Source organism: Zophobas morio, unplaced genomic scaffold, assembly GCF_036711695.1.
Source record: "Zophobas morio isolate AGI-343-1 ecotype UQ-CSIRO unplaced genomic scaffold, CSIRO_AGI_Zmor_V1 ptg000004l, whole genome shotgun sequence".
NCBI classification, from domain to species: Eukaryota; Metazoa; Arthropoda; class Insecta; order Coleoptera; family Tenebrionidae; genus Zophobas; species Zophobas morio.
Window position 1 is genome coordinate 7678949 of NW_026972109.1, and position 282912 is coordinate 7961860.

A 282912-nucleotide genomic window follows, 5' to 3' on the forward strand; every position below is an offset into this window, starting at 1 on the left:
GTCCAGCACGACGTCCACATCCATCAACCCAAAAATGGGTATCGATCTGGCGGCCACTTGTCAAATGTTGCATCTGCAAACAAGACATGGATCGCGGCTGCAGCATTCTGCTTGCAGACCGGAACGGCCCGGATGCGTCCGGAATATGTAATCGAAAAAGCAGGCATAAGTCATGTCCGAGATAAGGAACCAAACCCAAGGCGACACCCAACCCGCAGCAGATAAGGTAAATAGGTGAAAAAGCGTTAATTCGGATTTTTGCGAGGCCCGGATCGGCCGGAGTTGGCGGTCCTGCCGCCGCCGCTGTTCCTGCTCCTGTTTGCAACTGTAGCAGGATTGTGGGCGTAATTTGGAGCGGAACGCCCCCGCTTTTCCCGCCCCGTTCCCGGCGAAAGCCGCCGCCGCCAGCTCGACGCAGTCCGTTTCCCGCGTCTGCTAGCGCTAGCCTGGCCGCAGGTACCTCCGGTACTGACATGTAATGTTTAAGTGATTCTTTCGATTATTATTGTTTGTTTTTTGTTGAGTTGTATAGGAAGTGTGGGAGTTGTGAATGTAGGGTCTGTAGGGCTGTGAACGCGACCACGATTTCGAAAAAGTTGCGAAAAAGTAGAAATGATGCTTCAACCTCTGCTCGCCATTCTTCTCTTCGTCTGTGCAGGTAAAAAATCGTACACTTAAAATGCTTCTGTGTTAACAAATCCATTGGTTTTGGAGATGGAGAATAAAATTGACGTTTTTTTCTTATACTTGAAAAAAATTAAGCCGATCCCAACCCTATTCAATTTTTGGGAGACTTTTCTCAAAATTAGTACTAAAAAATAAATATCTCTAGAAGAAACCGGTGCAAACTGACGGTGCTACAGGTTTTTTTTTTCATTTTTGTGGTCAAGCTTTCCAGATAAGTAAATCGTTCATTTTTTAAATATCCATGTCTCAAGTTTTTCATGAAAAATAGAACCATTTTCTATAGAATTTTCTGTTATTTTTCAAAATGGTAACTAAGCAGAATACACATTTCTTGTAATGTAGTACCTTCAATCAGTGCAGCGAACAAGCTACAGAACGGAAAAGATTTTCGAAATTTTTGGATTTTTTGAAAAACGAATGCTAGAATTACATTGAATCTTTGTTCTAATGCTGCAAACATTATTTATATACTGCCTCTAAAACAAATAGTTCACGATTTTTTTTCACTCTACCCACGTTACTACTTTACCCCGATTCCCCTACGTACAGTAAATTTTCCGGATTCTTTGATAATGTAGGAACACTATTACTAGAAAGTTCATGGTATGTCAATAACGATAATAGCAATAATCTTGTAATAATAGTGTAAATATTATAAGATACTACTTTTAACACCGACATTTTTCTTATCAATCTGATAACACCGGATATGGAAAAAATGCTAAAATCGTGGAAGGAATTGTTAAAACTCAATCTGAGCGCACATATTCTGCTATTCATTATTTTGTCCACTAATATAACCGTTAAAGAGATAGAGCTCCTGCATTTTGTTCTAAACGGTACCAAAAAAGAAGCGCCTGAAAATATTACACACAAAATTCTTTGTAAAGTAACTGAAAAAATCAAGCCGGATTCATAACCTGTGAGTACAGGAGTATACTATTTTATAAAATTTAGATAACCGCTACTACGCAAAATGATGAGATACGTGATCAAATCGTTGGTGGGTCGATTAGACAAATTTTAGTTAGCGCTTTACCACTACACGGTGTTCTTAAATCAGATGTAAAATTTGACCACAATCAATCCAGTAGTTTCGGAGATTATCTATCTAATAAAAATTGGCCCAGACAGAGGACAGACAGAAAGACGGAAACAGGTAACTTATTTTTTCCTACTTTCCCTCATGATTCCTTTTAAACTGAAATCACTTTATTATACAGTGTGTTCGCAAAAACTAGTATTAATATGACAAAAAATCCAAAACTATCCAAATAAGAAACCAAATTTGACAACAAAGTGACTTTGATTATGTTGCTCTGACAGCCAGGATCGGTTTTTAATTTTTTTGTTTAATGAGATCACTGTTATTACGTCATCGTTAACCTTAATTTCGTTATTAAACCGAGAGTGCAATAAAAAACGGTATAAAAAAAACTCAAACTTTCAAATGGACGTTAATCCGACAAGACGAAAATTCTATCAAAACAAATCTTCAAAAACCTTTAATTGCGTTTTTATTTCTCCCCAGGATATTTTAAAAGTGGGGAAAACGTTAAAAATATTTTCAAAAATTGATCTAGGTTATTTCGACTATTTTTTTGTGAAAATTTGAATGTCTAGGGGAAAAACTCAAGACGGATTCATAAACCAAAAGTACAGAAATATGTTGTTTTATAAAATATAAATAGTGTCTAAAATACAAAATTTTGAGATGACGTCAGCGCGTTGGTAGTGGTGGTGGGATGACTAGACAAATTTTGATTGACGTTCAGTAGTTTCGGAGATTATCTGTCTAATAAAAATTGAAACAGATAGACGACAGGCAGACAGATAGGCAGAAATAGTAGGCCTGTTGTTTCATATTCAAATTTTGTGTTACGGCTCAGAGATTGTATACAAAAAAATAGAAAAACTTATTACTGAACTTAAATTAAAATTATTAAAATCAAACCGGGTTCATAAACCACGAGTACAAGAGCATATTATTTTATAAAATTTAGATAGCCGCTACTACGTAAAATGATGCGGAGACGTCATCAAATTGTTGGTGGGGATGATTAGACAAATTTTGGTTAGGATTTTCCTATCTAGACGGTATTCTTAAATCACATATAAAATTTGACAACAATCGGTCCAGTAGTTTCGAAAATTATCTGTCCAACAAAAATCGACACAGACGAACAACAGATAGACAGATGGAAACGGGAGACCTATTTTTTCGTACTCTAGGTGCAGGAAACGTCAAGAATTCTTCCTTCGCTTGTGCTCGGAAAGTAAAAATTTTTAAAAATCGAATAAATATTGCAGTATTTTCAGATTCTTCGCTCAGTTCTGTAACTGTAACATTTATATGTTTATTGATGTTACTGTTATGCCTTTAACCTTAATTTTGTTATTATACCGAGTGAGCAATAAATAACATCATGAAGGGCAGCCATGGATTTTTAAAGATTTGTCTCAAACTTTCAAATTGACGAAAATTCTCTCAAAACAAATCGTCAAAAATGTTTAATTGTGTTTTTATTGCTCTCTTGGTATATGTTAAAAGTGGGGAAAACATTAAAAATATCTTCAAAAATAATTCTAGAGTTATTTAGACAATTTTTTGTGAAAATTTGAAAGTCAAGGGGAAAAACTCAAGAAATTTAAATAGTGTTCACCATACAAAATTTTGAGATGACGTCAGCGTATTGTTGGTGGGGCGAGTAGACAAATTTTGATTAGCGTTTTACGATTTTCACAGTATTCCTAAAATAAGTATAAAACTTGACAACAATCGGTTTAGTAGTTTTGGAGATTATCTGTCTAATAAAAATCGACACAGATAGACGACACACAGACAGACAGAAATGGTAGACCTGTTGTTTCATATTCTAGGATTCATGACACAAAAAGTCGATATTGTTTTCGATACGGTTTATAGATCTCCTTGAGCTGAAAACAGTGGTGAAAAAAATTTTATTAAGTAAACTACAAAAATATCCAACTTCATATGGTCTTTTATTTGTGGTTTTACAACTTTATTTTTCTTCACAAGTTGTCCTAAAAAAATAACACTGGATCTTGAAATTTTATGTTACCGATTAAATTAAAAGAGTTAAAATCAAGTCGGATTCATAAACCATCAGTACAAGACTACATTAAGTATTTTATAAAATTGATTTATCAAGTTGTTGGTGGGGTTGATTAGACGAATTTTGGTTAGCGTTTTACCATCTACAGGATATTCTTATATCACACATCGTCATCGTTAACCTTAATTTTATTATGTTACCTAGAGAGCAATAAAAACAGTATCTAGGGCAGCCATAAATTTTTGAATATTTGTTTTTGGGTGTTACATTTTAAACTCAAAGTTTCAAATTGACGGTAATTCGATAAAATATTATATCTTCAAAAATCCATGACCGCCTTTAATTGCATTTTTCATTGCTCTCTCTGTATATGTTAATTGAGAAAAACTAGATAATAAAGTAATAAAAAGTTTGCTATTTCATTAATTCATCATATTGTAAAAACTATGTCCGTACCAAATGACAGTATAATGTGTCGGAGCACCATCTTGTTGAAATCAGTTTTTTTTTATACATCCTGGATAAATTGTAATTAAAAAAAACGAACATATTATTAAAAATAACCAGTTTCACGTTCCAAACATTTATTTTTTTCTTAGCCAAACATCGTATTAACACTTAACCATCGCAGGATAGCAGTTATAAAAAAACGTAACTTTTCCAGTCACATCATCATCATTCGCGTTTGCGTCGCCGTCTCCACCCTTCTTCACTTCATATTTCTTGTACAAATGCTTACCATCACAAAATTCACTGGGCCCACAAGTGGGCTCGGGTTTGGTCAAGCATTCAGGAGACCCCATACAATCAGTCCTCCGACAGTCATCCTGAAGCCCGTTTCGTTTCTCACAGTCGCAACCCACGTGCAAAATACCACTCCTGAGTTCCCTCGACTTGGCTCGCTTCGCTCGGACAGTAGGATTTCGTCTGGCAGGTCTACCATCTCGTTTCTTTTCTGTCACTGCGTGCTTGTAGCAAACCTGCAACCAATGGGTCATTTTCTGGGATAAGAGAGAGATCAGCGAACCATTATGTCGGGTGATACTCGTGGTTCTTTGGGTGGTTCGACTGGACAGGGGGTAGTAGTAGTGGTGTGGAGGAGATTGGTGACACAGCATGGAGGACAGCAGGGGTGGCAACTTGTGGGAGGGCAGGGTGGAGGTGGACATGCCTGGCAACACGGGGGCGCTAAAGAACAAGGAATTAGCATTTTTTCTTCGATTGTGTGGACGAGGTTCTTCAAGTCGTTGAGTTTGTTTACGCGTTTCTTGGCTTCTTTTTCGGGACAGCATACGAACATTTTTTTTTGGGGGGGTAATTACACGGAGAATTTAGATTGAATACTGGAATTTTGAGTGTGGAGAAAACGTCAATAAATTGTCATTTGGATGTTTGTTATTTTCGTGTTTGATTAGTAGGCGACTAAACGGCGATGTATGAGTAGGGGATGGAGAGGGCGATATCAAGTTCCAAGTTGAAAGTCAACATATAACCACAACGTTCGCAAACACTAATATAGACTTCACTTCAAGCCAAATCAAACTTCAAAACTTGTTGAAAAGGGATGGATTCTGTGTCTTTAGGCTATATGAAAGTAAGAGAAGTAATAAAACGTAACGAGTCTCAATTTCTAGATAACTCTCCACATTCGAACTTCGCAGAGGCTTTTATTTCTGGGTACGTTCGACTTCCCTCTTTATTTAACAAAGAATGTAATTTCTGTTCTCATCGCTTTCGTTAAAAATATTTACATGTTAACTATTTTCACACTGGAACAGTTTGAATGATTAGAAATTTATATTTTATTTAATCAATATAGATTACAATTCTAGTTGGGTCTGACCCAGAAATTTCAAAAGAATACAATGTCAAGGTAAGACGTGAAAGTGGAACGTGCATTCATTTGCATTTCTTGTTAAGGCCAGTTCCTTGTCTGTGTTTGTTCATTTATTTGCACTTTTCGCATATTGGACCACAATTAACACTCGTAACGAATTTAATCTTTGCAACACCACGCAAGGTTGGCAACTTGCAACACGTAATTATTTATTTTTAACAAAACAAATTAAAAACACGACCAAGGAGATTCGGTAACAAGAAAAGTATCAAATGTGTCATACCTACACGCTCTAGATTTTAATTCATGAGACCTTCAACGCTACAAAAAAATCAGAAATAATAACACAGTTTTGTGAGAAATTGTTCCCCTTGATGTATAAATAAAGCAATCTCTCGCGATATTTAAAACAAAAGATTAAAAAGTGTATACAATGATCATTTCCATATACCGAAAATAGCACTGATCCACCAACTGATCTTTGCTTTTCGTTAACGCTTTTTTGCTACCGGAACTCTCCGCGACTTTTCCTTTCCCGTGGTGATATTTTTTTCGTGTTGTCAAGGCAACAGCCAATCGCCGCCGCCTCCAACTGTCACATCTTCTTCGTTTATTTATTTTCGCCTCTCGGTACGCGTTGTGCTAGCGTGTGACAATTTCCATTCAAATTTAGTTCGTGACGTAGCTCCTAATCGATTTTCGCAGTTGCAATGGACGATGAAAAAACGATTACATATGACGACAGTATAAGATCCTTCGAGAAAACCCCACACTGAACACCCCGGTTTTAATCCCGGGGAAATGCTTTATTTTAATCAGTTAATGGAGGCAGAAGGGGCTAAAAGCCAAACCTGCCTGTACATCGCGGAAATTTAGAGCCAATTCCCCTTGCACTGTACGGAACTATTGCTGGTCTAATAAATAACCACTTTGTACATTACTTGAATTAAATCTTTTCGCGTGGGAGGGCTCAGTGGGGTATTTTTAACTTTTGGTGCTAATATAGACGTCAATAGTCGATTTAGAAGATAGTGGGAAATCTTTTAACGGGAAATAGAGCTACTAGGATTAAAAAAGCTTTTTTGTTCGGTGACATTATAAGTTGGCTTTACATTTATAGGCAGTGGAATGTTTTTTTTTGTTGCTTGTTTGTTAATGTCTAGGGGAGAAATTCAAGCCAGATTCATAAACTACAAGTACAGGAGTATGTTTTACCATCTACTGCCTTTGCATTCTAGATTGCAAGTTGTGAACAGGTTATATTTAGAATTTTATAACAATATGTCTCTTAATAATGGAGTTATTACATTCTGAAAATGTATTGAAAATCGCATGTACCAAACGCAGCGACTGGTCTTAAGTATGTCCTAAAAAGTAAGACTGGACCTTCAAATTTTATGTTACGGGTCAGAGATTTCGTAAAAGTCCTCTAAATTTATTACTAAACTGATTATTAAACTTATACTAAAATTATTAATTTGTACCTTTCAGAAAATTGCTGACGTAATCTTAAAACGGTTGTTAAATGAATCGTCATTGAACAATATACCTTGAGATTGAGATTGAGATTATCGGGTATCCTTTTAATATTTCATTGTTTACTTTTTTAATTTCCCGAGGGTAAGTTAAGGAATGGCTACCTTAAGGCTTTCTCGACGTGCCGTAACCCATAGAGTACGAAAAAATAGGTCCTCCGTTTCTGTCAGATTTTATGTGTGTGTTATGAATATCCTGTAAATCGTTAACCAAACTCTGTATAATCATCCTCACTAACGTGACGACTTTACCAAGCTATAAGTAAATGTGTTTTAAATTTTATGTAATAACAAAAACATGTTGCAATTTAATTTTGAAATTGCAAAGCGGAATGCTCTAATATCTTCTAAATGTTTTATTAATGTTATCTAAGCGTGGTAAATCACTAATCAAAACCACCCCCTCGAAAAATTGAAAAATCCAGAAATTGAAAAATTCCCGAAATTGGAATGTTGAAAAATCGAGAAATCAAAAATTTGGAAAATCGAGGAAGCCGAAACTTGATGAATAAAAAAACTAAAAAATAGGGCAATCGAAACATAAATAAATCTTAAAACTGAGAAATTGAAAATCCAAAATATAAAAAATCGAAAAATCAAGATTGAAATATCCAAAAATTTGAAAAAAAAAAAATTAAAAATGGGAACATACTTCTAAAACCAAGAAATCGAAAAATCAAAACACCAAAGGATCAAGAAATTGAGAAATTGAAATGCCGAGAAGTCGAAAAATCGAGAAATCGAAAAATTAAAACCTATAAATTGGAAAATTTAAAATAGAAAAATTTGGAAAATAGAAAAATGGCAGAATTGAAAAATTAAAACTTCAAAAAGTTGAAAATCAGAAAATTGAAAAATGCAGGAATTGCAACACAAAGAAATTTAAAAATTGAAAAATCAAAAAATTAAAAATTCGGAAAATTGAAAAATTAAAAACCTGATAAATCGAAAAATTGAAAAATCGTAAAATGGAAGAATTGAAAAACTCAAAAATCGAGAAATCGAGATGTCGAGAAATCGAAACATTGAAAAGTCAAGAAATCGAAAAATGGGAAAATAAAAGAGTCAAACAATCGAGAGAAGTCGAAAAATGAAAAAAATCAAGAAATTGAAGAATCGAAAAATTGAAAAATCCCAAAACTGGAGTATCGAAAAAATGAAAATTGAGTAACTGCAAAATTGAAAAATAAAAAAATCTGCAAAGTGAAGAAATAAAAAAAAAACGAGAAATCGAAAAATGCGAAATATAAAAAAAACGAAAAATCGGAAAATCGAAGAATTGAAAAGCCGAAAAGTCACAAAATCGAAAAACGGAGAAATTGAAAAATCAAAACAGCAAAATATCAAGAAATCGAGAAATTGAATTATCGAGTAGTCGAAAAATCGAAAAATCGAAAAATCGAAAAATTAAAAAACTGAAAAATTGAAAAATTTAAAATTAAGAAAAACCGAAAATTTGAAAATTTTAAAAAATCAAAAAATAGAAAAACCGAAAAATCCAAAACGGAGATGTCGAAAAATCAAAAAATCAGGGAAATCGAAACAAAAAAAAATGAAAAATTTAAAATTTATAAATCTGAAAAATTTAAAAATAGAAAAATCGAAGAACTGAAAAATCGAAACTTCAAAAAATTGAAAAATCGAAGAAACAAAAAATCGAATAATCTAAAATTTAAAAAATCGAAAAGTTAAAATGACCAAAAACTGAAAAATCAAGAAATTGAAAAATCGAGGAATTAGAACAAAAAATATAAAAATTAAACATTTGGAAAACTGAAAAACCAAAAACCTGAAAAATCGAAAAATTTAAAAATTAAAGAATTGGAAAAGTTCGGAAATCGAGAAATGGGAAAATGAAAGAATCAAAAAATCGAGAAATCTAAAACTTAAAAAAACTGTAAAGTCGAAAATTTAGACACTCCAAAAATTGAAAAATCAAAAAATTTAATAAAAAGACTGAAATACCGAAAAATTAAGAAACCAAAAGTTGAAATTCGAGTAATTAAGAAACCGAAAATTCGAAACTTTAGAACCACCAAAAATTGAAAAATTGAAGAATAGAAAAATTGAAAAATCCAAAAATTGAAATATCGGAAAACTGAAAGTTCGAAAAATAAAAAATCGAGAAGCTGAAAAACGAAAAAAAATCGAGAAACTGAGAAATTGAAAAATCGAGAAGTTGAAGAATAAAAAAAATCTGCGAAGTGAAAAATAAAAAAAAACGAGAAATCGAAAAATACAAAATATAAAAAAAAACGAAAAATCGGAAAATCGAAAATTTGAAAAGCCGAAAAGTCACAAAATCTAAAAACCGAGAAATTGAAAAATCGAAACAGCAAAAGATCCAGAAATCCAGAAGTTGAATTATCGAGAAGTCGAAAAATCGAGAAATCGAAATGGCATAAAATCGAAAAATTGAAAAGTTAAAAACTGATAAATTGAAAAATCTAAATTAAGAAAAGTCGAAAAATCGAAAATTTAAAAATTTTAAAAAATCAAAAAATAGAAAAACCGAAAAATCTAAAACGGAGAAGTCGAAAAATCAAAAAATCAAGAAATCGAAACAAAAAAAAATGAAAAATTTAAAATTTAAAAAAATGAAAAAATGAAAAGTAGAAAAATCGAAGAACTGAAAAATCGAAACTTAAAAAAATTGAAAAATCAAAGAAACAAAAAATCGAATAATCCGAAATTTAAAAAATCGAAAAATTAAAATGACCAAAAACTGAAAAATCAAGAAATTGATAAAGGAGGAATTAGAACAAACAATTTAAAATTTAAACATTTGGAAAATTGAAAAACTAAAAGCCTGAAAAATCGAAAAATTGAAAAATTAAAGAATTGAAAAAGTCGGGAAATCGAGAAATGTGAAAATGAAAGAATCAAAAAATCGAAAAATCTAAAACTTAAAAAATCCGAAAAGTCGAAAAATCGATTAATCAAAAAATCGAAAATTCGAAAATTTAGACACTCCAAAAATTAAAAAATCAAAAAATTTAATAAAAAGACTGAAATACCGAAAAATTAAGAAACCAAAAGTTGAAAATTCGAGTAATTAAGAAACCGAAAATTCGAAAACTTTAGAACCACCAAAAATTGAAAAATTGAAGAATAGAAAAATTGAAAAATCCTAAAATTGAAATATCGGAAAACTGAAAGTTCGAAAAATGAAAAATCGAGAAGCTGAAAAATTGAAAAGTCGAGAAATTGAAAAATAAAAAAAAACGAGAAATCGAAAAATACAACATATAAAAAAAACGAAAAATCGGAAAATCGAAACAGCAAAAGATCCAGAAATCGAGAAACTGAATTATCGAGAAGTCGAAAAATAGAAATGGCATAAAATCGAAAAATCGAACAATTGAAAAATTGAAAATGAAGAAAAATCCAAAAATTGAAAAATTGAAAATTTTAAAAAATCAAAAAATAGAAAATCCGAAAAATCTAAAACGGAGAGTCGAAACAAAAAAAATGAAAAATTTAAAATTTAAAAATCTGAAAAATTTAAAAATAGAAAAATCGAAGAACTGAAAAATTGAAACTTCAAAAAATTGAATAATCGAAGAAACAAAAAATCGAATAATCCGAAATTTAAAAAATCGAAAAATTAAAATGACCAAAAACTGAAAAATCAAGAAATTGATAATTGAAGAATTAGAACAAAAAATCTAAAATTTAAACATTTGGAAAATTGAAGAAGTAAAGACCTGACAAAATCGAAAAATTGAAAAATTGAAGAATTGAAAAACTCAAAAATCGATAAATCGAAACATCGAAAAGTCGGGAAATCGAGAAATGGGAAAATGAAAGAATCAAAAAATCCAAAAATCTTAAACTCAAAAAATCTGAAAAGTCGAAACTTCGATTAATCAAAAAATCGAAAATTCGAAAATTTAGAAGCTCCAAAAATTGAAAAATCAAAAATTTAATAAAAAAACTGAAATACCGAAAAATTGAGAAATCAAAAGTTGAAAATTCGAAAACTTTAGAACCACCAAAAATTGAAAAATTGAAGAATAGAAAAATTGAAAAATCTTAAAATTAAAATATCTGAAAACTGGAAATTCGAAAAATAAAAATCGAGAAGCTGAAAAATGAAAAAAAAATCGAGAAACTGAGAAATTGAAAAATCGGGAAATTGAAAAATAAAAAAAAAATGCAAACTGCAAAATAAAAAAAAACGAAAAATAATCTAAAAATCCAAGTTACAAAAAATGGAAAAATTGAAAAATCAGGACATTGAAATATCCCGAGATTGAAATGTCGAAAAATTGGAACTTCTAAAAATCGGAAAATTGAAAAATCGAAAAGCCGAAAAGTCAAAAAATCGAAGAACCGAGAAATCAAAGCACCAAGAGATCAAGAAATCGACAAATTGAAATGTCGAGAAGGCGAAAAATCGAGAAATCGTAATGGCATCAAATCGACAAATCCAAAAATTAAAAACTAAGAAACTAAAAATTTAGAATAAAAAAAAAATCGATAAATCGGCAAAATTTACGTTACTCATTTTACATTTCGCGTTCCTCACTTCGTATTTGTTATTTCTCAGTAAGCATTTCTTAATTTTAAGCTCGCATTTCCCATTTCTTTTAAATTCTCATTTCTCATGTCTTCTCGTTTCTCCTAATTTCGCATTTCTCATTTCATATTTCTTCCCATTTCTCAGTTCTATTTATTTCTCATTTCTTCTCATTTTTCCTCATTTCTCATTTCGCATTTTTCAGTTCAGATTTCGAAACGACTGTATTTCTTATTTCTTCTCACATCTTGTTTAGCATTGCGCATTTCGCAATTCGCATTTCTCATTCCTCATTTCGCATTTTTCACTTCCCTTTTCTCTCATTTCGCATTTTTTCTTTTTTCGAATTTCTCATTTCTCGTTTTCCATTGCACATTTCTCATTTCGTATTTCTTATTTGGCCTTTCTCGATTATTAAGATTTTTTACAAAAAAAAAAAAAAATAAAAATAATGGTCGATTCATAAACCACAGTTACAGAAAGAAGTATATTGTTATTCTATAAATTTTAAATAGAATTTATATTGACAGATTTTGAGATGACGTCATTAAATTGTGAGTGGGGATGATTTTGCTTCGGGTTGTACCATCTAAAATTTCATAACAATCAGTCCAGTAATTTCGAATATTATCTGCCCAATAAAATCCCTAACAGATGAAAATGGGGTACCTAATTTTTCATACTCCAGAGGTTGTAAAACGTCACTTTGGGAAGTGGGGACTCATTTGTAAAATATAAATTCCTCATTCACCAGGGAGTAAACTATTATTTTGAGTGTTAACCGTTTTAATTCTCAGGTAATGAACTACCTAAAATATACTCGGATTAACGGAGTACGATTTAAATGCAGATGCATAAGTTATAAAAACTCTGTTCGCTGATGTTATGCTTCTGATCGACAAGAGAATTAATTGTTTGCGAAAGGCCCTCGTGGCATCGCGCCCCGGTGCCATTGCCCCGTCCATTGTCGATCTCAATCTCGATATCAAGACTCGATTATGTCGTTTATTGTGACTCTTGACACTTCGAATCCTGCCGGAGCACTCCGAAAATTGCGGAAATGCCTCGAAATGCCTCCACCAATCGATACCGATCGTCCTGATATTATGATTTATCTTCTTCGGGGAGCGTGAAGCTTTGTCACCTCTTTTCTCGCTTACCGTTTCGGAGTAATTATTATTGCTCTCGCGCAAAAGGGATTTTTATTTCGTCGCAGGACTTAACCGGGATCACTCTACATCCATAAAACACTTAAAAGATATAAAACAGTTCCTTATTTCGTTTTGTGCTTTTCGTTTTACGCATCTGAGATTTAGGAAGGATATAAGCGAGCTTGTTTGCACTTCAAAGCTATCTGTCAATCTTTTCATGCAGATTACATCGAAAGAAGAAAGGGGGAACAACATGCCACTCTGGGTAAATGATAGAGCGCCGTTATTTTATGACGGGAAATTGTGTACTGAGCAAACATGGGAGGAGGAATGGAACATAAAGTGGTTGGATCAGACGCTAATTAAAACTGACCTGAGACGAGATTTAAAAAAAAATAAAAAATAAATCTTTTTGAAAAACAGCATTTTAGTAGGTACATTTTTGTACATTACGGTAAAAAGTGGTAGCCCTGGCAATAACAGCAATCAGAACGCTTCACGTGACCTCAACCAACTTTCACATCAGGGCAGTGTCCTTACTGTTGTATGTGATTCCGAGGTTACTCACCTAAATTTCGTAACAAATATTCGACAAATTATGCAGGAGCAGGAAACAAGGAATTGTAGTAACGTAAAAACACAAAACAACTTTAACAATTCATGGACAAAAAATTCACATCAATCATCGTCAAATTACACTTGTCTGTATCTATCTTAATAGTCACAATTCGTAGGGGGAGGTAGAGTAACTCCGATTAACGAGAAGGCGAGGAATGATAAAAAATGTTTCCCTATCATATTATTTTAATACGTTCTAGACTTCTTTGTTAGAAATGACCATTGAATCAGAGTTAACAGAGTTAAAAATTGGCATGACTGATTCAATATTTTTTTTTTTAAATAACTTATTTAAAAAAAGTCTACTGTAAAATTACAAAAAAAAAGATGACTCCACCAACTTACATGTGCGCTTGCAGAGTCGAAGTTGATAGCATTATTTTAAAAAAGAATATTAACAATGTACTTAAAAATTAATCGTCAAGGTCTGTGAGGAGCTAAATTAATTATAATATAATTTTCTATTGCCTAAAAAAGTCAATTTCAAAATATGGATAATTATCTGCTAAAATTCATGTTTTTCTCAACGTCTCATGACCTCTAAAATACGAAAAAATAGGTCTCCCCTTTCCGTATGTCTGTCGTTCAATTTTTAATTACGACACCGATTGTTGTCGAATTTTGTATGTATGTCAAGAATTTCATGTAGAGAGTAAAACTCAAACCAAAATTTTTCTAATCAACTCAGGCAACAATAGAATGACGTCAATTCCAAGTTTTACAATAGTAAGTTTATGTTATTTAAATTTTATAAAATAACGTACTCCTCAATTTGTGGTTTATGAATCCGTGTTGAGTTTTTACCGTAGGCATCCAAATTTTTGGAAAAAGAATCAAATTGTATACCAATTTCTCGAATTTTCAATTTCTCAATGTTTCGACATTTCAGTTTTGTGATTATTGAATTTTAAGACTGAAAAATGCGAAATGAGAAATGAGGAAAAATGAAAAGAAATGAGAAGTAAATAGAACTGAGAAATGGGGAGAAATGTGAAATGAGAAATGCGAAATTAGGAGAAACAAGAAGACATGAGAAATGAGAAATGAGAATTTAAAAGAAATGGGAAATGCGAACTTAAAATTAAGAAATGCTGACTGAGAAATAACAAATACGAAGTGAGGAATGCGAAATGTGTAATGAGTAATGAGAAATGCCAAATGAGTAATGAGAAATGCGAAATGAGAAATGAGAAATGCGAAATGAGAAGTGAAATTTGAGAAATTTGGAATGTGAAATGAGAAAAACGAAATCCTCAATGAGAAACGAGATATGGGAAGAAATTAGAAATAGGAAATGAAAAATCAAAAATGCGAAATTAGAAAAACGGTAATGAGGAATGAGAAATGCGAATCGCGAAATGCGGAATGGTAAACGAGATGTGGGGAGAAATAAGAAACGGGAAATAAGAAATGGAAAATATGAAATAAGAAATCCCAACTGAAAAATGCGAATTGAGAAATAAGAAAAATTGAGAAGAAATGAGAAGTAAATAGAACTGAGAAATGGGAAGAAACGTGAAATGAGGAATGCAGAATGAGGAGAAATCAGAAGACATGAGAAATGAGAAATTAGAAAAAATGGGAAATGCGAAATGAGAAATACGAACTTAAAATTAAGAAATGCTGACTGAGAAATAACAAATACGAAGTGAGCAATGCAAAATGTGAAATGAGAAACGTAAAATGAGAGATTCTAAATTGGAAATGTGAAATGAGAATTGACAAACACGAAACGAGAACTACGAAATGAGAAATTCTACATGTGAAATAAGAAATGCTAAATGCGCAATTAGAAACGAGAAATGGGAAGAAATGATAAATACGACATGAGAAATGAGAAATGCGAAATGGGAAACTAGAAATGGGAAATGCAAAATTCGCAGTGACAAACGAGACATGGGAAGAAATAAGAAACAGAAAATGAACAATGAAAAATGCGAAATGAGAAATGAGAAATGCGAATCGCGAAATGCGCAATGCGAAATGGGATATGAGAAGAAATAAGAAATACGAAATGAGAAATCCCAACTGAAAAATGTGAATTGAGAAATAAGAAAAATTGAGAAGAAATGAGAAGCAAATAGAACTGAGAAATGGGAAGAAACGTGAAATGAGGAATGCGGAATGAAAAGAAATCAGAAGACATGAGAAATGAGAAATTAGAAAAAATGGGAAATGCGAAATGAGAAATGAGGAAAAACGAAAAGAAATGAGATGTAAATAGAACTGAGAAATGGGGCGAAATGTGAAATGAGAAATGCGAAATTAGGAGAAACAAGAAGACATGAGAAATGAGAATTTAAAAGAAATGGGAAATGTGAACTTAAAATTAAGAAATGCTGACTGAGAAATAACAAATACGAAGTGAGGAATGCAAAATGTGTAATGAGTAATGAGAAATGCCAAATGAGTAATGAGAAATGCGAAATGAGAAATGAGAAATGCGAAATGAGAAGTGAAATTTGAGAAATTTGGAATGTGAAATGAGAAAAACGAAATCCTCAATGAGAAACGAGATATGGGAAGAAATTAGAAATAGGAAATGAAAAATCAAAAATGCGAAATGAGAAAAACGGTAAATGAAAAATGCGAAATGAGGAATGAGAAATGCGAATCGCGAAATGCGGAATGGTAAACGAGATGTGGGGAGAAATAAGAAACGGGAAATAAGAAATGGAAAATATGAAATAAGAAATCTCAACTGAAAAATGCGAATTGAGAAATAAGAAAAATTGAGAAGAAATGAGAAGTAAATAGAACTGAGAAATGGGAAGAAACGTGAAATGAGGAATGCGGAATGAGGAGAAATCAGAAGACATGAGAAATGAGAAATTAGAAAAAATGGGAAATGCGAAATGAAAAATACGAACTTAAAATTAAGAAATGCTGACTGAGAAATAACAAATACGAAGTGAGCAATGCAAAATGTGAAATGAGAAACGTAAAATGAGAGATTCTAAATTGGAAATGTGAAATGAGAATTGACAAACACGAAACGAGAACTACGAAATGAGAAATTCTACATGTGAAATAAGAAATGCTAAATGCGCAATTAGAAACGAGAAATGGGAAGAAATGAGATATACGACATGAGAAATGGGAAATGGGAAACTAGAAATGGAAATGCAAAATTCGCAGTGAAAAACGAGACATGGGAAGAAATAAGAAACAGGAAATGAACAATGAAAAATGCGAAATGAGAAATGAGAAATGCGAATCGCGAAATGCGCAATGCGAAATGGGATATGGGAAGAAATAAGGAATACGAAACGAGAAATCCGAACTGAAAAATGCGAATTGAGAAATGAGGAAAAGTGAGAAGAAATGAGAAGTAAATAGTACTGAGAAATGGGAAGAAACATCAAGTGAAAAATGCGACATAAGGAGAAATGAGAAGACATGAGAAATGAGAAATTAGAAGAAGTGGGAAATGCGAACTCAAAATTAAGATGTGAGAAACGGAAATGAGAGATTCTGAATTGGAAATATGAAATGAGAAATGCAAAATGAGAAATTCGAAATGCGAAATGCTCAATTAGGAACCAGAAATGAGAAGAAATGGGCAATACGAAATGAGAAATGAGAAATTAAAAATGAGAAATGCAATTTGAGAAATTTGGAATGCAAATGAGAAAAGCGAAAACCGCAGTGAGAAAGAAATAAGGAATACGACATAAAAAATATAAAATGCGAAATGAGAAAAAAGGGAAAATGAGACATAAATAAAACTGAGAAATGGGAAAAACGTGAAATGAGAAAAGCGAAATGAGGAGAAATCAGAAGACATGAGAAATGAGAAATTAGGAAACATGGGAAATGCGAAATGAGAAATACGAACTTAAAATTAAGAAATGCTGACTGAGAAATAACAAATACGAAGGGAGGGATGCGAAATGTGAAATGAGTAACGTAAAATGAGAGATTCTAATTTGGAAATGTGAAATGAGAATTGAAAAGCACGAAACGAGAAATGCAAAATGAGAAATTCGAAATGCGAAATAAGAAATACGAAATGCGCAATTAGAAATGGGAAGAAATGAGAAATACGACATGAGAAATGAGAAATGCGAAAAGGGAAATTAGAAATGGGAAATGCAAAATTAGCAGTGAAAAACGAGACATGGGAAGAAATAAGAAACAGGAAATAAACAATGAAAAATGCGAAATGAGAAATACGAATCGCGAAATGCGCAATGCGAAATGGGATATGAGAAGAAATAAGGAATACGAAACGAGAAATCCGAACTGAAAAATGCGAATTGAGAAATGAGGAAAAATGAGAAGAAATGAGAAGTAAATAGTACTGAGAAATGGGAAGAAACATCAAGTGAAAAATGCGAAATAAGGAGGAACGACAAGACATGAGAAATGAGTAATTAGAAGAAATGGGAAATGCGAACTCAAAATTAAGATGTGAAATGAGAAACGAAATGAGAGATTCTGAATTGGAAATATGAAATGAGAAATGCGAAATGAGAAATTCGAAATGCGAAATGCTCAATTAGGAACCAGAAATGAGAAGAAATGGGCAATACGAAATGAGAAATGAGAAATTAAAAATGACAAATGCATTTTGAGAAATTTGGAATGCAAATGAGAAAAGCGAAAACCGCAGTGAGAAAGAAATAAGAAATACGACATAAAAAATAAAAAGTGCTAAATGAGAAAAAATGGAAAATGAGACATAAATAAAACTGAGAAATGGGAAAAACGTGAAATGAGAAATGCGAAATGAGGAGAAATCAGAAGACATGAGAAATGAGAAATTAGAAAAAATGGGAAATGCGAAATGAGAAATACGAACTTAAAATTAAGAAATGTTGACTGAGAAATAACAAATACGAAGTGAGGAATGCGAAATGTGAAATGAGAAACGTAAAATGAGAGATTCTAAATTGGAAATGTGAAATGAGAATTGAAAAACACGAAACGGGAACTACGAAATGAGAAATTCTATATGTGAAATAAGAAATGCTAAATGCGCAATTAGAAACGAGAAATGGGACGAAATGAGAAATACGACATGCGAAATGAAAAATGCGAAATGGGAAATTAGAAATGAGAAATGCGAATCGCGAAATGCGCAATGCGAAGTGGGATATGAGAAGAAATAAGAAATACGAAATGAGAAATCCGAACTGAAAAATGTGAATTGAGAAATGAGGAAAAATAAGAAGAAATGAGAAGTAAATAGTACTGAGAAATGGGAGAAACGTCAAATGAAAAATGCGACATAAGGAGAAATGAGAAAACATGAAAAATGGGAAATTAGAAGAAATGCGAAATGCGAACTCAAAATTAAGATGTGAAATGAGAAACGGAAATGAGAGATTCTGAATTGGAAATATGAAATGAGAAATGCGAAATGAGAAGTTCGAAATGCGATATAAGAAATGGGAAATGCTCAATTAGGAACCAGAAATGAGAAGAAATGGGCAATTCGAAATGAGAAATGAGAAACGAGAAATTAAAAATGAGAAATGCATTTTGAGAAATTTGGAACGCAAATGAGAAAAGCTAAATTCGCAGTGAGAAAGAAATAAGAAATACGAAATAAAAAAATGAAAAATGCGAAATGAGAAAAAAGGGGAAATGAGAAATAAATAGAACTGAGAATTGGAAAAAAACGTGAAATGAGAAATGCGAAATGAAGAGAAATCTGAAAACGTGAGAAATGAGAAATTATAAGAATTGGGAAATGCGAAATCAGGAATGCGAAATGAGAAATATGAGAATTGAGAAACGTGAAATGAGAAATACGAAATGAGAAATTAGAAATGCGAAATACAAAATAAGAAATGTGGAACGTGCGAAATGAAGAATGAGAAACACAAAATACGTAATGCGTAATGAAAAACGAAAAATAAGAAGAAAGGAGAAAGAAGAAATATGAAATGAGAAATGAAAAATACAAAATGAGAGATGCGAAAGGGAAAACCGAAATGAAAAATTGAGGAAAATTGCGAAATGCGAAATTAGAAAGGAGAAATGAGAAGAAATAAGAAATACGAAGTGAGAAGTGCGAAAAGACAAATTTCAAATGCAAATGCGAAATACGAAATGAGGAATTTGAAATGCAAAATACGAAATGAGAAATTCGAAATGCGAAATGCGTACTTAATGAGAAACGAGAAATAAAAAGAAATAAGAAATTAGGCATTAAAAATAGGAAATGAGAAATGAGACATCAGAAGAAATAAGTAATACGAAACGAGATGAGAAATGCCTAATGAGAAACGAAAAATGAGCAATGAGGAATGAGAAATGCGAAATGAGAAATATGAAACGAGAAGAAATGAGAGAAAATGAGAAATGAGCTATGCGAACTAATGAATAAGAAATGCGACGTGAGAAATTCGAAAAGAGAAATGCGAAATGGGTAATTCGAAATAAAAATTGAAAAATGCGAAATGAGAAGTCAGAATTAGAAATGAGAAATACAAAATACGCAGTGAGAAACGAGAAACGAGGAGAAATATGAACTACGAAAGGAAAAGTGCGAAATGATAAATGAGAAATGCGAAATACGGAATGTGCAGTGCAATAGGTATACGAAATGAGAAATGGGACATGTGAAACGAGAAATTTCTGGAAAAAATTTAACATAATTTAAAATGTCAAAATTCTTCAATTAATAATAAGTTTGCAAAATCAATAAGTAAATTTTAGTCGCAAAATTTGGCGTCGAACACACATTTTCGGTTTTTTGGTTTTTACGATTAATTATTTTAACGTGTTGTACCCTTGTGATTTTCCCTGTCTCCCACCCCGCTCTATCATCAACTAACCAAACCACCCTTTTCCCTCAAGTGTAGCGACTTTTCTGTGAAATTCTTCACTCAAGTCTGACTAAGCGTAACGCTGGCTGGCCGCCGCCGCCGCCTCCACAGCGAACGCTACAAACGATGGACGAATATGCCGCGGGGGATTCCGCACAATAGATGACGCATCGATCCAATGACGTATTCATTTGTCTTCTGCCTCATTGCGGCCCCCGTTCCGCTATAGTGTCGTCGACTTCCCTCACCACGTGCTATTTTATAGGCGATATGTACAATCACGAAAATTTCGATGATGAGGGTTTCCGCTTTTATCACCGGTAAATTTTTTACCGTTTCCGTTGGCATGAAGTCATTGATAAATTATACATAGTGGAATAACGTAAGCACTATCTGAGGTTTCTTGCTTTCCGTGATGATTATTTTGGAATCTATTGTTTATCAAGTATGACTGTATGTAAAAATAGGTAGTGAATAGTGATCGGATGGAGTGCTTCAAGGTTTTAGTTTACGACAAGTGTCGTTTCTATATTATATTAACGACATGAAACGGCAATAATTAAATGGCGCTTTATTTCTCTTTTTAATCGTTTATGAAGATTGTTTGTCGTTATTTTGAAAAATAATTATCCCTTGAAAGTGAAAGCCTGTAGCACTAGTACAGTGAGACAGTCATTTGTTTTTAATCAGGATGGAACTGTCAGAGGATATCACTTCTAATGTTTCAATTTCCTGTAGTCAATATTAGATGATTATCGGGCACAACATGAATGACATGTTCACCTAGGACACGCACGAAATTAATGTCTCGTAGCTGTATTACGCACTCCCATATTTAGTAAAATAACGTAGATCATTAGAAATACTATTTGTGTACCTACCCGCCTACCCGTAACCTAAAGTATGAAAATGACATTAATTTCTTTGAATGATAGAGTAAGTTCGTTTACAAATATTGATTACTACAAATCTGAAGCTTTTTTGTAACAAATCTAGTTAATTAACTCTCTCAAACGATAATTACGTCTTTTATATGTACCTGACATTGTTTCAATGTAAGCAATCATTTTTTTAACAATGAAAACCTGCCTTGTACATAAACCTTGGCTGTTAATAAAGGTCGCGATTGTTCTTGATTATTTGTAAGTGGAATTCAGTGTCTTTGGATGCGTTTTCTGCGTTGGCATGATTCTTCCTGTGGTTCTGTTCATCTTGTTTCCGTTGCGTTTTCTTTTTCTTTTGTTGGTAAAGAAATCTTTTTATAATTTCCTGGTCTAAACTCTTCATTAATTAGATGACTTTCTAAAGCTAACATCCTAAGTTAATTAAGGTTTTCTTTCATACTCTGTCGCCGCCTTCTCCTTATTTCTTTTATGCAGTATTTGTAAAGTCTATATGTTTATTCAGGAATTAAATTTCACAAAAATATCCAAAGAGATCGATTTAGACGGAAACGGAAGACCTACTTTTTCCACTCTAGGAGTTATGACACGTCGAGAAAACGCTCGCTAAGTAAAAAATTAAGAATGTCGAAAAAAAAATGAGAAAAATGTTAAACAATCAAAATCTACATCATAAACTTGACTTTATTATGACCCTTGATAGCGCAAACGACCCAAGTTTATAACTTCCGTAAATAATGCGTCTTTCATCCAGCACCCATATCAGTAAAATCCAGAAAACCTGAGCCCATTGTACCCTAGGGCGTATGAATATCAGACGGATTTCCCCTGTAAAAACGTTAAAAGCCTTCATGTCTGCTTTTATTTGACCGGGTGTCTACTCGCCTGTCTATTATTCCCTCAATCGACGCCGATACCGCCATACGTCATGCACGAGAATACATTTCAGGCGAGAAACGCTCAAAGAGGAATAAGAAATCAAAGCACATCTAGCTTAACAGCCAACAAAAATCACAATTGTGTATTCGGAACGGTACAACATAACCCGCGACTATCGATGTCTCTAGATCGCGAAAGAATGAAAAAGAAATAAAATAAGTCGAGCTATCGGGACGTACATTACTGTCTACACTCGGATCGAACGCAGTAATCAAGTAGTTCATGTGCGAATGCGATAAGGATACTGTGGGGATCGATAGTGACGGTTTCGGGACTATGCTCACTGTTAATCTCGTAATGTGTGCTCTAGTCCACCCAGGACTCCTCCGACTCAAACAATCACCCTCGCAAATTGCTCTCTAATCCCGCATTTAGCCGCACTACCATACAGCAATAAATTGCCGCAACAGCAACAGGCTGGGAGGTCTTCACCCGGCGCATCCACCATCAGCAACCACGCAATGACCGGTAATTAACGCAGAGGAGGAAGTCTGGAACAAAAACACGTAAATGATGTATAGACTTCCTAAAACATCTAGAAACTGCGCTATTCGGGAGTGCTATTAGGTTTCTGTGGTATTTTTACTTCCCGAGCGTAAGCGAAGAAGTATTGTAAACGAGTTCATCAGCCGACTCCCTGCTGTTGTGTTTCCTCTACTTTTCATGACCCTTAAAGTACGAAGAAATAGGTTTCCGTCTGTCCGTCTGTCTGCCGTCTGTCCAGAGTTTTATTAGATAGATAGTTTTCGAAACTACTAGACCGATTATTGACCAAAAATTGGCCAATTAGCCCCATCAACACGTGCAGCACGCTTCTTTACATTCACTTTAATATTACAAATAGTAAACTCAGTTGACTTCTACCTAGTAAAACTTTGCAGCCCAACTAACGAACAATAGGACACAACTGTAAAGTTTTTCTAGGTACAAGTCAACTGAGTTTACTATACATATTTTTATTTTAACTTATAAGTGTTATCATAATAAAATAAAATTCCCAAAATTAAATCTTATATTTCTAGAAAAATCTGTAATTAGAATTAATAGAAACAACGACAAAATATTAACTATATAAATAACAATTTTTTGATATCACAATTTTTCAGTTTCTCAATTTTTAGTTTTTCGATTAAAAATTCGTTTTCTCAATTTTTGAAGTTCATGATTTTTATTTTTCATTTTTTCAATTTTTTAATTTTCATTTTCTCGATTTTATATTACAATTTTTCATTTTTCATTTCCTTTACTCTTTCAGTTCTTCAAATTTTTAATATTTGGGTTTTCAATTCCCTGATTTTCCAATTTTAAAATTTTTGGGATGTCTTAATTTTCAATATTTCGATTTTATATTTAGTTTTTTTGATTTTTGAATTTTTCGTTTCCTGAATTTTTCAAATTCATAATTTTTATTTTTCATTTTCCTGATGTCTTAGTTTCATGTTCTCGATTTTATTACTCTCGTTTTTTTACTTCCTCTATTTTTTCAATATGTCTTTCGAGTTTATAATTTTCCGTTTATTCAGTTCTTCAAAATTTCAATCTTTTTTTTAATTTCTCAATTATCCGATGTTCCGTTTTTAATTTTTGATTTTTGAATTTTATAATTTTGCAGTGTTTCCATTTTTACAATTTAGCAGATTTTCCGATTTCTTTAATTTTCAGTATTTCGAATTTACAATATTGTTTTTTTCGAGGTTGCAGTTTTTCTATTTTTATGTTTCTGTTTTAAATCTTTCAATTTTTTAAATTTTTCATGTTGATATCCATTTCTAGATTTTTCAATACTTTCATTTCATATTTTTTCGGATTTTAATTTTTGAATTTTCAATTACATACACAGTTTTATAATTTTTATATTTTTTGATTCGTAAAGTCGAAAAATTGAAAAACTGAAAAATCGAAAATTCGAAAAATTAAAAATCTAAAAACAAAAAAACGAACAAGATTGAATAATCCAAGAAATGAAACAAGGAAAAATCGAAACATTGAAAAATTAAAAATCGAGAAAGTTAAAAATTCTAAAAAAAAAGGAACGAAAAATTGGAAGAATAAAACGAATCAAATCAAAAAACTGGAAAACCCAAAAATTGTGAAATCAAAAAATTATAGAATCGTCAAAATTGTGAAGTCGAAAAACTGTAGCAGTGAAAGATCGAAAAACTGAAAAATTAAATATCGAGAAATTGAAAAAAAAAAACGAAAATTTTAAAACATTATAATTATTATTATATGTATACATATTTAAAATGAAAAATTGCAAAACAAAAATTGAAGAAATGGAAAATTGAATAATCGAGAAACTGAAAAATCTAAAATTGAAGAAATGAAAAACTGAAAATTTAAAAACTGACAACTCAAAAATTTTAAATTAAAAATGCAAAATCTACAAACCGAAGAAACAAAAAAAATTAAAAATTAAAAAATCGCAAATCGGAAAAATTAAAATTGGAAATTCAGAATATAAAAAAAGAAAGCTAAAAACTGAAGAATCGAAAAATTGAAATTTTAAAAATCAAAAACTCGAGAAATTTAAAATCGAAAAATTGAACCAAAAAAAAAAATAGAAAAAATGCAAATCGAGTAAATTAAAATTGAAAAACTATGAAATGGGAACATTGAAAAATCGAATAATTGAAAAATTAAAAAAAAAATATAAACGAAAAATTGCTATTCAAAAAACTGAAGAAACAAAATTTTAAAAATTAAAATAGGGAAACTAAAATCAAAAATTGTAAATCGAAAATTTGAAGAAATGAAGAAGTGAGGAAGCAAAAATTGAAGAAACGAGAAATCTAAAAACTGAAGAAAGAAATGAAAAACTGATAAATTTGCGAAAAAATTAAAATTTAAAAAAATGAAATCCGAACATTGAAAAATGGAATCATTGAAAAAATGGTGAAAATAAAAAATTGGAAATCAAAACATTAAAGAAATAAAAAAATTGCAGAAATGAAGAAAATGAAAAACTGAAACCAAAAATTGTAACCCGAAAATTTGAAAAAATGAAGGATTGAGGAAGCGAAAAATTGAAAAATCGAAAAATTGCAAAATCTAAAAACTGAAGAAACAAAAAACGTTGAAAAACTGAGAAATCGCAAATTGAAAAAAATTACATAAAAAAAAAAATAAATTGGAAAATCGGATATTAGAAAAAATAAAGGAAATAAATTGAAACAAAACATTGCAAATCAAAGAATTGAAGAAACGGAGAATTGTAAAAATAAAGAAAATGGAAAACTGAAGCCCGAAGTTGTGAATCGAAACTTTAAAGAAATTAAAAATGGAAAAATCGAAAAATTGAAAATTTAAAAATCGAAAACTAGAGAAATTTTAAATCGAAAAATTGCAAAATCTAAGAACTGAAGAAACAAAAAAAAATGAAAAAATGAAAAATCGAAATAATTAAAATTGAAAAAATTAAAATTGAAAAAAATAATGAAATTGGAACATTGAAAAATCGAATAATGGAAAAAATAAAGAAAATGGAAAACTGAAACCAAAAATTGTAAATCGAAAATTTGAATAAATGAAAAATTAAAGAAGCGAAAAATTGAAGAAATTAAAAATTAAAAATTTTAAAACTGAAAAGTCGAGAAATTTTAATTAAAAAAATTGGAAAATCGGAAAACTGAAGAAACAAAATGAATTGAAGAATTGAAAAATCGTAAACCAAAAAAATTAAAACCGGAAAAGAATGTAAGTCGAAAATTTGAAGAGATGAAAAATTGAAGAATCGAGAAATTGTAAAAATAAAGAAAATGGAAAACTAAAACCAAAAATTGTAAATCGAAAATTTGAAGAAATGAAAAATTGAAGAATCGAAAAGTTGAAAATTTAAAAACTGAAAACTCGAGAAATGTTAAATCGAAAGATTGCAAAATCTAAAAACTGAAGAAACAAAAAACGTTGAAAAATCGCAAATCGAAAAAAGTACAAAAAAAATTTAAATTGAAAAATCGAATAATAGAAAAAAATAAAGGAAATAAATTGAAACAAAACATTGCAAATCAAAAAATTGAAGAAACGGAAAATTGTAAAAATAAAGAAAATGGAAAACTGAAGCCCCAAGTTGTGAATCGAAACTTTAAAGAAATTAAAAATGGAAAAATCGAAAAATTGAAAATTTTAAAATCGAAAACTCGAGAAATTTTAAATCGAAAAATTGCAAAATCTAAGAACTGAAGAAACAAAAAACGAAAAAATGAAAAATCGAAATAATTAAAATTGAAAAAATTAAAATTGAAAAAAATTATGAAATTGGAATATTGAACAATCGAATAATTGAAAAAATAAAGAAAACATAAAGAAAATGGAAAACTGAAACCAAAAATTGTAAATCGAAAATTTGAAGAAATGAAAAATTAAAGAAGCGAAAAATTGAAGAAACGAAAAATTAAAAATTTTAAAACCGAAAAGTCGAGAAATTTTAATTCAAAAGATTGGAAAATCTGAAAACTGAAGAAACAAAATGAAATGAAGAATTGAAAAATCGCAAATCAAGAAAGTTAAAACTGGAAAAAAATGCAAGTCGAAAATTTGAAGAAATGAAAAATTGAAGAAGCGAAAAATTGAAGAATCGAAAAATTGCGTATCAAAAAATTGAAAAGACGAGAAATTGTAAAAGTAAAGAAAATGGAAAACTAAAACCAAAAATTGAAGAAGCGAAAAATTGAAGAATCAAAAAATTGCGTATCAAAAAATTGAAAAGACGAGAAATTGTAAAAATAAAGAAAATGGAAAACTAAAACCAAAAATTGTAAATGGAAAATTTGAAGAAATAAAAAATTGAAGAAACGAAAAATTGAAGAATCGAAAAATTAAAAACTCGGAAATAATTTAAATCGAAAAATTGCAAATCGAGAAAATTACAATTGAAAAAAAATTATGAAATTGGAACATTGTAAAATCGAATAATTAAAAAAATAAAGAAAATAAAAGTCGAAACAAAGATTGAAAATCAAAAAATCGAAGAAACGAAAAATTGTAAAAATATAGAAAATGTAAAACTGAAACCAAAAATTGTATATCGAAGATTTGAAGAAATGAAAAATTGAAGAAGCGAAAAATTGGAGAATCGAAAAATTGAAAATTTAAAAACTGAAAACTAGAGAAACATTAAATCGAAAGGTTGCAAAATCTAAAAACTGAAGAAACAAAAAAAATTGAAAAATCGCAAATCGAGAAAATTAAAATTGAAGAAAAATTAAATTTGAACAGTGAAAATGCGAATTGAAAAATTTAGGAAATAAAAACTGAAATGAAAAATTGCAAATCGAAAAATTACGAAATTAAGAATTGAAGAATTGATAAATTCGGGTCTCTAGTGTTTATTTTATAGAATTTATTAGAAAACAAAAGTCGCATTTTTTTATCATTTTTCAAATAAGCGGGATTTATTGGGCTACCCTTCAAAAGCGAGGGAATTTCTGTCGAAATAATCTTCGACGATCAATTTTTTTACAGGTGTAAAGCTCCTATTCTAGCACGAATAAACCACACATATCATGTCTCGCTTCCATTCTCGTTTGCGTTACCATCGACTACATAACTGTTAAAGACCTAAACTAAGAGAAAAACAATTTTTTCGCCCATCTATTATTTCCCAATGCGCATAACGAGCATCAGTGGTCAGTAATAACGCCTAGAAATGTGACAACACGAACATAAACCTCCCCAACGCACAACCAAGGGGGAAATCAGTAGTCTGCGAGGTCTCTAACTCAATAAATTATATAGATTTTTATTGGGTTGTACCGAGGGTGCCGCCAATAATGATCATTCTAACCGGCAAATTGATTCAGTTACGGGTAACAAGTCCAGGATAAAGCTCAAGAAGAAAAATGTTTCCCGGCTTTACGTAACGGTTCTTTTTTAATTTCAGGATTAGGCGGAAGACATCCGGAGCCATATTATGGCCGTCTCATAGGTCCCTTCATAACATATGCCCATGGAATAAAAGGAACCGTTTATGCCGTGGACGAAAGCACGATTTTCATCAAAGGGTTCACGTACGATGGGACAGGACCCGATGCTTTCTTCTGGATAGGAAATTCGCTGAGGCCCAGTCCGGAGGGCGTTATTATTCCATATCCGGATGATTTCGTGGGCAGGTAAGCTGTTAATAAAAGTGAGATCAAGTTTTTCTAACGATTGTAGCTAAAATGTTAAAGTTTGTGGGTAATTTCCGCCATAAGAAAATAGCAAAATCAAAATTTTAATCAAATATTTTCCAGTAGCACGAACCCAATTTGTACCCACTTATCTCCAGCGTGGTAGGTAAATAGCGTAATTAAAGACGACTTTTTGCATCTGCGTGGGTAATGCTCATCAAATCAAGCTCGTTTGCGTTATTGGAAAACACCTACACTACAAAGAAAATTTACACTTTGTTAAATATCCTGGTGATGATGAAAATTTCGCGACACCCACATTCGTGGCTCGTATTTTCGCGTACAGAACTATTTACTCCTCTCTGGCTGGCAAGTTTTATTGTAAGAAAAGTGGCGAAAATAGTGAATAAATTCCGGAGACGGCGGAGTATACGACCGCCCACACGTATCCGATCCTTTGTAGCGTCGTATACTCACTTAGCAGTTAATAAAGATGTTGAGCTGACTTCATCACAATTACAGCCGCTCCTGATACACGTTCCCTCCTTTTTCGGCAACGAACTCTCGAACGGTACACCCCTCTCTGTTTATCCCTGTGACTGCAGGGCATTTTCCCCCTTTGAAAGCTCAATATTCCCAAGTTGCCATGTCATCAGTTACCAGTCTGTTGTGGGATGATTGTATGGGATGTTTCAAACTTTCAATATCGTTTATTACGCTATGAATTTAATCTTGCTTAATGACATCTATCCTCTCTCGACAGTTGTGGGATTTAGTTCGGGTGGAGGAAAAAGATGATGCGGAATTCGAATAAATAATTGGAAGTAATACAAAAAGTTTTCTGGAAAAAAGTCTCTTGGAGATGTTGACAGGAGGTAAAAGTCGAGTTTAATGACAAGTTGAGTAATATATAAAAATGGAGTTCACTTTTTAGCGTCAAGTAGAAACATGTCTCCATAATACATCAGTGACAGTTTTTTGTAAAGAATCCTCTAACACACACAGAAATTTTGACAAAAAGCATTTCAAATTAAGGTCTCTTAAAGCGTATTTTTCTCTTCTTTGATAAATGAACAAGCAAACGGAATTGTCTACAAAAATTGCCCGCTAAATTGAAAAATGTCTGTTTCATGCCTATATATTTGTTTCAATCTTTTTGAAAACAAGAATTCCTGGAGGTACATTCTTTATTCTTGTGTTTTTTGTGATTTTTAATCAGTCAGACTTCTATCTTTATTACAGGCTGTTGTTCAAGATTTTGTGAAAAATATTTATTAGAAGAATAGTTTTTTTTTTTTTTATAAAACACTCAAATTATTGTCATTGTATGTGTGAAAGTTTAATAATAGAGCAATAGTTTTAATATTTCTTGATATAATTTGTTATACTATTGAACAAAAGATTTGTCTCAGATACGCAGTTTTGGCCATTAAATAAATTAATTTCTAAGATCCAATTATATACATTTCTTTTGTCTTCTCCGATTTGTTTTTTTTTTCATTCGAGCTTGACTTGCAATAATCATGCCAAAATTTTCAATTCCTGTGTTTCTGAAATTTTGGAAGAAAAGTTAGAAGAACCATCTTCTAATTTATTGAACTATCCTTTTTACCTTCTGACTGTAAGCCATCTGTCTGTCTGTCTGCCAATCTCTTGTCTGTTCAAATTTTTGCTAGACAGATTTTTTTACTAGAAAGAATTTATAATACTTAGTAAATGTTATTTAAATTTTATAAAATAACATACCCCTGCAGTTGTGGTTTGTGAATCCGCGTTGAGATGTTATTCTAGGCATTCAGATTTTTGGAAAAAAAATTTGGAAAAATCTCAGGAGTCTCTGTCGAGGGAATACAAAGTGTATTTTTTTAAAGAAGACCAAGATCTCCGGCGAGTCCTGATGTGGTTTTCTTTTTAAAGAATGTCAAGAATTTCTGGGAGACCCAGTGTAGTTTTTTTAAGAATTTGAAAAAATTTCGAATGTCCTTTTTTTTAATTTAAACGAATTTCTGGTATTCCTAGAATATTTTTTAAGAAAGCGGAAGAATCTCGGGTAACCCTGCTGTGTTTTTTCTTTAAAGAATGTCAAGAATCTTGGGGATTCATATCCCATTGTTTTTTTTTTGTTTTTAATTTGAAAGACTCTCGGGAACGCTTAGTGTCTTTTTTTTAATGACAAGAATCTCAAGGTCCACAACTCTTTTATTTTAAGACTAAAGAATGTCAAGAAAAATCTTTGGGGCCCCTAGTGTGTTATTTTTTTTCAGAATTTGAAGAAAGAATCTGGGGGGCTCTTAGTGTATTTTTTTTAAATACGTAAGAAACTCGCGGAACCCTACAAGTTTTTTTTTAAAGAATGTTAAAAATGCTTTAGTGTCTTTTTTTAGAAGAATTTGAAAGAATCTCAGGGGTCTCTAGTGTTTTTTTTAAGAATGTGACAACAATCTCCAGAGTTTCTAGAATATTTTTTAAGTATTTGATAATATAAGACTAATTTTGGCACTTTTGACAGTTTCGACCATTTTTCAACTTTTTTCGAAAATTATCCAAAGTCTTGTCAGGCGCATGAAATAAGAAATAAATTTTATAGCAAACAGTGTAATAAAAAAATACGATTAGCGCTTTTTATTACTGTCCACTCCCACTCGACATAAGGACATAATTAGCCCCGCCCACCCACCCTTCCTTCTTTTCAATGATTAATTTTATCCAATTTGAATGAAATAAATGATCTTATAAGCCACAGAAATAAAATTAGTCCTGAGAATGAAAAGAGGGCGGGTGGGCGGGGCTAGTACTTGCTAAGATAAGACTGATTTTGGCAAATGAGATACCCTCTAAGAGAAGAGCGGGCGGGTGGGCGGGGCTAGTACCTGCTAAGATAAGACTGATTTTGGCAGATGAGATACCTTCCAAGAAAAGACAGGGTGGGTGGGCGGGGTTAGTTTTTGATACGTCAAACACTTTTAACTGCTTACTCGATTTTTGCTGATTTATACTTTTGCTTAATATCAGGCAAACATTGTTGTCAAATGGAATTTTATCAAATTATTCCAAAAATAACACAACCATATACATTCTAATTGAAATGGTAATTAAACATGGTCATGAGAGAAATTTTAACTAAAAGTTTTATTACAAGTTATTATGATAATTAATGTGTTGTTTAGTTTGTAAATGTAGCAAACGAACCAATTTTAGAATCATTATAATTCCACCAAAATGTGGATTGTTAAGAGCGAAACGGAGAGTTAATCCGCCATTTTCTAGACACTCGGTATAGTGGAAAGTTTCATTTTTGACAACGTGGTCTAAATATTCTCAAAAATGCCAAGAATCTCGGGGAACATTGGTGTGGTTGTTAAAGAATGTCAACTATCTCTGGAATTCTCTTTTTTTTAGAATTTTGAAAGAATCTCTGGGACTTTTAGTGCCTGTTTTAAAAAAAATTGGGGGGTTCATATCCCAGTGTTTTTGTTTTTAATTTGAAAGAATCTCAGGAATCCCTAGTGTCTTTTTTTATGTCAATAATCTCAAGGTGCACAAATCTTTTGTTTTAAGATTAAAGAACATCAAGAATCTTTGAGGTTCCTAGTGTGTTTTTTTTTTAAATTTGAAATAATCTCGGGGACCCCTAAGGTGTTTTTTAAAAATAAAAAATCTTGGGGAGCCCTACAGGTTTTTTAAAAAATGTTAAGAATGTTGGAGTTTTAGTGTCTTTTTTTAGAAGAATTTGGAAGAATCTCAGGGGTCCCAAGTGTCTTTTTTTTAAGAATATATGTGTAAGAATCTTCGGAGTCTCTAGAATATTTTTTATGAACGCTAATAATGCCGGGAACACAGTGTGTGTGTGTGTGTGTGTGTGTGTGTGTTTTTATTTTTAAATACCAAAAATCTGGCGAACATTACTGTAGTTTTTTAAAGAATATCAAGTATCTCTGGGGTTCTCAGTCTCTTTTTTTTAAGAATTTGAAAGCATCCCTGGGATTTTTAGTGTTTCTTTTTAAAGAATGTCAAGAATTTCGAGGGTTCAAATCCCAGTGTTTTTTTTTAATTTGAAAGAGTCTTGGGTACTCCTAGTGTCTTTTTTTTTAATGACAAGAATATAAAGGTCCACAAATCTTTTATTTTAAGATTAAAGAACGTCAAGAATCTTTGAGGATCCTAGTTTTTTTTTTAGAATTTGAAAGAACCTCGCGGACACCTATTAAGAATCATGGGGTTTCCTAGTGTCTTTTTTTTAAGTTTAAAGGAATCTCAGGGGTCCCTAGTGTCCTTTTTTAGGAATATATGTGTAAGAATCTTCGGAATTTCTAGAATATTTTTTTATGAAAGCCTAAGAATGCCGAGGAACACAGTGTTTTTTTTTAAGAATGTCAAGTATCGCTGGGGTTCCCAGTCTCTTTTTTTTAAGAATTTGAAAAAATCTCGGGAATTCCTAATGTCTTGTTTTTAATGACAAGAATCTCAAGGTCCACAAATCTTTTATTTTAAGATTAAAGAATGTCAAGAAAAAGAGAAATCCTTGATGTTCTTAGTGTGTTTTTTTTTAGAATTTGAAAGAATCTCGGGGGCTCCTAGTGTTTTTTAAAAATACGTAAGAATCTCGGGGAAGCCTACAGTTGTTTTTTAAGAATGTTAAGAATCTTGGGGTTTCCTAGTGTGCTTTTTTAGAAGAGTTTGAAAGAAACTCAGTGGTCCCTAGTGTCTTTTTTTAAGATTGTAAAAAATCTCCGGAGTCTCTAAATTATTTTTTAAGAAAGCGGAAGAATGCCGGGGAACACAGTGTTTTTTTTTAAGAATGCTAACAATCTCGGGGAACATTACTGTAGTTTTTTAAAAAATGTCAAGAATGTCGGGAGTTCCCATTGCAGTGTTTTTTTTTTTAATTTGAAAGAATCTCGGGAATCCCTAGTGTCTTTTTTTAATGACAAAATTTTCAAGGTCCACAAATCTTTGATTTTAAGATCAAAGACTTTTTTAGAAGAGTTTGAAAGAATCTTAGGGCTTCCTAGGGTCTTTTTTTGAGACTGTGAAAAAAAATCTCCGCAGTCTCTAAAATAAGTTTTAAAAATGCCGGGAAACACAGTGGTTTTTTTTAATAATGTCAAGAATCTCGGGGTCTCGGGGAACATTAGTGTGGTTTTCTGAAGAATGTCAAGTATCTCTGGGGTTCCTAGTCTCTTTTTTTTAATTTGAAAGAATCTCGAGAACCCCTAGTGTCTTTTTTTTTAATGACAAGAATCTCAAGGTCCACAAATCTTTTATTTTAAGATTAAAGAAGTCAAGAATCTTTGAGGTTCATAATGTGTTTTTTTTTAGAATTTGAGAGAATCTCGGGGGCTCCTAGTGTGTTTTTTAAAAATTCGTAAGAATGTCGACGAATCTTGCAATTTTTTTTTTAAGAATATTAAGAATTTTGGGTTTCCTAGTGTCCTTTTCTAGAAGAGTTTGAAAGAACCTCAATGGTTCCTAGTGTCTTTTTTTAAGAATGTAAAAAAATCTCCGGAGTCTCTAAATTATTTTTTAAAAAAGCGGAAGAATGCCGGGGAACACAGCGTTTTTTTTTAAGAATGCTAACAATCTCGGGGAACATTACTGTGGTTTTTTAAAAAATGTCAAGAATGTCGTGGGTTCCTATCCCAGTGTTTTTTTTTAATTTGAAAAAATCTCGGGAATCCCTAGTGTCTCTTTTTAATGACAAAAATTTCAAGGTCCATAAATCTTTTATTTTAAGATCAAAGACCTTTTTTAGAAGAGTTTGAAAGAATCTTAGGGCTTCCTAGGGTCTTTTTTTAGGAATGTGAAAAAAATCTCCGCAGTCTCTAGAATAAGTTTTAAAAATGCCGGGGTCTCCGGGAACATTAATGTGATTTTGTAAAGAATGTCAAGTATCTCTGGAGTTCCCAGTCTCTCTGGGACCTTTGATATCTTTTTTAAGAGAATATCACGAATCTCGGGGAATTCTACTTTTAATAATCTCTGGGATTTCCAGTCCCATTTTCTTAAAGAATTGGAAGGAATCTCGGGGCCTTTAGTGCCTTTTTTAAAGAATGTCAAGAATATCTGAGGTTCTTAGTGTCATTTTTTTAAAGTCGAAAATTTCAAGGCTCCGAGTTAGTTTTTTAGAAGAATTTAAAAGAATCTCGGGGATTCTTAGAATCTTTTTTTCACGACAGTGTTAAGAATCCCAGGGGTCCCTAGTGCCATTTTTTTTTAATTTGAAAAAATGTCAGAAGTCCCTTGAATATTTTTAAGAATGCGTAACAATGTCGAGAAGAATGGCAAGAATTTCGGGACTTTAAGTTTTAAATAAAGTCAAAAATCTCGGAAATACCAAATTTTACTTTTTTAAGAATGTCAACAATCTTGGAGGTTCTTAATGTGTTTTTTAAGAATATGGAAGAATCTCGAGGAACCCTACTGTTTTATTTTAAAAATGTTAAAAATCTCTGGAGTTCCTAGTGTATTATTTTTTCTTAAAATTTGAAAGGATCTTGGGGACTTCTAGTGGCTTTCTTTTTACTTCTCGAGCGTAAACAAAGGAAGTATTGTAAAGGGTTCATCGAGCGAATGGTTACTTCTATATTTTCAAATTTTTGATAATAAATCTCATTTAAATTTTATAACATAACACACCCCTGTACTTGTGGTTTATGAATCAGCCTTGAGAGAATTTTTCGCCTAGGCGTCGAGATTTTCCCAAAAAAATCCAACTTAATAGCAAAGTTTTCGATTACCTTATGCGGCATTTTTTTCTTACACTGTGACTATATTTTTTAATGTTCAGAGGTTATCATAAAAAATTAAATTTCCCAAAAGTTCTAAATTTTTCGAAGATGGGAGATTTGTTGGACCATTTTTTTTTAATACCTTATTTTAAAGAAACAAAATTTTCAGACCCCACTTTAGTAATTTGACTAAACAAACTGGATTTGTCTGACTGTGCTTCATGGGGAAAGGAAGTTTTGTCTGAATGATTTAAATAAATTGATAATATAAAATTATATAAATAAAATCAAACATAATCATTAATAACACAATAGATAAAAAACAAGTATGTTATAAATAGTCCCTTTTTATCACTTTGTTATTGCAGTTCGTCTCGACCTTGTAAATTAGTAACAACAACATTTTGAAGCCAATTATGCAATAAATAATTGCGCACATTCAAGGTATTCCAGAATAAAATATCTTGACATTCCTGAAAATAGCAATGTAAATGGCAAGGATGTAAAGCTTTTTTAGTCACATTTGAGCAAACAAGTGGCTCAAGAAAAAGCACATGACTCATCCTGACGTAAAAAAATAAGTATTTCTGTCGTATTTGTGTCCGTCGAATGGCGTCTTTTCCAAACCGGCGCCTCTTATTAATATGCCGCGTATTATCTTATTGCGAATCCTGCAGATTTGCTATTGTCCCAATAATAATCGTATCCGCTGGATAATTTTAATAGTGGGTGTATCAGCCTCTCCGGGGTGCCTCCGGGCGTAGGGACGCCCGACTGCGCTTACACTATATTTAATCAAAGCGAAAGGGGAAGATGAATGACTATGATAGTCCTCATTTGCATTTAAATGGACACAATGGTTTACCGGCGATGTAGACTTCTGTTTGGAGTCTGATTTCCTCAATTGAGACGTGTACATTACATGCGATCCCTGTTTATCCCTGACACATCCGATTTAATAACCGGGTAGTTAATTAAAGCCCAGTTTTGACGGCCGCAATCCATAAAACCCCAATTACGGAATGAGAGCGCCTTTATAGCGCATCGATTATCAGATTGTCATACGAAAGGCGATTTGAATGCGGCTGAAAGAAAAGGAAAAATTTGAAATAAACCTCTTTCTACACGTTTTTCTCGAGTAAATAAAATAAACATCGCAACGTTTAGGGGGATTTGCAAACCGTATAAAAATCTATTCCCTCGGCGAGGTTCTTTACAATAAGCCCTTTGGAGTTATCATAGCAACGGGGCTTCCGTGCTCTTCTTCGAATCCCTTTTTCATGCATAAGGCCGTCCTGCTCTCATTAAACAGCTTACCGCTATCATCGCTAACGTTCTAAGCCGATTATGATGTAGCTATGACAACGCATATAGTCGTGGATGGAACATGCAGCTTTTTTGTTGGCAATTTTTCAAAAGTCTAGTACGCGTCTGTTACGGGTAAGGGTGTTTATTTTTATTGGAAATCGTCTGCGAAAAGGAGGTTTTTATTACACGATAAACATTTCATGGCTCTATTAAGACTACTTGTTAACGAGCACGGTATTAGTCGAGTTTTTTTTTTATTTTTTTATTTTTTTGAATGCATTATTACTGCTGTCGATTCAAATCAATTCCAATTTCAAGCGTTGACTTCGTTAAATATTTCTTTATTGAGTAGTTGTTCTTTTCTCATAAAATAAGCTTTCGTTTTTTCGTTTTTTAAATAGAAAATCAAACAAAATTATGTGACTGCGTCTCTGAAAATTTATAAAATGAAGTTGTGAATGTTTTAAATCAAGATTTTTGTCGCTTTGTTATAAATAATCGTTTACGCGTCTGATCAAGAGGGGCTTAAAGTTGGACAGAAAGAATGAGATTTAACCGGTTATTAGTAAACAATTGATCAATTCTTTTTTAATTCGTTAAAAATACCACAATTTTCTGCCTGAGACTGTATCCAGTCAAATTTTCTTTGTTGATTCTCAGTTTAAACTCGGCTTCTAGCCTGTGGGAAATTATTTAATAGTAGATAATAATAGCTGGCATCTTAAGATCAACTCTTTCAATAGCGATCACATATTTTTTTGAGAATATAATTCATGAATCACATGACCCCATTTCTTCCAATAGAATTTGTTCATGCCCTTAGTTACATGTCTTATCACAGCGGTAATAATTTTATTGCCTTATTGTGGTCTGTTGCTACCTAAATTTAAAAACTGTCAAATTTGACAAATTTTAGAATTTCATAATTTTTTTTTCTATTATGGCTTGCCAACGTTGGGGGCAAGCTCAAAACGACGAAATCAATTCTGTTATCAAAAAATGTGTTCATTCATTATATTCTCATGTCGAATATAACTCGTGATATGATTAATAATCGAAGATATGGCTCGTGAAACCGAAGCAGCACATTCAACTCGTGCTTCGCACTCGTTGAATCTGCAGCTCGGTTTCACTCGAAATATTTTCGATAATAATCATATCACTTGTTATATTATAACTGAAAAGTCAATGGCAACACCTTTAATGCATCTGGGAAATGCCAGTTATAGTTTTAGACAGAGAAGACGTTAGCATTTTATTTTTCGAAGCTCAGTAAGATCTTGAGCGACCATGGTGTTTAATTTATGAAAAATTTTGAAACAATTTTGGGGTGCCTACTGTCTTTTTTTAGAATTTCAAAGGATCTTGAGGGTCTCTGCTTTTTGAAAAATTTTTGAAAAAGTGTGGGGTCTCTAGTGTCTTTCTTTGAAAGCAATCAAGAGAATATTGATATCCTTGATGCTTTGTTTCTTTAATAGAATTTAGAAAAAATTTAAAATCTCTATTGCACTTTTTTTCTAAGAATTTGAAAGAATCTTGAGTCTTTTTATTTTGGAAAAATTTGTAAGACCCTAGCATATTTTTTTGAAAGAATTTGAAATAATGTTGGTGTATCTGGTGTTTTGTTTCTTTAATAGAATTTGAAAGAATGTTTCCAGTTCTTGAGGTCCAGTTGTGTTTTTTCAGAATTTAAGAGAATTTTTGTTTTGTTTTTAAAGAAAATTCAAAGAATCTTGGGAGCTATTTGTGTGTTGTTCTTGGAAGATTTTAAAACTTAGAGATCTTTGGTTTGTTGTTTTTGAAAAAAAGTGAAATAACCTTGGAAGCTTTGGGTCTTTTATTTTAGAATGAATTTGAAAGAATCTAGGGCACCCCTTATTTTTTTTAAATTTTGATAGAACCTTTATATTGCGTTTTTTAAGAATTTAAAAGAATCTTGAGGTCTATGTTTTCATTTTGAAAAAAAAATTGAACGAATATTAAAGACCCTAGCGTATTTTTTTTTAAGGATTTAAGAGAATTAAGCCCTTGGTGTCATGTATTTGAAAGAAATTACAAGAAAGAAGCTGAAGATCTCGGATGTTTATTTTTAAAATAAATTGAAAGAATCTAGAAGTTCTTGTTTTTGTTTTTGAAAGAGTTTGAAAGAGCTTGGAGATCTCTAGTATTTTGTTGTTAAGCGAGATTGAAAAAATCTTGGCGACTGTTAATGTTTTTTTTTTAGAATCTTGAATTCCTATTGTCTGTTTTTAAGAATTTGAAATGACCTTCAGAAGTTCGTTTTTTCATTTCGAAAAAATTGAAAGAATTTTGAAAGGATCTTGTGGGCTCTCGCTCTTTTAATGAAAAAAAATAATTAAAGAACTTTGAGGTCTCCCTGTTGTCTTTCCTTAAGAATTTAAGAGAAATGAGCTCTTGATTTTGTTTTTGAAAGTAATTCAAAGAATCTTGGGAGTTCTTGTGTTGTTTTTGGAAAAGTTTAAAAGAACCTGGAAGTCTCTGATTTTTTGCTTTTGAAAGAAAGTGAAATTACCTCGGGAGCTCCTGGTGTTTTGTTTTAAAATGAATTTAAAAGAATCTAAGGGACCCGTGGTGTTTTATTTCTTTAAAATTTTGATAGAATCTTAGAATTTCTATTGCCTTTTTTGAGAATTTGAAAGAATTTTGGGGGTCTCGCTTTTTCATTTTGAAAAAATTTTAAGAAATCTGAAAGACTTTAGTGTATTTTTTTAAGAATTTAAGAGAATGTTGGGGCCTTTTTGTTTTCGAAAGAAACTGAAAAAATCTTGAGCACCTCGGTGTTTTATTTTTGAAAAGTCTGTAGAATTCTTGGGATTCCTAGTCGTTTTTTTAAGAAATTAAGAGAACTTTGGGCCCTCAGGGATTTATTTCTTGAGGTCCATGGTGTTTTTTTTTTGAAAAAAAAAAGAGAATTGAGAATGATCTAAAAGAGCTTGGACACTTCTGGTATTTTGATTGGAAGAACTTGGAGGCCTCTGGTGTTTTGCTTTTGAAAGAAATTGAAAGAACCTCGGAAGCATCTGGTGTTTTTATTTTAAAACGAATGTGAAGAAATGTTGGGGGCTCCTGGTGTTTTGTATTTGAAAGAGTTTAAAAGAACCTGGAAATCTCTGATGTTTCACAATAATTGAAAGAAATTGGGAGTACTCGGGAGTCCCTGGTGTTTTGTTTGAATACGAATTAAGAACAATCTTGGGGACTGCTGGTGTTTTATTTTTAAAAAATTTTGATAGAATCTTAAGATACGTGTTGTATTTCTTTGAAGAATTTGAAATCATCTTGAAAAGTCTCTTGAAGTCCCCACCGTATTTTTTTGAAAGAATTTAAGAGATTGAATTTTTCCAGTTTCTGATGGTTTGTTTTTAGAAGAATTTGAAAGGTGTTGAAGGCCCTCGATATTTTCATTTAAAAAAGAATCGAAAGAATCTTAAGATTCCTAATATATTTTTTTAAGAATTTAAGAGAATTGAGCCATTGGTGTCGTGTATTTGAAAGAAATTACAAGAACCTGGAGATCTCTGGTGTTTATTTTTTAAATAAATTCAAAGAATCTTGAATTCTTGAATTCTTGTTTTCAAAAGAGTTTGAAAGAACTTGGAGATCTCTGGTGTTTTATTATTGAGCGAACTTGAAAAAATCTTGTTGACTTTTAATAGTTTTGTATAGAATCTTGGATTCTTGTTGTCTGTTTTTAAGAATTTGAATTGATGTTCAGAACTTCGTTTTTTCATTTCGAAAAAATTGAAACAATTTTGAACATATTCTATTGAAATTTTTTGAAAACATTTAACATGTTTGGAGCCTTTCGTGTTTCGTTTCTTTAATAGAATTTGAAATAATTTTTCCAGTTCTTGGTGTTTTGTTTTTGAAAGAATTTTGCAAGGAACTTGTGGGCCCTCGCTCTTTTTATTAAAAAAACATTAAAGAATCTTGAGGTCCCTCTGTTGTCTTTCTTTAAGAATTTAAAAGAATTGAGCCCCCGATTTTGTTTTTGAAAGAAATTCAAAGAAACTTAGGAGCTCTTGTGTTGTTCTCGGAACTTGGAGGTCTCTCATTTTTTGCTTTTGAAAGAAATTGAAAGAACCTCGGAAGCCGTTGGTGTTTTATTTTGAAACAAATATGAAAGAATCTTGTGGGTTCCTGGTATTTTGTTTTAGAACGAATTAAAAATCTTAGGATACCTCTTGGATTTCTTTTAAGAATTTGAATGAATTTTTCCTATTCCTGATGTTTTGTTTTTGGAAGAATTTGAAAAGTCTTAAAGTCCCTCGCTCTTTTAATTAAAAAAAAATTGAAGGAATCTTAAGAATTTGCGATAATTGAGTCCTGGGTGTCGTGTTTTTTAAAGAAATTAAAAGAACCTGAAGACCTCTAATGTTTTGTTTTTAAACTTAAATTGAAAGAGTCTTGGAGCACCTTATGTTTTATTTTTGAAAGAAATTGAAAAAAACTTGGGAGTCTTTGGTATTCTGTTTTAGACTAAATTAAGAAAGATCTTGCGTTGTTATTTTTAAATAATTTTGATAGAATCTTAGGAAATCTATCGTCGTTCTTTTAAGAATGAAAGAATCTTAGAAAGAATGGCGGAACCTATTGTACTTTTTTGAAAGAATTTAAGAGAATTGAGCCCGTGTTGTCGTACATTTGAAAGAAATTACAAGAAATTGGGGCCTCTGGTGTTTTGTCTTTAAAGTACCTAAATTGAAAGAATCGGGAGTTCCTTGTTTTTATTTTTGAAAAAGTTTAAAAGAACTGGAAGATTTCTGGTGTGAAATAACTTTGGAAGTTTTTGCTGTTTTGTTTTTGAACGAAACTGAAAGATTCTTGAGGACTTTCAATGTTTTTTTAATAGAATCTTGGAACCCAATTCTCCGCTTTTAAGAATTTTCGTTTCGAAAAAATTTGAAAGAATTTTGAACATCCTATTGCATTTTTTTGAAAGAATTTAACAAAATATTTGGGCCTCAGGTATTTTGTTTTTGAAGGAAATTGAAAGAATTTTGGGACCTCTGGCTTTTTTTTTTTAAATTAAGAGATTAGTGGGGCCGTTAGTGTTTTGTTTCTTTAACAGAATTTGAAAGAATTTTGCCGGTATCTAGGGTTTTGTTTTTGAAAGAATTTGGTTACCGTATTAGGATAAATATTATTATAATATACATTTTTGGAAAAACCCAAAACTTTGCAACAAAACTTCAAAATTTCTATTAGAATTTATTAAACCAATTTTGCTGAAATTCAGCACAGAGCTTGAAATTATTATCAGCCTTTTAGATCTCTAATCAAAATTTGTCTATCCATGCCTACCACATTTTTGACGACGTCACCTCCAAAATTTGTTAAGTGACTTCTATTTAAAATATTTACTTCAGATGCAAGGAAAATTCTGCCTAAATAATTTTTGACCAATTTTTTAGCGAATATTGTCGATTTAGGAAATATTTATATACACGTGCCGCTAAAGCGTTCATTTTGCAGAAGAGTTTCTGAAACTGGCATTAAATGCATTTAAATTAAGCAAACTAAAATTGTTTACATTTATTTTAAAAAGGGGATAATTTCTAGATATTCAAATCGCTGAGATGAATAGACTGTTATAACAAAAAGATAAAACTTAACTATTAATCACTCATAAAAAACGTATTTTAGGATCACCTAGTACTCTTAAATTTTATAACACCTTTACAATACATATAATTATATAAATAAAATACTATAGTAATATTCGTTACAAATGTGTATTTATAAAACACTAACATCATCACCCATTTTTATATCACAGACAAGAGAAGAACCGCAGTCTAAACCACAAAAACCATAACCGCAGATTGTACTATCACAGTTTACAAACATTACTGATATATTTATAGTTAAAAACCAATATAAACTGATAGGCAAATGCACCCATTATATCTTGTATACTAAAAAGCTGTGTGGTCTTTCCGTTTAAAGTAATAAATATCCAAAAAAATTTGACCATTTTTCACTCAATTCTTCGCATTAAGAAAAAGAAATAAAACTAAAAGAAACATTCTGTCTTGAGCTTAATTTTTTATGGCGATTTCGCTAAATTTCATAAGGAAACTATTTTTAAACAACATTATATTAATACCACGTTTAAGTAATTAAGTTCACTATTGCTTTCAAAACATTCTGACAAATACGGTAAAAATATCAGCAGGATTAGTCAGTGCTTTAAATCTCCTGATCAACTCCAGGAAAAAATCCTGCGATTTACTTTCCCTGCCACTGTTATCCTTCTCTTGTACTTTACGTAGCTTCTTTGTTTCAGGGAGCCTCCGGTATTACGGGCTTACAACAACACGGACATAATCCTCAGGCTGCCGATGGGTAAAAGAATTAGAGATATCCGATGGCTCTCCGTTTGGTGCAGACGATTTACGGTCAGTTAATTTCCACTTATGTGTCCTTACACTCCATTTTCCGAAATTGTGTGTTTCTGAAAAATTAGAACAATTTTTTGCACGACCGACTTTACTAAAAACCAGTCAGTGGCGCGAAAATAAAATAAAATAACGACATTATTTTTTTATTCATAGTTTTCTCCCGGTTTTGCTCGTTGCTAGGGCCGTGAAGTCCCTACTTCCTGATTAATCCATGCGGCCCATTGCCCCTGTTGTGTCCGTCATGCTAAACTGGTTCCATTTACGGCGCGTCACTAAATCACGGGAGGGACGCGTCGCGACGCCTCCGAAGCTATTTATTGCATATTAGATAAAATGCTAATTCTGTACTCGACAAAGGTACTCGTTTGTTCGGGCCATTGTTACTCACTTATCTCTCTCACGCTTCTTACTCTTATTGTGTTACAAAATAACACAAAAAGAAAAAAATGAGAGACATTCCGGTAGAGTTTCCGCACCTATTTTTGCTCCGGGACAAGATAACGCGGCTTATGCAAGCACAAGGATTTGCGAATAACTTCTAAAATTTATGATTCGCTACAAACAGGTGAAAACTGGGGAAAAATTCTTCTGGAAAAGCTAAATTCTACTCTATTTCTATGTTCTAGCAGCATTGTTGTGTTAATGATTTACACTAACACAAAACAATGCTGCCTTCGTTTTCATGATGTATTAAGATATTTTTTATATTGAAAATCCTCCGGTCTCTGGCTTTCAGCAAGCCAAAGTTGGCGGTTCTCGTTTCATAAAGCGGTCTAATTAGCAGACACGTCAACAAAAATACCCCGAGCAAAAACGTGAGCGTTTTCCCGGACCGCACCTTTTAGCTCCGACCGCACAAGGGAGATAACGTGAAACTTATGCAACAACAATAGTTTCAGAATAAATTTAAACTAGGAAACTGCATGTAATAGTCTAAAGTTGGGTAATGTAATAATAATCACTGAAAGCTCAGTGAAATTCATGAATTATAAAAGCTTTTCAGCGAAGCTATCAGAGTGGAACACAAGCGCTGCCCCTCCATTTTGCGAACAAGTTCTCTTCTCGGCGCCCCCTTGGAGTATTATTTCCCATCACCAACAGCCGTGACACACACTGACACTTGTATTGTGAACGTTTCCGGTGGTCTTTTGTTTTTGGACGTGACTCTAATTTGTTCCAAGTGTTTCTCACATTTGCATATAAACGTCTTCTTCATTGTGACACACAATTAACAATCCAACGCGGTTATTAGGACATGAAGAAGATGGAATTTTATTGGACGCATAACTTTGCGTTCGCCGGGATGTTTGCCCTCTTTTTCACATTGCGTAGTCGAACCTTCTTCGGTTTGAATTTATTCGGCGTATTGAGGGAATTTATGATGGAAGGAAACAGTTTGTGGGCATCGGGGCTTAGAATTTAAATTGGCAAAGTTGGAGGTGTGCCGTGGCGTAATTTCGAATTGGCATTCTTGTGTTAAATTGGTGTTGTTCTAAGGAATATATATTCTGGGAACGGTGTGGCACACTAAACGTGGACAGTTTCAGGGGAATAAAGAAACCAGATTACAGAATGATTGATTGATTTGTTTTCGTTGCTGAAATAGAATGATCATGAGCTGGATTAATGACTATTCAGGTTACTCTGTTTCTGTCTTGGAAGCAGAAAAAGTTTTCCAGATATATTTCTGTAGCTATAGTTTGTTACGCCAAAAACCCTATTTTATTAGTGTCATTTTATCAACACTCGGAATGAAAAAAATCACTTGGTCTATGTTCAGATTCTAACAATAAACAATGAACTTCCGGTAGTTTTTACTTAAAAATAAGGAGAAAAAAAACGTGGGGCTAGAACCAGCATTTCGGCTGAACACTCTATCCCTGTTCTTAATAATAGTAACGAAGCAATAATATTTTGTCTACATGAGGTAGTGTTTTTTACAGTGCTTGTTTTGACACATAAAGTCCACTTTACAGAAATGTAGATGTTACCAGTTAAAAAAAACTTGTTAAAAGCACCGAATGCACAAAGTCTCTATCACTATTAAATCGGAAAAGTTAGAGATGTGCTGTGTTTTAATTTGGAACTGTCATTTTTATGACAAATCGGTGTTCTTGTAGGAAATATATATCCTGGAAGCTGTGTGTCACACTAAACATGGGCAGTCTCAAGAAAATAAAGAAATCGGATTACAGAATGATTGATTCATTTATTTTCGTTGCTGAAATCGATGATCATCAGCCAAACTAATAACAATTCAAGTTATTCTGTTTCTGTCTTGAAAGCAGAAAAAGTATTCCAGATAAATTTCTATGGCTATAGTCTATAGTTAATTAAGCACCTGCTAAAAACTGTATTATAATAGTGTCATTTTTATCAACACTCACAACACAAAGATCACTTGATCTATGTTTAGATTTTAACAATAAACAATTAACTTTCGACACTTTTTACTTGAAAATAAGGAGAAAAAGAAAGAAGGGGGCTAGGACCAGCACTTCGACTGAACACTCTATCCCTGTTCTTAATGATTTCTTTAGAAGATGTCTACATGTCTGCAATTTTTAAGTTTTAACTAAATACTCTACACAACTTTTGTAGTCACTCTCTTAAAACATCGCTTTTAAACTTGTCGAATCTGAGAAATCGTAATTGATTTTCCCGTTTTCGGACTATATTTTTTATTATAAACTATACAATTAATATGGTAAATTTTATTGGATCGTGCTTTACCTTTTGGGTTTCCGAGACGACGTTGGAGAACAGTCGATTTTTGTTCTTTCATACTATTGGAAAAATTGTCCATTAAATTGAAAAATGTTCAATCTCATTTATTTTTCGTGTTTTTTCTTTTTCATTATTTTTGAAATACAATGTTTTCCTGGCCCTAGGAGAAAGAGTAGGGAAATAATAATATTTTGTACACAAAATCTCCATCACTATTAAATTGGAAAAGTTGAGGTGTGTCTTGACATCATTTGGAATTGGCATTTTTATGTCAAATGTTTTTGTAGAGAATATATATTCTGGAAGCGGTGTGTCACACTAAACGTGGACAATCTCAAGGGAATAAAGAAACCAGATTACGGAATGATGAATTGATTTATTTTTTTTGCTGAAATAGCATGATCATCAACTAGATTAATGATTATTCACTATTCAGGTTATACTGTTTCTGTTTGAGAAGCATAAAAATTGTTCCAGATAAATTTCTGTGGATATAGTTAGTTACGCAGATGGTAAAAACTGTATTTTATCGATGGAATTTTTATTAGAACATATAAAAAAAATCAGTGCTCAGATTTAAACAAAAACACAATTAATTTCCATAATTTTGACTTGTAAATAAGAAGAAAAAGAAATAGAGGACTAGGACCAGCACATCTACTGAGCACTCTATCCCTGTTCTTAAAAATGTTTTCAAAAGGTATCTACAAACTTGCAGTGCTTAAACTTTAACCAAATATAGACCGTTTTTATAGTCACTGGATTAAGCCTTCACTTTTAAACGTGTCAAATTTGAGAAAATATTATTGATTTTCCTTTAGCTACTATATTTTTGATCATAAAATGTACATACAATTAATGTCCTAAATTTTATTGGTTCGTGTTTTAGCCTTCGGGTTTCCCATAAGACTTTCGATGATTATCAATTCTTGTTCTTTCATACTATTGAAAAACTTAACAATTAAAATTAAAAATTTTCTCTTTCTTTAATTTTTTTTAGTTTTTTGTTTGCTTTTGAAAGACTATGCGTCTCTGGCTTTAGGAGAAATAGTAGTGACGAAATAGTATTTTCTCAGTATGATGTACCTAATGATTTCCACTATGGTTAAAGCCGATTTCATCGAAATATAAATGTCATCAGAAAAATAAATGTTTAAGTGTGGCTATAATTAGTTACGCAGATACTATAAACTGTATTTTATAATCGGAATTTTTATCACAACATATAAAAAAAATCAGTTGTTAGTGTTCAAATTTAAACAAAAACACAATTAATTTCCAATAGTTTTGACTTGGAAATAAGAAGAAAAAGCAATAAAGGACTAGGACCAGCACATCTATTGAGCACTCTATCCCTATTCTTAAAAATTTCTTCAAAAGGTATCTACAAACTTGTACTCCTTAAACTTTAACCAAAAATAGACAGTTTTTATAGTCAATGGCTTAAACCTTCACTTTTAAACGTGTCAAATTTGAGAAAGCATTATTGATTTTCCTTTAGCTACTATGTTTTTGATCATGAAATGTACATACAATTAATGTCGTAAATTTCATTGGTTCGTGTTTTAGCCTTCGGGTTTCCCAGAAGACTTTCGATGATTATCAATTCTTGTTCTTTCATACTATTGAAAAACTTAACAATGAAAATTAAAAATTTTCTCATCTTTCTTTGATTTTTTCAGTTTTTTTTTTTTTGCTTTTGAAATACTATGCGTCTCTGGCTTTAAGAGAAATAATATTGACGAAATAGTATTTTCTCAGTATGATATACCTAACGATTTCCACTATGGTTAAAGCCAATTTCACAGAAATATAAATGTGATCAGAAAAATAAATGTTTAACTGTGGCTATAATTAGTTACGCAGATACTATAAACTGTATTTTATAATCGGAATTTTTATCACAACATATAACAAAAAATTAGTTGATGGTGCTCAGATTTAAACAAAAGCACAATAAATTTCAATAGTTTTGACTTGGAAATAAGAAGAAAAAGAAATAAAGAACTAGGACCAGCACATCTACTGAGCACTCTATCCCTGTTCTTAAAAATGTTTTCAAAAGGTATCTACAAACTTGCAGTGCTTAAACTTTAACCAAATATAGACCGTTTTTATAGTCACTGGATTAAGCCTTCACTTTTAAACGTGTCAAATTTGAGAAAGTATTGTTGATTTTCCTTTAGCTACTATATTTTTGATCATAAAATGTACATACAATTAATGTCCTAAATTTCATTGGTTCGTGTTTTAGCCTTCGGATTTCCCGTAAGACTTTCGATGATTATCAATTCTTGTTTTTTCGTACTATTGAAAAACTTAACAATTAAAATGAAAAATTTTCTCTTCCTTTAATTTTTTTCAGTTTTTTTTTTTTGCTTTTGAAATACTATGCGTCTCTGGCTTTAGGAGAAATAGTAGTGACGAAATAGTATTTTCTCAGTATGATGTACCTAATGATTTCCACTATGGTTAAAGCCAATTTCATCGAAATATAAATGTCATCAGAAAATTAAATGTTTAAGTTTGGCTATAATTAGTTACGCAGATACTATAAACTGTATTTTGTCATTAGAATTTTTATCACAACATATAAAAAAAATCAGTTGATAGTGCTCAGATTTAAACAAAAATACAATTAATTTCCAATAGTTTTGACTTGGAAATAAGAAGAAAAAAAATAGAGGACTAGGACCAGCACATCTACTGAGCACTCTATCCCTGTTCTTAAAAATGTTTTCAAAAGGTATCTACAAACTTGCAGTGCTTAAACTTTAACCAAATATAGACCGTTTTTATAGTCACTGGATTAAGCCTTCACTTTTAAACGTGTCAAATTTGAGAAAGTATTATTGATTTTCCTTTAGCTACTATATTTTTGATCATAAAATGTACATACAATTAATGTCGTAAATTTCATTGGTTCGTGTTTTAGCCTTCGGGTTTCCCAGAAGACTTTCAATGATTATCAATTCTTGTTCTTTCATACTATTGAAAAACTTAACAATTAAAATGAAAAATTTTCTGTTTCTTTAATTTTTTTCTGTTTTCTTTTTGCTTTTGAAATACTATGCGTCTCTGGCTTCAGGAGAAATAGTAGTGACGAAATAGTATTTTCTCAGTATGATGTACCTAATCATTTCCACTATGGTTAAAGCCAATTTCATCGAAATATAAATGTCATCAGAAAAATAAATGGTTAAGTGTGGCTATAATTAGTTACGCAGATACTGTAAACTGTATTTTATCATTGGAATTTTTATCACAACGTATAAAAAAAATCAGTTGGTGGTGCTCAGATTTAAACAAAAAAATAGTTAATTTCTAATAGTTTTGACTTGGAAATACGAAGAAAAAGAAATAGAGGACTAGGACCAGCACATCTACTGAGCACTCTATCCCTGTTCTTAAAAATGTTTTCAAAAGGTATCTACAAACTTGCAGCCCTTAAACTTTAACCAAATATAGACAGTTTTTATAGTCACTGGATTAAGCCTTCACTTTTAAACGTGTCAAATTTGAGAAAGTATTATTGATTTTGCTTTAGCTACTATGTTTTTGATCATGAAATGTACATACAATTAATGTCGTAAATTTCATTGGTTCGTGTTTTAGCCTTCGGGTTTCCGAGAAGAATTTCGAGGATGATCGATTCTTGTTCTTTCATACTATTGGAAAACTTATCAATTGAAATGAAAAATTTTCTGTTTCACTCATTTTTCTAGATATTTTTTTGCTTTTGAAATACTGTGCATCTCTGGCTTTATCATGTAATGATTTTCACTATTACCTATTTGTCTACACATAAAGCCAACTTCACCGAAATATAAATGTCATTAGAGAAATAAATATTTAAGGGCGGCTCTAGTTAGTTACGCAGATACTAAAAATGTATTTTATTAGTGGAGTTTTTATCACAACATATAAAAAACACAATTAATTTCCGATAGTTTTGACTTGAAAATAAGAAGAAAGCGAAATAAGGGGCTAGGACTAGCACATCGACTGAACACTCTATTCCTGTCCTCAAAAATTTCTTTAAAATGTATTTGCAAACCTACAGTTCTTAACAGTGACTAAATATGTATAAACAATTTTTGTAGTCTTTTAAGCATTTGGTTTTCATTTGCCCACTGTATTTTTGATCATGAACAGTACCTACAATATTATATATCTCATAAATTTCAGTGAATCGGGTTTTCAAAAAAACTGGTTAACTGTCGATTCTTGTTCTTTCACTTCTGGAAAAATCCATTAAAATGAAAAATGTTCTGTTTCATTTTTCGCTTATCCGATATCAAGCTTGACGAGGAAGAGTAGTAAAGAACTAATATTTTGTCAGCATGTTGTAATGTTTTTTACGGTCCTTGTGTCTACACATAAAGTAAACTTCACCGAAATGTAAATGTCATCATACAAAAAAAAACTTGTTTAAAGCACTGTGTACACAGGATCTGCAGAACCATTAAAAGACCTTTAGCTCTTGGTATTACATAACGCTCTCTGCCTCCGAAGAATTAAGGCGTTGTCCCAAGCGAATTGGTGTAATTTTGTGCCGATTCGGAGCGGGTCCGCCGCCCCTTCGTGTGCCATAAATCATGTCACATTATGCTCAAACGGAAAAAAGCTTTTGTTCATTGAACCTTTCAGGTCAAATTAATTCCCCGTCTTGCTAAAATAATTAACAAACACGACGAGCATTATTTCGAAACGGCCGGAGCATAAATTCTGGTGGAAATTCGACGATTTCACAAAATCACGTATAAAACGCGAAGCTGCTGCCTCGGATGGGCCGTTTGCGTGTGGGTATTAGGGCCGATTTTCCCTCTTCGGTGGGTCGTCCAGAAGGTGGTGCTAGACCCTGGAGTTACAGTATCATATTATCGACCTGCGCCAAGAGTAGACGCATTTAGTCTCCAACTAGACTGATACGTTTAGAATTGAGATACATTTACCAAAATGGCTACCTGCCCCCCCAAAAGTAAATTTATTACCATTTCAACTACTTATTTAACGTCTTAGTTCCCTTCAGGCCAGTTCTCAATCAGCGCCCTCAACTTTATCGAAGTAATTTACCTCCAGCTTTTTCGCAATGACTAAAGTAAATTATCATCCTTTTTGATCGCGTTCCGGAGAAATTAAAAATTGATTTAAAACTCCGAATCCACTTACTCGCTCCACGTCGATTTAACCAAAGTGAGAAGTACTCACAGTCCACACGAACTCACCTCAGACAATATCGACGACTTAGATCATTTTTTTTTATTTCAGGTCGATTTCGGCGAAGTTTTCATCCCTCCAAACTTAGAAGTACCAAAACCCAGAGTTCTTCCTGAATTCAAGCGGCTAGCGCACGGCCTTCGCTCAGACAATATTAGCATTTTAGATGCCAAAACCTTTTACATACCCAATTTACACTACGACGGAGCCGGTCCCGATGCATATTTCTGGGTGGGCAACGGAAGCGAACCCTCAGCTTTTGGGATCAAGGTTCCTAACGAAATGGGATCTTTGGATCCTCTGCGCGGGTACCAAGGGGAGGATATCGAGATCCAGCTTCCCGGGTCTCTGACGGTCTACGACATCGACTGGTTGGCCGTCTGGTGCGTCCAGTACAGGCACAATTTCGGGCATGTCCTCATCCCGAAGGACCTGGACGTGCCGCCAGCGCTCGGCCAAACCAAAATTTCCGTAAGTTGAATGTGACGAGAGTTTACACCACATGCGAATTCTGTGTCCTGCTGTCAGACGAAATATCACTAAAAACTGTTTTATGTGTTATGTGGGTACTAGTGATAGCTTCCATGTAAATACGAAACAGTTAAAAAATTAAAAATTTAGTCTTGGTAGAATTTTAGTTACTAATACTGATAATTGAGGTCTTTTTAATTCCCTTTATTATTTTGTTTCATAAAATCATCTAAATATGATTTTACCCTTACAGCCCCCGTGGTGGTACAACCCTGTAAGTACAGTAGTTTTTGTCAATTTTTGTTTCGTTTTGTCCTGTCTGTTGTCCTGACACATACTTTTTCGTACTCATATCGTAGGTAAATAAGCTCATAACAAAGTAGGCTAGAAATTAAACACACTTAAATTATAATCTTCGAAACTACTGGACCGATTGTTGTTAAATTTACAATTTGTTTTTAAGACTAATTTTTAATTATATTTTCTTTGAAAAAACTGTAAACTAAAAACCCATAAAACGTTTCTCCAAACCGCGCAAATAAACAAACAAGCACAACTACTATAACTGTATTTTCAGTCTACTTTGCCTGAGTTTAGTACACAAATCTTGCATCCTTCATCTTAATTAGTTTTTCTTTTCTCTTTATATAGACGAGCACCTCAAAGCCGACGAGTCCTGCTACGAACTGTCGAGAGTTCTTAGACAAACGTTTACAAGTGCGATGGGAGCTGAAAGGAGATCAAGTAGAAATAACGCTGGCTGCCAAAATCCGTGAAGATCAATACGTTGCGTTTGGACTGTCGGGTGCCCCCGATAATTCACAAATGGTAATTAAATTTACAGGCAAAATAAACCAGAACAACGTTATGTTCACCGCACTGTCCCCAATATGTGATTGTAAATCCTACGCCTAATTTATCGCCGCGCCAGTTCTTTTGTCACATGTTTAAACAAAAATGTTTTCTCTTAGTATGAAACTTTTCAGGTCGGCGGCGACGTGACTGTGGCGTTTTACGACACCACCTCTCGAACTTTCAAAGCTGTGGACTACTACATGTCCCACACCGCCCAATGCGATGGCAAGTCTGGCGTATGTCCAGACGAACGAATAGGCGGCAGAAACGACGTCACATTAATATCCGGCGATCGCAAGGACGGAGTAACGATAATCACGTACTCGAGGCCGCTTCAAACCAACGAAGCTGTTAACGACAGATCTATACCATCTCAAGGTGAAGTCAGCGTAATCGCAGCTTTTGGACCGCTTAATTCCAGAAAGGAAGCGAACGCTCATTCGATTCGAGATAAAACCAAGGATAATAACAAGATCGATTTCGGCGCGTTTGACGATAACCAGTGCACGGGAAATTTGTACGAGCTGGTGGACGAGGCTGGGCCGAAGCCGTGGCCGCCCGCCAAAATTATAGGTAGGTGTATAAACAGTTCTGGATATTTTCAGGCAAAAGTGAACCATGGAATTTTTTCGTAACGTATTTTGTTTTTGGACGAAATTATAACAATCTTTTATCTTGAAAGAATTTTTAAGAATCTTGGGGGTCCTTAAAGTTTTATTTTTTCAAGAAATTTAAAGAATCTTAGGAGCCTTTGATGTTTTGTTTGAAACAGTTTAGGTTCCTTGGTGTTTAATTTTTGAAAGAAGTTTAAAGAATCTCCGAGACTACTAGTGTTTCATTTTGAAAGAATTTTAAAGAATTTTGGAGGTCCTAAGATCTAAGGGTCTCTATTTTCGGGAGAAGTTGAAAAAATTTTGAGACCCTTTGATGTTCTGTTTCTGAAAGAATTTGATACAATTTTGAAGTCCTTTGGTGTTTTATTTTGGAAGAATATAAAAGTTTTTGGGGTCCTGATGCTTTATATTTTGAAAAATATAAAAAATCTTGGAATCCCTCATGTTTTAACTTTGGAAAATTTGAAAGAATCTTGAAATTCCCTAATGTTTAATTTTTAAAAGAAGCTGGAAAAATCTCGAGGACCACTGGTGTTTTCATTTTAGTAAAGGTTAAAAGATCTTGGAGGCTCCTGCTGTTTTGTTTTTGGAAGAGATTATAACAATCTTGAATGTCCCTGATTTTTGGAAAAAGTTGAAAGAATCTCGAGAATCACCACTGTTTTATTTTGAAAGAAGTTTTAAGAGTCTTGGGGGTCCTTAAAGTTTTATTTTTTCAAGAATTCTAAAGAATCTTGGGAGCCTTTGATGTTTTGTTTGAAACAGTCTAGCTCCCTTTGTGTTTAATTTTTGAAAGATGTTTAAAGAATCTCCGAGAGCAGTGGTGTTTTATTTTGAAAGAATTTTAAAAGATCTTGAAGGTCCTAAAATCTAAAGGTCTCTATTTTTGGAAGAAGTTGAAAAAATTATGAGACCCTTTAATGTTCTGTTTCTAAAAGAATTTGACACAATTTTGACGTCTTTTGGTGTTTTGTTTTGAAAGAATATAAAAGTTTTTGGGGTCCTGATGTTTTATATTTTGAAAAATATAAAAAACTTTGGGGATCCTTCATGTTTTAATTTTGGAAAAATTTGAAAGAATCTTGAAGTTCTCTAGTGTTTAATTTTTAAAAGAAGTTGGAAGAATCTCGAAGACCACTGGTGTTTTAATTTTAAAAGAAATTAAAAGATCTTGCAAGCTCTTGATGTTTTGTTTTTGGAAGAAATTATAAAAATCTTGAATGTCCCTGATGTTTTATTTTTGGAAAAAGTTGAAAGAATCTCGGGGATCACCACTGTTTTATTTTCAAAGAATTTTTAAGAATTTTGGAGGTCTTAAAGTTTTATTTTTTCAAGAAATCTAAAGAATCTTGGAGCCTTTGATGTTTTGTTAGCTAGCTCCCATAGTGTTTAATTTTTGAAAGCAGTTTAAAGAATCTCCGAGACCAATGGTGTTTTATTTTGAAAGAATTTTAAAAGATTTTGAAGGTCCTAAGATCTAAAGGTCTCTATTTTTGGAAGAAGTTGAAAAAATTTTGAGACCCTTTAATGATCTGTTTCTGAAAGAATTTGACACAATTTTGACGTATTTCGGTGTTTTGTTTTGGAAGAATATTTCATTTCTCATTCCTTATGTTTTAATTTTGGAAAAATTTAAAAGAATCTTGATGTTCCCTGGTGTTTAATTTTTAAAATAAGTTAGAACAATTTCGAGGACTACTGGTATTTTAATTTTAGAAGAGGTTAAAACATCTTGGAAGCTCCCGATGTTTTGTTTTTGGAAGAAATTATAACAATCTTGGGTGTCCCTGATGTTTTATTTTTAGAAAAAGTTTAAAGAATCTCGGGATCACCACTGTTTTATTTTGAAAGAATTTGAAAAATCTTGGGAGTCCTTAAACTTATTTTTTCAAGAAATCTACAGAATCTTGGGAACCTTTGATGTTTTGTTTGAAACAATCTAGGTCCCTTAGTGCTTAATTTTTGGAAGAAGTTTAAAGAATCTCCGAGACCAGTGGTGTTTTATTTTCAAAGACTTTTAAAGAATTTTGGAGGTCATAAGACCTAAAGGTCTCAACATTTTATTTTTGGAAGAAGTTGAAAAAATGTTTAGACCCTTTGATGTGCTGTTTCTGAAAGAATTTGATACAATTTTGAGGTCCTTTGGTGTTTTGTTTTGGAAGAATATAAAAGTTTTTGGGGTCCTGATGTTTTATGTTTTGAAAAATATAAAAAATTTTGTGGATCCCTCATGTTTTAATTTTGGAAAATTTGACAGAATCTTGAAATTCCCTAGTGTTTAATTTTTAAAAGAAGTTGGAAAAATCTCGAGGACCACTGGTGTTTTCATTTTAGTAAAGGTTAAAACATCATGGAGACTCCTGCTGTTTTGTTTTTGGAAGAAATTATAACAATCTTGAATGTCCATGGTGTTTTATTTTTGGAAAAAGTTGAAAGAATCTCGAGGATCACCACTGTTTTATTTTGAAAGAATTTTCAAGAATCTTGGGTCTCCTTAAAGTTTTATTTTTTCAAGAATTCTAAAGAATCTTGGGAGCCTTTGATGTTTTGTTTGAAACAGTCTAGGTCCCTTAGTGTTTAATTTTTGGAAGAAGTTTAAAGAATCTCCGAGATCACTGGTGTTTTATTTTGGAAGAACATAAAAGTTTTTGGGATCCTGATATTTTATATTTTAAAAAATATAAAAAATCTTGAAGATTCCTCAGGTTTTAATTTTGGAAAAGTTGAAAGAATCTTGAAGTTCCCTAGTGTTTAATTTTTGAATGAAGTTGAAAGAACCTCGAGGACCACTGGTGTTTTCAATTTAGAAGAAGTTAAAAGATCTTGGAGGCTCGTGATAAGTTGTTTTTGAAAGGAGTTATAACAATCTTGAATGTCTTTGATGTTTTATTTTTGAAAAAAGTTTAAAGAATCTCGGGGATCACCAGCGTTTTATTTTGAAAGAATTTTTAGGGATCTTCGGGATCCTTAAAATTTTATTTTTTCAAAAAATCTAAAGAATCTTGGGAACCTTTGATGTTTTGTTTGAAACAATCTAGGTCCCTTAGTGCTTAATTTTTGGAAGAAGTTTAAAGAATCTCCGAGACCACTAGTGTTCCATTTGATTTATTATATTTTTAAAATATAAAAAATCTTGAGGATCCCTCATATTTTAATTTTGGAAAAAGTTGAAAGAATCTTGAAGTTCCCTAGTGTTTAATTTTTGAAAGAAGTTGGAAGAATCTGAAAGACTACTGGTGTTTTAATTTTAGAAGAAGTTAAAAGATATTGGAGGCTCCTGATACCATTGTTTTATTTTGAAAGAATTTTTAAGAATCTTGGGGGTTCTTAAAATTTTATTTTTTCAAGAAATCTAAAGAGTCTTGGGAGCCTTTGATGTTTTGTTTGAAACAGTCTAGGCCCTTAGTGCTTAATTTTTGTAAGAAGTTTAAAGAATCTCCGAGACCACTGATGTTTTATTTTGAAAGAATTTTGGAGGTCCTTTTGGAAAAAGTTAAAAAAAATTTAAGGCCCTTTGATGTTCTGTTTCTGAAAGAATTTGAAACAATCTTGAGGTCACTTGGTGTTTTATTTTGGAAGAATATAAAAGTTTTTATGGCCTCCTGATGGAATCTCGAGGAGCACTGATGTTATTACTTTTGGAAAAGTTTGAAAGTTCTTGCAGCCCCCTGGTGTTTCATTTTTAGAAGTGTTTGAAAGAATTTCAAGGACCACTGGTGTTTTATTTTGAAAGAATTTCAGAGATTCTTGGGGGTTCTTAATCCTTTATTTTTGGAAAATGTCAAAGAATGTTGGGGTCTCTAGTGTTTAATTTTTTGAAGAAATTGAAATAATCTCCGGATCCACTGGTGTTTTATTTTGATAAAAATTGAAAAAAAAGAGATCACTTTGTGTTTTATTTTGGAAAAATAGGAAAGAATCATGGAGACCTTTGGTGTTTTATGTTTAGAAGAACTTGAAAGGATTTTAGCTGTCTGTGGAGTTTTATTTTAGGAAGAAATAATCTTGGGGGCTCTGGTGTGTTATTTTTGGTAGAAGTTGTACCCACAAAAAATAGTGGCGTTTTAAAAAAATGCTAAAAAATGGGGTGTTGTTTAATTGTTAAACATAGCAAAAGAATCAATTTTAAAATCATTATAACTCCACCAAAATGTGAGAAGGATTTTTATACTATTTTCTCAGACTCACCAGTTGATCGTTAAGAACGTAGCGGAGAGTTAATCCATTTTCCAGACACCCGGTACATTATATAAATTTCGACCCATTTTCGACGATTTTCGAAATTTAACTAAATACATTTTTTGTAGATTTCGCGCCATAGAAGTCACTTCCGGCTTCATTTCGATCACTCCAACCGTTTTTCCAGAATCATCCATTGAAATATGGCAATTTTTAAAAATTTCAAAAAATTCCATTTTCACACCCAATTTTTCGAAAATATTGTTCCGTGACCCTTAAACACGCTATATTTTTAGAATTAGTACATCAAGATCTATAACTGTGAATTTTTTGACGACTCTTTCAATAACGATACAATCTAATATAACCAAACTAATTAGATTTTTATTAAAGAGTAACTTTCGCAGTTATATAACGGTAAACCTCGATTTCGGCTCGATTTCAATTTTCATTTTTTGTAGATTCTGACCACAGGAAGTTACTGTGTGGCTAATTTCTTCAAAAACTCCAAGGATTCGCTCAAAATTTCTCCACAATTTTTAATATAATTTTTAAAATTTTTGAAAAAAATTGACTCTCAAAGCAAATATTTCTAAAATCTTGCTCCTGAAGCATTAAATCTCCATATTTTTCGATTCAGTACATCGAGAGTTATATCCTAAAATTTTTTATGAATTTTTAGACAACTGTTTCAAAATTTGGACCTTTTTTCGATCACATTCAAAAATTACCTAGACATTTTTTGGAAATTCCGACCTCAAGAAGTTACTTTTGGCCTCATTTCTTCAGAAATGCATACCATTTGTTCAATATCTCCAAATGCTAATGCATTAGTTTTACGATTTTTGAAAAAAAAACTGTAATATCCCAAAATTTTGTGTGAATTTTTGGGCAACTTTTTCAAAAGCTCAATTTTTTAAAATTTTATCTTATGGTAATTTGGACCTTTTTTCGACCACATTCAAAAATTGCATAAAGAGATGTTTTGTAGATTTCGACTTCTAGAAGTTACTTTGAGCCCCATTTCTACAAAAACTCCTACAATTTATTAAAAAACTCCAAATGCATTAGGGTAATTTTGAACATTTTTGAAAAAAAAATATTTTTAAACCAAATATTATTAAAATCTTGCTCCTGGACCTTTAACAAACTATATTTTTCGAATTAGTACGTCGAGATTTTTTGTGAATTTTTAGATAACTTGTTCAAAAGCTCATTTCTCCAATATTCCCCCTTAAAAAAATTTGGACCTTTTTTCCATCACATTCAAAAATTTCCTAGTTTTTTTTTTTAATTTCGACTTCCAGAAGTAACTCTCGGCCCCATTTGTTCAAAAATACGCACCATTAGCCTAATTTTTACGATTTTTGAGAAAAATTGACTTCGAAACTAAATATTTCTAAAGTTTTACTCCTGGACCATTAACACACTATTTTTGTTTTGATTTGTTTTAAAAGCGATAACTTTAACTGACAAGTTATAAACGACATTATGACAAGTGAGAACTGTCATAATGTAGCGAGGCAGGATTTTTTAAATCCGTTGCCACCTACGCCCTTGGAATCATTTATAAAAGCCCTGTATATAAGGTGTTTTTCAAGTGGAACACCTCTATTTTTTTAGAGAGCATGTCATTTGTTAATATGAGATCTGCCAAAATCAGTAGTATCTTAGCAAGTACTAACCCCATCCACCCGCCCTCTTCTCATTCTAACGACAAATTTTATTTCGGTACAGTATAAGTTTCACCTTTCATTCAGAGCAGATAAAATTAATCACTAAAATAGAGGCGGGTGGGTGGGCGGGGTTAATTATTTTTTCTTCTGTATAGTGGGATTGGGAATTAAAAGAACCTACGCTGAAAAAAAGTAACAAAAAAGTTCTAATCGTAACTTCTTTTGTTGTACTATTTGCTATAAGATTTATTTCTTATTTCAGGAGAAAAACAATGAAAGACTGGGTGGGTGGGCGGGGCTAATTTTGACTTTTTCCTAGAGAATCTTTTATAGGAAAGCAATAAAAAAAATTTTAAAAAAATCTGGGATATACGAAAATTTTACATTTTTTTGGACCACAGCCAAAAATTACCTAAAACGTTTTTTTTTTATTTCGACCTCGAGAAGTTAGTTTAGACCTCATTTCTTCAAAAACTTCTACAATTTGTTCAAAAACTCCGAATAAATTACGAGTAATTCTTAAGATTTTTGAAAAAAAATTACTACAAAACCAAATATTTCTAAAGTTTTACTCCTGAACCAGTACCACATTATTTTTTCGGATCAGTGCTTACTCAAATGTGAATTTTAAATTTGACTATATTGACTATGTTTATTCAAAACTGAAATAATAGTAACTATTTACTTTAGTGCTTTGATTGGAACTTATTGAAAAGGAAAATACAAATTATATTCTAGATTTACATGGTCTACCTTTATCTTAAAACCTCCTGACCGATATGTACAAACCCGTATGGGAAAAACCAACTCGAGTGTCGACAAGCCCGCATCTTTCTAAATTCCCACACCAACGTATCAGTTGTTTTACAATTATGTATCAAAGTTACGCTACTAAAAAATATGTCGTCGACGATTTGGTTTGAAAAAAAAATTTTCTAATCACCGATTTTCAATCCAATTCAGGTGAGAACACCTTCACGGCAAAAATCGGGCCGACCGGCGGCAAACGAGGCTACACCGCCCTCACCAAACACCCTTCTTGGGGAATCGCCTGGTACATCAACGATCTCCTCATTCCCGAAATAACGGTGGAAAGGGGGCAGAGTTATACCTTCATTGTTGAAGGAGGCAGTGACAACAGCAATCCTGCCAGGTACCATCCTTTCTATATCACGGATTCCTCTGAAGGAGGGTTTGGGCAGAAAACTGAAGAACAGCAAAAGGAGCAGAAGGTCTTTGCTGGGGTCGAGTACGATCGGGATCATTATCCCTATCCTACAGCCTACGGGCGGTACTGTGAATGGGCTCACAAGAACGTCGACAAGGCTCTGGAGTCGGAAACGTTCGAAGAGTACATGAAGACGTTGAGGTTGGAGTGTGATCAAGGTGAACCGGGAGTTCTCAACTGGACGGTGCCCATGGAGGCACCGGATTTGCTCTATTATCAGGTAAGATGTGGACGTTCGTACCACAATTACAAACATAAAATTAAACTTTTATGATTATTTATTTTCGGAAGTATTTAATCCATATTACGAGACAAATTGGTGGATGCGCCAGGATAATAAACAATTTTAAAAATATTAATTTTTTCCTCAGAAAAGGTCGCTTCACTACGATTTACTTGCCTCTTTAAAAACATGTAGTGTTATTGTTCTGATTACGTTTTCTTTGCAGTGTTATACGCACAACAATTTAGGATGGAAAATCCACGTAGTCAATCCAGGAGCGTTGCCGAGCAATGGCGAGGCACCTTCTAGAAGCGTATCAATCATCGCAGTTGCAGCCATATGTCTTTTGACGGTTTCAGCCCTCACAATACATACACGTGGCCGTATTTTCTAACGTTTTAATGAGAAACCTGACAATAATTTTATATGATATTGACTGATGATTTCTGTGACGAGACAATAACTTTATCTCTCTAAAGCGTCCATATCAGCTAAAAATAACGCTCTTTTGTGGTACAATTTTTCATATCTGTCGATGTGTCACGAGGTTCCTCGCAACATTTCAACCCGAAATCGAAATAGTCCAGCTAATTCTTACATCGCACATATCGAGCCCATATCGTTTTACGTTTGGAGGCATCAGGCATCCACGACAAGAGGAACCAAGAAAATTATCGTGCAAACATATCAAAGACTTTGTAGAGAGAGTTTGGTTGAAAGTAGGTTAGCGACGTTGAATTGGTTGAATTATGAGTAGAGTTTTTTGTGTTTTTGTTTCGTAGTAGAAAAAAGTAGAAGTCTTGAGATGTTAATTATTAGAAACGTAGATACGTAGAAAAGTCTTAACTTTATCAATCGGCCTGAGTGTCATCACAGGCTGGTTATAAACAATGCATATTTCGTGTCTGATGCCGCTCCTCGCCAAAATATCAGTTTGTTTCCGGAAGAGCTCAACTGAAACCGTTCCGAGGAACCTCGCTTATTGTGACTTTAATTTCAATTTATTAAAGTCAATTTAGTACTATACCTAAAATATACAAAGTAAGTGACAATAATGATATACCTAAGCTAAGAATATGATGTGCACAAAATTGACAATAATTTCTGAATATTTGTAATATATATAGTGAGCTAATTCTAAGGCTGTTTTCGCTGACAATAACAGTTATTTTGTAACATTTATTAACATTTTAAATTGATGGTGTTCACGATAGGTATCACACATATCCATATACGATTTACGACAATAATAGTGTCTGTCTGTATTTCATTGATGTTCACACGATCAAACAGTTTAGGACAAGACAATAAAAAGATGGAACTAAAAGCGTCAATTACTTAAGATAATGTTGCAACAATACAGTTGATGCTACTAAAACGTCGTTGTGTTTTATTTATTTATGCAACTTGGCTTCATTGCATGATGTTGGAGTGAACCGACAATAATGTTATTAAATTGTAAATAATCGTCTATTCGATTTGAAATTTGACCGTGTGATCTGTACTTATATAAAATATTTAGGATACTCTGTATCGAATGTTGATTTTTATTTTATTTCATATTTATAGTTGTTATAAATTTTTATATTTTAAACAAGATGTAGTGTTATATTAGAGTAGCGAAACGTTTATATACTGCGCATTTAGGTGTTTTAAATGGTACTTTCAGTGTTTTATATTAAATTATTCTCATTATGGTGTAGTTCGACTTTTTTAAATGCATCTCATTATACTTAATCTGCTTGCATCGTGGTGGTGCGAGCGGGCGTTAGTCCTTAAGTAATTTATGCAATTTAAAAGAATTCGTTTATTCGAGTGCCTTTTGTAATATATATTTTTCACTTTGTAAAACAATAGTTTATTTGGACTACGGTATTTAAATTTCTCATTGACTCCATATTTAGGTCGTCCTGTAAATGTATGCTAGTTATCGAATTTTATTTAATAAATTTACTGTGAAAGGTCTTGTTTATTTCGACGAAAAACCCCGACAACAATAGAAAAAACACAAAAACATTGTTTTTATATGTTGATTTATTTTAAATTAAAACCATTCAATATGTTTCTGATGAAAAAAAAAAACACAGAAACAATGATGTAGGATGTACTCCTATATATTATGAATTTTAGGAATTTAATTGTTGCAAACATATGAAATGTGTGAATATTTGAAAGTTGGCAACCAGTAATACACTACAATAAATATATAGCTATTCGGTTAATTAACAACTCACCTAAAAGAAATTCATTTCTAGGCTTTATTGTAAGTTAACACTTCGTACGAATTAACAACAATTTCTTTATCCTCATGGGCAAAACATAACTGCGCATTTTCTGCTTCATATCCCAATACAGAACCAACAATAATTTCTCCTTGATACGCAACCCTTCCAATATTTATTATTTTGTCATCTTTACAACCTCCAAAAACTAACTGTTTTCCAATCATCGCTGAATGTAACGATTTTCGATCAGTTTGTGTCCAAGTAAAATAATTCAGATTTCTACTACACAAAATCTAAAATCATCCACTTAATATCAATGGAGCTAATTTTCCAAAACCTACCTTCACACCAACTTTTGCAGACTTAACGTAACCATAACACGCCATATTTATATCAGGTTTCCCTGGATAAACTGATCCTATCAAAAGTCCAGCTTTGTAATAATGGGCCTGACCTATGTATGTTGTTTTATTGCTAACATCGCGGCCACCGGGAACAGCATCGGGAGGTATTATACCCACATAGTCCCTCCAATAATAATCTAAAATGCAACACGAAAAAAATTCAGTTGATCAAAAATCGTTATCAAAATGCAGTAGGAAATACTGCGTTCAGTTACGTTTATGTGTTAGGTCTGATTACTACCTACGCTTAAAGCGCATAATATACTTAAACAATCGTTAAGACGTCTTACACATTTACCTAATACAGCAGCTGTGCTTGGGCCGCTCATCTCATATTCTTCGCATCAACTCTACCCAACACACGACACTCACAACTGATAAGTGATAATGATAATACTTTGATAAACAGATAATAGTTGCCCACCGCGCAAACAATGTATTAAATTTATTGACAGACTCTATGCTAATTTTACAAATTTGGATTTTAAAAGGCAGCGTGCAACCAGCATTTTCTTGTAGTTCAACAAGTTGTATAAAAAAAACTCCAGTTAATACCATGTTCATTTTTATCATACAAAATCCCCTAATCCCCCAAAGTATTTCTGATTAATTTTATCATATGACAGACATCAAGCATGACAAAAATGCAATCCCTAGTTGTAGGATGCAAAAAATCTGTAACCAGATTATCAGCACAAGCAAAATTAACTCCTAAAATTCTTGCAATGGAAAGATTAACTGCCGCACCATCGAAAATTAAAGATGTTACTGTCACTCCAATATTATTTAGCATTATTAGACATCCTTTCACCAAATTTGCTTTCTCTTCTGCGTTTAAACTGCAGGTAAGCAAAGAAAAATGTTGTTGCCTCGGTGGGAATCGAACCCCACGCCTCTCGCTTTCCGGGCAAGTCTTCTTTTCTACATTCTTTTACCTTAATTTCAATGGCACGAAGTGACTTCCTAATGTACCTTGGAATGTGGAAGGCATTTTGCAAATGTTTTGTGAACATTGTCATAGGTCGAACTTGGATAAAAATTTAACGTTGAAGCGAGTATTCGCAGTTCTTCCGGATATTCCGTTGCCCTCGAATTTCTCATATTTCTAACTACAGTTCGTTATTCGTAACACAACAGCTAGTAAAAGAAATCTCCCGTATTCTGAAATAAATATAAATTCTGATGTTGCCAAAAGATATAAATTAATCAAAAAAAAAGCAAAAGAAAAGGAAGAACTGAACTATAGGTACTCCTATAGTCGTTTCCAAAAAGTTTCGGGCAAGATGAGCAAATCAGGTTCTCATAGATCAATGAAAAGCAATGGGAATATGAGTTTCATATCAATGTCATTTGCCGGATTTTTTTTTGGAAACGGCGGTATGTAAGTTTGCATGCAAATATACTTACTACTTTGTAACAGATAATTTTATGAATGAAAAAATTTACCACTGAATAAAAGTTTCAACATATTAATAAAAGCTTTTACATTCTAAATTTATATAAATTTGACATTATAAAAACCAGCTGTGTTCATATAAACTTAAAAAAAACTTAATTATAATTTAGCCACTACTAGGAAAATTAGAAAAGTTGCTTTGATTTCTCCAAACAGCTAGTGAATTGTGTCAAATTTATTTCTTCATTATGCTAGCAATTGAAATCTGTTCCCTAATTTACTTAAAAAAAAATTGTATGTAATGGGCATGCACCCAACAACCAAACCTGTAAAACGGAGTAACAATTGTCAGAAATTCGCTTGGAATCTTGCAGATGGTGAATGACGTCTTCAAGGGATTTTATTCTGTTTTAAAGTTTGTTGACTAACAGGTGATCGGCCAGACATTAACCCATGCGACGTAACATTTTCAGCCTCTTCTACATTCAGTTCTGTAGCTGAAGGTGTCGAAGGACAATCATCAAGCACTACCATTTGTAAATCTTTACATTCTTACTTTATAATGTGTCTTCGTTTTCGCAGTTTATGTTTCCTTAAATTCGGAGGAAAATTAAAAATTGAGGGAACACAGTCTTTAATAAGTGATAACTTTCCAAAATTGTATTCAAAATCTGATTTTTTCAAATGGTTGCTACATAATTTTGAGCGTGTCGTGGGCACAAATTTATCTCGTTTCGTAGCAAGAATCCATTGGTCCCTTAAATTTTCATCTTTTGGAATCTTTTGAAAAACTGAAAAAATATTTTTCATTTAAAAATCTGGTTGGACTTGGATCACTTTTGTATACTCACGAATGAAGTGAAATCCCACTTCCTTTTTTGTACCTTTGGATACAATTGTACGCACAACAGGAATGGACCATGTCTTTCATTTTATATTTTAATTACTTAGTCAATGAATTTATTAACATAAATTTACTTACTTAACAACACTAAATTTTTAATAAACACGGTAAAAATCGCTATAAAAACAATGCCGCAGATAATCTTTTGCTGCACAACAGCTGATCGACTATATATTTCTCGCTTTAGGTCCCGTCACCGTGATATTCTTTTCTAATCTTCGTTCAATACGTAGTATTATTATGTCAATGGTGCCATGGTAGATAGCAGTGCTAGTTGAAACATGTGAAAAATCAATCGCATTCGACACTACAGTCCGCCTTAACGAGAGTAACTAGTGAAATAACAGTTTGTTAATAATGATTTTCTAAACAGAAATGTTTAAAATATTGACTCCTCAATAAAGGCGTGTAATTTTTGTTTCTTTGTTTGTAAATTCACCGTTCATGTTAAGTTTCTAAATGATCGTCGTACCAGTAAAATTTAAAAACGGACATGAAAAGTGTTCATATAAAAAAAAAACAAGTGGCTCATTATTCAGGATGTTTTTAGTCATGACATTTATTATCTTTTGAGGATTTTTAGACAACTTTTTCACAAAAAGTAAAATCTTCCACTATGTATGAAAATTTCGACCCATTTTCGATGATTTTCAAATATTTGAAATCTACAAGAAAATGTAATTAGCTATATAGCTAAATATATATTTTCTTGTAGATTTCGAGCCGCAGAAATCACTTCCGACCTCATTTCTTCGATAATTCCAACCGTTTTGCCAGAATCGCCCAATAAATATTGCAATTTTTAAAAATTTTAAAAATTCGAATTTCACCCCGAATATTTCAAGACTATTGTTCCGTGACCCTAAACACGCTGTATATTTAGAATCAACACGTCAAGATTTATAACCCTGAATGTTTTGAGAATTTTTAGCTAACTTTTTCAAAAATGAAATTTTCCCATTTTCGACGATTTTCGAAATTTTACTGAACACATTTTCTTGTAGATTTCAGCCACTTCCGGTCTCATTTTTTCGATAACTCTAACCGTTTTCCGGAATCCCACGCTGAAATTTCGCAATTTTTAAATAAGTATTTCAAAAAATTCGAAAATCACTCAGAATATTTCGAAAATATTACTGCGTGACCCTAAGCACGTTATATTTTTGGCATCAGCACGTCAAGATATATGTATATCTCTTCATTTTTTGAAAATTCTCAGACGACTTTTTCAAAAATGAAATTTTCCAAATTAAATTGATGAAATTGACTATGCTTATTATAATACACAACAATAATAACAATTAATATTATTTTTAAAAATTGTTTAGTTCAGTGCTTTGAATCGTACTTATTTGAATGGAAAATATAAAGTGTGAAATTTTATTTGTCATTAGGGATCTTTCCATGTACGAAATTGGTTGCCAACCGAATTACTAGACTTACATGGCCTACTTTATCTAAAAACATTCTGAACGATATATTCAATAATTCACACACCAAGGTATCAGCTGTTTCACAATTATGTATCAAAAGTTATTCTCATTATGGTGTACTTATACTTTTTTAAATCCATCTAATTATACTGTTACATTGATGGGTGCTAAAATATCGGTGTGGGTAAAACTCAACCCATACGTTCCTCTGGATGGCGGGCGAACGCCGCTTCGAGGTTTTTCTGGACCCCGCAATCGAGACTTCCGTTAACCCGCTTCAGACTTCTCTTTATGCGAACGCCGTCCGGTCGCCGTCACCGATGATGAGTCACCCATCATCTCCGCACATAGTAGAAAACCCATAGGCGTCGTACCAGGGCGGCGTATGGGTTTATTTCGTAACAATACTTAATTTGCTTGCATAGTGGTGGTGGGAGAGGGCGTTTGTCCTTAAGTAATTTATGCAATTTAAAAGAGTTCGTTTATTCGAGTGCCTTTTGTAATATATATTTTTCACTTTGTAAAACAATAGTTTATTTGGACTACGGTATTTAAATTTCTCATTGACTCTATATTTCGGTCGTCCTGTAAATGTATGCTAGTTTATCGAATTTTATTTAATAAATTTACTGTGAAAGGTCTTGTTTATTTCGACGAAAAACCCCGAACACAACAATGGAAAAATCACAAAAACATTGTTTTTATACGTTGATTTATTTTAAATTAAAACCATTCAATATGTTTCTGATGAAAAAAAAAAACACAGAAACAATGATGTAGGATGTACTCCTATATATTATGAATTTTAGGAATTTAATTGTTGCAAACATATGAAATGTGTGAATATTTGAAAGTTGGCAACCAGTAATACACTACAATAAATATACAGTACTTGGTAAGATAAGACTGATTTTGCCAAATGACATACCTTCTAAAAAAGAGAGGGTGGGTGGGCGGGGCTAGTACTTGCTAACATAAGTCTTATTTTAGCAAATAATAATAATAATAATAATAAATTTATTGAGTACCATATATAAAAAAAAAATACAAGTAAACAAAAATAAATAAATAATGCATAATACTCAAAAGGGGAAAAATGACATATTGTCTGAGAAATCAGTTTTATATCATTGAATACTAGCCCCGCCCACCCGCCCCCTGTTTTCTCAGAGGATTGTGATTTGCCAAAACCAGTCTTATTTTACCAAGAACAAATCCCGCCCATCCTCTCCCTATTTTCATTTGCTAAAATAAGACTTACTTAGCAAGTGCTAGCCCCGCCCACCCACCCTTTACTGTCTTAGAAGATATGTTATTTGCCAAAATCAGTCACACCTTAACAATTACTAGCCCCACCCACCCTCCCACTATTTTCTCAGAGGATATGTAATTTGCCAAAATAAGACTTATGTTAACAAGTACTAGCTCCGCCCACCCACCCTTTACTTTCTTACAAGGTATGTCATTTGCAAAAATCACTCTTATCTTACCAAGTACAAGCCCCGCCCACCCTCCCCCTATTTTCTCAGAGGATATGTCATTTGAAAAAATAAGACTTATGTTAGCAAGAACTAGCCCCGCCTCACTCGCCCTTTATTACTTGCTAGGATAAGTCTTATTTTGGCAATTGACATATCCTGTGGGAAAATAGGAGCGGGTGGGCGGGGCTAGTACTTGCTCAGATAAGAGTGATTTTGGCAAACACCATAACTTTTGAAAAAATAGAGGGCGTGTGGGCGGGGCTAGTACTTGCTAACATAAGTGTTATTTTGGCAAATTCCATATCTTCTGAGAAAATAGAGGGCGGGTGGGCGGGGCTAGAACTTACAAAGGTAAAACTTATTTTGGCAAATGACATAAACTCTGAGAAAGTACGCCGCGGGTGGGCGGGGCTAGCACTTGCTAAGATAAGACTGACTTTGCCTCTATTCAACTTGTAAAAACTTATTAAATTTAAAAGGTGTTAAATTGCATTTTTCCATAGGAACGAGTTAAATTCCTAAATTTGGTTGGATATTTATTTTTTAACAACCCAGTCATTAATTTTTCAGAGATACCCTGTATAAGCAAATTTAAAAAATATTAATTATATATTAAAAATAAATCACAAGTATCGTATTCATCATATTTTGCACATTTAAGATAGGATATATTCAGCAATATTTTGAGATGACGTCATTAATTTTTTGGAGACGATAAGCAATTATATTTTGATTAACAATATATTATGCTTACCATAAATTTAAAACATCTGCAAGATTTCAAAAAAATTTCCGAAAAATCTAAAAAACTGAATAAATAAAAAAAAAACCTAAGAAATCTAAGAAAATCGAATATAAAAATGAATGACCCACAGACACTAAACACGAACAGTCTTTAAACTCACATTTTTAAATAACAACAAATTTGTTCTTAATAATTTAGCTTCATATGGACAACAATCGCATTTTAAATTTCTTTCTTCAGCTTTATTCTGTTAGAAGTGTGCAGGAAAGGGCATCAGCGAAATGGTGTGGTTATCTGAAGGGTAAGGGACAGCAGTAAAAAAAATTTTCATATAATTTGAAGGGTTAATCCTATTAACAATTTTATTTAACAATTAACAAAATTGCAGAAATAACCTGTGTTTGTAAACACTAAGAAGAGGTCAATCAAAATATGTCAAAATATATAGCGTGTTTCACTAAAAAAAATAATAAATCTACTTCTTGGCGCCTTTTTTCCTCTTTTTTCTAATTGCGTGTAATTTAATTTAATGTTAAAAAAATACGTTTGGAGTTGATTATGCATCGCTGAACTCAGTCCTAATTCGAATGTCAATATAATATGACAACGTCGAACCCAATATACGCTCAATGATGCACAGACTTCCCCCAGTGTAATGAATATATGACCTATTAAACTTCGTTGTATCGTGGAACTAAATAAACTTCGAACAGTAATTCTGAGTTGCTTTTTAAGTTAATTACGAAGTTTAAGACTTTTTTAGCTTAATTTTCCGGACGATATTCATAATTTATTTACGAAGGTTTTAAATATATTCTTAAATTTTCGTGTCTCTCGTTTTTCTGATGAAATATTTACTAGTTTCATTTTTCCAGTGTACACTTTCTGCTTGTGGCCAATTTATCCAAAGACAGCTTAAGCATGGGAGGTTTTATCGAATGTCATTTACTATCTGCTCACATGCCACCTGTTGATTTATGTTGGCAACACAGCGGAGATCCCTATGTGGTAACTAAAAATCCGAACTTAAACCCAACAGTTTTGTCAATTGACGTAAGCACACAAAATCAAATATAACAAAGTTATATCTTCACAAACTAGATCAGAGTAATTTCAAAATGAGTCTATTTGTGCATTGTAATTGAGACTTGTGTTCTTGTGTCATAATTAAAACAAGATGTACACGTTTTTTTTTACTATAGTCAATTTCGTCACTTTTGTAAAGTAAAAATTCCCGAACGGAGCGCTCCGTACCGATGGTGGCAGGCGCTATAGCCACTCGGTTAATTAAAAACTCACATAAAAGAAATTAATTTCTAGGCTTTATTGTAAGTTAACACTTCGTACGAATTAACAACAATTTCTTTATCCTCATGGGCAAAACATAACTGCGCATTTTCTGCTTCATATCCCAATACAGAACCAACAATAATTTCTCCTTGATACGCAACCCTTCCAATATTTATTATTTTGTCACCTTTACAACCTCCAAAAACTAGCTGTTTTCCAATCATCGCTGAATGTAACGATTTTCGATCAGTTTTTGTCCAAGTAAAACAATTCAGATTTCTACTACACAAAATCTAAAATCATCCACTTAATATCGATGGAGCGAATTTTACAAAACCTACCTTCAGACCCACTTTTACAGAGTAAACGTAAGCATTACATGCCACTTTTATCTTATTTGTCCCTGGATAAACTGATCCTATCAAAAGTCCAACGTCATCCTCATAGTCATAATCATAATAAAGACCCTGACCTATGTAAGTTGTTGTGTTGCGAATATCACAACCCCCCGGAATAGCATCTGGGGGTATTACACCCACATAGTCCCTCCAATAATAGTCTAAAATACAACAGGAAAAAAATTAAATAAAATGCAGTCGTCGGTGTAGTTTTGATTTAAACAAACACGTTGCGTTCAGTTGCGTTTATTTTTAGAGTGCAATTATTTATTACCTCGCTTAAAAAGCAAACAGACTACACAATACAAACGTTTTATCAACGCAGAGTCTTCAAAATTTACCTAACACAGCAGATTGTGTGCTGTAACGTGGCCCTACGTAGCCCTTATAAGCTGCGTTGCTCATATTCTTCGTGTAACACGTATCAACTCCACCCAACACAAGACACTCAACTGATAAACAGATAATAGTTATTTTATATTATATTAGTTAATTATATTTACATTGTGATTCAGGGGAATTTACAGACGAAGTTTTAATTTTGAAACACGACACGAAACGGAGTACTTTAATAAGAAAATCGCATGCAAACAAATTCTAATTTGTTCTCAACTTAGCACTTCTTTTAATCAACAGTAACAAAACTAACGAGTTGAAATTCATCGATCAGCTGCAATACTGTTATTATGATAGAGGGATTTAAATTGTCTCGTTAATGCTTTCAAATTTGTTGTTTTTTAAAGTTGTAGCCTCGTAACGCTCGCAACACAACGTAACTGAGGTGAGCTCGATCGCCTTGGTCAGAGGCATCGATCCCAAACCGTAATCAATGATTTCTATACTCTTCTCTATTCTCTAGAGATTGTCACTTGTGGTGAATCATTCTGTATATGTGTACGACAAAACACGTTTAGATAGGCAACACCTACAACACCAGTGTAATATGAGTTGCATACCATAACTTGCAATTTGTAAACTAGACAGAAGTTTTTTTTTACATAAAATGTGAAGTTACTGGTAAACGTATAATTAACAAAGCGATGTTGTTATTAATAACATAACTGTTGCAAAAACCACCAGCGCCAGTCACGCCGTCGCCGTCATCTGTCAAAACCCTCCCCATTCCCCATTTCCGGCCGCCATTTTGCAGGTGCGTTGTGGAAGATTTTGACGTTTCCACAAAATCCGCTTATTTCTTCATTAAAACAATTTAAATGTGAATTAAGTGAATAAAAAAAGTGATTCAAAATGGCACGTTACGGTCAGAGACCCGAAAACGCTCTAAAAAGAGCCAACGGTACGTAAACCCACCAACACATATGTCGTGGAATGAACCACATGTCCCAATTATTTATATAACAATGATCCATGAATTGCGTCTCTTCCAGAATTTATCGAAGTTGGAAAACCAGCACGAGCGTTAGACACCTTACAAGAGGTTTTCCGAAACAAAAAATGGGCCTACAACTGGTCCGAGTCCGTTCTCGAACCCATCATGTTCAAATATCTAGATCTGTGCGTGGAACTCAAGAAGTCCCACATCGCGAAAGAGGGGCTCTTCCAGTACAGGAACATGTTCCAGTCTGTAAATGTAGGCTCTTTAGAAAATGTTATCCGAGGATATTTACGTATGGCTGAGGAAAAAACCGAAAACGCGAGGGAACAGTCGGCGCAAGCCGTGATTGATATTGACGACCTTGACAATTTGGCCACCCCAGAAAGCATTCTATTAAGGTAACTATTTTTAGCGCGTGTTTTGTCACAATGTTGAACTTGTCTTCACAGTGCTGTTTCTGGTGAAGACGCCCAGGATCGCTCCGATCGCACCATTTTAACACCATGGGTTAAGTTCTTGTGGGAGTCATATTGTCAATGTTTGGAGTTGCTTAGGACGAACGCGCATGTCGAAAATCTGTATCACGATATTGCGAGGATGGCGTTCCAGTTTTGTCTTAAGTATAATAGGAAAACTGAATTCAGAAAACTATGTGACAAGTTGAGGAAGCATTTGGAGGATATTTGTAAACTGCCGGCGCAGGTGGCCAATGTTTCTATGTCAAAGCCTGAAACCCAGCAGCTAAATTTGGAGACAAGGTTACATCAGTTAGATTTTGCTATACAGATGGAGTTGTGGCAGGTAAGGTTATAGGTTTTAATTCATGATTCTGGAATAGTCATAAATATGTTAAGTTAATTAAATATTTTAATTTTTGTCACTTTGAAGTTACTTTGGAGGTAATAAGTTCTGAAATTAAAATTGTAAATATGAAAAAAGTGACACCTAAAAAAAAACAAATTGCAACTACACATATTAACAAAAAATTCAATATTCGATTAATAACATCTCTTTTCCAATAATAAGACAATAATTTAATGTGCTTTTATCTGAAACACGCGATTGGAAAGAAGAGATTTTTTTTTGTGGCGCCATCTGTCCCCAAAGCGGAAAATACGACGTCGAAACGTCATTTTCATATATACTTAAGTGGGATTTATTAACTTGCTGTTGACGTTGCGCTGAGGTTGCTTTTAGAGCTGAAAATTGTTTGTCATTTATAAATTCCGTTGCCAAGTTGCCGTTGATAGTAATTTTGATGTTCAATTTTTGCCGCATTTAAGGGGCTGGTAGAAGAAAAGTGGAGGATTTAAGCTGATTACTACAAAAGCCTACACATATTAAGAGAAAAAAAAGGCAAAATGTAGCCCCACCTACCCGCCTTATCTCAATCGTCATGATATTTTTTTATTCGTCGTGAGCCAAAAGATTAGGCCCCACCCATACCCGCCCCGATCTCAATTCTCAAGTGTGATGAATTTTTCATTCGTTGCCAGATCGAAAGGCGGGGCTTAATTACAAGATCCATATTTGTGTACAAGAATTTACCATTTTAAACATGGTTAAAGGTTCTTGTTCTGAAAAGATGACTACGCATGCCCAGAAAAGTGGAATTTAATTGCAAAACCCTTATTATTTCTCCACAAGAAATTACCATGTAAGACATATTTTTGAGTATCGTGTTATTCAAAAAAACTATCCATATTAAGAAAAAATTAAAGCCAAAGATTAAACCCCACCCATACCTGCCCTGATCTAAATAGTAATGCAGTTTTCATTTGTTAGCAGACTTAGGGGCGGAGCCTAATTGCAAAATCCATATTTTCTTACAAAAATTTACCATTTGAAACCTGTTTCAAGTTTCTAAGAATAAAAAAATCATCACAATTGAGATGGGGTGGGTGGGCGGGGTTTATATTACGCCTTTTCTTCTTAATATACATCGTATTCTTTGAACAACACGATACTCAAAAACATGTTTTTTCCTGTAAAGAAACAGATATTTTGCTGTTAAGCTCCACTCCCTTGGTTCTCGACGAATAAAAAAAAGTTATCACAATTGAGATTGGGTGGGTGGGCGGGTGGGCTTACATTTTGCCTTTTTTCTTAACATGCGTAGTTGTCTTTTCACAACAAGAAACTTAAAACATTTTTAGAATGGAAAATTTGTATAAGGAAATATTGATTTTGCAATTAGGCTACGCCCCATAATTATTGCAAAATCCATATTTCCTTGCAAAAATTTACCATTTTAACCATGTTTTAAGTTTCTTATTGTGAAAAGATGACTATGTATATTAAGGAAGAAAAGGCAAAATATAAGCCCCGCCCACCCCTATCTCAATTCTGATGATTTTTTTATTCATCGTGAGTCGAGGGGCAGAGCTTAATTGTAAAATCCGTATTTTTCTACGAGAAATTACCATGTGAAATAAGTTCTTAAGTAATGGTGTTACACAATGAAAACAAAATCGATATTTCCCTATACAAATTTACCATTTTAAACATGTTTTAAGTTTCTTGTTGCCGAAATAAGTCTACACATGTTAAGAAAAATAAGGTAAAATGTAGCCCCACCCACCCGCCCTAACTCAATTGTAATGATTTTTTTTTATTCGTCGTGAGCCAAGGGGGCGGAGCTTAAATGCAAAATCCTTATTTCTTCTCTACGAGAAATTGAAAATATGTTTTTGAGTATAGTGTTGTTCAAAGAATATTATATATATATATATTAAGAAAAAAATTAAACCAAAGATTAAGTCCCACCCATGTCCGCCCCGATCTCAATCCTCAATTGTGATGAATTTTTCATTGGTTATCAGATCGAAGGAAGAGTGGGGCTTAATTGTAAGATCCATATTTGTCTACAAGAATCTACCATTTTAAAAATGTTTCAAGGTTGTTCTGAAAAGACGACTACGTATGTCAATAAAATAGGCAAAATATAAGCCCCGCCCGCCCACCCTATCTCAATTGTAATGATTTTTTTTTTATTGTCGAGAGCCAAATGAGCAGAATTTAACTGCAAAATCCTTATTTATTTCTCTACAAGTTTTTGAGTATCGTGTTATTAAAAAAATACTAATAAGTATATTAAGAAAAAATGAAAGCCAAAGATTAAGCCTCACCCATACCTGCCCTGATCTAAGTAGTAATGAAGTTTTCATTTGTTGGCAAACCTAAGGGCGGAGCCTATTTGCAAAATCCATATTTCCTTACAACGATTTACTTTTTTGAACGTGTTTTAAGTTTCTAACTATAAAAAAATCATCGCAATTGAGATGGGGTGGGTGGGCGGGGTTTATATTTTGCCTTTTTTTTTTCTTAACATAGTATTCTTTGAACAACACGATACTTAAAAACATGTTTTTAATTTCTTGTAAAGAAATAAGGATTTTGCAGTTAAAAAAATCATTACAATTGAGATAGGGTGGGTGGGCGGGCCTTACATTTTGCCTATTGTTTTAATATGCATAGACTTCTTTTCACAACATGAAACTTAAAACATGTTTAAAATGGAAAATTTGTATAAGGAAATATCAATTTTGGAATTAGGCTCCGCCCCTTAATTGCAAAATCCATATTTCCTTCCAAAAATGGACCGTTTTAACCATGTTTTAAGTTTCTTGTTGTGAAAAATCTTCCAGAAATTTGAAAAATCAAAAAATTGATAAATCGAGAAATCGGAAAGTAAAAAGATTGAAAATTCGATCAAAAAATCAAAAACTATAAATCGAAAAATTGAAAAAATACCAAAATTTTACGCAAAGTGGAAAAATTGAAAAATCGAAAATCAAAAAAGGAAAAATTGTAAAATCAAGACATCGAAAAGAAAAAAAGACTGAATATTTGAAAATCGGTAAAGAAAAATCGAATAGCGGAAAATCGAAAAAAGAAAAATCTTCCAGAAAGTAGCAGAAAGTAGTTAAATCAAAAAATTTGAAAACTCGAATGTTTAAAAAACTGAATATTCGAAAACTGGAGAAATAAAAAAATTGAGAAAGGAAAAGTTGGAAAATCGAACATAAAAAACAAAAGTCGAAAATCCGAATACAAAAATCTTCCGGTAAGTTGAAAAATTGAAACATCAAAAAATCGAAAACTTGAAATGTTGATTCTCTTTTGGTTTTCTTTTTTAATTATTACATTTAGATTTCTTTGTACAACACGATTACTTAAGAACATAATGGTATAAGGAACAGTGGCGGCTCGTGACTGTCTGATGTGGTGAGGCGATGATAGAAGTTTGACAATAATAGTAATATTACTTGGTCTTACTAGTTAGTAATGATAGAAGTCTTGCCTGAATACCGGTCATTCCCGGGTCAGTGGTAGGTCCTAATAATAATAATAATAATAAGAACACCCATAACACATTGAATAAACAATGTTTTTACAAGTCAAAATTTTGTTGAAAGTAGCACTTTCTTGGAGGAATTCGGGAATAGTTGTTGTGTTCTTTTCTAAACGTTTTAAGCCCATGAAATTTTTAATGTGTACTTTGGAACTTTCATGGAACTTTGCACTTCGGATGAAATTCTTTAAATCGTTATATCCCGGGATGTTGTGTAAATATTGCGGCAGAGCCATTTATATGTTTCGTAGGTACCAAGTTGATTTAAATGACTTGGAGTACTGACGATTCTGTCGCTTATCAATGGAAGTTAAATGAATTAACGGTTGTGACTGCTCGATATTTAGCAAAATTTGCCGACGTTCTAACTCGGTTCGCCGTGAAAACGGCGTTACAAGAAGCAACATGACGATGTCGTACTCGGGATTCATTTTTCACTCACCTGTACCTATGAAAGAGACAATAACACAAAACACCAACACGTGGGTTTTTATTCATGTTCATGCTAATTACCCACGTACCCCTCAACCCTACCGTTCTGTAAAATAAATGGAAAAATGGTTTAATGAGTACGCCGAAATTGGCCGAGAAGCACCGAAGATATCGCCTCAGTTCCGAGCGAACGCATGCATAGGAGTATAGGAGCTGAGCCATCGAAATCCGTGTCTGTGATTGGGCTTCGCTAGTTCAAGTGAACCGACGTTCTGGCCGCTTCAGTTAAAGAACTAGGGGCATAAATCGTACGGTATTCAACGGAAAATGTCAGCAGGATGCGTAAAAAATAAAAAATCATGTACAGATTTCTCATTTCAACATATTTTCGTAACTAATGCATTGAAAACTCTTTTTTAATTATAAATTAAGTCAATCTGTTCAAGATATTATGCTGTGAGGCGCCGCCTCACTTGCCTCATCTGACGAGCCGCCAATGATAAGGAAATATCGATTTTGCAATTTGGCTCCGTCCCTCGGTTTGACAACGAATGATTAAAAAAAAATGCTTGTCGGATTATGAGGAATTTTAAAAGGACGGGCTCTATTGGTTACCTGTTATAGCTTTGAGTGAACCAGAAAAATGGCTAAAGTTCGTTTGACCACAAATTTTAAATATTCTGCCCCTGTTTACTCAGATATTTATTAAGATATTTTATTTCTGTAAAGCGTAATGGATTTTTTAATACAATTTCTATTAATGTACCTTATTGAAAATTTAAAATTGATCCATAAATAGCGAAAACCAGATAATCTCATACTCATCACAATTTTAACCCGTCGTAGTTTTTTTTTTTACGCCCATTTCAACGGTATGAAGTTTATTACAATCGGACGTATACTTTTGGCAAAAACTTGGACAGAAGTTTATATGTATTTCCTTATGCTGTAATATGCTTTAGCTCACCCTTAAAATGATAAAGAGCTCATATATATTATAGTTACCTGGTTTCTTAACAAATTCTGTGCTAAACTCGTTTTAGATTTTAAGTCCCTACTGGGTTAAGCTTCTCTTTGTGGGGACGGACTAGGTATAATAATCTCTACAGGTCAGGTAAACGATTCTTAGACAAAAACAAAACAATATTTTTGAGTATTTGGATTAAAAGTAATTGTAAAAGTGACTGAATTACTCAAAAAAAGTAATTCGTTGCAATTACTCGGTACGTTTTTTGGAAAGTAATTACTCATTACTTGACAAGGAATTGAATTACTTGTAATTGAATTACTTTCAAATCTCAAACGTCACCTCAACATTCAACGGCAACGTCAACGTCAGCGGCAAGTTTATAAATCCATCTAGTTGTCTTTATAAAAACTTAAATGTTCACCCCGCATTATAGGAAGCATACAAAGCCATCGAGGATATCCACAACCTCATGAATATGTCTAAGAAAATGCCCGTTCCCAAAACCATGGCCAACTACTACCAAAAACTCGCCATGGTTTTCTGGAAAGCTGGGAACTACCTCTTCCACGCGGCCGCCCTTTTCAAACTTTTCCAATTATCGAAAGAAATGAAAAAGAACATCACGCAAGAAGAATTACAGAGGTATGTTAATCCTCTTAGCCAAAATCGTCTCTATATTTTTGTTTTTGTAGAATGGCTTGCCGCGTCTTAATAGCCACTCTTTCAATTCCTCTACCATCCGCTCACCCCGAATTCGACCGCTTCATCGAAACCGACAAATCCCCCTTGGAAAAAGCGCAGCGGTTAGCCGTCCTTTTGGGTCTCTTCCAACCACCAACCAGAGCTAGTTTGTTAAAAGATTTGGTTAGAGTGAACGTGGTGAGTTTGGCTTCGCCACAACTTCAAGATCTTTACAATTGGTTGGAAGTCGATTTTCATCCTTTGCTTCTCTGTGCGAGAGTTTATACAGTGATTCAGTCGTTACAAGCTGAAGAGAATCTCTTGCAACAGTACATACCGGCGTTACAAGACGTGACTTTGGTCCGTTTGGTGCGCCAGGTTGCACAAGTTTATCAAACTATAGAGTTTGCGAGGTTGATTGAGTTGGCGAAATTCACAGATGCGTTTCATTTAGAGAGACTTCTGGTGGATTGTGTACGCCACAATGATATGCAGATTAGAATAGACCACGGGAAACATTGCGTTCACTTTGGTATGGACTTGAGTGAAAGTCAGAGGGAAGATAAACCAGAAGGTCCGACTTTGCAAGTCATGCCTAGTGAACAAGTTAGAAATCAGCTTGTCAATATGTCGACGGTTTTGAACCAAGGCATTAACATAATTAACCCGAATAAGAAGAAATCGGAAAGGGAGAAGATCAGAAGCATCATGGTGAAGAACTACCATGACACTAAAGCACAAGAGCACGAAAAAATTCTTCAACGTCATAAGATTATTGAAGACAGGAAGGAATACATTGAACGTCTTAATACAGTACGGGAGGAAGAAGAACAACGACGACTTGAGGAATTAGCTAGACAGCAAGCTCTAGCTGAGCAGAAACGTCTCGAACATGAACGCGAAGAGAGAGAGAAGAAGAGAGCCCAAAACGAAATTCAGCAAATTAAAGACCGACATTTGAAAGAGAAACTACACCAGATCAGTCAAACCGGTCATGGACAGAAGATCCTCAAGAAATTAGACGAAGATGTAAGTTCGTTTGACGATTGAGTGAGTCAAATAATACTTGATTTTTCTAGGACATCAAGAAACTAGACGCTGACCAAATCGCCGCCAAAGAAGCCGAAGAACTTCAAAAAGAACGTCGCGAGCTCCAAGCCAAACTCAAATCCCAAGAGAAAAAAGTCGACTACTTTGAGCGCGCTAAACGCTTGGAGGAAATTCCTCTGCTTCAAGCTAGCATGAAGGAGCGTCAGCTCCAAGACCAAGCCTTCTGGGAGCAGCAAGAACGCGAACGCATAGCAGCCGCTATCGAAGAACGTAAATTATCCGTGGCCACGCGAGACCGCCTCACTCGAATGAAACCCGACAAAGACGCTTTCTTAGAAAAACTCAAGAAAGAACGCAATATCGTCTACGAAGACAAACTCAAAGAATTCGAGAAGAATTTGAACGAAGAGAAACAGAAACGCTTGCTCGACCGCAAACTCAAGCGTAAAGAGGAACGTCGCACGCGCTACATCAAGGAAAAGGAGGAAGAAGAAGAGAGGAAGATGGCGGAACAGAAGAGGAAGGAAGAGGAAGAGAGAGTTCGCTTGGAGGAGATGGCGCGCAAAGAGCGCGAAGAAAAAGAACGCCAAGAACGCGAAGACAGGGAGAAGAAGCAGCGCGAACAGCAGGAGATGTTGGACAGAACAGGGGCCAAGCAGAGGCAGAGGCTGGAAGAAATCGAGAAACGGTTGGCCGAGGAAAGCGAAAAGTCGACGAGGGACAAACCGAAAGATCCGTCTTGGCGCAACAAGGTGGCAGAGCGAGAGGGACCGCCGAAGCAACGGGATGGAGGGGATTCGTGGAGGCGTTCGGAAAAGCCCGACGAGCCGAAGAAAGTCGAAGCTTGGAGGCCACGTAAGATTTTTTTGTTCGATATTAAAAATCCGCGCAGTTGGCTCCGATTTTGCGAGAGGTAAAGTGTTGTTTATGTGCTTTTTTTAATAGTCTGAGGTTATAAAATTTTCTTCACGCTGATCAAAGGAAACAAAAAATAACCTATGATCTCAAAATTGACGTGTTTATTACTTGGTAAACTAAGTGGACGAGTGTTATAAATATAGAGGGAAGAACGCGGATTAAAGGCAAATGTATTCAAGTAATGAAAAATTAAAGAGGAAATTAAAATGAATTTTGGTAAGTAGCGGCAAAGTTCATGGGGGTTTTGTTTGAGCACGTGTCGTATTTTTTTATACATAAATTAACCAACTTTCAAAAAACATACTTCATTTTTAAACAAAACGGACAACGTGAAAATTCAACCAGTGATAAAAAGTTAAACAAAAATGCTCGTTGATAACTTTTTGGACATCGAGAGAAAAAGTTGCTTTTTGCCGCACTGACTTGTCAAAACCTTTCATACTTTCACATCCCTGAAAAGCGAATAAATTGGACTTTCGATTTTTATAGGCAACATGCGTGGAAACCCGGAAGATTCCCCTAAACCCGCTGACGCTTGGAGGCGGAGCGAACCTGATGAGCCCCGCGAGGAGCGCGAACCAGAACGTCGCGAAGATCGGGAGCGTAGGGAAATAGGGCGTGGCTTCGAGAGAGGCGATCGCGATCGCGATAGGTTCAGTAGGGACGACCGCGACCGCAGAGAAGATAGAGACAGGCGCGGCGGGGACAGGGACCGGGATAGAGAGGATAGGGATCGTCGTGGGGGCGACAGAGACGACCGCAGAGGAGACAGAGACGACCGCAGAGGCGACAGAGACGATCGGGAACGCAGGGGTGGAGACAGGGATGATCGCAGAGGCGGAGATAGAGAAGATAGAGACCGCAGGGGCGGAGATAGAGATGATAGAGACCGCAGGGGCGGAGACAGAGACGAGCGTCGGGGAGGGGATCGCGATATGGGTTCGTGGAGGAGCAGAAGGACCGATGATGAGCCGCCACGGCGTCCGCAACCCCCGAGAACTGGAGGCAGAGAGGGACAGTCGGATTCGTGGAGGTCGTTCGGAAGGAGGGAGGAACCTCCGAGGAAGGCTGCAGAGGAGAGGAGACCTCCTCCACCTCAGAAGGAAAAACGTAAGGATAAACTGTTAGGCTTTGTGGAAGTTTGATGTCAGGGGGAAATAGGAGAGTTTTTGTTTTATAAATGTGGTTTGTGTTCTAGCACGTGAGCAAACCCAGTCGGAGGAAGACGAAGGATGGGCCGAAGTTAAACGTCGTTGAAGCGTCTGTCACAAATTTGGTCATTATTCGTACATGTATGATGTAGAACATCGTTGTAATTATCTGGTATACTGTCTGTATTTCAGGCTTTATTATTTCTTTTAGTACTATTTTAAAGCAGTTGTGGGCGCTTTTACATTATTTTATAATTTGAATCAATAAAATTTTAAATGGAACACTAGTTTTTTTTTTTTATAGTATTGGTGTATTATCATTGGCTTTTTTTTTTTAGTGTAAATGAGAGCAGAAATGTCGATTTTTGATATTTTGAAACCCATGGTTAATACGTGACATATACGGTATTAAATCGTCCGTGGTGTACAGTTGATAAAATACAAGAAAACACGCGACTTTCTATTGGTTTATAAATATTGCACACCTGAACCAAGATCCCGTTTTTCCTGTTGATTGTTTCTGAGAAATCAGTAGCTGCTGACCAAGTACTCCAAGAGGTAATTTTGGCAATTGTTTAATTTCATGTATTATCCCTCCCCATTTCCTTCTTCTGTTTTTTAAAGATTTAACTGGACAGATGTCACCCAAATTATTGAACTGATTACTTTGACTGGTCAAAATTTATATCTCCATCCCCATCAAAAATTTGATGACGTCATTTCAAAATTTTACAAAGTAATAAGTCTTTTCCAGGACAATCTAGCGACAAATATTGCATTTGTGTTGACTGTATAACTTATAGAATTGATCGTGTTATCGTGAAGGGCGGGGCTTAATTGCAAGATCCATATTTGTCTACTAGAATTTACCATTTTAAACATGTTTAAGATTCTTGTTCTGAAAAGACAACTACATATGTCAAAAAAAAGGCAAAATATAAGCCCCGCCCACCCGCCCGATCTCAATTGTGATTGTTTTTTTTTTAACCGTCGAGAGCCAAACGAGTGGAATTTAACTCCAAAATTCTTATTATTTATCTTTAAGAAATTACCATGTAAGATATGTTTTTGAGTATCGTGTTATTCAAAAAATACTACTAAGTATATTAAGAAAAAATGAAAGCCAAAGATTAAGCCTCGCCCATACCTGCCCTGATCTAAGTAGTAATGAAGTTTTCATTTTTTGGCAAACCTAAGGGCGGAGCCTATCTGCAAAATCCATATTTCCTTACAAAAATTTACCAATTTAAACGTGTTTTAAGGTTTCTAAAAATAAAAAAAGTCATCACAATTGAGATGGGGTGGGTGGGCGGGTTTATATTTTGCCTTTTTTTCTTAATATACATAGTTTTCTTTGAACAATACGATATTCAAAAACATGTTTTTAATTTGTTAAAAAATAAGTGTTTTGCAGTTAAACTCCGCCCCCTTCGTTCTAGGCGAATAAAAAAATCATCACAATTGAGGTAGGGTGGGTGGGCGGGCGGGCCTACATTTTGCCTTTTTGTTTTAACATATGTAGACTTCTTTTCCCAACAAGAAACTTAAAAGATGTTTAAAATGGAAAATTTGTCTAAGGAAATATCGATTTTGCAATTAGGCTTCGCCCCATGGTTGCAAAATCCATATTTCCTTGCAAAAATGTACCATTTTAACCATGTTTTAAATTTCTTGTTGTGAAAAGATGACTATATACATTAAGAAAAAAAAAAGCAAAATGTAACCCCACCCACCCAGTCGGAGGAAGACGAAGGATGGGCCGAAGTTAAACGTCGTTGAAGCGTCTGTCACAAATTTGGTCATTAATCGTACATGTATGATGTAGAACATCGTTGTAATTATCTGGTATACTGTCTGTATTTTAGGCTTTATTATTTCTTTTAGTACTATTTTAAACCAGTTGTGGGCGCTTTTACATTATTTTATAATTTGAATCAATACAATTTTAAATGGAGCACTAGTTTTTTTTTATACTATTGGTGTGTTATCATTGTTTTTTTTTTTTTTAGTGGGAATGAGAGCAGAAATGTCGATTTTTGATATTTTGAAACCCATGGTTAATACGTGAAATACACGGTATTAAATCGTCCGTGCTGTAAACTTGAGCAGTTAATAGAATACAAGAAGACACGCGACTTTCTATTGAATTTTGACGGTTTATAAATATTGTATACCTGAACCAAGATCCCGTTTTTCATTTTGATTGTTTCGGAGAAATCAGTAGCTGCTGACCAAGTACTCCAAGAGGTAATTTTGACAGTAATTGTTTAATTTCATGTATTATCCCTCCCCATTTCCTTCTTCTGTTTCTTCAAGATTTAACTGGACAGATGTCACACAAATTATTGAACTGATCACTTTGACTGGTCAAAATTTATATCTCCATCCCCATCAAAAATTAAATGATGTCATTTCAAAATTTTACAAGTAAGTCTCCTTTTCCAGGACAATCTAGCGATAAATAAATTGCCTTTGTGTTGACTGTATAACTTATAGGATTGATCGTGTTATTTATTAATTTCAATAAGAAGACGAAACGCAGGGAGTGAGTATAATTCGAGTATTAAGAAACCGGGCTTAGAACGAGGCCACAGAGACTTCAATTGTTCACTTAGTTTCGTACAGAGATTCCGCTTGGAAGGTAAGCCAGCTTATCTTAAACCAACAAAGAAAATTTGAAATGAAACACATTTTCTTTAACTTTTATTAAAAATCTTAAAAACAGTTAAGTTATAAATTATATATTACAAAACTATTCGTGAGAAAGCAGTTATTCACAGCAGAAGAAGATTCGAGGTTTAGTACAACATAATGGCGCCGTTAGTTTTTTCTTCTAGAACCGGTATTACCGTATCAACTTCCTTTTCACTGTTTGCTATAAACACTATGATAATATTTACAAATGAGGCTACAGCCGCTCCGACCACAAACCTACAATTTTGGATCATAAATGGTTGTTAACTTAGCCGCATTTTCCTACCAGAAAGAGTATCCCAGTTCGGCCATATACTCGGAAGTCCAGTCGTTGTCCCTGTCCTCCCTAGACAACACGTTGTACTGTATCCTAAGATAAAATTGGGCTATCCAAAAGGCTATGGCAATGACATCGGCAAACACTGCAACGATTTGATACATAACTGTGTTTAATTATAATTAAGTAATTAATAACGTACGAGCTAGACTATTCCAGACGTAGAGCCCCGAAGTCGAGCTCAGGCGTCTTGACGTCGAAGTGGCTGTGTTTATGGCGGCGAAAACAGCACTTAAAGCGGAGAATAAAAGGCCCCCACAAACGCCCACGAGCGTTCCGAGCCAAAACCAATAAATTAAAAATTCTGGTTCATATTTGAGAAGGTGGACCACTGCAACAGGATTTAACAAGTAGACAATATTTTTACAAGGTGTGGTTAATTAACTGTAATGTGGGTCGCACTCATGTACATTTTAGATGTGGGTTAGAGGAACAAAACTGTCTAATTATAAGAAATTCAACAATACCTATCATTATTTGTGAGTAAATGTTCGATCGTCGAGCGTATAATTATAATTAGTTTGTCCGGAGAAAATCGCTTAGCTGGTTGACGACTTTTTCAGTTCTAGGAGACCGCTAAAACAACTGTCTTTATATGGAGATCACAACAGGTGTTGGATGTGTGTTTATCTATTTATCCACTTTTCTAAACGGGCAGTGGTCGTAGACGAATTTTAATGGAAAAGTAATAAATCTGTCAGGATCAACTTTCATTTTTGGGTTTTTTTTTCATACGACTGGTTAAAGTAGACGTTGTAACGATTTCTTCGTGGGTTCTACTTTTTTACTATTTTTAATTATACAAGTTTTGTAATGATGCGACGAATAAAAAGTTTCTTACTTAACTCTGGTGAAATGTCCCACTTATTGAGGTGTTCGTGTTGTCTGCATAATTTTGTTGTTTTCTGTAATGTTTTTGAATTAATACTAAAATAAGAAGCTTATTCGTGAATGGTTACAGCGTGACGTCGTAGTAATGGATAATGCGCAGTAAACACAAGTTTGAACTTTTTGTTTAACAATTATTGAAAAATCGTACACAGGATGTAACTTACGAGTTGCTAAATTTTGTGGACGTTTGCCTTCATGCATGTTCGATCCGAGTTGAAAGGGCGGAAGTTAAATCACATATTCGACGTAACACTAATCCAAAATTTAATAAGGAAACACTCGCTGTTATAACAAAAGTGAGAAAAAATTCAATTAAAAGCATGTGCAACATATAGAAACCATTAGAAATTTTTGAAGAAAAAATTTATCGTGACGTGGAAATATTTTTGAGTAAAAACGTTTTCATTTTCAACCGTTGTTCTAAAAGAAAAATGATCGCAAGTTATTTCGACAGAACTTCCGTCGCCCCTGAAGTGCAGCCGAAGAAATCCCGCTTCCTTAAAAATTATAAAAAATGCTGCCATTTTATCCACATTCAAAAAAACAAATCAATTCCGTTACTTTCAATTAATTCAATTTGTAATGAGAGTTTAAAGGAATCCTCCACTCTCTAACTGTAACAATAAATTAAATTAAAACCAGCCAAGTAATTAACATTCCGGCAGCTTTTTTGACTTTCATTTTTCAATTCTTCAATTTTTAAGTTTTTTTTCTTTAGTTTTTTGATTTGCAAATTCCCGAGTTTTCAAGTTTAAATTTTTCAGTTTTTAGATTTTGCCATGTTTGATTTAAAATTAATTTTTCATTTATTCAGATTTTCGATTTGCAATTTTTCGTTTAGGTTTTTTATTTTCTTTATTTTTACAATTTTTCGAATTTTCAATGTTCCGATTTTCTAATCTTTTGTTTCTTCGATCTTTCATTTATCGCTTTTCACTTGTTCATTTTCTTTGTTTTTTCAATTTCATAGTGTGACTCTTTAAGTTTTCATTTTAAAATTTTGTAGTTGCTTGATTTTCCAACTTTTGATTATTTTTTTTTAATTTTGCAATTTCACAAGTTTTCAATTTTACGATTTTTCATTTCTTCAATTTTTCAGTTTTTCTTTGTTTCTTCAATTTTTGGATTTGCAATTCCTCGGGTTTTCAAATTTAAACTTTTTAGTTTTTCAATTTTCAACTTTTAAATTTTTCAGTTTTTAGATTTTGCAATTTTTCGATTTGAAATTGCTCGGGTTCTCAATTTTTCGATTCTTTAATTTTCCAGTTCTTCAAATTTTCAATTTGCAATTTTTCTTTCCAGTTTTTTTTTTTACTTATTTTAACAATTTTTTGCGATTTCAATGTGCCGATTTTATAATTTTTTGTTTTTGTCTATTTCAATTTTTCGTTTCTTAAATTTTTCGCTTCCCAGTTTTTCATTTTTTTTCTGCTTCTTCAATTTTATGATGTGTGACCCTTTAAGTTTTCATTTCAAAATTTTTCTTTTTTCCGAAATTGGACATCTGAATATTTAATCTAAATATTTCAATTTTTAGATTTGCAATTTCACAAGTTTTCAAATTTTAATTTTTCATTTCTTCAATTTTTCGATGATCATAATTTTTCGGTTCAATTTTTTATTTTATTTATTTTTTCAGTTTTTTGGTTTTTCAAAGTTCTGTTTTCATTTCTTCAGTTTTAAACTAGCAATTTTTCGAGTTTTTAAATAGGTATGTAATAATAATAATAATAATAATAATAATAATAATTTAATAGATCCAACGGCCAGAGGCCTTTACAGGAAAATATATTACACATCAATTATTACAATACAAAAAACACTTACTAATCAATAGACGAAATTACTTAACACTAATGAATAATTGCAAAGTGAAATAATAATAATAATAACTATGAATTTTAAAAATTTTCGCTTTTTCAGTTTTACGATTTTAAAATTTTTCTCTTTTTTGAATTTAAAACTTTTTCATTTACTTTAACTTCTTTATTTAAATTTTGAATTTCTCGATATTTCAATGTTACAATTTTGACGATTTTTTCATTTTTTCGTTTTCCAATTTTTCGATTCCATTCGTTTTTTCTTCTTTCCAATTTTTCGATTCATTATTTTTGAGTTTCTCGGTTTTTCGTTTTCCATTGTTTCAATTTTTCATTTATTCATTTCTTTGATTTCCAGTTTTTCAGTTTTCCACTTTTTTGATTTTGCAATTTCTCGTTTTCTCAGTTTTTCGTTTCTAAAATTTATCCATTTTAATTTTTGAATTTCTCGATATTTCAGTGTTACAGTTTTTCGACTTTACAATTTGACAGTTCTATAATTTTTTGATTTTCCAGTTTTTGAATTTTCCAATTTTTCGATTCGATTTGATTTTTCTTCTTTCCATTTTTTTTTTCGATTCATTATTTTTGAGTTGCTCGGTTTTTGGTTTTTCATTGTTTCAATTTTTCGTTTATTCATTTTTTTGATTTCCAGTTTTTCAATTTTCCACTTTTTTGATTTTGCAATTTCTCGTTTTCTCAGTTTTTCGTTTCTAAAATTTATCCATTTTAATTTTTGAATTTCTCGATATTTCAGTGTTACAGTTTTTCGACTTTACAATTTGACAATTCTATAATTTTTTGATTTTCCAGTTTTTGAATTTTCCAATTTTTCGATTCGATTTGATTTTTCTTCTTTCCATTTTTTTTTTCGATTCATTATTTTTGAGTTGCTCGGTTTTTGGTTTTTCATTGTTTCAATTTTTCGTTTATTCATTTTTTTGATTTCCAATTTTTCAATTTTCCACTTTTTTGATTTTGCAATTTCTCGTTTTCTCAGTTTTTCGTTTCTAAAATTTATCCATTTTAATTTTTGAATTTCTCGATATTTCAGTGTTACAGTTTTTCGACTTTACAATTTGACAATTCTATAATTTTTTGATTTTCCAGTTTTTGAATTTTCCAATTTTTCGATTCGATTTGATTTTTCTTCTTTCCAATTTTTTTTCGATTCATTATTTTTGAGTTGCTCGGTTTTTGGTTTTTCATTGTTTCAATTTTTCGTTTATTCGTTTCTTTGATTTCCAGGTTTTCAATTTTCCATTTTTTTGATTTTGCAATTTCTCGTTTTTTCAGTTTTTCGTTTCTAAAATTTTTCCATTTTAATTTTTGAATTTCTCGATGTTTCAGTGTTATAGTTTTTCGAATTTACAATTTTGATAATTCTATAATTTTTCGATTTTCCAGTTTTTGAATTTTCCAATTTTTCGATTCGATTTGATTTTTCTTCTTTCCAATTTTTCGATTCATTATTTTTGAGTTTCTCGGTTTTTGGTTTTTCGTTGTTTCACTTTTTCGTTTATTCATTTCTTTGATTTCCAGGTTTTCAATTTTCCACATTTTTGATTTTGCAATTTCTCGTTTTCTCAGTTTTTCGTTTCTAAAATTTTTCCATTTTAATTTTTGAATTTCTCGATATTTCAGTGTTACAATTCTATAATTTTTCGATTTTCCAGTTTTTGAATTTTCCAATTTTTCGATTCGATTTGATTTTTCTTCTTTCCTTTTTTTTTCGATTCATTATTTTTGAGTTGCTCGGTTTTTGGTTTTTCATTGTTTCAATTTTTCGTTTATTCATTTCTTTGATTTCCAGTTTTTCAATTTTCCACTTTTTTGATTTTGCAATTTCTCGTTTTTTCAGTTTTTCGTTTCTAAAATTTTTCCATTTTAATTTTTGAATTTCTCGATGTTTCAGTGTTATAGTTTTTCGACTTTACAATTTTGACAATTCTATAATTTTTCGATTTTCCAGTTTTTGTATTTTCCAATTTTTCGATTCGATTTGATTTTTCTTCTTTCCAATTTTTCGATTCATTATTTTTGAGTTTCTCGGTTTTTGGGTTTTCATTGTTTCAATTTTTCGTTTATTCATTTCTTTGATTTCCAGGTTTTCAATTTTCCACTTTTTTGATTTTGCAATTTCTCGTTTTTTCAGTTTTTCGTTTCTAAAATTTTTCCATTTTAATTTTTGAATTTCTCGATGTTTCAGTGTTATAGTTTTTCGACTTTACAATTTTGACAATTCTATAGTTTTTCGATTTTCCAGTTTTTGAATTTTCCAATTTTTCGATTCGATTTGATTTTTCTTCTTTCCAATTTTTTTTTCGATTCATTATTTTTGAGTTGCTCGGTTTTTGGTTTTTCATTGTTTCAATTTTTCGTTTATTCATTTCTTTGATTTCCAGTTTTTCGATTTTCCACTTTTTTGATTTTGCAATTTCTGGTTTTCACAGTTTTTCGTTTCTAAAATTTTTCCATTTTAATTTTTGAATTTTTCGATATTTCAGTGTTCCAGTTTTTCGACTTTGCAATTTTGACGACTTTATAATTTATGGATTTTCCAGTTTTTGGACTTTCCAATTTTTCGATTCGATTTGTTTTTGACTCTTTCCAATTTTTCGATTTTTGAGTTTCTCGAATTTTAGTTTTTCAATGTTTCAATTTTTCGTTTATTTCTTTGATTTCCAATTTTGCGATTTTCCACTTTTTTGATTTTGCAATTTCTCGTTTTCTCAGTTTTTGGATTTTAGAATTTTTCTCTTTTTCGATTACTGAGTTTAAAATTTTTTCATTTATTTTAATTTTTTCATTTTACTTATTGAATCTCTAGATATTTCAATGTTACAGTTTTTTGACTTCAGAATTTTGACTATTCTATATTTTTTCGATTTTACAATTTTTGAGTTTTCCAATTTTTTTGATTCGATTTGTTTTTTCTTGTTTCAAAGTTTTCGATTTATTATTTTTTGTTTTGATTTTAGAGTTTCTCGGTTTTTAGTTTTTCAATGTTTCTAATTTTTCGATGTTCCACTTTTTTGATTTTGCAATTTCTCGTTTTTAGTTTTTCGATTTTTGAATTTAAAACTTTTTCTTTTAATTTAATTTTTCCATTTTAATGTTTGAATTTCTCGATATTTCAATGTTACAGTTTTTCGACTTTACAATTTTGACGGTTCTATAATTTTTCGATTCATTATTTTTTGTTTCGATTTTTGAGTTTTTCGGGTTTTAGTTTTTCAGTGTTTCAATTTTCCGCTATTCATTTCTTTCATTTCCAATTTTTCAATTTTCCACTTTTTTGATTTCGCAATTTCCCATTTTTTCAGTTTTTTTTTTCCGATTTTTGGCTTTTCGAATTTTCAACTTCTCTTATCAAAAAAAAGGAAAAACTGCAAAATTTAAAAATTGAAAAGCAAGAACTTGAAAAATCGAAAAAGTGCAAAATCGAAAAAACGAAAGATTGTATTGCAAAATTGAAAAACTTAAAAATCGGAAAGTCGAAAAATTAAAAATCAAAGATTGGAAATTTAAAAAATTGAATAACGAAAAATTGTGATATGACATCGCGAAAATAAAAATTAAAAGATCGGGAAAATGAAAAATCAAAATCAATTACTAATTAAAATTCTAAAGATGACGTCACCATCTTGTTGGTGGACAAGTCTATCCAAATTTTGGCCTAGAGATTCCGGAGAAATTTTTTTCGTATTGTAAGGGTCATGAAACGTCGAGAAAACAAAAGAGGACTCGATTACAATACGTCCTTAATTACGCTCACACAAAAATGACAAACTATAGCTGAAAATTTTTAGCATTTGTACTTTTTTTTGTTGTTTCTTGTTGTAAAAAAGTCACTAGTTTAGTGGGAGAACTAAAAATGTACAGTGTTACGTAAAAGTAAAATTCGCAATCATGAGTCAGCGTTTAGTACTAGCAATGCCAAAGAAAGTACCTGGATTGACCGAATGCATATCTTATGACTGGTCACCGTTCATAACTACAATACTGGCTACACAGATCCGCATTCTATAAATGTTGCAATTTAAGATGCCTAGCGTTTCTAGTCCTTTTTATGAGCTTGTATATGGAATGTATACATGTGTGTGAGTCGGAAATTATATAGTAGACTTCTTTGTGTTAATTAACTGGAAGACTGTCGTTCTCCATACGTACACTTATTTCTTAATCAGGTACATGTTTCGAGAGAAGCCACTCCCACCTTCAACCCAGCAATTGAAAATAAATAAAAAAAATGTCTCCTTATTTGTTATTTGTTTGTTTGTTACACTACGATTTTAAAATTCCAAGTTTCTGAAAGTAAGTGAAGTGTAAATTTCGGTTAGCAAATTGCAGCAATTAAAAAGTCAACGTCTTATTTCTCGCAGGCATTGTTATAAATAGGTGAACTATCATAAACGACCTTGTCCGTGGGCGTAATTTTAACTTGACTAATATCCTCGAATAATGTTGCATTCATAATTACAAATTTCCATAAGTGAACAGCCTCGAAGTCTCTTATTACCAGCATACCGCACGATAGCCGCCGATTTTCCCGACGAGCGACTTCTCACAATACCTCATCACAATTTCTTTGTATTTTTGTCACATAACAATCCGATCTTAAATAAACGTGACGTAACTCGTCCATCTATGCTCTCGGAATTTCAACAAAGCCCCAACTTTCGTTTTTACGCATCTCAAACCCACAATAGCAATCTCCAGCGTTCTCACCGTCAATTTCGTAAGTCCTCCAGCCGTAGGCAACGTTGAGTTCCTTTTTGCCGTCGAACAGGCCAAAGCTGATCCTCCCGTCGCTTTCGTGGGGGTTCTTCTGGCGCTTGGCCTTCGCATTCGCCCATTGTTTCGTCCCTAAACTCGCCACCAGCAGGGCCATGGCAATGCAAGACCCGAAGAACGTCACGAAGATCATGCCACGCTTGAATAGGTTCATTTTGGCATTTTACTGACACAATTAGCCGGGTTAAAAATAACTTTCTAGCGCGTTTTTCTTACGATCATGGATTTAGAGAATCAACGGAACTCGGGTTGGCTCGCTCAAGCATGGATCCTGTCTGACTTCGCGTTGAAGTTTCCACGACACAACATTTTCTGGAATGTCCGTTGGCGTTCATCGATCACTGATTGATTCTTCTTCTTCGCATAGCTGGCCTACTTGCACAGATGAAGGCATCGCTGGATCGGGCATCGGACGCACGATTACTGCACTTATTGATTTTTTCTTCACGGACGCTGATTCACGCGGTTGTACGTCATGGGACGAAGATTGCCAGGATTGCCAGATTTTTGGGATGGTGTTGTTTACGTGGGTGAATTTGCGGTCAGAACTGCCACATCTTCGGTAGATGTTGGAACTTGGACAACTGAAGACTGAAGATCGAAGCAACGAGGCAGAATGAGAAGCACGATTTGTGATGTCGGGGCTTGTCGGAATAGCTCGGATAGGTAACGTGTTCAGAACATGATTATTGTGTTCATTTTTTGGGAAAAATTAAGGTCAAGTTTGTGCATGGTATATACGGGGTGTTCGTTCCTGGAACTTCGCTAGCTAATTATACAAACCGGAAACAGGTTGACTGGTTGAGGGAAATCTATTTTTAGGTTTTAGCGCGGTTGACGATTTTTATGAATCATTTATTGTTTTATCGAGCGGATGACGTCAATTCAGTTTTAAATGTTCATTATCGCATTTGCACTTTATATTTTATAATGGATGATATTTCTACAAATTGTTGCTCAATCTGTGATGATGGAAATTAATTAATCGTGTAGTTGACAGTTGCTAGAAAACTACAATCTATGCATATGCGTGTTGGTGCTTTAAAATGGTGCTACGCCGTAATCTTTTAAATTAAAATTATTAAATTTTTTTTTAAATACTTCCCTGTGCTTTTAATTGGAACTGCGATACAGGTGACGCAAAAAAATATAATCTGCAATCTCATCTAACTTCCTTGACACTTTAGAAAGAGGGTAACTTTCTGATTGACGCTGTTATGTTTTAAATATAAAATTTATGTCTACTTACTTATTTATAGAGTGAGTCACTAAGGACGCAATCCTCGATATTTGGTTCATTGTTGGATATAAAAAAGTTAAAGACTAAAATTCTATGGTTATTTGAGTTAACATCCCAAAAACATCAATTTTTTAGAAAAATGAGTCGATTTTCAAGTTTTAGTCGTTGAAGTTTGTGGAGTTTGAAAAACAGCCCATTGAGGTCTTTTCAAAAACACGAAAAAATTAAGAAAATGACCTGTTTTTAGGCCCATTTTATCTATTGAAACATCAATTTTTTATAGAAACTACCATATTTTTATGGTCTTTTTAAAAATAGGAAAACGACTAAGAAAACTAGACATAATATTCTGAGTTAAAAAGTTATATTGGACTACTAGAGTTGTTAAGAAATCCATCGATGCCAGAGGTCCCAAATGGAACCGCTGAAAATCGGTTTATTTTATAAAAAAAAAAAAAATACAGAACCAACGACCAGACGACCAAGAGGTTCTGCAGATAGTAATTGATAAGTCTAATCTCGAGGTTAAACATGAATTGGAATTGAAATTGAACGAGCAAGAAACGAAATACAAACTACTTGAAATTGGATTTGATAAACTAAGAACTTCACTGGTAAGTTAACGTGATTTTTATTGATCAAAAAAATTTGTCATTGTTTTCTTTTAGGGTGCAGCAAATTTGGAGCTGTTTAAAAAAAAAACAAAGATCTTACAATAAAGAGTTTTATGGATTATTTCGAAAGTAAATTCTTGCAGAGATAAAACCTATAACTTTAGTAAGATCAGAAAAATTGAAGAGATGGGCATGTAGTGGAGTTGACCTAGACATTCAAAATGAACGAAACAACATTTGTTAATATTTACAATAACTTCTATAAAAAATGCGTTTGTCCCTCCTTGAGCACGAGCTTGAGCAACAAGAAATAATACTACTAGCCTTTTTGTGGCATATAATTCCTTTTGATCTGGAAAAATTTACTGTTCAAAGACTTGATAATACCCTACTTTCATCCCCAATTTCTTATATTAACAGTATAGAAAATTAAAGATTAAAAAAATTTTCATTGTGTGCTGTTCAAAAAAGTGTTTTTCTAAATCAGTTTTCAAACAATCAAACCAAAAGAACCCAATTCATTTAGTAAAATTTTCAGTTGTCCAAAATCAAATGGAGCAGCTTTTATTAACATGTTTAAAAATTGATCATTATTCATATGAAATCGAAAAACACCGTTTATCACATGAGACACTTTCCTAGTTCGTTAATAATTCCGTGTTGTTAGGGTGTCCATTTATACAATAGTAAAAAAGGCACTTAAAATTCTTCAGAAACGTCACTTTTAGAGCGTTTTCTTGTAGTTTTAAGCCAATCAGACACCCAACGGGCTCGGAAAGAGCAACGAAACCATAAAATTTTAGCTAGAAATCGTATTTTTGTCGATTTTTATTAAGTCTGAACTATATTTCGACGTTTTTTGATGATTCTGTTCGACAAAACACACTTAGAGCATACAGAATCGTCTCAGATTGCCAAAAGGAGACGTTTGGATTAGTTTTTCACATTCTGGCGTTCGTGGATACAACAAAATTGTTATCTAAAAGATTAAATAAATGGCTTATTGTAAAATATGGAAAAGAAAACTAAATCCACTGGAGAACCACAATTTATTGTATAAAGTATAAACGATAGAGAAGAATAGGTATCACCTTGCAGAAATTGTCAATCAGTGAAAAATAATTTTTCTAAATCACCTGAAGATATTTTAATTATTGAATTATTCAAACCTGCTAGGAAAAACTATGAAACGCGAGATTTTTTATGTTTTTTATAGACCAAAAGGAAATCAGAAGATCTAAGAACAAAAAGCCTGAAACAAAAAACGAATGATTTTAATAAATTTAAAAGTCTTAACAAGGGATTTATCTATATTCAAGTTGTTGAAGACACATTTTCTAAATATGTATGGGTAGAACTTTTAAAAACTAAATCAAGACTAGAAGTAGCTAATGAATTTTTAAAAATCATAAAACAAGCAATTAAAGACAAACACAATCCATCTAAAAATTTGCTTGCAGATAAAGGAAAAGAGTTTTATAATAAAGATATGAGAGTTGCTTTAAATAAATACAATATCAATCTTTATAGTACACGAACAAAAAATAAGGCTTTCTTTGTTGAAAGATTCAACCGTACTTTAGGAAAAAAATTAAAGCCATTTTTTTTTTGGTTGGCTTTCACCGCTTCCAAAAATTATCTTAATGAAATAAAATCAAAATGAAACCAGAAATATAAATAAATAAAGAAAATGAAAGAAAATTATTAGAAACCGTATATATTATTATTATTATTAATGTTATTATTACTTCACATTGATCAACAGGCAAAGCCCCCTTACAGATCAACTGATCAAAGAAAACATGACATATAAATATAAATATAAATATGAGTGGTTAATTAAGTCAACAAAATATTTACTGCTTTACCCATACAATGTAATTAAAGCACTCACCAGAATTAGAAGAAATCATATCTCGTAATTTAAAATTATTTTAATTTGCTGAACATTAGATTCAAAAATATCAACCTCTCTCTCAATCAGTGAATAGTTGGAAATCATCTGATAGACTGGGGAACGTTTTAATATGTTTGTTCTAGCCGAGGTTACATGAAATTTATTGACATTTCTACAATTAAAAGGTGGTACCCACAGCCCCATGTTTTGTAACCGCCTGAAACTAAGCGGAGAAAAATGTTGTTACCTTGGTGGGAATTGAAACCACGCCTCTCGCATTCCGGGCAAGCATCCAGACCACTAGACCACGAGGCGATTTATCTTTCTCCATTTACCGACGTGTTATTGTGCCGCCACACCGCCCTTATCTCTTAACTGAGAAAAAGTATTTTTATCCACAGCAACACAAGAAATGTAATTTGCTCCACAATCTTTCCGTCATGACGGCCAATAGTTCTGTTTGACACTTTATGGCCATTATTTAAGTAGACTGTGAACTTAAAAGTATCTAAGAAATCAAGCTATCGAGGACAGCGATAGCAACCGCTCTATCAGCCAAGGAGGCAAAAAGAGAAGATGAAGTGAAATACTATTCGTAAAAACTGCACCTCGAATATAATGTAAGGGACTATCGCCACAAGGGCGCTAGCAGAACAATTTTGTAAAGGAAAGTAAATTGTAGTTATCCTAACTAGTAGAACGGTAACAAAATTGAAAATTATTTGTTTAGATATTCAGTAACACCATTCCTAATCACGGAGCGCTCACTCTCACTCCTACTCTACTACTCGTTACTAAAGTCTAATATATGATTACATTAACAAATAAAAAAACAAAATTTGAAGTTGGTGATAGAGTTAGATTATATAATATGGTTGATGTATATCGTAATAAATGAAAAACAAACTAGACTGAAGAAATATTTACAGTTCTAGGAAAACATGTAGGTATATAATGTTTGGATTTATTTTGTTTCTGATCTTAATGGTGGAAAAATTAAAGAGGATATATACGAAGCACAAATGCAACTAACATAATTTGAAGAATTACTGAGATAATGAATGCAAATATTTAAATTATAATAGTTTATATATTTTTTAAATACTACATATGTACTGTTTATTCTAAAATGAAAAAATGTTTAATTAAGTTGGTACCAATTAAAAATTTCATAACAAAAATGTTAAAATAAAATTAACGAAAACAACGTGTTTTGAATGAAAACCACGATCATCCTAACCTCAATTTTTTTGACAGCATATCTTGGCGCCAAAAATCCGGTGTTGCCGATATTTTAATTTTTGAACAGATAATAGTAAGATTAATACCACAAAAAACCTGTACTTTTGTTTACCTCTATATAAAATATTGTAACTAGCTGTTAAAAATAACCCTAATAAGATTTTTTTGTAAGCCTTTGCATTGCTTTCAAAAATAACCTACAGTTCTAACCTGAAGGCTTAAGAAAAAGCCTATCAGAATATATAAAAATATATCGGGTGATATGTTAAAAAAAAAACCAAGGTATATGTTACGCCCCAAAAATAAAACACTCTGTATATGTAATTAATGAGATATCGAAGAGCGAACGTATTTTTATTACTTACGATTTTTTGTGCTCCAGAGGCGAAGAAAGTCCATTTTGTTATGTCAAATTCAAATTTTGGGCGCCATTCGGTAGCTGCCACTTTCTCATTGGTGAACTAACATGTTAACTACCACTACCAATAATTCAGAATTGCCAATCCAAAAATTTGCCTCAATCATTAGATCACCCGGTATTCTTTGCAGCAATTTTTAGTGATTAACTGATTACGATCCTTATCAATGAGTTTACAAGTTAGTGTTTCTATTCATGATTTAATTAAAACTTTTTAAAAAATTTTATTTTAAAACTGAACATTTTGAAAATGTTGCACGATGAACATAAACTCGCTATATTTTTGGAATTAGCACGTCGAAATTTACATCCCTTTTTTAAAAGTGGAATTTTTCCAATTTCCCCCTTCTTCAAATTTCGACGAATTTTTGCCCATTTTCGAAACTTAACCAAAGATATTTTCTTTTAGATTTCGAGCCCTAGAACTCACTTCTGGCCTGATTCGCTTCTTTGACAACTTTTTAAGAGTTTTTCTAATCTGTTTTATTTTCATTAATCCCCAGTTTTCTTTAAAAAGAATTAGTGCAATAATAAACGAGCTTCCCTCTGAGGAGAGTCGAAAATTCTTTTTGTGAATCCCGAAAGGTCTAAATATCGGTTGATTTTTTAATTTAGACGGAAGATTATTACCACGCGAAATTTAAACCTTCTTATTCAAGCATTGTTTAATGTTACATAAACATCATATATAATCCATTAAAAAAATTAGACATATTTTTTTATGCATTATTTGTCTCTGAAGTACAATCAAACAAATACAGCTTCTGCGGAAAATATTTAAATTTAATTTTGCGAATTTTATTTATTTTTTATGACACTCCTACAACTTAAAATAAAGATATTTGTGGAATTTGAATTTGCATGATTTTGTTTCTTTAACACAAGGCAGACCATTAAAATTATTAATTAAGCTACAATGGAGCAAAACTCTATCAACATTAGTTTGTATAAAAGTGTTAGTAATTTAATATTTTTATGGCAGGCGGTAGGGCGGACGGGCGGAAAAGGAAGACCTACTTTTCGTATTCTAGAGGGGTCATAGCTCACGTTTAGGAAGTAACAAGTAAAAACAGAGCAGCTCATTTATACAAATTATTTTCATTTTTCTGGAAACCGAATAATCAAATTGACAGTATTTCAAAATTATTTTGTCGATTAAATATTTTTATTTAATTTATTTAAAGTATCAGTTTTGAAGTAATTTTGAGAATTTTTTATACGTACCTATCTGATAAAACTCTCAACCCAAAAAAAATATTAATTATATTGAAATTTGGGTAAAATTGGTCAAACGATACACAATCAAGTTAACTCAACATTTTTGGGTGACATGTTCCTGATACGGTTAAATGACAACCTAGGTTTTATCATACAAGTTCTAAAAAACTGTTAATTAAGATTAGATAAAGTGAATCAAAATCGTCCAAATTTTTAATTATATAGATACAGAGCTGTTCAGTACTTCAAGTAAAAGTACTTGATGTAATACTTCAAGTACTTTAAGTACTTCAAGTACTTTAAGTACTTCAAGTACTTTAAGTACTTCAAGTACTTTAAGTACTTCAAGTACTTTACTTGAAGTACTTTTATATTTATGTACTTGGTACTTGATACTTGGAGTATTTCTAAAATGTACTTGAGTTTAGTACTTGATTTTGCCAAGTACTTTACTCCAAGTACTTCACTCATTAGAACACCCTAAGAAGCGGTTTGATGTTGGTGCAACGGTTTTCTGTTTTTAAGTATCGCTTAAATTTTAAGTATACTTGCAATGCATTGGTGCAAACGGACATAAGAGTCTTAAAAGTACACATTTATAATAAATAATACGACACACGTGTTGTTGGCTGTTAATAAGTTTTTAATCTATCTGTTTTAGTAGTATATACATAGTAGTAGGTATATTACAGGATCTGCATTCTCTTCTAGGTCCAGGTTGACTTTAGTTAGGCTCTTTTGATTTTAAACAATTTCTGACATAGAGAAGGCATACACTGACCGCGTACAAAAACAAAGAAGCCAGATTTATCCTACAATACTGTAATTGAAAAAAATATATATACTCGATTTATTACTTACCAGTAGGAATAACCTAACTGTGCGTGATCTTTCGTTACAAAATCTTGGTCGAGCGTTTTGTAGCTGGGTATATTGTACCTTAGGTCTTGTGCAAAGGCAACACCCCATAGTATAATCGGTAATAGCACGGTGAAGAATGCTACGGCATTGGAAATATATAATCCCAATATCCCGAGGTAGACCTGATCAGGATTAGTGGCTGTGTTCCAGATTGCCAAACCAGCAGAAAACACCCCCATGATGCCAGATATTAACAAAAATAAAGTGGTACAGAACCACATGCCAGTGTTCAAAAATATTTTTTCTGAAAATGAATACAGGTAAATTATTTCAACAGATCTTTAATGTAAAATTTCAATAATGTTACCTGTGTTGTCTGCAGATGCGCGAGGAATAATTCGACGCACCTCCGTATCAGCAGCGCTTATTTTGGCACAACTCCTGTCATAGTTATAGGGTAATTTTTCATTATTATACAATTTTCTAAGATTGTCTTCTACGTCATCCCCGCACAAAAAGGCACATATGTTTAAGTCCCATGCACAGACCGCTGAAAAAATTAAAAGTTAAATCGAAGAACGGTGAAAACTTTTATAAAATTTACTTGATAATTCAAATGTAACGTATACTCCCGTCTCTTGATGAAATACACCTCCGAATAAACCAATTTTGACGTACTCATTCGGGTGCACAATGCCATCGATATTATTTGCAACGTCTGAGGTAACCCATTCTTGCGTTCCTAAAGCCACAAACGATATAATGGCGGCGGCGCCGGACAAAAAACATGATGCTAGAACGTATTCACGTTTCGTGTTTGCCATGATCACTTTTGTATTTATTTACATGGGATTTTATATTGCAACTAATTAGAAATGGCTACACCTTTATTAATATGTCTCTTAACTAATTATTATCTCGTTTCTCGCAATCGAGAGATAACAGTTGCATTTATGGCCGGATATGAAAGAATCCTGAAACTATTTCATCTAGCAGCGCATGGTTTAGCCAATAACGCTATTGTTTTGGGTTTTTTCTATATCTTTTCGTTGACGTCTGCTCTTTTCTGATACAATAAAGTATAGATAAATTTATGACTAATACTGGTATTATAAAAAAGTTTAATGTAATTTGTATGAGTCACTTTTCCGTAAGTTGTATTTATTTAATAATGTGTGGGACTACGTCATCGATTTTTTGGTAGGGGTAAAGATGCGCATGTACAATATATTATTATTTCCGTGCCACAAAATAAATGGCGATATTCTGCTATACGTCGTACCACCAAATGCACCTCGTATTACTGATGAAGCTTTTTTTAAGTTCAAAATTAAAATCGCGCGCCTAGTTACTTCACGCAGGACCATCACCTTCAAGCCACCAAAATCCCCAATCCCCCAAATGTCAAACTTGTTACAACAAATAAACAACACAGTTGTGCAATAATTTGTTATGGAGGTTGTAGCAAATAATTATCTGCCAGGCGACCAACGTCTAAGCGTACGTATTTTTATTACTTACGATTTTTTGTGCTTCAGAAGCGAAGAAAGTCCATTTTGTGATGGCATACCTGATGTCAAATTCAAACCTTGGGCGCCAATTCGGTAGCTGCTATTGGTGAACTGACATGTTAACATCGCTGCCAATAAATCAGAATTGCCAATCCAAAAATTTACTTCAATCGTTAAATCACCCGGTATTCTTTGCAGCAATTTTTAGTGATTAACTGATTACGATCCTTATCAACGAGTTTACAAGTGTTTCTATTCATGATGTAATTAAAACTTAAGCAAATATCGAAATTTTTGGAATTTTTAGAAAATTTTACTTTATATCTGAACATTTTGAAAATGTTGCACGATGAACATAAACTCGCTATATTTTTGGAATTAGCACGTCGAAATTTACATCCCCGAAATTTTTGAGAATTTTTAGACAACTTTGTGAAACAAGTGAAATTTTTCCAATTTCCCCCTTCTTCAAATTTCGAAGAATTTTTGCCCATTTTCGAAACTTAACCAAAAACATTTTCTTTTAGATTTCGAGCTCTAGAACTCACTTTCGCTTCTGACAACTTTTTAACAGTTTTTCCAAAATGTTTTCTTTGAGGAAAATTAGTGAAATAATAAACGAGCTTCCCTCTGAGGAGAGTCGAAAATTCTTTTTCTGAATTCCGAAAGGTCTAAATATCGGTTGATTTTTTTAGTTTAGACGGATGATTATTACAACGCGAAATTTAAACCTTCTTATTCAAGGATTGTTTAATGTTACATAAACATCATATATAATGCATTAAAAACATTAGACAGAACTTTGTTTGTCTCTGAAGTACAATCAAACAAACACAGCTTCTGCGGAAAATATTTAAATTAAATTTTGCGAATTTTATTTATTTTTTATGGCACTCCAACAACTTAAAATAAAGATATTTGTGAAATTTGAATTTGCATGATTTTGTTTCTTTAACACAAGGCAGACCACTAAAATTATTAATTACGCTATTAGTTTGGAGAAAAGTGTTAGTGTTAGTAATTTAATATTGTTATGGTAAGCGGTAGGGCGGACGGGCGGAAAAGGAAAACCTACTTTTCGTATTCTAGAGGGGCTCACGTTTAGGAAGTAACAAGTAAAAACAGAGCAGCCCATTTATACAAATTATTTTCATTTTTCTGGAAACCGAACTTACTGTAATCGAATTGACGGTATTTCAAAATTATTTTGTCGATTAAATATTTTATCTAATTTATTTAAGGTATCAGTTTTGAAGTGATTTTGAGATTTTTTTTATACGTACCTATCTGATAAAACCCTCAACCTAAAAAAAAAATATTAATAATATTAAAATTTGGGTAAAATGGGTCAAACGATACACAATCAAGTTAACTCAACATTTTTGGGTGACATATTACTGATACGGTTAAGTGACAATCTAGGTTTTATCGTACAAGTTCTAAAAAGCTGTTAATTAAGATTAGATAAAGTAAAATCAAAATCGTCAAAATTTTTAACTATATAGATATAATCGCGTTTTGTTCGTGTAAAACGCTCGTATTTTTTATAACATATGTACGTTATATATAAAATAAAATACACTGGACACTGGCAATGCGCTTGACGGCTTATTTTACGCGTTGTGGTGTGCAACGATATGGAATAAAATTAAATTCCGTTAAGTTTGTTATTTAATTTAAAAACAAAACGGCGACACAAATGAGCATAGAAAAAGTGACAAAAACAGTGTTACTGTTGTTGAAGCGTTAGCTTTACAGCTCACATTGCCTATAAAAGTTTAGTTTTTCGTTTTTACTCAAAAAAACGCTTGATTTATTAACAAAATATATTGTTAAAAAAACTACAGTAACAATTCTGTGTAGTGTTAAAGTTAAATAAATTATAAGAAAAATAATATGGTTCTAGTGACTGTCGCATTTTTTTGTGGTTGAATTATCAATAAATTGTCACTGATGATTGAAATCTTCCTAAGAGTCTTAAAAGTACACATTTATAATAAATAATACGACACACGTGTTGTTGGCTGTTAATAAGTTTGTAATCTATCTGTTTTAGTAGAGGTATATTACAGGATCTGCATTCTCTTCTAGTTCCAGGTTGACTTTAGGCTCTTTTGATATTAAATAATTTCTGACGTAGAGAAGGCATATACTGACCGCGTACAAAAACAAAGAAGCCAGATTTATCCTACAATATTGTCATTAAAAAAATATATAAACTCGATTTATTACTTACCAGTAGGAATAACCTAACTGTGCATGATCTTTCGTTACAAAACCTTGGTCGAACGTTTTGTAGCTGGGTATATTGTACCTTAGGTCTTGTGCAAAGGCAGCACCCCATAATGCAATCGGTAATAGCACGGTGAAGAATGCTATGGCATTGTAAATATATAATCCGAATATACTGAGGTAGACCTGATGAGGATTTGTGGCTGTGTTCCAGATAGCCAAACCAGCAGAAAACACCCCCATGATGCCAGATATTAACAAAAATAAAATGGTACAGAACCACATGCCAGTGTTCAAGAATATTTTTTCTGAAAATGAAATCAGGTAAGTTATTTCAACAGACCTTTAATGTAAAATTTCAATAATGTTACCTGTGTTGTCTTCAGATGCGCGAGGAGTAATTCGACGCACCTCCGTATCAGCAGCGCTTATTTTGGCACAACTGGTGTCATAGTTAGAGGGTAATTTTTCATTATTATACAGTATTCTAAGATTGTCTTCTACGTCATCCCCGCACAAAAAGGCACATATGTTTAAGTCCCATGCACAGACCGCTGAAAAAATTAAAAGTTAAATCGAAGAACGGTGAAAACTTTTATAAAATTTACTTGATAATTCAAATGTAGCATATGTTCCCGTCTCTTGATGAAATACACCTCCGAATAAACCAATTTTGACGTACTCATTCGGGTTCACATTGCCATCGATATCATTTGCAACGTCCGAGGTAACCCATTCTTGCGTTCCTAAAGCTACAAACGATATAATGGCGGCGGCGCCGGACAAAAAACATGATGCTAGAACGTATTCACGTTTCGTTTTTGCCATGATCACTTTTGTATTTATTTACATGGGATTTTATATTGGAACTAATTAGAAATGGCTACACCTTTATTAATATTTCTCTTAAACTAAATATTATCTCGTTTATCGCAATCGAGAGATAACAGTGGCATTCGTGGCCGGATAATGTTCATATCGGAGATGAAAGAATTCTGAAACTATTTCATGTAGCAGCGCATGCTTTAGCCGATAACGCTATTGTTTTGGGTTTTTTCTATATCTTTTCGTTGACGTTTGCTCTTTTCTGATACAATAAAGTATAGATAAATTTATGACTAATACTGGTATTATAAAAAAGAATTTAATGTAATTTGTATGAGTCACTTTTCCGTAAGTTGTATTTATTTAATAATGTGTGGGACTACGTCATCGATTTTTTGGTAGGGGTAAAGATGCGCATGTACAATATATTATTATTTCCGTGCCACAAAATAAACGGCGACATTCTGCTGTACGTCGTACCACAAAATGCACCTCGTATTACTGATGAAGTCTTTTTTTAAGTTCAAAGTTAAAATCGCGCGCCTAGTTACTTCACGCAGGACCATCACCTTCAAGCCACCAAAATCCCCAACTCCTAAATGTCAAACTTGTCACAATAAATAAACAACACAGTTGTGCAATAATTTGTTATGGAGGTTGTAGCAAATAATTATCTGCCAGGCGACCAACGTCTAATCGACAAAATCGTCTACGAATTAAAAGCCCAAGGGATTTTCGACCAATTTCGCAAAGAGTGCTTCGCAGACGTTGACACAAAACCAGCTTACCAAAATCTGCGACAAAGAGTCGAAGGTAGCGTTTCTGGTTTCCTGAGGGAGCAATCCTGGAGACCTGACATGAACAAGAACCAAGTGCGAGAGATGTTACGTAAAACCATCACAGAGTAGAACAAGTTCACCCACATAACCTCACATTAATTTTTCCATTTTTCCAGGTCTGGCTTCCTCGAAACGGGGGTGGAACGTATCGTTGATCAGGTTGTCAATCCGAAAATCAATTCGGTTTTTTTGCCCAAAGTGGAAGAGATTGTTTATAGTTATCTAGGGATTAAGAAGCCTAGTCGGAATGAAGTGGTGAAGCACGAGCATATTGATTTGTTACCAAATGATTTGGAGGCGGTGTCGCCGGAATCAGAGCCCGTTGATAAGAAGGACGATAAAAGCACGGATACGTTTCAAGATTTGGATGAAAGTAAAACGGAAGAGGATGAGTCTCCTCCGTTTGAACCGTTAGAGGAACAGTCGGTGTATGTTCCACATGAAGAGAACTCGGTTGATTCACACTTGTCAGGATTCTCAGGTATTTGTTTTTTCAAAGTTGGGGGCTTACAGGTCGGTTTTGTAGACTTTGGAAATCAATTTTGTTATTGTTTACAGGCATCCCTTTTGGGTATTTTTGTTTTTTTTTTGTTCTCCCAACGCTTATAATGAGTTTTTGCTCCCCTGATTGCCGATATTTTGTTATTAATTTTTTTTCGTCAAATCAAGTACACTGTGAAAACAAACAAATGACAACTAATATCATTGTGTGTGTGTGGCGTAAAATTGGTGATCTTTGACTAAGCCATAAGTTATACAAAAATAAGTCACAAACATTATCACAAAATTTTATGTAATGATTGAAGCTAATTTTTGGGTTGGCAATTCTGAATTATTGGCAGCTACTGAATTGGTGTCCAAAATTTCTATTGTAAATATTCTGCCAACCTGATAAAAAAAATCACAAACGCCAATAACCACTCGGTATTTTTTTCCCGAGCCCGTTTGTCTGTCCGTCTGTCTGTCCATCTGTCTGCCGTCCCGGATTTTTATTAGAGAGATGATCTCTGAAAGTACTGGGCCGATTGTTGTCAAATTTTGTATTTAATTAGGAATATCTTGTATTTTGTATAAAATAACATAATCCTACACATTTAGTTTTTACTCGAGTCTTCTGGAAAAAAATCAAAATTATAAAACATTTTGTAATTTAATTTTGAATCTGCAAAACTGAATGTTTTTGAAATCTTGCAGATGTTTTAAAGTTATGATAAGCGTGATCAATTTTTAATCAAAATATATTTACGTATCCTCTCCAAAAAATTGATGGCGTCAGCTCAAAATTTTGCCGAATAAATCCTATCTAAAATGTTTAAAATACGATGTGATTTACTTATAAAATGTGACTCAAAAAATTAATGAATGCGTGAATTTATTTTATTGATTTAATCAGGAACTGCAAAACCGAATGCTATGAAATCTTGGAAATGTTTCAAAGTTATCCTAAGGATCTCTACAACATTGATAACGTCATCTTAAATAAACCAAAAAAAAGACATAAACTATAAACAAAAACAAAACCAACAAAAGAAAAATCCATTAAAGCCACTAGAGAAGATGTTCAAATTTGCTGCTTTGTGCATATAAGGTCGTAATGTTTCCAAATTTTTATCATTTTTTATAAAAATTAGTTATCAGTACTTGCCAAGATAATACTGATTTTGGCAGTGACATACATACCTTCTAAGAAAAGAGAGGGTGGGTGGGCGGGGCTAGTAGCTGCCAAGCTAATACTGATTTTGGCAAATAGCATACCCTCTAAGAAACGAGAAGGTGGGTGGGCGGGGCTAGTACCTGCTAAGAAAAACTGATTTTGGCAAATGAGATTCCTCTAAGAAAATAGACGATGGGTGGGCGGGGTTAGTACTTGCAAAGATAAAACTGATTTTTGCGAATGACATATTCTATAAGAAAAAGGGGTGGGGGGTACCTGCTTAAATAAGACCGATTTTGGCAAATCACATACCCTCTAAGAAAATTAAGGGTAGAGGGTATATCATTTGGCAAAATCAGTTTTATCTTAGCAAGTACTAGCCCCGCCCACCCGCTCTTTATTTTCTTAGAGAGTAGGTCATTTGCCAAAATCAGTCTTAATTTTACAAGTACTAATCCCACCCACCCGCCCTTAATTTTCTTCAAGAGTAGATTATTTGCCAAAATCAGCCTTATTTTGACAAGTACCGGCCCCGTCCGCCCGCCCTTAATTTTCTTAGATGGTAGGTTATTTGCCAATGTCAGCCTTATCTTGGTAAGCACTAGCCCCGTTTACTCGCTCTTTATTTTCTTAGAGGGTAGATCATTTGCCAAAATCAGTCTTACTTTGGCAAGTATTAGCCCCATCCCCCCACCCTTTGTTTTCTTCCAGAGTAGGTTATTTGCCAAAATCAGTCTTATTTTGGCAAGTACTAGCCCCACCCGCCCACCCTTTGTTTTCTTCCAGAGTAGGTTATTTGCCAAAATCAGTCTTATTTTGGCCAAAACTAGCCCCACCCGCCCGCCCTTTATTTTTTTCGAAAGTAGGTTATTTGCCAATTTAAGCCTTATCTTGCCAAGCGCTAGCCCCCCCGCCCCCCCGCCCTTTATTTTCTTCGAAGGTATGTTATTTGGCAATATCAGCCTTATCTTGGCAACCTGGCTAGTACCTGCTAAGATAAGAGTGATTTTGACAAATCTAAGAACTCTAAGAAAATTGAGGGCGAGCGGCTGGGGCTAGTAGCCCCGTAAATTTTTATAAGAAAAGACACTAGAGGCTCCAAAACACTTTAAAAGTCTTTCCAGGCAGGAATACCTAGAACGTCAAGATTGTTTTAACTTTTCAAAAAAAAAACAGATCCTAAAATTAACTCAAAAACAGGTCAAGTCAGAATTTTGCAAAAATAGAACACCAAAATCCCCCAAAATTGTTTTAAATAAATTACAAAAAAATATCCACGGGCTCCCAAAATAATACACTATGCGTGCCCAAGAGTCTTCCTAATTAAAACAACAAAAATACTGCGGCACTCAAGACTTTTTCAGATTCGTGAGAAAATAAAACACTAAAAGCTCAAATGATTTTTTCAAGTTCATCCATCAACAAAACACCAGATTCCTTAAAATTAACTGGGAACATTTAAACGTATGGTTTTGAAAGCTTCGACAATTTTTGATACGTCAAATATTTTTTCTGGAAATCGTCATAGAAACATTTTCCTGCCTATCTACGCGCAGGAAAATTGAATTTTCCGGACTAGTACTGTAAAGACTTTACAAGACGCAAAATAAAAAATATACTATAAACAAGAACAATTTATTCAAAACTATTAATTAGAAATATTAACATGAATTGTGGAACTTGTTATGTTTGACATATTAATTCCCGATAGTGAGCATCAAATTTCCAGTAAAAGTCCTAATCGAAATTTTAACATAGAATACATGCTTCAAAGACTTGAGGGTTTCTGCAAACTTAATCCGCCATTTTCCAGACCCGGTCTCAAAAAAAAAAAAAAATACTGAGTCAATTTGTTTTATTGATTAAGTCAGAAACGGCTCACTCTGTTTTCCCAGAAATTTTTGGGAATACAATGCTGTTATTGTTAGTATTACACTGCACCAATCCAAGCTGATTTACTTACGTCTCCTTGCAAAAATATTGATGACGTTATCGCAAAATTGTGTAAAGAAAAAATTCAACTGGAAAATGTTGGCTATATTTCATTGTACTTCAAAAGCGAGGGAAGTTCTGTCCAAACAACTTTCGACCATTTTTTTACCTGTCGTTTAATAATCTATTTCACGGTCTAGACCAGTTTTTTTTTATTCTTACGTGCACTGATTGTTTATTTTTATTCTCTTGATCAATAAAATAATTATTTATTTAAGAATTTTGTAACTGAATTTGAAATTTCTTTGTTGTTTTTTTCTTCTTTTTTTTGGTTTAATTATACAAAATCTACTAAACTTGTGGTCTTGCTTTAACATAGCCATGAGGTCAGTGACTCAAAATAGTTGAGACGGGTCTAAAAATAGCAAACGTTTTTTTCATAATCTCTTGTGCAGAATATTAATCACCTTTTACCGTAAATGACTAAAGAAGAATGTATTTATGTTGCAAAATATGGTGCGATCATTAAAAACGTCCTCAAGTTGGCGCTAGACAAGCAAGCTATCTTTGTCATCGTACTTAGTACTGACAGCAGAGAATGAGAAAGACATTTTTTTAAGATATTTTTATTTGGTGTTCAAAGCCCCAAAAGTCCTCCGCAACACACTCACTAGTTTAAATTTTGCAATTTAGGTCTAATTAGCCACGAGTCCAATCAAAGTAACGAGAACAAAGTTACCCCCATGGAACAAGACTCCCAAATGTCCCGTAACAGTTCCGATAGTCGTCTTTCAATCGTAACCTCAGACGAAAACTCAAAAATGGAAGTCTGCGAAGATTCGCAGTCAAAATCTGTGAAATCGAACGATTCCAACAGCAAACACGACAGTGACAAAAACAAACAGAAATCTTCAGAGCGACATAAATCCAGGAGCGAAAGCAAATCCGATAGAGACCGAAAAAGCAGCAAAGACTCCAAATCGACACATAGCAGTTCTTCCAAGGAAAAAGATAAAAGTCGTGATAGAAAAGATTCGAAAAGTACAAGCAATATTAGTAAAAATGACAAAGATAAAGACAAACCCCGCGACAAAAATGACAAAGATCGCAAAACTTTGAGTGGCACTAATAGCAAACATAGCTCACACAGCAGCAACAGCAGTAGTAGTAGTAGCAAGGACAAAAACGGGAAAAAAGAGTCACGATCGGACAAAGATCGCGACAAGAGTCGACCCAGCAGTAGCCACAAAGATTCCAAATCCAGAGATAAATCCAGCGATTCCCGCTCGAAAGAAAAGTCTTCTGATAAACACAAACACTCGTCTTCGCACAGCGACAGACACAAAAGAGACAAAGACAATAAAGACAAGAAGAAAGATAAACCGAAAGACGACCACTACAGTTCCAGAGACAAGAAAAACGATCGCAGGTCGACCGATCGCGATTCGAACGATGGTCAATCAAGCCGGCAAAACTCGACCAATTTGGGTGAAAGCCATAGTTCTCAGAACCACAAGGGGTCTCAAGATTCCAACTCTGGAGGCGGCGATTCCGGGAATTCCGACCAAAGCGACAATACGACTAAAGCTCCAATTAATATAAGTCAAGAGGTGGAAAGTTCGGAAGTGACTATTTCGGCACCAGACACTCAAAAAGTGAAGGTTTTCAAACCCAAATGCGCTTCGAACATGCAGGAAGCGTTACGTTTGAGAAAAATTAGAAAGCAGTTGGCCAGATTGGAAAAGCAGAATCAGTTGAGTCTGGCGAGTGTTGATGTCAATTCTTCTATATTGTTGTCGGCGAGTATCAATTTGGACGACTTGAACCAGAATTGTATCAGTGATGAGAAAATCAAGCAGGAGTCTTTGAATAGTAAGATGGTGGCGGAGCTGGAGGTGGTGCCGTCGCCTCTGCAGAATACCGTAATCAGTCAGGATAATTGGGATGCCATGGAGGCGAAGTTGCGAGAGGAAGTGTGTTCGGAGTTTAAAGAGTACAACGATGATAGTCTTGATGACAGTGTAGAAGAAGCACAGGTGGTAGCGGTGGACGAGAAAACGAAAGAGGAAGAAAACACGGAAGAACCACCGTGTAAATATTTTGATAGTGTTGATATCAAACAAATTGAGTTTTTGCAATTTGTTGAAAAGTTGATTAAAGAAATTGAGAAGGAGAGGGCGAAGCGTAAACGAAAGGTGGATGATAACGACTGGAAGAACAATAATAACAACAAGCAAGTCGTACCTGAGAAGAAGGCGAAAGTCGTGAGGAGGATTAAAGAAAAGATTAATAATCATTCAGGTGAGATTTGACGTTGTAATTTTGTGAGAGTGGTAGTTAAGGGAGGTTTTAGCAAACGAGAAATTTCCGTTGCCTTTGAGTCCCGCAGAAAGCGATAAGTCTGTAGGGAAAAAGGAAGACCCCGTTGTCACTCCTCTCAAAGTTAAACGCAACAGCATGAATAAAGGTGGGTTTGAGCGTGTTCCTTTTTTATATGACGTTGGTTTTTTAGCAAACAACCAGAGATACTCGAGCGACGACCTGTACAAACCACGCCCAACTTTCGCCAGTTCTAGACGTAGAGGTGCCAAAAATTTGGAAAACTGACTAAGGTTTTATTGTTTTCGTCGTAGCGTTAGTGTAAATAAGTCAATATTTTTATATCTACAGATGTTTGATATTAATTAAAGTACAACAGCTTTATTGATATATTTTTGAAATACAAGTACTACACTAATCACGTGATTGTGATTTTTTAAATTACACTAAATGTCCATTTATCCTATCGTTTGGATTGTATTAGAATGGTGTTCACTATTGCGAAAATTATGATCCAGATAACTTCTATGGCCATACCGTTCCAGACTTGGAAATTCACTATGGGCCAACCTTTTTGCATCACGTTGCGGAAAGAATCCATGGCTATTGTGAACGGTAAGCAGCGTGATATCCACTGGAGGAAAACCGGCATGCCTTCGATGGGCCACAAACTACCTGCAACATTAAAAAAAAACGTAATTTTTTTTCATTTCCGAGGCAGTGTGACATGGTATTTAAGTACATGGTGATTTTACTGATGGGTAGACACGGCTGGAGGTCTCAAAGTGCATTAAAATTCTAGAGGTCATTATTACTTTTTTAATTAAATTAAATAACTACGTAAAAATTATTATTCAGGTTGTTTACATTCGATGTAAAAACTTACCGCAGATCAAAATCATTATGTAGAAACTACCAGTGGTTATAACATTCGCCATGCTTACGTTATAAGATACTATGGATATCCAGAAACCTGCAACAAAATTTACATTTTAACGTATCGTGGTGTTCTGATTTGAAATTCAAATTTCGCGCTGAGAGGAAAAAAACCGCCGCGAAATCGTATTTGAAAATTTTTAAAATACATAAATAGTGAAAATCACCGTGTAGGTTGGATTCCCTTTGACGCCACAGTCTGCTTCGACAAGTGTATTTATTGTAAGACCAGTTAATTAGCGAATTTCTAACCTGAAATGCGCAAAACATTGACGATGCCGTCAACAAGTGGTATTTTTTCCATAAATAGAATAATTTCTGGCTCATTTTGCCTCATAACCTGAGCCAGAACCGGCATTATTTTCTGTCCATATGTCATTGACCTGAGCTAGAAATGGCATTTTTTGTCAATTAATTTGACCTGTTTTAAAACCGGCATAATTTTTTCTAGAAAGGACATCAAATTGATAACAGAAATTGATGGGGGTGCTAAAACTGGTCAAAGAGACTTAGAACTGAAAATTATCCGTTAAATTTATATCCTCGTGGACTTGAAAAACGGGAAGGCTAAATTTTCTTACAGATTTAATCATTTGTTGCGACTTGAATTTGAACATGTCTTCTCGAAGTACGCCGAGCGTTTCCCAAGCCACCTTATTTTGATTTGGATTGTATTTCATATCCGTTGTTTGTATGTTACGAGTATACGGGGTTTCGGTCCACGAGGTAATCTGTGAATACATGTTGTTTTGATCCATAACTTGAATTATTTAATACACTAATACATGATTTAACCTCATGTAAATTTTTTGTTGTTTACAATTTTCTATAGCGTGCGGTGTAATTAAATGTTACTCGCTTCATTTCTTGTCATTCTAAAATTCATTCAGTTATCGTTATAAATTAGAGAAAAAGAGGACTGGAATTTTAATTGAAATAAAAACCACGAGGTCACGTTGCGAAAACGGAAGTTCCAAGTTAAAATTTGCGGTTTTTATCATCGTCGAAGTTGATTGTAAATTATAAACTTCATAGCTAGCTGTTTTGCGAAGACCGGGTAAACAATACAATATGCGGCAGGTTTCCGCTCTCGTTTTCCAACTGTGAATTTGAACGCATTCCGCCATAAAAAAAAACAACGTAGGGTTTACCTGTCTAATTTTGGCGGGATGACTGGATTAATACAGTATCAATGGTCAAAAAAATCATGGAAAAGTGTCAAGTTGTATGTTCTCAGGTGTTTTAAATTTAAATGATATTTTTGAACAAATTTATAATTTCGCTTTTGGTAAGTTGCATTATTTTGAAATCAACTTAAGTCACTGGTGGTCCATCTTTATGTTTTTCGTTATTGTAATACATAATTTGCTAATGCCTTACCATAACCAACTCCGTTGATGCCTTGAAGGAAAGTGAGCAGTGCCAAAATCCACATACTTCCCACATATTTCAAGTGAAATAGCCAGAAGGTAATAATTAAAACTGTTGCGGTGTAAACTATGACGATACCAATTTGCATGATGAAGTGGGTTATAGAAATCTCAAGGGAAGAAACTCCTGCTATGATGGAACGGTCCCAGAGTCCTTCACATCGATCGGTAACTATTATCTGGGACGTCATCAAGGTCATCATGAAAAACATAATTCTGAAAAAATCCCATAATAATAATGATTTATAACAGAGTTATTTAGTGATACTAACGTTATTATAAGTCCCGGTGTCATATACTCAGTGAAAGTATCATCTTCGTTTCCATAATATGTCGTCAAATTAAAAAAGTCCGCCATTTTTGGGTCATAATTACAATCCTTCATCAGATCCTTCTGGAAATCCCTATAGAGCGCCAGAAGCTTATACTTTATAGTAGCTCCGATTTGTCGATCTAGAACAAACTCTCAACAAACGGAACAAACTATAGACATCATTACTTGACATATCCAGCCAGATTTTAATCTCACTTAGCGACAAAGCGGCCGGATCTACACTTCTCCCTTTTTCAATTCTCGCCTCAAACGACTCAGTAAAATTCTCAGCCAGAAACATCACCCCGACGACTTTCCCATGCCTCGCGTCTGCCATAGCCTCCGACAGATCGTCGTACCTGATTTTATGGAGCATAGGGTCTTCAATATACGACAAAAACCGACAACTCAGGTTCCTGTAGTGACAACTAGAATAATCGTAAGGAATCGCGGTATCCATCATCGAAAAATTGTGGCAGAGGGTCGTCATGCTCTCTTGATTCACAACAGCTAGTCCGATGTTCTTCGGATCAGGTCCAACGGCAAGAAGAAACGCAACATTTTGTACTATAGGAAATAAAAACACGAAGATCATCCCACTGAAAATCAAGTTCAATGATTGTACATCTCGAAAACAAACAGTAACCTTATGTTTCTATAAAATTGCTTCCAGTTTTTATCTAGAAGAGCCTTCATTCGCCGTCCATTCAAGCTATAGCCGCCGACCTTTTTTGGTTTTTTCTCTTTTGCATTGGGTGTGAGGACCTGAAAAACCTGATTATTGCGATTCGTGGTAGTTTGTATAATTACGTCTGTGGATGCGCGAGTTGTATCATACGAGGCTAAGCTAATGTCGGTGTTCGAATTTTGGATTGGTAGAGGAGAGTTGCTTGGTAAAATCTCATTTAATTGTCCATCGTTTTGTCTTTGGCTGAGGATGAAAAATACTTCTTCTAGGACTTCGGTGTTGAACATTCGGAGAAGTTTGGGGGGGGATTCTTCGGCCAGGAGGCGACCGTTGCGCATTAAGCCGATCTGAAACGGAGTTTTTAATGGAATTTGAATGTTGATAGTATTTTGACGTGAATTGTTTATACAATTATGCAATTAAAATATAATGGGGAATTTGCTTTTTTGTTGCTAAAATTTGGTACTACCTATACTCATCGCTAAAGTCTTTTTTGTTTATGAACTGGTTTTTGTATGGGTATTAGGTATGCTAATGAGAATTCACTAAAAGCAAAACTTGTTTTTTGAAAATTGGCAATTTCGCATTTTGCAATATAATTGTCCTTAATTTTTTTCTTTTTATTCAGTTATATGGAATTGGATGTTGTTTATGTTCACTGTTTTTCGAGCAATAACTCAGAAATTATGTATAGTAAACGGAGTTTCGCCTAAGTCATGTATAGAGTGTTTCATCAGAAAATTGTTTCAAAATTACTAGCTTAAGAAACATTATACTACGCATTTGCCAGAAACGAGATTGTTTAAGAACACTCTAAATTTGATTGCATCACTTTCGCTTTCCGAAAAAAAGACAACGTTTTACTTATTTTTTTTAATATTACTTTAATATGGTATTTCTTAATTATGCAAGAACAACACTAATCAAAATTTGTCTCAACTTGTCCCCTCGAAACTGTTTAAAATATAAAGAAAAACATGAAGTTTTGAGAGAAGAAACTCAAAATAAATATTCACACAGAATAGATACATTCAGATTTATTCATACATATATTAAGCTTTTGACGCACTTTGAAAAAACTGGAAATTAAAAGCACTATTTATTGTTTAAAACAACGTATATGTATACTACTTTACATTTAGTAACATTAACATATTTTAATTACTTCTGTCATTAATTGTGATGGGGATATCTAGATATCCACAAATAGCACCTAGATAACGAACGAATTAACTAAACATAAATTCTCTAAGTAGTACGTGCGTATAAAATACAAACAAGTTACAGTTATATACTTGAATAAAAAAAAACATCTTTTTTAAATCCTGTTAATTATTTCAATTTTACAACGAAGTAAAAAACGGAAAATAGAGAATGTAGCACTACAAAAACGTATTATAATAAAACAATCACATTATATAATACCGCTGCAACTAATTACATTTTTATTAAAACGGCGTAAATTATGTATTGTGAAATTCCAATTGGAACGCGTTTTATAGTACCCTTGAATATGTACAAGTCATCGACAAACAGATGACTTAATGTGTATCGACTAATCACCGCTTTGCAATTTTACTCGACTTAATTAACTGCGAAAATTTTCAAAACTTACCAGACTAGCCTGTCGGGCTTCTTCTATATAATGAGTTGTAATAATCACAGCCGTACTTGTTTTACTTGTTATGGAAAGTAAATAGTCCCATATCCTGAAATAAATTAACTTGAAATCACAAACATAGCGCTTTGTAGTGTAGACTAACCGTTCTCGCAGAATCGGGTCAACACCTACTGTAGGTTCGTCTAGAATCAGCAATTCGGGCATTTGGACCATAGAAGCAGCAAAGGAAACTCGTCTTTGCTGACCCCCACTACAGTTTCTTATAAATCTAAAAATGTAAAATCGTCACTAATGCTCATAAGTGACCCTTAACTATATTCCTTGCCTGTCAGCCGGTGGTAGATCCAATAAGTTCGACAATTCGTTAAACCTCTCGTCAATTTTCTTCTCTGGCATGTTGAAAATGCGCCCAAAATAGTATATAGCGTCCTTTACCGTAAACTCACCCACTAAAGCGATCTCCTGAAATTGTTACATGTGTGAAGATATATTTATCCGGAAGCAAGTTGTTTTTACTTGAGGCATGTATCCGACTTTTGGTCCTGGAACACCGCTTTCTACGGTTCCGGGTTTCCCTCCCAGGACCCATATTTCTCCAGAATTTAGTTGCCGTCGTCCCACTATACAACTAAGGAGGGTGGTTTTGCCACAACCGCTTGATCCGAGAAGACCATAGCTGATTCAGAAGTGTAAACAACAAGAATAAGAAAAAATAGTACTCACATGCTTCCTTTCGGCACGTGCATGCACAGGTTTTTTAAAACTTCTCTTTTGCCGTAGGATTTGCATGCATTTTGTACGTAAACGGCCGATGTTGTCGCCATGTTAACATCACTGTAATTTTTTCACTGATTAGTCGACGATATTTTTGCAAAAGCCTCTAATTAATTATACAATTGTAATGTATTCAAGTGTTACAATCTCTTTTTTTATGGAGTAACTGGAAAGGAATATCTTAATTGTGAATTAATTTGTTCAACAACAAACAACTAATAGCGTAAGCTTTGGCATTTTTATTCTTTTCTATAGATAAATATATTGAAGTGTGAGTTAGTGTCAGAACTGAATAGAAGTGGACAACGGTTTTTCTTTTTAGTCTTTATGTTATAGTTTGTTTGTAAAAGAAGTCGACCATGCGCACAATCATTAACGTAATGATTTATCAATACCCAGAAGACATAATGGTTCTTGATAAATATACAAGAATATTAAACGAGGGGTAACGTCCGTGTACGTTATTGACGAAAAAAGTACACGTGAGGGTGATTTTATTTTTTTATAAAGCAGACGCATCTACAACGAATAAAACTATGACTTAATTAATTATTGGAACGCTAGGCCAGTAATTATGAAAATGATTACGATGTAGGTAGAGGGCAATTTAAAACAATTATTTATTTTATCCTTGAATTTACACTTGAAAGTCTTAGAAAAACCAGAATGACAAATGCATTTTCTTATGTCATAACTAGAACTAATGATTTGGAAAATTAAGTCTATTAGACGTTCTAGAGAGCAGTATCATTATCAGATTTTTAATTCATAGTGTCCTTAGTAAACTGACGTCGTATTCATAATGTGATTTGTATCTGTTTCATGTGATGATTTAACATTCATATGTACAACGAATCTTAAAAGTCCAGATGACGTATTTGGACATCCTATGCACCTGATTAATAAGTAGAAGTCAAATTTTCTTTCGCGATATAAATAACAGCCTTGAAAAAGATTGATATTATTATGCAACTAAACCAATTTTTTTATTTTGATTCTTTTGTTAATCTGACTGAATTCGTTATCCAGTTTCCACGATTTCCCTCGTGTATTGTTTTATTGTTTTTTACGCAATTTTCATACGATATTTTGCCATTGTTTCAGTACACTTTTTAGAGATACAACCCATTATTTTTAATATCGACAGTTTCGTGAAACACAGTTCAAATTAAAATTTTGAAATTTGTTTCTAAAAATTTGAACGCAAAAAATGATACCTTGTCTAATTTTTTTAGTTTTCCACCAAATTTTTCCTTCTTCTTTTCTAAATGTTGTAAAAGAAACCTGTTCTACAATCTTAATTTGTTGTCGACTAAACAAGACAATTTAAAAAAAATGTTGAAAATAACCAAATATGGTATTTAAAAACTAAGATTATTAGTTACCAACCAAAGAAATTAAATAATTTCAGCGGCAGATATTTCACGCTGTGGGTGGAAGCACCTGACGACCGTTTTTTAATGATGAATATGTAAAACTTCCCGTTTTGAATATTTTTTTTTATTCAATTATTGGTTAGTTGTATTGATCATCGGTAATCCCGAAGCTTCACATCTCTGCACACTTTCTTAGAAACATTCAAATATGATTAAATAAAATAAGTGTGCATAACGCGGCAATAGAATATTTATAGATCGCTAACATATGTTTCAAAAAGCAAGGGATTCAACGTTCCTTCCTGCAGCATTTCTGTAAATCGTCTGACGGCGCTACCTACTTTTAAAGAAAATTTACGATCACTAAAGAAAACTGTTGTAAAGTATGCTTTTATGTCAAGGTGTTCAAGTTAAAACACCATACGGCATTTGAGAAGACAATCAAAGGTCTTGGAAAAGTCTTAAGTACAAGGTATCAACCAATTTCCTTAATTAATCTCCTTTTCAGCCAAAAATCTTGGGATTCAATGAATAAATAAAAGCACCAAATTATTGAATATCCACTTGTTTTTCATATTTTTGGCGAGGCGTCAGTCGAGCAACAAATCACCCGAGAGCTTTAAACGTATTTTGTTTAAACTGTACTTTGTGTAAAAGTATGACGCCGTTTCAAAGAATCCATTAAATACATAGTTATTAAATTGAGGTTGGAAAATACATCTTGGAAAAAACTACGCAAATGTTATAAATAAATAATAATGTACATAAAACGCAAAAATCCCATGAAAGTGTGAAAAATTTCGTAAAGTAAAATTTTGTGTTTAATTCAAAAAGATGTGATTAATTATACTAGAAGCCCTTGAGGCACCATATTATTTTTAATTTTCGCTTCTCTTTATTTGAATGTCAAAATGAATCTCGAAATTTCATTAAGGTTTCCAACACTAGGTCATCAACTTGTGATAGTCATTGAACAGGTCTGTCATGTGTTTTCGGCTTCGACATAACTACTTGCGTCGATATTTTCATTTTAACACGTAAGTAGTATTTGCAGAAGGTTCAGCCTACCACAATATTTGCGCTCATAAAAATTAGTTAATGTTGAAGTTTATTAAGTTTGTTTAAGTGGATTGAGTCATTTTTATATAGTCAGAAGATGATTTCAATCGACGAAGAAGGTTGTACTTAACGCATTAAAAGCTTATTTGCAATGGTTTTAATTATACGAAGGATCTCATAAAATTTTCTTCCTGCAAAAGGTTGTTGCTATAATTACTTAAATAGATTATTATTAATATAATAACCTCTGTTACATTAATTCAACACAGCACTCTTACTCATAGAACCAATTCTATGCACTCACCAGCGCAACGGTACCATAAGAAAGTAAAGTGGAGGACCTTGATTTTCAACATCTTTACATAATTGATTAATAACAATTCTCTGACAGAACTTTATAACACTTGCAGCTTGTTCACGTGTTTCAATGTCATATAAAAATTATTTTTTACTAGATCGTTCGTAATTACTCTTAATGCAGGTGATTGTTAGTTTGAACTTGTTTAAGTATTCATTTCTCGTCAGTAATACGATGTGTGTTAATTAAATTAAAAAAGGATAGTGCAGCTACACGTGTATTTAATAAGCGCGTTCATAGGATTTCTCAAGAGTAAACGGACAAAATTCGACAAACCAGAGATCATTTCGACATTAGAATTCGGGTCAGGCATCAAAGTGCGTTATGGTTAATTGTAAGCCTGGAGTTTTTACGTAACTTATAAAGCCGAAGTCGCAATCGGTTATTGCTACAAAGCTGAAATTATATATCCGAAATTTAATGTATGAAATAGGAATCGTTTTTCCAAAGGATGGTAAAGGACAATTTTAATATGTATTTGGAACGTTAATTTAAAAGTCTAATTTTTATACATGTTTCAAACATAAAACTAAACACAATGCATTACAAACGTTTCAGAAATTATTTTTGTGACGGTATTTCGGCTGTAATGAAATATTTATGAAGTGCTTGTTACCGACTATAAGTGAAGTGGTTGTAGCCCAATGAATATCGAACTAATAACGTGAACGACCTTTAAATGTAGGAAGGAATTTTGAATATTAATAAACAAAGAAATTCACGATTTTGATGTTTCCTCGTTGTAAAGGTTATAAATTTTGTTTGTCCTAGAAAACAAATTCGTTTTGAAAATTCAAGGCAGCTACCGGAGGATATAAATTTTCACGATATTGAGTAGTGGTGTATAATTATTACCATTTTTTCTTCAAGTTATCATTATTAGAAAACAGTACGTTGCAACGTTTATTTTGCAATTGCTTCATTCAAACTACGAACTAGACAGATTTTTATTTATTGCGCAAAATTGTAATAAATTACTGACTTAATTTAAAATTGTCTTCATAAAAAAATATATACATGATTTTTCCAAAAATAAAAAAAAATAAGAAATAGGGTTACCCGAAACGTGTAGTAATTAACTATCGCTTACCTTTAATTAATAGATATCCAAATGTCAATTACAAACACAAATCTGTTGCAAGTGTTTCTTAATCACAAGTCTGAGAGAAACTGATCGCTAGTCAACTGCATATTCACATTTGCAGAGTTTCAGTAGGAAATCTCTGTTCATATGGTACTAGCCTTGAATTTGCTAGGAGGTGTCGATCATCATACTAAAAGGAAATAGTGGTAAATGATGGGTGTTATTTGCCATGATAATAAACAGAATTTGATTTATTTTTAGTATTACTTTATTTTACTAGCGACTATTAAAAATAAATTGCATTAAAGTCTAGGTTATTTTTTAGTAATTTATACTTGCAAAACACGGTTTTATTGCAGGAGTATCGGTTTTATTTTATCGTTGTTTAATTTGTGCAATGCAAATGATGCAAAAAACACGTGTGTGAAATCCCATAGTGGCCACTATGTAACTCACCGAGTTTTTTTTTAAATAAAATATTTAATATCGCATATATGCACACTTTCGAATTTTTTGGTCACAAAAATATAAGTTCGGCGACAAAACCGTTCCACCTTATCGACATTTCAAACAGTTGTGAGTTAGGTTTTTGCGTAATTTGGTTTGTTGTTTGCGTCCACAGTTTTTCATGGCAAAATTTGTAGTTGGTGTTAGACAATATTTAAAAATCACCATCCGATAAGCATTTTATGACCAACTTTTAGTGTTGCCTATAAACATTTATCATCATTTTTATATCCATAACAAATACGACAGTACTAGCTTTTAGAATTTAAATATTTTTATATCGAGTTAGGGGTGACTCAGTGAATTAAAACTTTATTTCGGGGGGATTGGACTATGGAAAACCTTGAGGCTTCATGCGTATATATATTTTTTATTTTTATTAAAGTGCCACTATAATTTATCAATTGTATTTAATTTTACACGCTACTTTACTTACATGACGTGTAATTATTGCCACAGTATAATGATATTTTAACACAAATATATATGCACTTGTTTACTCAGTGACTTACTTAATTACTTACTAATGAATAATTGTCATTTACCAAAAGATTTACGTTGCACTACATATATTAAATTTAAAAACAAACCTTGATTGAAGAGTAATTTTTTTCACATTAACCTATGTACTTAACATAAAAGGGAAGTGATTACATCCGATGAATGAATTTTTTTGCCGACAAATGAATGTAGATGTTACGGTGACAAAATTCCTAGTCCGTATGCTATTTTCCGTTTTAGAAAATACACGGTATGTTGTCATAACTGACACATTTTCCTTTCACTTTTTGCGTGCATTCCCATCCAAATTATTCACACTCCGTAAGAATGATTTTTGTTTTAAACACTACGGACTTCCCGTGATTGTTTTAATCATAATAATTAAATAATTAAAACAAAATTTTAAAAAAATTTTAGCGCTTAACCATAATTGACCGCAGTAAGTATTAAATATTCTAGTGGTAATTATGGACGTCATGTGGGACTTATTTTTGCGATATATTCATAAAATCACGAATATTTTCTTTTTTAAATAACGGAGAAAACGCCGCTTTATTCGGCGCATCCACCATTTTTGGCGATGTATTGAAAACTGCTGTAAATTTTAGCCCTAAAGAACTTTTTCACAGGTTCGTGGTAAATGTGCAAAAATGGTTTTTTTATTACAAAATTAAGTTAAATTAATATTTCTATATTAGTATCAAAAGTGCATTAAGATGGAGCCGATGACCTTTCTGAAGTGTGCATGTTACGCTACTGACTGACAGTCCGTTGTCAAATTCTGATGATCTTTAGTTGGTAAAACGCTAACCAAATTTTGGTTAATGATCCCCACCAACAATTTGATGACGTCATTTTAAAGAGTTCTGCTTTAAAATTATTTAAATGTTATACAGTAATATACCCCTATACTTGTGGTGTATGAATCCGCTTTGAGTTTTTTCCCTAAACGTCCAAATGTCCACTAAAAAATTAGCACACAGTTTATCAATAGCATACGAAATCTCGACCACGGCGCAGGGGCTGCGGGGGTGTTGTTTATGCCTTTGGTGTTAATTTTATAGAGGTTATTACAAAACAAACATCCCAAAATCTAATTTTATAATTTTTCGAAGAAACAGGACTTGTACTTCAGAAGCCACGGAAGTTCTATCGAAATAAACTTCAACGAATTTTTTAAATAAAATAAAAAAGTAAACTGAACATTCGGACAACTGAAAAATCGAAACATTGAAAAATTACGAAAATTGAAAAACTGAAATGGAGAAGAACTGAAAACTCGACAAATCGAAAAACATAAAATTTTAGAAACCGAAAAATTTAAATACCGAAAAGTTGAAAAATTGAGAAATGTTAAAAAATTCCAAAATTGAAATATCGAAAAATTGAAAATAGAAGATAAATTGAAGAATCGAAAAACTGAAAAATCATAAAATGGAACGAAATATCCAAAAATTGGGAAATTAAAAAAAAATTGAAAAATTGAGAAATCAACAAGTCAAAAAAGCAAAGTCGAAAAATCACAAACTTAAAAACCCGAAAAAGTGAAAAATCAAAAATCAAAAACCTAAAAATCGAAAAATTTGTGACTTTGAGTCTTAAATGATATTTGTTTGTTTGCAGGGCGTGGGTTTGTGTAGGCAATGAGTGAAATAATTTCCAAAAACTATATTAACATAATAATATGCATATGCAACACACAAAACATAAAGGGCGCCAGTCGTTTTTTTCTATTTTTGAAAAACGACAAAAACAAACATTTGAATAGGTGTTTTGAGCTTTTCTTTTTTTTTATAGAATACACTGTAATTATTTGTGGCTCAGCACACTAGTCTTTATAACACTAGAATCTTAAACAAGTTAAAATTGATATCTAAACAAAATGAGCTTACAATTACAATTACTCAACCACCAGAAGCTATACTGATAAGATTTGTATACTGATCTTTGACTGATATACTTTTATTGCTATAACATTGAAATTCAAAGAAATATCTATTATGGAGCTTGGAACTTTTCTTTTCGGAAAATGAGCATTCGTGTACTTGAGCGTAATGATAAGTACCACCTGGAGCTGCCGCAAGACAACAAAAACTCTCCCCAAATGGGTGAGACTGGCCGCTAGACCCCCAAAGAACCACTCATAATATCACTAGACATAGGGTTAGCCCCTTTACAATACGTTAATAACAAGATCTAAATTATTCACTCTCTCGCATCTAACCTGTTTCTAACCTAAAAATACCTATGTTTACACGGAATTTTCCTTATGATATTGTGCGGGCAACAAGCAACCTAGAAGGTGTTCACCATGGGGTTGTGGCCTCCAGTTTTAAGATATTGAGTTACTGGAACCCTGCTACTTGCGCTGGTGGTCGCTACTTCCACAGATAAGGTGCTACCCCCGTGGTGATGGTTCCGTGGGTGTCATCAATCGGTTCCCTTCAGATAAGTCTCCAGTACTACTAATGTTTCAACGACAGGTCTCTGGTTGTAGGTAGTACCGAATCGTTACTCCCAGCACAACTTTTCACGGAGTTGAAGATGATACCAATTACAAGCTCAATCCAAGTAGCGAATGACTCCAGTGATCAAAATTGACGAATATTTCATGTTCCAAACTCGATAGTTAAAACCTAGGAAGTGGTGTTTTATTGACATGTTTATTTTAAGAGATCTCATGTGACTTTTATTTAAATATGAAATTTTGACTCACCTAGGTCTCATAGGTTTATTAAAATCTTCTTTAATTGTTTAAAATGGCTTGAAATCTTGGTTTTTATTTCACGTTTCTGACAACCACCATTTTGTCCAAAATCTTATCAGCAAACCCTTTTTTGTTCGCCTGACGTTGTATCGCTATAAAAACTCTCATGCCGAGGCGCACAATTTGAAATGCTCAAATCACCTACTCGTCCTTACTAAAGGAAGTTTAAATTATAGTAACGGGACCGTTACAAATTAAAGAATTGAAGAACTGAAAAATCGAAACTTTTGAAAGTCGAAAAATGGAAAATAAAAAAATAGATTAACTGACAAATCGGAAAAATAAAAAAATGTTGAACAACTGAAAAATCGACGACTCTAAAAATCTAAAATTTAAAACATTGAAAAATTAAAAAATGGAAAAATCGGAGCATCAAACAATCAAAAAAATAAAACTTCGAAAACCTAAAATTTTAAAATCGAAAAACTGAAAAATTAAATCAAGAAATCGATAATTTAAAAAATTGGAAAATTGAAAAATCGGATAACTGAAAAATCGAAACATCGAAAAATCCAAAAACCGACAAATCGAAAAAAATTCAGAAACTGAGACATGCAGAAATCGAAAAATCAAAAGAGGACTCGAAATGTTAAAAATGGAAAAATTGATAAGTCGAGAGATCGAACAATCAAAACATCGGAACATCCGAATCTCTATAAGTCCAGATCTCAAAAAATTGAAAAATCGAAAATTTAAAAATTCGGAAAATTGAAAAATTAAAATATGTACACAAGAACTGGAAACTCGAGAAATTGAAAAATCTAACATTTTAAAATTGAAAAATTAAAATACGAAAAGTTGAAAAATTGAGAAATCTAATTATAAAACAGGCGAGAAACTGAAAAATCTAACGTCTAAAAACGAAAAACTGAAAATCCGAAAAATAAAAAATTTAAAAATCCAGAAATCGAAAAATCTAAAAGTCGAAGAATCAAAGTATTGGAAAATCCCAAAACTGAAAGAAATATCAGGAAGTTGAGAAATTAAAAAAATGGCAAATTGGGAAATTGAAAAACCAAAGAAGCAAAGTCGAAAAATCGAAGAATTGAAGAACTGAAAGTTCGAGAAGTCGAGAAAAGGGAAAATCAAAAATAGATTAATTGAGAAATAAGAAAACTGAAAATTTAGCAACGTCAAAATTTGAAAAATTGAAACATTAAAATCAAAAAATCGAGAAATCGAGAGACCGAAATAGGCCAAAATCGAAAAATCAAGAAGTTAAAAATCGAAAAATTGATAAATCGAGAGAATGAACAATCAAAACATCGAAACATCCGAATCTCAGTAAATCGAGATTCCAAAAAATTGAAAAATTGAAAATTCAAAAATTCGGGGAATTGAAAAATTAATAAAATATAGAAGATCTGAAAACTCCAGAAATTGAAAGAAATATCAAAAAATTGATAAATTAAAAAACCCCAAAGTAAAAAATCGAGAAATCGAAAAATCCAGAACTCGAAAAGTCGAAATACTAAAAAATCCCAAAACTGAAATAGGGGAACATTGAAGAACCGAAGAACTGAAAAAACGAAAGTTTGGGAAGTCGAGAAATAGGAAAATCAAAAAATCGAAAAAAGTCGAAGAATCAAAGTTTTGAAAAATCCCAAAACTGAAAGTCGAGAAATCCAAGAATTGAAGAACTGAAAGTCGAGAAATGGGAAAATCAAAAATAGATTTATTGAGAAATCGGAAAACTGAAAATTTAGCAACGTCAAAATTTGAAAAATTGAAAAATAAAAATCAAAAAATCGAGAACTCCAGAGACCGAAATAGGCCAAAATCGAAAAATCAAAAAGTCGAAGATCGAAAAATTGATAAATCGAGAGAATAAACAATCAAAACATCGAAACATCCGAATCTCGATAAATCGAGATCCCAGAAAATTGAAAAATTGGAAATTCAAAAACTCAAAAAATTGAAAAATTAAAATATAGAAGATCTGAAAACTCGAGAAATTGAAAATATTATCAAAAAATGGCAAATTGAGAAGTCGAAAACCAAAAAAGCAAAGTCGAAAAAATCGAAGAACTGAAGAACTGAAAAATAGAAACTTCGAGAAGTAGAAAAATGGGAAAATCAAAAATGGATTAATTGAGAAATCGGAAAACTGAAAATTTAGCAAGGTCAAAATTTGAAAAATTTAAAAATAATAATACTGAAAAACTGAAAAAACAAGAAATCCAAAAATCGAAAAATCAAAAATTTAATACATCGAACAATTAAAATATCGCAAAATATCAGAAAATCAAAAAATAAAAATGCGAAAATCTGAAATTTAAAAAACGAAAAACTGAAAAATCGACAAATCGAAAAATCGAAACTCCAGAATTTAAAAAATCGAAAAATTGGAAAATAGAAAAAGTAAAAAGTCGAGAAATCGAAAAATCCAGAACTCGAACAATCGAAATGCCGAAATACTAAAAAATCCCGAAACTAAAATATCGAAAAATTGAAGAACCGGAGAACTGAAAAAACGAAACTTTGGGATGTCGAGAAATAGAAAAATCAAAAAATACATTAACTGAGAAATTGGAAAACTGAAATTTCAGAAACGTCAAAATTTGAAAAATTACTGTATCGTAAAATTGAAATCGAAACATCAAAAAATCAAAATAAAACTTCGAAAATCTAAAATTTAAAAATCGAAAAACTGAAAAATCAACAAATCAATAAATCGAAACATCGAAAAATTCAAAAACTGAGACATCCAGAAATCGAAAAATCAAAAGATCGAGAAATCGAGGAGTCGAAAAGTTGAGAAGTCGAAAAATCGAAAAACTGAGAACCCGAAATAGGTCAAAATCGAAAAGTTAAAAATGGAAAAAAAATGGATAAATCGAGATCTCAAAAAATTGAACAATCGACATTTCAAAAATTCAGAAAATTGAAAAATTAAAATATAGAAGAACTTAAAACTCGACAAATTGAAAAATCTAGAATTTTAAAAATTGAAAAATTAAAATATCGAAAAGGTGAAATATAAAACAGTCGAAAAATTGAAAATTCTGAAGTTTAGAAAACGAAAAACTGAAAATCCGGAAAATAAAAAATCGAAAAATCTGGAAGTCGAAAAATCTAAAAGTCGAAGAATCAAAATATTGGAAAATCCGAAAACCGAAAGAAATATCAAAAAATTGGAAAATTGGGATATCGAAAAACCAAAAAAGCAAAGTTGAAAAATGAAGAATTGAAGAACTAAAAAAATCGAAACTTTGAGAACTCGAGAAATGGGAAAATCAAAAATAGATTAATTGAGAAATTGGAAAAGTGAAAATTTAGCAACGTCAAAATTTGAAAAATTGAAAAATAAAAATACTGAAGAACTGAAAAATCAAAAAATCAAGAAATCGAAAAATCTAAAATTTAAAACATTAAACAATTAAAATATCGCAAAATTAAAAAATCCCGAAATCCAAACATCAAAAAACCAAAAAATAAAAATTCGAAAATCTGAAATTTAAAAATCGAAAAACTGAAAAATCGAGAATTTGAAACTCCCGAATCTAAAAAATTGAAAAGCCCAAAAGTAAAAAATCGAAAAACCGAGAAATCCAAAAATCGAAAAATTAAAAACTGAGATATCGAGAAATCGAGGAGTGGAAAGCCGAGAAGAAAAGTTAAAAATTGAAAAATTGATAAATCGAGAAATGAACAATCGGAACATCCAAACATCTGAATTCGGTAAATCGAGAAATCAAAAAATTGAAAAATCGAAAAATTTTAAATAAGAAAAATTGGAAAAATTTAAAAACTCTGAAAATTGAAAAATTGAAACATTGAAGAACTGAAAACTTGTGAAATCGAAAAACCCAGAATTTTAAAAATTGAAAAATTAAAACATCGAAAAGTTAAAAAATTGAGAAATCGAAAGATAGAATAATCGAAAAATGGAAAAATCCAAAGTATAACGAAAATCTGAAAACCCAAAAAGTCAAAAATCCGGGAGTCAAAAAATTGAAATATTAAAAAATTCCAAAACTGAAAGAAATATATAAAACATTGAGAAATTAAAAAAGTGAGAAATCGAAAAACTAAGAAGCCAAAAATCGTAAGCTTAAAAACTCGAAAAAAGAAGAATTGAAAAAATGGAAACTTTGGGAAGTCGAGAAATAGGAAAACAAAAAAAAAATAGTTCAGAAATCGGAAAATTGTTAAAATTTGACAATCTGAAAAATCGAAATATTTAAAAATCGTAAAATTGAAGAGGAAAAAAACTTGAGAAGTCGTATCATTGAAAATTGAGAAATCGAAAAAAAAAAATCAAAAAATCGAAAATTTGAAGAATGGAAAAATTGAAAAAGCCCAAAATTGAAATATTGGGAAATTGAGACATTTACAATCGAAAAATCGAGAAATCGAGAAGCCGAACAATCCCAATAGCGTATTTATAGACCACAAGTTCAGGACTACGCTACTTTTTAATATTTAAATAACAGATCAATTTTGACTAACGATTTAAATAAGGGTTAAAATCGTTCGCATCGTTGACAATAGTTTTATTACTGCTATTGTCAGCTGGGCAAGTTTATTTCTCGGTTTGCAGGTAAAGCAGAGTACGGAACTAAAATATTTATCAATATTGAAAGAAAACAAACAATATGATGTTGTTCAAGAACTTTGTTCACTTATTTGTTGTAAAGTCAGTAGATGGTCGAAACGGGTTAGTTCTTCGTAGTGGATGTGAATCAGCTTTAACGAAAGTCGGCTTATAGATAACATAAATCGCTTAGAGTCGATATTGGCCCGAGTGCGCTCTGGTCTGTGGATCAAACAAGTTCTCAATTGATGATTTCTGTAAAATATATGAAAAAATATTAAATTACCGGGTTGAAGATCACGTCCTGGAATTAGATAATTCTTTTAAGACCATACTTTTAGTGCACATTTTGCAATACTACAATGCTTCATATTAATAATGGTGAATTCATTTTCAATTGGTGTTGTTTGTATTTAATTTTGGCTATGTAGGCAACCAACAATACTCCAATGTTATCTATCTTTACAGGTCGATACGGTTTTTAAGTTTCAAGGGATCTAGGCTACCAGTTGATCGCGTCGCCTGGTTTCTAAGGATTAAAAATTTGACAGTTTTTGATATATGAACTTAACCTACATCCATATTTTATTGTATGATTGATAATTTATTTTATTGTTTTATTTATTTTATGAACACTTAGTATACCCTTGAGATTACCGTATAAAGTATTAATTACCACGACTAAAGTTCGTATCGTTTCTAAAATAAAGTGAGAATGCTTTATTTTATTCAGTAGTAAAAACGCTTATCTTAAAATGTTACTTGCTGACAGTTTATTTGTTTTAAATATAAATATTTACAAGTAAAAATCAGATAAATTCACTATTATATCCTTTGGGTGTTGAGGGGTATAAACAAAACAGCGTCAACTGGAATCCTGACAGAACACAACCCAGGAAATTGGGTATCTGAAATAGAATTGCTGACATTCATGGTTAGGATTTTAATACCAGTACCTGTATAAACTTATCTTCAAGAATAATCCCATACAGCAACCACTGCAACGACGTTATAAAACTGGCCAAAATAATTGGAAAAGGCAAACTTTCAGTACTTTTCATTTTAATTACATGTAAGAGAGACGCTAATGGCGCAGCAAAAAACAAAATAGTCACAATGCAGCAAACAATCCCCAGACATTTCTTAGCTTCTTCAAAACTCTCCTGATTTTGTACATACAACAACGTCGCAACCAAAACAGCAGTACACCCAACTGTCTGCCGTAACACCATCGACTACAAACAAACCATCAAAAGCCAAACCCACCACACATCCAAACCTACCTTCTTTATACTATAAATAAAAAACGTCACGACATAGGCGAAAAACAAGCTCGCCCCTATCGTATTCACTAAAATTATGGAACTATCATCAATGTAAAACCCGTAACGCAACCATAAACTAGTCGATAAACATCCACTAATGAAGGGGAATGGAGAAATGTCACCTGTACTTTTATTTCGAGCGATTTTCAAGCAAATCAACCTGAAAGAACCCACTTAAATTCATTCAATATAAGATAAGGCACTTACGTTCCACTTAAAAACTGTAAGATCGTCGAGATAGATGCTGTCGGCGCTATTATGTTTTTTAATTCGTCTAAACTCATTACTGCACATCTTTTGTCAGTGCGACGCGTCAAGCTATGATAAAAATGTAATTTCTGATAAGAGTCTCAGCCTAACAAGCAAACTTGGCAGCATTGAATTGTAGAAAAAGCAAAGTGGCAGTGGACGTAGGCAACCAGTGATTCAGCTCATCTGTTCGAAGGAGCGGGTTTTTTGAATTAGGTCCTAAATTTATCAATACAGGCGAGATATACTTAGACCAGAACTCTTGTACGGAGTAAAATTTCATTACGACAAATCCCCTCCTTCAGTTAAACCCTCATAAAAATTAGTGGAAGTCAGTAGATGCCTCTCTCCTTGAACAATAAAAAAAACTCCAGTTTAATAAATAAATGTTTTAATTTAAAACACTTTCATTAATGTAACACTTTCAGTTGCCATATTCTTTTAAATATATCCTACATCTATGAATTAAAAATAAGAGTATCAACCTAAGACTGCTGATGTATTGATATTGATCCTATTCTGGCGAATTCAACCAATGATAAAATTTGAGCGTTTTAATTGAGTCCACCATGGCCCATGACCATGCAGTGCCAATAAAATAAAATACACTTTAAAGATAACCACTAATTATACTAATTTGACATAACGATACTATCACAAAGTGGAAGAACATGCCATGCTCACGTAATACTAAAAAGAGAGAACCCAGCTTCTGACAACTCGCCACAAACCAGTGGAATGTCTTTAACGCATGTTTCAAATACAATTAAAAACAACAAAGCTTCCGCCAGAGTTTCTTTTTCTTGCGGTTCCTCAAAGCCAGAGTGATGGCCAGATCGAAAGCTTCCTTTAAATGATAACAGTCCTTGGCTGACGTCTCGACGTAGGGCGCGTTGAGCCTTTCCGCTAGGTCGGAGGCTTCGGACGGAGATACTGGACGTTGTCGGCGCATTCTTAGACCGTGAAGAATATCGGCGTTTTCGCGAAGATCACTTTGGGTTCCCACTAGGACCGCGGCGGCTCCGAGTCTTGTCAGTTCTTCGGCCCAGCGGGTGCATGCGGAATGGAAAGAAGAGGGTTTTACCACGGAAAAGCAGAGGATGAAGACGTCGGCGCCGGGGTAGCAGAGGTTACGTAGAGGGATTAAATCGTCCTGGAAATAGAAAAATATATTAAAACACACACAATCGCGTAAACAAACATATTAATTACAGCTTCGGCGTCGGTTTCTTTAATTGGAGTTTTATTGTAAATTTCGAAATAATTTAGCCACAAAACAAATAATATAATTTCTTGCTCTAGTCAATTAAGATAAAAAATGGGCCCGTCGGGAAGTCCACAAACAAACCATCTCGTGTTGTTTTTAATCGGCAAGCGTTTGTTCGTTGGGCTACTATTCACGAGGAAGTTCTTTATTGTGGCGCTTGGTCATGTTTTGTGTTACTGATGTAATATTTAGATTTGGACCCCCATAATCTACCGCGGAATTTGCTTCATAGAGATAAACGTTATTTGTTGTGCAACATTTATTTTTTTTTTATGGCGCTGAACCTAATAAATGACGCCCCATAATTCGAGGTAAAAATAATCACGCAACTTGAATAAATCTTCGTGTTGGACCATGGACCGTTTTAGAGAAGTTACAAGTGGGTCAACTTTTACTCGTGCCAAAAGAAAGGTTTTTTTTTAGTTTGGCGAGTTTTTGGAACGAGATTGTTTGATAATGTTGGTCTAGGGTGGAATTAATTTGAATAAAAAAGGTGCAAGAGGTGCGCTTCTAGTTTGAGTCATTGCTGTTTACCGCATGTTCTTTCACAAAGACCACAGGTCTATTTTCGTGTACCTGCATGAGTAAGAGAACTCTTGGATGAATCATTCGGTGGCCGAAGGTTTCTTTTATCCCAATTTATGACAAAGTGGGTATATTTTACCTCTAGTCATTGGCGCCGGGTGCATAGGGGGCTAACAAAATGCAAAATAAAAATAGTTATTATTTCCGGATTATAAGCTAATTTCATGGTTGCAGAATACGGAAACGTCAGTCGCTCTTTTCCGCCTGTTTGTCTGTCTTATACGACAGACAATTTCCGAAACTACTGAACTGATTCCCTGTCATCTACTGTAAGATTATTATTAGCATGTTAAAAAATAGTTATCACAAATTTGTAATCAGTAAAGTATTTTCCCGTAACCTGTTTTTTCAACAAAGTGAATTCATTCACTTATTATTTTATCTAAATTGATTATGTACATACATAGACATTATAGAATGTCCTGATCGTAAGTGTATGATTAATGAAATAGGCATTTATACGTGCATGACTATTTTTAAATTATAAATGTTTACACAATTTTATGGGAAATTTCGTCAAAATCAATGCACATATCACCGGACTTTATTAAATATTTAAGTGCGAAGTAAAACTTGATCCTAAAAATTTGATTTGTTAGTATGATCACGTAATCAATTAATTGCATAATTTGAGTTGATGACTCTTATATAAACCGGACTCGACATTGCTAAATTGAAATATTCATTTTATCTGTAATTTTATTAAAGAAATTTGTGGGAAGACAGAACTTCCCTTATCCCTGAAGTGCAGTCCAACAAATCCTGCTTCTTTGAAAAATTATAAAATTTATTTTTGCGTAATTTAACTTTTTTATGATAACATCTATGGAATAAAAACAATATAGAAAAAAACAAGGTGTCACCTTCTTAAAAAAAAGACAGTTGGGGCCCCGAGGTTTCACTTTCTTAAAAAGAGGACAGTTGGGGCCTTCGAGAAACTTTCACCTTCTTTAAAAAAGAGACAGATGGGACTCCTGAGAAGGTTTTACATTCTTAAAACAAGACAGTCGGTGCCCCTGAGAAGGTTTCACTTTCTTAAAAAAAAGCAGCTGGCGTCTCCTAGCTTTCACATTCTTAAAAAAAACAGTTGGGGCCCCCGAGAAAATTTCCTCTTCTTTCAAAAAAGGCAGTTGGGACCCCTAAGAAGTTTTCACATTCTTAAAAAAAAAATAAATAAACAGAATCTCCGAGAACGTTTCACAAAATCGAAAATTCCTTCGACATAAATTTCTGTCTAGAGACTGATTTTGGCAATTGATATACTCTTGAAAAAAATAAAGGGTGGGTGGGCGGGGCCAATACTTGCCAAGGTAAGACAGATTTTGCCAAATGATATACCCTCTACCCTTCATTTTCTTAGAGGGTATGTCATTTGGCAAAATCAGTGTTATCTTAGTAATAATACCCGTCCACTCGCCCTTCATTTTCTTAGAGAGTAGGTCATTTGCCAAAATCGGTCTTATTTTAGCAGGTACTAGCCCCGCCCACCCACCTTCTTTTTTCTTAGATGATATGTCACTTGCCAAAATCAGTTTTATCTTAGCAGGTACTAGCCCCGCCCACCCACCCTCTCTTTTCTTAGAGGATATGTGATTTGCCAAAATTAGCCTTATCTTGGCAATACGTCACATTTGTGTATTCAGGTCGTCAAAATATCTCTCTTCGAATTTTTTGTGGAATTTTAGGCAATATCGCGATAAGCTCAACTTTTCAATGCTCCCAAAGCAACATTTTGACTTTTTCTCGATGACTTTCGAAATTTAGCATTGATTTTTCTGTTGATTTCGATTTTCTGAAGTTTTACGAGGTTTCAGTTCTTAGAAAATTCTCATCGTTTTTCCAAAATCGCCAATATAAAATATTGCAATTTTTGAGACATTTTCAAAATTTGACTTTGAAACCGAATATTTCGAAAACCAGTTGTCCTTTTGATTTGGGATTTCTTTCACTAATAGACCGATCATTACTGCCTAAACATTATTTTTGTTATAATTTTTGGTCTCCTAGTTTTTCTAGAATTGGGCAAATACGTCCTTGGCAAAAATGCTGCGATAGTCTCGGAATTTTCGATGATAGTTCTCCATCTTGGTCCAAAAACATGTGAATTCAGCTGGTTAAAATCTATTGCTCAAAATTGTTTGTGAATTTTTAGGCAAAATCGACAAAGTGTAGTCCAAGAAGTCCCGCTTCATCAAATACCGCGTGATCAGAAATTAGTGGGTCTGTTGACAATCTTGGATTTTTAGTTAAAGTTGGTATCATGATGTTTTCTATTATTTCCAGTTGAATCTTTCTCAAAATTGACAGATTGTTGACATTTTACTTTCCGAGCGTAAGTTAAAAAAGTATAGTAATCAAGTCCATTGGACGAATAGCCACTTTTATATTTTCTTGACGTTTCATGACCCCTAGAATACGAAAAAAGTAGTCTTCCGTTTCCGTCCGTCTGTCTGTCTGTTCGTCTGGTGTCTGTATCCATTTTTAATAGACACAGAACTGCTGGAGTAAATTAGAAATATCATGTAGATGGTTAAATGCTAACCAAAATTTTGCTAATCATCCCCACCCACAATTTGATGACGTCATTTCAAAGAATTCTATGTTTATTTGATTTTACTATTATATAACAATATATGTAGTCCTAAAATGTGGTGTACGAATCCGCCTTGAGTTTTTCCCGGTCGTCCTCTAGTGATTACGAGTCAGGAATGCAGACCAGACTTCCCGCGTTTGATTCCAAACATTTTTTTCTCTTTTTCTCTCGCATTGTGTATTATCTATGTTTATGACGTCATAACAAATTTTTTATTGATGAAATTACACCACTTTCTCTTTATTTAAAAATAGAAAACCTTCGCGGGGTCGCCAAATGTCTTTTTTTTTTAAATAAAACCTTCACGGGGACGCCAAATTTCTTTTTTTAAGCATGTGAAACCTTCTCGGGCGTCCCAACTGTCTTTTTTTTTAATGTAAAACCTCGGGGGCCCAATCTATTTTTTTAATGTGAAACTTTCTCGGAGGTACCAACTGTCTTTTTTAAAAATGTAAAATCTTCTCAGGGGCGCCAAATGTCTTTTTTTATGTGAAACCTCGGGGGCCCCAATTATCTTTATTAAAAATGTAAAACCTTCCCGGGGGGCCCAAAGGTATTTTTTTTTAATGTGAAACCTTCTCGGGGGTCCCAACTGTCTTTTTTAAAAGTGTAAAACCTTCTCAGGGGCGTCAAATTTCTTTTTTTTTTAAGAATGTGAAACCTTCACGGGCGTCTCAATTGTCTTTTTTTTAATGTAAAACCTTCTTGGAGGCCCCAAATGTTTTTTTTTAATGTGAAACCTTCTCGGAGGTCCCAAATGTCTTTTTTAAAAATGTAAAACCTTCTCAGGGGCGCCGACTGTCTTTTTTATGTGAATTAATCTTCTCGGGGGTCCCAACTGCCTTTTTTTTTTTAAAGAAGAGGCAATTTTCTCGGGGGCCCCAAATATCTTTTTTAAGAATGTGATACCTTTCTTGGGGGTCACAATGGTCCTTTTTTAAAGACGCCGAAACCTTCTCGGGGGCCCCAATGTATTTTTTTAATGTGAAACCTTCTCAGAGGTCTCAACTGTCTTTTTTAAAAATGTAAAACCTTCTCAGGGGCGCTAAATGTCTTTTTTTATGTGAAACCTCGGGGGTCCCAATTATCTTTATTAAAAATGTAAAACCTTCCCGGGGGGCCCAAAGGTATTTTTTTTTTAATGTGAAACCTTCTCGGGGGTTCCAACTGTCTTTTTTTTAATGTAAAACCTTCTCGGAGGCCCCAACTGTCCTTTTTAAAAGTGTAAAACCTTCTCAGGGGGGCCAAATTTCTTTTTTTTAAGAATGTGAAACCTTTTCGGGCGTTTCAATTGTCTTTTTTTTTATGTAAAACCTTCTCAGGGGCGCCGAATGTCTTTTTTATGTGAAATCTTCTCGGTGGTCCCAACTGCCTTTTTTTTTAAAGAAGAGGCAATTTTCTCGGGAGCCCCAAATGTCTTTTTTAAGAATGTGATACCTTTCTTGGGGGTAACAATTGTCCTTTTTTAAAGACGGCGAAACCTTCTCGGAGGCCCCAATGTATTTTTTTAATGTAAAACCTTCTTGAAGGTCTCAACTGTCTTTTTTAAAAATGTAAAACCTTCCCGGGGGGCCCAAAGATATTTTTTTTTTAATGTGAAACCTTCTCGGGGGTTCCAACTGTCTTTTTTTTTAATGTAAAACCTTCTCGGAGGTCCCAACTGTCCTTTTTAAAAGTGTAAAACCTTCTCAGGGGCGCCAAATTTCTTTTTTTTTAAGAATGTTAAACCTTCTCGGGCGTTTCAATTGTCTTTTTTTTTAATGTAAAACCTTCTTGGAGGCCCCAAATGTCTTTTTTAAAAATGTAAAACCTTCTCAGGGGCCCCAAATGTCTTTTTTAAGAATGTGAAACTTTCTTGGGGGTCACAATTGTCCTTTTTTAAAGACGGCGAAACCGTCTCGGGGGCCCAAGTGTCTTTTTTTTAATATTAAATCTTTTCTTGGCTTCCAACTGTCTTTTTTTAAGAAGGGGAAATCTTTTTTTTCTATTACACTGTCACTAATACCTTCTATATTGTTTTTACTCCATAGAGGTTGTCACGAAAGAGTAAAAATAATTCCCCAAAATCAATTTTTTTAATTTTTCAGAGAAGCAGTATTTGTTGGACTGTACTTCTGAAGCGAGGGAAGTTCTATCCAAAAAAAACTTTCGACCAGTTTTTTAAATTTATCATATGTCACGATTGACATATCTATCACAGAATTACTGCCGTTATGTCAACATAAACGCATGAAAAGTTCACATTTTTGTTTAAAAATTACTGTCAATGATCACGCGGTTTTATAAAATTTGATTAGTCTACATTCAATTTTCACAATGACAGAACAATAGTCCAAGATTTCCTAGCCCCGATTGTATTTAAAGCAAATAACCAATGGAAAAAATGTAGGTGTTCTCAATTTCTCAGTACATGCTTAACATCGACTGTTTATATTTATAAAAAAATTCGACTGTTAACACGTTCAGATTACAAGCATCAGCGGATAAAATGAAATTTGATTTTGTCTCTTCAACGCAGAAGAGACGACTGATTAATCAATTAACCACACTCAGTTTTTTTTTCAAAAAACACTCACAAATTTGAAGAACATTTATTTATTCGGCAAACCATACTTTCAATAACTTTATGATATTTGTAAGATTTCACAGCATTCGATTTTACAATTTCATTTTTCGTAGTTTAGGGGTCATGAAACGTCGAGAAAAAACAAGTAAAGAATATTAAAGATTTTACTTACAATTTTTACGTATTTAAACACTTAACGCGTCTTTTCTCCACGACTCGTATTTCCCCATACATTAATTGATTAAATCGCGCATTGCACGAATTAAATGCCAGAGGAGTTAAAACCCAAATTATGCTCATAAACATTTCTTCGAATAACTATAATTTAAAGCTTTATTAGAAGGTCGAATTGTAAACAAATTTATGCTTTCATAAACACTAAATGCAATTAGAGACTTTTAACATGGGAATTTTTACCGATCACTTGATGCTCATTAACAAATTGTTCCACAGTTTAGGTACCTACCAAATTAATTTACTTAGCACATTTTATTTTTACTTCATTAAATTAAAAACACACACAAACACAGTAAACGCGGATTGTTTTAATTTTTCAAGTTAGAACCCGCACCATCTAAAGAGTCGACGCCTATGCCTCTAAAAGGCGAAGGAACCCACAATACCACACACCATCACACATAAAGAAAAAACGTTTACCTCGCCAGCTGTATCGCAGAGATCCAGTCTAATTGGCTTTCCGTCCACCTGTACCTCGACTGAAACAAACAAAAGATACATTAGGTCGTTGAAAGCTTCGAACCTACCAGTAGATCACATCCGATATTTTTAAAATTGTTGATCGCGTAAAACGCTTGAGCGGCAGGTGACAGGATATTCGTGACAAGAACGAAATTAAAAAATTCCGTCACATTATGACTGGAAATGACCGAATTCGAAATTATATGCGTCATGGCAATTACAGCACTTCAGTCAGTTCAGCTCTATTATTTTTTTATGAAAAACGAATCAATATTTATTCGCCAAAAACTTATTGTTTCATGTTTATCGGAAAAAAACCTTTTGCAAACCGTGAGTCACTCGATTATAGTAAAGATAAATAGATTTGATAAAAAAAGCAATTAAACATTACGTGTGTTTTGAGAAATTATTGCAACACCGTTTTTTATGCGTCTAGAATTTCGATAAAATGCAAGCTTTTGTATACAATGTGTGAAAACGGTTGCTGACCCCTATGTATAACACACGACAAAGGAGGCCGCTTTTACGCGAATCGCGTAAATGCATTACTTTTTACGTGTTTTTTATGAATTAATAACGTCGGAAACGACCATAATAAAAGTGAATAATGACGATAATATTGCACAGCGATAAGGTAATGATCCATGCCGTGGCTTCGTTAAAATTTTCGAACGAAGTGCGAAAGTTATCACAGCTAATTAATGACTAAAGTTTCCGGGGATCGACCGCACTGAAGATCGAGCTTTGTGTGCAACGAAATGGATTCTTAGAATTTTGGTTCATCAACTAGTTTTCTAAATTAAGAAATACAAAAAGTGGTTTTGAAGTCAAAACATTTAAGTTATACTAAAAACAAACACAAAATAGATGTATTATAAATGTTTCTGTTATTTAATACCGGTGTACTTTACAGGAGACTTGCTTAATATCTTTGTTTCCAGAGCGGTGATAAGCTGTTTCAGAGATAATCGATAACATAAATCGGCGACTCTAAAAAAAGCTTATTGTTATGAACTAAATATCGCATCTAAGGTTATGGTTTTTCGATGCAGGTGACTTATTAATGTTTGTCTTGAGATGACATCATTTCTTTTTAGAATGGATAAATACATAATTTTGGTTAATGGTAATATCTTATCAAAATTTAGAGATAAAGTGCACAATTTGGGTCGTTCTAATTGATTTTTTAACACAATCCAATAAAAGTGTCCAATCATTAAAAAAGGAGAATTTTATATTGCACACTTGAATTGATATTTACTCGACAATGTTTAGAAACGATGATATCAATTCTTTATAAAGGATAAATATACAAATGATAGCAAATCTTCACGATAATCTTAAAGTACATCTAGAATTGTAAAATAAAAGCATCTTCAGACTACAGACTTTGGTCCTAATGTTAATTCGGTTTTACTTCCTAAGGTATAGTCTATTTAAGTTGCCATGTAAATTGATTATGAATTTTTTTTCGGAAAATGTTGGCTCAGAAATCTAGTCATCTTTTTCAAAAACGGACGTCGAAGTCGTAGGTAAACATTTTATGTTCGAGTCCATCCTTGGTACAAGGATCAAAATGCATAGCAAATTTGGATGAACAAACATTTATAATTACTGTGCACATACAGGGTGAGTCACTAACGCGCGTTTCTCGATATTTCATTAATTTTTAGAAGTAGATTCATTTTGATGCGATATTGCTACGTTATTCCAATTTTCTTGAAATTTTTAGAAATGAAAGGGTTCAAACATGGGTTATTTTTAAAGTCTATCTTTCAATATTTTGTGGAGAAGTACGCACTTTGTTGTGGCATACGTGAAAATAAATTTTCATTTACAGAGTGTTTAAATTCTTTTAAATATTATAATTTTCAAATATCGATATTCCAGTTTTTTCTGTATTTTATTACTGCATCTTATAATATTCTTTGTTTTCTTTCTCCTTTGTGAAGTATTGTCAATATTTAGAATTGATGGTTACTGCGATTTTTGTTTTAAGAGACACAAGTGTAATAAAATACAGGGTGTTGCATGTGAAAAAAATTGAAGTATCGATATTTGAAAATTGAATAATAATATTTTGCAATATAACTTTGAAACCACAAAACCGATTGCTCTGAAATCTTGTAAATACACTGCCCGACAAAAAAAACCCGGACACTTGATTTTTTTGTGATTACTTGTAATTGGTCGAACTTTTGTTAAAAATATTCCTTAATCCTTAATGAATTCATTAATAGGAAATATAACTTTATTCTAGAACAATTCCTTTATTGCTCAACATCTTCTCTTTTATTTTTCTAGCCTTTTAATACTTTTTCGCGAAATTTCACTATTTTATTTTTTTAAATACATACTTGGTTTTTAACCTAAAATTTTGATTTTTTTTCCCAAAATCTCGTCTTTATTTTTTCTGAAGATTTTTACCAATTTTCAAGTTTTCATATTTTTCATAAGATTATAACCCTTTTTTCAAAATTTGTATGTATTTCTCACAATTTTGACTTCTTTTCAAAAGCCTTTTGATATTTTGGTCCCAGCCATCAAATTTTGCGACCTTAACTTCCTTTAAGTTTGGACTTTAAGGTTTCAATATCTAAAAAAAGTTTTCGTTATGATTAATTTTGCAACATCTCTTTTTTCCTAGCATTTTAGTATTTTTTTCCCGAAATTTCACTTTAAAATTTTATTTTTTTTATTTATTTTTTTGAAATATTTGTCTCTTAATAACTTAAATTTTGATATTTTTTCAAAGTCTCATCTTTTCTGAAGAGTTCTTTTGTTAATTTTAAATTTTTCATCACTTTGAGTGCGTCCACAAAAGTTCAGATTCATTCTTAATTTTTTACTAATGATCAATTTTTCAATTGATATACGCTTTTTTCAAAATTTTGACTTCTTTTCCACAGCCTTTTGATATTTTTTTCGAAAGCATCAAGTTTTAAGATCTTAATTTCCTTTAAATTTCGAGTTCAAGGTTTTCAGATCCGATCAAAAGTTTTCGCTTTGACTTTTTGTTCAACATCTTTTCTTTATTTTTGTAGGTTTTTAATATTTTTTCTCGAAATTTCACTTCAAAACTTCGTTTTATTAGTTTTTTTGAAATGTTTGGCTTTTAACAAACTAAAATTTTCTTTCTTTAAAAAAAATTATAACACTAAAGGTTAGCGTAAATTTACAAATATTCAAATGTCAGGGTTTTTTGTCTGGCAGTGTATTTTAAGGTTATCGTAATCATAGTAAATGGTTAAGCAAAATTTAGTCGTTTATCTCCTTCAAAAAAATTGATGACGTTATTTCAAAATTTTGCCGAATAAATCCTACCCAAAATGTGCAAAATATGACAACTCTATCCTTGTGATTAAAAAAATTAAATAAGTTTAACTTTTCCTTATTGAGTCTTCAATAAAAAGACAATAGCCCCGCCCACCCACCCTCTTTTCGTTCTCATGACTACTCTTAATACTGTTAACTAATGACAACATTATTATTTTATTCTTAGGCAAATCTATTGAACCGTTGGTGAGAAAATAGATCAGTTGTTAAACAAAGTATCTAGAAAATATTAAGCCGGTGTTAAATAAGCAAACCAGAGGTGAGCATCATATTTACAAAGCAAGATTGTTGATGCTCCTCCCACTCGCATAAGCTCCACCTTAATAAATCATTTCATTGGCCTGCAGATGAACGACTGTTTGCAATTATACCTCATTGTGTCTACATGATGTTTTATTATTTAAGTGTAAACGTTGACGACAAAATCGTTAAAAAAATTAAATTTACCAAAAAATATATTTTATTAAGAGAAAATTTGCAATCTTATAGATCCTATTTATCTCAGAACTAATAAAATGAATGATCAAAACCGAGTAGGGGTGGGCGGGCGGGGCCAATTTTTACTCCGTTTAAAAAATCTTAAATTCTACCGTTTGTCAAAACAGAATTCATATCCCATTTTACAATAAGCAAATAATAGCCCCGCCCACCCACCCCTTCTTCATTCCAGTGACTGTACTTAATATTGCTCAGTCATATCTTAGCAAGTGCTAGCCCCACCCACCCGCCCTCTATTTTCTTAGGGGTGTTATTTGTCCAAATCGGTCTTATCTTGGTAGATACTAGCCCCACCCACCCACCCACCCTTTATTTTCTTAGAGAGTGTGTCATTTGTCAAAATCAGTTTTATCTTAGCAAGTACTAGCCCTGCCCACTCGTGCTGTTTTCATTCTAACGATTTTATTTCTGTTCAGTATAAGATTCACCTCTCATTCCGACCAGATAAAATAAATGAGCAAAACACAAGGCGGGGTGGGTGGGCGGGGCTAATTATATTCTTCTGTCGAATGGGAGTGGAAACTAATAGAATCTAGGATGCGAAAAATGTAAACAAAACGCTAATCGTAACTGCTTTTTATTTAAAAAAGTAATTTCTTGTATACAAAATTTATTTCTTATTTCAGAAGGAAAAAAGAAAACGGACGGGTGGGTGGGTGGGGCTAAGTTTAACTTTTCTTTCCTGAGTCTTTTATAAGTAAGTAATAGCCCCACCCACCTACTCCCCCTACGTTCCAGTGGCTACTCTGTTAATTAATAATAACATTATTATTTTATTAGTATCTTCAGCAAATCCATTAATCTATAAAAAATTATAAAAATTAATGAATGAGTCAATTTATTTTATTGATTAAATCGGGAACGACCCACTCCATTTTCCCAAAATTTGGGAATACAATACTGTTGTCATTAGTATAATAATAGAAATAACCTTCGACCAATTTTGTTATAAATACTATTAAAATTTGATTTAGCTGATACTACAACAAAAGGCGTACCTTCCACAAAATATTGTAAAACAGACTTTAAAAATACCCATATTGCGATTTTTTGTGAACACTTCCATTGCCAAAAATTTTCAGGAAAATTGGATAACGTGGCAACGTCGCATCGGAATTTCAAAAGTAAAGTTTGATGGTAAAGCCTAAGAAGAAGTCAATCAAAACATGTAAAAATATATAGGGTGTTTCATTTATAAAATGCTGTATAGTTGACGATTCTTTCAATTCTCAGGTGTGTTTCTTTTGGACATAACACACCCTTATTACATTATATTCTGTTGTTATTTTTTAACAATCGTTTTAAAATTCTTTTGAGTCCTTGCACATTATATTTTCAAACGTCTGTTGCCATCCAACGTCTTTTTAAAATTACTGAACCTATTTTTTTTCAAAGGACCAGAGTACGAGCAAACAACGAATCGAATCACAACATATCTAATAGGTGACTATTGTGTGAAAAACCAATCAGAATTATATGAAAAGTTGTTTCAATGTTTAAATTTGATATGTGAACTATTTTGTTAAATGCTTGTTGTTAAATTGAATTGTCATAGCAAAAACGTTATACGGCCAGGGAAAGGTTAATTATGTTATGACAAGAGTGACAAATGTCTTTGTATGTATAATAAATAAACTTTCTAAATTGCGCAAAGCTGTTTTTCAAAAGTATCTTTCGATATTGCATATTTATCCAGTGTCACTTTGAAGAGAGTTTTTGAAGAAATTAGGCATCTACAACATTTTTTCTGTTTGCGATTCCTGGAGGTATTCAACACCTACCACATTCGCCTGGAGGAATCAGCCGACTACTACATTTTTAACTGCACACCACGATTGATTCCACAGTCTTTCAGCTTTAAAATAACGAAAATTGGGAACGTACAGAATTGATAATTGAATTTGAAAAAAATATTCGGCTAGGCAAGATCACGACATTACCAGAATGTCAACAGTTTAATGATCTTATGGATGACGCATCCAGTTATTTAGTGGAGGCAGATAATGGATTTTGATATCTGCTTGCAATTTCAGGAAACTCGTTAAGCTATTTCATAGAAAACCGATATCTTAATTTTTGTCAAACATCCTGCCAAAACAAAAGCTGCCAGAACGTACTTTTCCGCAATAACTTATTAAATATTTCTCTGACGTTATCAAAGGGAGATGAATAAACTTTGGTTAATATTCTGTAAACCCTAATCTGTGATAAGCTGTAAAATCTGAGAGTCGGACCCAACCTTGTTTGTTTAAGTTAATTCGCAACCTATAAAGTTGTGGTAGACGTTTTGATCTTTTGACGTCATCGATTTTTTGGGGATGGACAAAAAATTTTGATTAGTGTTGCACCACTTTCACGAATATGTTAGAGGATATCTAATTATCAAGGTAATGCGGTAGTTTCGGGTATTACCTGTCTAATAAAATCGCCTACAAACTACAAACGAAAATTGTATTAATTCAATGGTGCACCATTTCCATATTCCTTCAAAATTACAACGAACTTATTCCAGTTAATAAACCCGGCGACTTTTATCACTGTCCCTATTTAGCGCAAGTCAAAAGGTTAAACACCCCGACCTTATCACCTCGTTTGTTGCAATAATTACCATTATTAAACTCATAAAAAATTCAATTTATCCACATACTGAGCAACTCTAGAGCACCACTCTCCTGGGAAAGGCACGATCTAGTGAAACCTGAATCATACACTATAAAAAATTAACAACTCTCTTACTACTAATAATAATAATAATAACAGTGGTGTGGGGCCGCCAGCCAGCGTGACGCGCACACTTTGTTTGAAACAGCCTGTACATCGTCGTTCTTATTCATCGCTGGCCGCGATTAGCGTTGTGCAAATTTGCATACGTACTTAATAGGCACTTTGAAACTCCTGTATAAATATGGATATGAAAAGAATGGCTCCGTAAAGGCATGAATGTGTCTACAACGTACAAGACCAAAGCAAGGTCACGTCACAGCCTTCTTTCGACCTTTCAGCCCCGCTTTCCTCGCGAGCAGGTAGAGGAACACGGTCAAAAAAAAGGTCGATTTCGTAATCACCCATTCGAACTTACCGTTGTAATTGTCGTAGGCTGTCGGGACATACTCGCTGGGAAAGCTGTCGTTACTGTAGGACACCGCCAGTGCCGTTTTCCCGACTTCTTTGTCTCCGACGATAACGCACTTGATTTTGTTCTTGCACTTGCCTTTCGTCTTGGATTTCCGGGAGGCGCCGCTCGAGAATATCACAGGTGTTTCGTGGGTCAGAAGGGGTTGTTTTGTGTAATGAAGGTTCACGTTACATTGAGGAGTCATCTTGATCGACAAGAAGGGATGACCATAGTCGGGTAGGACGAGAGGTTGGAGGGTGGTTAGTGGTAGCGAGACTTGGAGGGTTAGTTGGTTTGTTTTTGTGGTGATGATATGTTTTGGGGGTGCATGTCACTTTTCACTTGACAACACGGAGATCACAGACACTTTGTCATTTTGACTTCTAGATACAACTAACGTCAGCGGACGAATGACTGGATTGGTGGATTGGCGTGTAGATGAGGTTTTCACCTGTGTCTGGGCGCAGCTGGCTACATCTAGTGACAAATCTAGAAGATTTTTTAGATTTCTGTAATTTTATAAATATTTTCAAAATTATTTAGTTAAATGTTGCGACATTAGCATCTATATTTTGACTCTTTCAAAATTTCGTTACGTTTTTTTTTCGAATGTAAAATATATTGTGTATACATATATGTATTCCAAGTTGCATATACTCCCCGGCGTTTACAAAGTCCCATGACAATAATGATTTTTGATTTTGATGGAAACGATTGAGAGGTTATAGAAAAAAGTCCATAATAGGATATATTAATGTCAACAACAATAAGATATAACAAGAGATATTTATAAATACATTTATCTATAACCAACACAACTACTCTTTAATGAACGGCATGAAAAATGCAAAGAAGCTAATGGAATCTTTCACTAAGTAACCTAGTCGATTCTGCTGGTTGTTCTCTACCATTAAGGTAACGCCACGTCATAACAAGAACCTGAAAATTTTGACAGGTCTACGATTTTTTTTTACTATTATTTTAAATCACTAACCTCCACAAACCCCCATGTGATAGAGATGACAGCAACTGCTATAATTTTAGGAATTATGGTTTTCTGAAAAACAGACACACATCCATTTTCGTACAAAGTATTTTTGTCGAAGATGCTTTCATAACAACTAAAAGGATACTTTTCAAAACCAGACGAAATCCAATAGTGAGGGCCTTCAACACCGCAACATTTAAACTAAAATAATTAATTATTAATCATTTAAATCAAGCTTATTTCTGCCGAACTTACATTTTGCTGGATGGTATCAACAACCATCCTTTTGTCGTTGTCGTTCTGATCGTTGACGTACTCTTCAAACACTTTTTTTACAACGTGGTGTACATCGCCATCGTTGTTAGAAACAGCAGCTAAGGCTAAACTTCCTAAGATAATCAGAAGGATGAAGATTATAACGCGCAAACAACTAAACTAAAAAAAATAACAACAAAAAATCACGTAAAGAGGTAACTCTTACAGTCGGTTCGTCTGTATATGCTCCAAGTAAAATCAAAAGAATGGTAATAATTCCCATGGTCAACGCAAAAGCACCTAGTGATGTTGAAGTGAATCTGTCGATGCCTTTGCTTTCGTCTGATAAAATTCCTGTACCAACACCTATCAAAGAACCAGCAGCCACCTATTTTGGAGTAGCGATATATTAGTGACATTTTTACACGAAATAAAGTCTTACCAAGAGTACAAGGTTCAGAAAGAAAACAATAGGCACACTTTCATTTCTCCTTTGGTGGTTGTTATTCAGAATCTGGTACATTGTTCTTTTACGTAAAACTTACTCTTAATAAATGTATGTATCACTCGTTGTAAACGATATTTTTTGTTGTAAAGTAGTCAGCACATGTGATAGCATGTTTTTAGTTATGTGATTGCATGTTTATATTACAGCGGTCATGTTTCGGGTTGATAAGCTGTCCGGTTTATCATAATAAAGAACAAAATAAGACGTTTTCATATTTAGTAACAAGGCTGCCCTAGACATAAAAGCTTTAACACACTAAAAATTAAAAACTTAGAAACCCAAATACATGTACTTCAGGTTGAGTAACCAAAAAAAATCCAGCAGGTATAGTAGCCTGCATAGATATTGTAGCCGTCCATAGAGTCGAGATTTGCGAATAAAAATAAAATAAAACCGGCTCAAACGGAGCCGACGACGGCTTGTAAGTTCTGTCACTACGGCACGCGTCATATCACACAACCGATGATCTAGAGAAAGATGGAAGTTTGAAAATTTATTTCAACAAGTGTAATAACCGTTTGGTGCAACACAATTGGTTCAAGCAAAGTAAAATATGACAGGAAACAAACAGTCCACGTGGACTAGTTTATAGGCGTGTTTGCTGCTAAGATGACTAGGTTTTTCGCTCCACCTGCCTCCGCAACGATGAATATACCATACCACAACTTGTGTACAGTGAACAAAGCTTCGATTTTATTGACGAGATTCAGCTCAGAAATTAAACAGATTATATCATAACGGAAAAAATGACATTTAATATTAAATACGTCTCTGTGCAACGTGTGCCAGAGTGACGTCAGACTTTGAAAGCCACCGTCGGCTCCGTTTGAACCGGTTTTATTTTATTTTTATTCGCAAATTTCGACTCTATGGACGGCTACAATATCTATGCAGGCTACTATAACAAACATGTTTTGTCTATCTAAATGTGATGTGAAAAAGACAACATTCGAACCAAGTTTTTAACGTGATTCATATATGAAATATGTATTTCAGTTTACAATTGGCCAAGTAATCTTTATCATTCTTAGAATACCTTGTCGTTCATTCAGATGACAAAATAAATGACGCCAAAACCGTAGAATCTATTCGTTACATTTTTGTCTTAACCATGTAAAAAAAGTACCTCCAATATCACCAATTGCTTGAATTTTGGCATAATAATTTCTTGAAAATTAAATACGCATCCCTCATGGTATAACACTCGCTGAGTAAAATAAAAGTGGTAGCAAAAAAAAAACAGAATATTTAATGTAAGTTGTATGTAATAAAGTAAATGTCGCAGGTAGTTATACACATATATAAAATTTGTTTCAATTAAACATTAAGCAAGTAATCTTTGCCATTCTTCGGGGTCGCTGTTGACGAGGATGTAACAGTAAACGATACCAAAACCCTGCAACGTTCTTGTTAAATTTTTGCCTCAACTGTTAAAAAAAAAGTACCTCTACTAGCGTCATCGCAATTGCTATTCCACCAACTGCCCGGAATTTTGGTATAATGCTCTTTTCAAAGCTAGAAACGCACCCCTCTTCGTATAAAGCGTTGTCAAAAGAATTATGTTTGTAGCAACTAGTCGGATACTGCTTAAAACCAGAAGAATTCCAGTACTGGGGACCTTCAACTCCGCAACATTTAAACTGAAATTTCTACCTACAGTCGTGTTAAAAATTAAACAAACTCACATCTTGTTGAACAATATCCACAACAGTTTTCTTGTCATCGACCTGCGGGTTGTTCACATAATCATCAAACACTTTTTTGACAACAGTGTATATGTCACCATCGTATTTAGAAGTAGCCGCCAAAGCTAGGCTACCCAAGACGACATGTAGAATGAAAATCACAGCAAGAAAAAAAATGTACTAGAAGAAAGAATTAGGTTTGAAAATCAAAATGAAGTATTCTTACAATTGGTAGTTTTATACAAACAGCGAAAAGAATCATGATCACTATTAAAACACCAATGGTTAAAGCGAATGCACCTATTGAAACCATTGTGAATCTCGGAATGCCTTTGCTTTCATCGCTGAGAATTGTACCACCTATGGCTACTAAACAGATGGAGCACATCTACAATAATATTAATGCAAAAGTAAAAATCTTGACGATATGGCGGGTGTTAAAATAATTTTACGAGAGGAGCTGACTGTCCAGATGTTTGATTTAGATAGACTTACCAATAACACGATGAGGAGTATGCACGGAGTAATCGTGTATTTTTCTTTATAGTTGAAACGGGGCATCCTAAAAATCAATTTTTGTTTTAATAAAGGTCAAGGAGCTTAATTTCTGTACCTACTTACTTACTTTATTTTGAAATTTTCTTGTGGTGTGCAACCAATAAAACTCCGCTTTTAACGGAAGTAATACTTCTGGGAATTGTGTCCCATTAAGTTCTTTTGAAGTTCTTCCACTAAACGTACGGATTTACCAGTAAATAATAGTCGATTCTATTAGGCACCGTCATAATTAGGATAAATATAAATATATACGATTTTTTCATACCTCCTTATGTATCAATTTTGCTATCAGTGTCAGTGTATGATCACGATCAGCTTCGCAGTATAAACGGAATGGAAAATGGGAACAACATATACCAAAAATACATAGACAAAAACTATGCACTTTTTACACGGTTTAGAAAATTCTTTTTTGACAAAAGATAATGAGTTTACCTTCGCCCCATCACATCTTTATTAGAACAGGAGCACATGTTTTATCAATTTATCATGTTTATTCGAGCATCCATTATACTCTAGATCGAAATATTTGAAAATTAACCTTTTGAAATTTTTTTGTTTGCTATATTTGAAAGCTTCGATCTACATACGCTCAGGAAGTAAAAAGACAAAATTCTCACATTAAAAAATTCGGATTGTTGTGAAATTGTAAAAGCTTTGCAAATAAAAACAAGTTTTTAATGGAATTATGCAATAGGTACATATGCAAAATACGTATTTCCGTTTACAATTACCCAAGTAATTTTCGCCATTCTGAAGAATCGTCCTTGTTTAAGATGTAAAAATAAATGACATCAAGACCCTAGAATGTACTCGTTACAATTTTGTCTTAACCATGTAAAAAAATACCTCCAATATCACTGATATAGCTGCTATTCCACCAAGGGCGTTGAATTTTGGCATCCTTCTTTCTCGAATGCTAGATACGCATCCCCGACCGTATAATTCTTGATCAGTCGAGCTCAGTTTGTAACAACTAGCGGGATACTGCTTGAAACCAGAAGAAATCCAGTACTGTGGACCTTCAACTCCACAACATTCAAACTAAAAATTTTTAAGTGTTGTCAGTACTTAATCTTAAATAAACTCACAGCTTGCTGAGCAGAATCAACAATTTTTTTATTGTTCTCGTTTTGCGGATCGTGGACATAATCATCAAACACTGTTTTGACAGCAGTATAAACGTAGACATTGTTTTGAATAGTAGCCGCTAGAGCTAAGATTTGTAGAATCATAAGGATAGCAACAGAAACATAATACTAGAAAAAAAATTGTTTTCAAAATCAAAACGAAATTTTCATTCTCACAGTATTCTTATACGCGTCGTACAAACAAACGCCGCAGATAAAAAAGATCAGCATGAAAAAACCAGTGACTATAGCAAAAGTGCCTAATGAAGCACTTGCGAATCTTGGAATTTCTTGATTTTCCTCTCTGAAAATTGTAGAACCTAAGCCCATGAAAGTGATGGAGCATGCCTACAATATGATCATTAAATTATTAATATTAAGATAAAAGTGGTAACGATATACATAATGTTAAATTAATTTTACGTTAGGATGTAAATGTGTATCCTAACGTTGCTGCTATGTTAAAAAATTATTGTAAATTCACGCCATCTCCAAACGTGAAATAAAAGAAGCAGTAGTTTTTAAATAGACTTACCAACAAAAAGATGTTGATTATACAAGCCACTGACATTTCGTCCTCAAAGCACCCGCATATGCTAGAAAAACTAGTCTAAAGTATTTAGACGGAAGACAGACGAACAAATACAGATTCTTCGAAGAATTATAAAATTTAATTTTGCCAATTTAATTTTTTTATGGCAACCCCTATACCTAAATTAAAATAAAGACATGGTATAAATGTATACATAAAGGAGCATGTATACGTATATGCGTATATGTTTCAGGCACAAAATTTTTTGATGAGGTCATCAACAATTTACCAAGGACATATAAGTATATCAATTTGAATAAATGAAGCGTATACAATATTCTAAACTTACACATAAAATTTGACGACAATCGGTCTAGTAGTTTCGGAAATCTGTCTAATAAAAATCGACACGGACAGACAGGGAATGCGAGACCTACTTTTTAGTACTCTAGGGGCCATTAAATGCTCAGAAAACAAAAGTAGCTGTTCGTGGTATGGACCCTACTACAGTACTTCCTTAACGCGCTCAGGAAATAAAAATGTGTTGTTTATTTTTTGATAAATAAAAAAAATAAAATAAATAATATTATAAGTTGTGGAATAGACCAATTTTTGTGACATGGGTGATGGGTGTATAAAAGCTCCTGTATATCGCTAGCAACGAACTTTGGTCATCACTCATCATAATCATTACAAAGAACGTATTATTGTCTTAAGATACCTTTGGTTAGAGAAGTAAAGAATAGTTTTCCCAAATAAACTTTCCATTTGTTCAATGGAAGTTTAATTCATGGACTTACCTTAATATAGATATGGTAAAACCAGTAAAACTTACAAAGTGCACGTAACATGCAATAGTTACCATTGTTTTCCATATCTCCTTACTCCCTAAACTTATCTTTTAATCCTTATCAACCGTTTTTCCCAGTACAAACAAATAAAAAGTGCAGCCAACCGATCCAGAAAATATAGAACTTCTATCACACGAAAGTTGTAAAATTCGTTGCATGATTATAAAACTACTATATCCACAAGTTCTAGGCCATTTATAAAATTATTTTGCTTGACAGCACACATTATTAGAACAAAATCAATCAATCAATTTTATAATTTCCCTAAACAGGGCATATTTTATTGTAGGTAAAAAGTAACATCGTTCAGGTATATAAACCGAATGTGGCATAAATTAAGGTTAACCAAGTAACCTCTGTGATTCTTCGGAGTATCTGTTGTCCAAAATGCATAATGAAATGATACCAAAAGCCTAAAATTTGTTGTTTCTCAAAATGAAAGAAAACCAACGTGTTTATTACAATCAATAGCACCGCCTGTTGTAGTTTTTTTGTTTGCTATATTTGCAAGCTTCGATCTACATACGCTCAGGAAGTAAAAAGACAAAATTCTCACATTAAAAAATTCGGATTGTTGTGAAATTGTAAAAACTTTGCAAATAAAACTAAGTTTTTAATGGAATTATGCAATAAACATTGCGTATGTACATACGCAAAATAGGTATTTCAGTTTACAATTAGCCAAGTAATCTTCGCGATTCTGAAGAATCGCCCTTCTTTAAGATGTAAAAATAAATGACATCAAGACCCTACAATGTACTGTTTACAATTTTGTCTTAACCATCTAAAAAAATACCTCCAATATTGCTGATATAACTGCTGTTACACCAAGGGCGACGAATTTTGGCATCATTATTTCTCTAATACTAGATACGCATCCCCGACAGTATATTGCTTGGTCAGTCGAGCCCAGTTCGTAACAACTAGCGGGATACTCCTTGAAACCAGAAGAAATCCAGTCCTGTGGACCTTCAACTCCACAACATTCAAACTAAAAATTTGTAAGTGTTTGTCAGTACTTAATCTTAAATAAACTCACAGCTTGCTGAGCAGAATCAACAATTTTTTTATATTTCTCGTTTTGCGGATCGTGGACATAATCATCAAACACAGTTTTGACAGAAGTATAAATGTAGGCATTGTTTTGAATAGTAGCCGCTAGAGCTGAGATTTGTAGAATGATAAGGATACCAACAAAAACATGATACTAGAAAAAAAAATTGTTTTCAAAATCAAAACGAAATTTTCATTCTCATATTTTTCTTATACTCGTCGTCCAAAAAAACGCCGCAGATAAAACTGATCAGCATCAAAACACCAGTGACTATAGCAACAATGCCTAATGAAGCACTTGTGAATTCTGGAATTTCTTGACTTTCTTCTTTGAGAATTGTAGAAGCTAAGATTATGAAAGCGATGGAGCATGCCTACAACATAATTATTAAATTATTATTAATACAAAGATAAAAGTTTTAACCATATAAATAACAGATGTTAAATTAATTTTACGTTAAGATGTGACTGTGTAGGTTGCTGCTGTGTGATGTTTAAAAATTATTGTAAATTCACGGCATCTCCTAACGTGAATGAAACCAAAAGTAGTTTTTAAACAGACTTACCAACAAAAAGATGGTGATTATATAAGCCTTTGACATTGTGTCCTCAAAGTTATTTAAAAAAACTTGCCTCGTCCCTAAAATACAGATGAACAAATATAGATTCTTCGAAAAATGATGAGATTTAACTTTGCGAATTTAATTTTTTTATGATAACTCCTAAAGAAAGAGCACCGAGGTGACTCTAAAGCCGGAAACACGGATTTCCAGGTGGTCTGGCGAGCTCCCGTGGAAACAAGAAACAAACGGCGGAATTTTTCGCGCAACACTCGGGTTTTTACTCCTTGCCACCAGCTATACGGCTAAAATAATTTTACGGCTAATCTTAAATATAAAATTGCAAATCGGTTTTAACAAAAAAAACAAAACGTCCTCTACGGTCGTTCCTGGAAAGAGAAATCGCCCGGTGCGGTAAAAAATAGTGACGGCGGTACGGTTTTTCGCTCAGGGGCGACGATTCGAAAACTGTACGAAAACAGGCAGAAAACTCAAATCGGTACTTACGGTGGTCGGTTTTCAAAGGAGCCCTGTGCTAGTCAGCTCCACTCGAAAAATTTTCCCACTGTCGCAGCACGGGATACTTCTCTAGCGAAGAAGTTCACCCAAGTACCGTTTTCCGGCCGTGTCCAGGGCTATGGCACTCCATACAAAATTGGTGGAATCACATTTAGTTTTAGGCGGCAATCATAGAGGACAGCACAGTAGGAGTTTTCAACAATGCTCACCAATTACACTAGTTTACAAATTTAAACTTTTTTTCGTATCCAAAAATAAAAAAAATATTTTTTACTTCTAAATTACTGACTGATAACAAATCCAAAAACGGATAATCCTTATCACGTCAGGTTTTTTCATAAATCCAAAATAATGAACTTTGCTTTACCTTCACGTTTGTGTTAAACTGATTCATGTTAATGCACAATTGTCGCATAAAAAATGTCTTCGAGATCGTGGAAAGTAAGTGCAAATCAGTTTTGTTACATTTGTGGTAAAATTATAGTACCTAAAGCGGGAAGACCTGTTCAAATATGCTTAAAATGAAGGTATAAAGGTTTTTGGGACGAAAATGTGTTACTGTTGATCTATTATAAGGGAAACTGACAGTACCTACTGCTAATAAAAGAACGTCAGTGTTAACCATTTTTAATTTTCAGTCATAATGTTTATAATATATACTGGGTGTTGCTTTTATTTGATACAACCCCTGTAACTTCTTTATTCTTATAGATAAACCTGTATTTCTTTGAGCTAATTTGTATCATTTTAAAAAATCTTTGTGAGGTCAACCTCACATTTTTATTATCATTTCCCGTAGATAAGTCAAAAGCAACCAATTATTCTAAAATCAATACTTGAAAAATTTTAAATAACACATTGGGTGGGTTTTTCCAAAATGTAGTTAACCTCTGGTTTCGTAACTTTTAGTTAACTTTAACTCCAAGTTAACTAGCAGTTAATTTTGAATGCGTTTTTCCAACAAATTTGTAAATTTGGTTAGAAAACTAACAGTTAACTATGATTTATATTTGGTATCTATGGCAACGTTTCACAAATCTGTTGTTTATTGTGATAAATGTCATTCAAATTCTTTTGGTGTGATTATTTTGTACAAAAATGAGTAACACAGAGAAAACAAAGCGGTGTTCTAACTTTGCGAAAGAAGAGGAAAGGATTTTGACCCAATTGGTTCATAAAAACAGAAATATAATTGAATGCAAAAAAAGTGGCCAGGTAACATGGGAGCAGAAGGCAAATACCTGGCGTACTATTGCAGATGAATTCAATTCCACTGTTGGGGAGCAATTTAAAGGGATCCAAATTTTAAAATGCAAATACGCCAATTTAAAAAAAAGTTGCAAACGTTTATCTTTGTAAGAATTCTTTTCTATCCCATTTTTCAAAATGGTTTATACTTTCCCTTAAAACTCTTTGTTTTCGTACAGGCACCTCCTCATCGTCGCTATAAACGTTAATATCGACGAAATCCATCATTTTACTGATGACAGTTTTATAAAATCAAACGTCAAAATATGAAACTACTAGTTAACTGATACTTTGAGTTCTGGTTAAATGAAATTAGAAGTTAACTTTAAACCGTTAGTTAACGAAAATGGAAAAACACTGCAGGCCTAGTTAACTGTGAGTTAGGTTAAACCGTAAGTTAACTAGAGATGGAAAAACCCACCCATTGATGACAATCTAGTAGCTTGAAAAATTGACACTCATGTTATTTATTTACCTAAATGGTCTTTTAAAATGATACAAATTTGCTTAAAGAACTATATGTTCATATATATTTAAAAATAAAAAAGTTATAAGAGTTGTATAAAAGAAAAAAAATCCGGGGTATGTTTATATAAATATCTCAAAAACCTGACGTGATGGATTTTTTCTGCTTTCAGATTTGAATTTCCCGAACCCAAATCCTTTAGATTCAACTATTTTTGTCTTTGGATATAAAACCTTGTAAACTAGTGTTATCAGTTGGCATCCCTGTAGAAATTCCCAGACAATGTATTTATTTTTTTTTTAAATATTTGATAAAATCTGCAACTTTTTTGTTGCTTGGGTTATTTTACCATTTGGTTTCACACTCTTTCCGATAAAAATTATTGTTTTTATTATAAAAAACTGTGCACCGAATTAAGATGAGACGTTGTTGCGTACCTGGTTGTGAAGATAAAACTAGTCGCAGGTAAGTTGTAATATTCGACATTAATAGTATATTACATTACAAGGGAAGTAAACAGGATTTACCATGTCGAGCGAGAGAGTTTGGAAATCGAGGGTTAATCCGTTACTTCCCGCATAATGTATATTAGTTTTTTCCCGACCCAATCGGTAAACCAACAAATAATTAATTCAATATTGCCAAAATGCATAATATCGAATGAAAATAGTTGGCCTTCTTTGTGTTGTGGTGACCGAATTTAAATCAAACTTTTCGCGCTGAAATTAATTGACAACGGCGCGAAATCACATTTGAATAATTTTAATTTGAAAAAAAAAGAGTTCAATCACAAAAAGGAAATCCTTAAACATAGGCAACCAAATATGCATGGATGGTCTAATGCACGTAGCGCTTAGGAGTTAGTTTGCATGATCTTTGGGTTAGATGGCAGCACGTAGCGCTAGGGTAATTTCAGTTAGAGGGTTGGTAGAAAAACGGCATGGTAGGGCATTATAGAGATGGGCAAAATCGTTCCACGCGTGGAGCGCTACAACCGCTACCGCTACAAGAAAATAGCGCTCCAAGTAACTAGTTACTTTGGAACGTATTCATCACGAGTGGCGTTTGAGTACGACGCTTCCACTTGTCCGCTTGGAACTTGGAACGAATGTTCCAATCTCAAGTACCAATATGTAGCGAACGGACATTCTGGACACAATAAATACTGACAACAATTAGGACGGGCACTCTACTTTCATTTTAATAAAAAAAATAATAAAATAAACAAAACTACAAATATTTTTATAGTCTTGTTTTCGCAACTTTCTGTGTTAATTCCCAATCTTCTACTAGACTGAGATTTTACAATTTTTTTCGGTTCCTATTGAAATACATGTATTCAATTAAAACTTATTTATGAACTATTTTATACCTAAGCTTTTATATCTTTTCTGATAATGAGTCATTTATATCGACCGTCGCATTCTTACAAAAAATTATCGAATATGCCGCCCTCAAACAAAATACAACACTTGCTGATTTTGCCGATTGCTTTATGATAAAACCGCTTTGCTTTTTATTTTATCTATTTTTTTAAATATTGTTAAACCTTTACTTTTGATCTGCGTTGCATATATTTTGTTTTTCTTTTTTTTTTCATAAATATTATAAAATAAATACCTATTTATAAACGTTTCCTGATATCTTTTTTTGTGTTGATAAACACACAATTATTTTAATGACTGAAAGATTATTCTCTTTTTTTTTTCAGTTCCCAAGCCCTCACTATTTGCGTTTCTTGTAACGTTCCGGACAAACGTGTTTTATGATTTCGTTCCTTGAATTTCCGTCCCGTAACTCCCGTACAAATATCGTTTCAAGTTCCAAGTGGAACGCAGAGTGGAACGTGTTACTTTTGTGGCGAGGAGCGCTACACTCCGCTACTCGATAGTAGCGCTACAATGGAACGGTTCCTAAAGTAACGACCCATCTCTAGGGCATTACGAATGTGGCTGTGTGTGTGTGACCACGTGGTAAGCGCTAGGTTTAAATTAGTTGGTTTGGTAGTTAATAAAACGGGAGGAAGCCTTTGTTTAACGACGATCAAACGTATTTTTCATAATGGTACAGTTGTCCCCAACCCGCGCGGTAAATTCTTGCGCCCCTTTAATCGAAAATTGCAGACTTCCGGTCGGACGCGAACACGTGTTGTGAATCTGTTTCTTTGTTTGTAAATTCACCAATCAAGCTAGTTTTTCTTAATAGTCAGCTAGTGCAAACACAATTTAACAATCAGGATTATTTAAATTAACCATTTGCTAGAAGATTTCATGAAATTCACTTAGTCAGGAAAAACACCTTATGTTTAATTACGAATAGGTCTCTGGATGCATATACGTAAGTGTTACATTATAACACTTCTAAATTCTTCACACAAGATTGCTAATAGTTCATTTACGGCAGTTAAACAAGTTCATTATACTGCGGACTGGCGGGGGGTTATGATATTTTCTCCCCTCAGGTGGTTATCATCGTTATCACGATTAATTCATCGGGGCATGTTTCGCAACGCCAGATTGATTAATTAATTAAGGCATGCCCCCAACGCTACAGAAAATTTACATTACCGAGACGCTTTTTCCTCGCAACGATTTTGGAACTTACATCACCGAGACGCTTTTTCCCTCGGAGCGATGATTGGATATTTTTGTATTTGTTTATTATGTGTTTTGTTGGGGTAACCAGTTCGTAGTATTTTAACTTCTCAAAGTAAATTATTTTTGAAGTAACCAATCATTTAGATCATGATATAATTTGGCATAATGTAAACTCTTTGTTTGAACCGTTGATAAAGTGTGGCAAATATTAATCTCCTGTAAATTTTGGTAACTCTGCAATCTTCCACCTCATACATACTATATTTATTTAATCTCACAATTTTAACCTCAGTAATTTTGTTTGTGGTATAATTTTGATTAAACGTAAATCTCATGTTCTACAGTTTTAACCTCACATAATGTTTCCATTTGTACAAGTTTATTTCGCACCAGATCTTTGTTGCATAAATCCTTGCTAAGTTTTGTTTTGTAAATACTTTGTTGGTGAATGTTTCTATGATATAAATTAATTGATGTCCAACTTTAATCTCACATACGAATTATTTATTGTTTAAAATTTCACAAGGTTGTATGGCGAATCTAAATGTTGTTTATTGCTTTTTGACACTTTAACACTTGTTCAGTTGTTGTTAATATCAGAGTTATAAGAGATTGAATATTTTAAAATGGAACTGAGGTTAAATGACACAGAAAACGTGGCAGAAGCGAGGTTTGGTTCCTAGTCGAGCTGGCGAGATATCGCGCCACCTGTACAAGTCCACAGGTTTGGATAGATTCAGGGGGCGGCCGCCGACGTGGTGAATTTCTCGATTTGGCCCAATAGTCGAGATCTTTGCGGGTTGGACGACCGTAATGGCCTAGTTCCGCAGGGCAAAGTTCGTCATGGGATATGCGTGTGGGGTAGGCTTTGCGATAGATAGAATCATCGTCGCGGGGGGAGAACAGTTCCAGACCGGTAGCTCAGACTCCGCTTATGCTACAACGCTCCAGGGGTACTTTTCTTGTGCTCCTGTTAACTGCCGTAAAAAAAAAAAAAAGGAAAGGGAGATCGGCCGCCACACGCCTGTAATAACTTGTGTACTTGCATCCAGTTACTTGATTCAGCTTTTGCTTTGTTTTACTAAATTTGTGATATTCAAATATTTGCATTGATTCCAAACAGATGTACAGAATTTCCGTTTGTTCGTTTTTCGTGTGTGTATGTCTGTCAATTCGCGAGTGTTTTTCTTTCACATATCTTAAGGTGTTTGAAATGTAATAATATGTCGTCCGGGAATAAAACCAAAGGGGGTTTTTGCGCTGAGGGGTAATTCTTCGCAGCGTCTTTCCCCCTGTGAGGGTGGTGCCGTTTCCCCCCCTCCAAAACAATTTTTGTCTATTATTTCTTGCGCTCTCGACAGTGTATGCACTTGTATGAAAGAACGTCTTCCCGCCATTTTTCAAAAACAAAAAAAAAAAAACACAACGTAGGTTCCTATTTGTTAGACGATCATAGCCAAGGCCAAACTTTGAATTTTTGAATTTTTCGCGGGCCTTTCAAACTGTTTCAAGGTCAAATTTTAAGGCGGGAAGTTTGGGTTATCACAGTGTTGCTAAGGGTATCAATTAAAGATAATTTCAAAAATACATTGTGTTAATTTTTGTTACAAAAAATCGTAAAATTAAACGGTGTTCTTGTATTGAGTTCTGTCGTTTCACTTGCTTCCCTAGCGAGGTAAGTAGCTCTAGGGAGGTAAGTGACACTATTTCACTATTTCCGACTTACGTGAAGGGTCGGGAAAAAAGTTTATTACGCATAATGTTACGTGATAACATATATTGAAATAATAAAATATATATCTTTTTTATTAGATTCTTTATTCCAAGGCTAAAAGAAGTTGCGGATATATGGATCCATCGAGTTGGAAATCCAAGAATCTGTTGGGGAATAAAATCTTTACATAAAAGTTACGTAGTATGTGAAAATCATTTTTCACATGTATGTAGAGATGATAACAGGCGACTATTAAGATATAGCCTTCCCACTTTAAACTTGCCCGGTAAGTTGTTACATATTTATTTTTATTATAAGCTGCATGAAATGCATATATTTACTTCTAGCATTTCATGAACCGTCAAATGAGGAAAATTGTTTTTATCGTGGTGCGCAGGAATATAAATACATCACCCCCGAAAAATTAAAAGGTTTAACAATTTAAATGTTAAATAATTCAGAATAGTTAGTTTTTTCATGTCGTAGAGTCACTTCAAATGATCCCTTCAACATCGACATATTCACCAGAAACCTTGAGTGTAAAGACTCCCCTGAAAGTGTACGCTGGCAAGGTGAAAACGAATACAAAAAAGTTTCTATTTCTACCGGAGATGTCTAGAAGTACAAACAATCTTTTTTTTTGTTAACATTTTGTCAATTTCAATTATTTGTTAACAGATCCCTCTGTTCACGAAGAAACGAGCGTATTTCTACCAATAAGTACATCACATGTGGTCACTTCATCAGCAGAACATAAACACCTGGATCATCTTACATGTAAGTTTGTTTTTAATAATTTAAATAAATCTTTGACAATGGAGTTACTTTGGTAGTAATTTCTGTAACTAAGTTTGTAAATGTATATTGTTGTGATTATTATTATTAATGTTAAGCTATTTGCTTTACTAATTTGTCTTCATATCCCAATCTAGATCCAATGACTTTTAAGAAGAATAAAGGATTACTCCGTTCTGGTGGAGTTACTCGTCAAGAAGACCTAGTGCCTCAAGCTAAGTTTTTTTTATAAAAAAGCAAAGTACTTGCAGCAAGTAGCCACTAAGTTGCGATATAAACAAAGTTCAATTAGGAGCAAGGTGAATTATTTACAAAGCAATGCAGGATTACTTGGGTATTTAAAAGATGTGAATGAAATTACAGCAAACTTTATTATGTCACAATTGAGAACACAAAAATTCAAATCTAGGGGACGGCGATTTACCATCGACGATAAAATTTTAGCTTTGGCAATAATGAAACAAAGTGGAAAAGGTTATAAGTTTTTATCAAAAATTTTTAGTTTACCGTCTAGAAAAGTACTTAGTACCATGTTAAATACCATCCCATTCCGCGCCGGTATTAATGAACCTCTTTTCGAACATTTGAAAAAACGGGTTTCAAAATTAAAAACTATTGAGAAATATTGCGTTTTAATGTTTGATGAAATCGCTTTGTCCCCTGGTTTGACATATAATCGAAAAACAGATTCTGTTGAAGGTTTTGTAGACCACGGAGGACCAAATCGACGATTGGAATTTGCCGACCATGCCTTGACTTTTATGGTTAAAGGTATTCATACTAAATGGAAACAAGTAGTGTGCTTCACTTTCTGTCAAGGAACTACATCAACCAGTGATCTATGCAAAATTCTAACAGAAGTTATTCGTCATTTAAAAGGTTGCGGTTTGAGGATAGTGGCAACTATATCAGATCAAGGTACTACTAACCAAGCTGTAATTAATCTATTATTAGCAAATACCAGAAGACATTTTTACGTACAAGGTAGAGAGAATAGATTACAAGGTTATTTGATAGATGGCGAGGAAATTGTGCACTTGTACGATTTTCCTCATCTAATGAAATGTATCAGAAATATGTTATTATACAAAGATCTACATTTTGAACAACAAGGTATAGCAAAAGTAGCGTCTTGGTCTCATATAGTTCGACTGTATGAGCTGGATAAAAGTCACGGTAATTATTACAGCCAATTTTGTAAATTAACAGATGAGCACGTAATACCAACAAAAATTAAGAAAATGAAGGTGAAAAATTGCACTCAGGTATTTAGTCATACAGTCGGTACTGCCATGCATGCTGCAGCCCGTGTAAGCACGGAACTTTCAACAGAATCAAAGTTTTATATAGATCCCACATCAACAAATACAGCTGATTTGTTGCTTTTTTTTTATGAACTTTTTGACAGTGTCAATGGCGAATTAAAATATCCATTACCCGGAAAAGAGCTGCGGTCTGTGGTGACACAAAATTCTAACCATGTTTCATTTTGGAATTCTGCACTACCCATCCTTTCATCCATGTTCTTTACAGTACCGCATTCCAATTCACCAATTCGACCGCCTTGTTTAAAAAATTGGGTGTTTTCAATTCGTGCATTAATTTATTTAACACCTAAATTATTTTCAGAAAATTTCAAACAATACGCTGGTCGCTGTTTCAATCAAGACCCTGTAGAGAATTTTTTTTTCCTGCATTAGAAGTCATGGAGCGCGGAATACAAATCCTACTTGTTCTGCTTTTATATCTTCTTGCAAATCATTATTGGTTAATAATTTTGTATCACCATATTCCGTAGGAGCTAACTGCGAATCTGATGAATCAACCGGTCCTCTAGATAATTTAAAACTGTTCCTCATAAATCCGATGCAAGTGCATGCTATAGGACCCCATATTGATAACTTAAATTTTCCTCAATCTGAAATTTCTGCAACAGAAACTGCAGTGAACTTTGCATCTAACTATGTTGCTGGATACGTAGGTATAAAAATTCTGGGCAAAAACCCGTGCAAGTTTTGTAAACAGATAATGTGTAGTTCAGATACGATGTTGAAGGAAAATCTGCTAATTTCTGAAAGGACTTACGAAGGATGTCAGTTAATTCGTCCATCTAGTAAGTTTTCCAGGATTTTTAGGGAAGTTACCATCACACTGTTATAGTTTATTCCAAACTGTATTTTGTGTTATGAAATCAAAAGAAAACTCCGAACATTACTAGCTGACAATACTAATATTCCCACACTTTTCTGCTTACAACATCAGGGGAATGCCATCAAATTTATTAACGTTTGCGTGAACGTGCTTTTATATTCTTATATCAGAAATGTGAATAAAAAATTGTCTGGCAAGGATTTACGGTATGTTACTCAAGATCCTGTAGACGCTTTGGCTTATCAGAAGTATTTAAAAAGACGAAAGCAGTAGTACATATTATTTTGATTTTACTTTATTTACATATTTCATTTTATATATATTTCATTTTAGTTTATATACACATTATAGTTCATATTATTTAATTGTTCATATGTTACTTCTATTTTTTTTTAATGTTAATTTGCTTCAATATATGTTGTTTCCACATATTTTTGTGTTTATATATTTTAAACAATTTAAACAAAATAAAAGATTTGAATTTTCCGATCGTGACCTCCCGGTATATAATTACAGGTTTCTAACACATGTTGTTGATTTTGGTCACTTTGGTTTGTGGCGGCAAATATAGATGGCGCAGAAATTCAATACACGTTTTGAGTGAGAGAGTCGCCCATCTATTTCTATCTCATCTATGCCTATGGTCACGTACGCGGCGCGGCGATCGGTACACGCAGCATACGGTATTTGTGCCTAAGAACCTGTATGTATGCGCATGCCTGAGCTGTCATTGAAAAACCCGGTAAATTCAAACGTAGGTGTTTACACTTGTCATTTAAAAAATGTGGCAAATTGAAATATATGTAATCTCATTGAATTACCAAAAGGATTAACCCCCAGTTATCACAACAGAATTAGTATCGAAATGATAAATATAATTCATAATAAGTTGATCATCGTTTGTGTTTGCGTATAACCTGCCTTAAAATCTAATATTAATGTACTTAGGGTCACACCAAAAACTGTATAATCATGCTTTCCTCCAGACATACCTACTTGCAGGGCATAACCAACTTAAGTATGTGATTATAATTGTATATGATTGTTGCGTCTTTTATCCAACATAATGAAACTTAATAATACAGCTTTAGTTTTTTTTATTAATTAATGTGCTATTTCAATCAAGCGTAACATACAAAAAACGCATAAAATAGAAATGTATTTGTAAAAAAAATTGTATTTGCTTTATAGACATAATCTGAATCAACAAAAAATACAACAACAGAATTCATCTTTACCTAACAGAAAAATACATAGTAATAGTAGCAGTAATAAAAATTATAATTACTAAATTGTAGAAATAAAATTCGCATCCTATTATTTATAAAGGTGATTCTATGAGGACCTATTAATAACCCATGTCACAAAAATCCACTCATTTCTCTAGTGTTTCTGTAACCGATCAGTTCATAATAATGTTGCTTCATATTTGTTCACTTACGGGATAATATTGCTGCGTCTCTTGCACTCTTTTCTTTGTTAAATTCTTCTCGTCTTTTTTTCTTAACCATCCATCGATATTGCTCATAAGTTCTTTAAAATCATCTATGTTAAGTGCATTCAAAGTATTATTAAGTGACTCCTGCTTTAATTTTCGAAAAGTTTCATCATCCAATGCCAACGGTGTTTGCTGATTATTTTCTATTAACATTTTTACCACGCCCGGTTTCCTGTCCGTGAAATTTGCTTCGTTACAAGCACTGATTGTCGTCTTAAGATATCTTCGATTAAAGAAATAAACCCAAATAAACTTTACATCGGTTTAATGGAAGTTTAATTCCTGAACTTACAAGGAGATTATTTTAACTGTTCACACCTGGATACTTTCGTGTAGGCAACACATTATACATATAATAAGCAACTTTGATCAATCTATTAATCTTTTTAAATTAGCAGTCATAGCAACAACACAAAAATCACACTGTCATAATGACAACAAATACGTCAAGCGACTAATAATGGCAAACTTTAAAGAAAATAAAACGTAATTTATTAGATCCTTAAACAGACATGGAGACATCAATAAAATAAAATAAATAAACAGGTATCCTATAATAAGTACTTAAACTGTCCGCCTCATCCTTCTCCACACAGCACTAACTGCGTGCAAAATTTCAGCGTAGTCTAACAGTAGTCTAATAATTAGAATCTCGGGTGTTATATGATCGTCATTTTGAATTGGAAGGGATGAAATGGCATGGGTGAAATCTGTTTGCACTCAGGATGTTGAAAACCGAATTCTGACTAATCTACATCTAACTTTAGTTTTCTTAAACCAATCAAGTTCTCTTATTTTTTTTCGATTTTTCTGAATGCTTGGTTAGAAAGAATTGTATCGTCTGCCATGCAAACGAACGGCAGTATCGAAATTTCCATCACACTTTCCCAAAGTTAAAAACATATCGGTTCTTTCGGAATTTGAAACCACTGTTACCAGAAGTTAAACTAAGTTGTCATAATTTTAGCGCAATCATTGCCATTTACACGTTATTTATTATTTATAAAAAATTTAAGACGAAGTCGATTAAGGAAAGTAAAATGTGTTGCCTATTCGGACTTATTCAGGCGTGAACAGATAAAATAATCACCAAGGTATTTAGATAAAGATTGTCCAGAATTATATGAATTTTATGGACTCCCAACGTTAATTCATTTTACAGCCCAGGCGTCAATTCTATTGTACAGGTAAAGAGCCTGTCAGGGGAAAGCCGATGTTTTCTGTACCTGAGTTCACCCCGCTCTTCAGCTGTACAATAAAATTGACAACAGGGCTGTAAAACAAATTAACTTTGGGAGTCCATAAAATTCATATAATTCTGGACAATCTTTACCTTGATATCCACCCTGTACCTTAATGTAGATATGGTATGAAACCAGTAAAACTCACAAAGTACACATTTTTATTACCTAATCCTAACCGATTTTTATATTATTGGTAAATAATTGTCAAGAGTGTCGTGAAGATAATAATAGTTATGATTTATATCTTTTAATACGTACTTATCAGCTTAACTACTACCAGTTTAACCACATATTCTAGCTGTGCCATTTATAAAATTATTTTCTGACCGAAGATAATAAATGATATTACTTGCGCGACAACACACATTATTAGAACAAAATAATATTTTTGTGAGGAATTTATAACACTTTTTACTTCCCGAGCGTAAGCAAAGGAAGTATTGTAATCGAGTCCGTCGGCCGACTCTCTACTTTTACGTTTTCTCGATCTTTCATGAGCCCGAGAAGACGAAGAAATAGGTCTCCCATTTCCGTCTGTCTGTCCGTCTGTCTGTCCGTCTGTCCGTCTGTCTGTCCGTCTGTCCGTCTGTCTGCCGTCCCGGAAAGTACTGGACCGATTGTTACGAAATTTTGTACTTATATTAGGAGTATCATGTAGATGGTAAAACGCTAAACAAAATTTGTCTAATCATCCCCACCACTAATGCGATGACGTCACTTCAAAATTGTACATAGTAAATGGGTCTTAAATTATATAAAATAACATAGTCCTACACAGTTTTTACCCGAAACGTCCAGATTTTTGGAAAAAAATCAAAATTATAAAACAACATTTTCCAATTTAATTTTGAATCTGCTAACCCGAATGTTTTTTCAATGTTGCAGATGTTTTAAGGCTCTAAAGAGCATCATAAATCTTAATCTCCTCCAAAAACTTGATGATATCAGCTCAAAAGTTTGCTGAATAAATCATATCTAAAATGTACAAAATATGGTGAGTCTCTTCTTGTGATTTATCATTCCATTCAAATTTTTTCGATTTGCATATACAGGGTGACTGAAAAAATTAATGAATGCGTCAATTTATTTTATTGATTTAATCAGGAATTACAGAACCAAATGCTGTGAAATCTTGGAGATGTTTTAAAGTTATCATAAGCATGGTAAATTTTTTATCAAAATGTATTTGTTCATCCCTCTAAAAAATTGATGACGTCACCCCAAAATTTTGCTGAATAAATCCTATCTAAAATGTAGAAAATATGATGAGTCTGTACTTGTGATTTATCATTCCATTCATATTTTTTAGATTTGCTTAAGAGGTGGCTCAAAAAAATTAATGAGGCCAATTTATTTTATTGATTAAATTAAAGGCAACACTTATTATTAGTATTACATTGGACCAACCCAATTTGGTAGACACAAAATTTTGTAAAGTAAAAACTCGGTTGAAACATAAGGGTAGCACGCTTATTTCTATTTACTTTAACATTACAGACGTGCATTTGTTTTGTGCGCGTATGTAGTATAGACATGTTTATAATCAACCAATTGTGAATTCCACCGTCAAAAGTTAAAATAAAACCCAATGTTTTATATAATAAGCGGAAGTCGAGGCAATAAAAATCTCTAGACCACCATCGGTTTTGTTTACAGTTTCTTTGTTTGACTCTCACGTATGCTATGTTACGCTTGTCGTCTTAAATTAAGAATGCTTATACATAAACGATTTTCAGTTGCCTCTCCTAGTACACGCCGGCGCCGTATACGTGAGTAAATTGTTTCGTTATTTTATTGATTATTACAAATCAATATTCAAAACGACCCAATTCATTTTTCCGAAAATTTGGGAATACAATAATCTTATTCTTAGTATTACACAACATCTATTCCAACTGATATACGTGTCCTTGAAAAAATATTGATGACGTCATCGCAATTTTTTTTTTACATTACCACTACAAAAATGTAATGAGAATAAAAACACAATAGGCATGCAGTCGTCAAGTTTCCGACAGCGAGGGAAGTACTGTCTAAACTCTTTAAACCAATTTTTTATTTGAGCATTCATTATAAACTTGATCGAAATATTTAGAACCGCAATATTTTTTTAATAACAAATGTTGTACTATCAGAAAACAGAATAGATTTTTAAAACAAGTACAAAACTCGAAAATTAGCGAAAACGATGTATTTTCTCAAAATGAAAGGAAAACAATCAATTCTTTTGAAGTTTTTTTGTTTGCTATATTTGAAAGCTTCGATGTACATACGCTCAGGAAGTAAAAAGACAAAATTCTCACCTTAAAAAATTCGGATTGTTGTGAAATTGTACAAACTTTGCAAATAAAACCAAGTTTTTAATGGAATTATGCAATGAACATTGCATGTATTTCAGTTTACAATTAGCCAAGTAATTTTCGCGATTCTGAAGAATCGCCCTTCTTTGAGATGTAAAAATAAATGACATCAAGACCCTAGAATATACTCGTTACAATTTTGTCTTAACCACGTAAAAAATACCTCCAATATCACTGATATAGCTGCTATTCCACCAAGGGCGTTGAATTTTGGCATCCTTCTTTCTCGAATGCTAGATACGCATCCCCGACCGTATAATTCTTGATCAGTCGAGCTCAGTTTGTAACAACTAGCGGGATACTGCTTGAAACCAGAAGAAATCCAGTACTGTGGACCTTCAACTCCACAACATTCAAACTAAAAATTTTTAAGTGTTGTTAGTACTTAATCTTAAATAAACTCACAGCTTGCTGAGCAGAATCAACAATTTTTTTATTGTTCTCGCTTTGCGGATCGTGGACATAATCATCAAACACTGTTTTGACAGCAGTATAAACGTAGACATTGTTTTGAATAGTAGCCGCTAGAGCTAAGATTTGTAGAATGATAAGGATAGCAACAGAAACATAATACTAGAAAAAAAATTGTTTTCAAAATCAAAACGAAATTTTCATTCTCACAGTATTCTTATACGCGTCGTCCAAACAAACGCCGCAGATAGAAAAGATCAGCATGCAAAAACCAGTGACTATAGCAAAAGTGCCTAATGAAGCACTTGCGAATCTTGGAATTATTTCACTTTCCTCTCTGAAAACTGAAGAACCTAAGCCCATGAAAGTGATGGAGCATGCCTACAATATGATTATTACATTATTAATATTAAGATAAAAGTGTTAACGACATAAATAATGTTAAATTAATTTTACGTTAGGATGTGAATGTGTATTCTAACGTTGTTGCTATTTGATGTTAAAAAATTATTGTAAATTCACGCCATCTCCAAACGTTAAATAAAAGGAGCAGTAGTTTTTAAATAGACTTACCAACAAAAAGATGTTGATTATACAAGCCACTGACATTTCGTCCTCAAAGCACCCGCATATGCTAGAAAAACTAGTCTAAAGTATTTAGACGGAAGACAGACGAACAAATATAGATTCTTCGAAGAATTATAAAATTTAATTTTGCCAATTTAATTTTTTTATGGCAACCCCTATACCTAAATTAAAATAAAGACATGGTATAAATGTATACATAAAGGAGCATGTATACGTATATGCGTATATGTTTCAGGCACAAAATTTTTTGATGAGGTCATCAACAATTTACCAAGGACATATAAGTATATCAATTTGAATAAATGAAGCGTATACAATATTCTAAACTTACATATAAAATTTGAGGACAATCGGTCTAGTAGTTTCGGAAATCTGTCTAATAAAAATCGACACGGACAGACAGGCAATGCGAGACCTACTTTTTAGTACTCTAGGGGCCATTAAATGCTCAGAAAACAAAAGTAGCTGTTCGTGGTATGGACCCTACTACAGTACTTCCTTAACGCGCCCAGGAAATAAAAATGTGTTGTTTATTTTTTGATAAATAAAAAAAATAAAATAAATAATATTATAAGTTGTGGAATAGACCAATTTTTGTGACATGGGTGATGGGTGTATAAAAGCTCCTGTATATCGCTAGCAACGAACTTTGGTCATCACTCATCATAATCATTACAAAGAACGTATTATTGTCTTAAGATACCTTTGGTTAGAGAAGTAAAGAATAATTTTCCCAAATAAACTTTCCATTTGTTCAATGTAAGTTTAATTCATGGACTTACCTTAATATAGATATGGTAAAACCAGTAAAACTTACAAAGTGCACGTAACATGCAATAGTTACCATTGTTTTCCATATCTCCTTACTCCCTAAACTTATCTTTTAATCCTTATCAACCGTTTTTCCCAGTACAAACAAATAAAAAGTGCAGCCAACCGATCCAGAAAATATAGAACTTCTATCACACGAAAGTTGTAAAATTCGTTGGATGATTATAAAACTACTATATCCACAAATTCTAGGCCATTTATAAAATTATTTTGCTTGACAGCACACATTATTAGAACAAAATGAATCAATCAATTTTATAATTTCCCTAAACAGGGCATATTTTATTGTAGGTAAAAAGTAACATCGTTCAGGTATATAAACCGAATGTGGCATAAATTAAGGTTAACCAAGTAACCTCTGTGATTCTTCGGAGTTTCTGTTGTCCAAAATGCATAATGAAATGATACCAAAAGCCTAAAATTTGTTCGTTAAATTTTTAGCTTAGCTACTTTAAAAGAAAAGTACCTTTGTTAGTGCAAATGCAATTGATATTCCACCCACAGCTCGGAGATTTGCTGTAACGCTTTCTTGAAACTTAGATACGCATCCCTCTAAGTATAAGACGGTACCGCGTCAATTCGTCGTGCACAATTCGTCGCGCGACAATTGATCGCAAACAACTGATCGCAGCGTCAACTGGTCGCAGCGACAACTGGTCGCAACGACAACTGGTCGCAGTCACAATTGATCGCAACACAATTCGTCGCAAGTACAACTGGTCGCATGCGACAATTGATCGCAGGCGAAAAATGATAGCGTTTATAGAGAAATAAGTAATTGTTATGAATGAGGAAAATAAAATAATGTGCTATATTCTCAAAAATTTCATTATTTCTAAAAAAAAGTGTCAAAATAAATACATACGAGTTCCATAAAAACAGTAACTATTAGGCTCAGTTCCGACTAAACCAAAGTGCAAAAAAGTGAAAATATTGTAAAATATTTTTTTTAATGCTGACACATCTCGTCGGTATGCTACTGTAATGTTCATTTGGATTATTCGTCTTATTGATTAGACGCTCAAGTAAGTGATTCAAGCTTTTCTTCTCACAAATTTAAAGTTTGTCAATTACACGAGTGAAAAAAATAGCTTTCAAAACGTGTTAGACGTCATTTTTCTTTAATAAAAAATGGTTTTAAAATTATTACAATTGTCAAATTAAAAAGTTATAGATAAATCGTGAAAAAAAACCCTCGTTACAGTTTTAAGTGAAAAAGTATTATTTTCATTACGTTCGATATTTTAAAAAATTAAATATATATATTTTTTAATAAATTTGGTGCAAAGAAATTTGAATTTATATATTAACAATTAATCTTGGAGTTTATTGCATTCTTTGCAGACAATTTTTTGCTCACTACAAATTAGTTCTGGATTATCTTTAATCCATGATAAAACCAAAGATGTTTTTTCATTCAGAACTTTTTTGAACGCTCACACTGTTAATACGGCACTTGTAGATACCAAAGAATGAATAATTTATCTCGTTTCCTTTGCTAAGTACCTACACACCAATCTCCACTTTTACGTCATTTCTGTAAACAAGATCGTAAAAAGATTAGTTTTGACCATGGAGCAAAGGGATATGCTCTTACTGGAGGAAGTGCCAGACTTAAAATGATGGTTTCGAGCCAAACCGGTAAAGTGTCAGTACAGTACCCCTCACTATCCAGATTAGACTGCCGATGACAGTGACGTACAGTTTTTTTTTTTTTTTTGAAGCGGCTCATGGAATAAAATTTGTTGAATAAAACAACGCACATAACAGATTTATATTCTGTATTAATTAATATTATTTAAAATATTTAAATCAATCAATTCATCACGAGTAACAAGTAATACAAACAGTGAATACCGTTAAAAAGTAGAAACAACCAGGATGACGACGCCACTGAGTAGTGGTTCTTCGTAATGGCGTGACTAATTTTTAGCTTGGGAAGTTTGAAAAGTTTATTGAAGGGCATTTCACTCGGAAGGCCGACTATTCATACTCACAATTATTTGCCTAATCTGCCGGATGTAGGTGGGCTTCTCCAGCCCATGTTGTAAATTTTTGTAGGATGCAAAGTGCGGAGAAGAATAAAAACAGGTAGCAGCCCGTAGTAGGGTCATTCATGGAAAACTGCGAACCAATTATTTTTTCCATTTTTTTAAATCTGAGACTGTTTTACACGTCACAGAAATATCTATCGTAAAAGGAATTTTTAGAAATAATTTTCTCGTCATTAATCGGTTGCAAAAGATCAAGAGGCACTCGAAGCAAGCCCTGACAAACTTATTAGCGGCGCGAGCGGAGATCTCCAACTGGCTGCGGTACCACCATGGACACTTACGTAACCTCCTTTTCCAGAATTGTCAAAATGACATTGCCAAACTCAAAGCAATCATGAATTAAGCATTTCATTTTAAATTCAGTTAGTATCAAGTGGTACATGGTATTCGTATTTTGGGTTGCGTAAAAATAATTTTCAGAAATAATTTTCTCGTGACTAACCCTGTATATGTATTTTTTTACAGCCACATATGGTACAACTGAATTTTTCTTCAGTACAATACTAGTCACATAATAATAATTAAAAAATAAGTTTTTAGTTGCATAAGTACCTACATTTCTTAGATTTCCCGGTAACACAAAGTTATTCTTGACGCTCTAATAAAAGTTTTTGCAATATATATTTACAATACACGTAAACCTTTCTCAAACCCTGTAAAAGATCCGTTGCAATTTACAAGGGATTAAAATAAGTATTATATCCGTCCAGTGGAATTTACATTCGCTGCATATGGATACTCTAGATGTACTATTAGTTCATAAATTTTATTGTTTGGTGATATGTATAAAGACAAGAATAGACAATAGAGGCAATTCTATATCAAAATGTGTCAAAATTTAAAGGTTGTTAAAAATATGATTTTTTAAATAATTGTAGTCTAGTTAAGAACAATAAACACTTGTTTTTATGTTGAGTACTTATTATAATGAAGCTAGTTCCTATAATATAATAGGTAAAATAAGCAACGAGATAAATAGAAACAATCTCTTAAAAAAAATAACCAAAATGACAATTTATTAATAAAAAATCTTATGTAACAAGGTGTTTACGCTCGTATTTTTTAATTTTTAAAGTGCAACTACAAACTTCGTCACTTATCTATATTCAAATTGTTTTTAATTCGATATTTACACCTTACCTGATTGCTAAATTTATTGCAACTTAAAATTCAGAATACAAAATATTTAGTTTTAATAAAAGAAAATACTTCCCGATGAATTTTACCTTGCGATCAATTGACGCTGCGATAAATTTACGTACGATCTATTGTCGCTGCGATCAATTTACGTGCGACCAATTGTCGCTGCGATCAATTGTCACCGCGATCAATTGTCGCGTGCGACCAATTGTGCTGCGACGAGTTGCTTGCGATCAATTGTCGCACGATCAATTGTTTGCGACCAGTTGTCGTAGAATCGTATAAGACGGTGTTAACATGATTATAACAACTATCAGGATACTCTAAACCAGCAGAACTCCAATACTGTGGACCTTGAACTCCACAGCAGTGAAACTAAAATTTTTAGATATCTTCAGTTCTAGACCTTACATAAACTCACATATTGCTGAATAGTATCAACTTTTTCTTTGTTGTACTCGTTTTGCTGATTGTGGACGTAATCGTCAAACACTTTTTTGACAACCGTATATATATGACTATCGTTAATGGAAGCGGTCGCCGACGCTATACCACCTAAAACGATTTGTAGAATGATAATGGGGACAACAGAACCATAATACTAAAAAAAAGTGTTAGTGTGAAAAACGAAACGAATTTTCATTCTCACAGTTCGCAATGTATGTATGTAGCAAAGAACATTGATGAGGGCTAAAACACCAAGGCTTACAGTGAAAGCACTTATTAAAACAGTAACTCTTGGACTTGGAATGCCTTGGCTTTCGTAGTCGAGAATTGTAGAACCTAAGGCTATGGAAACGAAGGAGTATATCTACAACATAATTAATGCAAACATAAAGATCTTATGATACAATAAATGTTAAATTAATTTTATGTTAGGAATTGACTGTGTCTTTAAAAATTATTTTAAGAGAGGCTTACCAACAAAAAAGTGTGTAATGTACAAGTAATTAATTTATCCCAATCGCGGCGGTGCGGCATGCTAGAAAAATGTAAGTTTTATTTTTTGCTAAACATGTAAATATTATATTAATGTTATATAAAAATGTTTTCGTTAGCGCCCTATTAGGGATGTAGGGAAATACGTAATTACTTCAAAATTGTGTAAGCATAAGTTATTAGAGTTGACAAAGCATTTATTTCTGTCTTGATATACGTTCGGTTAGAAAAATAACGAATATAAAGTTCCCATTGTTTTAAGAAAGCCAAATTGAACTGCATTTTTGCAACTTTTTGATGTGGTATGCAACCAACAAAACTCACTGTTAGTGTAAATAACAGTTTTGATATTTTCCATACCTCCTTATCTTTGACTGCTGATTTTCTTACCAGTTAATTACCACTTTCCCACTACAGAGAAATGAAAAATCTGTACAACGTATACCAAAAATATGGAATTTTCACACAAGGATTGTAAATTTTCTTAAATAAGACCATTACAACCACACTTGTTATAAGGTTTATAAAATTATTTTCTGACAGAAAATATGTGATTATCTGTTCGATATCAAGAAGTATTAGAGCAAGAGAATATTTCTTATCATTACTTTAACATTTTTGTATTGATTATAATCTTGATCGAATCGTTTAGAAACGTAATAATCTTCTTTTGTAATAAATATCGAAATTTCAAGGCATCAAATATACATCGTAATTTCGTTAGAAAAGAGTTAACATTTCTGTTGAAACTGGATTCGCCACCAACAATTTTATGATTTCTCTAATAAGGGGTCTACATAAAGGCAGGATATGTAATGTTGTAATGTAATAAATTATGAAAGGATGTAACCTCTTTTGGGTGTATTTGTATATGAAAATATATTACAAATATATTACAATTTAAGGCTAAGCAATTCTTTGTCTTCTAAACCGTTTTAATGTGTTTTTCCGAGTACTTTCAAAAATAAATTGTCAAAATTAGGAAACATTGGATTGTTTTAAAACTATTAAAAAGTTCTCAAATAAAACCAACTTAATAAGGAATTAGAATTAGTAATAAACAAACATGGGTAATTTAGGTATAGTTGTACGACGTCACAAATTATTAGAATGTTTTATCTTTCACTTGAAATATTTGGAAATGTAGTACCTTTTTTTAGTATCTAACCTAGTATATCCTAAGATAAAATTTCAAGGCAACAATCATCGAGTGTACTGCTTGTTATATTATAATACAAAAGTATAATAATTATTAATTAATTAATATCATTTAACGTAATAAAGAAAATGTCGTAGGTATATGTACTACTGTTGACCAAGATGCAATAATAAACTATACCTACTAAAACCCTGCAATGTATAAATCGCTGTCAAGAGAATTCTTGCTGGTCGTAACAACTAACAGGAAACTGCTTGAAACCAGAAGAATTCCAGTACTGTGGACCTTCAACTCCGCAACATTTAAACTGAAATTTCTACCGATAGTCGTCTTAAAAATTAAACAAACTCACAACTTGTTGAACAATATCCACAACAGTTTTCTTGTGTTCGTTCTGCGGGTTGTGGACGTAATGATCAAGCACTTTTTTGACTGCAGTGTATCCCTCACCATCGGTTTTAGAAGTAGCCGCCAGAGCTAAGCCACCTAGGACGACTTGTAGAATGAAAATGAGAACAAGAAAAAAGATATACTAGAAGAAAAAAGTTAGGTTTGAAAATCAAAATGAAGTATTATTACAATTGGTAGTTCTACAAATACAAGCGCCGAAAAGAATCACAATTACTATTAAAACAGTAATGGTTATTATCTTCTACATTGATTTGATTCGATTTCTTGAGCCATAGAATAAAATAACAAAATTCTTACATTTAAAAAGTTTTTAACGCAATTGTGTAATAAATATTGTTACGTACATATACAAATTACGTATTTCGGTTTACAATTAACCAAGTAATTTTCGCGATTCTGAGGAGTCGCTCTTCTTTAAAAGACGAAAAAATAAATGACGTCAAAACCCTAGAATTTACCCGTTACAGTTTTGTCTTAACCGTGTAAAAAAGTACCTCCAATATCACCGATCCAATTGCTGTTCCACCAAGGTCGTAGAATTTTGGCATAATATGTCTTCGAATACTGGATACGCATCCCCGACTGTATAATTCTTGGTTAGTCCAATCCAGTTTGTAGCAACTAGCGGGATGCTGCTTGAAACCAGAAGAAATCCAGTACTGTGGACCTTCAACTCCGCAACATTCAAACTGAAAATTTTTAAGTGTTGTCAGTGTTTAACTTTTAATAAACTCACGTTTTGCTGATAGTATCAACAATTTTTTTCTTGTTGTCGGTTTGATTGTGGACATAATCATCAAACACTGTTTCGACAGCAATTTAAACTTGATCGTTGTGTGGACAAGTAGCCGCCAGAGCTAAGCTACCCAAAACGATTTGAAGAATTATAATGAAAACAACAGCAACATAATACTAGGGAAAAAAATAGTTTTCAAAATCAAAACGAAATTTTCACTCTCACCATATACTTATATTCTTCGTCCACACAAACGCCGCAAATAAAAATGACTAGCATTAAAATACCAATGGCTATGGCAAAAGCGCCTAACGAAGCACCCGTGAATCTTGAAATTCCTTGACTCTCCTCGCTGAGAACTTGAGAACCTAAGCCCACGAAAGTGATGGAGAATGCCTACAATATGATTATTAAATTATTAATACAACCTAAGATAAAAGAGTTATTAATGATTTAAATAACAGATGTTAAATTAAATTTATTTTAGGAGGTGATTGTGTAGAATTCGTATTCTAAGTTTGTTGCTATTTCTATTTGATCTTAAAAAAATTATTGTAAATTCACGTCATCGCCAAACGAACAGTAGTTTTTAAATAGACTTACCACCAAAAAGATGTTGATTTTACTTGCCATTGACATTTCGTCCTCAAAGCAGCCGCATATGCAAGAAGAATTGGTCTAAAGTTATTTAAACAGAACTTCTCTCGTCTCTGGAATACAGACGAACAAATACAGATTTATGGTAACCTCTATACCTAAGTTAAAATAAAGACATGTGTAAATATATATATAAAGGAGCATGCTATGCATACATGTTTCAAGCGAGTTATTCCATAACAAAATTTTGTGATGAGGTCATCAACGTTTTACCAAGGACATATATGTATATCAATTTGAATAGATGAAATGTTCTAAACATACATTTAAATTTGACGACAATCGGTCTAGTAGTTTCGGAAATTATTTGTCTATTAAAAATCGGCACAGACAGACAGACGGAAATGCGAGACCCACTTTTTCGAACTGTAGGGGTCATGATATGTTGAGAAAACATCAAAGTAGCCGTTTGTGGTGTGGACCCTATTACAGCACTTTCTTAGCACGTTCAAGAAGTAAACATGTGTTTTGTTTTTTATAGAATAGACCAATTTTTGTGAAATAGGTATATAAAAGCTCGTGTATGTTTTTAACCGCTAGCAACGAACTTTGGTCATCACTCATCAGTGTCATAATCATTACAAAACACTTATTATTGTCTTAAGATACCTTCGGTTAGAGAAGTAAAGAACAGTTTTCCCACATAAATTTTCCATCGGTTTAATGGAAGACTTACTTTAATGTAGATATGGTATGAAACCAGTAAAACTCACAAAATGCACATTTTTATTACCTAAACCTAACCGATTTTTTTTAAACTCTTATACACGGTCACGGTTATAGAATAGATAGGTTGATACACTAGCATACATTTGCATATCCCTGGTCAGCGACGCCAATTGCCGATCGCGTCGCCTGGTTTTTGACGTTTTAGGGACACAGAACTCTATAGGCATCTGTCTATAACCGATGTAATTAATAAAAGAAATCGTACTTATCGACTCCGATCAAATGTCATTTACAAATTTTGCATTGTTCATAAAGCAATGTAAACGAAAATCCCCAAAATAACTAGAATGATTTCCGCTCGACAAGGTAGAGGCGCTAGCTGTATGTGTCCTTTCCATGGATATAGGGATCGAAAAGAAGCGTCGCCATCCCAAGCCATTAGTGTACAAACCTATCTATTCTACAACCGTGTACACGGTAGATACAAGTTGCTGGTAAATAATTGTCAAGTGTGTCGTGAAGGTAATAATAGTTACGATTTTTTTCCATGTCTCTTTACTATCTTAAGTAATCTTTTAATAGGTACTTGTCAGCGTTTTTTCGCAGTACAAACATAAATGAAAAGTACGCACAACCTATATAGAACTTTTACCACACGAAACTTGTAAAATTCGTTGGATGATTATAAAACCACTACTACCAGTGGTTTTATAATTCATATTTATAAACATTCTGTGCCATTTATAAAATTATTTTCTGACCGAAGAGAATAATATTATTTGCACGACAGCACACATTAGTAGAACAAAATCATATTTTTGTGAGTAATTTATAAAATTGCTTTTTATTAATACTCATTTCACTCTATACTCAAAGATTCGTAATGGAATGACCTCTGAATTTTAACGTTTTCATTTCAAATATTTGCAGACATAATATCTGTTTACTTTCCGAGCGTAAGGTAAGGAAGTCCTGTAATAGGGTCCATCAGGCGACTGGCTACTTTCATGCTTTCTTGACATTTCATAATCGCAAGTGTATGGAAATAATAGCATCATTAAATTTATCGGACTGTGTTCTTCATCTGCGTCTTCTTCTTTCCTGTTTCGGTGGTCTTGCGGTTGATAAAATTATTTTTTTGATTGAAGGTAATAGATTATGTATCACACATTACTAGAACAAGGACATATTTTATCAATGACGTTGAAGTCATTGATAAAAGTATGCCTTTGGCCGAAACATTTGGAAACGTAATAAGTTTTTTTAGCAACAAATATCAGACCGTGAAGTGCATTTCAGGGCAACAAACATGGACCGTAATTTTATGATTTCCCTAAACAGGGCATCTTTTATTATAGGTATTAAGTAACATCGTTTATTAACAAAATGTGGCATAATTTAGGGTTAATCAAGTAACCTCTGTGATTCTTCGGAGTTTCTGTTGCCCAAAATCCATAACGAAATGGTGCCAAAAGCCTAAAACTTGTTCGTTAAATTTTGATCTTAACTACCTACTTTAAACGAAAAGTACCTCTGTTAGTGCAAATGCAATTGATATTCCACCCACGGCTCGGAATTTTCCTGTAACGCTTTCTTGAAACTTAGATACGCATCCCTCGAAGTATAAATCGTTGTTAACATGACTATAGCAACTATCAGGATACTCTAAACCAGCAGAACTCCAGTACTGTGGACCTTGAACTCCACAACAGTGAAACTAAAATTTTTAGATATCTTCAGTGTTAAACCTTAAATAAACTCACATATTGCTGAATAGTATCAACTTTTTCTTTGTTGTACTCGTTTTGCTGATTGTGGACGTAATCGTCAAACACTTTTTTGACAACCGTATATATCTGACTATCGTTATTAGAAGCAACCGCCGAAGCTATGCCACCTAAGACAATTTGTAGAATGATAATGGGGACAAGAGAAACATAATACTAAAAAAGAATGTTAGTTTGGAAAACGAAACGAATTTTCATTCTCACAGTTCGTAATGTATAAATGCAGCAAAGAACATTGATCAGAGCTAAAACACCAAGGCTTACAGCGAAAGCGCCTATTGAAACAGTTGTAACTCTTGGAATGCCTTGGCTTTCGTCGTCGAGAATTGTAGAACCTAAGGCTATGGAAACGAAGGAGTATATCTACAACATAATTAATGCAAACATAAAAATCTTATGATACAATAGATGTTAAATTAATTTTGTGTTAGGAGATGACTGTGTATTTAAAAATTATTTTAAGAGAGACTTACCAACAAAAAAATGTGTAATGTACAAGTAATTAATTTATCCCAATCGCAGCGGCACGGCATGCTAGAAAAATGTAAGTTTTATTTTTTGCTATACATATAAAATATTATACATATAAATGTTATATAAAAATGTTTTCGTTAGCGTCCTATTAGGGATGTAGGGAAATACGTAATTACTCCAAAGTTGTGTAAGCATAAGTTATTAGAGATAACAAAGAAAAATAACGAATATTAAGTTCCCATTGTTTTAAATAAGCCAAATTAAACTTAATTTGTGCAACTTATTGATGTGATATGCAACCAACAAAACTCACTGTCAGTGTAAATCTTGTAAATAACAGTTTTGTATTTTCCATACCTCCTTATCTTTGAGTGTTGATTTTTTTCCAGTTGATTACCACTTTCTCACTACAAACAAATGAAAAATCTGTACAACGTCTACCAAAAATATGGAATTTTCACACACAAGTATTATCAATTTTCCTAAATAAGACCACTACAGCCACACTTTTTATAAGGTTTATCAAATTATTTTCTGATTATCTGTTCGATATCAAGAAGTATTAAAACAAGAGAATATTCCTTATCATTATTATTTTAACATTTTTGTATTGATTATGATCTTGATAGAATCGTAGTAATCTTCTTTTAGTAGCAAATATCTGAATTTCAAGGCATCAAATATCCATCGTAATTTCGTCGGAAAAGAGTTAACATTTCTGTTGAAACTGGATTCGCTGCTATCAATTTTATCATAAAGGGAAGATATTTAACGTAATAAACTGTATAAGGATATACTTAACCACTCTAAGGTGTATTTATGTATGAAAATATATTACAATTTAAGGCTAAGCAAATAGGTAACTTTTCTTTGTCTTCTAAACCGACTTAATGTGTTTTTCTTCAAAAGTATAATTATTATTAATTAATATTATTTAACGTAATGTACTAAAGTTAATGTCGTAGGTATATATACAAAATTTGTTTCAGTTTAACATTAAGCAATAAGTAATCTTTGCAATTCTTGGGAGTTGCTGTTGACCAAGATACAATAATAAACGATACCAAAACCCTGCAATGTCCTTGTTAAATTTTTATCTCAATTGTTTTAAAAAGTACCTGTACTAGCGCAAACGCAATTGCTATTCCACCAATTGCCTGAAATTTCGGTGTAATGCTTTCTTCAAAACTAGAAACGCATCCCTCTTCGTACAAATCGTTGTCAAAAGAATTTTGGTCGTAGCAACTAACAGGATACTGCTTAAAACCAGAAGAATTCCAGTACTGTGGGCCTTCAACTCCGCAACATTTAAACTGAAATTTCTCCCTATAGTCGTGTTAAAAATTAAACAAACTCACATCTTGTTGAACAATATCGACAACAGTTTTCTTGTGTTCGTTCTGCGGGTTGTGGACATAATCATCAAACACTTTTTTGACAGCAGTGTAGACCTCACCATCGCTTTTAGAAGTAGCCGCCAGAGCTAGGCTACCCAAGACGACTTGTAGAATGAAAATCATAACAAGAAAAAAAATGTACTAGAAGAAAAAGTTAGGTCTGAAAATCAAAATTAAGTATGCTTACAATTGGTAGTTCTACACAAGCGCCGAAAAGAATCATGATCCCTATTAAAACACCAATGGCTATAGCGAATGCACCTATTGAAACCATTGTGAATCTCGGAATGCCTTTGCTTTCATCGCTGAGAATTGTACAACCTATGGCTACTAAACAAATGGAGCAGATCTAGAATGAAGTTAATACAAAAGTAAAAATTTTGACGATATGGCGTGTGTTAAAATAATTTTATGATAGGAGCTGACTGCCCAGATGTTTGATTTAGATGGACTTACCAATAACACGATGTGGAATATGCACGCAGTAATCGTGCATTTTTCCTTATAGTGGTGACTGGGCATCCTAGAAATAAATTTTTGTTTTAATAAAACCTAAGGAAGTTTATTTTGAAGTTTTTCTTGTGATATGCAACCAGTAAAACTCATTCGCTTCCAACTTCGGTAAAGCTTGTGGGAATTGTTAGCACCAAGTTCTTTTGAAATTCTTCCACTGTACTTGCGAATTTACTACTAAATAACTGTCGATTCTATTAGGCACCGTCATCATTAAGGTAACTGTAAATATATATAATTTTTGCCATACCTTCTTATCTATGAATTTTGCTATCAGTGTATGATCAGCTTCCCAGTACAAACAGAATGAAACATGGGTACAACACAAGGTTAGTTAATAGAGAAGATCTATTAAATGACTTTGGGTACAACATATGTCAAAAACACATTACAAAAATTTTTAAATTTCGTGGACAGTTTTAGGACCACTACAATTGCGCTTTTTCACGGTTTATAAAATTCTGTTTTGACGAAAGATAATGAGCTTATCTTCGCCATATCACATTATTATTAGAACAGGAGCACATGTTTTATCATTTTTACTCGAGGATTCGTTATAATCTTGATCGATATACATAATTTTTTTAATAACAAATGTCGTACTATCAAAAAACCGTCAACATCAAGTACAGAACTTGCAAATTAATGAAAATGATGAATTTTCTCAAAATGAAAGAAAAACGTGTTTGACACTCATCGGCACCGTCTTTTGAATTTTTTTTAATTGCTTTATTTGCAAGCTTCGATGTACTTATCGGTCACTTATCTTTATCAACAATATAAGGTATCACTGAAATTTTATTAACGACTGATAGTTATTTATGTAATTACTTGCAAATACGAACACGTTAATTTTTCAAAATGTGCCACATTTTTAAAGAATTTGTAAGATTTGTGATTTTCGTTTCTGCTTCGCTTTTCACGGTACTTTTTCCTAAACATGGGAGTGGGGTAGTTTCATTTAATACATTGCAGATAATCGGAGCGACCTTGGTGCTTATTGGAACACTACATTTGGTTAATTCTAAATTTGTAACTGACACCTTCGGCAGCCTTCATCTAATACCATATCTACTAATAACCATCGGGTTCATAATATTCGTAATTTCGTTCTTCGGCTGCCAAGGTGCTTATAAAAGGAATCAGTGCTTTTTATACACTGTAAGTGCCTATATATAACGTCACTAACATACAGACCACCTATTTTTTTTGTGTTGCAGTACGGATGCATACTTTTGGTTTTCTTCGTCGTCCAAGTTGCGTTAGGAGCTTATATTATATCACAACTCAAAAATAAAGGCGAATCTAGGCAAAACATTGAAGAAACTGTTAACTATATTTTTGAAAATACCGAAAATACGTTAAATAAAGAGACTGTCGATTTTGTACAACAAAAATTAGAGTGTTGTGGAACTTACGGACCAATATTTTGGTTCCAAAAACTAAAAGTTTTGCCGAAATCTTGTTACAAATCTGAAGCAAATATATTACCGTTTACTAGTGGTTGCACGGATAAAATTTTGCACTTGTTGAAGAATATACTCATAGGCACTGGAGTTGGGGGCTTGATTTTGGCTATGTTTGAGGCAAGTAGTTAACGACAGTTACAATTTTTTATTTAAAATTGTTATTACAGCTTGTAATGGGCATACTCTCGCTTTATTTTGCTAGTACCTTGGGAAAAAATTATCAACACTACTTAAGGGCGAGAAATGTAGTGTACTAGCTAACGTTCCTAATAAATCTCTTATTATAAAACAACTAGTTTGTTTTTTACGAAAACCCAAAATTCATCAGAAAAGTGGTTCGGAAATGTTGTTTCTCGAAATTATTGACATGAATCATTTTTGTTCCCAATGTTATTTTTTATCGTTATCTATACATTATTTTTTAAATCATCAACACGATACCACGCCCGGGTATTTACGTGTTCCAATTCTAAGTATAACTGCAGATAAGCTGATAAAGTGATAAGTAAACCGCCGTTGATTTCACACAGTGAGGCCTCTTTTCACAATGTGTCTCCTCAAAGAATGTGTCAAATTTGTCGTATTTGCATTCAACTTAATCTTCGTGGTAAGATATTTTCTTCATTTGTTGTCTTTTATTGTATCAATAGTACGTTGCACAAACACATACTTCCTTTATCTCCATTATCATTCCCTGTGTTAGTATAACGCACTACGTTTTTAGATCGTTGGCGCAGCCCTCATCACTGTAGGTGCAATCTACCTAGTGAATTTTACCGATGTAACTAACGCCATCCCGGAACTTTACAACGAGATCAAGTTGATTCCCATTTTAACAGTTGTTATAGGCGGTGTTATTTTCCTTATATCGTTCTTCGGCTGCTGTGGGGCTATTAGAAGTAGTTCGTGTCTTCTAACTACAGTAAGATTAATTTAGCTATTTTTTTACATTTTAATGTTTTGTCATCGCCAGTATGCTGTGATTCTTCTAATCATCTTTATCTTACAAATCGCTCTGGGAGTGTTCGCCTTCTTAGAAATAAAAGACGAAAAGGATTTCCAAACGAACGTGGATAAAACTATCGATCAAATCTTCCGCAAGACGGATAATGCAAGTATGGAAGTAAGAGACTTTATACAGAAGGAGCTTCATTGTTGTGGCACTTATGGTCCGCTCTTTTACGCAGAAATTCGCGAACAGGTACCACCCTCGTGCAAGAAAGACAACATCATACCTTATACAGCTGGGTGTCAGAAAACATTTTTCGTTTTCTTGAAAGATGCTGCTAGAATTATAGGAATCGTGGTTTTGGCTTTAGCCGCTACTGAAGTGAGTCATTGGTTCAAGTGGTTGATAAAATTGAACATTGCGAAACTTATTTTTTTGTAGGTTGTTGGAGCCACGTTCTCGTTATGTCTAGCAAATTCCATAAGAAATGGAGTGAGAAGGAGTGGCTATTACTAAGTGCGTAGTAAGATAAATATATTACATAAGATTGTTTTTATAACTTTGCCAATATAATTGTGTTATTAATTTTGACGTTTATTATCTTTTGCCAGCGGAACGTATGCCATATTTTGCTTATCAACGAGAGAATATGGCGAAGAAGATTAACTATGTAGTACAGATTTAGATTATTTATAATAAGAGGGAAAAAGTTTTTTTAGAAATAATTTTCCAGGAAAGTTCTATTTTTTCGTAAAACTTTTAGTTACTTTGCTTGGACATTTGAAATTTTCTATACAGGATGAATTAATTTGCAATTTTTGCTTTCTAGAGTTTTCAAACGGAACAACCTAAATCTTATAACATTTTGGAACTTATTTCTAAGCGCACTTTTTCGTGTTTTAAATATTGCCGTTAAGATTCTTTTAAATTCTTTCAAAAACAAAGATTTTTTTAAATTCGTTCTAAAATAAAGCATGAGATGCTCTTTAGATTATTTTAATTTATTCCCAAACGCTCAAACACTCTTAAAAAAAAATAGACCAGGGAGCTCGAGATTCTTTCAGATATTTTGAAAATGAATGAAAGGTTCTTCCAAATTATTTTAAAAACAAAACACCAAGCCCCTCAAGATTTTTTCAAATTCGTTACAGAACCAGGTACGAGAGATAATCAAGATTCTTTCAATTTACTTCAAAAACAAAACATCTAAGGCCCTCAAGCTTCTTATAATCTCTTGCAAAAACAAGACATTAAAGGCTCAAACATTAAAAAAAAAGAGACAAGAGACACCAAGATTCTTTCGGATTTTTCAAATTTCAAAGACCGTCAATATTTTTCAAATTTTTTTCAAGAATATTGCTAGGAGTTTCCAAGGTTCTTTAAAATTATTTCAGAAACAAAACACCAAGGCTCCTCAAGAATTTTTCAAATTCGTTACTGAGCAAGGCACGAGAGATACTCAAGATTCTTTCAATTTACTTCAACAACAAGATATTAAAGGCTTAAACATTTTTTCGAAAAAAGAGACAAGAGACCAAAATTCTTTCAAATTTTTTCAAAATGAAAACAGCAAAGATCATCAATATTTTCCAAAATTTTTTCAAAAACAATGCAACGTGAACACGTCCTTTTTCGTCCTTATTCCTCATTTTCGTCCTTTTCGTTCTTTTCGTCATTTTCGTCCTTTTCGTTCTTTTCGTCCTTTGCGTCCTTTTTCGTCCTTTTCGTCCTGTTTGGTCCTTTTTCGTCCTTTTCGTCCTTTTCGTCCTTTTTCGTCCTTTTTTGTCCTTTTTCGTTCTTATTCCTCATTTTCGTCCTTTTTCGTCCTTCTCGTCCTTTTTCGTCCTTGTTCGTCATTTTTTTGTCCTTATTCCTCATTTTCGTCCTTTTCCTCCTTTTTCGTCCTTTTCGAAAAAGGGCCCAAGGTTCTTTAAAATTATTTCAAAAGCAAAAGACTAAGGCCCCTCAAGATTTTTTCAGTTTACTCCAAAAACAAAATACCCAAGGTTCTCAAGCTTCTTATAATCTCTTGCAAAGACGAAACACCAAAGGCTCAAACATTGTTTCAAAAAAAAGACTAGGGATCTCAAGATGCTGTCAGATTTTTGTTTCAAATGTCAACAGCAAGAACCGTAAATAAAAAATTTTTAAAAACAATTCCAAGAGCACTCAAAGTTCTTTAAAATTATTTCAAAAACAAAGCACCAAGGCTCCTCAACATTTTTTCAAATTCTTTTTAAAACAAAACACGGGAGGCTGTCAAGATTATTTCAATATTTATTTCAAAAACAAAACACCCAAGGCCGTCAAGCTCGAAAACAGGAAAGGTCGTCAATATTTTCCAAAATTTTTTCAAAAACAATGCAACGTGAACACGTCCTTTTTCGTCCTTATTCCTCATTTTCGTCCTTTTCGTTCTTTTCGTCCTTTGCGTCCTTTTTCGTCCTTTTCGTCCTTTTTGGTCCTTTTTTATCGTTTTTCGTACTTATTCCTCATTGTTGTCCTCATTTTCGTCTTTTTCGTCCTTTTCGTTCTTTTTCGTCCTTTTCATCCTTTTTCGTTCTTATTCCTTATTTCGTCCTTTTCGTCCTTTTTCGTCCTTCTTTGTCCTTTTTCGTCCTTTTCGTCCTGTTTCGTCCTGTTTCATCCTGTTCGTCCTTTTTCGTCCTTTTCGTCCTTTTCGGTCCTTTTCGTCCTTTTCGTCCTTTTTCGCCCTTTTTTGTCCTTTTTCGTCCTTATTCCTCATTTTCGTCCTTTTTGTCCTTTTTCGTCCTATTCGTCCTTTTTCGTCCTTGTTCATCCTTTTTCGGCCTTTTTCGTCCTTTTTCGTGCTCATTCCTCATTTTCGTCCTTTTCGTCCTTTTCGTCCTTTTCGTCCTTTTCCGTCCTTTTCGTCCTTTTCCGTCCTTTTCGTCCTTTCTCGTCCTTGTTCGTTCTTTTTCGTCCTTATTTCCCATTTTCGTCCTTTTCGTCCTTTTTCATCCTTATTCCTCATTTTCGTCCTTCTCGTCCTTTTTCGTCCTTGTTCGTCATTTTTTTGTCCTTATCCCTCATTTTCGTCCTTTTCGTCCTTTTTCGTCCTTTTCGAAAAAGGGCCCAAGGTTCTTTAAAATTATTTCAAAAGCAAAAGACTAAGACCCCTCAAGATTTTTTCAGTTTACTCCAAAAACAAAATACCCAAGGTTCTCAAACTTCTTATAATCTCTTGCAAAGACGAAACACCAAAGGCTCAAACATTGTTTCAAAAAAAAGACTAGGGATCTCAAGATGCTGTCAGATTTTTTTTTTCAAATGTCAACAACCGTCAATATTTGTTTAAAAAATGTTTAAAAAAAAATTCCTAGAGCACTCAAAGTTCTTTAAAATTATTTCAAAAACAAAGCACTAAAGCTCCTCAACATTTTTTCAAATTCGTTTTAAAACAAAACACGGTAGGCTGTCAAGATTATTTCAATATTTATTTCAAAAACAAAACGTCCGTTAAGCTCACTTTTGCAAAACCAAAGCACTAAAACGGTTCAAACAGTTTTTATTTTTTAAGACAAGATTCTTTCAGATATTTTCAAAATGAAAACAGCAAAGATCGTCAATATTTCTCAAAATTTTTTCAACAACTATGCTAAGAGTTCCCAAGGTTCTTTAATTTTTTTTCAAAAACAAAACACCCAAAGCCTCAAGCTTCTTATAATCTTTGCAAAAACAAAATACTAAAGGTTTATAAATTTTTTCAATAAAAAAAAGACGAGAGAAAGATTCTTCCACATTTTTTTTATGAAAACCGCAAGGACCGTCAATGTTTTTTTAATTTTTTCAAAAACAGTATTAGGACCCTTCAAGATTTATTGAACTTCTTTTCAAAAAAAAGGGACCAGGGAACTCAAGAGTCTTTCAGATTTTTTCAAAATGAAAACAGCGGGGACTGTCAATATTCTTTTAAATTTTTTCAAAAACAATACTCGGAGCCCGCAAGTTTCTTTCAAATTATTGCAAAAACAAAACACCAAGACCGCTCAAAATTGTTTCAATTTCGTTCTAAAATAAAGCATGAGAAGCTCTCAAGATTCTTTCACTTCATTTCAAAAACAATACTAAGATCCCCCAAGATTTTTTGAAATTATTTTTTCGGTTTACTCCAAAAACAAAACACTCAAGCCCCTCTTATAATCTCTTTGCATAAACAGAAGACTAAAAAGGTTCAAACGGTTTAAAATAAAAAGACAAGAGACACCAAGATTCTTTCAGATATTTTCAAAATGAAAACAGGAAAGAGCATGATACAAGTAAATATGGTATGGACATACGCAGGTTTGCTGACGTCACTTGGCTGTATTCAGGCGGGAAATTGAAATATTTACCGAGCCCAACTAAAGTCACTAGATCTACTGTTACTTTTAGAAAGTACGGCAAACTGCCTGTGGTCGGAATTCGACAGAGAGGAACCTAACCTATGTGTTAAACAAAGATAGCGCGAGGCTAGTAATTTTCGCTATCTGTCAACGAAAGGTTGATGTGTTTACGATTTGAGGTTACGACAGACTGTACTAGAATTATTGAGTTAACGGACCGGAAAGAACACTATTCCAGTCCCAAAGTAACTCCAGCCCTATTCAACGAGAAAGTGTCACCGGTAACCAGCAAACAGTCGTGGAAGACGTGTTACCACCAAGGCAATTGACGGCCAAATGACAGTAACAGGATCGCCATACTGGAAGCAAAAAATACCTGCTGTCGAAAAGACGGAGCATAACAAGGACACAGATATTTTCTTATTATTTGCTATCATCCCCGCTATTTTTTTAACAACGCTAGGTCGCTAGCAAACCACCAATTTGTTTTTACGCATCAGTTTGGTAACAATAAACAATAACCCTCAGAACCACAAAAACTCATAACTGCCTCATAACCCTTAAAATTGATATTTGACATCAGATGTCAACACAGAAGTGGAAGGTCATTCATTCCACATGACGTCAGATAACGTTGCGCAGAAGAAGACGAGTTTTGGTTCATGGGATGTCCATACCATATTTACTTGTATCATGGGAAAGAGCGTCAATATTTTTCAAAATTTTTACAAAAACAATGCTAGAAGTCCCCAAGTTTCTTTAAAATTATGTCAAAAACAAAACACCAAGGCCCCTCAAAGACAAAACACTGGGGCCTCTCAAGATTTTTTTCAATATATGTACCTCAAAAACAAAATAATCCAAAGCTCTTAAACTTCTTCCAGAAACAAAACACTGAAAATCCAAACATTTTTTCAAAAAAAAGGTACAAGAGAGATCAAGATTCTTTTAGATTCTTGTAAGTTCTTTCAATACCAAGAATGCCAGGGGCTTCTAAGGTTATGTCAAATTATTTCATAACAAAACACGAAGGCCCTTGAAGATTTTTTCAAATTCGCTCTAACCAAAAACCAAAGGCTAAAACATTCTTTCAAAAAAAAGGGGGACAAGCAACTTCAAAATTGTTTCGATTCTTTTAAATTCTTTCAAAAAAATAATACTAAATGTTCCCAAGACTTTTTTAATCTCTTTAAAATACTAAAGATCCTCAATTCAAATTCGTTGTAAAACAAAACACCTGCAGATTTCAAATTTTTTTCAATTTTTTTCAAAAATAGAGTCTCAGGGTTTTCCAAAATTCTTTCGAAAACAGAAGATTAAGATTTATTGACAGAGATCCCAAAATTTTCTTCAAATTCTCTCAAAAACAAAATACCAGGGAGCTTCAAAGAATAATGCCCCTATATTGGTTAACATTCAGCTTTATCTATACTTATATAATAAAGCTGAAACTTTTGTTTATTTGAACACGCATATCTCAGAAACTACTGCTTCAAATTCAAAAAATCTTTTTGTGTTGGATAGTCCATGTATCATATCTACATATAGGCTAGATAACATCACGCTATGATCATTAGGAGCGAAGTAGCAATGAAAAATTCGGAAAAACGGGAAAATTATTCCTCCTTTGACAGCTTCCGTTGCTTACGCTGCTTAAACGGTTAAAGTTACGTAAAAATCATGTATAACGAAATTGTTCCCCTCTAAAAGTTCTAAAGAAAAGTCCGCGACAGCATATGTCTATCTTTTAAGGTCGAGTCAGTATAACCTTTTTTATGGTAATGAAATTTGTTCTAAAATAATAATGCATTATGTATAAAATTCTCGCGTCACAGTGTTTGTAACCGAACTTCTCCGAAATGGGTTGACCGATTTGTATGAAATTTTTTATGTATATTCGGTAGGTCTGACAATAAGTTGTAAACTATTTTTTAAACCCCTAAATGATAAGGGTGGCCCACCCTAAAAAATGTTTGTCTATTTTTTGGACAAAATTTTTTATTTTTATTTTTTTAAGATTTAGCATAAAAAAATACACATAACCCTAAATTTTTACCTTTCTACCACCAACCCCCATTTTTTAATCGTCTATAAAATAAAAATCAATTGCTGTTCCTGTTAGTCTCGCTAAGACTCAAAAACGGCTTGACCGATTTGAAATTTTTTTTATATTACGGGGATGGTTTATAAATAAAAAAAATAAGGATAACTTAAAAGAACAGTTAAAAAATAAAAAAATTCTAAAAATTTTGTATGGGAATCGCCACTTCGAATTAATTTCAATAGTTGGCGTTTCTGACGGACCTGTCGTCTAACTCATGTGTCATACAAAACTAATTCTTCCGTGCGATTGTGAAAAGTATATTGCATTTGAAATCGTTCTTTGTTTTTTCGTAAAAAAAAACGTCATTTATTTTAAGAAAAGTCTTGGTTAAAGTGAATTTAATTACACATTGCGAAAGTTTTCTTATTCATTTTGATCTGCCATTCTTTTTACCTATATTCACTTTGTTGGTTTAGACAAAACCTCAAACTTTACCGTTATTCGAGGATTAAATTTGAAGTTTTCAATATTTTAAAATTCTCAAGACAGAATTTACAGATGTGATTGACTGTGAAAATAATTCTGTGTCGTTTTATGAAGTTCATTAAAATGCCGAGAAGACAAGCTCACATAGGTCCACGAAGTCAATCAAATGTGCGACGAACTACCTCAGGTGCAAACCGCAATGATTTATTTCATGGGTAATTCGGATATGGAAGTTGATCAGCGTTGTGCTCATAATCAACATAATCAAACATTGAAGCGAGACATTGGCTGGTATGAATAAAACTGAGTAGATACTCATATTCAAAGTACGAAGTACCTACTTCATTATTACTCTTACATACCTGAGCATCTACTCTATGTACTGAGTACCTACTTGGGAACATTGTATCTCCCCGGACACAAACTGAACATCTACGCGTTTTGTGAGCATTTAATCTAGAAATGAGCATCGGCGTGGCAAATAACTGAGCTGTCTGTAAAGCGGCTTAGAAAACCAGTAGGATCGTTGTAAGAGTGAATTTTAACTAAACATGGTGACTTTCATGAACGTGGAACGTCGTCAAAATGTGCATTCAGTTTGAAAAACACATTAGGAGCAGGAATATCGAAAACTTTTCATGTAATTAATTTTTATTTATGCATAGATTGTGCAGTGCGTTTTTTCTAACACTGGCCATAGAGATTCCCATCTCAAGGTGTCTACCCCATGTTAACTTATATTTTGGTGACCCGATTTTTGCCTTGATGGTTGAACACTGTCACTGTTGTCCTTTTTTGTTGTATCGAGATGCTACTTGAGCATCAACTGTTACCTACTGAAGTATTAGTATCATCTAGAAAAACTAGAAATATTTTGATTTGATATTCGAGTAGATACTTCGTATTTCGAGTATGAGCATCTACTGAGTTTTATTTATATCAACCATTGTCAAAAAATTGATCGAACGTTGTTTCGACAGAACTTCCTTCGCACCAAAAGTATAATGAAACCTATTCAGCATTTTCGAGTTGAGTCTGTTCTTCACACAATTTTGTGATGACCTAATCAACATTTACTATCAACACGTATACCACCTTGGATTGGTGCAGTGTAATACTAAAAATAACTGTATTGTATTCTCAAAATTATCTGCGAAAATCGAGTGAGCCATTCCATCAATTTTTTGGGGGGAATAAATAAATATTCTTAACAATTTACCATGCTTACAATAACTTTAAAACGTCTGCAAGATCTCAAAGTATTCATTTTTGCAACTCTTGAGTTATTCACGAAAATAAATTGACTGATCCATATATTTTTTTGAGTCACTGTAAAAGCAAATCTAAAAGATATGAATGCAATGATAAATTACGAAAATATACTGATGATGTTTTCCACATTTTAGATAGGATTTATTCGGCAAAATCTTGAGATGACGTCTTCAAGTTTTTGGGCTTGATAAACAGATATATTTTGATTGAAAACCTACCATGTCAAACAGTAACTTCAAAACCTCTGCAATATTTCAAAATTCAGTTTTGCAATTCTTGACTCAATCAATAAAATAAATTGACTCATTGATTTTTTTGAGACACCCCCTATAAGCAAAACTAAAAAATATGAATGGAATGATAAATCACAAGTATAGTCTCATCCTATTTTGGACATTTTAGATAGGATTCATTTGGCGAAATTTTGAGCTGACGTCATCAGTTTTTTGGAGGGGATAAGTAAATATATTTTGAATAAAAATTTATTATGCTTATCATATGTTTAAAACATCTGCAAGATTTCAAAGCATTCGATTTTGCAGATTCAAAATTAAATTGTAGGTGAAACGAAGTTCACGGGGTCAGCTAGTGTTTCTAATAAAATCGACAGACAGACTACACACAGACAAGCTAAACCGTGGAGAACATACACTTCGCCATTCATATTTTTTGATAACTCCTATATATCAATAGATTCTAGGATTAATTGAAAACATTTATTCAGTTTTACATATATGATATTTCTTATAAAGTAAATTATAAATTACTATAAATCTCAAAACTCGACCAAAATAGGAAAAAAAAAGAAGCAATTTGTCTATTTTCTTCAAAAAGTGTGTAAGTCCTTAGTTAAAGTAAGCAGTTATGTAGCAGGGGTTCTGGCTCATTCTTAAGAGAAGTTTATATGGAAAAACGTAAAATTTCAGAGGTGAGTTTTCTTGCTTTCTTTTGCTATTTATTAACTGTAAATTTCTAGACAATTTTGAGAATTTTGGAGTGTTTCAGATCAAAGTTTTTTGATCACGCATGGAGATTTAGAAAACTAATTTCTCGACGGGTTCATTGCCTTCAAAATCGCCAACAGACACACACAGACATCTGTAAACCGGAAACCTGTAGTTTCGTGTTCTACCGCCTCCACGACATTAAAAACCCAGAAATAAATCACACCAAAATGGTCTACCACTCAGGAACTGAAAATAACACCACCACCATCAAACCCATTCCTTGTTAAAAAAGTCAGTTATCCCTCATTAATTCTCACAAAGAAGACCCCGAACCCACCTCTTCCTCAGCCACGCACCTGCTTCCATAAAAACCGCACCATCTTCCGGTGACGCAACGCCCATCCACATTCTCCTCACATCGCCAGCCCGAACCTTTTACGCGAAGACTCCTCAAGCATTTCCTTCGCTTCCTCTCCGAGGAAGCCAAACACGACTGCGTTTCCTAGCAACTCGCACGGCATACACAAAACCGTCGTCCGACTTCATTCGCCCGTGGATGTTGCCAGCGACCAGAAGGCGGAATCGTGCGAGTGTTTTAATTTCGGCGAAATGGGCTGTTCCACCACGGTCGTCAAATACCTCGTGTTCTTCTTCAATCTAGTGTTCGCCGTAAGTAGCTTTTTGTTTCTTGCACTTAACCCGAGCCGACTCGATCCGGTGCGTAATTGTGTAAAAGCGTCGTGTAAATATTGACGGATGTGCCAACTTCGTGTTATTTCTGTCAAGATGATGAAATGGGTTTGTGTAATGGGAAGATTGGAGCGATTGTAGGTGGGCGACGGGTTGGTGGTCTGATGGTGGAGGATGGAGTGACGAAACGAGGGTGTGCGTGTGGGGATGGGGCGAGGGGTGGTGGGAGATAAGGTTTTATTATCTGTGGGGATACATGGAATTTTAATTAGCGTAATTGGGGAGGGCTTGTTTTAGTGGTGTTAAACAGAGTGGAGCAATTGGTGGTAATTATTTTGTTTGGGGGTTTTATCTGATTTCAAAATTGTACAGATTTCAGCAAAAAGGGAAAGTTGATAACTTTTGTCTTTACAGATGACTAGCAATTCCTGGATTCAGACAAGATTTAGGGAATTACGATCAGTAAAAGCTCATTGTTTCTAATATTCTAGTTCCAGATTTCGTTATGTGGTCAGTTTACATAATAAGGCAGTGATTCACTAAGTTCGATTAGGTTTGATAGCTATATATTTGCATACTCGGTTCAATTTGCCTTGACACTGTAACTAATAAAAGTTTGTCATGCTTGGTGAATCATACCTATTTGTTACAAACTTAAAAAATGTTTTTGACGAAATTTCTGCATCTCTATAACACAACCGATACCGATGCAAATTATAAGTTTTATGAATTCAAAACATGTACAGAAATTTTACAAATGAACTACCTTCAACATTCCTAATAAGGTACATAGGCCTAAGAACATCATGTTCAGCATCTATAAACGGTAGATCATTAATAAATATTAAGAATATCAACAATCTCGGAATTTGCCTGATCCAGTGATATTGTTTCTATAAACAAATAAAATCTAAACAATATCTCATTGTTAAATATATGTACTAAAAGTCACACATCTCAAAGCAAAAATATTCTTTTGTCAAAGTTGTCATCTTGTTTCTACTTGTCAATACATTTTTTCCACCTAAAACATTATTTATTGGAACATAATTAGCTCCCTATTTTTAATTATGCTTCCGCTTTATAAAAAATTCATTGTTGCATAATTAATATGAAATTAAAGTGTATTCAAGAGTCACAGATCTCCACAAACTGGAAACGAAAACTCCACTTTACCCATAATTACATGCTAAACTCAGGACCGAACTATCATTTTTTCGCCCCACAGTAAGGTTTATCACTCGTAATACAGACGTGGACAGGTATTGTCTTGGAAGTGTAAAGAAATGGTTTAACTTGAAACAATTAATTGATTGACGTTCTGTCATCTAAGAACTTCCTAGATAGTTTGTGAAATGAGTTCTACACACGGAGGTAGAAGAGACCGGAGGGAGCGTACCGTATGCTAGCAATGTAACGATTCTGGCATCGTTCAAGACCCGGTCAGACACCGGTTATGATCTTATTTGAACAAGGCGCCAATATTTGCCAGCCCGACGCAAACGCGCCCCTACACTCAACAGCTGACAGGGTTTGGATTTCCAGTGGCGTACTATCACGTAACACGTGCTGTTTATATGCAATTGTTCGTTCTTGAGTTTGAGTTTAGTTGTGCTGTTTTAGTTTTGGATGTGTTGTTGGTGTTTTTAATTTGAATAGACTTTGATTATAACTAAAGATCATAATAACATTTAGAGACTTATATATAAAGTAGTCAACATAAAATATGTTGCCCCGCCACTGGTTACGACTGCTAAACATTTAGAGGGTGGAGCTTAACACAGCGCGCATTTCAAGTAGGGTCATAAACGGTGCCTGAGTCTGTGTCACAAAATTCACGACACCTTCCCTCCGGTCTTTTCTACCTCCGTGGTTCTACACAATGCTTATTGTGTAAAGTGTAGTGAGATGTAAATATTTTCCAATGTACAAAATAATGCTTGAAATTATTTATATATATAAATTTCCTCAAAGTTTTTTGGTCCCTAGAGTACGAAAAAGTTGGTTTCCTGCTTCCGTCCGTCTGTCGTCTGTTTGTCTGTCTGTCTGTCTGTCGGCTGTCGTTTGTCGTCTGTGTTAATTTTTATTAGACAGTTGTCAAATTTTATATGTATGTTAGGAATATCGTGTAGATGGTAACACCCTAACCAAAAATTGTCTAACCACCCCCACTAACAATGCGATGACGTCATTTCCAAAATTTACAATAGTAGTTGTAGTTGTAGATTATGAATCCGTATTAATTTTTCACCCTAGACGTCCAGATTAAAATAAATAAATAAATAAATAAATAAATAAATAAATAAATAAATAAATAAATAAATAAATAAATAAATAAATAAATAAATAAATAAATAAATAAATAAATAAATAAATAAATAAATAAATAAATAAATAAATAAATAAATAAATAAATAAATAAATAAATAAATAAATAAATAAATAAATAAATAAATAAATAAATAAATAAATAAATAAATAAATAAATAAATAAATAAATAAATAAATAAATAAATAAATAAATAAATAAATAAATAAATAAATAAATAAATAAATAAATAAATAAATAAATAAATAAATAAATAAATAAATAAATAAATAAAATTGTATAACAACATGATTTGTCTTTGAACCTGGAAAACCAATTGGTCTGAAATCTTGTAAGCGTTTAAAGTCATCGTAAGCATTGTAAATCGTACACTAGTAGTTGTAGTTGTAAATTATTAATCCGTGTTAAGTTTTTATCCTAAATGTGCAGATTTCTAAAAAAAAAAATATAATTGTATAACAACATCATTTATCTTTAAAACTGAAAAACCAAATGGGCTGAAATCTTGCAAGTGTTTTAAGGTCATCGTAAGCTTAGTAAATCGTACAATAGTAGTTGTATATTATGAATCCGTGTTAAGTTTTTGTCCTAGACATCTAGATTTTGGAAAAAAAAATGTATAACATCATTTACCTTTAAATCTGGAAAACTAAATAGTTTGAAATCTTGCAAGCGTTTTAGGGTGATCGTAAGCGTACTATAGTAGTTGTAGTTGTAGATTATGAATCCGTGTTAAGTTTTTACCTTAGATGTCCAGATTTTTGAAAAAAAAAATGTATAACAACATCATTTATCTTTGAACCTGGAAAACCGAATGGACTGAAATCTTGCAAGCGTTTTAAGGTGATAGTAAGCATTGTAAATCGTGCAACAGTAGTCATAGTTGTACATTATGAATCCGTGTTAAGTTTTTACCTTGATTTCCAGATTTTTGAAAAAAAACTTAAAATTGTATAACATCATTTATCTTTGAAACTGAAAAACCAAATGGGCTGAAATCTTGCAAGTGTTTTAAGGTCATCGTAAGCATAGTAAATCGTACAATAGTAGTTGTAGATTATGAATCCGTGTTAACTTTTTGTCCTAGACGTCTAGATTTTGGAAAAAAAAGTATAACAACATCATTTACCTTTAAATCTGGAAAACCAAATAGGTTGAAATCTTGCAAGCGTTTTAAGGTTTTGAAAAAAAAAATGTGTATCATTTATTTTTGAACTTAGAAAACCGAATGCGCTGAAATAACGCAAGCGTTTTAAGGTGATCGTAAGCATTGTAAATCGTACAATAATAGTTGTAGTTGTAGATAATGAATCCGAGTTAAGTTTTATCGTAGACGTCTATATTTTGAAAAAAAAATATATATAACAACATCTTTGAACCTGGAAAACCGATTGGTCTGAAATCTTGCAAGCGTATTAAGGTCGTCTTAAGCATTGTAAATAGTCAATCAAAATTTATCCGTTTACCCCCGCCTAAAAAATCGATGACATATGCATAACATAGTTTTTTACCTATACTTTACCAGTCCATACATATCTTTTTTTAACTTACAGGGATTCTCAAAAAACAATAAATTGCAAAATTTAATTTTATAATTTTTCGAATAATCTGCGTTTGTTCGTCTGTATTTCAGGGTCTAAATAACCTTTAACAATTTTTTTGTTAGGTTTTCTATTCTTTTTACTTCCCGAGGGTAAGCCAAGGAAGTATAGTAATTGAGTACGAAAAAAGTCTTTTCCCATTTCCGTCCATCTGTCTGTCTGTCTGTCTGTTTGTCTCTGGCGATTTTTATTAGACAGATAATCTCCAAACTACTGGACCGATTGTTGTCAAATTTTGTATGGATAAAAGGATATCATGTAGATGGTAATCCGCTAGCCGAAATTTGGATAACCATCCCCACCAACAATTTAATGACGTGATCTTAAAATTGTATAAAATATCAGAGTTCTACACGTGTAGTTTATAAATCTGTGTCGAGTTTTTACCTGAGATATCCAGATTTTTAGAAAAAAAAAAATCAAAATTGTTAACAATATTTTGCATTGTTTTATAATACTTCAGGGGTGAGGGAAGGTTTGATTTTTTCGCATGTCTGCTTTTTATTTTCTCTTCGTCTGTTTATAAAAAAAGAAAAAGTGACTTACCTTTGACTGTTTCTAACTCTGTTTTTCAAAGTTTATTTTTATTATTTGATAATAATGTAAATCCACACAATTTGAAAAACTGGAACAAAGCACACTTAATTTCTGTTTGCACGGTGTTTATTTAGTATATAACATAAAAATTCTACAACCAACTTTTCAACAAGTAAAGTCAATAAAAACATTTGCGTGCAATAAAATCAATAACATTAAATAACCTTTTTCGTTTTTTTCTTCCTTCTGAGACGGTCGAAATAACCTTTTATAATTCTTTTACGTCAAAACTTTTTTGCTCCCATTTCTAAGTAAAAATATTTGTGTAAACATCTATACACACAAAGAAAAACAAATCATATTTTATGGAAAAAAAGGTAAAAGAACATTTCTATTACAAACACAATCGCCAAAACATTCTTTTTCCACAAACAAAATCGCTATTACAACCTGCTTTAATTCCCCTTTTATCAGATAAAGCTCAACCTTGGCAACTCACAACGAAATTTTAAAATTCTTATCAAAAAGCCATACAATGCGCCACAACACATTATCTACCACGCGCGCCTACATTACCATTAATAACCCCAGAACATTATTATTGAATACGAAACAATAAAAAATTCAACGTTTTAAATACGTCATGCTCCATATTTCCCAGCAAGATTGTTCCCAGCAACGATAAAGATTAGATTCGAGTTGCGTGAAAGCCAACTCGCATGCAACTTTTTTCTTTATTTTGATTACGTACGAAATCGATTAGGAAATTGTCCAGCGTGAAAATCCTCTAGGACACGTGTTTTTTAATAAAAGCGTTACGTGTTGGAAGTAAATAAGAATGAAGTACAATGCCCATGAGGTAAATGATTAATAAGGGTACAAACAAAGAGTGGGAGGGCGGTCGATATTATCATTATCGACCCACGACGGGTGCAATAAAGGATGGAAATAAACCGTTTTATTAATAATTTATTGCACATGTATTGATTCGGGTTTATGGTCATTAAAATCTGACCCAGCGCGCGAAGACGTTTCGAGCAAAAATCGATCATCAACAAGGAACTGCGACGAAAAAACAAAACTTGGAAGCTTAATTTCCTGTCCCGAAACCCCGAACAATATAGCGCCCATTTTTCCCCAATTAGGCCCAAACAACGCCGCAATTACCTCCCGACCCAATTAATCCGCTCGATTTTCAGATCGCTGGCGCCGGACTCTTAGCCTTGGGTATTCTCCTCAAGCTCCGCAACAATGACATCCAGAATTTCATCCCAGACAAGTACCATCTGGGTTTGCCGCCCATCCTGCTCATCATCATCGGCTCCATCATCTTCGTGACGGCTTTCTTCGGCTGCTGCGGGGCCATCAGGGAAAGCACGTGCATGCTGACGACGGTAAAGTGGCGCAGTCGGTTGGATTCACACTCATTGTTTCAATTTTAGTTCGCCATTATTCTTTTGACACTTTTAATAGTGCAAATCGCCATCGGAGCCTACGCTTTCTTGCAAGTCGGGGACACCGCGGATTTGAAGTCGTCGGTGACCCAAGTGGTAGAGAAGTCGTTCAATCAGTACAATAGCTCCAAGAGCATACAAGAGGAGTTCGATTTTCTTCAAACTTTTGTAAGTGGGGCGTTATCGATTAGGGGTGTCTTTGTTGTAATTATTGGAATAGGGGGGTTACTAAGTACAGTTGTGCGTTGATGATGTCGTTTGTTGGATTTCAGAGAAAGTGACACATGATGAAACAAATTCGTGTCTAGATAAGGCCAATTATTGGTTAATTTTGATAGATCGTTATTGAAATTGAAAGAATCGCGTGTTTCAACACGCGATCAACAAAGCATTTATTAGTGGATTGATTTGTGTTAAAAGCTGAGTTTAATGATACGTTGAATGGCATGCAAAGATTGTTACGTCGATAATGCGCAACGTGCCGCCCCTAAGTGTCATTATATAATTTTCTTGCCACGCGTGAAAAAAGTGTTTACGTCTTTTTTAAATTAAATGAATGTGATTAGCTTCTGAAAAATTCAGGAAAAAGTTTTTAATTTGTATCATTATATCGTGTAGATCGATTTCTGAGTTAAATCGGGACATTATTTTAAATTAATAGTTGTCATAAAATAGATCGCCTACAAAAATTGGTTGTTTTAGTTTAATCGAAGAACATTTTTCTCAGAAACAATGAAATAATAAAACAGCAATTAATTTTTCCGTTAAAAATGTCATAAAGCTGAAACGCTATTGTTTGGAGTCGTATATTTTTTAATTTCTTGTAGTTGCACTGCTGCGGGGTGAAGGGCGTGAACGACTGGACCTGGGAGGGTGGAAAATTGCCCGCTTCCTGCTGCGGCAACAACAACAAGAACTGCACGGTGGGTTCCAGCAACGCCTACAAGGAGGGATGCGGAGATAAGACGTACCAATGGTTCAAGAACGGGTTGGACCTGCTGGGTATCCTGGCGGTGGCTATCGCATCCATTGAGGTAATTCCGGGCGGGGCTAAGTCAGTTCAAGGTCAGGCGTGTCGAAAGTGATCGATTACGCTATCGAAGGGTGTAAATATGTGAATTTGTGTGGACTTTGTAATTGGGTGGGTTCTGTAATGAGCAGTTCCAGATTATGGAAAATGGCCTCAAACAGGTGGTTGTTTTGGTCATGCAAACTCGAAGGGAGCAAACTAGGGCAAGGTCTGAGTTTTGTTCTTTTTTTAGATCATCGGTGCGATCTTCGCTCTGTGCCTTTCGAGCTCTATCAAAAATCAGCTACGTCGAGAAGCTTACGCTTAAAGACACTAGTTAAGGATAAATGTTCTTGTTGTTCACAGTTTAGATTTATGCAAGGAGTATTATGTAAATAAGTTATGTATAATACCTCAATGTACAAATTCTCAACACTTTTCTATTCACCACCCGAGGGTGCGGTTTTAATTAATGATAACACGTGCAACATTCACCGTTACTGTGTCAAATTGAATGTGATAATGTTCTTTTGTAATTTTCGTGGTTTACTTTTGTATATTGTTAAGATGATTTTTTACAACTTGACTGAAGAATAGAAAATAGATTTGTTTACCAAAGATTTAAATTAAAAGCGAGATTCTAAAATTGTAAGGTTAACGCTAGACAGATATAACACTACACTATTGTTATTACTTTTTGTATTATTTGTATCTGAATAAATTTCTATATGTGTATTGTGAGAGTTATTTTAGCCCCAGTCCAAGAAAAATTTTCAAAAAATACTTCAAAAATCTTGGTCCGAATTTTTTGATCATCTTCGAAAGTTCCATCAAGAGATTTCCAACTTACCTCATTTCTTTGAAAACTCCTACCTTTTGTCCACAATCCCCAATATGAAATATGACAATTTTTAGAATTTGTAAATAACAGTTTCTCGGGACAGTCTGATCATGTTAACCCTAGACTTGTTAGGTAATGCCTGGATCAGTGGTCACGAGACACTGTTAGAATTGGTACAAGGTTAGAAAATAATAAGCGACCAATTAGCATGTTGTAGTCCTAAAATTGGCAGAAAAATCCAGTTATAAGCAATTCATCAATTGAGATAATAATCAACTTTTGGACCAGATAAATAAATATTAATATTGTGTTAAAATTTCGAGAAATTTGTTACAAAATATACTGCATTCTAAAGAATGTTTGTAAGAGTATTAGTAGTAGCGTGATTTTTCATAGATCATAAGCCCAACAGAATGCTTATTTTTCGCTTATATATATATTTTTTAGCGACGAGTTAAAAATGAGCATGTATTACCACTTATCATAAAACTTAAAGTGAAATTTAAGTAATAAAATTTTGAGATGATGACGTCATCAATTTTTTGAAAAGAACGCAAAACCGAAACCACAGAATTAACCCAAAATTGGCCGACTTTCATCTGAGGCCGGTCGATAACGTAGACAACAATATAAACATGTCTACTAGATCAACAAAGCCGCTCGCCTTGAAACGAAATTCGCCACTAACCGAAAAAAATTAACACATCATTAACCTTCCCCGTTTCGTGCTATTTTTGCTCACAATTATTTTTACTCACATTAATGGATAAACCTCTAATTTATTATATAAACTGTCGACACCGCTCCCTTCTCCCTCCTTCTACGCCACTGAAAAATGTGCACTGCGTTCTGATCTCATCCTGAGTTTCAGTCTCCGCGGCGCCGAGCGTCGACCCAAAACATCCAACGATTTAAAAATAAAATGATTCGGGATCGAGTTGGCTCGGTGTTTTTTCGAAAATGAGTTGCGGAGAGTTGTTTCTGAAAGGTGCTAGCAGCACTTTTACTGGATATTTCTTGGTAAGAGGTGTTGTGGAGTGCTAGTTTTTGTGGTCGGGAAAGTTATGGGTTGTGGGTGTACAGAGAGACCGGGTGGTACCATAGCACGTGTGTAATAATGATTTTAAGTTTCCTTATTTTATAAAAATGAAAAAAGGAGTGTTTAACACATGGTTGAAGACATCTATGTTAGTTATACTTTCCATATACTTCCCAGTAGTTCCTAATGGCAGTTACTAAACTCAAAGAGATAGTGGCACCGATTACCTAAAATTTAGTTTCACTACAAAACCCGGTTTTAATCTCAAGTACTCACTTCAAGAGGAGCCAAAGCTAAAATCACTGTCCCAATTATCCGAATAATATTCAAGAGAAAATCGTATGATGCATTTTGACACCCATTTTCGTAAACATTCTTTTTGTTTTCGTCTTCGTAGCAGCTCTTTGGATATGCGTTGTTCCAAAATTGTGGTCCAGAAGCACCACAACATCCCAGTTTGGCTTGTATAAAGTCAATAACTTCCTGATCTCTAGGAGAACTCGTGAAAATACCGTTAACTGTGGCATTGATGGTGACTGCCAAGTCCTTTTGGTTGCTCACCGTCCAAAAAGTAGCAATACTTAACGCGATTTGGAGAATGAAGATAATAATAAGAATAATCGTGTACTAGAAGCATAGTAAAAATTTTTGATTACTATGAAAAAACATATTTACTGTGTTTAGAAGAAAAGGGTTTTTCTTGAATGCCCCTACTGTCCCTAAAATTGATATCAACGATATGACTGATCCTAAAACTAGGAGAATGATGGGCGTTGCTGATAAGTAGTGGTACGACGATGGTATGACCTTGGATAGATCGTTCATGTTATGTACAGAAAGGGCGCCCACAACGATAAGACCTAATCCTATAAGCTACAAAACACACAAATGTTTCACTCAAAATTTATAAACTCACCAAGAAAATTAAATTGAAGATTAAAACCGTCCATTTTCGGCAGTCCATGAAAAACCCCATTTTGTTACAGTGCAGTAAATCCTAACTAGTTAAAATAAAACATCATGTTGTAACCTGATAAGATTAGATTCGACTGGTTATGCAACGTATTGATACTTCTTCAAAATTAAGAAAAGTACATTTTTTCCTGACATGTTAAAACGAGTTGTTGAGTGATTTTCAAAGAACTTTCGCGCCTCATCACCCACAATTTCCAAAATATTTACTCGCGTGTATGATAAACAGAACCTTTGAGACGTGGGACAAAAATAGACGGTTTTTGCACCAGACGTAATTAATTTTGTGTTAGTTAAAATAATTCATGGGAAACTCGCGACGAATGTGGATTAAATTACGTTATTTTTGGCCACATGAAATGTTGACATCCGCGTGGTAATTGTCGCCAGCACTTTCATCGTTATTAAAATTCTATGAGTACACTGAAAAATTGCTTTATGCAGTTGCTGACAGTTATTAAGTGCGACTGAAAAAAATACACTAAATATTTAACAAGCGCGTGTGCAAATAAATGAGTATCCTATAAAAGCTATGTTTGACAAAAAGTTAATTTAAATTAACATGACTCGCACTTGTAGATAGTCAGCATCGCCTTCATCCTGTATGGCTTAACAACCACGTTGTACCTCCTGAAGACGAACAGCGTCGAAACTCTCGACCAAGAACTGGTTTCTGTGCCTTCTCTTTGCCTTGTTCTCTTCGGAGCCACTTTATTTCTGATCATCATCCTAGGGTGCTGTGCAGTTTGCCGGGAAATCCCTTGTTGCCTCGAAACGGTAACTGTCACCGCTAGCGCCACCTATGATTATCATTGTTTTTTCAGTACTCCATCTTCTTAGGTCTACTGGCAGCAGCACAAATCGGTCTAGGAATTTTCTGTTTGGTGCGTTTTAGTGTCTACAATGAAGACTTTCAGGCCAGGGTGTTCAACGACGTCAGCAACATGTTTGACATGTATGATGTTGAACCCAAGCAGATGGATGACACCCAAGAATGGGTAACCAGATCGAATGACTTGGTTGTTAAATTTTAAAGAATATGGTTTTGTAGATGAAGTGTTGTGGTGTCAGTCAACCAGGTGACTGGTTGAAAAATGGTACATTTCCGTCGTCTTGTTGCGAAGGTAAACCCGAAAATTGTACCTTAGAGTCTGGGATGGTGTATCCAGATGGGTGTTACGAACAGCTGTACACTTATATTGTTGGGTCGAATTACATTATTGGGTTGTCGCTCACTGTGACAGCTGTCACTGAGGTAACCAATCACGCGTGGGGTTTATGGGCTACTAAAACTTTTTTGTAGATGATTGGGGCTGTGATGGGTATTGGACTTTCGTGTGCCTTTTGGAGAAACAACAGGATCATGTGGATTTAAACGAGTTAAAAATGAAAGTCCGCTTAAAGTATTATGTATAATTTTAGATGGTAGGTTAAAATGGTTGTTAATTATTATGTTACGTCACTGGGTACTACTACGTGAGCTGGGTTATTAGTTGTAATGACAATTAAGTGTAATTTTTATAAATGTTTCAGCACCTTTAATAAAGTTGGTTGTTTTAGATTTGATTTACACTGGTCAACAAAAATCCTAGAAATAATTACTTTTGTATGTTATAATTGCCCTGTCGTCGGGGGCTGCAGAATACCGCGACCGTCTGATGCCGCGTGAGGTAAAAGTCCTCTAAGTGCATCTGGAATCCCTTGGTGACGTTCGGATACCATAGGACCTTTGATAATATCGCGTCCTTCTTTTGGAATAGTTAAGTCTGTTTTCATAGTTGTGGAACAAAGATACCAACGTTGACCATGTCGAAATTTGGAGAAAAACCAGGAAAGGAGAGACGTCCTGATAAAAAGTGACCAAGAAGTATCAAGGCTCTAGGAAAAGGATCTAACCAACTTTTGTGGTAAGATCGACAATTTTCCATGAGCAGCAAGACCCCAGAAGGTTCCCATCAAGAATCCACCTGTCGATTTGGGTTTGAACATTTTATAATAACGAAAGAGAATACCTGCAGTAGCAGGAAATATCAACTCAAAACTGATTTTCAGAGAAGAACGAAATTAGCTGTCCTAAATTACATTTTCCCTAGTTTATTGCTAAAGAACTATTGCTAAGAAACTAAGAACTTAATCTCTGTGAGGTCCCTGCTTTTTCCTTATTAAAGATTAAGGTTTTTTTGAATAATATTTGACTAGAATTTCGACTATCCATAATTCATGTGGTTAAAAAAAGCATTAACTACTGATATCTTTTATTATCACTAAACAAACATACATCACAATACCATTTATAACAATATAAAATTAACATTGAGCACTTGTAAAGAATGACTCTACTGCCTTTAGGATTGAAAACTATCATCACAACTCTCGTTGTTCGTAAGTATTAAAGCCATCAGCTGTGATTAAGTACTTGTCCACAAGTCACGAAAGATAAAAAAGAATATAAAACCTAATCTATCGTATAACATAATATTTATGTTAAACACAAGGCAAGTTATTTTACATAAATTAAAAAAATGACTATAACCACTTTTCATAACTTCTCATTGATTACTTTTGTACAGTACGTATCCAAAAGACCGAATAAATATTGACAAAATTTAACTTAGGTACTTAGATGAGCACATTCTCGAACCTCGTCGGACACTACCCTCTCTTAAATTTGAGCACTAGTAAACTTATCGTCAAGAACGCAACAATCCACACAATCGTCGCTAGAAATCCGTAGTAGACGGCCGGCTCCATCACCGACCAGCCCCTAGTCAACATGGACCGAAGGGCCGTCGTGGCCAGCGTCAAGGGCAAAAAGGTCGAGACGTACCGCAGCACCGTGGGCATGCCCTCGATCGGCCAGATCACCCCGCTGAGCAGCAGCGTGGGGTAGAAACTACCGAGAGCCAGCTGGATGGCGTTGCGCTCGAGCTCGCAGATGGCCGAAATGACAAAACCGAAGCACATTCCGCAAAGACCCTGCAGGATCGTGAGGACGATGACCCATCCGATGTCGCCTTTGCACTGCACCCCGAACACGAGGATCATGAAGACGAGGACCAAGGCGGTTTGGCCGCACATGACGACGAACTGAGTGACCACGTGGCTGAAGAGGATCTCGCCGGGACTGACACCTGGAAGAAGAGAGTGAGGACGAGGAGACTCAGGAGAGTTAAGGCTTACCGGCGACCCATGAACGATCTAGGAGGCCTTCCATTCGTTCGATGATTAGAGCGGAGGAGGTGAGAGCGACGGCCAAGAAGAAGACGATCCTAATCACAAGATTAATTAATTACTTTGTATGAATTTTTGGGTTAGTGGTGGCGGGCTTACGTTAGAATCACTCCTGGAGCTACGAAGTCGGTGAAAGAGGGCTTGCTGGAACCGTAGATTGGTTTTTTAAACGAAATCGGGATTTCAGCCAGGTCGGGGTTTTGATCACATGCTCCTAGAAGGTCTTTGGCGAACTCTTGGTATGAGAGTTGGAGGTCCCGTTGAAGAATTATCCCGATTTGCTGATCTGTTCAAAGATGGATTAGAGTTTTGTCTGGTCTGCTACTCGTTTTTACTTACTTGACATGTCGAGCCACACCCTGACTTCGCTCTGGTCTAGCGTTTCATTATCCGCATCCTTCCCAAGAGCCATCCGAGCCACCAAGGCGTCCGTGAAGTTCTCCGTGAAGTATAAAGCTCCCCATGCGTCCCCGGACTTGACGGCCAGCTTCGCCGCCTCTTCGTCCGGGTAGTACTCCTTGACTATCGTCGTGTTTTTCAAATTGTGCAAATATCGACAACTAAGATACGAAAACTTGCATCCATAGTCAAAGGAACACTCTTGGTACGACTGATTGGTGAAGTTCTTTTCGTGATTGACTATGGCCAGTTTTAGTCCAGTCGGATCACGCCCTATCGCTAAACAAAACAATATCACTTGCATGACTGGCAGTGCGAAGATGAAGAGCATAACTCCCACGTTTCGCCACATTCTTAAGAAGTTTTTCTGGAGGAGGGCTTTAATTTTTCCCCAAGACGTAAAATTGGAACAGTCTGTGCAATCGTTGCAGGTTTCTGCGATGCCGCTTTTCGACGACGAGGGTTTACCCAACTAGAGAAATTGAATTAAGTGTTAGAAAATCGGGAGTGGGGGCAGCTTACGTCGATGTGTCCGTTGGTACCGTCCGCGATGAGGACCTCTTTGCTTTGGTGGAAATTTAAGCCGACGACTCCGCTTTCTTCGGTGACGGAAATGGCGTCTTTTTTGTTCCAGTTGAGCGTTGCTAAACTAATATTATTGCTAATGTTGGCCTCGGGTTGGGCACCCCCAACCTGCCCTTGTTTCCGCGATAGTTTCAAAAAAACTTCTTCTAAGGACTGACAGCCGTACATAGAGAGCAACACGCCAGGAGATTCTTCTGCTAATAATTTGCCGCTTCGCATCAAGCCGATCTGGAACAAGTGCTTTAAGTGAAAGTGTGACGACGCAAATAACACTTACAGCATGTGCTTGCCGAGCCTCTTCTATATAATGTGTGGTTATGATGACAGTTTTGTTTCCATCCTTCGTGATTTGTACCAGGTGGTTCCAAATACTCTGGCGCAACAAGGGGTCGACACCCACTGTGGGTTCGTCAAGGATTAACAATTCGGGATCGTGCATTAGCGCCACGGCGAAAGACACCCTCCTCTGTTGTCCTCCACTACACACACATAAGTACTAAAGTCGTACCAAAAATTGTTACCCACCTGAGATTCTTAACCAGACGATTCTGACTCGGCAGATCCAAAAAGTTCAAAAGAAACTGCAGCCTCTCGTTGATTTCGACCGACTCCATGCCAAAAATCCAGCCGAAATACATCATGGTCTCTTTAATGGAGAACTCTCCATATAGAGCGATTTCTTGCGGCATGTAGCCGACTCTCTTCCCCGGTACTCCCGAGCCTTTGGTTCCTGGTTTGCCCCCCAACACCCATATTTCTCCTGTATTTAGCCTCCGCCGCCCCACTATGCACGACAAAAGGGTGGTTTTGCCACAGCCTGACGCTCCCAGAAGACCGTATCTACAAACATTGTTGTTTGAATGAAAGAAAGAATGACGTGAAAACTTACATTGTGCCTTTGGCGACGGTCATATTGAGGTTGCTGAGAACATGGTTGGGGTTCTTCTTGGAGCCGTACTGCTTGAAGGCGTGCCTTACACAGACGGCTTGTTGTCGCTTGCTCCAGACGGTCGACTGTTGGTGGACTAGGGGTGGCCTTTCCACGTTGACGCCGACCAAGTCCGGGCCTGGTACCACCGGTTCGACTCTTTCGCCCATGGCTGACCCTTCACTGTAACAGACGAACGCGTGATTCATTCATAGTCGGGAAGACGATTCGCGACCACGCACTACGCGTAACAAAAGCGATATGAAGTGGGTCAATTTTTGGCCTAGATCCGCACTAGACGTCGTGTGCAATTGAAAGGAAGAGTGCTTAGGTAACGTGCTTTGTTTATCGACCATGATAATTCTGGTTTGGTTTTACGAGTTGATTAGTGGGTTAAATGCCAGATTTTGGTGGGATGTGGTGTCACGTAGATGTGGTCCTTCGAGCTGGATTGATATTCCAAGAGCGCTTGTTGGGCAAGAAGTTGCGCCAAGTCACACTCGACGTAGTATTCTTAAAGCATACGGAATTTAACCTTGAATGTCGTCTTTATTTAGCAACGTACTGTTAGAAAGTTTCTGCATCCATCAGCAGTATTTTAGTAAATAAGCGGGGTAAGTGCAGAAAAAGCGTTTGTAATGATAATAATAGTCCGACTTACAATCACGTCGATTAAATATAATTGCAATAAAATGCGATAATAAAGGTCTATCATAGCTTAATTATGCAAATAACTGTCCAAATTAAGCTCAGTATAACCACTGCTAAATTGGGACTTAGTTCTGAGTAATTTACTTCCAATTGCCGCGCGCAGAATGATAATGGAGGTACTCATTTTTGCAAGTACTGAGTCTAAATTCCAAAATGCACTCAGTCAAGGCGACCAACATAAAAAAAATCAATTAGTGACCATCACCTGACTTTAACGTCGCAGTGAGCAAAAAACCATTAACGAAACCATACTGTCAATATCTTAACAAATAGTGTTTATTTCCTAATTGCATAATTACAATAGTCATTAGTGTGACAAAGTATAGCCGTGTAAATTTCCTTCGATAAAGGTAGGTTCACACTCGAGGCTTACCGGTGAAGACTAACTTATGCAATGAAAACAACAACAGACATTGTACTTCACTTCACTTCCTTGACATGTTTTTCTTCACAAGGTGGTAGTGCTTGCGTAAAACTAGTTGACTTTAAAAAGGACGCAAAATTCGGAGTGGTACCACAAGCAGTGCACGAATCCGAGTAGTACCGCCGCTACGAAAGAAGGGTAAGGAAGGCAAAACCAGTTCTACGATCAAGCCGGGAGGCCAAAGATCTGATTATTGAGAAGGATCGTTACGGTACCACCACGGCTCTTAGCACTAACGATGCACTTATTTCCAGAAGCAAGTTTAATGTTATGCAGTAGTACCTACACTTGTGTAAGTACACGAGTATTTAAATTGTTATGAATATTGTGGTTTCATGAATGATTTACTTCGTCAGTACGTCGGAGAAAACGTAAAACACTTTTTATAGATGCAATAAAATTTAAACAACAAAATAAAAATTTCTTGAAACCTTGCAAAGTCGTTTAGAGGCCGGTACTTGTTATAGTGCAGGAAGTTACAGCAAAGAGAAATCATATTAAACACAAAGCGAAAAAATAACGAGTTACCTGCAATAAAGAAATTAATTTCAACAAGTGCTAAAAAATAATAATGTAGGCAAATTGCGTTCGCTGAATTATTGATACTAAAATTAGCGAGTCCTCGTTTATTGGGACTGAAAAAAGCTCGAACTGTTTTTCAAAGGCAATTTGCGGATAATAAGATGTTTACGTCCGTTGGTATTTATTGGTAGTGCGTCATAAAATCGCGGATTTTTATAAATATTATACATTTATTTTTTTCTTTAAATACCGGTCCCATTTTTGCCTTAAACCGGTCATGGCAGCGACTTGCGGATTAATTAAGCGAGCTTAGACTAGTAAGAGTGAATGCGCACACAACTAGATCGCAAATCGAGCAAAAATTACCTACCGTGAAAGGAAATATCATTCTGTTGGTACCAACTCGTCAGAAAGTTGTAAATTTTGGGTTTTTGCAATTCAGATTTTTAAAAAACGACATAAATATTTAGCAGGAATATAAATGACATCGCAACGTTACCTAAAATATTCATACGTGAGGGTAGTACCCATTTTTATTGACGGTACCGCATATTTTTGGTTCTAATTTCTTCAATATCGTTTAGTACTTTTCAGTATGGTACTCAGTTAAAACTATCAAGTTTACAGCATGGGAAGTACCAGCAGTACTACACCATCAATCACCTCTCCTTTGTGTGAGGTCACTTTAAATTCTACAAGTGTAAAAGAACAGAAACCTATGACTAATGCCCAACAATGTTTACTTCTACCCATCTTGGTTATATTTACCCATAAGTCATAACAAAGACATAAAAACGATTTACGGTGCTATAAAAAGTCGCAGTGATTAAGCAAATTTGCAAAGCTGAATTCGCATTTTCGCCAAGACACTTCGTTTCGGCCCTAATTGCCCTCCATTAGAAAGCTGTTTTAGCAATCAAAAAATTCTACGCAACGTCAGACCTATCAGAATAAAATGCCGGTTGATAATGATAGATCACGGAACGTTTATGTAATATTCTCGTAATCGTATGTTATTTCTGTCAGACAAACGACTATTCGAATACAGGGTGACTTCGATAATCATCATTGAAATGAATTTCCCGGAAACTAGGTTGTTTCCTTTGAATAATTGAGTAATTTTATCTAATCCAAGAAAGTTATTAAAAATTGATTTCTCGGGGAAGCGAAAGGAGAGCTTATTAATTAATAATTAATTAGGAATTAAGGATGGCTTCCTTATTAATTCGAACGATCCTAATGATCCACACACTGGAACCGTACGTAATTCGAATTAGGTAATATTTTTATATAATTAATCAAGTAATTGAGGACATAATAATAGGAGTTTCGTGTACCTGCTAAAATAGTTCCATGAAAATTGTCATTAATTTTATCATAAACATATGTATGTGACAACCGAAACTTTGTCAACTCGCTTTAAATTCTATAAACAAATTTGAAATTTAAAGTTATGACGTCAATTGTATTTTTTAAATAATAAATTAACGCTTTACGTTGTTTATATAGTTTTTAAATCAAATTATAAATCATTCACAAGGTGCAAGTTTTATTAATCAACTAAATCGAACCAGTAATTAGAAAAAAACAATCATACTTGGTTGATTGGTAGAATTTAGAGAAACCTTGTTATCCCTGTCGCCATATTTTTGTCTTTGTCATTAAAAAGTTTGAAATCTATTTAAGATGTACAACCTCTTTGAAAATAGAACTTTTTGCCCCTTATATTTTGACACACCGTATAAGACTGATCGATTTTCAGTCGGCGGAGATTGTCATTTAGAAAGGGCTCAAAGTCTGCCATCTGAGAGAGTGGAAAACGAACCAAGACCTTGCACTAATAGCTCAGAACAATTAAGTTGATTTGCGTAATTAATAAATGATTCATCAATAATTCATAATTAGAGGAATGTTTCTCCCTACCGCAAGAGGATTCCAGTCGATTTTCGGAAATACCAGCTGGCAATGGTTTCGCCTTTAACACGAAATCTCGCCTTGATCCACCTCGTAATTAAGACCATTGACGCAACTTACCAAAATTAAAATTCAATGCCGCGCATAATTACTAGATATAAATTCTCCGGGGGTTGTTACTTACGTTATCAACATCTCAAAAAAAAGTCTAGTCAGTTACACAAGCACTTTCACTGCAAGCACATGGTGATCGAAAAACCCAACTTACGAACCCAACACTCTGTATAATTCGGCACAATCGCTTTGTTATATAATTGAAGAAATTTCTTAAGAGTTTGGATTACACAGCAGTTTCTTCACCGCGCGAAGTTTCGAAACTCACATACATTATAAACAATTAGCCCGGAAAAATCCGGTTGCTCGACGACTCCGGTGTGCGTCAGGCCGCGAGGAGGTTGCTCGCCGGACTGACCATTGAAGTCTTGGCGATAAACAAAACGACTCGCCCCCCTACTTTTTTGCAACAGTCTTGGGCCGAATACTAATTTAGACCTATCAAATGTTTAGATGGGACGTCTGCGTCACGCCGTTCCCGTTTAAACAGTTTTTGTACCTTTTGACGTCAGTGGTCAAAGACCATCGCGAAAAAAGCTGCACTGGCGTGAACCTTTATTTCGAAAGTTGTATGGATGGAGTGGCGAAATGATGCTTTGGAAGGTTAGCCGATTGCATTGTTTCTTACATAAGGAGTTTTGCAAACTTTGGTAAACAAAGTTTTGGATGATTTGAACTTAAGTGTACCGGATTAATTAACGTTTTCACTCAAATTTCTGGGAAATAGTAGTACGGTCGCACTAGATTGGTACGGCTATTATTAGTCAGATTGTTTATTTTTATTCGCTTTTTCGTTACTTCCGACTTGCAGAAATTGAAAGTTTTTATAGCCTTGTTTGCGCAAGTTTTATACAGGTTTGCGATACGTCCACCGGGAAGACCCGATTTCAGTCCTGTTTATTTTAAGACGATAATTGAGCTCATAACCTTCAATTTTTTTATTGTGATGTAAACCATATTGATTATCACTTCGTTATTATCACTGGGACCATTAATTTAACTTAATGAGTCAGAAAAAAATTTAGTGACATAGTTTAATTGCCAAATTTTCCGTGTAATTGTAAGTCGTTATGGGAATCATCCTTCGTTTTTTCTTCCATGACTTGAATTAAAATTCCCAAAAAAATGTAAGAGCGTCATAATAACGTCCATAATAAACACATTATGCAGAAATGGAAAAAAACTTGTGCTAAAACTGCATGTTAGAGAGCAGATCAAATTCCAGTGACCATTTCTTATAAAATTCTCGCTTTTGTGGTTAGTTTCTGATGGGTTCAATATAATATAACTTGGAAACCGAAACAATCTGTCAGTAGGAGTAGGAATACTAGCTACCAGTCATGATTTATCCAATCGACCATCTATGGACAATGATTACAAAGATTCGAAGTGATACACCCACAGCTGTCAACCGCAATCAACTAATTGCAGTAATTTCAGAATGAGAGATTATTCCCCAAGGAATTGCGAAGAAAATCTTTCTGGACTCGGCGATATTTTCACCTGGGAAAAATAGATCACCCTTCTCCAGGGAACTATTAAAATTTAATCTTAAGCATGCTCAGGTGGTTTTATGAGATAATAAAGTTAATTAAAAACGAAAATCGATTTTAAGCCGCCAAATTACTTGTTTTGATTTTGTGTGGGCGTTTAACGCATTTTTGTTTAGTCAAAAATATCTCACAATAAACAATATTAAAAACAAAACAAATTGGTATTTTATGTGAATTCACTAGTCACACTCGTGGCAAAACTGAACTTTAGTGCCCTGATGCATAAACCATTTTTCTTTTTTTATTATTGTTTAGCATCTGCTTTTTAACTATTCCTTTTTATGTCTCGTTCCTCCTTGGACTACTTCCATACAAATGATAGCAACTTATAAAATGTTCCAAATACATCATGAGTATTTGATAAGAAATAATATGTTGCATAACTCATAAATTCGTTGTTTCGTTGCTTTTTTAAAGTGGTTGGTTAAATTTTCTCTACACACGTTTTTTTCAGTTTTATTGTTGACATTTAAAATTCCAACAACATTTTATTTTATTTTAGTATAAATTCCATATTACATCGTTAATTGGTAGTGAAATTAAGCTTTTTAATCGTAACAGGAAATGTCAGTTTCGTAATACAAATGTTATTTCATCTACCGTTTTCTGCTCAAACGTCGACCTACAAACAAGCAAAATAAAGTGCTCGTTGAATCTTGTCGCAATAAAATGAAAACTTGAAAAAAAAAACAAGAAATTGCATGTTTAACGCGAGAAAAAATAAACACGCGTGCCTTAATTGAAAAAGAAATTACGCCCATGATTAGTTATGACTTTTAACCATTAAAAAAAAAAGGTAAATAGCAATTACACCTGATTAAAGTGACAAGTGCTATCCATTTTCTGTGTTATTTTCTCTTCCCACCTACAAATTAGTTACGTCATTAATACTATTGAATTTGTCATGGTACTATATGTACATTATCACTTTTTTCCATAAAAATGTACGTCAGTCATTTCGGAATGACTTCTGTGAAGTGATAATTAATTATTTTAACGCATTATGGTAATTGATTGATAACGTAAATCACGTGAACGTTAACACACAGCGCAAACTTCAACATTTTCAAAAAGTGGTTCATTTTAGGTAAATCTGACAGGAACCAAAATTCTCTGACGTACACTTGGACGCGTTTACCTTGAAGTCGAGATTCCACGCAAATTTGATCTTCAGTCCCTTGAGTTGCGACCAATGGACACTACACTTATTAACATCTAAACTCAGCAACAGGTATTACCAACAGTCGTCTGAGTTAGTCTTATTAAATTTAGCCCGTTTGACGTAACCAATTCAGAAAATAACTCCATTCAGTAGTTACTGATCACAACATAAATTGTGTGCGTAAACCTTGATCGCTCTCCACAACAGGAACTAAAAACCGATTTCTTCTACCAATAAAACAGTTATTGTAACTAATTATTACGTAGCCAGGAAAAAATCATTAATTATTCTTTCGCAAGAGAAATGCGTAAAATTTGCCATTTTGCAACGCCGCAAAAAGAGTTGTTCTAGAAATTGGTTTGTAACGATGAAGGACAATTTCTAAGATGAATGTTAATGGACGGGTTTCACGTGCAGACACCCATCGTGCTAAAAGGTGAACCGTGTAGATTTTTTTTGTGTTACGAGTTGAAGGCGAAAATGTGGCCCCAACATAGATATAAAAATTCGTAGACAATTTATTAGTAGATAAACATGCACCAACAAGAATTATTATCAATTATTCATGGTGGTTTGGTTGCACTAATGAGGAGAAAATACCCTCAGAATGTGATATTGGGAGGTCGTGGATATGTGTAACGAGGGAAGAGGATTCATTTAGACAGTTGTGGGAGATTGATGATGGGAATGTAAAAATAATGAGCACTTCGTCATAAACATAGAAAAAACAAATTTAGGTGGCGCCAAACGGAACGACAAAAATGAGATGGACCACGTTCTAATTCAACTAAGCATGCGAAGGTTACACGGATGTGAGAAGCTGTACTGTAGACGATCGCATGCCAATAGTCAACATTTTTTACTTATGAAGTGTTAAATGTCACTCAGAAAGAAGGATAAAAAGGTAGTAGAAAGCATAACAGACTGACGGAAATGGGAGACCTATTTTTTCATGCTCTAGGGTTCATGAAACGTCCAGGAAACGTAGGTGGATCCTATTACGATATTTCCTTAGCTTACGCTCGAGAAATAAAAGAAAGACACAGTGGATTAAAGAACGATGAATAATCACTTTTATGCAAAGAAAATTCAAATAGACTTAGTAACTGAAAATCTTGTTAATGCATACATTATGAGCTATTTTACTCCACAAAATTAAGCAGATTTTAAGTGAGAACCAAGATAGTATTGTAGACAAATAACTGGTTGTCACGCATAGGTTGCCATCAGATTAAATTTTTTTCTCAATGTTGAAAATTTTATGGATTATTTTATGTGAAAAAGTTAGACATCGAAAACAAGATACTGAAAAAAAGGTATTTTATTTTCACAGTTTATAACTGTTTTAACTTTTTGGGACAAAATTTGTTATTCAACTTGTGAGAGGCACGATTTTGTAGAAAAAAAGTTGTATCATAGATTATAGTCTACGCAAAATTTATTTTGCACCATAAAAGTCACTTTTAGCAACAAATATTGCAAAAACTTGTAAGTATGTCACAGGCTTGTTATTTTGTTGTAAAAAAAAAATTCTCAGGGTCAACGCCTGTTCCATAAAATGTTAATGGTCCCGGATAAAGATTGATGAAAAATTCTCTTTGAGAACGAATTTTCTAAAAATCTCGAAATGGCCATAAACGGTCAAACAATGCATACCGAAAATGTGAGATTCTTGAAAAGTTCCCTAAAAATCCTCAAAAATTCTGACGAGATAATTCAAAAAACAAAGTGTTATAAGTTCCGGATCAAGATTTAACTTTTTAGTTATTTTTTTATCTTTTTTTATTATTTGATTTATATTGTCCTGTAATAGGGTTATCTGTTGGACAATAAAGATAAAAAAAATATTTAATTCTGTTTGAAAATGATTTTTTTTAAGTTCTCTAACTCTTCAGAAAAAAAATTATACTGAAAAACAAACTATGATTTCCGAAAAGTTGTCCAAAAAAGCCTCAAAAAATCGGAATTTATATACCCGACAAGCTGGTCCAAAAAACATACGAGTGTTGACGGTCTCCGGCAAAGATTTTGGAAAAATTCTGTTTAAAAATTGGATTTTTAAAAATTCATGCGGGGAGTATTGAGAAATAGAAATTTTTGAAAAATTGACTAAAAAATCTCAAAAAATTTTGGAATATTGATCTCGACAAGCTGATTCGAAGAAGATTTATGAAAAATTGTGTTTGAAAATGATTTTTTTAAATATCTCGAAAGCTCGAAAAAATGTCAAAAAATTCCCACGTGTATTGAAAAATTTTGATTTTTAAAAAGTTGTCAAACATTCTGAAAAATTTTTAGGATATAGATCACGAGTCAAGGTCTATGAAAAATTCTGTTTGAAAATGATTTTTTTTTAATCTCCGAAAACAGTCAAAAAATTCATACCCAAAAATTGAAACCTGGTCTAAAAATAATTTTTTTAAATTTAACTATCTCGAAAGGTTGGCAAAAGATCGAAAAAATAATACTGAAAAGTTGACATTTTTGAAAGGTTGCCTAAAATCCTCAAAAAATTCTGAGATATACATAGATATCAACAAGCTGATTCGAAAACATATATCCCGAATCCAGATTTTCGAAAAATTCGGTTTGAACCTGGACTTTTTCAAGAATCTCGAAATCTTGGAAACAATGAAAAAGTTAAAAAAATTGAACAATTGAAATTTTTGAAATGTTGCCGAAAAATACTCAAAAAATTCTGGGATATAAGTACATCTCGACAAGTTGATTCCAAAAACACCAACTGTTAAAGATCCTCGACAAAAATTTTCCGAAAATTCGGTTTGAAAATGATTTTTTTTAAATTCTCCTATCTCGAAAGCTCGAAAAAATGTCAAAAAATTCTTACGAGGGATATTGAAAAATTGAGATTTTTAAAAAGTTCTCAAAAAATTCTGGGATATCGATCCCAACAAGCTGATTCAAAAAACATAAAGTGCCAACGGTCACGAACCAAGATCTACGAAAAATTCTATTTGAGAATGATTTTTTTTAATTTAAATCTCCGAAAAATAGTCAAAAAATACATACTCAAAAATTGAGATCTTTCAAAAGTTGCCAAAAATTTTCAAAAATTTCTCTTAATCTCGACGAATTGATCCGATAAATAGTTATATAATTTTCATGCAAGATTTTCGAAAAATTCGTTTTGAAAATTAATTTTTTTAATTTAAATATCTATTGAAAAATTGAAATTTTTGAAAAGTTGCCTAAAAATCCTCAAAAAAGTCAGGGATATAAACCGCGACGAGTTGATTCCAAAACCATATACCGGATCAAGATTTTTGAGAAATTCGATTTGAAAATGGATTTTTTTATATCTCAAAATCTCGAAAAACAGTCAAAAAATTCAAAAAAATTAAAAACAGAAATTTGTTAAATATTGCCTGAACAAAGAATTCTGAGGAATAGATTTCGATAAGCTTATTTGAGGAACAAAAATGTTGATGGTCCTCAATCAAGATTTTCGAAAAAATCGGTTTAAAAATTGATTTTTTTAAATAAGATCTCGAATCTAGGAAAACATAAAAAAAAATTGAAAAATTAAAAAACTGAAATTTTTTAAATATTACCTTAACAAACAATTCTGAGAAATAGATCTCGAAATCTCCGAAAAAAATTCATACTGAAAAATTGAGATTTCTACGTAAAAATCCTCAAGAAAACCTGGGATTTATATCCCAATGAGCTGATTAAAAAAATATAAAGTGTTGAAGTTTTCCGGCCACGATTTTCGAAGAATTCTGTTTGAAAATGATTTTTTTTAAATATCTCGAAATCTCCGGAAAAAATCCATAGTGAAAAATTGAGATTTCTGAAAAGTTGCCTAAAAATTCTTAAGATATCGATAAGCTGGTCTAAAAAATATAGTGTTGAAGGTCTTCTGAAAAACAGAATTTTTTAAAAGTTGCCCAAAAATTCTCAAAAAAATTTGGCATACAAAATTCCACAAGCAATTTTAATGATCGCGGATCAAGATTTATAAACAATTCTGTTTGAAAATGATTTTTGAAATACATATCTCGAAATCTCCGAAGACGATCAAAAATTGCACAGACTAAAAAATTGAGATTTTTAAAAAATTGCCTAAAAATCCTCAAAATAGTCAGGGTCAACGAGCTGATTTGAAAACATATACCGGATCAAGATTTTCGAAAAATTCAGTTTGAAAATAGATTTTATTAAATATCTCGAAATCTCGAAAAACAGTCAAAAATTAAAAAAAATTAAAATTTTTAAAATGTTGCCTAATTATTCTCAAAGAATTCTGAGCTGATTCAAAAAATTCAAAGGGCAGAAAAATGTATGCGGGGAGTATTGAAAAACTGAGACATTATAAAAGTTACCTAAAAATTCTCAAAAAAAATTGGGAAATAAATCTCGACAAAATTGCACAGAGATTGCAAAATTGAGATTTTTGAAAAATTGCCTACAAATCCTCAAAATAGTCATCAGAGATATAGATCTCGACGAGCTGATTCGAAACATCGTATCCTGGATCAAGATTTTCGGAAAATTCGGTTTGAAAATGGATTTTTTTAAATATCTTGAAATTTCGAGAAAAACAGTCAAAAATTCAAAAATTTAAAAACTGAAATTTTTAAAATACTGCTTGAACAAAGAATTCTGAGAAGTAGATCTCGACAAGGTGATTTCAGGAACATAGTGTTGATGGTCCCGGATCAAGATTTACGAAAAATAAAAATTTTATTTGAAAATATTTTTTTAAATCTATTGAAATCTCCGAAAACGGTCAAAAAATGAATACTGAAAAACTGAGGTTTTTGAAAAGTTGCCTAAAAGTTCTCAAAAAAATTTGAGGTATAAATCTTGAAAAGTTGATTCGAAGAACATAAAATTTTAGTGATCGCGGATTTATAAAAATCTCTGTTTGAAAATGATTTTTTAAATATTTCAAAATTTCTGAAGACGGTCAAAAATTGCACAGAGACTGAAAAACTGAGATTTTGGAAAAGTCGTATAAAATCATCCTCAAAAATTTCTGGCATATATAAGATTTTGGAAAAATTGAACAAATAATGACACATCCATTCAAACCCAAAGTTTAAAATAAGAATGATTATTGGATTATCCGCTTAGACATTTTTGTGGTAAAAGCATCTGCTTATTTCCACTGTTTCTGGGAACCACCAGTGGTAAAGTGAAAGAAAATTCAAAAAACAACATTTGAATGATTAAATATTCAAATAAATTAAATGACGTCATATTCATCCAAGTGAATGTTGTGTCTTCTTCAAATTTAGGAATCTATCCAAAAAAAGAACTCGTCTGAGTTTTGCGTGAAGATAATTGTTTCCTTTCGATTTCAAAACAAATTTAAACCGTTTACTACCACCATTTACTCTACCGTTTCCCCCCAAGCCCAATTATTTTTTCATTAAATTGCCGCTCGCAAACCACATTATTTTTTCGTTTTCGTCATCTGCTCTCCTATTCGTCCTTGATTCGACTTAAACCAGCATAATTATATCTTACCGTCGGCTTTATTCTATTCCAATTACGCAAACGTGGTTGCAACCAAGAAAAAATCAAATTGATTCGTTTTCTTACGTTATTGTTAACTCGATCAAAGGTTAATTAAAAACTCGTGTAATTTTCTCGCAATTTATGTTAATAGACAACAATACTGTTTGACTAAGTACAGTACTGTGTAAAGTGACAAAATACATTAAAAAACGAGTGGTAATTTATCGCATTTTTTTATTCGTGGTAGTGCGTCGTTTCAGCACTAATTACAACAATTAGTTTTTCGCACGGTGCTTTTGGAAGGTCGAAGAACGAGAAGAAACTCTTCACATGGGTCAGACTCATATTTTATTTCTATTTGCGTATACGATGTGCGAAATCAACAAGATCTGCTGATAGTTTACAATGGAAGAACAACGACTGCTAAAAATGTTAATATCCATTGTATTGTAAGCTTTTCAGCAGGAATTTACAGCGTGATGACGCTCGAGCGTGGAATATTCCTGCTGGTTTACGAGAGACACTCTACTGGGGAAACCCAGGTCATCGGAACCGTAGAGTCGCATAACTGGGTCGTTCAATCACGGAGCGACGAAAGTCTAAAACCGATTTTTAGATTTCGTGGGTACTTTCAGCTTACATAAAGCTAAAAAAAGTTGCGTCAATTGCCTAATAATAGTCGTTTCGTAGCTACTTGTTTCAGCCATGACTAATCAAAGAATGTCATTTTTTTACTGCAATTTTTAATTAATTCGTTAATAAATGGTAGCAGAATCCAAAGTTGACGGCTTTTCTACCTGCTCGCGTTTTGGCAGACCCGGCCAACTACTATGCATATTATTCAGATTTTTAAATCCAGTCTGCTGGTGTTAATTGGAGCAATAATGCTTGAACGATCTCCATGGTAAAGACCATTGTCAATTTGCAGCAAATCTCAGGGTTGAGGAAAATGCACTCACTGGTTCATTCATTTAAGTGCTACAATAAAATAATTTTATGATGTTTTGAAAGCCGACTACAACCTACACAACACCAACAAGTAGTGTACGATATAAAATTTTATTAGTATGCAAAAAATTTGTTTACTTCCAATGTTTTATGCTACACCTTGTAACGATGGACAACGTTTTATTCAGTATTTCATCGACTTAGCAACGATTTAATCGCTTATTACGTTGCCTTGGGTACATTTGTTTAAAAACTGATATCATTTTAAACCGGTTCCTGATGGCGTTTTTTGTAATAAAAAAACCATTTGGATAACTGACATGCAAGAATGACAACTCTGTATATTTGTTTTTTTTAATTTCAATAGCAACAACTAAAAAAGCTGTGGATTATTAACAAACCGACAAATTAGTACTTTTCCCATTTTTATAAAAAATATACCGGGTGTTCTCTTTAAAATAAATAATTTTACATTTTAATTTAAAATGTTTTTTAACAACACCATAATTAGTGGTGTAGTACTCCCTTTTGTTTGACTACTGAAATATTTTTTCTGGTTTTTACTTCCGCTGAAAAACCTCTTGCGGTTTTGACTCATTTACTTATGGAATGTACTTCATATGCTTGAAAACGTGATTTCACGCCCACTGTTACAGTTTCTCGTTGAACTGGTGGGAGTTTGTCATTTTCTATAATTTTTATTGCTGCTTAGATCTCATACTGTGTTGAAACTATTATCTATATATCGTGCGAATTTCTTATTTAGTATGTCGTAATCATTTTCAAATGTGTTCACCTGAAAGCCTGTAACTTTCCAACTATTTGAATAATTGTTTTATTGGTGCGTATTTTAAGCTGTTGACTGAATAATCGAGGCGAGCAACTTTGCACTGAAAAATATAATAATCAAAACAGGAATACCAGTTTGGATTTGCGGCACTAAATTAAGCAGACTCGATTTAATTTTATAAGTGTCACTGTAAATGGGAATTAATTTTTCTGGTATTGCAACGTTGCCAGTTTTACTTCACCGGTAGTAATTTCAAGGACAACAGGACTTCCTAAATCTAATGTTCAAACCTTGTTCGTGTTACGCTTCATATGTGGGCATAACCCGACCAATCTGGTGCGCAAATTTTTGCTTGCGAAAATGTCAATTATACGACCTTCCTGTTCCCAAGACGATACTAAAACTCATAACGATTTTAATTAATGTAAATATATACAATTTCTTGTAATTACAGTTTGTCCATGCTTAGTTATTATTTATTATTGACTAAAATGCGACTTTTTGTGAAATTTGATAAACTATAGGTCTCTTGAAAAGTGAAGAGAATTTTTATTGTTTCAACCCTAAACATGATGATCTGCTAAAGCTTTTAGTCAATCTAAACTTGCTCGCTGCGCTCGTATTCTAATGGTGCGTATTTTTTTTTTTTTTCTTGCAATAGAACTTAAACAACTTCGCTAAAACTCTGTCCTGCACAGTTCTTTGAGAATAATGCTGAAAAAAAAGAAGTTTAAAATGCGAGCTCAGCGAGCACGTTCAGGTCTAACTTAAAAAAATATTTATTGATGTTGTTATTTAAAAATGCGAATTTAAAGATTAAAACCTAAGTAATTCATTCCTAAATGTTTTCATGACACTAAATTAATTCAAAAAAGAACATTCAGAATTTTTATTAATGAGAGATTTTTTTAGTGTCTATAAAAAGTGAATCTAGAAAATGTTTATGAATACTAAAGTCGGAGAGACACCAGCAACCTGAACGCCTGAACGGCTCGCTGCGCTCGCATTCTAATCTTTTTTTTATTAATATAATGCTGAGATTGTACTACAATATAAAAAATTGACAGTATATACGAGACTTAATTCACCCAGTAGTAAAGTAGGGTCCACTAAATAATGAACAATGACTTTCAATTCAGTGAAAGTCACCAATAACCGCCTACAATGATACAATGATACAGCTCTGTCCTCTGTTTCCATGAATGAGATCCAAATAAACACATTTCGGTTATAATGATGAACCACGTCCGATTCACAATATTTCACTATTTGGAGGACTCTACTTTACATAATTTGTAGAAGAAAAGTGGCCGATTTAAGTTGATTACTACAAAAATTTACCATTTTAGACATGTTTTAAATTTTTTGTTGTTGAAATAAGTCTGCACATATTAAGAATAACTCAGCACAAAAAGTATCCCCGCCCACCCGCCCTATCTCAATTGTGATGATTTTCTTATTCACCGTGAACTAAGGGGGCGGAGCTTAACTGCAAAATCCTTATTTCTCTAAGAAAAATTAAAAACATGTTTTTGAGTATCGTGTTATTCAAAGAATACTATGTATATTAAGAAAAATAAAGCCAAAGATTAGACCTCACCCATACCCGCCCCGATCTCAATTCTCGATGTATTTTTCATTCGATGTCATATCGAGGGCCTGGGCTTAATTGCAAGATCCATATTTGTTTAGACGAATTTACCATTTTAAACATGTTTTAAGTTTCTTGTTTTGAAAAAACGACTACGTACATTAAGAAAACAGGCAAAATATAAACCCCACCCACCCGCCCTATCTCAATTGTGATGATTTTTTTTTTAATCCTCGAGAGCCAAAGGAGCAGAATTTAACTGCAAAATTGTTATTATTTCTCTACAAGAAATTACCATGTAAGACATGTTTTTGAGTATCGCCTTATTCAAAGAATACTGTATATATTAAGAAAAAATTAAGGCCAAAGATTAAGTCCCACCCAGACCTGCCCTGATCTAAATATTAATGAAGTTTTGATTCGTTGGCAAACCCAGGGGCGGAGCCTAATTGCAAAATCCATATTTCCTTACAAACATTTACCATTTTAAACGTGTTGTAAGTTTCTAAGAATAAAAAAATCATCACAATAAAGATGGGGTGGGTGGGGCTTATAGTTTGCCCTTTTTTTTTAATTTACATAGTATTCTTTGAACAACACGATACTCAAAAACATGTTTTTAATTTCTTGTAAAGAAATAAGTATTTTGCAGTTAAACTCCGCCCCCTTGATTCACGGCCAATAAAAAAAATCATCACAATTGAGATAGGGCGAGTGGGCGGGCTGACATTTTTCCTTTTTGTTTCAATATGTGTAGACTTCTTTTCACAATATGAAACTTAAAATATGTTTAAAATGGAAAATTTGTATAAGAAAATATCGATTTTGCAATTAGGCTCCGCCCCATAATCGCAAAATCTATATTTCCTTGCAAAAATGTACCATTTTAACCATGTTTTAAGTTTCCTGTTGCGAAAAGAGGGCTATGTATATTAAGAAAAAAGACTAAACTTCCCTCGCCCTTCAAGTACAGTCCAAAGAATTCCGCTTCTTTGAAAAATTATATAAAAAAAAATAGTTTTCTGATAAACTTTGTATAGTAAAAACCACTGGTGTAAATGACAAATTCCAAGGAAGTTCAGTGAGAGTAAACCGCAAAAAGAACGATTAGAATGCGAGCGCAGCGAGCACGTTCAGGTATAATTTTATAGTGTTTATAAAAAGTGAATCTGGAAAATGTTGTGAATACTAAAGTCGGAGAAACACCAACAACCTGAACGTGCTCGTTGCGCGCGCATTCTAAATGTTTATTTTTTGCAGAGATAACTCTAGAGATTTTTATTATTACAACTAAACCTAGAAAGCTTCGCTAAGACACTTTATTATTCATGTCGATGCAACTAAACTTCAAAAAAGAACGCTTAAAATGCGAGCGCAGCGAGCACGTGCAGGTATTATTAAAAATAATTCACTGCTATCCTTGAGAAGCTAAATTATTAACAAAAACAATTGGTCTAAAGTTATTTAGACAAAACTTCCCTATGAATGCGTTGAATGAATTTTTTAAGAGGGGTAAACGGATAAATTTTGCTTAGACGTGCTTACGATAACCAAAAAACATTTGCACGATTTCAGAGCATTCACACCTGTGGCTGTCTAACAAACAACACACTTAATTAACTTAAGTAAATCTATACAACAGTCGCCAATAAGTAGGTTATGACAAGGGTTTATTAAACTGTGGTAATAAATTACACGGAGTGATGGATAAATTGGTATTTAACTCATAGATTATATTACTTCGAAGTCGCATGATGTCACACTTCTTACCGATTTTTTACTCGTCTGTTTAAAAGTTTGTGTAATTATAAACAGTAATTTTTTTTAATCCGTTACGTAAAATTAATATAAGTGGATTTTTTACTTCTGCAAAGTACTTGAACCGTGTATAATTAAAGCTTACGTTATTAGTGCAACAAGTGGTTCTTATTAAAAATATAAAATAAAAAAAAAAATGAAAAAGCAGGTAGTATTGAAAATATGCTACAAAGCGGTAATGAGAATGCATAAATTTGACAATGCAGCAAGAAATGTCGTCATACTTAAATCTTCCAAACTGGAGCGAGTACACCGGGCATTACAGCAGAAGGACATCTGCAACGTCAGGAATGTTGACGATCTAGTTTCAACTAGACTCCACTAGTACCCACGAAGTTTTTTAAATACAACTTTTCTGGTATCTTTATTATGATTGTAAATAAATAAATACAAAATTGATTACTTAATTTAAAAGACAGAAAAAAAGGAAAACTTTTTCAAGAGCAAATATTCTATGATACAAATGTAAAAATTCCTGTTATGATTTCAAAATTTTAATAACTTAACTGCTGTGTCACTCTTTTTGGTAATTTTAATATGTAAATTCCAATTTACACCACAACGTGTCACAATTTATTAGCTCACTGTCATCATCGAACAAACTGGCATAAATTATCAGTTTGCTAATATTGTGAAATTGTTAAATGATTGACCGCAACAAGTGGATGCTTATAATTACAGTATTATTAAAGTGAAAAATGATCTATAATAAATCCCTTCATTGATCCAAAAATCAATTATTAATACAAACAGTGTACCATTGACATGATTAACACTTTGTTCGGTAATCATCTTAACCTAACTTCTATTTTTGACAAACAACAAACCATTTATTTGTTTGTTTGTCTATTTAATCGGTGACGTAGATGAAAAATTCGAGGGTGTTCCACTACTTATTAAATAACCATGCACTCGTAACTGTACCATTTTATAATCCGATTATCAACACCATTTCTCTGTCTCTCTATCTCCCTCTCTCTCTCACACCATGACTTTGCCTTTTCTGCGAAACTCCATTGTGCAAGAGACAGAATGACCAACAACAATGACTAACCGCACTCACTTTTACCCCACCAGTGCTCCATTTAACCAAAGACACAAAATCATCCGAAAACCCTGTTATATAAAATCAAAACAAGCAAGTCGGAGGATCGGGTTTTCCACGAGTCAAACAAAGACAGAGAAGAGTTATGCAGGATAGCTCAAAGTGGGTTAAGTTACATAAGCCTGAGAGTTTGATCAGGAAACAGAATTACTTTCTCCACAGCCCTGGGCACATCCTATACACATGAAAGCTCTTGCCACCGTGAGGAAATCCGCACGGTACAACTATGTACCAGATATGCGACATTTAAATGCCGCTCTTTTTACATAATGATCCGACCACATGCGTCAACTTGGCCCAGACATAATAAAGCTTGCGATAGAGAGAAAGGAGGAGCCACAAAATAAAGCTGAAATTAAACAAATTAATTTGACAAACATCAGGTAGTCAACTTAAGTCGGTGTACAATTTGTTATTTAAATTTTGTTGTGTTTTTCAAGCACTTGCAATGTTATTAGTAATTAAATTACAATTCCCCATTAATTGTTTTATTTTTTGGTCTGTTGTCTTGGTAATTCATTGTCTATAATTAAATTTGAAATGCCACTGCGCACGATAGGTAGCTGCATTAAAGAAATTAGGGACGAAAAATTTTTTGTAGTAAAAGGAATATATTTTTTTTTAATTTGCAATGTAAATTATTCAGCAGTGAATACTAAAACCAAATTTGCACTTCGTTATCATATCTACGGTTTTACTTTACAAATGCCGGCGGATGCACCCACGCTTACTAAACCGCGGTTTTCGGACGCACCCTTAACCCTGGCTTCGACGCCTCACCGGAAGGTCTTGCAACATTTTGTTCTTGTGAAGTGGAACACGTGTGTTATGATTTTAGCACACTTTTGCAACGTCGTCAAGGCTATTTTGCAACGTTGGCGCTCATACTAATTGGAAGTAATATGTCCGACGCATACATTAGCGAAATTCGTTGGTCGTTCGCCGTGTGCGGATGATAAAAAATTGTTTGTTGCTCGTGTGAAAAACGGCAAAGTTGAAAACCTTGAAGCGACGATCGTAAGAATTTGGTATAATGGCTGGAAGACATCATTTACATAGAATGTGGGAAATTTCTGTTGGATTATGTTTTTCGTCTGGGTTTGAGGTTGGGTGTGCGGTGGAAGTAGGTGATGGAGCCCTTGGAACTAATTTATGGGTGCTGATGGTATCGTGGAGTCGGGGCTGGTTTAATTGTTTGATTTGTGGCTTTGTTTTGTATGAGATTGTTTAATTCTTAATTAAATTCCTTAAGCGTTAGTCGGCTATTATGGGATGAGTTTTCACTATGAAATGTGTTGGTTTTAACTGTGGGTTATGCGTTTGACGTAGTAAACAGTCACGAGCTTCGTGCGCGTATAATTCGTTATAACACAGTATATTACTCAGATCTAGTGCGATAACAGTATTTGATTTTGCGGAATTCTTTTTACTTTTCTGTGATAACCTCTATGGGGTAAAAACAATACATGGAAGACAATGGTCACAGTGTAATAGAAAAAAAAGAAGGTTTCACCTTCTTAAAAAAAATATTTGGCGCCCCGGAGAAGGTTTTACATTTTTAAAAAAGACAATTGGGATCCCCGAGAAGGTTTCACATTAAAAAAAAGACTTTTGTAGCCACCTAGAAGGTTTTACATAAAAAAAGACAGTTGGGGCCCCTGAGATGGTTTCACATTCGTAAAAAAGACATTTAGGGCCCCTTGAGAAGGTTTTACATTTTTAAAAAAGATAGTTGGGACTCCCGAGAAGGTTTCACATTCTTAAAAAATACATTTGGCGCCTCCGACAAGATTTTACAATTACAAAAAAGACAGTTGAGTCCCCCGAGAACATTCCATATTCAATAAAAGACATTTGGCACCCCTGAGAAGGTTTTACATTTTCAAGAGAATTCATTTGGAGCCCCCGAGAACTTTTACATTTTTAAAAAGACAGTCGGAACCCCCGAGAAAGTTTCACAATAAAAAAAAGACATTTGGCGCCTTTGAGAAGGTTTTACATTTTCAAAAAAGTACAATTGGAATCCCCGAGAAGGTTTCACATTAAAAAAAAAGACATTTGGAGCCATCTAGAAGGTTTTACATTAAAAAAGAGACAGTTGGGACGCCAGAGATGGTTTCACATTCGTAAAAAATACATTTAGGGCTCCTTGAGAAGGTTTTACATTTTTAAAAAAGATAGTTGGGACCTCCGAGAAGGTTTTACATTAAAAAAAAAGACCGTTGGGACTCCCGAGAAGGTTTCACATTCTTAAAAAATACATTTGGCGCCCCCGAGAAGATTTTACAATTACAAAAAGACAGTTGGGTCCCCCGAGAAGATTTCATATTCAAAAAAAGACATTTGGCACCCCTGAGAAGGTTTTACATTTTTAAGAGAATTCATTTGGAGCCCCCGAGAACTTTTACATTTTTAAAAAGACAGTCGGAACCCCCGAGAAAGTTTCACAATAAAAAAAAAACATTTGGGGCCCCCGTGAAGGCTTTACATTAAAAAAAAAAACAGTTGGAACTCTCGAGAAGGTTTCACATTCTTAAAAAAATACATTTGGCGCCCCCGAGAAGGTTTTACAATTAGAAAAAGACAGTTGGGACCCCCGAGAATATTTCATATTCAAAAAAAGACATTTGGCACCCCTGAGAATGTTTTACATTTTTAAGAGAATTCATTTGGAACCCCCGAGAACTTTTACATTTTTAAAAAGACAGTCGGAACCCCCGAGAAGGTTTCACAATGAAAAAAAAAACATTTGGGGCCACCGAGAAGGTTTTACATTAAAAAAAAAACAGTCGGAACCCCCGAGAAGGTTTTACATTTTTAAAAAAGACAGTTGGGAGCCCCGAGAAGGTTTCAGATTAAAAAAAAAGACATTTGGCGCCCTCAAGAATGTTTTACAATTAGAAAAAGACAGTTGGGACCCCCGAGAAGATTTCATATTCAAAAAAAGACATTTGGCACCCCTGAGAATGTTTTACATTTTTAAGAGAATTCATTTGGAACCCCCGAGAACTTTTAAATACAATATAGCTATTAAAAATGCAAAAAAACAAGCTAATGATAACTATATTAGATTAAACAAAAATAGTCCTAAAGCAATGTGGAAATTGATCAAATGTAAAAATCCCAAAAAACAACCTAAACAAACTTTTGCCATAACACCTGATGAATTTAATGCCTTTTTTACAAATATTGCTACAGACATCATTTCAACCTTGGCTCCCCCAAAATTTGATCCCATTAGCTTAATGATAAATATACCTAATATAAATACCTCATTTAATTTTAAACAAGTAACTTATATCCAAGTACGAGATGCTTTTGTTAGCTTACGAAATACTAATTCGAAAGACATTTATGGATTTACAGTACCACTTATTAAATCCCTTAAAGACATATTAATACAACCGCTTACCAATCTGATAAACTCCTGCATTGAAGTGAATTTATTCCCTGATTGTCTCAAACGAGCCAGTGTGGTTCCTATATACAAAAAAGGCGATCCTGATGATATTGGCAATTACAGGCCAATATCATTATTACCAATTTTTTCGAAAATATTTGAGAAACTAATGCTACAGCAGATTACGGAATATCTAAACAAATATAACCTTCTGACATTACAACAATTTGGTTTCCGTAAAGGCCTCTCTACTTCTACAGCCATCAGTGCACTAGTCGATAAGATAATCCAGAGCTTTGAACGTAAAGAATATTACTCAACCCATTTCTTAGATCTCAGTAAGGCTTTTGATTGCGTAACTCACGATATTCTGTTAAGAAAATTATATTACTATAATTTCCAACCACCCAGTATAAATCTGATTATGAGTTACCTTAAAAATAGAACGCAAAGCGTATCCATTGAAAACAGATCATCTTGTACTTATTCTGTTAATTATGGGGTTCCTCAAGGGTCCATTTTGGGACCAATATTGTTCTTGCTATATACAAATGATCTTCCAGACTACCTTAAAAAAGTTGATGTAACTCTCTACGCTGATGATACTTGCATTGGTACAGCAGGAGTAACTGCCGACCTTGCCTTCAACGCCAATCAAAATTCTATGAAGAAAGCCGCAGAGTGATTCAGTGCAAATAGACTCCATTTAAATAAAACAAAATGTGTCTCAATGCTCTTCACATTAAGACCCTGCGAATGTTCCATTGAATGTGCGGAATATACAAAGTACTTAGGAGTCATTATCGATAAGGAACTTACTTGGTGTCAGCACGGTAATTATATGTCAGATAAAATTTCAAAAAATACCTTCCTTTTAAGAAATTTGGCTAATAATCTTTCTTTAAACTGTTTATGTATGGCCTATTATGCTCTGATACACTCTCTTCTCAATTATTCCATTTTAGTCTAGGGGCACTCATCATCTTTATCACGACTCTTTCAACTACAACGAAGATCAATCAGAATAATAGCTAATATAGGATACAGAGAAGATTGTAGAGAGTACCTACTTCAAGTCACTAAAAATACTTACACTTCCTTCGCTTTATATTTATCGATGTTTGGAATTTATTACTCGGCATACAGAATTATATCCCAAAGTCAACCTCTATCACAACTACAGGACTAGACACGAGGATATTTGTTTCAGAAACTTGCGTCTCACTAAGTCGAGGGATGCCATTAATTATTTTTGCATAAAATTTTTGAACATTTTGCCTGACGAAGTACGTAGATACAACAGTCATGATTTTCTAAAAAATGTGAAACAATATTTGATACGAAGGGCATTTTATTCATTAGATGAATACCTAAATAATAATTTTAAAGACCTGGTGTTACTATCGAGTGGTGCTTAATTTATTATATAGTAGATCATATATATTTAGGTATAGAGTTAATTCTAATTTGTTTCTTTTAAAAATTGTTATTTGTTTTTATAAAATTATGTTCGATGTATTTACTAGCTTCTTCTGACGTGTGTAAAATTTTTTATTAGCACAAATAAAGATTTATTATTATTATTATTATTTTACATTTTTAAAAAGACAGTCGGAACCCCCGAAAAGGTTTCACAATGAAAAAAAGACATTTGGGGCCCCCCAGAAGGCTTTACATTAAAAAAAAACAGTCGGAACCCCCGAGAAGGCTTTACATTAAAAAAAAACAGTTGGAACCCCCGAGAAAACTTGACATTTTTAAAAAATACATTTGGCCCCCCCGAGAAGGTTTTACATTTTTAAAAAGGATAATTGGAACCTTCGAGAAGGTTTCACATAAAAAAGACATTTGACGGCCCTGAGAAGGTTTACCTTTTTAAAAAAGATGGTTGGGACCTCCGAGAAGGTTTCACATTTTTAAAGAAGACAGTTGGGACCCCCGAGAAGGTTTTACATTAAAAAAAGACAGTTGGGACCCCTGAGATGGTTTCACATTCGTAAAAAATACATTTAGGGCCCCTCGAGAAGGTTTTTCATTTTTTAAAAAGACAGTTGGGGCCCCCGAGAAGGTTTTACATTTTTGAAAAGATATTTGGGACCCCCAAGAAGGTTTCACATAAAAAAACACATTTGGCGCCCTGAGAAGGTTTTAAATTTTTAAAAAAGACAGATGGGACCCTCGAGAAGGTTTCACATTCTTAAAAACATACATTTGGGGTCCCCGAGAAGGTTTGATATTCTTAAAAAAAGAGACGCCCGAGAAGATTTCACATTAAAATAAAAGACAATTGGCACCCCCGAGAAGGTTTTACAATTTTAAAACAGACATTTGACGCCCCCGAGAAGGTTTTACATTTTTAAATAAAGAGGGGCGTATTCTCACCGTTTCGAGAAGTGGGGTAATTTCATCAATAAAAAATTTGATATGACGTTATAAACATAGACAATACACAATGTTAAAGAAAATGAAAGAAAAACGAAAGGCCAGTTTGGAATCGAACGCGCGACGTCCGGTTCGCATTCCTGACTCGTAACCACTAAACCACGACCGCGATCCCTGACGCTGATGGTAAACTGTTATACATTATGTTTTTGGAAACATTTTGACGGTTAGGGAAAAACTCAAAGCGGATTCGGACAACACACTTTAGGACTATATTGTTGTGTAACAATTAAATCAAATAAACATAGAATTCTTTGAAATGACGTCATCAATTTGTCAGTGGGGATGATTAGCAAAATTTTGGTTAGTATTTAACCATCTACATGATATTTCTAAAATACATACAAAATTTGACCACAATCAGTCCAGCAGTTAGGTGATTTCGATTAATAAAAATGGATACAGACACTAGACAGACAGACAGACGCAAACGAGAGACTACTTTTTCGTACTCTAAGGGTCAGGAAACGTCGGGAAAATATAAAAGATTACTATACTTCCTTAGCTTACGCTCGGGGAATATAAATAAACATTTTTGAGCAAAGTAAAATTTTCTAACACTGTTCGCTAATGAGACGATTATTAAGAAGAATATTGATTATTGTATTAAATTTGTGAGTAAGAGAAATTCCCCGTTTCTACTGGATACTAACATAAGCCACAAATTTTTTTATTAATCGTATTAACATTTGGAAATTGTTATAGTCTACTGATTTCATTGAAATGAATATATTACACCATATTCCTTCGGTTTGTGTAAAATATAACGAGCAAATGATGTGGTAATGAATTTATAAAAAGTTAACCATGGGTCACCGAGAATTTTCCATAAACCAAGGCATATCTGAACACTTTCTATATCAATGGCATGAATGTGACAATCTTTATTTTTATAGTTACTATTATTACAGAAGTGATTTTTTAACTTCTGCATGATTAAATCAAGAAGGGTATACCCCAGTGTACTAGACTGCACGTGTCGGAATTGACATGCGTGTTCTTGCTTGATAATGTTGACCGGAACATTTTCAAATGGGAAAATCGCTGGAAATACAAACATAACCTTGCCCTTTATCACTGGATTCATATTTTGCAAGCAATTGTTAATAATTGTTAAAAAAAACATCGTAAAATCTAATTTTATGATCTTTCAAAAAAGCGGGACTTGTTGACTTGCACTTCAAACGTCAGAGAAGTTCTATCGAAAAAAACTTCGACCAATTTTTGTAACCTGTTCCACCATTAGTGTCGTAATGACGACATTAAAATACAATTTCGAGTTAAAAACAGATATTTATGAAAATTGGCGACATTCCAGTGCATTCTTAACTGATGACTAATTATCGGGTAATTTTAAAAAATTGTCTCAGATTTTTATCCATCTTTTAATATATTGTTACATAGTGCGTAAGAACTTAAAAAACAAATATTGAAAGCATTTTTATGCGTCGCTGAAGAACGGATGGACAAACACACGTAAAACAAACGTGACGATTACTTCTTATAAACACTTTATGGAGACATCACAATGGTGAGTCAATCATATTTGCTACATACTTGCAAAATAATTGGCAAATAATGATGAAATAACGTTTCCTGTCACTAAAAAATGTTAAAAGTCACCTGACTGCATTTACCAGTTTTGTTTTTTTGGCTATAAATGTACATAACTAAACGTAAAACAAGCACAAAAATAAAAAAAATGTCTAGGTATAGAAACAACCAGAATCAAACAGAAATCACACAACAAATGTAATCATTGACACTAAATGAAAAGATTGTTATTCCATCTCAAAGAAAATGATTCACTAAAATTTCAAGAAGCACTCGTTGCATAATTCGTCAATATAACACTTAAAATATGTCAAAATTTCAACATCTCATATGTAATAGAGAAATCCGTTATTGCAAGACCGCCACAATTACAAATGTTTTGAATAAAGTACAAAGACCATTTCAACTTTATTGCTACCGCTTCATGGCCATAAGTTGGCGTTGTAAATTTTCAAAATTCCGAGCTCTTTAATTTAACAATGATAATTTATTCTAGAGGGGATTGGTTTATAAACAAGTTTCCGACAACGTAAACAAGTAGGAAGCGTGGATTTCATCGTTTTGTTATCTCCTTTTTTTGGTCGGAAAATAACCGCTGGATAGTTAAAACCACTACTGGCGTTTTCGTATTCATAATCATATAATAACCTTGTGGAAAAATCTAAAAAATGACCACGATATTTTAACCACCTCCAAGAGTCTGTTCACAATTAAGTAGAAAGTTTTCCTTAGAGAACGACTGGATTTACCAATAGATTTAATGAATCACATTTCCTTAATTAATTACGTGCTGTAGCCATAATTGAAACGTAGCACCAGAATTGGAGCTTTTCTCTATTATTATCTAATAATAAATCGAAGATTAATTTTCGACAAATATCAACACTAACTGACATAATCAGGTGTATAGTAGAGCACAGAATTATAGAGATAGCTTATCGTTGATACAGTGATAAACTAACCTACTTGGTTGGGTGGTGGTGGATGCAACGAACAAGCGTATAATAGTCGTTCTTCGCAGAAATGGCCACTTTTACGGTAACTTTGTGGTAATTAGCAAATGAGAAAGTGATCCAATTAATCACTACATGAACACGTGCTGTTCAAGGTGGAAGAACAATGCAAAATTAGTTGGTGTATAAATCTTGAAATCGATGATTTATCTCACACATCCCACCAAACCGGTGAACCAAACCACTTTACATAACACTCGTTTTCCTCGCGATCTTGCTTTTCCATATTATCTAACTTTCTTCTCATTAATTTTTATTTCACTCAAACCTGTTCGGTTATTTCATATTTTTCCCGTAATTAAGTCCAGTCGTTCGCCACTGGTTTCATTATCAGTTTCCAGTTTCTACTTGCATTTTTCATTGACTTCCACTTAACCTAGGAATTTGAATGCATGTCTTGCCGCAAAGTATCGCACCTTTTTCGTCTCCACTTTCGTTTTCGAATTAAGTAACAATAATCGTCCTCGAGCGAGCGCGTGCGTTTCGCGCAAAGTCCGACCGCCTCAGGGCTCCGCTCGCGACCCCTCGTCGTTCGCGTAGCGCCCAAGCGATTTTTGTGAAACTGAAACTTTCACATTTCAGCTTTCAGAATCCGCGGCCTTGTGACGCAACGCACAATACGCACCTTAGGGCATTGTTGCTCCAGCTGAACATCCTCTTGAGCTTGTCGCTGTTGGCCGAGCCAGAGTCCTCCGCACTCGCCGACATGTCGAAGACGCGATTTCCAGAACACTCCGTCTAGGTCACAACATGTTGAGGAACTGGCGGAAAACTGAGGAGCGAGTCAAGGAGCGGTGCTGCGTCACTTGTCGATGCTCGTGAATGTTTGATGAGGGTTGACGCACCCTCTCGACGATAGGAGACGCGATTTGGTGGTTTCTTGGATACGACTGCTGCTTTCGACGCGAGGCGATAGAAAGTGAACAAGATGCCTTTCTATCGTATTATTGGTCACACTCAGGTGCTAAGACGTTGCGTGCAACGAACTGCAGACCATTCTTCGACGGACAAATGAAAGTTGGCGCTAGGGAGGGAAACACTTTTGGTTTCTACCAAAAGCTGATAATGTGTGCTGACATAACGCGAACACTGCATCCAGAGTTCGGTAATTGTGGCGCGGTTATAAAAGACTAATGATGAAATGGTGCGGAGGAATGCGGCGAGGAACAGGGGCCACCCGGAAAATGGGTGATGGTGTTGGTTATCAGCGGACAGGTTTCTGAGAAGACGCCCTTGACTTCTGGACGATAGGGACGATAGTTACCAAAAGATGGTTTTCCGAATAGACACGGTTGTATTAACTGATGTGGAGAGTTTTGCGTTGTTTACTTTTCTGTGGTGTCCTAATGGAGTGTCACCCACTGTCCTACTTTTTTATGGTCGGTCACCATATCCTTTTATCGAGTATTTTGTCTCAGAGCAACGTTTGCATCATTTTTGAGAAAGCTTCCCTAATATACAAATTTGCCTTAATTCGTCCTTTCTTTTCTCTTTCAAATTAACTTTAATCTTTTGTGTTTGTGTGATCAACAACAATTTCTGGCAAGTACTAGAAATTTTAAGTAATTTCGCCTACTTCGAAACAGTCTAATCGATTTCACTTCTTCAACTATTTCGAACTTTACTGATTTTGAAAGTCTGTGATTTCGGTTGTCACAAATTTATCAATTCAGAATCAAGTTTCGATTTTAATATCTTCTTGTCTTGCTTTTGAATTCTGAGAAGTTATGACTGGATTTAATGACAGGTGTGGGTATTTTTCCACCTAACTCTACCTTCTCTGTGTTCTTAACAGTACTTTTTCTCTGACTTAGTTCCAGAGTCCAAGGCCGAGTTACTTAGCTAATTTTTTAATTCACCTACATTTGTCTTACCTCTGTACAGAAAAGCACATGACAAGTATTAAGCAACGTTATCTACGAGGGAATTTTTTAGAATAAATATTTAAACGCCTGGGGTTCTATTCCAGAGCTCGATATTTCACACTCTAGTCCCCTTTTCAAACACTGCCAAAATTAGAATCTTTTTAGATAAAAAACTACTTTGTTATTTCTTCTTGTCAGAAAACAAACAAATAGCCACGTTTTTTTTAAATACAGGGTGTCCCAAAAATAGGGTAATGGAAGATTTTACATCCCTGTGAATTAGTGAAAACATTCTCTGTTGTAGTTTAAAAGAACTCATTTAGAGCTGAATACAATTGAAAATTATATAGGTACACGTGTTTTGTTTGAAAGTTACAAAACTTTTTTTATGACATTTTCGAGCTTATCTCTACGGAAGCTTTTCTTCAATTATTGTTGGATAAACTAACAAATTCCGTACCAAAAAAGATGTCCCTCCAAAAAATTTAAAAAAACTACTCAAAAAGTTCGAACATGTACAATTGTACATATTTCCATTAGTGGGGAAACTACTTTGGAATTTTTAAATACAACAATTTTAGCTAGTACATGCTAAGATAAAACAGATTTTGGCAAATGACATATCCTCTAAGAAAAGAGAGGGTGGGTAAGCGGGGCTAATATCTGCTAAAACAAGACTAATTTTGACAAATGATATACCTTCTAAGAAAAGAGAGGGTGGGTGGGCGGGGCTAGTACTTGCTAAGATAACACTGATTTTGGCGAATGAAATATCCTCTAAGAGAAGAGAGGGTGGGTGGGCGGGGCTAGTACCTGCTAAGATAAAACTGATCTTGGCAAATGAGATACTTTCTAAGAAAAGAGAGGGTAGGTGGGCGGGCCTAGGACCTGCTAAGATAAAACTGATTTAAGCAAATGACATATCCTCTAAGAAATTTTATTAAATTATTATAAGAAAATACACTAGAGCCTCCAAAGCATTTTCAAATTCTTTCCAAACGAGAATACCTAGAACGTCAAAATTGTTAAATTCTTAAAAAAAAAAACGTTCCAAAATGAACTCGAAAACAAGTCAGGTCAGAATTTTTCGATAACAGAACACCGAAGTCCCCAAAATTGTTTTAAATAATTTACAAAAAAATCTCCATGGGCTCCCAAAATAATACACCACGGGTACCTAAGAGTCTCCCGAATTAAAAAAAAACTTTGAAAACTTTGGCAATTTTCGATACGTCGAAGATTTTTTACTGCTTACTCGATTTTTGCTGATTTATACCTTCGCTCTATTATCAGGGAAACATTATTGTTAAATGGAATTTTATCAAATTATTACAAGAACAACACAACCGTCTCTTTGTACATTCTAACTGAATTGATAATTAAACATGGTCATGGGCGAGAGAAATATTAAATAAAAGGTTTATTACTAATTATTGTGATAATGAATGTGTTGTTTAGTGGTTTAACGTAGCAAAATAACCAATTTTAGAATCATTATAACTCCATCAAAATGAGAGAAGGATTTTTTTTACTATTTTTCCCAGACTCACCAGTTGATTGTTAAGAGCGTAGCGGAGAGTTAATCCGCCGTTTTCCAGATACCCGGTATATTTAGAAACAAAATGAATTCTAACTTTACATGAATTTTATCAGACTGGTTTAAAAAAGTTTTTTAATAGTCCACGATAAAAATTAACTCTTTGGCACAGCCTGTATATTGACCTCGATTTTCCTAGTCGACCAATTATTTTTTAGTAAATTTGCCTCTTGAGTGATAAAATTTACTTTATTTGCTTCTACTACAATGACCAATTTTGATTTTAACTTCTTCCAACTACTGTATTCGTTTTATTTTCATTTTTGTGATTTTTGTCTCTTTTTGTAGCCATTTTTTTGCATTTCTTTTGCCACTTTTGTAGTCATCTTTTATTGTTGTTTGTTTTATCACTTTTTGTACTTTTTTAGACTTCTTGTCGCTTTTTTGACCTACATATTTCTTTTTCTCATTTTTGTTAAGTTTTTCTCGCATTTTGTAAGCGTTTTTTGGTTTTAATGACAGTTTTGTAGTCGCCTTTTTTACTGTTCTTTGTGGACTCTTTTGTCATTTGTTACTCTACTTTTGTGACCTTATTTTGTCGCCACTTTCACTCCATTCTTTTGTCTCATTTTTTATTCTCTTTCTTTAACCGCATTTATTTTTGTATCATTTTTAGATCTGTGTCTTTAGTCACTTTTGGTAGTTGCATTTTTCCCATTTTTCATTAACTTCTTATCCTCTTTCCATTGCCTTGTGTTGCATTTTTTGCCTGTATATGGATAAAAATCTTTAGTTGACCAGTTATTTTTTCTCTTGAATGATAAAATTTGTTTTACTTCTACAGTGACTACATTTTTACTTGCCGAGCGTAAGCGAATGATGACGTCACTTCAAAATTTTGTCACTTTTTGTAGCTATTTTTTGTTGTTTCTTTTCCCGCTTTTGTAGTCACTTTTTTTGTTACATTCTTTTATCGACTTTTTATCGAGATTTTTTTTGCATTTTTTTTTATCATGTTTTTGTCACTTTTTATAGTCGCTTCCTGATACTGATTTTTTTTCCTGTGTTTTTGTTACATTTTTGAAGCTTTTTTGTAGATTTTTGTCGCTTGTTTTGTCCTCTTTTGTTTGTCACATTTTTTGTCGCTTTTTTGTCCTGTTTTGTAGCTGTTGTTTTGTTTACAACACCTTTTTTGCGCTTTTTGTGAACTTTTTAGTGAATTTTTTTCTCTTTAATCATTTTTTTGACACTTCTAGTAGACGCCTTTTTAAATTTTTTTGGAATCTGTTTTTGTAGCATTTTTGTCTCCTTTTCCATCGGACGAATTGCTACTTTTTTGATTCTCTAGTCTCTTTTTGTAGTGGATTTTTTCTCATTTTTAATGAACTTTTTTTCTTCTTTTCATTGCCTTTTTGTTACAATTATTGCGACCTTTTTTTTACTTTTTATAGTCGTCATTTCTGTCCTAATTTTTGGAATTTTTTACCGCCTTCTTGTTGCAGCGGTTTTTTGGTCTCTCTTTGTCGCCCTTTTTGTGACAATTTTTTGGAACATTTTTTGACTCTTCTCTTTTCGTTGCGCTTTTATGATGACGTTTTATCGATCGTATTTTTAGTCACTTTTTTGTAACTTTTTCTCGCATTTTTTAACCGTTTTTTGGTTTTAATGACTTTTTTGTAGTCGCTTTTTTTATTGTTTTTTATGCACTTTTTTATCGTTTTTTATTCTGTTTTTGTGACCTTTTTTGTCGCTACTTTCATTCCTTTCTTTGGTCTCATTTTTTGTCCCTCTTTCTTTAGTCGCATTTTTAATATCGTTTTTTAGCCTCCGTTCTTAGTCACTTTTCGTACTTGCTCTTTTTCTCTTTTCTATGAACTTTGTATCCTCATTTCGTTGTCTTTTTGTTGCATTTTTACACAGTTTGTTGAGTGTCAGCGGGGTTTGATAATACGAGACCTCAAAATTTTGTCACTTTTTGTAGTTATTTTTTGTTAATTCTTTTGCCACTTTTGTAGTCACCTTTTTATTCCATTCTTTTGTCGATTTTTTGTCGAGATCTTTTTGTATTTTTTTATCGTGTTTTTGTTACTTTTTGTAGTCGCTTCTTTTTGTTTTTTTTTTGTCCTGCGTGTCCCATTTTTGAAGCTTTTTTGTGGATTTTCGTCGCTTATTTTGTCCAATTTTGATTGTGGCATTTTTTGTGTCCTTCTTTGTCCGTTTACCAGATGCTTTCTTTTGTTTTTAACAACTTTTTGTTGTGTTTCTGTGAACTTCCTTTTAGTAAGCGCCTTTTTAAATTTTTTTAACTTCAGTTTTTGTAGACTTTATGTCGCTTTTTTTGTTTTCTTTTTGTCCTCTGTTGTTATCGCCACTTTCACTTCCTTCTGTATCATTTTTTGACTTTTGTAGTGGCCTGTTTCTCATTTTTAATGGAACCTTGCCCTCTTTTCGTTTTTGTCGTTTTTCTTTCTTGTCCGTGCTAAAATCCATCGGCTCAGAATTGTGCTTGACAGGGATTGCGCAATCCTCCCTGCTTTCCTTAGAATTGCACTTACGATCACTAACTTACTTGCGCCGAGTACTTCCTTTCGCGAAGGGCGAATTGCGCGGAAAGCCGCAATCCATCTCAACCCGTGACGAAAGCAAACTGCCTGCAATTCCGTTCAGACCTTGACGTTCACAAGAGGATCAACCCTATCTTTGAATTGTACTTGGTGGAATCAATTGATTTTTCTGCTTCTTGAATGACAAAATAAATTTTGCTTTTTGGTTAATTTATATCAATGGAAAGCTTCTCACTATAGAAACATTGTTAAATCTCTTAGTTGAATATATTTTCTGGTGATTTGTTATTTAACCCATTTTGAGTTCATATTACATACTTCTAGATAATTCAGTGTTTGTGGCAGTGGAACCACTAGGGAAGAGAAAATTAATAACTCATCGTCTTACAAAACAGTTTCTTTGTTATATTTCTTTTATAGTAAGACTCGACAGATAAATTATGCCATTTGTGGATTACATACTCTGAACCTAGGAAGCACATACGTTACATAATCTCATGAATTTGCGGCAATTTTGGGACAGCTGTATTTGAACTATAAATATAAATTTATAGATAAAAGGCTGCTCCATGAACCGAAATTATTTACCTTTCTTGCCGCTTTTGGTAATGGGCTTTTTGAACAGTGATTGATAAGGATTATCAGCGATTATATGGTAAACTTTTCGAGTTAATCCTTTTTAATTGAAACAGGTACACCGACGTCATTATCTCTTATCTGCTTTAACAGAACAATAACGCCGCTGCTTTCGCAGAAAATCATATATGCGCCAACCAATATTCTGACGTTGCTGTTCAGTGCTGACGACTAAAATCCAATATTTCATAACTGGCTTTCGTAGCTGAACTTTTCATAAACTGGATGATATTTTGCTTTATTCTTTACAATTGCGCCGAATTCACTTTCACCACTTTTGCGATGTTATCATAACTTTAATTTCCAAGATTCCTAATTTCGGTTTCAAACTACCTAATCAATTATATATTCAACGTAATCGATTCATTTCGCTTAAAATATTTCGTAAAGTGCATCCAATAAAAAAAAAATCCAGTGTCATTGCCTCCAAGCTACTGGTCAGCTCGACTTCTTAAGCTCCTCATCTGAATATTAACGTTCCAGAAAATCATTGACCTCCACGATAAATAACGGCATTCCAAAAAATGGACCACCAGGCGCATTCCCAGCCTATTTTTTTTTTTTTAACAGTGCACAAATTATATTCCACCGGTTGCATGCAAAACTTCAACTAATCAGGACTACATTACTTAATTATCGTGTGCTTTCTCTAAAATCACAAGCGACTGAAGTGGCAGAAAATTACCTGTGGGAACTTTAAAAAATGTCAACGGGGTGAAAGTTTCAGTCTATTGTTGGCTAGCAATGAACTTTGCGAAAAGCTTATTCGTATTGTTGCGCTTGTTATTTTTATTGATATGATCAATAACATGACTGTCATGTTTTTTAATGTCGTGAGTCTTATAAGTACTTCGGTGAAAACTATAATGGGAAATGTTGTTGCCTTATTAAATCTGTAGTTTTTGTGTCTAATAATAAACAGACGGATTGTAAACAAGTGATTTGTGGTTTATATTTAGTCTGGAAGGAGATATTTAATGTAAATTCATTTGCTGAGTATTTTTTCTTTGTTGGTACCACTATCAAGTTCACAAATTTTTGGAAATTTCGAGGTTTTGACTTTGAACAGCTCCGTTTTTGACAATATCAGTACTAGACTACGTCTAATTTATCGATTTTTTCAAGATTCAAAAAGGTTTTCAATACACTAATCTTCAAACACTTGAAACGTTTAAAAGAACCAAGCTAAACAAAGATACAAAAGAATGATAAGTGTTTAAACAAAGTGTTTGTTTAAATTGTAATCTTCTTGAATGGCTAATTAATGAACATGATGCAATTATTCTTTGTAGATGGTTTTCATCATGCTACATTATTTTTAATAACACTAGACGATTAAACAAATATAAAAGTGCATGCTTTGTTCATACTTATTATTATTATAGAAGTGATGCTTTAACAACTAGGTACTTGATTAAATCCTATTGTTACGTCTTGTTAATAAATGTGTAAAGAGGAAGTTTTCAACACAGTATTATATTATTTAAATCAGTCTAAAATCAAGCAAATTGCTGAAATAAATATATTTCCGTAAAACAAAAAAACCATTACTTCCTAAATCGATTTCCTCAAAGCGTTATTGTTGTCTGCAGTTTTATAACAGGTTTTTAACTCACTACATGCAAATATTCACTCCACTACACTGCATTAAATTATTACGAAATTTTTTAATTGGATTTTCACAAAAGCTGGCCCTGAAAGCGTGAGTCTGGTACGCCTTGAATTTCTGTACCTACAGGAATTCTTGACTTTAACCCAAATCTTACGGAAACATCCATAAAGAACAACGCTAGCCTTGAAACTAGTGGGTCAATTTATTTTATATGAAGCTTGAGGTCACACTACACGCGTATTTTATATCGGAGTAATTGATGTTTTTACATGTGAGGTATGATCAGGTAAATTCATAAAGTACGTTCCAGGATAACAAATGGTATACTTCACCTGATTACATTTATCGTTATCCTTCAGACGGTAACTATTGGGAATTCTGAGAAACAGCGGACAATTTCTTTTATTAGTTTGTTATGCGAAAGTAAGTTGAACGACCGACCGGTGGTTTCAGTACGTGGTAATTTTGGGTTCACTTTTCCCATTTGGGCGCTAATACAAGTTTCTCACAAGATACACTTATACCAGTTCAATAACTTGTTAATAGTGGCACAATGCCATTTAATTTTTATAAAGGAACGCAATTATTAAAATAGGCTCATTACAGTAATTGGATTCTTTATTTAGAGTGTTATTGTCAGGACGACCGGAAAGGTGACCTGAAGGAAACGTTTCGATGTCCAGGGTCGGCAGCGGGGGGAATGTGGCTCATCAAACACTTCGATTCTTCCACAAATGTTAATAATTTTTTTTTTAACTGATCCTATTACGGTTCTGTACATCACGTTCATGAAAGTGTCAAATTTTGTGATTATTATTAGACAAATTTTAGGCGCTTAGTGTTGATTATTTGGTTCTGGTAGTAAGTGCTTGCTGAACGGAAAACTGTTTTCTCGTTCGGCAATTAACCAATTATTCCAGTCCACGTCCTGAAAGCTCTGATCTCTCATAAAACCCGCGACCGTTCTCTTATTCTACTTCTTCGTGTTCTTTAGTTTTAATCTTACCTGTTTTTTAGTTCTTTCATCATTTTCCTTCTTTTTGCCTATGTTTATTTGAATATCTATTTTTTTATGTATTGTTGTAGTTTTTATCGAAAATGATGTTCATTTGGTATTTTTAGTGTATTTTTAACGGCAAATTTAAATTGGTAAGCATGTGTGACTCACATAGAAACAATAAATCAATGGGAACGACGATTTTATTTCTGCCTTTCCTACCAAATTTTATTACAAAAACCCTTCACATGTTATTAGTTACGATAAGGTACACGATAACTTTTTTTAAACGTTCAACATAAAAAACCCAATTAATAAAACGGTGCCTGCAACCATCAATACACCTCAACAGACGTCATTATATATCATGATATATTTAGCAACAAATTAAAGATAATTATGTAGTTTTTTTGACCTTTAATCGAATTATATTATAAAGAAAACTTTCCTTGTATAATATACAAAATGTTTTGTTGAAAAAACATCGTTATTTTTTGTCACCATTTTGCAATTTAATTTTGAAACTGCAAAATCGAATGTTCTGAAAGTTTGTGGACGTTTTAAAGAAATTAGAGCACGGTGGGCGGGGCTACTACCCGCTAAAGTCAGTTTTATTGTCTTAGCAGCTACTAGCTCCTCCCACCCACCCTGTCTTTTCTTAGAGGGTATGTCATTTGCCAAAATCGATCTTAGATTACGAGGTACTAACCCCGCCCACCCGCCCTCTATTTTCTTAGAGGGATCTCATTTGCCAAAATCAGTCTTATCCTAGCAGGTACTTGCCCCGCCCACCCACCCTCTCTTTTCTTAGAGGGTATGTCATTTGCCAAAATCAGTCTTATCCTAGCAGGCAGTAGCCCCGCCCACCCACCCTCTCTTTTCTTAAAACGTATATCATTTACCAAAATCAGTCTTTTCTTAACAGCTACTTGCCAGGATAAGACTGAGTTTGGCAAATGGCATACCCTGTAAGAAAGGAGAGGGTGGGTGGGCGGGGCTAGTACCTGCTAAAATAAGGGTGATTTTGGCAGATGAGATACTCTCTAAGAAAAGAGAGGGTGGGTGGGCGGGGCTTGTATCTGCTAAAATAAGGGTGATTTTGGCAGATGAGATACTCTCTAAGAAAAGATAGGGCGGGTAGGCGGGGCTAGTACCTGCTAAGATAAGACTGATTTCTTATAGGAAAAGACACTAGAGGCTCTAAAGCACTTTCAAATTCTTTCCAAACGGAAATACCTAGAACTTCAAGATTGTTTTAAATTTCTCAAAAAAAGACGGGGTCCCAAAATTAACTCAAAAACAGGTCAGTTCAGAATTTTCCAAAAATGGAACCCCAAAGTCCCCCAAAATTATTTTAAATAATTTGCAAAAAAAATTTCCATGGGCTCCCAAAATAATACACCAAGGGTACCCAAGAGTTTCCCGAATTAAAAAAAAAACTGCTGCACTCAAGACTTTTTTAAATCCATAAAAAATAAAATACTAGAAGCTCAAAAGATTTTTTTAAGTTCAAGTATGTGCAATACGAATATCGTGTAGATGGTAAAACGCTAATCAAAATTTGGGTAATTGTCCCTACCAACAATCTGATGACGTCATCTCCAAAATTTATAATAGTAAATATTATTTAAATTTTATAAAATATGGTTGATGAACCCCTGAGTTTTTATCCTATTTAAGATTTTTATTACTTTTTTATAAAATAAAAGTCAATGCATTTTTTAACATTTCACTCCATTTTTAAGGTTATTTTTGAAAAAGTTGTGGATTTCTAAAGATTTTGACCACGATTCCAGCGGATCCATATAGAAACCGCTGATGAGATTTGTACAGAAAAATAACAAAAATCATCAACGTCAAAATTAGCCTGTTGTCTTAAAAAAAAATTATAAAGCACCTTATATTAAATTAAAAATAAAATGTGGGGTGAAGCGTACCATTTTACCTACTACTAATTTGCCCCTTTTTTGGTATTATATACATATATTTAATTTTATAGGATTGCATACTCTTGCATGTGTGATTCATGAATCCGTGTCGAGTTTTCGCCCAAGCCATCCAGATTTTTGAGAAACAAATCAAAATTGTATAATAACATTTTACAATTTAACTTTGAAATTGTAAAACTGAATGCTTTGAAAACTTGTAGGCTTTTTAAAATTATCGTAAGCATAGTAAATAAAAATTTTATACGCTCTAAAAAAGGATGACATTGATGACGTTATTTTATAATTTTGCAGAACCAATGTCCCTTAAATTTTATAGAATTACATACTCCCTGTATGTGTAATTTAGAATTCGTGTTGAGTTTTTCCCCTAGATATCGAACTTTTTGGGAAAAAAATCAAAATTGTATTTTACAATTTAACTTTAAAGTGGCAAAAGCGAATGTACTGAAATATTCTAAACGTTTGAAAGTTATAGGAAAGATGATAAATCGCTAATCAAAATTTGTTCGACAAAAAATTATGACGTCATCTTAAAATTCTACCGAACAAATATCCTTTGAATTTTATAAAATAATATAGTCCTTTATGTCTGATTTATGAATCCGTGTTAACTTTTTTTTCGACAAAAAATTATGACGTCATCTTAAAATTCTACCGAACAAATATCCTTTGAATTTTATAAAATAATATAGTCCTTTATGTGTGATTTATGAATCCGTGTTAACTTTTTACCCTTAGCATCCAGATTTTTGGGAAAAAAAATCAGCATTGTATAACAATATTTTACAATTTAACTTTGGAATTGAAAAAAACGAATCCTGTAAAATCATGAAGATATTCCTCTGCGTTGAGGACACAAAATCAACCAAATTTCATTGTCTTTTAACCGCAGATTATCGCTTGTAATCTGAACGTGCTAAAAGTCGAATTCGGGGGAAGTATAAACATAAACAGTCGAAGTTAAGCGTATACTGAGAAAGTCTATATTTTTTCCCGTTAGTTTTGTTTTTCTTGATATAGTCATCAAAATTCCAAAAACAACATATTTTTTTCAAAACGCCGGCAAAACTGAAAATGATAATAGTAATTTAATAATACTCAAACAACATCTGTGTACAATACCACAGGGTCCCACTTTGTAAATTTCCCGGTGGACCGCTATGTCCTCAATCCGACACTGGCAAAATAGGATGAATCGATGCTTGCGATTTATCATTGGATTCGTATTTTTTAGAATTGCTTATACAGGATGTCTCAAAAAAATTAATTAATGACTCAATTTATTTTATTGATTAAATCAGGATCGGCTTCACAAAATCAAATTTTATAATTTCTCGAAAAAGCTGAATGCATAATATATCAGCGCAACCAACAACTCCCTTGTCTATGGCTGAATGTTTTATTGTACTTTAGGGGTGAGAGAAGTTTTGTCGAAATAACATTGAACCCATTTTTTGTAGTGATTTAATTCGCGGTAGTTTAATATTAATAACTGTTTATAGAAAACTTTCATTTGAAGAATTTTTAATTTTCATTATTATAATAATTAATAACTATCTATAAAAAAAAATAGGTTTTACGCTTCCTAACCTATATTGTAACATTCTACTTTATTTCCATTTTCTGTGTTTAGTTACGACGTAGTTTTCGGCTAAATTTAACAAATGGTTGAATAACTAGGTCAGAAATTAAAAATATCACCCGATATGAATCATGAACTAACTATAGACATAGCGAATCCAAGTATTTTAATTCAAATAGAGTTAATACAGCACGAAGTGTTGGTCTTCCGTTTCCGTATGTCTGTCTGTCGGTAACTGTATTAGACGAACAATATTCGAGATTGGAAAATGGCAACTAAGTTATGTCAGTTATTTAAATTTAAAACTGTTAAAATTAGTGAAGTCAATTAATTTGGTTTTACGACTACGTATGGATTTTACTTTTCTAAGGTTACAAGAGGTGCAGTTTTAAAAAATATATTATTATCTGCTAAATTGTTGAAAAATCGCATACAATATGATTTTTTTTTATGAAAAGACAAAATAGACACTGAATTTTTCAATGGAAACGGAAAATTCAAAATTTTGCCATCAGCTCTGTGTACCCGTCTGACCCGACGCCAACATAAATTATTTAAATCATAAGCTGAAAACCTGTCATTACCCTCCAAGCCCAAGAATAACTCGTTAAATGCTCATCACATTAATAGGATTCTTTATTTACGTAGTTGGTAAAACATTAAGACAATATATATCAGGACAATACTCCTGAACATTGACATTTAGAAGAAAAAACATCAAAACATTAATAATTAACTTAAGCAGTCTTCAAGATATGCACAATTTCAGCAACATACTCCTGGTCAGTCACAAAAATGGGCTTATCGTCCCCCACATCCGCCTCACTCTTCTTCTTTTTCTCCCCCTCAGCCACCTCCTTTGCCTTCTTAAAAGACCCATGATACTCTTTAGCCTCAACATGCTCAATAATGAACGCCAAATTCTGCTTATTTATCCCTCCCCCTGGCATAATACAGATCCTATCCCCCACCTGCTCCATCAGATTCTTGATCATCTTAACCCCCAACTGGGCGTTACTCTGCTGGCCGCTCGTCAGCACCCTCGTGAACCCCAAATCTATAATAACCTCGATCTCGATCGTCGGCCTTCTGCAGACATCGAACGCCCTATGGAACGTGACCGGGTGCGGGAAACAAGCCATTATAATCTCCCTGCACTGCTTCATGTCCACCTCGTCGTTGGTGTTCAGCGCCCCGAAGACAAACCCGTGAGCGCCGTACTTTTGCAGGATCATCGCGTCTTTCTTCATGATTTCGATCTCTTCGGTCGTGTAGACGAAGTTCCCGGGTCGGCATCGCAGCATGCAGAAAACAGGGACCTTCTTGGTGTACTCGAGGATCTGGAGGAGCAAACCGGGAGAAGGAGTCAGCCCGCCCTCTGTCAGCGACGAGCACAACTCGAGTCGGGTGGCGCCGCCGTTAATGGCGGCCACTGCCGACTCGTAGCTGTCAACACACACTTCCAAAGACCTTGGCATTCTAACCTAACCTAAAACAACAAATATTGATTCGCGTCGGGCGGTAAGGGGTTGTACTTACTTAAAGCATACACCGGGAGATCGAGAGGAATTTGATTTATTAGTTCAACTACGGTACACTCAATTGAAAGATGTTATACTTTGCACTGACATCCGAAAACCGCCACCAGTGTATTTCACTTGAGCGCCGTTTTGTTTGTTGTTGTATTGGTTCACTTCTCGGCTAGATTCGTACGCCAGTTTTTGAAATTTTTGCGCCTTTTTCTCGGCGATGTACTTCTTCTTCAGGTCGTTTAGCTCGTCGGTAACTCGTTGGAGATCAGACTTGTATTCTTTGGCTTGTAATTCGGCCATATTCAATTCGGAGACCAAACACTAGAAAAATCGGGGATTTATTAAAACCGAATATTTTGTAAAGACGCAACAAAAAAAGAACAAAGTCAATAACAGAGATCAAAATATCGCTATTTTAATTATTGTTACTACTATAAATTATTACCGCATAGTGATCATATAATAAATTGATTGGGCTACAAGCATGTCAAGGTCACCGGTAATGGCTACTTTACATGCACGCAAACCTAAAAAATTACGTTTACGTAATAACCCCGAGGTTTTAGTTCTGATCTTTAGAACGGCACGCATATTTCCTATGTACATTTTATTAGTTACAATGACTCTACACAAACGTATAACACAATTATTATTTTGCAACTTATCTATCGACCATTTTAAAACAAAATAATATAACGGACATTACATACGTCTGCGTCATCACCGTAGTTACGGTGGTTAAGATTGAGGTTAATTTTGTGGTCGTAACTAACATTAGATAATATCCAAAAACGCGGAACTAATAAAGAAATTAATAACACAGGCCTGCGATGGTTTTCCTCCAACAAAATCAAGTAGTAATTTTGGTAGGTCTTAGACACTCATGTATAAAAAAAAATTGCAAAAATTTCTATCACGTACAGTTCCTGCAAAAAATATTTTTTTCAGTTTTGTTCTTAGTACTATAAAAATTAACTTCTAGATTTTGTGGTAATAATATATATGGATAATGGTGTTGATATTTCATTTCGTGTTCAGCTTAGTAAGAGTTATTTGTGTCGACTATGCGCTTATTACCCTGAATTTAAACAAAAATTACTAATGTCTTCTCGGAAATGGGTTAATTCTTCAGATAAGTTTGCTGACACCAATGATTTGGATGGAGCCACAAAATCATACAGACGATTGTTACTTTTGCTGTTCAAATATAAAATGATATAATGCGAAAAATGTAACAGCAATAACATATCCTATCGTGAATACAAGAGAAAACGCTTAAATCAGAGCTTTGAAGAAAGAAAAAAAGAAGCTTCTTGATTTATTTGTTTTTTTAAGTCTTGTTTATAACTAATTTAGTTCATTTAATAAATAAACATTCAATTTTATATTCTTTATATTTTATTTTTTCATAAAAATTGTTTGAAAACCTATGAATATTTAGGCCTACATAAAAATAAATCTCGATGTGTTACAAAAAAACTAGAGTTATATTTTAATTCAGCATACATAAATACCTAAAAAGAAACAATATTACTTAAAAGGGAATTTAAAAGTTATATTTCGCAGGCCTGTGTAATTATTGTTGTTACAATAATTTTTATATATTCGTTAAAGTTTTTCGCTCTGTTCGTTATATCTTTATACTGTAGCAATTTTTTAGCTCATTTTATTTGTCTCTACTCTCTATTCAAAATAACAATAATTTGGTTTTTAGTTAAGCTAATTTGGCAACGTTGTTGAAGTGGATTACTCAAATCGATATGAGCAGTAAAGTCCGCGCAGGTTATCAAAAGGTCAACGATTTCGCTCAATTTGGACCACCTCTATCTGTGGATTTAATTATTTGTCGTCTACATTATTTTATTAAATTATAACTCTATTAAACACTTGACTTTTAAAATATTCACAAAAAGTATATTCACTGTTAGTTCGAATTTTATAGCATAATAGACACGCAAAACCAAATATCAAGGTTCTGGACTAAAAATAATATTAATTAGCTAATTAAAACAGAAATCGATTCTTTAAAAAAGATAATTAAAATTACAGCTTTAAAATGAGAATTTTTTTAATTTAATGTAGTTGAAATTGGAAATTTATTTATTAATTTTGCAAAAGCTGCCAGATATTCAGCATTAGTCAACGAACTTCTCATTCCTAAAATATCCAAAGAATTCCCGTCGATAATAATAACATCCGTTTTAAGCGATTATGAACCTTATCAGAGAGCACATTGAGCATAAATTGCATTCAAATCAAATAGGAAATCAGTGTTTGACCTTTAGGATGGTCGAGATAAATTCGTGTTGGTACTCTTGATTGGTTAAAAGGTTGGTATGTAACTTTGATGTTCAACTTTTGCCGTATTTAAAGGGGTTTTAGAAAAAAAGTGGAGGATTTAAGTTGATTATTACAAAAATTTATCATTTAAGACGTGTTTTAAGTTTCTTGTTGTCGCAATAAGTCTACACATATTAAGAAAAAAAGGCAAAATGTAGCCCCGCCCACCCGCCCTATCTTAATTGTGATGATTTTTTTTATTCGTCGTGAGCCAAGAAGGCGGAGCTTAACTGCAAAATCTTTATTTCTCTAGGAGAAATTAAAAACAATTCCTTCCTGTTGTTCAAAGAATGCTATGTATATTAAGAAAAAAATAAAGCCAAAGATTAAGCCCCAGCCATATCTGCCCTGATCTAAATAGTAACGAAGTTTTCATTAGTTGGCGGACCTAGGGGCGGAGCCTAATAGCAAAATCCATTTTTCTTTACAAAAATTTACCCCTTTAAACGTGTTTTAAGTTTGTAAAGAATAAAAAAATCATCACAATTGAGATGGGGTGGGTGGGCGGGGTTTATATTTTGTCTTTTTTTAATATGCATAGTATTTTTTGAAGAACACGATATTCAAAACCATGTTTTTAATTTCTTGTAAAGAAATAAGTATTTTGCAGTTAAGCTCCGCCCCCTTGGTTTACGGCGAATGAAAAAATCATCACAACTGAGATAGGGCGGGTGGGCGGGCTTACATTTTGCCTTTTTGTTTTAATATGTGTAGACTTCTTCTCACAACATGAAACTTAAATGGAAAATTTGTATAAGAAAATATACCATTTTAACCATGTTTTAAGTTTCTTGTTGTGAAAAGATGGCAATGTATATTAAGAAAAAAATAAATTGGTCAAACATTAGTTCAACAGAACTTCCCTGGCCCTTGAAATACAGTCCAAAAAATTCCGCTTCTCTGAAAAATTATATAAAAAAAAGTTTTCTGATAACCTTTATATAGTAAAGACCAGTGGTGTGAATGACAAATTCTAAGGAAGTTCCATGAGACTAAACTGCACAAACAACGGTTAGAATGCGAGCGCAGCGAGCACGTTCAGGTATAATTTAAAAAAAATTATTTATTGGTGTCCCCGAGAAGCTAAATTATTAAGAACAATTTTGTTATTATTTAAAAATGCGAATTTAGAGATGAATAACTAAGCAGTTTATTCCTAAATGTTTTTATGACACTAAAATAATTCAAAAAAGAACATTCAGAATTTTTCATTAATGAGAGAATTTTTTAGTGTCTATAAAAATGAATCTAGAAAGTGTTTGTGAATACTAAAGTCGGAGAGGCACCAGTAACGTTACGTGCTCGCTGCGCTTGCATTATAATCGTTTTTTTTTTAATAATAATTCTAGGGATCTATTATTACAACAAAACCCAGACAGACATAAGTTTTTTGCAGTTAAGCTCCGTCCCCTTGGTTAACAGCGAACAAAAAAATCATCACAATTGAGATAGGGCGGGTGGGCGGGCTTACATTTTGTCTTTTTGTTTTAACATGTCGTGTAAACTTTTTTGCTCCGCCCCATAACTGCAAAATCCATATTACCTTCCAAAAATGTACCATGTTTTAACCATGTTTTAAGTTTCTTGTTGTGAAAAGATGACTATGTATATTAAGGAAAAAAAAGGGAAAATATAAGCCCCGCCCACCCACCCTATGTCAATTCTGATGATTTGTTTTATTCGCCGTGAAGCAAGAGGGCGGAGCTTAACTGCAAAATACTTATTTCTTCACAAGAAATTAAAAACATGTTTTTGAATATCGTATTGTACAAAGAATACTACGCATATTAAGAAAAAAAGCCAAAATATATAATAATAACAATATACATTGTATTTTTTGAACAACACGATACTCAAAACCATGTTCTTAATTTCTTGTAAAGAAATAAGTATTTTGCAGTTAAGCTCCGCCCCCTTGGTTTACGGCGAATGAAAAATTCATCACAATTGAGATAGGGCGGGTGGGCGGGCTTACATTTTGCCTTTTTTTTTTAATATGTGTAGACTTCTTCTCACAACATGAAACTTAAAATATGTTTAAAATGGAAAATTTGTATAAGAAAATATGCCATTTTAACCATGTTTTAAGTTTCTCGTTGCGAAAAGATGGCGATGTATATTAAGAAAAAAATAAATTGGTCCAACATTACTTTAACAGAACTTCCCTGGCCCTTGAAATACAGTCCAAAAAAATCCGCTTCTCTGAAAAATTATATAAAAAAATTGTTTTCTGATAACCTTTATATAGTAAAAACCAGTGGTGTGAATGACAAATTCTAAGGAAGTTCTATGAGACTAAACTGCACGAACAACGGTTAGAATGCGAGCGCAGCGAGCACGTTCAGGTATAATTTAAAAAAATGATTTATTGGTGTCACCGAGAAGCTAAATTATTAAGAACAATTATTATTTAAAAATGCGAATTTAAAGATGAATAACTAAGCAGTTCATTCCTAAATGTTTTCATGACACTAAAATACTTCAAAAAAGAACAGTCTGAATTTTTATTAATGAGAGAATTTTTTAGTGTCTATAAAAATGAATCTAGAAAGTGTAATAGTTTTTTTTTAAATAATAATTCTAGGGATCTATTTACAACATAACCTAGACAGACATAAGTTTTTTGCAGTTAAGCCCCGCCCCCTTGGTTAACAACGAACAAAAAAAATCATCACAATTGAGATTAGGTGGATCGGCGGGCTTACATTTTGTCTTTTTGTTTTAACATGTCGTGTAAACTTTTTTCACAACATGGGTCTTAAAACGTGTTTAAAATGGAAAAATTGTATAAGGAAATATCAATTTTGCTCCGCCCCATAACTGCAAAATCCATATTTTGTTCCAAAAATGTACCATTTTAGCCATGTTTGAAGTTTCTTGTTGTGAAAAGATGACTATGTATATTAAGGAAAAAAAGGAAAAATGTAAGCCCCGCCCACCCACCCTATCTCAATTCCGATGATTTGTTTTATTCGCCGTGAACCAAGAGGGCGGAGCTTAACTGCAAAATACTGATTTCTTCACAAGAAATTTAAAATATGTTTTTGAGTAGTGTTGTACAAAGAATACTACGTATATTAAGAAAAAAGCTACAATATATGAAATAAAAATATACGTTGTATTTTTTGAACAAAAACAAAAACATGTTTTTAATTTCTCGCCCTCTTGGCTTACGATGAATAAAAAAAATCATCACAATTCAGATAGGGTGGGTGGGCGGGGCTACACTTTTATCTTACAACGGCAACGTCAACGGCGAACAGCAACGTCAGCGACAAGTTTGTAAATTGACCTTAATAGATCCTATCCTGCAACTGTCATCATATCAACATAACAATTTTTATTGATACAGAGTGTCCTTAATGTTTGTCGCATCAAACTATCACTGGAAATTTAGATTTATTCAAATTTACCGCTCACTCTGATTCAGGAACCTCTACTACCTGTCATAAATCACCCATAAACCATAAGGAAATAATATTATATTATTATTATACACAGGATTATTATAAATCGGGGCTTAAAAAAATTTAGGTCTATGGATTTGCCGCTTTTACAGTCCATGTTTAGACAAGGCGGCAAAAATGAATTTCCACTGCGATGACTCTTAAAAAATTTAGTGTTAGGGAATCCCTGGTACAAAAACGAAAGTAGACACATCGTAAAGAATTATTAACAATAAAGAGGCACTAATTTTTGAAATATGTACATGAAACAATTTAATAATTCCGACTTCATTAATTGTTAAATAACAATGTTCAATTAGGTTTTGCAAGAATTCATGCATTTAGCACATTTTCTATATATAGAAGTGCATGTTACGCAAAGTTTGCGTTTGTGCAAGTTCAAATGTACATAATGTCATGTTCCGCATATCTGCGTTATGCAACTTTGTTTATGTAAGGTAAGGTCGGGTAAGTGCAAATTCCCGGTTGTAAAATAAAGGTATGTCAGTAAATAAATACATACAACCAAATTTACTATATACCCGGTGATTAATTAAACTGCTATAAACACTCAAGCTAATTAAGATTTCCAAAATTAGTAAAAAAATGGTACCTTGAGCTGGTCGCCCCTATCCTTCAGCGCCTTCTGTGTCTTCGTCAGCTCGTCTCTTAGTCCAGGACCGGGCTGCTTCGCCAAAACATTCTTCAAGTTCACGTACAACTGCTCGGCCTCTTTTAACTGCCGTTCTCTTTCGACCGCTTCGGAAGATTGCTTTATTAAACGCCTGGCAAATATTAAATACAATTACGAAAGTTATATAATCCTCTTTGAAAGTTGTTCGCCTTAACGTTACGTGTGTAAGCTTACTTTTGCAATATCTGAACTTTTTGTAACACATCAAGTAATTCCGGATCAGACCCTTCGAGTTTCCTCCACCTGTGGATGTTCATCGGATTCTGTAGCTCCTCTTCAAGAGCCCGACATTTCAAGCGCCACTTCATCAAGTCCCTCTCTAAGTGGAAGACTTCGAGTTTCATATCGATGGAATTGTGGATGGATTTGGACATGAGGAGCTTCTCCTGTCGCAGTCTTTTGATCTCGATTTTTAGCAGTCGTATGTCTTCGAGTCTTTGAGCGTATTGAGATTCACCTGCAACATTGAGGGATTGATACATCTATTTGGAGAGATTAAGAAAAGCGACCCCTTTGAAGCGTGGTTTGTAAAATTAGGATCTTCTCGTGTAAGAGAGCTATTTCGTCGTTCCTGCGCACCAGTTGCGATCCCAAAATGTCTCTTTCGTTCATCAACTGCTCCAAATCTTTTGCTTGTTCTCTTATTAGTTTCTCGTTGTCGAGAATCTCTCGATGGAGACGTTTTTCTTCTGCGTCTTTTTCGGAGATTGTGTCTTTCAAACTCTTGATTTGGTCGTGGGCTAGATTGAGCTCGACCCTAAAATTGTTACTGTTTGAAGAACACGGTCAAACGATACTCACTTTAAATTTTCCTTCTCCTTTTGCACTTTTCTCATGATATTTTCTTCTTTAATCAACAGTTGCTCCTTACACGACACGTCTTCCTTTAGTTGCTCGATCTGGTGGTTGGTAATCTTCAGTTTTTTCTTCAGCTCGCCGCTTTCGGCATTTGCTTCTTGTAACGATTTTTCTAACGCGTTTCTTTCTGATCTTACTTGATCGTACAAATTTTGCTGCATTCTCAACCGGTTTTCCGCCTCACTTATATTTTTTTTCAAGTCGTAGATTTCGGCCTACAAGATTTAACTACTAAAATGGAAGAACACGAGTTGATGGTCACCTTTTTTAGCTTAATATCGTCCATACTGTCTTCAATTTTCTTGGTCAAATTGAGTTGTTCTTCAGCTAGAGAGTTCTTCTGTCTTTCCAGAGTCAAAATTTGTTTTGTTTGCTTGTTAGTGTCGATGATGAAGTTGTCGAGTTCTGATTCAAGCTTCTTCTTGCCTTGCTCTTGGATTTTGATCAACTTCGACTGGTCTTTGTTGACGGCTGGAAAAAACCATAGTACTAACAACGTAGTTGTTTACTGATTCTACCTTCATATTTTGCTATCGTTTTGACGATTATATCTTTCTCGCGAGTCACTCCTTCGAGTGTCCTTTTTCCTATCTCTACTTGCTTCTTTAAATCGTCAATTTCTTTCTCAAAAATTGCAAGTCTTTGTCTCAACTGATTTCGGTCACCAATAATGTCGGATTTTTCCGTTTCCATTGCATAGAATCGTTTTTCAAAAATGTCTTTCTGCTTACTCACTTTGGCTAAGTCGGCTTTCAAGTGAGCCGAATCTTCTTCATACATCTAAAAACAAACTAAACTCATCTGTGTAACTCTAGATGTGTCATACTTTTAAGTCGGTCAATTTCTTGTTGTAGTTCTTTTGTAGCAAGTCCAAACTGTTTTGTTTGCCATTAAATTCATCCTGAAGCTTAGTATATTTCAGTTGGATCGTTTCATATTCTTTGTTAACTTTTTCCCTTGCCACTTTCTCATCTTTAATTCTCTCTTCCAGCTTCGTGATACTCTTCAAGTGAGAACTGATCACCGTGTTCAAATTATTCACGTGTGCATCTCGGTCTTCTATCTTGTAGTTCAACTCGGTGATGTCGCTTTCTAATTTATCTCTGATTCGTTTGTACTTGTCGGTTTCGTTGACTTGGTCCTAAAATAAAGAATGGCGTGATAGTCAACAAAGTGCAAATCTACCTCTAATTGCCCCGCGAGTTCATTAATCTTTAAATCCCCCATCGACGTCTTCCTTTCTAGTTCATTTTGATACTCCAATGCGTTGTTCAACTTCTGGGACAAATGCGTCACTTCCCCCAATAGCTTCTCGTTTTCTCTTTCCAGTCCCTCTTTGTGCTTACTCAATTGCCCCATCCTATGAACAAACTTACAAACTTACTTTTTCATTTCCTCTCTCTTACTCTTCCGACGTATCCTCCCCCATCTTATTCCTAAACTCAATCTCGGCATTCAAGCTATCAATCTGCTTGCGAAGATTGTCAATAGCTTCTTGAGCCGCTTGCTCGCGAGCATGAGCAGCATCCGCCAGCTTCCACGCGTGGTTAATTTGGGATTTGAGCTCCTGAATCGTGGTTTTATCGTGTTCGGCCAGCTCATTCGCCACCTGAATGACCCCATTCTTGTCTTCGAGTTCTTTATTCAGGGTGGCTTGGGTCTCTTCGAGATTTTTGCTTTTCTGGTAGGTTTGGTAGAAATTCTCGAAGAGTTTCTGGAAGTCTTCGGAGAAGTGGGCCGCTTCAGGGTTTTGCTCGATTTCGGCGACGGTCTGCAAGAATCGGGTTTAGGGTAATGGAGGGGAGAAGAGTGGCTACCTTGTTGAAGCCCCGTTCTAAAATGGCAAACGCATGTTCTGGGTTATCTGGATCTAGCGCTTCTTCTTGTTCGGCTTCTTCCTCGTTTCCATCGCTAAAGTCGCTCTCTTCCATTTTAGATTACTAGAAAATTCTTTTGGAGTTCGAATTTCTGGATAAGTTCCGTCAGACGTGATGTTTAGAAATTTCCATGGAAACAGGGTTATTGATTGTTGTATATAGTGTTTTTCAGGACACAAGTGCAAGTTTTGCCATAAGAAACACTACTTAGTTTTGGGGAGTTGGTACTAAGATCAATAAGGACTGTTTTCGTAAAAAATGTATCAGTTGAAAATAATCTTTATTAGAGATATGGATAATCCCCAAACCATTTATAAATAAAATGTACACTTTATCACAAAATATTTCAGTACAATAAATTAAAAATTGAGACTTTATTTTAATTTTTGTACTTACTAAAGACGCTAACCAATAATCTCACATCCTTAAAAATAAAACCACAACTCGATAAGTCATAACTCCAAACTCCTCTCGTAACTTAGATAAAATTTAAGTAAACCGTGTCGTTGAACATTCAGAAATGCGAAATGCGGCGTACCGCCGAACTCCTAAGCCTACAAGTATAAGGCAAAAATTGAAACTTGACTTAAACCGGCATTAGAAGCGACGAAGCTTACCGATTTAACCCCTCGTCTGCTAAAATCTCCTAATCATAAAAATATCAAGTACTCTCTATACAAGCCTCGTTAAATCATAAAATTTAAGTACACGGATTCACATAGTAAAGGGCGTCAGGTTGTAGATGAAACACCTGTTGCACACTCTGACCGGCTTGTGGTGTCCGAATTTTGGCAAAGGAACACTGTTCGACGAGCATCTGGCGCAGAAGACCTTGCCGCAGTTCCTGCAGTGGTGGCGCCGCTTCACCACCGTGAAGTTGACGCCGCAACTCATGCACTTGGGGGCCTCCACGTCCGGGATCCAGATGGGGGGCCTCTCCACGGCGTGGGCCTGGCTTTCGCCGTTCACGTGCAGGTTGGCCAGGTCTTCGCGCAGGGACGCGTACCGGTCGAGGTCCGACGATATGCTGCGGTCTTCCTCTTGGTTGTGCCGGGGGTGGTTGGAGTAATCGTCTTCGGTGTCGTTCTCGGAATCTAGGTGGAAGTAGACGTTGGTGTCGAAGAGGGCTTCTTGGGCTAGGATGTTGGGATCTACCGAGAATTCGTTGTTTTCGATAACGTCGTCTTCGGATGGGCGATATTCTAAGGATGCTTCTAGAGAGGTAGTTTCCACGTTTTTGCTGGTTTCGTTGGAGTCGGATGTGTTCATCAGGAATACGGACTTGAGGATGTTGCGCAGGTCGCTGGCGAAGTTTGTCTGGAGCTGGTCGGCCACTCCGGCGATGCAGACGAACAGGCGGTGGATGAGGTCTTCGCTGGATCTGGAAACGGAAGGTTGAATAAAATGGGGCCAAACGTGAAAGGAAACACCCTAGCAGTTTGGTGTACCTATGTTCATGACCAGGTTATGTTTCCAGTACCTCAATATTTAAAAGCGTATTTACAATAAAATCTTCAAAAATAGATTTCTTCATTCTAAAATACTCCTTTATTTATTCAATTTTACCATTTAACTGTGACGTTTCGTGCAAACAATGAACAAATAACTGTTCCTGTTCGTGTCATTGTTCCTGTGAGTGTAGAAATTTTGTCGACTTGGAATTGTCGTTATTTTGAACATAAAAAAAGAAAATAAGACATCAAGTGAACTAATTTGGTGTTTTGTTATCTTCTCATTTAGAAATGTTTTGAATTTCATGCATTACTTAACCCCCATTCTGTATAATACGTACTAACATAGACAAACTTTTCACATAAAAATGCCATTAACTTAAAAAATGTGGAAGGTCATGAGTGCCATTAATAATAAAGATTAGATTGTAATTTTTACTTAGAAGTAAAAAAATCCCGATAAACTAGCATGTCATAAATTCTGTTGCAATTTCAATGTTTCAACGTCTACTTAACGTTACGTTAGTGTAACGAATTTGTTCTGTTTTTAATTTATTGCCTTAAAAATGCCTTGCAAGGTTTATTCTAAAAAAATACGGTTTTTTTGTATAAAATTTTGCCGCACACCATACGAACTTCATTTGGTGATCTGTACTACTACGACACTGTCATTAAATATTTAAAATATCGTCTTCCAACAATTCATGACACTGTGAATTGCAAATTATCTAAATCATATGAGACGTAATGACCGTAATGAGATGCTACTGACATTAACCCGACATTATTGACGTGACCTTTACTAGTACATTAAGCTATTTCCAAAAGGCGGCAAAACGACGGTACACCCCATTGCAGTAAGTCTAGCGCGCTCAGATCTAAAGGATTACTTTGTTCAATTAGCCAATAAATGTCAACTGAAGTACATGATAAACACTCTAGTCGGTAAAATTTCCCTACCACTTTTGTAGTTTCGCATCTGTTTAATTCTCAAACGTACATATAATAGAATAGCTGATGCATATCTTATCAGTTTCATACATTTTAGGGTAACTAAATCTGTAACTATTATCAGGACAAAATTAATACACAGGCTGTTTCATCTACTTTTTTAAATTAAATAACTTTCACTGATTTGACCGACACGAAAATTGTGACACTACTTCGGGTTTTGGATTGATCATAGAGGGTAAAAAGAAACAAACCGTCATCCAAGGACCAAAACAAAATAGTTTTAAATATATACAAACATGATATTGGCACTCATAATGCAACTCCTACGCAACAACTAAATTTGAAGACACAAATAGCAGATACATAAAGACAACAGAAAGTTTTCAGTTTCAGGCTATTAAAATCAACAGTATATAAAATAGTACACAGGAATAGAACGATGAGTCGGCACAAATCTACCACGAGTGCTTAAAAATGGCTCATTCGTCGATTACTCGACCTCTCTAATCTAAAGAATCAATTTGATGTGTGATAAGATGGTAACACACTAAGATGACGATTTGTAGATTGACAGATCCGTGAAAAATATAGAATGGTTAGGGACAATGCTCCTAAATGATATAAAATGAAGTAGATAGGGTTAACAAGAGAAAAATTCCATGATCAAGACAGAACTACTAAAAATAGTTAAACCCTCTTTTTGTACACTTCTCTGCTAGACGTTTCCCTTTCATCACCACCACCACCACCATCATCATATATACCTATACTTTGCTCGCACTTCATTCCGACTAGCAATCTGCGCCGCCTGCATAGCCAGAGCGATCTCCTCATCGTCCGCACAATTACTATTAAACGACGACGTGTCCGAACTGCCCACGCTCGACGAGTCTTCATCAATCAGCCCTTCCACCTGTTTCGGAATTTTGCTTCTCTTCCTCAGCGGTAGCGTACTTTTCGGCAACAATTTGCTAGTACCGGGCGAGTACTCCCCACTTTTCTTTCCTTTGACGTGATGCCTCGGCGAATTCCTTACCCTAGTACCACACTTGCAACCCACAGACGCCGCATTTCCAGCGCACTGACAATCCAAACTGGGCGACCTATCCAGACTCGTGTTCTCTGTACAAATCCCCGAATCGTTGGGAGACTCCAAGTCCGTCTTCGGTTTATTCTTGGGCGAGTTCTTCGCACTATTGTCTCTTTCTTCAGTCAAAATCGAGGATAAAGTGGCCGCCGCTACAGAAATAACTTCTAGAGAATCGTGATCCGGTGGAGAGTCCACCCTATCGGAACTCTGCGGGGCGTCAGCAATCGAAGCTACGATTATATCATGGGCTATGCTATTAGGGATCAAGTATCCGGAGGTTGAAGGTACATCCACAGTCGCCGAAACGGGCTCATAATGATCGAACGTCTTTTCTTCCACCGTTGCCGTCTCCACACTCTCATTCGACGAATAAACCGCGTCCTCCTTATGACAATCACCGTAAAACTGTTCAATAAAGTCATCCAAGTCACAATGTACGTCCACATCCACCGATTTAACATCACCGATTTGCTCGTTATCGCACAACAACTTCTCCAACATGTACAACTCCCTCTTGTTCAAAGTCCACAACAGCTCCCTTATCTTATGCAACAAAGTCCTAAACGGCCGAAACATGTTGCTCATTTCCTCCATGGGCTTGTCGATGCACAACGGACCGCTCGGGAAGATCAGAAGGCCACTTACTATAGCTAGTCGCGGTATGGTGAACATTAGAGCCGGATCACAGTCGTCTACCATCTCCTGGGTGAGGAGTTTCATCTTGAGGGCGCGCTGCAGCGTCTCGGAGAAAAGCACGCCGATGAGTTCCTGCAGCTCGTACTCCTGCATGGACTTGACGGGCACCATGGCGCTGACGTACGCCAGTTCGAACTCGGCGAAGAGCTTGTCGAAGATCTTGAGGCTTTCGAGAAGCATCTCGGTGACGAGCTCGTTGCTGTCGAGCTTGATGGGGCCGTTGGGGGTGTTGTTGCGGAGGCAGGTGTCGCGGAGGAGGTTGCGAACGGTCTCGAGGCTCTTGGTTACGGCTTTGGCGAGGGGGCGCATGGCGGTGCTTTCGGCTTCTTTGTTCATTATTGACGAGCCGGCGGCGAGGCACTGGAACAGAGTGGAGTTAGTCAAAGTCAAGTGAATTTTTTAATGGGGTAGTCGAAGGAAATGTGGTTTAAAAGGGGTGCGGAATACTCATTTCTCACTGTGAAATATAGCAGTGAGAAATTAATATAATTCCATGCTCGTTAGCAGACTATACTATTTTTCTTTTACTTTATGTTATTGTATGTTATTATTGGTTAAAAGGTGTAATTAGTTTGTCCTGAAATGGAATTATTCTATTGGGCAAATAAATCTTTATTTATTTATATTTAAAAATATTTATACTTCTGCAGTTGTGGTTTATGGGTTCGTGTTCAGTTTTTATCGTTGACATCCAGATTTTTGGAAAAAATCCAAATATAACTCCAAATCTACCAGTTTCTAGTATAATAATCGACACAACAGCATTAATTCTTCCGAACGACTTGTATAAAATCGAATTCGTTGTCATTAATTAGAAAAATGAGGTGAGAACGCTAATAACCTCAATAATCAGAATTAATTGGGGAATAGGTGTGTTCAATTTTATTTAACAAAAAAAAAAATGCGTGATCAGAAACACGCTACATTTTTGGAATCAGAACGTCAAGATCTATAACACTGACTCCGAAAAATCGCGCAATCGAAACATCAAAAATCGAAAAATTGAAAAGTTCTCAAAATTGAAATGTTGAAAAATCGAGAAATCTAAAAATCGAAAAGTCTAAAAATTTTAAATTTCGAAAAACCGAGATATCAGGAAATCGAGTATCAAAAATGGTAAAATCTAAATTTAAAAATCGAAAAAGCAAAACCCAGAAAACGAAAAATCTAAAAACTTCAAAATCGGGAAAATGAAATGAAATGATGAAACATTGGGAAATATAAACATCGAATAATCAAGTAATCGAAAAATCGAAACATCCAGAAATCGAAAAGTTAGAAATTAAAGAAATAGATCAATCGAAAAACGAAAAAAAACAGATCGAGAAAGCGGAACATCAAAAAAGTGACAAATCGAAAAATTGAAAAATCAAAGAACTGAAGCTATAAAAAACGAAAAATTGAAAAATCTAACATTTAAAAAAAGCAAAAATTGAAAAATCGAGAAGTTAAAAAATGAAGAATCGAAATATTGGAAAACCCCAAAAATGAAATATCACAAAATTGGGAAATGGAAGAAAAATTGAAGAATCGACAAATTTAAAACTCCCAAAACCGAAACATTTAAAAATCGTTGGAAATTAAAAAAGTCGATCAATCGAGAAATCGAAACGTCAAAAAAGTGAAAAATCGAAAATTTAAAAATTCGAAAAATTGAAATATCGAAAAACTGAAAAATTTGCACATTAAAATATCGAAAAGTCGGTAAATCGAAACTATAAAAAAACGAAAAATTGAAAAATCTAGATTTTAAAAACCGAAAACCTGAAAAATTGAAACATAACATTAAAAAATTGAGAACCCGAGAGTTGGAAAAGTAAAAATATCGATTAATCGAAAAATTGAGAAATCCCAATACTGAAATGTCAAGAATTGAGTAATCGAGAAATTGAAAAATCGAAATATCGAAAAATTGAAGAATAAAAAACTGGAAAAATCCCAAGATTGAAAAATCGAGAGTTAAAAAATCGAGAAATCGAAAAGACAAAAAATCGAAATTCGAAAAAATGAAGAATCGAAATATTGAAAAATCCCAAAACTGAAATATTTAAAAATCGAGAAATCGAAGCCGAAAAATGGAAAATTTAAAAATTTGAAAAACCAAAATGCCGAAAATTGAAGAACTGAAAAGCTGAAAAATCGAAACATTACAAAATTGAGAACCCGGGTATTAGAAAAGTCAAAATATCGATTATTCGAGAAATTGGGAAATCGAAAAAGCCAAAATTAGAAATTAAAGAAGGAGATCAATAGAAAAATTGAAAAATCGAAAATTCAAAAATTTGAAAAATTGAAAAACCGAAAAATCTAAAACCTAGAAGTAGAAAAATCGAAAGATCGAGAATTGGAACATCAAAAAGAGTGAAAAATTGAAAATTTTACAAATCGGAAAATTGAAAAATCGAGGAACTGAAACTACAAAAAACGAAAAATTGAAAAATCGAACATTTAAAAATTCAAAAATTGAAAAATCGGAAAGTTGAAAAAATGAAGAATCGAAATATTGCAAAGCCCCAAAAATGAAATATATCGCAAAATTGAAGTCGAAAAATTGAAGAACTGAAAAATTGAAAAATCGAAACATTAAAAAGTTGAGAACCCGAAAACTGGAAAAGTCAAAATATCGATTATTCGAGAAATTGAGAAATCGAAAATTTGGAACGTCCAAAATTGAAAAATTAAAGACTTGAAAAATTGTAAAACTAAAACACCGAAAAATCGACAAATTGAAAAATTCCAACACTGAAATGTAGAAAATTGTGACCGAAAAATTGAAGAATAAAAAAATTCCAAGATTGAAATATCGAAAAAATGAGAAAAAAGCCAAAATCGAAAAGTTGGAAACTAAAAAAGTCGATCAACCGAGAAATCGAAACGCCAAAATGTGAAAAATCGAAAATTTAAAAATTCGAAAAATTGAAAAATAGAAATATTGACGAACTGAAAAATTTGCACATTAAAATATCGAAAAATCAGTAAATCAAAGCTATAAAAAAAACGAAATATTGAAAAACTGAAATATTGAAACATTAAAAAAATGAGAACCCGAGAAATGGAAAAGAAAAAATATCGATTAATCGAAAAATTGTGAAATCCAAATACTGAAATGTCAAGAATTGAGTAATCGGGAAATTGAAAAATCGGAATATCGAAAGATTGAAGAATACAAAACTGGAAAATCCCAAAATTGAGAAATCGAAAGTTGAAAAATCAAGAAATCGAACAGATAAAAAATCAAAATCCGAAAAAATGAATCGAAATAGTGAAAAATCCCAAAAATTAAATATCAAAAAATTGAAAAATGGAAAAAACATTGAACAATCAAAAAATTGGACAATCCCAAAACTGAAATATCTAAAAATCGAGAAATCGAGGGCGAAAAATGGAAAATTTAAAAATTTGAAAAGCCAAAAGCCCGAAAACTTGAAGAATTGAAAAACTGAAAAATCGAAACATTGAAAAAGTTGAGAACCGGAGAATTAGAAAAGCCAAAATTTCTTTTAATCGAGAACTGAGTAATCGAAATATCGAAAAATTGAAGAATAAAAAAACTGGAAAATCCCAAAATTGAAAAATCGAAAGTTGAAAAATTTGCACATTAAAATATCGAAAAATCGGAAAATCAAAACTATAAAAAACGAAAAATTGAAAAATTTATTTTAAAAATCCAAAAATTGAGAAATTAAAAAATCCCAACACTGAAATGTCGAGAACTGAGTAATCGAGAATTTTAAAAATTGAAAAATCGAAATATCGAAAAATTGAAGAACAAAAAAAGAGAAATCGAAAGTTGAAAAATCGAGAAATCGAAGAGACGAAAAATCGAAATTCGAAAAATTGAGAAATCAAAAAATGAAGAATCGAAATATTGAAAATTCCCAAAAATGAAATATCGAAAGATGGAAGAAGTATTGAAGAATCGAAAAACTGAAAAATCCCAAAACCGAAATATCTAAAAATCAAGAAATCGAAGTCGAAAAATGGAAAATTAAAAAATTTTAAAAGCCAAAAGCCCGAAAACTTGAAGAATTGAAAAACTGAAAAATCGAAACATTGAATAAGTTGAGAACCGGAGAATTGGAAAAGTCAAAATATCGATTAATTCAGAAATTGAGAAATCGAAAAATTTAAACATTGAAATGTCGAAAATTGAATAATAAAAAACTGGAAAATCCCAAAATTGAAATATCGAAAAAATGAATCGAAAAATCGAAAAATTAGAAAATCCCATAACCGAAACATCAAAAAATCGAGAAATTAAGGTCGAAAATCGAGAATTTTAAAAACTGAAAAATCGAAACATTAAAAATTTGGGAACCTGAGAATTGGAAAAGTCAAAATATCGATTAATCGAGAAATTGAAGAATTAAAAAATGAAAATATTGATTAATCGAGAAAATGAGAAATTGAAAAATCCGCAACACTCAAATGTCGAAAATTGAGTAATCAAAGAACTGAAAATCGAGAAAATGAAAAATTGAAAAATCGAAATATCAAAAAATTGAAGAATAAAACTGTAAAATCCCAAAATTGAAATATCGAAAACCAGACAAATTAAAAGTTGTAAATCGAGAAGTTGAAGAGCCAAAAAATCGAAATTTCGAAAAAATTAAGAACACGATTTTTTCAAAAATGAAATTTTCGATCCCCCATTTTCCACGATTTTCGAAATTTAACTAGATACAATTTCTTGTAGATGTCGATAACTCTAACCATTTTTCCAGAATCGCCCATTGAAATATTACAATTTTTAAAAATTTCAAAAAATTAAAATTTTCACTCCGAATGTTTCGAAAATATTGCTCCGTGACCTCAAACATGCTATATTTTTGCAATCAGCACGTCAAGATCTATAACCCCGAATTTTTTGAGAATTTTTACCCTATTTTTTCAGAAATAAAATTTTCCACTATGTCTATGTTTGATACGTTCTATATTAATATCAGTTTATCATAGAAAAAAGGAAAAATTGTTGCTCCTCTAGCGAGTCCCCGTAAGTAATATGTTCATTATGAATCAGTTTTCATTAAATAATCAAGTTCAATAACCAAATTATAACTTTTGTAATTTTGGAGACCGATGGGATTATAAAATCTCGCAAAAGCCGGTTAATTTACGTGACATGTTTGACTTGGCAAACTTAGGGTTGTGTAATTGTGCCTTTAGAAAATTCTGAAATCACTTTACAAATATAAGGATCGCGGTTAAAACATCTTGATAAATATAACCATTTGGAAACCAATATAATATCTCTTCCAAGAAATTTTACTGAATAATTAGTCATACGTGTAACTTATAATAGATGCAAAGCTAGTTATTAATTTTATCGCAAAACCTATTACTTTTATCGATTTGTTTAGTGACGCACGGTTATTTAGTTGTAGATACAAGATAACAGTGTTCAAGTCGAGGCAACTTTTTAATTTTACAAAACTTTCCCTGCTCACTTTTACGAGTGGTTTAAAAATGCATAAAAGAATCCACAAAATGTACAAACTTCCTCTGCTCCACTTACGACACGTAAAACTTTTCTTTATTGCAAATCTTCCACCTGGCTTTTTTTATATATGAAAATAACGGCCGAACTCCTACGTCCAAATGGCTTTTTCCTAATCTCGAAATCTAGTTCGAAACCAGTTCGCCATCCAACTTATCGATTTATTTACATAAAAATTAGCGAGAGTTCAAACTCCTCGCACTTTTCGCAGACACTCGGTTGCCAATTTCCTCTACTAAAATTAACCGCCACCGTGTTTATTAGAATTATCAACAATGGCCACATCGTGCTTACTGATAACACTGAATAACAAAGCAAAATTTAAAAATAAAATGCGCTTTCATAGTCAGGTGATATTTTCGTTTTTTTTGTTAAAAATCGCGACTACGAAACCTGTCTGTCACCACACGTATTATTTAAACTTTAATAAACGCAAACACAACCAGCGAAATTAATTTATCACGTTAGCATATTATTATTTTGGCGACTACATACAATAAAATTATAGCAGTTGCGTCGCACTAAATTAGGCAAAACTATTTTCGTTCTGACAGTAAAATTTCCAAAAAGAAAAGCCAAAATTTCCCGGCCGCAATTTCCACGTATCTTAGGCTTACCCGACCAAGACCCGCGGAAAGATAACAACGTAAATTAAAAAAAAGATAAAAATAACACAATGGGGGCGATAGGAAGGACACCACGGTCGGCTGCCGTGGCGTCATTATCGGGTTTCTCTGGGGTTTTTCCTCCTTTTCGTATTCATCATTTAAACAAACGAATAGCTCGCCTACAAATATTCGCCCGATTGGGGCTTCTAATTGCGGCGATTTAGTAATTTGAGACAAAAAGGAAGCGAGGAATCATTTACGAGTCGAAACTAGACTCGGACAACCTGTTTGGTGCGAGCGAGCGCGAAACTTTCGACTTGTGAAAATTCGTTGATAAGGTTTTGAACTCCTACAAGTTCAGTGACACCACATGATTAGTGGTTTGGAGGTGTCGGAGACGTTGCAAATCACGTCAACAATTTTAATACGGACGTTAATTGGAATTTGGCAAACAATGGACGTTGGGGCATTTGAGATAAACATGAGGATTTTAACTGAGCTTTGTGAATGCAACCTACATTAAATTTCGGTTCGCGGGCGGCCCCAAAACAATTGGATATTGCAATGGTGTCGCTCAAGGTTGCGTCAAACGACCTACCATGACATCAAATTTCAGATTAACATGCAATCAGATAACTGATAAGATTTTGCATACAAAAAGCATAAAGTTGGAGCGCGTGCCACTTTCAGGATGACGCCTCCAAATTTTCTTTGTTTCGTTATATTTTTATATTAATGGTTTCACAAGTTCAGTTGTCACTTTTAATTATTTTTTTAGTTAGTTGTTTGCTACTGGTTTGCTTCTCTTGGACAATCTGGACTACAAATTTAATCAGAACTCTTTGTTAATAAAAGATGTCTACAATTATAACCTGAAATTTTAAAAATACATCGCACTCTCAGTAACTTTTTTGTTGAAAGGTACTTTCACCCATGCTTTCACGTATCTTTTACTTTTTAAATTTTACCCATGGCCTACAATAATCATAATCCAGCAAGTCATCAAGTTCCATATTTAGCTTTACGTCAAGAAATTTTCTTTTATTCAATTTAACCTTTACGATGATACAAAATTTTATGAAACAAATAAAAAATGTCTTAATTTTGGTCAAACAGTGTAATGTAGGGAAATCCATCAAAAAACATCGTACTGTTGTATTCAGCAAACGAATTTGAGTCGGTTTTTCCATCCTTACTGATGATTACTCACTAGGGAAATTTCATACTGCAAATTATTTGTTCAGTATACGTAGGTACAACTACCGTTTTTAGCTAATTAACAATCGAAAAATTGGAGCTTAGCCTCGTTTTTCTACGATTAAAAGATCGACTGCAATTTTATGATGCTCAGTATGAAATCATATTAAATTTTATATTAAATAAAAAAAAAAAGGCATAGGAATTTCCTTCAAATGTAAACAGAATTTACAACCTCTTGAGGTTAGTTACATATGTTGCTCATACAATTACCTGTTATGTAAATATTTTCGAAGAAAAATGACCTCATGCAAAAAAATTAATACACAGTTGTTCTGTAATCATTTAACTTATTTTATTTATAAAAAAAAAAATCATCAGAATTGCGATAGGGCGGGTTGGCGGGGCTATACATAGCCATGTTTTAAGTTTGATGTTGTGAAAAGAAGTCTACATATATTAAAACAAAAAGGCAAAATGTAAGCCCCCCCACCCTCCCTATCGTGTTGTTCAAAAAATACAATGTATATGTATTATTATTATTATTATATATTTTGGCTTTTTTCTTAATATACGTAGTATTCTTTGTACAACACAATACTCAAAAACATGTTTTTAATTTCTTGTGAAGAAATAAGCATTTTGCAGTTAAGCTCCGCCCTCTTGGTTCACGGCGAATAAAACAAATCATCACAATTGAGATAGGGCGGGTGGGCGGGCTAACATTTCCCTTTTTTTCTTAATAAGTAGCCATTTTTTCCCAACAAGAAACTTAAAACATGTTTATAATGGTAAATTTGTATAGTGAAATATCAATTTTGCAATTACGCTCTGTCCCCGGTCTGACAATGATTGAAAAATTCATCACCACTGAGAACGAAACGGTTTTCTTTTATAATTAATACATTTAGTTTTCTTTGTATAACACGATTACTTAAGAACGTATTTCGCATGGTAATTTCTAGTAAAAAAAAAATAAGGATTTTACTATTTTAGTATTCTAAGCTCCGCCCCTAGGTCTGCTAACGAATGAAAACTTCGTGACTATTTAGATCAGGCCAGGTATGGCTGGGGCTGAATCTTTGGTTTTAATTTTTTTTAACAATACATAATATTCTTTGAATAACACTATACTTGAAAACATGTCTTAACATGGAATTACCATGTAGAAAAATAATAACGACTTTGAAATTAAATTCCGCTCCGTTGGCTCTCGATGATTAAAAAATCATCACAATTGAGACAGGGCGGGTGGGTGGGGCTCATATATATATTTTTTTCGTAATATACATAGCCATCTTTTCACAACAAGAAACCTAAAACATGGTTAAAATGGTACATTTTTGCAAGGAAATATGGATTTTGCAATTATGAGGCGGAGCTTAATTGCTAAATCGATATTTCCTTATACAAATTTTCCATTTTAAACATTTTTTAGGTTTCAGGTTGTGAAAAAAAGTTTACACGACATGTTAAAACAAAAAGACAAAATGTAAGCCCGCCCACCCGTCCTATCTCAATTGTGATGATTTTTTTTATTTGCCGTGAACCAAGGGGGCAGACTTTAACTACAAAATACTTATTTCTTCACAAGAAATTAAAAACATGTTTTTGAGTATCGTGTTATCCAAAGAACATTAATGTATATTAAGAAAAAAGGCGAAATATAAACCCCGCCCACCCACCGCGTCTTTATTGTGATATTTTTTTCTTCTTAGAAACTTGAAACACGTTTAAAATGGCAAATTTTTATAAGAACATACGGATTTTGCTCCTCGGTCTGACAACTACTTTGACTTGTTTTTTCTTAATATACATAGTATTCGTTGAATAACACGATACTCAAAAACATGTTTTTATTTCTTGTAGAGAACTAAGAATTTTGCACTTAAATTCCGCTCCTTTAGCTCTTGACGATAAAAAAGATCATCACAATTGAGATAAGGCGGGCGGGTGGGGCATATATTTTGTCTTTTTTCTTAATATGCGTAGTCGTCTTTTCGGAACAAGAAATTTAAAACATGTTTCAAATTGTAAATTTTTCTAGGAAAGTATCGATTTTGCAAGTAGGCTCCGCCTCTCGGTCTGACAACGAATGAAAAATTCATCACGATTGATATCGAGACGGATAGATGGGGCTTCTAGTTTGTTTTTGTTTTTTAATTAATACATTTAGTTTTCTTTGTTAAGAACATATTTCACATGGTAATTTCTCGCAAAAAAATAAAGATTTTACAATCAAGCTCCGGACCTCGGCTTACGACGAATAAAAAAAATTCATAAGAATTGAGACAGGGTGGGCGGGTGGGGCTTACACTTTGCCTTTTTTTTTTCTTATTATACATAGCCATCTTTTCACAACAAAAAACTTAGAACATGGTTAAAATAGTACATTTTTTCATGTTGTGAAAAAAGTCTACACATATTAAAACAAAAAGACAAAATGTGGGCCCGCCCACCCGCCCTGTCCCAATTATGATTATTTTTTTATGCACCGTGAACCAAGAGGGCGGAGCTTAACTGCAAAATACTTATTTCTTTACAAGAAATTAAAAACATGTTTTTGAGAAGAATACTAAAAAAAAATTGAGAGTACGAAACGATAGGTCCCAGTTTTCGTCGTTTTGTCTGTGTCGATTTTTATTAGATTATTAGACATAATCTCCAAAACTATCAGGCCCATTGTTGTCAAAATGTATCTGTATTTAAAGAACATCGTGTGTAGATGGTAAATCGCTTACCAAAATTTGGCCCCCGACCAACGAGATAACGTCATTTCCAAAAGTTATATTGATAAGAAGTGTTATTTAAATTTTATAAAATAAGATACTCCTTAGATTTTTGAAAAAAAAAAATTAAGTTTAACTTTGATACTGCAAAAAATCGTTACAATTTTGTCGAATAAAAGTTTTGAAATTTATTAGTGTTTACATAGTAAAAAAACGAGTGTGTTTAATTAATTAATTGAACCAAATTTCATTTTCTTTTGCAGTCACTGATGCTTGTAATCTGAAAATGCTAATAGTCCAACTCTTTTGAAGTAAAACAATAAACAGTCAAAGTTAAGACTGAGAAATTGAGAACACATTTTTTCCGTTGGTTGTCTGCTTTAAACATATTTCATATTGTCTGCACGTTGGAATTCGCTTTATAGTTATCACGAAACAAAAGTGGTAAAATCAAATTTTATAATTGTTCAAAGAAGTGAAATTTGTGAGAGTATACTTCAAAGACGAGGAAAGTTCTCTACTTAATAAGATAGAAGATACGACTGTTTTTGGCAAATGACATTTCTTCCAAAAAAATAGAGGGCGGGTGGGCGGGGTTAGCATTTTATATGAAAAAAGTTGATCTCCGATTTTCCTTTCCGTATGTCTGTCTGTCGTCTGTCTGTGTCGATTTAACTACTAATAATTTTACTGAAACATTTGTTTGACTTGTTTCGACCTCTTTAGGTCATTTTCAGAGACTTCTAAACGAAAGCACATGCAAATTAAAATGGATATTAAAATTTGTTTATTCACTACATTAAATTTTAATAAGCCGTTAGTTCGTTCGGTATTTCACGTTAAACTTTAATTTAAATTTCCATCTGTAATAATAATGTAATAATCTAATAATGTAATAATAAATACCCTTCTAAGTTTTTAAAAATGACTCAAGAAAGCCGAAACAGGTAAATTATTTTTTATTTCGTTATTGTAATATTTTCTACGTTTGATGACCCCTAGAGCATGAAAAACTGTCTGTCTTCCGTCTGCGGTCTGTCATCTGTCTCGATTAGACAGATAAACTACCAGACCGATTCTCATCAAACTTTACGGGTTTTTACGAACGTCGTGTAGACGATACAACGCTGACCAATTTTTGTGTAATTCTCCCCACCACCAATTTGATGACGTTATGTCAATATTTTGCTAAATAAATACTATTTAAATTTTAGAAAATAACATGCCTCTGCACTGAAATCAGTAAGTCGTAACCTAGTGATTAAGGTTTGAAATTGAGCAGCTTGAGCTCTGCCTGCGTGGGTTCAAATCCCACACCCGTCGACATTGTTTTTCTAAAATATTGATTTTGTTTCATTGTTTGGGTTCGGGTACGACGGAAGTAAGTTAATAACTTTACACTAAACAGACTAATTTAGATAGAAATTACTTCGACACAAAATTTTCAAGAAAATTGGAATACCATGGCAATGTCGCATCGGAATTTCCAAAAAAAAAACATAGTTGTAAAATCTTAGAAGACTTAAGCGAATCAATAAAAATATATAGAATGTTTCATAAAAAAAATTGGCCGAAGGTTATTTCGACAAAACTTCCCTCGTCCCTGATGTACAATAAAACAAATCCTGTTTTTTCGAAAAATTATAAAATAGACAAACATATATTTTGATTAAAAATGTACCATGCTTACGATAAGTTTGAAACATTTGCAAGATTTCAAAGCTAGAGGTTGTGTAGTTCCTGATTTAATCAATAAATAAATTGACACTTTCATTAAATTTTTTGAGTCATCCTGTATAAGTAATTCTAGAAACCATGAGTACGTTGATAAACCACAAGTATACAGTCATAATGTTTTGCATATTTCATAGATTTATTCGGCAAAATTTTCAGATGACAGAATATAGTTCTTAAAATACCGCATAGTTTTGGTCTTGACTTTATGTTGTATCTCTAATAATTAATGGGATATCGAGCACCGCGCCCTTAGTAACTCACCCTGTATATATTACACTATTAAAATCCAGCAAGATTTTAATGCAATCGATTTTGTACATAGTCTATTTATAAAATTTTTCTAAAATTCCCGGTATATTTATTTTGGGATGACATCATCAAATTTTTGGTAGGGATGATTAGACCGATTTTAGTTTTATCACCTATACGAATTCTTAACATAATAAAGTAAATGTATTCATAAACCAAACAAAATCATTTCGGGGCTATTTTTGAATAAGTACGTCCCATAAAACACGTCACCAACTTTATGAAGGAGGTGAATACAAATTTCATAATAAAAATAGTTCTCAATAAAGCTCTTAATCCCTGCGTTGGTGTTAATGTTTAATAAAATGAACCCACTTTGATTGGCGTTTTACAGTCTTAATAACGATTTTCTAACACAGTAATCTAAATCTCTAGGGTACATTGATCATTGTTTTCACCGGGGTTTGATTACGTTGGCTTAGTTGAAATTGTTACAGCAGATAGAAATCCATCAAATTGGTAATTACGCGACGCTTTCGTAAAAAATAAGTGGAAAATTGCTTAAATGACAAAAGGTCAAAAAAATTAGTTGTGAAGAAGTAACCAAAGACACGTGGAACGTCGTACTACATGTACCACATTTAAATAATTGCAGAATAAATTATGCAATTAAGAGCAAAACTCATAATTCATTGTATGAGTCACCCGGCGAGAAAATAACACTCCCATCGATTTTCCAAAGTGACGATTACTATTATTACTATCACTATTACTATGGAAGACAATGTGGATTAATTGTTCAGTTTTCGTTTACTAACAATGTCTATTAAGACGGTGACCTCACTCATAAACTTAAACATACTTCACACTAATGTAAGCAAACCTATGACGTTATTCCAGTAAATATCTCACTTTAAATTCAATCGTTTTACTAAAACTGGAAACGATTTCTTCATGGTACGAAAATGCTAATAAAAGTTACGAAAGAATCCTTGTGGCGACATTTATCTTAAACTAGAAAATCGTCGCGTTTAGTACCTCTGCTCCAAACCACAATTGTCCGGCGAGGTTTTCCTGCAGAACGTCTTCAGGAAATTTGACTCTAAAGTCCCTGTTGGCTCTTTCGTCCCCGATCAGCACGTCCATGATGGCGTTGGTGATGGTGAGGACCTTGTCTTGGGACTGCCTCAGCTGGTTGACCAGCGTGGTGCACCTTCCAGGGTCCTTGCGGCCGTCGAAGCTGTCCAGCTCGCTGGCGATGATGTTCAAGGCTTCGTCGGCGAAGAAGAATTGTGCCAACAAAGATTTGTCATCTCTCTGCAACGGTGTTTACTGAATAAATAAGGCGACGTCACCGAACGAGGAAACTTTTGATTTTTATTGTTGATTCGCGGTGACGTCAGCAGGTAGAAAGCGAAACAATGTGGAATAATTATAATGGTGCTTAGGCAGCGAAATTAATTTCTATTTTGTTCGTATTATTAAAAAAGAAAAGTAGTCCACTGGGAAATTAGGTTATGGCATTAATTCCATTACGTCGTGGTGTAGCTGATGGGACTCGCCACAAGTTCTGGACGTGCTTTTAACTATTGTTTAAATATTCGCGGTTATCAATTTTGCATATCTAAAATGCAGTCTTCACGCGATGTCGAAAATGGGGCGCTTACCTTGGGTCTGTAAAACCACTTCCTGAAGGACTCCATTTCGTGTTACAACTCTACAACTACCGACATTTTATTTACAAGATTTACACTAGAACTGAGTCAAGTTTTGCGAAAATTAGAGCACGATTTCAAGAGAAACCATGTTGATCATCACTATTTGCACCATATAACTGGTTTTTCGAACACGGTCTGTTGAAGGCTGCTTTTGGTGTCATGGCGATTAATTGCAGATTAATATTATCGAATTTATTGCTGAAGCGTTCAGAAAGATGAAGGACTCGTGCTTTGGTCACTAATTAAAAGAGTTTTTGACACAACTAAACGTCTGGATGGGTGATTCACGACATACTGATTTTGACAGGTGCGCAGTACAGTGCTGCCATCTGATTCAGGTCGGGTTACTAGCTTGAAGTTGGTAGCATTCTGTAAATGTCAAACGGATGGAAATTTAACGTTGGAGAAGATACCACACGAGGACGCAAAGTACGCAATTGCAAACCGAATTACAATTCTCTAGTGAATGAAAATACACCAATTTAGGCAAGAACTTTCAATTTTGCGTTATTTAAAACGCTGGTTTCCCACCCTGATTTTTAAAAGGCGGTTGATGTTTGGTAAACATGATTTTTAATAGGCGAACTGTGTGAGTATATTTTTTTTATTATTTTGTCTATTAAGACAAACTGTAGTTGTTATACTGAGAGAGCAATAAAAAACGCGATCAAAAACGGCTATAGATAGAATTTTCGACTTGTCAGATTACCGTTAATCTGAAAATTTTACTTGTATTGTTCTCTCGATATAATAAAAATCTAATACTGCTACGGAACCATCATATACAGTGTGTTATTGAAAGGTACGTACAACAAAATTGACAGTTCTTCGCGAAGTCTAAGAAGTCTGAAAAACTTATTTTGTGTTATCAAAATTATAAGGGGAAAATTAACCCTTATCCAACCTCTTTAGACGCTACTGAAGGATAAATAGGTAAAATTAACTTATTTTAGTAAATCCTAGCAACTGTAACAATAAAACTTTTGTCAAGACCAAATGTTGCTATAGAAACGAAAGATGATCTTTCTATCAGAGGCGTACAACGAATTTGGACATAAATTTTAATAATTTTTATCTCCAAAAGGAGAACACTTTTACCTGAACTTTTTTTAACTTTTAGCACCCATATTTCAAGACCAATTGCCCATTTTATTTTGTACGTACCTTTCAATAACACGCTGTATGTATATGCCATATACATAAGTTCAATTTTTCAATACGTTTATGAAAATTTACACTATTTTCTAGAAGAATTAAAAAAAAAAAATCAAAGCTAATAATTTTAAAATCTTACTCTGACACCATAAACACTATATTTTCTGTATCATCACGTCGAAATCTACCATGTGATATCGTTTGATTTGCAATTTAGTTAGTCGTAACTTGACACAGTTTTTAATTTAAAAAAATTGGTCGAAGGTTATTTCGACAGAACTTCCCTCGCCCCTGAAATACAATCAAACAAATCCAGCTTCTTCGAAAATGATAACATTTGATTATGCGAATTTTATTTTTTTATGGGAATGTTAAGTGTAAGTTAAAATAAAGATATCTATGTAACGTTAAAGTAAATGTAAAGAAGCATGCCGTACGTACGTTCCAAATGAGTTTTCCCTTAACAAAATTTTGTGATGACGTCATCAACATTTTTGCAAACACACTTTGGATAGGTGTAGTGTAATACTGTTGATAACAGTATTATCTTCCCAAATTTTCGGGAAAACGATTTAATTAATAAAATAAATTGAATCATTCATTATTTTTTATGAGTCACTGTGTATAAAAAATTTAAAAACTTTTAATGCAATGATAAATCACAAGGAAAACTCATCATATTTTGTACATTTTGGATAGGATTTCTTCGGCAAAATTTTGAGATGACGTCATCAGTTTTTAGAGGGGGTAAATGAATAAATTTTACTTAACGATTTACCATGACTATGATAACCTTAAAATATTTACAAGGAGTATCTTATTTTTTATAATTAAAAAAAACTTTTTATTATAAATTTTGGAGATGACGTCATCCCATTGGTGGTGGGGATTATCCAAATTTTAGTTAGCGTGAAATCATCTACATTATATTCCTATTATACACAGGCGCGGATACAGGATTTCGTTCAGAGGGGGGGGGGGCGCAATTTTTGTGTGATTTTACCTATCTACCAAGAATTCGTTCTAAACATAAAAATTTTATAAAATTTTAGCTCGTATACTCTTTTTCACATAATATGGGTGACATTTGGTTTTTTTCATTACACGTATAGTGTACAGTAGAACCTCGATAATCCTAATTCCTAATTGGGAAAAGGTGTGTTCGGATTAACGATTTGTTCGGATCAGCAATTTTCGCAAAAATCTGAAAGGGAATTGAATAACAACTTCATACACAACTGAAAACAAACTTCAATAAATAAACCTAAATTTTAACCAATGGATAATAGATACATTCTAAAAAAATATTACTCCGTGACCATAAACACGCTATCTTTTTGGAATAAACACCCCGGGATCTATACCCTGAAATTTTTCAGAATTTTTAGATGAATTTTTCAAAAATGAAATTTTCCATTATGTATTCGTATTACCTCCATTATGCAAATTTCGACCCATTCTCGACGATTTTCGAAATTTAACTAAATATATTTTCTTGTAGATTTTGGACCTCAAAAGTCACTTCTGGCTTCATTTCTTCGATAACTTAAACCACAGCGAATTTTCCGAAAATATTACTCCGTTACCATAAACATGGTATATTTTTCGAATCAGCACGTCGGGATATATATCCCTGAATTTTTTCAGAATTTTTAGAAACATTTTTCAAAAATGAAAAAAAAAATTTCTGATGAAAATTTCGACCCACTTTCGACGATTTTCGAAATTTAACCAAATACTTTTTCTTGTAGATTTCGGGTCTCCGATAACTTCATCCGTTTCTCCAGAATTAGTTAATTAATTCAGTGCTTTGAAATATCGCAATTTTTAAAAATTTCAAAATATTCCATACAACATATGCAGAAAGATCTTGCGGTATTTTTGGAAGTAGATGCATGTTTTCAAGTTCAGTTCGGATTGCAGAGTTTTTGTTCGGATTAAAAAGGCATCGACTTCAAATTGCCTCTGTTCGGATTATAGAGGTTGTACTGTATTTACAAAATGAAATATGAATTAAAAATTTTGAAATTGGTCAAAATAAAGTACCTCAGTCGTGTGTCAGGGGGGGGGGGGCAATTGCACCCATTGCCCCCCCCCTGGATCCGCGCCTGATTATACATGCAAAATGTGACAACAATCGGTCCAATAGTTTCGAAGATTACTTGTCTAATAAAAATGGATAGCCACCAAAGAGACAAACAGACTTAAACAGGAGACCAAATTTTTCGTACTCTAGAGGTCATGACACGTCGAGGAAATTTGAAAGTGGCAATTCAGCCGATGGACTCGATTACTATACTTTAGTTACGTTTAGCCTACGTTCGGGAAGTACAAATTATAAAATTTTAATTAATTTAGCCCGTAAATTCCCTTTGTTTTTAAAAATGTGCATTATTGTGATGAATTCGCAATTTCACACCATAACCTGAATATGGGTTGTCTGTGGCTGAACTTAGAAAGTTAGGTTATGGTAACAATAATTAAACCGTAGTTGGATTGAAAATGATTTATTTATGATAAGTAACATATTTAATTGATTTACACAAATGTACGTAAATTGAATCTGCGTTTCATATTTTCAAATACTCTCACTTTTAGGTTTTCAATAATTGTATTCACTTAGTATTGCTTAAAAATAGTGTTTTTCAAAGTGGGGAACAAGAAATAGTCCGAAGGTGTCAAATCAGACGATCAAAGTGGGTAAATATGGTATGTGTGGGAGCTGATTACACGATGATCATAAAATTAATTATGTTTGAACTGTATGAGCTGTTGCGTTGTCATGCTGAAAATATCCATTGTGGTTCTAAGTATTCCTGTTTGGAAAGAATTTCAAAGTGCTTTGGAGCCTCTAGTGTACTTTTTTTTAATAATTTAATTAAATTTCTTAGATGGTATTTCATTTGCCAAAATCACTGTTATATTAGCAGGTACTAGCCCCGCCCACCCACCCTCTCTTTTCATAGACGGTATGTCATTTGCCAAAATCGGTGTTATTTTAACAGTTACTAGCCCCGCCCACCCACCCTCTGTTTTCAAACTGGTCAATAAATTTAAGTTTGAAAGAATTTCGGGGATCCCCAGACTTGTTTTTGAAATATAACTTGAAAGAATCTCAGACATTGCTTGTATTTTTGATTTTGAAGTTAGTAGAGTATAAAATGTTACTTCTGGGCCAGAGCCTTTGGCGTCTTACAAATCAAGGCAAAATCTTACAAATTTAACTGTTTTCCCAAAAGTCAACAACCGAGAAAGGTCTAAACCCTTCAAAAAGCATTGATTTTTATGCACCCCAAAAGTATCCAAATACATATCTGTAGACCACCAAAAATTGGGTCCACGAAAAAACAGGGTAGAATTCTACAAATTTAGTGTTTTCCCAAAAGTAAACAACCGAAAAAGATCTAAAAAACTTACAAAATGCCTCGTTTTTAAACACCCCAAAATGGCTTTCTATTTCTGGACTAGAACATTTGGCGTCTTCAAAAAACAAGACAGAGCCCTAAAAATTTAGCTGTTCTCCTAAAAGTAAACAACCGAAAAAGACCTAAAATCTTTAAAAAAGCACCAATTTTTATGCACCCCAAACGTAGTAAATATCTGTAGACTACCAAAAATTGGGCACACGAAAAAACCGTTGAAATCTTCCAAAATAATGCAAAATTATCTCAAGAGCACTCTGAAAAACTTTCAAAATCCGTTGTTTTTAAACACTCCAAAATAATTTTTTATTTCTGGACCAAGCCATTCGGCGCATGCAAAAAAATAGAAAAACAACACCAAATCCAAGAGGTATATTTGGCGCCTTACAAAACAAGCCAGAATCCTGAAAATTTATGTTTTCCCAAAAGTTACCACCGAAAAAGACATGAATCCTTCAAAAATCATAATTTTTATGAGCCCAAAAAATACTCGAAAATCAATAGACCACCAGAAAACCGTTGAAAATCATCCAAAATCTAATATAATTACATTAAAAGCGACCAAAAAATCCTTACAAAATACATTCCAAAATGGCCTTTTTTTAATTTCTGGACCAAGCCAATTGGCGCACGCAAAAAAATCATCGGTCGGAATGGCCATCGGCTAAATATTAAACAAATAAAAGCTCTTATTTCTTTATTAAACAGTTTTCTAAGCTATTTGTGGGAAAGACAGACAGACAACAATTTTTTTCCCTATCAAAATAACGTATGATCAAGACAATAAAAGACATTAAATTCTATATCCAACCAGGTTTATTTACAGCAATCACTTACCCATTGAAATTGCTACAGATGAGATTTCATTAATTTTCGTTCACTTCCATAAAGTTTTACTTTATAGCATGAATTTTAATTTAATTTAATTTTTTTGTAGTAGGAAAGAATGTCGAAAGTACCTAGACTCATCCTAATAATAAGAAAACTCAAGAATGAAATTATAAAACTCAAGAATGAAAATATAAAACTCAAGAATGAAAATATAAACCTCAAGAATGAAAATATAAAACTCAAGAATGAAAATATAAAACTCAAAAATGAAAATATAAAAGTCAAGAATGAATTTCACCGGGAACTCCAACGGCTCCAACATCAACTCGAAAGGCAACAACACGATTTAGAGTGGCTACAAAGAGGGCAAATTGTATTGCTCTTATAAGTAAAGCAGAGTTATTTCGGCATATTTTTGTCAACAGGGCAGTTAGAGAAATAAATAATATTTTTTAAATGTTTTGTGTTGGTGGTATGGGATGAAAATATACTATTATTTGCTAGATCTTTCGATTGCTGTGGCATAAGTTTAGTTCTTATAGTAATAACAAAGCTATATTGCTTAAAATCAGTTCAAGATCTGTTATTCTCTTCTTTATTAAGAAATCATACCAATCAAATTAATAAATCAAAAAGGAAAATTGTATAAAATGTTTGAATTCTCAAATAACACTATGTAACAAAATTATAGAAAAATAATATTTATCTGACTTTTTTGTGGTTTTGGGTGTAATTTAGTCTATACTTAGAGAATATGAATTTGGTTCGTACAGAGAATCCCTAATATAAAAAATATTTAACTATTTCTTGTTTAGTGAAAAATGTCAAAATTTTAATTAAAAAAAAAACGAAAGCAGTTTAATTAATTGGAAATACTACAAAGAAGAAAAAAGGCATAAATTATTGACAAAAAAAAAAATGAACCTTCGCCTGGCCCTGGGGCTTGGGAGGGCTGCCACCAATTAAATTATAAAATATATTTACCGTACAAAAATATATAACAACCAGTAAGATGGTTACTTGGTTCTCTTAAAAAACGGGAAATGGCAAATGCTACAGACTTAGGTAACGTTTCCTCGAAACCATGCTTCCAAACTTGACCAGCAACTTCCGCAGTAAACAAGATGAACCCATGGTTTATCCTGGTTCTTAATAGTTCCTCAAAGTACGCTTCATATGCTACCCAGAACTTTGTCGTAGGAATTATTTTATGTTTCACTTAGTCAACAGTTTTGTAATAGCCGCAAATGTAACAAAAAGAAGTTGCAGATAATTTACACCTGCGTGTGGCTACGATTTTCGAATTTAAACGCAAAATACATACATTTTTTTTTCTTTTACAAAAAAAATTAAATAAATGAAAATAGGGACAGTTCGACCAAACGAACCACAGCATGTCAAAAGTTACATCAGGATACAACGATAAATGTG

At 33.6% G+C, this 282912-nt stretch overlaps 27 protein-coding genes across 45 annotated transcripts; 7 read left to right on the top strand and 20 right to left on the bottom strand.

Annotated features, from left to right (window-relative positions):
- The first annotated feature begins 401 nt into the window (after positions 1 to 401).
- LOC135140063 (uncharacterized protein) lies at positions 402 to 61772 on the top strand. Its single transcript, XM_064070466.1, has 8 exons — positions 402 to 658; positions 27929 to 28157; positions 42504 to 42615; positions 50617 to 51036; positions 51688 to 51864; positions 52023 to 52464; positions 59324 to 59808; positions 60038 to 61772. The coding sequence occupies exons 1-8, from the start codon at positions 613 to 615 to the stop codon at positions 60203 to 60205; spliced, it is 2079 nt and encodes a 692-aa protein (XP_063926536.1). The 5' UTR covers positions 402 to 612; the 3' UTR covers positions 60206 to 61772.
- LOC135134729 (uncharacterized) lies at positions 4332 to 5395 on the bottom strand. Its single transcript, XM_064063519.1, has 2 exons — positions 4792 to 5395; positions 4332 to 4744 (listed from the first exon to the last, which is right to left on the bottom strand). Exons 1-2 carry the CDS (start codon positions 5062 to 5064, stop codon positions 4376 to 4378), a joined length of 642 nt encoding a protein of 213 aa, XP_063919589.1. The 5' UTR covers positions 5065 to 5395; the 3' UTR covers positions 4332 to 4375.
- A 274-nt stretch (positions 61773 to 62046) lies between the features above and the next one.
- Positions 62047 to 62843, bottom strand: LOC135140099 (uncharacterized). The gene is made up of 3 exons (XM_064070513.1): positions 62739 to 62843; positions 62378 to 62577; positions 62047 to 62329 (listed from the first exon to the last, which is right to left on the bottom strand). Exons 1-3 carry the CDS (start codon positions 62767 to 62769, stop codon positions 62063 to 62065), a joined length of 498 nt encoding a protein of 165 aa, XP_063926583.1. The 5' UTR covers positions 62770 to 62843; the 3' UTR covers positions 62047 to 62062.
- A 6856-nt stretch (positions 62844 to 69699) lies between these two features.
- On the bottom strand, positions 69700 to 70618 carry LOC135134735 (uncharacterized). The gene is made up of 4 exons (XM_064063533.1): positions 70591 to 70618; positions 70429 to 70539; positions 70031 to 70248; positions 69700 to 69982 (listed from the first exon to the last, which is right to left on the bottom strand). The coding sequence occupies exons 2-4, from the start codon at positions 70490 to 70492 to the stop codon at positions 69716 to 69718; spliced, it is 549 nt and encodes a 182-aa protein (XP_063919603.1). The 5' UTR covers positions 70493 to 70539; positions 70591 to 70618; the 3' UTR covers positions 69700 to 69715.
- Positions 70619 to 71203: 585 nt separating this feature from the next.
- On the top strand, positions 71204 to 81261 carry LOC135140107 (eukaryotic translation initiation factor 3 subunit A). Its single transcript, XM_064070525.1, has 8 exons — positions 71204 to 71384; positions 71476 to 71821; positions 71873 to 72224; positions 77613 to 77821; positions 77872 to 78889; positions 78940 to 79765; positions 80318 to 80938; positions 81027 to 81261. Exons 1-8 carry the CDS (start codon positions 71336 to 71338, stop codon positions 81083 to 81085), a joined length of 3480 nt encoding a protein of 1159 aa, XP_063926595.1. The 5' UTR covers positions 71204 to 71335; the 3' UTR covers positions 81086 to 81261.
- Positions 81262 to 83660: 2399 nt separating this feature from the next.
- Positions 83661 to 92170, bottom strand: LOC135140118 (clarin-3). Its single transcript, XM_064070535.1, has 4 exons — positions 91453 to 92170; positions 84153 to 84341; positions 83960 to 84095; positions 83661 to 83910 (listed from the first exon to the last, which is right to left on the bottom strand). The coding sequence occupies exons 1-4, from the start codon at positions 91670 to 91672 to the stop codon at positions 83778 to 83780; spliced, it is 678 nt and encodes a 225-aa protein (XP_063926605.1). The 5' UTR covers positions 91673 to 92170; the 3' UTR covers positions 83661 to 83777.
- Positions 92171 to 98767: 6597 nt separating this feature from the next.
- On the bottom strand, positions 98768 to 103678 carry LOC135140151 (uncharacterized). 2 transcript variants are annotated; one of them, XM_064070584.1, is made up of 9 exons: positions 103360 to 103678; positions 103123 to 103305; positions 102756 to 103059; positions 101879 to 102707; positions 101803 to 101823; positions 99613 to 100619; positions 99376 to 99558; positions 99009 to 99312; positions 98768 to 98959 (listed from the first exon to the last, which is right to left on the bottom strand). In XM_064070584.1, the coding sequence occupies exons 1-4, from the start codon at positions 103577 to 103579 to the stop codon at positions 102572 to 102574; spliced, it is 843 nt and encodes a 280-aa protein (XP_063926654.1). In that variant the 5' UTR covers positions 103580 to 103678; the 3' UTR covers positions 98768 to 98959; positions 99009 to 99312; positions 99376 to 99558; positions 99613 to 100619; positions 101803 to 101823; positions 101879 to 102571. The 2 variants fall into 2 exon arrangements, with proteins under 2 accessions (XP_063926654.1, XP_063926646.1); XM_064070576.1 differs by having other exon boundaries at positions 101803 to 102707.
- Positions 103679 to 104029: 351 nt separating this feature from the next.
- Positions 104030 to 110746, top strand: LOC135140129 (dentin sialophosphoprotein). Of its 2 annotated transcripts, XM_064070547.1 has the most exons (5): positions 104033 to 104480; positions 104532 to 104896; positions 108695 to 110302; positions 110355 to 110468; positions 110514 to 110746. In XM_064070547.1, the coding sequence occupies exons 1-5, from the start codon at positions 104227 to 104229 to the stop codon at positions 110606 to 110608; spliced, it is 2436 nt and encodes an 811-aa protein (XP_063926617.1). In that variant the 5' UTR covers positions 104033 to 104226; the 3' UTR covers positions 110609 to 110746. The 2 variants fall into 2 exon arrangements, with proteins under 2 accessions (XP_063926624.1, XP_063926617.1); XM_064070554.1 differs by lacking the exon at positions 110355 to 110468 and having other exon boundaries at positions 104030 to 104480.
- Positions 110688 to 120149, bottom strand: LOC135140141 (ABC transporter G family member 20-like). The gene is made up of 13 exons (XM_064070567.1): positions 119966 to 120149; positions 116032 to 116142; positions 115825 to 115984; positions 115634 to 115770; positions 115451 to 115576; positions 115303 to 115396; positions 113810 to 114034; positions 113646 to 113764; positions 113186 to 113598; positions 112959 to 113139; positions 112637 to 112902; positions 111207 to 111293; positions 110688 to 110995 (listed from the first exon to the last, which is right to left on the bottom strand). Exons 2-13 carry the CDS (start codon positions 116130 to 116132, stop codon positions 110784 to 110786), a joined length of 2121 nt encoding a protein of 706 aa, XP_063926637.1. The 5' UTR covers positions 116133 to 116142; positions 119966 to 120149; the 3' UTR covers positions 110688 to 110783.
- An 8867-nt stretch (positions 120150 to 129016) lies between these two features.
- Positions 129017 to 129997, bottom strand: LOC135140175 (sugar transporter SWEET1-like). The gene is made up of 4 exons (XM_064070605.1): positions 129804 to 129997; positions 129555 to 129756; positions 129228 to 129506; positions 129017 to 129179 (listed from the first exon to the last, which is right to left on the bottom strand). Exons 1-4 carry the CDS (start codon positions 129878 to 129880, stop codon positions 129081 to 129083), a joined length of 657 nt encoding a protein of 218 aa, XP_063926675.1. The 5' UTR covers positions 129881 to 129997; the 3' UTR covers positions 129017 to 129080.
- A 222-nt stretch (positions 129998 to 130219) lies between these two features.
- LOC135140165 (cell division control protein 42 homolog) lies at positions 130220 to 144932 on the bottom strand. Its single transcript, XM_064070596.1, has 3 exons — positions 144469 to 144932; positions 137514 to 137572; positions 130220 to 130998 (listed from the first exon to the last, which is right to left on the bottom strand). The coding sequence occupies exons 1-3, from the start codon at positions 144707 to 144709 to the stop codon at positions 130612 to 130614; spliced, it is 687 nt and encodes a 228-aa protein (XP_063926666.1). The 5' UTR covers positions 144710 to 144932; the 3' UTR covers positions 130220 to 130611.
- A 341-nt stretch (positions 144933 to 145273) lies between these two features.
- LOC135134745 (23 kDa integral membrane protein-like) lies at positions 145274 to 146356 on the bottom strand. Of its 2 annotated transcripts, none has more exons than XR_010281373.1 (5): positions 146190 to 146356; positions 145974 to 146135; positions 145748 to 145922; positions 145499 to 145693; positions 145274 to 145443 (listed from the first exon to the last, which is right to left on the bottom strand). XR_010281373.1 is itself a non-coding variant. In XM_064063558.1 (5 exons), exons 1-5 carry the CDS (start codon positions 146268 to 146270, stop codon positions 145360 to 145362), a joined length of 702 nt encoding a protein of 233 aa, XP_063919628.1. In that variant the 5' UTR covers positions 146271 to 146356; the 3' UTR covers positions 145275 to 145359. The 2 variants fall into 2 exon arrangements, 1 of the variants encoding a protein (XP_063919628.1); XM_064063558.1 differs by having other exon boundaries at positions 145275 to 145443; positions 145748 to 145927.
- A 1124-nt stretch (positions 146357 to 147480) lies between these two features.
- LOC135134753 (23 kDa integral membrane protein-like) lies at positions 147481 to 149006 on the bottom strand. Of its 4 annotated transcripts, none has more exons than XM_064063597.1 (7): positions 148764 to 149006; positions 148566 to 148708; positions 148436 to 148502; positions 148167 to 148328; positions 147941 to 148120; positions 147701 to 147895; positions 147481 to 147651 (listed from the first exon to the last, which is right to left on the bottom strand). In XM_064063597.1, the coding sequence occupies exons 3-7, from the start codon at positions 148499 to 148501 to the stop codon at positions 147580 to 147582; spliced, it is 675 nt and encodes a 224-aa protein (XP_063919667.1). In that variant the 5' UTR covers position 148502; positions 148566 to 148708; positions 148764 to 149006; the 3' UTR covers positions 147481 to 147579. The 4 variants fall into 4 exon arrangements, with proteins under 4 accessions (XP_063919667.1, XP_063919647.1, XP_063919655.1 ...); XM_064063577.1 differs by having other exon boundaries at positions 148562 to 148708; XM_064063585.1 differs by having other exon boundaries at positions 148558 to 148708.
- Positions 149007 to 149154: 148 nt separating this feature from the next.
- On the bottom strand, positions 149155 to 151046 carry LOC135134780 (23 kDa integral membrane protein-like). 4 transcript variants are annotated; one of them, XM_064063629.1, is made up of 6 exons: positions 150961 to 151046; positions 150164 to 150224; positions 149806 to 149976; positions 149590 to 149757; positions 149348 to 149542; positions 149155 to 149300 (listed from the first exon to the last, which is right to left on the bottom strand). In XM_064063629.1, exons 1-6 carry the CDS (start codon positions 151023 to 151025, stop codon positions 149229 to 149231), a joined length of 732 nt encoding a protein of 243 aa, XP_063919699.1. In that variant the 5' UTR covers positions 151026 to 151046; the 3' UTR covers positions 149155 to 149228. The 4 variants fall into 4 exon arrangements, with proteins under 4 accessions (XP_063919699.1, XP_063919691.1, XP_063919683.1 ...); XM_064063621.1 differs by having other exon boundaries at positions 150164 to 150233; XM_064063613.1 differs by lacking the exon at positions 150961 to 151046 and adding an exon at positions 150510 to 150892.
- Positions 151047 to 151688: 642 nt separating this feature from the next.
- On the bottom strand, positions 151689 to 154619 carry LOC135135732 (23 kDa integral membrane protein-like). The gene is made up of 7 exons (XM_064064857.1): positions 154569 to 154619; positions 152785 to 152929; positions 152631 to 152704; positions 152298 to 152438; positions 152051 to 152218; positions 151808 to 152002; positions 151689 to 151760 (listed from the first exon to the last, which is right to left on the bottom strand). The coding sequence occupies exons 1-7, from the start codon at positions 154617 to 154619 to the stop codon at positions 151689 to 151691; spliced, it is 846 nt and encodes a 281-aa protein (XP_063920927.1).
- An 8699-nt stretch (positions 154620 to 163318) lies between these two features.
- Positions 163319 to 169083, bottom strand: LOC135134804 (23 kDa integral membrane protein-like). 3 transcript variants are annotated; one of them, XM_064063652.1, is made up of 8 exons: positions 168998 to 169083; positions 168201 to 168261; positions 167838 to 168008; positions 167622 to 167789; positions 167380 to 167574; positions 167160 to 167333; positions 163556 to 163784; positions 163319 to 163506 (listed from the first exon to the last, which is right to left on the bottom strand). In XM_064063652.1, the coding sequence occupies exons 1-6, from the start codon at positions 169060 to 169062 to the stop codon at positions 167262 to 167264; spliced, it is 732 nt and encodes a 243-aa protein (XP_063919722.1). In that variant the 5' UTR covers positions 169063 to 169083; the 3' UTR covers positions 163319 to 163506; positions 163556 to 163784; positions 167160 to 167261. The 3 variants fall into 3 exon arrangements, with proteins under 3 accessions (XP_063919722.1, XP_063919716.1, XP_063919708.1); XM_064063646.1 differs by having other exon boundaries at positions 168201 to 168270; XM_064063638.1 differs by lacking the exon at positions 168998 to 169083 and adding an exon at positions 168547 to 168714.
- Positions 169084 to 178131: 9048 nt separating this feature from the next.
- On the bottom strand, positions 178132 to 179770 carry LOC135140219 (CD151 antigen-like). Of its 4 annotated transcripts, XM_064070704.1 has the most exons (7): positions 179538 to 179770; positions 179430 to 179479; positions 179072 to 179132; positions 178803 to 178961; positions 178575 to 178754; positions 178343 to 178528; positions 178132 to 178287 (listed from the first exon to the last, which is right to left on the bottom strand). In XM_064070704.1, exons 3-7 carry the CDS (start codon positions 179129 to 179131, stop codon positions 178216 to 178218), a joined length of 657 nt encoding a protein of 218 aa, XP_063926774.1. In that variant the 5' UTR covers position 179132; positions 179430 to 179479; positions 179538 to 179770; the 3' UTR covers positions 178132 to 178215. The 4 variants fall into 4 exon arrangements, with proteins under 4 accessions (XP_063926774.1, XP_063926755.1, XP_063926764.1 ...); XM_064070685.1 differs by having other exon boundaries at positions 179430 to 179770; XM_064070694.1 differs by having other exon boundaries at positions 179386 to 179770.
- Positions 179771 to 179864: 94 nt separating this feature from the next.
- LOC135140254 (CD151 antigen-like) lies at positions 179865 to 181476 on the bottom strand. 2 transcript variants are annotated; one of them, XM_064070749.1, is made up of 6 exons: positions 181233 to 181476; positions 180926 to 181176; positions 180657 to 180818; positions 180431 to 180610; positions 180191 to 180385; positions 179865 to 180143 (listed from the first exon to the last, which is right to left on the bottom strand). In XM_064070749.1, exons 2-6 carry the CDS (start codon positions 180989 to 180991, stop codon positions 180069 to 180071), a joined length of 678 nt encoding a protein of 225 aa, XP_063926819.1. In that variant the 5' UTR covers positions 180992 to 181176; positions 181233 to 181476; the 3' UTR covers positions 179865 to 180068. The 2 variants fall into 2 exon arrangements, with proteins under 2 accessions (XP_063926819.1, XP_063926809.1); XM_064070739.1 differs by having other exon boundaries at positions 180926 to 180992; positions 181233 to 181475.
- A 313-nt stretch (positions 181477 to 181789) lies between these two features.
- LOC135140237 (23 kDa integral membrane protein-like) lies at positions 181790 to 182743 on the top strand. The gene is made up of 4 exons (XM_064070713.1): positions 181790 to 181906; positions 181958 to 182143; positions 182203 to 182568; positions 182619 to 182743. Exons 1-4 carry the CDS (start codon positions 181844 to 181846, stop codon positions 182706 to 182708), a joined length of 705 nt encoding a protein of 234 aa, XP_063926783.1. The 5' UTR covers positions 181790 to 181843; the 3' UTR covers positions 182709 to 182743.
- A 203-nt stretch (positions 182744 to 182946) lies between these two features.
- On the top strand, positions 182947 to 183985 carry LOC135140247 (23 kDa integral membrane protein-like). Its single transcript, XM_064070726.1, has 4 exons — positions 182947 to 183058; positions 183176 to 183373; positions 183425 to 183781; positions 183842 to 183985. The coding sequence occupies exons 1-4, from the start codon at positions 182999 to 183001 to the stop codon at positions 183914 to 183916; spliced, it is 690 nt and encodes a 229-aa protein (XP_063926796.1). The 5' UTR covers positions 182947 to 182998; the 3' UTR covers positions 183917 to 183985.
- An 8541-nt stretch (positions 183986 to 192526) lies between these two features.
- Positions 192527 to 200850, top strand: LOC135140264 (leukocyte surface antigen CD53-like). The gene is made up of 5 exons (XM_064070761.1): positions 192527 to 193164; positions 198852 to 199046; positions 199095 to 199274; positions 199934 to 200140; positions 200369 to 200850. Exons 1-5 carry the CDS (start codon positions 193105 to 193107, stop codon positions 200441 to 200443), a joined length of 717 nt encoding a protein of 238 aa, XP_063926831.1. The 5' UTR covers positions 192527 to 193104; the 3' UTR covers positions 200444 to 200850.
- A 951-nt stretch (positions 200851 to 201801) lies between these two features.
- On the top strand, positions 201802 to 205155 carry LOC135140298 (CD63 antigen-like). 2 transcript variants are annotated; one of them, XR_010282247.1, is made up of 6 exons: positions 201802 to 201976; positions 203547 to 203744; positions 203792 to 203965; positions 204019 to 204222; positions 204271 to 204478; positions 204528 to 205155. XR_010282247.1 is itself a non-coding variant. In XM_064070794.1 (5 exons), exons 1-5 carry the CDS (start codon positions 201917 to 201919, stop codon positions 204340 to 204342), a joined length of 708 nt encoding a protein of 235 aa, XP_063926864.1. In that variant the 5' UTR covers positions 201802 to 201916; the 3' UTR covers positions 204343 to 204526. The 2 variants fall into 2 exon arrangements, 1 of the variants encoding a protein (XP_063926864.1); XM_064070794.1 differs by lacking the exon at positions 204528 to 205155 and having other exon boundaries at positions 204271 to 204526.
- On the bottom strand, positions 202053 to 203384 carry LOC135140313 (23 kDa integral membrane protein-like). Its single transcript, XM_064070809.1, has 4 exons — positions 202912 to 203384; positions 202671 to 202868; positions 202272 to 202622; positions 202053 to 202222 (listed from the first exon to the last, which is right to left on the bottom strand). The coding sequence occupies exons 1-4, from the start codon at positions 202969 to 202971 to the stop codon at positions 202145 to 202147; spliced, it is 687 nt and encodes a 228-aa protein (XP_063926879.1). The 5' UTR covers positions 202972 to 203384; the 3' UTR covers positions 202053 to 202144.
- Positions 205156 to 205205: 50 nt separating the features above from the next.
- On the bottom strand, positions 205206 to 235759 carry LOC135140275 (ABC transporter G family member 20). 3 transcript variants are annotated; one of them, XM_064070770.1, is made up of 9 exons: positions 235284 to 235759; positions 208072 to 208293; positions 207708 to 208022; positions 207460 to 207661; positions 207120 to 207410; positions 206538 to 207069; positions 206298 to 206484; positions 206148 to 206236; positions 205206 to 206098 (listed from the first exon to the last, which is right to left on the bottom strand). In XM_064070770.1, the coding sequence occupies exons 1-9, from the start codon at positions 235364 to 235366 to the stop codon at positions 205620 to 205622; spliced, it is 2400 nt and encodes a 799-aa protein (XP_063926840.1). In that variant the 5' UTR covers positions 235367 to 235759; the 3' UTR covers positions 205206 to 205619. The 3 variants fall into 3 exon arrangements, with proteins under 3 accessions (XP_063926840.1, XP_063926845.1, XP_063926853.1); XM_064070775.1 differs by lacking the exon at positions 235284 to 235759 and adding an exon at positions 211866 to 212137; XM_064070783.1 differs by lacking the exon at positions 235284 to 235759 and adding an exon at positions 209195 to 209505.
- A 12378-nt stretch (positions 235760 to 248137) lies between these two features.
- LOC135135740 (copper homeostasis protein cutC homolog) lies at positions 248138 to 248878 on the bottom strand. The gene has a single exon (XM_064064865.1). The coding sequence runs from the start codon at positions 248876 to 248878 to the stop codon at positions 248138 to 248140; it is 741 nt and encodes a 246-aa protein (XP_063920935.1).
- LOC135140325 (cilia- and flagella-associated protein 58-like) lies at positions 248799 to 258355 on the bottom strand. The gene is made up of 12 exons (XM_064070820.1): positions 258088 to 258355; positions 257677 to 258041; positions 257456 to 257630; positions 257097 to 257411; positions 256789 to 257050; positions 256533 to 256741; positions 256214 to 256485; positions 255922 to 256169; positions 255587 to 255869; positions 255332 to 255503; positions 248940 to 249253; positions 248799 to 248889 (listed from the first exon to the last, which is right to left on the bottom strand). The coding sequence occupies exons 1-11, from the start codon at positions 258199 to 258201 to the stop codon at positions 248999 to 249001; spliced, it is 2670 nt and encodes an 889-aa protein (XP_063926890.1). The 5' UTR covers positions 258202 to 258355; the 3' UTR covers positions 248799 to 248889; positions 248940 to 248998.
- A 55-nt stretch (positions 258356 to 258410) lies between these two features.
- LOC135140336 (lateral signaling target protein 2 homolog) lies at positions 258411 to 276367 on the bottom strand. The gene is made up of 4 exons (XM_064070831.1): positions 276023 to 276367; positions 275394 to 275672; positions 261317 to 262698; positions 258411 to 259528 (listed from the first exon to the last, which is right to left on the bottom strand). The coding sequence occupies exons 1-4, from the start codon at positions 276056 to 276058 to the stop codon at positions 258862 to 258864; spliced, it is 2364 nt and encodes a 787-aa protein (XP_063926901.1). The 5' UTR covers positions 276059 to 276367; the 3' UTR covers positions 258411 to 258861.
- Between the last annotated feature and the right edge of the window lie 6545 nt (positions 276368 to 282912).

Coding starts and splice junctions, on each gene's coding strand:
- LOC135140063 (XM_064070466.1), top strand. CDS start 613: ATGATGCTTCAACCTCTGCTCGCCATTCTTCTCTTCGTCTGTGCAG. Junction 659..27,928: donor TCTTCTCTTCGTCTGTGCAG/GTAAAAAATCGT, acceptor TTTTAATTTCAG/GATTAGGCGGAAGACATCCG. Junction 28,158..42,503: donor CCGGATGATTTCGTGGGCAG/GTAAGCTGTTAA, acceptor TCTTTGTTTCAG/GGAGCCTCCGGTATTACGGG.
- LOC135134729 (XM_064063519.1), bottom strand. CDS start 5,064: ATGTTCGTATGCTGTCCCGAAAAAGAAGCCAAGAAACGCGTAAACAAA. Junction 4,745..4,791: donor GAGTATCACCCGACATAATG/GTTCGCTGATCT, acceptor CATTGGTTGCAG/GTTTGCTACAAGCACGCAGT.
- LOC135140099 (XM_064070513.1), bottom strand. CDS start 62,769: ATGAGCGGCCCAAGCACAGCTGCTGTATTAG. Junction 62,578..62,738: donor AAGCACAGCTGCTGTATTAG/GTAAATGTGTAA, acceptor GTTGCATTTTAG/ATTATTATTGGAGGGACTAT. Junction 62,330..62,377: donor CTGCAAAAGTTGGTGTGAAG/GTAGGTTTTGGA, acceptor GGATGATTTTAG/ATTTTGTGTAGTAGAAATCT.
- LOC135134735 (XM_064063533.1), bottom strand. CDS start 70,492: ATGAGCAACGCAGCTTATAAGGGCTACGTAGGGCCACGTTACAGCACA. Junction 70,249..70,428: donor CACACAATCTGCTGTGTTAG/GTAAATTTTGAA, acceptor GTTGTATTTTAG/ACTATTATTGGAGGGACTAT. Junction 69,983..70,030: donor CTGTAAAAGTGGGTCTGAAG/GTAGGTTTTGTA, acceptor GGATGATTTTAG/ATTTTGTGTAGTAGAAATCT.
- LOC135140107 (XM_064070525.1), top strand. CDS start 71,336: ATGGCACGTTACGGTCAGAGACCCGAAAACGCTCTAAAAAGAGCCAAC. Junction 71,822..71,872: donor CCAGAAAGCATTCTATTAAG/GTAACTATTTTT, acceptor TTGTCTTCACAG/TGCTGTTTCTGGTGAAGACG. Junction 79,766..80,317: donor AGTCGAAGCTTGGAGGCCAC/GTAAGATTTTTT, acceptor CGATTTTTATAG/GCAACATGCGTGGAAACCCG.
- LOC135140118 (XM_064070535.1), bottom strand. CDS start 91,672: ATGAACCTATTCAAGCGTGGCATGATCTTCGTGACGTTCTTCGGGTCT. Junction 84,096..84,152: donor CGTCTGGAATAGTCTAGCTC/GTACGTTATTAA, acceptor AAATCGTTGCAG/TGTTTGCCGATGTCATTGCC. Junction 83,911..83,959: donor GAACTGGGATACTCTTTCTG/GTAGGAAAATGC, acceptor CCAAAATTGTAG/GTTTGTGGTCGGAGCGGCTG.
- LOC135140151 (XM_064070584.1), bottom strand. CDS start 103,579: ATGGCAAAAACGAAACGTGAATACGTTCTAGCATCATGTTTTTTGTCC. Junction 103,306..103,359: donor TGCTACATTTGAATTATCAA/GTAAATTTTATA, acceptor TAATTTTTTCAG/CGGTCTGTGCATGGGACTTA. Junction 103,060..103,122: donor CGCATCTGAAGACAACACAG/GTAACATTATTG, acceptor TTTCATTTTCAG/AAAAAATATTCTTGAACACT.
- LOC135140129 (XM_064070547.1), top strand. CDS start 104,227: ATGGAGGTTGTAGCAAATAATTATCTGCCAGGCGACCAACGTCTAATC. Junction 104,897..108,694: donor ACACTTGTCAGGATTCTCAG/GTATTTGTTTTT, acceptor TTTGCAATTTAG/GTCTAATTAGCCACGAGTCC. Junction 110,303..110,354: donor AAAGATTAATAATCATTCAG/GTGAGATTTGAC, acceptor GGGAGGTTTTAG/CAAACGAGAAATTTCCGTTG.
- LOC135140141 (XM_064070567.1), bottom strand. CDS start 116,132: ATGGCGACAACATCGGCCGTTTACGTACAAAATGCATGCAAATCCTAC. Junction 115,771..115,824: donor AAGTCGGATACATGCCTCAA/GTAAAAACAACT, acceptor TAACAATTTCAG/GAGATCGCTTTAGTGGGTGA. Junction 113,140..113,185: donor AATCTGGCTGGATATGTCAA/GTAATGATGTCT, acceptor AGTTTGTTCTAG/ATCGACAAATCGGAGCTACT.
- LOC135140175 (XM_064070605.1), bottom strand. CDS start 129,880: ATGAGTTTAGACGAATTAAAAAACATAATAGCGCCGACAGCATCTATC. Junction 129,757..129,803: donor TTACAGTTTTTAAGTGGAAC/GTAAGTGCCTTA, acceptor GGGTTCTTTCAG/GTTGATTTGCTTGAAAATCG. Junction 129,507..129,554: donor TTATTTATAGTATAAAGAAG/GTAGGTTTGGAT, acceptor GTTTGTTTGTAG/TCGATGGTGTTACGGCAGAC.
- LOC135140165 (XM_064070596.1), bottom strand. CDS start 144,709: ATGACTCCTCAATGTAACGTGAACCTTCATTACACAAAACAACCCCTT. Junction 137,573..144,468: donor AGCCTACGACAATTACAACG/GTAAGTTCGAAT, acceptor TGTTTGTTTCAG/TCGAGGTACAGGTGGACGGA. Junction 130,999..137,513: donor TCTGCGATACAGCTGGCGAG/GTAAACGTTTTT, acceptor TTCTATTTCCAG/GACGATTTAATCCCTCTACG.
- LOC135134745 (XM_064063558.1), bottom strand. CDS start 146,270: ATGTACCAGATTCTGAATAACAACCACCAAAGGAGAAATGAAAGTGTG. Junction 145,928..145,973: donor CATATACAGACGAACCGACT/GTAAGAGTTACC, acceptor TATTTTTTTTAG/TTTAGTTGTTTGCGCGTTAT. Junction 145,444..145,498: donor TCACATGGGGGTTTGTGGAG/GTTAGTGATTTA, acceptor CAAAATTTTCAG/GTTCTTGTTATGACGTGGCG.
- LOC135134753 (XM_064063597.1), bottom strand. CDS start 148,501: ATGCCCCGTTTCAACTATAAAGAAAAATACACGATTACTCCGTGCATA. Junction 148,121..148,166: donor TTTGTATAAAACTACCAATT/GTAAGAATACTT, acceptor TCTTTCTTCTAG/TACATTTTTTTTCTTGCTGT. Junction 147,896..147,940: donor TGGATATTGTTCAACAAGAT/GTGAGTTTGTTT, acceptor TAGAAATTTCAG/TTTAAATGTTGCGGAGTTGA.
- LOC135134780 (XM_064063604.1), bottom strand. CDS start 150,619: ATGGCCCCTAGAGTACTAAAAAGTAGGTCTCGCATTCCCTGTCTGTCC. Junction 150,234..150,509: donor ATTGTCGTCAAATTTTATGT/GTAAGTTTAGAA, acceptor ACTTTAGACTAG/TTTTTCTAGCATATGCGGGT. Junction 149,543..149,589: donor TTGATTCTGCTCAGCAAGCT/GTGAGTTTATTT, acceptor AAAAATTTTTAG/TTTGAATGTTGTGGAGTTGA.
- LOC135135732 (XM_064064857.1), bottom strand. CDS start 154,619: ATGATGGATTTCGTCGATATTAACGTTTATAGCGACGATGAGGAGGTG. Junction 152,219..152,297: donor TGATCAGTTTTATCTGCGGC/GTTTTTTTGGAC, acceptor TTTTTTTTCTAG/TATCATGTTTTTGTTGGTAT. Junction 152,003..152,050: donor TTGATTCTGCTCAGCAAGCT/GTGAGTTTATTT, acceptor ACAAATTTTTAG/TTTGAATGTTGTGGAGTTGA.
- LOC135134804 (XM_064063638.1), bottom strand. CDS start 168,656: ATGGCCCCTAGAGTACTAAAAAGTAGGTCTCGCATTGCCTGTCTGTCC. Junction 168,009..168,200: donor TAATCAACATCTTTTTGTTG/GTAAGTCTATTT, acceptor ATCATATTGTAG/GCATGCTCCATCACTTTCAT. Junction 167,790..167,837: donor ACGACGCGTATAAGAATACT/GTGAGAATGAAA, acceptor TTTTTTTTCTAG/TATTATGTTTCTGTTGCTAT.
- LOC135140219 (XM_064070675.1), bottom strand. CDS start 179,267: ATGCTTACACAACTTTGGAGTAATTACGTATTTCCCTACATCCCTAAT. Junction 179,133..179,181: donor TTTTTATATAACATTTATAT/GTATAATATTTT, acceptor ACATTTTTCTAG/CATGCCGTGCCGCTGCGATT. Junction 178,755..178,802: donor GCATTTATACATTACGAACT/GTGAGAATGAAA, acceptor ATTCTTTTTTAG/TATTATGTTTCTCTTGTCCC.
- LOC135140254 (XM_064070749.1), bottom strand. CDS start 180,991: ATGCCCAGTCACCACTATAAGGAAAAATGCACGATTACTGCGTGCATA. Junction 180,611..180,656: donor CTTGTGTAGAACTACCAATT/GTAAGCATACTT, acceptor TTTTTCTTCTAG/TACATTTTTTTTCTTGTTAT. Junction 180,386..180,430: donor TCGATATTGTTCAACAAGAT/GTGAGTTTGTTT, acceptor GAGAAATTTCAG/TTTAAATGTTGCGGAGTTGA.
- LOC135140237 (XM_064070713.1), top strand. CDS start 181,844: ATGTGCCACATTTTTAAAGAATTTGTAAGATTTGTGATTTTCGTTTCT. Junction 181,907..181,957: donor TTTCTGCTTCGCTTTTCACG/GTACTTTTTCCT, acceptor AATACATTGCAG/ATAATCGGAGCGACCTTGGT. Junction 182,569..182,618: donor TGATTTTGGCTATGTTTGAG/GCAAGTAGTTAA, acceptor TTGTTATTACAG/CTTGTAATGGGCATACTCTC.
- LOC135140247 (XM_064070726.1), top strand. CDS start 182,999: ATGTGTCTCCTCAAAGAATGTGTCAAATTTGTCGTATTTGCATTCAAC. Junction 183,374..183,424: donor GTTCGTGTCTTCTAACTACA/GTAAGATTAATT, acceptor TGTCATCGCCAG/TATGCTGTGATTCTTCTAAT. Junction 183,782..183,841: donor TGGCTTTAGCCGCTACTGAA/GTGAGTCATTGG, acceptor ATTTTTTTGTAG/GTTGTTGGAGCCACGTTCTC.
- LOC135140264 (XM_064070761.1), top strand. CDS start 193,105: ATGGGCTGTTCCACCACGGTCGTCAAATACCTCGTGTTCTTCTTCAAT. Junction 193,165..198,851: donor TCTTCAATCTAGTGTTCGCC/GTAAGTAGCTTT, acceptor CTCGATTTTCAG/ATCGCTGGCGCCGGACTCTT. Junction 199,047..199,094: donor GCACGTGCATGCTGACGACG/GTAAAGTGGCGC, acceptor TTTCAATTTTAG/TTCGCCATTATTCTTTTGAC.
- LOC135140298 (XM_064070794.1), top strand. CDS start 201,917: ATGAGTTGCGGAGAGTTGTTTCTGAAAGGTGCTAGCAGCACTTTTACT. Junction 201,977..203,546: donor CTTTTACTGGATATTTCTTG/GTAAGAGGTGTT, acceptor TCGCACTTGTAG/ATAGTCAGCATCGCCTTCAT. Junction 203,745..203,791: donor TCCCTTGTTGCCTCGAAACG/GTAACTGTCACC, acceptor TTGTTTTTTCAG/TACTCCATCTTCTTAGGTCT.
- LOC135140313 (XM_064070809.1), bottom strand. CDS start 202,971: ATGGGGTTTTTCATGGACTGCCGAAAATGGACGGTTTTAATCTTCAAT. Junction 202,623..202,670: donor ACCCTTTTCTTCTAAACACA/GTAAATATGTTT, acceptor CTATGCTTCTAG/TACACGATTATTCTTATTAT. Junction 202,223..202,271: donor TAGCTTTGGCTCCTCTTGAA/GTGAGTACTTGA, acceptor ACTAAATTTTAG/GTAATCGGTGCCACTATCTC.
- LOC135140275 (XM_064070770.1), bottom strand. CDS start 235,366: ATGTCGGCGAGTGCGGAGGACTCTGGCTCGGCCAACAGCGACAAGCTC. Junction 208,294..235,283: donor TGGAGCAACAATGCCCTAAG/GTGCGTATTGTG, acceptor CGTCTGTTACAG/TGAAGGGTCAGCCATGGGCG. Junction 207,070..207,119: donor GTACCAACGGACACATCGAC/GTAAGCTGCCCC, acceptor CAATTTCTCTAG/TTGGGTAAACCCTCGTCGTC.
- LOC135135740 (XM_064064865.1), bottom strand. CDS start 248,878: ATGCCAAGGTCTTTGGAAGTGTGTGTTGACAGCTACGAGTCGGCAGTG.
- LOC135140325 (XM_064070820.1), bottom strand. CDS start 258,201: ATGGAAGAGAGCGACTTTAGCGATGGAAACGAGGAAGAAGCCGAACAA. Junction 256,742..256,788: donor AACGATAGCAAAATATGAAG/GTAGAATCAGTA, acceptor GGTTTTTTCCAG/CCGTCAACAAAGACCAGTCG. Junction 256,486..256,532: donor ACGATATTAAGCTAAAAAAG/GTGACCATCAAC, acceptor TAAATCTTGTAG/GCCGAAATCTACGACTTGAA.
- LOC135140336 (XM_064070831.1), bottom strand. CDS start 276,058: ATGGAGTCCTTCAGGAAGTGGTTTTACAGACCCAAG. Junction 262,699..275,393: donor AATTGTGGTTTGGAGCAGAG/GTACTAAACGCG, acceptor ACTCTGTTCCAG/TGCCTCGCCGCCGGCTCGTC. Junction 259,529..261,316: donor GAAGTGCGAGCAAAGTATAG/GTATATATGATG, acceptor TTCCGTTTCCAG/ATCCAGCGAAGACCTCATCC.